Source organism: Diceros bicornis, chromosome 8, assembly GCF_020826845.1.
Source record: "Diceros bicornis minor isolate mBicDic1 chromosome 8, mDicBic1.mat.cur, whole genome shotgun sequence".
Lineage (NCBI taxonomy): Eukaryota > Metazoa > Chordata > Mammalia > Perissodactyla > Rhinocerotidae > Diceros > Diceros bicornis.
The window spans coordinates 1,386,920-1,634,388 of NC_080747.1; the positions used below are offsets into that span (position 1 = coordinate 1,386,920).

Below are 247,469 nucleotides of genomic sequence, written 5' to 3' on the forward strand. Positions count from 1 at the left end.
GGAATTTGTCCATTTCATCTAGGTTATCCAATTTATTGGTGTCCAATGTTCATAGTATTTTCTTAGAATCCTTTTTATTTCTGTAGAATTGGTAGTAATGCCTCCACTTTCATTTCTGATTTTAGTAATTTGAGTCTTCTCTCTTTTTTTCCTAGTCCATCTAGCTAAAGGCTTGTCAATTTTGTTGATCTTTTCAAAGAATCAACTTTTGGTTTCACTGATTTTCTCTATTGTTTTTCTATTCTCTATTCCATTTATCTCTGATCTAATATTTATTATTTCCCTTCTTCTGCTAGTTTTAGGTTTAATTTTTTCTTCTTTTTCTAGCTCCTTAAGTTGTAAAGGTAGGTTGGTGATAGGAGATCTGTATTGTTTTTTAATGTAAGTGTTTATAGCTATACATTTCCCCCTTAGCACTGCTTTGGCTGCATCCCATAAGTTTTGGTATGTTGTGTTTTTGTTTTCATTTATCTCTAAGTAATTTCTAATTTCCCTTTTGATTTCTTTGATCATTGGTTCTTTAATTTTCACAAATTTGTGAAAAGTTCCAGTTTGCCTTCTATTGTTGATTTCTAACTTCATCTTGTTATGGTTGGAGAAGATATTTTGTAGGATATCTATCTTTTTAAATCTATTGAGACTTAATATGTGGCCTAACATACGGTCTATCTGGGAAAATGTCCCACGTGCCCTTGAGAAGAACGTGTATGCTGTTGTTGGGTGGAGTGTTCTGTATATGTCTGTTACATCTGGTTGGTTTATTGTGTCAAGTCCTCTGTTTCCTTACTTCTCTTCAGTCTGGTTGTTGTATCCGTTATTGCGAGTGGGGTATTGAAGCCTCCATCTGTTATTATAGAGCCAATTCTCCCTTCAATTCTGTCAATTTTTGCTTCATATAGTTTGATGGTCTGTCATTAGGTGTGTAAACACTTATAGTTGTTATGTGTTCTTGCTGTATTGAGCCTTTTATTAATATATAATGTCCTTTTTTGAATTAAAGTCTATTTTGTCTGATATTAATATAGCCACCCCTGTTCTCTTTTGGTTACTATTTGCATGGAATATCTTTTTCATCCTTTCACTTTCAATCTAATGTGTCTTTGGATTTAAAGTGAGTCTCTTATGGACAGTACATGGTTGGATCATGTGTTTTTATCCATTCCGCCAATCTCTGTTTTTGATTAGAGAGTTTAATCTGTTTACATTTAAGTAATTACTGATAAGGAGGGACTCACTTCCATCATTGTGATATTTGTTTTCTATATGCCTTATAGTTTTTTTGTCCCCCATTACATCATTCTTTTGAGTTTAGTTGATTTTTTGTAGTGAAATGTTTCAATTCGTTTCTCATTTCCTTTTGTGTATATTCTGTAGCTTTTTTCTTTGTGGTTACCATGGGGACTATATTTAACATCCTAAAGTTATAACACTGTAATTTGAATTTATAGCAGCTTAACTTCAATAACATACAAACTCTGCTCCTTTACGTTCCACCCCTCCCCCGCTTTTGGTTGTTAATGTCACAAAATTACATCTTTATACATCGTGTGCCCCAAAACATGAGCTAATAATTCTTTTAAATCCATTAAGTCTCTTAAATTATGCAGAAAACAAAATGTGGAGTTACAAACCCATTGTTACAACAGTTTGTTTTTGTTAGTGCTGTTGAGTGGATTCTGACTCCTAGTGACCCCGTAGACAGCACAGCAGACCTGCCTGGTGTTTTTGCACCGGCCTCTCACCTTCCGGCACCACGTCAGACAGTGCTCCGCTGCTATTCATTGGGTTTTCATGGCCAATTTTTTCAGAAGTGGGTGGCCGGTTCCTTCCTAGTCTATCTTAGTCTAGAAGCTCTGCTGGAACCTGTCTGCCATGGGTGACTTTGCTGTTACAATAATACTAGCTTTTATAATTGATCATGTATTTACTTTTATTGAGATCTTTATTTCTCCATAGCACTTCGAGGTACTGTCTAGTGTCCTTTCACTTCACCCTGCAGGATTCTCTTGAGCATTTCTTGAGGGCAGGTCTGGCGTAACAAAGTCCCTCAGCTTTTGTTTATCTGGGAATGTCTTAATTTCTCCTCTACTTTTTTTGATACGTGTGAGGAAGCTTTGGCCATGAGCTAACATCTGTTGCCAATCTTCCTCTTTTTGCTGAGGAAGATTGGCCCTGAACTAACATCTGTGCCCATCTTCCTCTATTTTGTCTATGGGATGCCTTCACAGCATGGCTCGATGAGTGGTGCACTGGTCCGTGTCTAGGATCTGAACCTGCAAACCCTGGGCCACCAAAGCAGAGCGTGTGAACCCAACCACTATGCTACCAAGCCGGCCCCCCCTCCCCTACTTTTCTTTTTTTTTGAGGAAGATCAGCCCTGTGCTAACATCTGCCAATCCTCCTCTTTTTTTTTTTTTTTTTTTGCTGAGGAAGACTGGCACTGGGCTAACATCCATGCCCATCTTCCTCCACTTTATATGGGATGCCACCACAGCATGGCTTGCCAAGCGGTGCATTGGTGCGTGCCCAGGATCCGAACCTGTGAACCCTGGGCCGCCACAGCGGAGCACGTGCACTTAACCACTTGCGCCACTGGGCTGGCCCCTCTCCCCTACTTTTGAAGGACAGTTTTACTGGATATAGGATTCTTGGTTGACAATTGTTTTTTTCTTTTAGCACTGTGGAAATATTGGCCCACTGTCTTCTGGCCTCCAAAGTTTCTGATGAGAAATCTGCTGATAATCTTATTGAGGGTCCCTCATATGTGACGAGTCACTTCTCTCTTGCTGCTTTCAAGATTCTCTCTTTATCTTTGGCTTTCAAAAGTTTGCTTATAATATGTCTTGGTGTTGATCTCTTTGGGTTCATCTTTCTTGGAATTCATTGAGCTTCTTGGATATTAATATTCATGTCTTTCATCAAATTTGTGAAGTTTCCTGTCATTATATCTTCAAACACTCTCCCTGCCCCTTATTCTCTCTCTTCCTTCTGGGATTCCTACAGTGCATATGTTGGTCCACTTGATGGCGTCCCCCAGGTCCCTTAGGCTCTGTTCACCTTTCTTCAATCTTTCTTCTTCCTGTTTCTCAGACTCAATAATTGTATTGTTCTCTTCAAGTTCACTGATTCTTTCTTCTGTTGCACAAATCTGCCTTTGAATCCCTCTAGTGAATTTTAAATTATGGTTATTGTACTTTCCATCTCTGGAATTTCTTTTTGGTCTCTTTTTACATTTTCTGTCTCATATTTCTATTTTGTTTATAGTTTTCTTGACTTTCTCCAAATCTTCCTTTAGTTCTTGAGCATCTTTGAGACAGTTGTTTTAAAGTCTTTGTCTAGTAGATCTGCCATCAGGTCTTTTTCAGGGACAGGTTCTTTTGATTTTTCTCCCTTTGAATGGTCCATATTTCCTGTTTCTTTGTCTGCCTTGTGACTTTTTTGTTAAATATGAACATTTGACACTAATAATGTGGCATCTCTGGAAATCAGATGTTCCCCCCTTCTGCAGGGCTTGTTGTTTTGTGTTATTGTTTTTGATTATTGTTTTTTTTTCTTCATTGTTGTAGGCTGTCTCTGCGCCGAGGTGTAAACTTAAAATCTTCTCACGTCTTTTCTGAGCCTTTCCCTGGGCAAGTACAGTCATTGACTAATTTTTCTTGCGTATGCAGTTGTTTTTGAAGGTCCTATTCTTTAATATCTGGCTCCCAAAAGGGGAAAAAAGAGGAAAATGAAGTGGGGGGAGAAAAAGGGCACTGGCCCTTTAAACCCCCTGGAAGTCACTTCATTGGAGCGGAAGGGGCTTGCAACAGTGGGGGCGGTGCAACAACAGTGGCTCTTCGTCTGCACCTCTTGATCAGAAGCAGCCATCAGAGCACAGACCCCTGATATTTGGAGGACAGGGTCCTCTTTGCCCACCTTGGTTCCTGCAAGCTGTGCGCAAGTTGCTCCAGGAGCACGTGGTTGGGGGAGGGGATGGGTAGCTGCTACCGTGCTAAGAGCTGAAATTGTTGCTAAGAGCAACAATTTACCCTTGTTAGACAGATTCTGTCCCTGCAACTGTTGTTCAGGTGGGGAGAGGTTCCTGGTGCTTCCTGTTCCACCCTCTTCCCGGAATCTTCCAGCATATTTGTTCTTAATTCTGGACATTTTATTGACCTATCTTTCAGTTCACTAATACTCTTTTCAGCTGTGTTTACTATGCAGTCAAGCCTGTTAACTGGGATTTTGGGATTGTATTTTATTTATTTATTTTGTGTGAGGAAGATCAGCCCTGATCTAACACCTGCCAATCCTCCTCTTTTTGCTGAGGAAGACTGGCCCTGGGCTAACATCCGTGCCCATCTTCCTCCACTTTATATGGGACGCCGCCACAGCATGGCCTGACAAGCGGTGCGTCGGTGCGCACCCGGGATCCGAACCTGCGAACCCCGGGCTGCCGCAGTGGAGCGTGCGCACTTAACCACTTGCGCCACTGGGCCGGCCCCCGGGATTGTATTTTTAAGCTCTAGAATTCCTATTTGGTTCTTTTTCAAACTTTCCCTGTCACTTTTTCTGGTTTTCTGTTCCCTATTTCCTGATATTTTCAAGGTTCTCTTTTTAAAAAACATATTATGTATGGTTACTTTAAAACCTGTGTCTGATAATTTTTGGGTTTCTGATCATTTGTGGTCAATTTCTTTTTCCCATTCATGTGCTTTGTTCTCTTGTGCTTTAACTATGCGCTGCTCATAGCCCTCGAAAAATCGTTTGTCGGGTTTTCCAAGGCCTAAGATGAAGATGCCTCCTCCCAGGGATCATTTGAACTTACTTCTGTCGGTTTCCATGAGCATTACTAGTCCGGAACCATTTTAAAATAATTTCATTGTTTGTATTTTCTAGGCGCATTCAGTGGTATAAATTTTGGTTGCAATTCCACGCTGGAGAAAGCAATGTGTTCTAGTCTCTCAGAGGTGGGTTTTCTTTTCCTTTGCCTGTCAGTATCAAGACAGCTAACTCCCAGGCCTGCAGTTGAGAAAGAGGAGGGCTGTGTTTACGTTTGGTCTCCCTTCCCTGCTTAATGTGCAGTGTGTGTGCAGGAGACTCCAAAGCTTAACCAGCTAACTTTTGGGCCAGAAAGCCCTGTCTCTCACTTCCCTTCTCCCAGCCCTGTTCCACTGTTAAAGCCTCAGCTGAGTTAACTTGACATGACCACGAGCAAATTCTGATCCTCTGCCCCTTGAGCCCATGCCTCCCAGTCTCCCCCAGACCCACTTGGTGCCCTCTTTGCCTCCTCTCTTTCTCTCACATCTTGTATCCACCAGGTACTCCCATGGACTTCACCTCCCCACCTTCGTCCTGACTTCTGAGAAGGAGAATGCAGGGGTGAGGGGAGGGCTGATTGGGGGTGAGGGCATCCTGACTGCTGAGAGTTTGGGGTGGTGGGCCTGGGGGTGTGTCTGCTCTGGAAGGAGGAGAAGGTCCCTGAGACACTGTTAGGCAGAGCCCAAGCCAAGTGCGGGGCAGCTGATCCGGCCTCTTTTAGGTCTCTGAGAGCAGCGTTCAGATGCCCCCAGACACACACCTCGGTCCCAGAGTGGTGGCAGCCGGAGAGAGTGTGGAGGAGTTGAGGGTTCTGGGTGTTGGCGTGGGGGGCATCAGACGGATTCATTTCCAGAGCTTGCTGGTATCACTGCAGAGGCCATATTTATGCTGACAACTCCCACACTTCAATCTCCAGCCTGATATTGGCTCTGAACCCAGGCCTGGATAGCCAATATCTCTGATGTACACTTTCTGACACAAATCCGCCCCAAGTGTTCTCCCTGCTCCCCTTCACTCCCTCGTCTCTGAAGGTGGCTCCACCACCGGCCAGCTCCTCCCTTCCATGGAGCCTGCCACATATCCAGTCACCCAGTGAGCACTGTTTCTCCCACCATTGGCCTCCAACCTCCTGCTGGCTGCAGTGGCTTCCTCATCATGTGCCCCTCTGTCCCATCTTGTCCAAGGCTTGATGACAGCAGCTCCTCCCCAGGCGCAGATCAATTGGCCAGCACCTCTGTGTGCCTGCACAGGCCCGCTTCCTGCTCACCTGGGCCCCTGGCACTCACGCACTCACACTCCTGTGCATCTTCTGAACACCTGTGAGGTTCTGGGTGCTGCAGACACAGCAGGGAGCAAAAGAGACACAAGCTCGGGCCCTCGAGGGTCTGGTATTCCAGCGAGAAGACACAGACCAGGGCTTCCCAACTGCAACGGCACTGACAGCATGGGCCGGGTCACTCTGCCGGGGTGTCCTGCTCACTGTAGGATGTTCCGTAGCACCCTTGACCTCTACCCAGTAGATCAGGAGCGCCTGTCCTCCCAGCCATGACAACCCAAAACGTCTCCAGATATTGCCAAATGTCCCTGAGGGCAAAACTGCCCCTGCCCAGAGAACTCTGGATATAATGAACAATCAACATAGTTAATAAAGTCCATAGTGAGTCACAGATGAGAAGTGTAAGGAAAATGAAAAATGTAGGACAGGGTAAGGGGGGCTGGGGAGGACGGGGCGGTGCTCTGGACTGAAAAATGTCCCCCACATTCATATGTTGAAGCTCTAACCCCCAGTGTGGCTGTATTTGGAGACAGGGCCTCTAAGGAAGAAATTAAGGTCAAACGAAGTCATGGGGTGGACCCTGATCCCAGAGGATTAGTGTCGTTATAAGAAGAGACACCGTTACAATGAGCTATCACCTCACACCTGTTAGAACGAACACCATCAAAAAGACAAAAAATAACAAGTGTTGGTGAGGATGAGGAGAAAAGGGAACCCTGTGCACTGTTGGTGGGAAGGTAAATTGGTGCAGCCACTGTGGAAAACAGTATGGAGGTTCCTCAAAAAATAAAAAATAGAACTGCCATATGATCCTGCAATCCTATTTCTGGATATTTATCTGAAGGAAATGAAAACCCTAATTCAAAAAGATATCTGCACCCCTATGTTCACTGTAACATTATTTACAATAGCAAAGATATGGAGGCAACCTAAGTGTCCATCAATGGATGAATGGATAAAGAAAATGTAGTACATATATATATACAATGGAATATTATTCTGCCATAAAAAAGAATGAAATCTTGCCATTTGTGACAACATGGATGGAACTCGAAGACATTATGCTAAGTGAAATAAGTCAGACTAAGAAAGACAAATACCATATTATCTCTCTTATATATGGAATCTTGAAAAAAAAAAAACCAAGCTCATAGATACAGAGAACAGATTGGTGGTTGCCAAAGGCGGGGGGTGGGAGGTGAGAGAAATGGGAGAATTGTTTTTGTTTTTAGTTTAAATAAATTGAGTTTAAAAAAGAGAGAGAGAGAGAGACACCAGAGAACTCTGCTCCCCCTCCGTGTGCACGCACTGAGGAAAGGCCGTGTGAGGAGCAGTGAGCAGGCTGCTGCTGCAGGCCAGGAAGAGAGCCCTCACCAGAAACCAAATTGGCTGGACCCTGGATCTTGGACTTCTAGCCTCCAGCACTGTGAGAAAATAAATGTCTGTTGTTTAAGCCTCTGGTCTGTGGTATTTTATTGCAGCAGCCCCAGTGGACTGAGATGGCTGGGGTGGGCTGGCAGCTATATTGCATTGGGTGTGTGGGCCAGCTCACGCTTAGGAGGAAGGACTTGACCAGTGTTGAGAGGGGGAGGAAGACACCTGTGGCTGTCTGCAGAAACAGGCAGGCCTAGCTCGAGAGAAAGCCTGCTCTGGGGCAGGAGCAGCCAGAGTGTCCCTGGCCTGGCAAGAAGGATGTGTGGCCAGCGTGGCATGGGCAGGGAAGTGGTGGGAGGGGAGGTCAACAGGTAGACAGCCTCCCAGCCACATCAGGGCTTGGACTGTCACTGGGGTGAGATGGGAATTGTGAAGGGCTGTGAGCAGAGAGGGGACAGCATCTGATGACGATTTAAAAGGTCTCCCTGTCATAGCACCACTATTCACAATAGCTGAAATGTGGGAGCAAGCCAAGTGTCCACCTACGGATGGATGGATAAGCAAAATGTGGTCCATCCATACAATGGAATGTTATTCAGCCTTAAAAAGGAAGGAAATTCTGACACACATTACAACAAGGATGAAACTTGAGGACATTATGCTCAGTGAAATAAGCCAGACACAAAAGGATAAGTACTGTATGATCCACTCACAGACCCACTTGATGCCATCTTTGCCTCGTCCCTGTCTCTTGCATCCTGTGTCCATCAGTGACTCCCATGGACTCAACCTCCCCATCTTGGCTCGCCCTTCTGGAAAGACGAAAGCAGGAGTGAGTCAAATTCATCAAGACAGAGAGTAGAATGGTGGGTGCCTGGGGCTGGGGGAGGGGACGGGGACTTAGTGTTTAATGAGGACAGAGATTCTTTGGGGAAATGAAAAAGTTGTGGACATGGGTGGTGGTGATGGTTGCACAACCACATGAATGTCCTTAACACCACTGAACTGCACTAAAAGTGATGAAAATGGTATATTTTATGTTATGTATATTTTACAATTTAAAAAAGAAGTTACCAGAAAAGGTCCTTCTAGTTGTCTTATGGAGACTGGACCACAAGGGGGCTGGCAACAGGGAGACAGTGAGGTGATTCAAGAGTCCAAGTGAGGGGCAGTGTGGACCAGGGGCAGCAGGAAACGGCGAAGAGAGACGGATTCTGGTGGCTCTGAGGGTGGATTAGACAGCATTTCTAGAAGGATTGCTGTAGGTTTGGTCTAAGCATCTGCAAGGATGGAGTGCCCTCACCTGGGATGGGGAAGGCATGAAATCAGGAGATGGGTTTTGGACACGCTGAAGTTGAGAAGTCTATTCTGCAAGTGGAGACGTCCAGGGGGCAGCTGCACATGGGAACCTGGAACTGCACGGCTGGTCTTCACAGCCGCGATTGGATTCGGTCACAAAGGACCGAGTGTAGGTGGAGAAGAGGCCCAAGGACGCCGCCGTGGGGAGGGTATATGAAGAGGTGGGGGCAAAGGACTGCCCAGCAGCGCCCAGAGGGGACAGGCAAAGATGGAAGCGGAGGGGAGGGGACCGCAAGGCCGCTGATGGCCACGTGGGGGAGGACTGGTCCCTGGATTCTGCAGATGGGTCACGGCAGCGCGAGGACGCAGGCCGGACAGGGGTCAGCTCAAGAAAGGAGGAGAAACTGGACAGCGAGGAGAGGTGTTGGGGGGGGAGGCGAGGGGCTCACGAGGTTTGTTTTGTTTGGATACGGAAGAAATCACAGGACGGGAATGGCCCAGTGGAGGAGAATTGGGTCCTCTTGGGGAGAGGAAGGAGGAGGCAGGCAGGGGCGAGGGGACACCAGTGCTGGGGGGAACCAGGCGTGGAGCAGGAGCACGCGCGGCCCTCGCACTCAAGACCCTGCAGAGCCGAGGGCCGCCCGAGGTTCCGTCCTCGACACCCCGCGGCCCCGCGGCGGCGGCGCGGTCCCCTGGGTAGGGGCGCACGGTTGCGGCGAGGATGCAGTCAGGGGATCGTCGGTGTGTGCCGGGCAGGGACGGTCAGGCTGGACCGTGGGATGAAATGAGCCCAAAAAAGAGGATCCCAGGGTGCGGGGGAAGCAGGAGAAGGTGCGCGATGACAGATCCAAGGTGCCGAAGGGGAGCGAGCCAGGTGCTATCCGGACATCGGGGCCGCAGCGGACCAGAGACTCCTCCCTATTAAATAGGACGCGCTTGACTAGTCTGCCGCGGTGCCAGGAAAAAGCGCGGTTCCACAGCAGCGCCGCCCGAGGTGTGGCCCGAGCCTTGCTTCTGGGGTAGGCGAGCTCCCCTTGCGCACGCGGACGCGGCTCTGCGCCTCTGCGGGGAGAGGGTGACCGGAGCACCAGCTGGACGCAGCGCGGACCGATAGGTAGAAGAAAGCCTGTGCCGCATGGCGTCCTCGAGGCACGCGTCCCACCACCCGGTGGCCGTGACCGCGCGACCCGGGCGTAGGACTCTGGCGGAGAAGGAAGGTAGCCTGCAGTCTCCCAGCCCCAGCTCTGGCCGGGGCTGCAGTGCGACCCTGTCCGGGAGAGCCCGAGACTGGGCGCTCGGCCCGGCAAGGAGGAGGGGTTGGTTGTCACGAGCACTGCCCCCTCCCCTGGGTCAGGAAACCCGCGTCCGGCCAGGGCCGCGGACGTCCCCATCCCGTGCCAGGGCGACAACTGACCCAAGGCCCGAGGGCGGAGGCAGAGGACCTCTAGGCTCGGCGCTGCCCACCAGGAAGGGGCCGGCGCTGCCCGGCACAGCGTGGGCTGCCGGGGGGGGGGGGGGGGCTCCGGCGCTCACGCGGCCGGGATGTGGGTCTCGGGGCTGTGCCTGTGGAGACCAAGCGGACGCCAAGTGGACACCATCCCTCCTAGAGGGCCCGGGGAGACCTGAAACCGCCAGCATCGGGCGCCCACGGGGGCCCCCGAGGCTCCTTACTTCCAACACCCTTGTGCATTCACGAGGGAGAAAAGGGCACAGAGAGGCACGCGACCCCACCCCACCCCGAGGTCACACAGCAGGGGAGGTGATCGGAGGGGAGGGGAAGGGCAAATAGGGGTACGCGCACGGAGAGGTGGGGAGGAGGGACCGGGCAGGTCGGTGGGCTTCTCCCCTGCCCCTCTCGCCCGAGGCTCAGGGGCGAGGCCGGGCCGGAGTGAGGACCAGAGAGGGTGGATGCCTCACTGGCCTACTGGCCTGGGTCGCTCCTAGCCCGAATCTCTCTGGGGCAATCGGGCGCGAGTGGACCCCACCAGCCCGGGGGAAGCAGAGGCCGAGCATTTGCGTTCACTGTCCCCCCACCCCCCAGGCCTCTTGAGTGCATCGAGTACCTCCCTCAGGATCGGCACCAGGGACACCCCAGTCCCCGGACCGCCAAGCTCCAGCCGCATATTTCCCGCTTCCTCAGCTTTCCTCTCGCCGACAGTGGCTCTGGAGGTTCTGCCCAGACACTGCCTCCTCCAGGCAGCCCTCCTGACTCCATCACCTATGGACCTGCACCGTGCTCCAGGCGCCGCGTCCGGCCAGGGCTGGGCAGACGGAATCCTGGAGCCACCTCGGTCCCTTTAAACTAACGGTTCGCGCAGTCTCTGGGTTTCCATGACGACGACGTCGGATGGGGCACTCGGGCGGGGTTGGGTAGGAGCGCATGCGCGGTGCGCGCCGGGCGCAGCGCGTCTCCCCGAGTTGCCCGCCCTGCTGTCGCGGGGTCCCTGAACCGCGGTGAGAGCGAGTGGGGGTTCGCGGGCCTGGGGGCCGGGGTGGGCGTTCGCTGGGCGCGGGGGGCGGGTGAGGGTTCTTGGGCCGAGAGGTCGGGGGGATGGGGCCGGGGATGGTGTGGGGGCTCGCCGGGCGCGGGGGGCGGGTGGGGGTTCTCGGGCCCGAGGGGACGCGGGCTGGTGGGGCCGGGAGGTCTAGGGGGTGGGGCCGGGGGCGGGGGCGCGGTGGGGGTTACGGAGGAGGGTGCAGGGGCCGGCGCCTCTGACCCCTCCCGCCCGCTGCAGGGCGGCCCCGGGCTCCCTCGGCTCGGCCATGGCCCCCCCGCCGCCGTGCAGGCCCCCGAGGTCGCCGCCGCGGCTGCTGCCGTTGCTGCTGAGCTTCGCGCTGCTGGGCGCCCAGGCCCGCGCCGAGCCCGCCGCCGGGAGCGCAGTCCCCGCGCAGAGTACGTGCCGCACGGGGGGGTGTCCCCGCGGGCTCCGGGCCCCAGCCAGGGGCGCGCGGGAGGGCGCGCGCGGGAGGGCCGCACCCGGTCTTTGTTCCCAGGGCCGGTCCCCGCGCCCCTCCCGCCGCCTGGCTCCGGGGCCGCCCCTTAGGTGGAGGTCGGCGCGGGCAGACGCCGCTGCTCGCGCTGGACTGGGCTGGGGTCCCCCCTCCGCCCTGACCCGCGCCCCCCGCAGGCCGCCCGTGCGTGGACTGCCACGCGTTCGAGTTCATGCAGCGCGCCCTGCAGGACCTGCGGAAGACGGCCTACAGCCTGGACGCGCGCGTGAGCCTCTTGGCCCAGAGCGGGTGGCCGGGCTCCGTGGCTTGGGGAGCCGCTGAGGGAGTGGAGGGTGGGGAGGAGGGATCCGTCAGTTCCCACCCCCAATCTGCGATCCTCCTGCCGTCCTCTGGCTCCAGCTTTCCGAGGGGCCTTCTGGACGCAGGTCTCACCCACCAGCGTCACTCTGAAATGCCTAGCACACTCCGTTGTAGCCCCAGTGAGGGAGAGTGCCGGCTGTCCAGCACCCAAGGCCTCACTGGGCACTTTTCCCTGTGACCTCACTCAGGTCCTGAGGAAGGACCACCAGTCCCAATCCAGCATTCCCCACGTGGGGCCATGAGGCCGGGTGGGCAGAGAGGAAACTGAGGCAGGGGGAAGAGTGTTCATCTTCTCTGGGTCAGAAAGGGGTGAGGGGGGAAGTGTTGGGGGTGGAAGGCCAGCTTGGGCAGGGCGGTCTGGGAGGTTCCCCACCCACCAGCCTCACCTGGGGAGGGATGGGTGCATGCACAGAGTGCCTTAGGGGGCACCCCTCAAGTCTGGAATCAACAGGGAGCCCTCTCCCCATGCCTTTGCTGTGCCCCAGCCAAGGGAGTTTTCATTTATGACATAGATGTGTACTCCTTTTGGGAAAGGGGGAGAATTCCCAGAAGTAGAAAGACAGGGAGACCCCACTTGGTCCCCTTTTCTGGCCAATGCCGAAGGGCTCAGACTGAGGCCTGTAGCACCCCCGTGGTCTGAGACGCCTGAGTCTCATTGAGTCTGGAGCTAGGCTCCTAAGAGGAGCAGCCCCCAACCCACCCTTGGGGAGTGGGGAGGTGCTGGAGGATGAAGGGGCCCCTGTGTGTGTGGGGGCGTATGAGTTGAAAGACAGCAGGGAACAGTGGTCCCGGGTAGAGAGCAGCATGCTCAGGGCCCCCAGGCAGGACTGGTGCACTGGCAGAAACTGCAGAGTCTTGAGCAGAAGGAACAGGGGAGAAGTTGCGGAGACAAGGCCCTGAGGGCAGCAGAGTCCCTGGGGGCGGGGGGAGTGTGGGGGACATGACAGAGTCAGGTGTGCACTGAGAGTCTCGGCAGCAGGTGGAGACAGGACTGCCAGTGGGTTTTAGTGGGAAGCCAGGAGATGGAGGGCCCTCAGGAGCTGGTGGGCGGGGCAGCTGTGCAGCGCCCTCATGGCCCCTTGTTGCTTTGCAGACGGAGAGCCTCCTGCTGCAGGCCGATCGCCGGGCCCTGTGTGCCTGCTGGCCCTCGGGGCGCTGAGGACCCTCAGCCGGCGCTGTTCCCTCATCAATAAACACCTGGCCCAGCACACCTGTGTCCTGTCTCCCTGCTCTGGCCCCTAGAGCTCACCTGCGTCACCCCCAGGAGTTCCTGGTTGGGCCTGTCTCTGGGCCTCGGTTTCCCCAGCTGTTCCACATGGGCTGAAGCCCTCTTGGCACCTGTCCCACGCCAGCACCAGTGCTGAGCAGAGACGCATGTCTGGCCACGTGCATGGACCTGTACCCACAGGCAGCGTGTGGTCACAGCGAGTCCGCCCTTCGGGGACCCGCTTCCTTGCCTACCTGCCCTTGTTTTGAGGCCAGGGGAGTGTAGAGTCTGGCCTGGTCCCCTGGAGCAGCTGCCCCGGCACTGAGCCTTGCCAGACTCCTGTGCTCTGCAGTGGGGACAGGTGTAGGCGGGGACTCCCGGGAGGCCCGGACGGTGGCCAAGGAGCCTGAGGCTGCCAGGAGAGGGAGGGTGACTGGGCAGCGGAGGGGAGGGCTCCTCCAGGAAGGGAAGGCTGGGACCTTCCCCACAGCTTCTACCCTGCCTCCTGGGTCCCTCCTGCAGGCCCCAGCCTGGCCCCTGGGCACTGGGGACTCCTGGATGGGGATCTAGGCCTGAACACAGGTGTCACTCTCATGGCCAACAGGCTCATGCTCACATGCACACGCACGTGTGCACGGTGCCAGGCGGGAGGCCTCCAGGTGAAGCAAGAAAGCTCTCCCTCCCTCCCTCCCTCCCGTCATTTTGTAAATGTTTTTACTGTCACAGCAATGCTTTGAAACCCGGGAGCACAGTAGGAGCAGCCAGGAGCACAGCAGAGCACAGGGACTGCTGTGGGACACTTGGTGTCTCTGGAGCTTTAGTTCCCTGGTTGTGGCCACCTCAGCACAACATGGCACCCCTGTGCTGCTGCCTGGGGTGGTAGAGCTGGGCATTCCTGGTCCGCTGCATGAGAGAACAGTGAGCTGTGGCTCCTCAGTCCCCACCCCTGGCCTGTCACCTAGTCATTGCCTATCTTTGTGCTGCGTATGCACATGTATCCACTCAGACCCTCACTCCTGCCGTGAGCTCAGCAGGACCTGCTTTGCCCTGTCTCTGCCCCCACTGGCCTCCAAACCTCGACTTGTCCTGTCATCAGTGCTTTTCTGCCTGGGAGCCCCCGGCACGCAGGTGCCAATCCAGGTGTCGGGACCAAGTGAACAAACCCGAGTCCTGCCTTGGCCTGTGGAGGGGAGGTCGAGCGAGATGTCTGGCCGCAATGATATGCCCGTGAACTCTAAAGTAGGCCAGAGAGAGACTGAGGGGTGCTGCAGCCATGGCAGGCCTAGGCTGGCCCTCGAGCCTGGGCATGAGTGGGGTACGGTGGCAGGGACCAGCACCCTCCTGTCCTCGGGCCCCCAGAAAGGAGCAGAGGGGTGGCAGAGGCAGGTGTCTTCCCTGTAGAGCAGCCCAGATGGTGCATTGGCTGCAGGGGAGGCAGGGATGTAGCCTGTGTTTAACTGTGGGTTGCCAGACACAGATAAGGACCGAGAAGTACTTGTTAGTGTAAAAAGTACAAGTCCTGTAGTATAAGTGTGTCCCATGCAGTATCTGGAACATATTTATACTAAAAGTTATTCGTTGTTTATCCAAAATTTAAATTTAACAGGGCATCCTGTATTTTGTGGGCAGCCACGAACCCTGGCACAAATTGGGGTTTCTATTCCTATAAAATATGAGGACAGCAATCAGTGCTTGTCATAGAAAGCCTCTCGAGAGGTGCCCTTTGGGAGGAAGGAGGGGCACAGCTAGGCAGATGGGGGTGTGGAACGGCAGGGAGAGGGGCCAGGAGGCTGCTGTGCCTGGCCGGTCAGGCAGGTGGCCCCACAGCTGTAGGGGTCAGGAGGGGATTAGGAGGGAGTGGTGACAGCGTGATGGAGAGGGCCACTTCACGAGCCTGGTGGGGGCGGTTTGAGCAAGCAGGGACACGATTTGTCATCTATTTAAACGGTGCTTCTGGCTGCTGATTGAAAATGGATTCTTGGATTCAATGATTTGATTCTCAAATCATTCTTGAAATGATTCTTGACAGAATCAGGGCCTGTGAGGAGGTGATGCAGTCGTCAGAGCTGAAGCAGAAGGGCTGGGGCTGGATGATGGCAGTAGGGGCAACGTGAGAAGCAGATGGATTCCAGTTGTGTTTGAAAGTAGAGCCAGCAGGGCCGGCCCCATGGCTTAGTGGTTAGGTGCACGCGCTCCGCTACTGGTGGCCTGGGTTCAGATCCTGGGCGTGCACCGATGCACCGCTTCTCCAGCCATGCTGAGGCCGCGTCCCACATACAGCAACTAGAAGGGTGTGCAACTATGACATACAGCTATCTACTGGGGCTTTGGGGGGAAAAAAGGAGGAGGATTGGCAATAGATGTTAGCTCAGGGCTGATCTTCCTCAGCAAAAAGAGGAGGATTAGCATGGATGTTAGCTCAGGGCTGATGTCCCTCCCAAAAAAAAAAGAAAGAAAGTAGAGCCACCAGGATTTGGGATTTGCCATTTGCAGATGGGTTTTGAGAGAGAGGGAGGCGGGAGGAGGGATGGAGTTGGGGAGAAGGGGTAGGACAAGTCAGCGCTGGGCATGCTAGGCTTGAGGTGTGCCCTAGACGCCTGAGCAGAGAGGTCCAGAGGAGGGGCTGGCGAGAGAAGGTTGGGACGCAAGCGCTGGCTGAGCTCCCTGTGGCCTCAGTGTGGACAGAGGAGAGATGAGCCCTGAGAGGGCAGGGAGATGAGGGACGCTCAGAGGAGATGGGGCAGCCACGAGGCAGGAAGAGAACTGAGACGGGTCAGGGCTTTGGGAAGAAGGAAGGGGTCAGCGTGTCACATGCTGCTGAGGTCAAGCAAGGCCCAAGACTGCAGCACTGGATTTGGCAGCTGTAGTCAGTGTGGACCTTGACAAAAACAGGGTTATTTGAGGGTGGGGAGAACCTGAATGGGGGCTTCATGGGAGGAGCAGAGGTGGAAGAGTCAGCACGGACAAGTCTTGCAAGGAGCTTAGCCTTGCATCTGCTCAAGGCCAGTGGCACTCAGGTCCTGTCCTAGAGCCGTGACATGGCCTTCCTGCTCGATCAAGAGCATCTATCACGACTCTATGTGAATATAATTCTCAGCTTGGCTAAGCAGTTAACTGGGAATGCATTGTCTTTAGGACAGCTTTTGTTTTTCCTGGAGTTTATGTTTGCCTTATTGTCCCCACATTGTCTGCCTTTATCACACCCTTAAATTCTCCAGCAGCCATTCCCCCCATGTTTCTTGTCAGGGCCTTGCCCTCCTAATCCCGGCCAGCTGGGCATTCCCACTGCCCATTGCTCACCCTTCACTCTTCTAGTTTGGAGCCACTGTTTCCCAGATCCCACATCATCTTCTCCCTGGTGCATGCCTTCAAGTGGCTTCCTAGAAAACAGTGTGGTAAGTAAACTTTCTGAGCTGGCCTGTCTGAAAAGATCTTTTGTTGGCACATTCAATTCATAACCCCTCCCACCTCAGGGCCTTTGCACATGCTGTCCCCTCTCCATGGAGTTACCCACTTGGCCTCCTCTGTGACCCACCTCACTCTTCAGCGCCTTATCCCACCTAACTTTTCTTTGTCCCTAAGGGATAGTAGAGTGTAGAGCTCTGTTCTTAGTTTATTTCCTCCCCCGCCCCCCTTCTAGATTGTAAAGCCCCAGGAGGGCAGGGCTTTGTTCTTTTCAGGGTCCAGTAGAGGGTGGGCCCTCACCAGACCTGTGTGGAAGGGAAGGATGGGTGGTGGGTCATGGACTCTCAGTGAGGAGGTGAGAAGCTTGGGTCCACCAGCCTCCGCTGCTGGCAGCAGGTGGCTGTCAGGAGCTGCATTCCCTTCCCACCCTCGGGAAGCTCTTGGGACTGCAAGTCTACTCAAGGTGCTGGACAGGTTTAATCAGGAGTCTCTGTCCTTTAGCTTGGGGAAATAATAATCATTATTTTGTTTCCTCCCCTTCCCTTTCTCTCTGTGGAGCTCCTGTTAGCTGCACACTGGGGCTTCTGCTCAGGTCCTCTGTATTTTTCTTTTTTCTCCCTATCTCCTGGCCTTTTGGTTCACTTCCTGGAAGACCCCTCGCCTTCCTGCAGTGCTCCCACCCACCTCTGTCGTCCTGCCCAGTCCCCTTGCCTGGGCTCCCTCTACTTGTGACCACTGGCGAGGCTTCATGCTCGCTCCCCAGTTTTCCTGGGGTGGGGGAGAGGGAAGGGCTACCGCCCTCCACTTCCTCAGAGGGGACGCCGTGGGTCTGCCCCAGCGTGCGCCCGCTGGTCTCTTCTTCACCTGGGGTGTGAGGCTGTTCTGCTAATGAACCGTCCTGTGTTTGACGCCCCCTCCCCGCACTGAGCAACGGAGGCCCAGGGCGCCCTCCCTTGTCCGGCCTCTGGAATCTGGGCGGGGGTGTCGCCGCTGCGCGCGCACCTCACCTCATCTGGGACTGGCGGACTCTGGCGGTGCTCGGGGGATCTCGGGATGGTCAGAGTAGCCCCGGGGAGGGGACTACGGGTAGCGGAACCCAGAGGAGTGGGCGGGATTTCGCGCGTAGGAGAGTGTCGGCGGGAGGGTGGAGCCCCGGGCAAAGGCAGAACTGACCGGCTCTGACCTCGCCGAACCTCGGTTTTCTTTTCTGTAAAATGGGCTCCTGACGCTGGCTGATGGCCCCCTTCCCGGCGCAGCCTCCTTGATGCGGGCGGGGCGCCCCCACGTAGCCGAGGAGGAAACTGAGGCTGGGCAGCAGGGCCTGGGGCTGCCCTGTTGCCTGTGGGGTCTTCCCCTTTCAGATCACCCACACACCGAGAGCGTCAAAGGCCAGGCCCTGACATCTGCAAGATCTTCCAAGTGGCCATCCCGGGGGTCCAGCCCTGTCCCTTCCAAGACGAGTCTGGCTGCTCCTCCCCACCTCGGCCTGGCACTCTCCAGGCCCCTCTGGACCAGGGCGCTGGAGCACTGGGCTAGCTAGGCCGTCATGGCCCCAGGGGCTTTCAGGGACTTGTGTGGGCTGAAGGATGAGGTCAGGCCACGCGGAGGGCGGGAGCTCTGCAGAGGCAGAACCAAGGGGTCCCACGAGTAAAGCTGAGGGGGAGCCCAGGCCCCTCCATCCTGGGGCCTGGCTGTTGGGGGCCGGAGAAGGGCTCAGGGTCTGGGGGTGAGGTGAGGTGGGTAGAAACCAGCAGAGGCTGTGGCCTTGTAGGGGTTGGGCCACTCTGCTCTTAGGGGCTCCTTCACACCCAAGTCTGGGATCAGGGGTCAGGGATCAGGACACTGCCCAGGAGCTCCTGGACATTGGACCTGGTCCTCTCCTTTCCTGGCCCCCGTCACAGACCATGACAGAGTCCCAGATCCCTGATCTGGTGCTCAAGGCACACACTCAAAGCCCAGACTGCCCTTCCTCTGAAGCCCTTTGACCCTTCCAGGCATACCAGCCCCTTCCCACTCCTGTTTTATTCTGCTTGGACCCCTTGCAGCCTGCTGACTTAGCTGGGAAACTCCTGCTATCCCCCGGCCAACCTCAGGGCCTCAGAGCCTGGTCCCACTGTCCCTCTGGTCCCTCAGAGGTCCACAGGGGCCTCTGGCAGTGCTCAGGCAGCGCATGGAGGGGTTTCTGAACGGATCTGTCAATTCCTCTGAGATTTTCTGTGATTCTACTTTGCTCTCCTGGAAGGTCACAGCCGCATCCCAGACAAATCCTGGCATCTCGGAAACACGGTGTGGGGGTGACTTCCCAGCTTGGCTGCCCCTCCCCCCACAGCCCTTGTGCTGAGCTGTGGACCAGTTCAGCTCCTGGGTCCGGGGTCCTCCCTCTGCCCGCTTCACCTGGGTTACTTATCGCGACGCCGGCCAGGGGGTAGTCCCCTTCCTGGCCTCTAGGTGACCGTAGCCGCTTCTCTGGGCCCCAACGCGGGCTAAGGATCCTCAGGCCTGGTCCCCTAGGCCTTGTCCCCACCAGCGCGGGTGTGGTGAACTCAGCTCCAGGCTGCCCTGCCGGGTCACTAGCGGGGAATGCGGGCCGACGCGGGGAACGGAGGGCAGAACTGCAAGGGTTTGGGTTCGTCAAGTGCTGGAGGCGGGGTCTGGGACTACCTGTCCTCCTCACCTCCACCTGCCGCCCCAGGCCCGCAGCGTCGTGAGGTCGGCCTCGCGGGGACCAGGAGGACCCGGCGAGAGCCCCCACTGCACCTGCACCGAGATCGTGGGGCGCATGCGCAAGCCGCGGAAGGCAGGGGCCGAGCCCTGAGGGGTCCTGCGAGCCCCGCACCCCCGTGTCCGCCGCGGGGATCCGGTGTCCTAGCGCGGGGTAGGGGCGCTACGCTGCGCTGAGACGCGCGGGGCTGCGGACGACGTGGGCATCAGACCCCACTCCGACCGCTTCCCCGCGCCTCCAGCCCGTGCGGCCCCGGGAGGAGGTTCCCGGGGGCGCCGGGCGGGGAAGCCGGGGCGCCCCCTCCCCGGGGCCCCAGCCTGGCGCCGCGTTCAGACAAAGGGCGGGAGATAGAGATGGAGATGCTTCCCTGACTGCGCCCGGCGGCCGAAGAGGAGGAGGACGCGGCGCTGCGGGCTCCGGTGGCCCGGCCTCAGGTCCGGGCGCTCCCAGGCCCGCGCTGAGCAGCGACGGCGCGGGGGCGCAGGGGCTGGGCAGGAGGCACCCTGCCTAGAGCCCCACGGAGCGCCCCCTCCAGGCCAGGAACCCCGCCCGCGCGCTCGCTGGTCCTTGGCCACTTCGCGGGGCTCGGCCGCTCCGTCGCGCCCCGGGCCACCCGCGCCGCCTCCGACCGGGGGCACTCCCGCTGGCCGCCCGCGCCTGGCCGCGGCGCAGTGCCCAAGTGTGCCATCGGGCGGGCGCGGAGGCGGCGTCTGCTCCCACCCCCGAGATCACATGGTGACCCTCGGCAGCCAATGCAGTGGACGCTAGGACCCTGCGGGACCCCGGGCGCCGCGACTGCACCGGCGCCGCTGCATTATAAATACTTCTCCAAAATGCGGCGCAGCTCCCTGCGCGCGCCCCGGCCGCCCGCCGCCTCCACCCCGCACCCCTGAACCGCTGCCGCCGCCGCCGCCGTTGCCGCCGCCGCCGTCGCCGCCGCGGGTCCGAGGGCGCCGCGCCCTTGCCCTGGGCCCGGGCTGTGCCCGCCCGCAGCCCGGCCCGCGTCCCCGCGCTGCGCCGCCCGGCCGGGTGCATGCATTGTGGGCCTCCCGACATGGTCTGCGAGACGAAGATCGTGGCCACCGAGGACCATGAGGCGCTGCCGGGGGCCAAGAAGGACGCGCTGCTCGCCGCCGCCATGTGGCCCCCGCTGCCCGCCGCGCCCGGGCCGGCCGCCGCGCCCGCCGCGCCCCCGCCCGCGCCCGGCCCCCAGCCCCGCGGCGGCGCGGGGGACGCGGGGCCGCCAGAGGGGCGCGGCGTGCACATCCGTGAGTTCCGCCCGGCCGAGCAGGAGGCGGCGCGCCGCATCTTCTACGACGGCATCATGGAGCGCATCCCCAACACGGCCTTCCGCGGCCTGCGGCAGCATCCGCGCGCACAACTGCTCTACGCCCTGCTGGCTGGTCAGTGCGCGGGGACTCGTGGGGGAAGGCGGGGTCTGGGCCGTGGCGGCGCGGGGCGCAGCCCGCGGGCCCTGCCGCGCTCCGCCTGCCGCAGTCCGCGCCCGCTGGGCCCCTCTGGGGACACACTCACAGGACTCCCTCCGCCCCGCTCGCCTCTACCTTGGGGCCCGAGCCGAGGCTGCGCTCCTGTCCTTGCCCGGGACTTAGCCTGTGAGGGAAGGAGACCTCTACGTGCTCCCTCGCACGGGCACGGACACGGACACGCACCCGCGCGCACCTGCTTTCCGCGGTGGCCCGAGGCGAGGTGGCCACCAGCGGTGGGGCCGGCCTGGGCTCCGGGCCAAGGTGCGCCGGACTGGGGCGTGGGAACGAGCGCAGGCCGAGGGCAGGGGCTGCGGGCGGAGGAGAACCGGGGTCTCCACCTGCGTCCCCATTCTGGCCGGTCCCCGCCTCTCTGGTCCCCTCCCCGGTCATCCCGGGTGGGGGGCGGGGTGACGGCAGGTAGCGCCCGCTCCTGCGGCTCCGTGCCTGGCGCGTGTAACTATATATAATCTGCGGGGCGGGGGAGGCTGCCTCGCCGGCTCCAAGTGCTAATTTATGAGGGAAAGACAGCCAGCTCCCCAGAGTGCCAGGGGAGGCTGTGCACCGAGGAGGCAGAGCGAGGGGGCCCGAGGAGGGCAGTGGGCAGCCTCCGCAGGGGCTTTGGGGCCTTTCCCTCGCAGCTCCACCGCGGGAGGGTGGCTCTCTCCGTTTCGCAGAATAGGAGCTTGAGGCTGGGGGGGGGGGTGTGCGACTCGCCCAAGGTCACACAGCACAGGCGACTTTCACTGCAGGCGCATCTGCCTCCTGGCAGCCTAGTTGGGGCTGGAAGCAATCTCTGGCCTCTCTCCCTGGTCCCTGTCCTCACAACACCCAGAGCCTGGCCCAGGAAGGGCTCTCGGCTGGGACCCTCTGCTGGAAGGTGGAGCCCCCCACTTCCCAAGGGGGGGACAGCCTGCAGGGGCCTGGCCCGGCAGCTCCTTGGTTTCCCACCAGGCTAGAGTGGGCAAGGGTGTGCGCAAAGCCACTTGCCTAGTTAGGGGAGGACCACATGGGTGGTGGGCATCCGCCACCCCCCAGGAGCCCTGCCTGGGGCTGCTCCCACCAGCCATTGAGGGCAGCCTGCCCAGAGACCACGGCTGTGCTCAGGACATTTAGAAATCCTATGATGTCAGGTTATAAAGGTGGCATGTCCTTGGGGTAGAAAGTTTGATGATAGGGAAAGCAGGAAGGAGCAGCTAGGATGCCCCACTGCTCCTCCAGAGGAAACAGTCATGGCATGTTTGGTGCGCTCTCTCTGCGCACGTCCCTAACTGGCTTATTTACCAGGGGGCAGCGGCTGTGTGTGACTCGGCATGGCCACTCTGCCAGCCGCTCTGCCAGCGTGTGTGGGGGGCTGGGCCCATCTCCCCCACCCGGAGTCCACCCCATGGGTCTCCCAGCGCCCCGCCCCACCGCCGCTCACTGTGCGGCACCTCTCCTTGCAGTGCTCTGCTTTGCCCTGACCCGCTCGCTGCTGCTGACGTGCCTGGTGCCGGCCGGGCTGCTGGGCCTGCGCTATTACTACAGCCGGAAGGTGGTCCTTGCCTACCTGGACTGTGCGCTGCACACGGACATGGCTGACATCGAACAGTACTACATGAAGCCCCCTGGTGAGTCCCCAGGGTCTCCAGCCCCTCCTCTCTCCTCCCTTTGCCCCTGCTGCCCTCTCTCCCAGTCCCCTCCTTTTGGCAGAGCCACCCTCCCCCCAGCAATGTCAGGGCAGGCCTGGGGAAGGGTCAGGCATGAGTGGGCCTGGCTGTAGCACCCCCATGACCTGAGCCTTATGGGTGCCTGAGGGCTCTGGCTACGGGTTGGGGGTACAGCAGGCTGGCAGGGGCTGCAGGAGGCAGAGCTAGGTCCTTGGTGCTGAACCAAGGTCCCTGAGTGTCCATACAGGCCTGCCTGGCCCTGGGCCGCTGTCCTGCGTCCTCTGAGGGCAGGGTGCTGAGTGGCCTGAGCTGGCCCAGGGCCATAGTGTCCTGGCTCCGCTCTGCATGCTGCCAGATGCCCTTTCCTTGGTGCCTACTGGGGGGGGATGGAGGTCTTTCTTACCTCTTGTTCGTCCTGTTCGGTGTGCCTTGCTGGATCCTGAGGTGGCCTGGAGTACCAGGGCCCTGGTGGAGGGGAGCCTGTGTGGCAGGGACAGAGGACCCCATGGCTGGGAGAGGACCCAGGGAAGGGCAATGGTCCCTCTGGGGGGATGAGGACCCGGGGGAGCAGGGGTGTTAAGTCTCGGTCTCCACTTCCGGTCTCTGAGCCACTTAGTGAGCCAGAGGGTCTCACCCCAGCTGCCTGGCCTCTGTAGAGGGAGGGGTTGGGGCCTGATCTGGAGGGGCTTGCAGCCCCCTGGGGGCCATTCTCTGTCCTCTAGACTGGTCCCGAGGCAGCTGGGTCCTGGGAGGCAGGGCCACGTGGTTTTCTCCATGCCTGGAGCTGGAGGAGAAAGGCTTCATCTCGGCCCTCTGGGGCGTGAGGTTCTCCTAGGTGCTGGAGGGTCCCCACGCTGAGGAGAGGGGACAGGGTGGGCCCAAACAGTTGGTTAGGGTCTAGAAGGAGCCTGGTGAGTTCCAGGGAAGGCAGCAGGGGATAAGAGAGACAAGGCATCCCAGAGCAAGGGTGACCTGCCCTGGCACTGCCATCTCCTGTGCCCACTGGCTCTGGCTGAGCCGGCCCGTCCTGTGGTGGCTGGTCCTGCCCCCGCCGCTGCCTGGCTGGCCTTGGGCACCTTTGGTTTTCCTTGATTCTTTCCCAAGCCCAAACAAAGCATCTTATCAGCCTCTCTGGAGCCCTAGCTTCAGCCTGGCTTTGCCTGGGATGGGAGGGAGTGGAGGGCTGAGACCCACCTGGGTTACCAGCCACCTGGCTGGTAACAAAGCCCAGGCTGCAGGAGCAGAAGTGGGTCTTGCCCCTGAGACATCTGGTGGGTCTGCAGGAAGCTCCCACAAGGGCAGAGAGGCTGGACAGCAGCTGATTGGGCCATGCTGGATTCATGGGAGCTGCTCGTACAATGGAGAAACTGAGGCCTGGGAAGGAGTGAGGCTCTCAGGACTGTCCTGACCTCTGGTCTGGCCTTGGTGGGCCTGGGTGGAGTGAGAGCCAGATTCCCTGGACAGTGAGCAGGCCAGTTGATGGAGGGGGACAGTCAGGGGCAGCGGGTACTCTGCACCACCCTCAGCCATTCCTGAGCTCTGGCCACATGCCCGGTCTCAGAGTGTTGCAGTGAAGGAAACAGGCGACCCCCGTGCAGAGCTGATGGGCTGATGGGCATGTCGGCAGAAAAGACAGTGGGGGACCCCCCAGGAGTTGGGCAGAGGGGTGAAGAGAGTCTTCCAGACAGGGGTCAGGTGCAGAACTTTTAATGGGGAGAGTTTGATCACTCAAGGAGTGAGGCTAGGGTGGGAGGGGCGGTAGGAGGTGGTTGGTGGAGGACCCAGTGATGGGGGCTGGAGTGGCCATGGGCAGGGCGTGTGCAGGCCAGTCTTCTTGGAGTAGGCACTTCCCCACTGCACGGCTCCTGCCTCCTGTAGCCCCTGGGCTTTCAGTCACCAGAGGTGATCAGACACTCTTTGTGGCCTGTGCCCTACAGGCCTCTCTCCCCTCCCCTCCTTGCTCCTCTCCTCACCCCCCTGAGGCCTTCTCCCTCCTCCTCCTCCTCCCCTGCATGGGGCTGTGATTGGTCTTGGCTGTGAATGGGGATGGCTGGCCTGGCCACTGGGCTGTAGAAGCCAGGGTCAGTGGGGTGGGGGGTGGCGTGGTGCCCATGGCCATCCTAGGTTCCCCACTTGGATTTCTGAAGTGTTCTCCACGTGGACCTTCCCCTGACCCTGCCAGGGGCCCGCCTCTTCATGTCCTGACACAAGCAGGCCACAGGGCTTCCAGGTTAAGCAGCCCCTGATTCAGGAGAGTGGAGGCCACAGGGTTGGCAGAGCCAGAAACCCTGAGACCCTTCCAAGGCCCCTGGGCTTGTGGCTCCCAGAGGTGGCCCTGCTGCCCTGGTCTATCCTCCCAGTCCCCTCTCAGCCCCATTTGTAGGGGTCCTTCCGGACACTCCCTCATGGTACGTACTTCTCTCCAGCTCCCTGGTGTGGACATGTGGGGACAAGTGTGGTGGGCCCTAGGTGGCTGGGAGCCAGGGCAGGTCAGCTGCACTCATGGCCTGACCATGGTCATCTGTGGTCTGGGGGTAGGTAGGAATGAGAGGGGCCCATTTGGCTGAGGCCTGCCCAGCTCTTGGTTTCTGGGGAAGGGGCTCTGACCCCAGAGCCCTCCCCTGCCCAGTGTCAGGCCTAGGACCATTCCAGGGCTGCTGTGGGTAGCAGGCAGGTTGGGCCTGGCTCTCTCTGCTCAGAGGGCTCTGGAGGGGAAGCTGTGTCATGCAGCAGTGCCAGCAGCAGTGACCGCCCTGTTCCCCACAGGCTCCTGCTTCTGGGTGGCTGTGCTGGACGGCAATGTGGTGGGCATCGTGGCGGCGCGGGCCCATGAGGCGGACAACACGGTGGAGCTGCTGCGCATGTCCGTGGACTCGCGCTTCCGCGGCAAGGGCATCGCCAAGGCGCTGGGCCGCAAGGTGCTGGAGTTCGCTCTGGTGCACAATTACTCTGCGGTGGTGTTGGGCACAACGGCAGTCAAGGTGGCCGCCCACAAGCTCTACGAGTCTCTGGGCTTCAGACATATGGGTTCGAGTGACCACTACGTGCTGCCCGGCATGACCCTCTCACTGGCCGAGCGCCTCTTCTTCCAGGTCCGCTACCACCGCTACCGCCTGCAGCTGCGTGAGGAGTGACCGCTGCCCGCCTGCCCGCCTGCTGCCCCGGCTGCCCCATCCGCCTGCGCCCGCCTGCCCGCCACCCGGGCCCGCTTTCAGACACTCACCTTGGTGTTTGTGTTGGGTTTTTCTTTTTTTCAACATCACGTGGTTCTTTGGCTGGTTCTTGGGGAGTGTGGAGCTACTGCTCATCTGTGACTCTTCGGGGGGGGTCAGTTGTTTGCAGCCACGGTCCCTCGCCCTCCATAGCCCGCTGGGGCCATGCCCTGAAGAGTGACAGCATGGACTACCATGTGCCCACACAGCTGCCCGGCCCGGCTCGAGGGGTCTCTTCCGGCCCACCACCACTGGGGCAGGCCCAGTCTTGCCCACCAAGCACAGAACCTCTGCAACGAGGCCCTTGCCTAGCAGGCCCCTGGCCACCAGCCAGGCTGTGGCTCAGCCATTGGTCCCCAGGAGGCGTGGCCTATTGGGCTGGCCGGCCACTGCCCTGTGGGGTGCCGAGCTGGCCGCGGGCCCCGCTTTGCTCTGTGCATGCTGAGGATGTGGCCTGGCTGCAGCATGCCGCATGCCCACAGCCTCCCGCCCTGCTGCCCTGTCCAGACTGGGCCCAGACTGGTGAACGCCCCTGGCCCCAGCCCTGAGCCAGCCTCGGGCGACCCACCTGCTCTCTGGAGGGCTAGGCTGTCCATGCCACCCCTGGCTTCACCCAGTTCAGCTTTCCTTTGACATCATGTTTCCTTTTTTTCCTCTTGGGCCCACTCCTGCCTGCCCGGGCTTTGCTGATTGGCGTCATCACCCAGGTGTGGTTCCCATAGCAACCTGTTGCACAGCCGTGTCAGGCCCTTCAGGAGAGTAGGGTGGGGAGGCACTTGTGGGGTCGCCTCTCCCCCAGTGCCAGCTAGATCATGGTGGCCTCTCCCAGACCTCACGGCTGATGGGCTCTGCCCTGTGAATCTTACTAACCCAGGCCGCTGCCGACACCACTGAGCCCACAGCTTCTCCCAGCCTGAAACTGACCTATTTTTTAGTAAGTTATTTAGACAGACTAGCATTCTGCATGACTTTAATTCTTGGGACAAAATGGTAGTTTATACCTTAACACACACACCTGTGTGGTCTAGAATATGCACTATTTCTGGCCCAGTTTGGTGGGGGTGGGTGGCCGGGTGGGTGGAGGGTTTCAGAGTTTGAAATCTGGAGGGATACCCTGATTTAGCATAACTTCTCCCAAAAGAGCACTCCTGGTTTATGAGGAGGCTCTGGGCCACGCCATCCAGCCCTGACCTGCAGGACTGAGGGCAGGATGGGAGTGAATTCCCCACAGCCTCTGGGTGGCAGAGTTGGGGCCGCTGCCTTCAGGTGGAGCGAGTGGGTCTCATGATCCACCGTGGCTCAGGGGGCCGGCTGTGCTCCCAGCCTCTTTCCTGAGGTCAGAGGAAGGGGCTCTTGGGTGTGGGATGGCCTGGAGCAGGAGAGGAAGGTGGTGGTTGACAGTGCCCACGCGTCCAGCTGTAAGCCTGGACCTGGCTACAGTAGCAGGAGGGGCATAAACGCCCACCAAGACTCCTTTGTTTGGGGTTTTGGGGGAGGGGAGAGTGGCAGGTGTGGCGGGCCACAGATCTGGGTCCCACAACTGGGACCACGGAGGGGACATTCTTAAAAAGGCGCTTTGGAAATTAGCAAATGAATGAAACATGCCCAGTGCCTGAGGGGCCTTTCGTGCTGTCAGCATTCAGGATGTTTGCAGAACACTGTACAGACCCCGCTCTCCCCTGTACATTTCTCCCTGGTGGTGCCCGGTCCCTGCTCGGGGATGGGAGTTTTGTAGACTGTACAGAAATTGGCACCCTATTTTCTTGCAGCTCTCAGATTTTGTTAATCTGGATTATACAGACAGACGTAAAGTGTTTTAGCAAAATGGAAAACAAACAGTTGTGCCTTTTTCCTCTTTCTGTTTGGTTTGGTTTCGGCTTGGGGGCGGACTTAGTTGGCATTGGGCGTGTTGGGGGCTGTGGCTGGTCTGAGGCCTGGCCAGACGGGAAGGGCACGCGGAGGCCATGCGGGGTCAGCTTGGTGGGTCGTGTCTTATAAGATGGTAGCTCGAGGACGCCGCCAGCTTCCTTTGATCCTGTGCCTTTGGAGCCTCTGGTCCCTCGTGTGGGGGCATGTGAGTGGGGGCTGTTGGAGCCCACTGAGGCCAGGGCAGAGCCTGGGGCCCTGGGGCTGCCAGTGTCTGGTTGATGTTGACCAAAATGCCTCGCTGGCGTTGCTCCTGGGCAGTGGTGTGGCCCTCTCCTGTCCTGCTGGCATCTGTCTGTCCATTCGAGATCTGCGGGCTAGGTGGGCTGCTGTGTCTTCCCTGGTCGGATAGCCCAGAGGCTAGCTGGACTCTCGACCTTCCTTTATTGCCCTTATTTTGCTGCCAGGACTCGGGAGAGATGCCAGGAGGGGCGTAGCAGGGTGGCCACGTGTCCAGAACCCTGCTACCCAGCTGCTGCCTGGCCGCTGAGGTAGGCAGAGGCATCTATGTGCCCACTGGGCTGGGTGTGCACAGTGCCCAGGAGTGGGCCCTCATCTGGCTGGTGTGTGGCTCCGTAGGCCCCCGAGGACCACTGGGGGGCAGATCTCCCATCTTGCCCCTGGGCTGGAGGCTGGGCGCGCTGGTTAGGGGGCCGCCGCCTCCCTCAGCCTAGGAGCTAACTACTCCGCAAACGTGCACTGAGATGTGAATTTTATACGTTTGTAGAAATTCTGATGTTACTTCTTCTACCTCTGTGAAGTGTCCTCCTGGGGTCCTGCTCAGTGAGGTATCTGGGCAGCTTCTCTGAGCTGGCTGCCCTGGGCCCCTTCCCCCTCCCTGCTGGCCTCCTGGGCCTCCCCCAGTGGCCGCCTGGTGAGGCCCAGGGAAAGCCAGCCCCGGACCCGGCCGCTGTGCTCAGGGGTCAGGGCTCCCGGGACTTGTCTGTTTGGAAGTCTCTGTTTTTGGAGCAGAAATCGGAGGTGGAGTGTTCCAGAATGTCTTTGTTAGATGCGCCTGGAACACAGACCCGGTGGACAGCTCCAGGCAGTGGGATCTGGGGCAGCGGAGGGCTCCAGCACCTCTGGACAGCCCTGTGCCACTGGGTCCTGGAATATGGCTGGTGGGCGTCCCTGGGGCAGCTCCCACCACCCAAGTATGGGCTCTGCAGACAGCTGGCCAGCGTGGGTGGTCTGCATGTGCTGAGGCTAGCCATGTGATCTGGCCCCAGGAAGGGCCATGTCCAGCTTAGCCTCCCACTGCTGCCCTTGGTCGAAGGGGGCGGAGGGATGGGGCCAGCCTACCCTATGGAGGTGGGGCTGGCCCTGCAAGAAGGCTTGGGTTGGGAGGCCCTACAGACATCTGGCCTAAGGCTGTGAGGTCCTTGGGCGGGCCCCACCTTGCTCAGGGCGTCCTTCCTTAGAGAAGACCCTTAGAGGGGACAGGGTGGGGCATGCTCCTCAGGTGGCTTCCCCAGGTGTCTGGCAAGTGCTTGGGAGGCTCTCTGAGCCAGAGGGCCTGGCTCTGGCCTCTGGGAATGCAGCATGTTGGCTGTGCTGGGGCTGGCTGGGGGGTTGGGTGGCACCCCTGGGGCCACCTTCCTGCCAGTGTCCTGGCGATGGCTGGACAGTGGCCCCTGAGCCCTGGGAGTCGCTGCCTCTCTCCGGCCAGGTGGGTGGTGGTGCTGCTGTGTCCTGTGTTACCTGCTGCTCCTGTGTCTGTTTGAAGCCGCTTCTGTGAATCAGTTTTGGCCATAGGCTCGTGTTCCTGTCCTGGTGGTTCTTTGGCTGAGGCTTTTGGGGTTTGAGTTCTGGGCAGATCCTGGAATAAGTTGCTCCTTGGTGCCAAGGATGTGCTTCCAGTGGTGGTGTGAGGTCCACTGGCAAGTGGGCGGCCCAGGGCCTGGGGTGGAAGAGGATGAGCCCTGACCTACCATTGTTGGATGTATTTTTTTTTTTACAGCAATAATTAGCCATTTTGAAGAAGGGGTGTGCCTGTGTGTGTGCGTGCACGTGTATGCATGTTTGTGCCTGTGTGTATGTGCATGGGTGTGTGCACATGTGTGCCTGTGCTTGTGTGTGTGCGTACACTTGTATGGTGACAGGGAGGGAACCTGATGGCCAAAGGCCTCCTGCTCCAGCCATGGAAGGGGAGGCCAGGAGGTGCTTGGCAGGGACGGGTTGGCCGCGAGGCCTGCGCTGAGAAGCAGGGTCCTTGCAGGTGGCCATGCCCTGAGCTCTGCTGCTGTGCCACTCTCCCTTTTTCGGGGCTTGCCTGGGGCCCAGCGGACCTTGAATGTAGTGCTCCTTCCCCCTCGCGAGGGGTGCTGGAAGGGCCTGCATGAAAGAGGGGGGTGACCCAGGATGAGCCTTTGCCTGGATCTCAGCATGTGGGGAGGGTGGCAAGGGTGGTGACACTCAGCCACACTGGCCGAGATTAAATTTGGTGACACGGAGTCACCTGGGCCAGGCTGTCTGACCACAGCTGCATGGATGCTGTGTCTTTGGGAGAGGAGAGCCCAGAACATGTCACGGTGGCTGGCTTCACTTACTGTGGTTTACTGTTTGTGAGCCCATGACTATGGCGACTGTCCTGAGACCCCCAGGATGTGCCAAAACAGCTCCAAGAGGGCCCAGAGGGGCAGTGGGCCAAGTTCCAGAGGAGACGGGCTGTGGGGCCAGGGGTGGGTGGGGTCTCAGGCTCCCTATGGGTGTGTGAGCAGCAGGAGGGGTGGGGAGCAGTGTGGTCCCTCTGCCTGCACGGCCCCCAGTGCTGCTGTTTTTCAATAAAACCAGAGTTGATGGAACCAGGCTCCCGTGCTTTTTTGAGGTGTCCCCCGCCCAGTGCTGGGCGAGGAAGGGCTGCTTTTCTGGAGACACTGGGCTCCTCCTCCAGGAAGGTGGAGCAGGCGCTCTGGGTGACCTGAGGGGCTGAGAGGCCCCTGTCCCTATTCTGGCAACCCCAGCCAGGTGCTCCACTGCAGGCTGGGGTGTCCGCCTGCCCACTGGACACCTCCAAGGAGCAGTTTGGCTCTGAGGGGTGGTGTGAGGCCCACCTGGAAGGGGCATGGCACCCTGGTGTCTGTAAGGGAGAGAGGACAGCATGGAGGGGGGTGGGGGGCCCAGGCCGAGGAGCGGGGCAAGGGGGGGTGCTCAGAGACAGGTTCAGGGTGGACACACACCGGCCTTGTTGACAGGACCCCTTGTTGAGCCCGCCCAGCCCTGGACAGCTGTCCACAGTGAGCCTTCCTCTGGCCACACTCCTTCCACCCTGGCCCAGCTCTCCTCATGGGAGGAACTGGGCCTGGCAAATTTCTTCCCTGAAGGCTCTGCCCTCTCTCAGCCATCAGGAGGGCGTCAGGTGTGTTCCTTTCTCTGGCAATGTCTAAGTTGAGACCAGTGTCAGTGGGTCTCAAAGCCTGAAGGCACCAGCACCGGGATGTGCCCGCCCCATGACTTCTTCCCTGCGTGGCATACACCGGCCCCCACCGGCCCTGGGAACACAAGGCATGTTTGGACGTCAGCTCCTAAGGCCAGTCTTTTGTTTTGAGCTAGAAGTACCGTGTGAAGCCCAGTAGTGGTCATGCCTCTGAGGTGACACAGTATAAAGACAGGCTGCTGGAGGCGTGGCCACTCGCGCCCACACGCACATGGACACAACACAGACAGGCAGCTGGAGTGGTGGGGCCCAGCAGCAGTTCTGGGCCAGCTCTCCAGATTCTGCAATGTTCTGTCACACAGTGGTCAGGTCTGGCCATCCAAATCCTGCCCACCCTGTGAAACCAGTGACAATATCTTGAATCCATGTGTAAAACAGGCCTGGGCCCAGTACACTGTGATGACCCGTGTCACTCTGAAAAGATGATGCTGTGTCCAGTGGGCTCTGCAAGGAAGCAGCGTGTAAAATCCAGTCACCACTCCAACAGCAGCAGCCTTGGCACATGCAGGAGGAGTGTCCTTGCTCAGACCTGGAGCTGGTCTGGGTGCCCATCAACATGGTCACCACACCCTGGACAGGTGCCGCGGGGACCCAGCACCCCGCTTACAGGGCGGCACGTGGAGTCCAGACCCAGATAAGGAAGCCAGTGGGAGGGGCTGAGACCCTTGGGAGTGCCAGAGTGGTCTGGAAATGGGACCCCCAGAGGAATATTCGCAGGGACCGAGACAGAGGCAGCAGAGCAGTGGTGCAGGGCGTGGGCCTGGGCTGTAATCCCAGCCTGCACACTTACTAGCCATGTGTGCTTGTACAAGTGGTGTCACCTCTCCATGCCTCAGTTCCCCTACTGTGCAAGGGAGGATCATGTTGGTGCCTCTATCACAGGCCACTGCAAGGCTCTTGGGGTACATGGACTGAGCCCTTCCCCTCAGCACTGGCAGGTCTGTGAGAACTGCTTTGAGAGTAGACTCGGGGTGGGGGCGGAGGAGACAGCATGTTCCCAGGGACTGGTCACCAGCCTGCAGGAAGCTTGTGGAGAGACCACGGGGCCTGTGATCCTGTGATTTCAGAGGCCCCCGTAGCATGGCCGAGCCTCTTAGAGACTCGAGCACCCCCGCACAGGCTCCTCTGGCCCTCTGGAGGAGTCGGTCAGGAACACTAGCCCAATAGCTGCAGCGCAGTGTTCTCTCCAACCCCGTATATGCCCCTGGGCCCGGCCTGGGAGGAAGGTGCATGCCTGGCAGCTGTGGGATGGTCACAGAGCCAGCAGGGAGGACTTCCTGGGGCCTCTAGGCTGCTGGCAGCTCCTTGGGCACTTGCTAGGTGGTGCACAGCTGTCGACCTGGAGGAGCCCACCCCTAGGCTCCATGGGAGAAGGGCTGGGGGTGCCCACCCTGGACCGGGCTGGGCCACTCCTGTTTAGGGTGCTCAGCCCTGACTCTGACCAAGTGGCTGGGGATTGTAGACATGGCATTTTCCACCCATGGGAAGAATTCACTTCGACAGGGACAAGGACGGCTTTGTATAAGGCATTTACTTCAGGGGATGATCCGGGGGTGATTGTGGCCCTCACCAGGGTCTGCTCTCCCGACGGAGCTGGTACAAAGCACCCGATGCTGACCTTGGGGAAGGCCACACAATAGGCTGGTGGAAACCAGTTCTCTCCTCCTGCTGTTGCCTGGGGCTACAGACAAAATGAAGGCGAAAAATGCACACACTAGGGGTAGGTGCTGACAAGGGGCCCTGCAGTGGCTAGGCGGTTGCTTGGAGACTCAGCAGGACGTGGGCTGGGCCGAGGGCCTGGGGCCTCTTGCAGCGGCACCAGGTGTCCCCACGAGCGGCCGGCACTCAGGCTCACCTTCAGGGGCACCTGTGGGTGGCAGTCAGAGGTGAGTACCAGGCCTGGGCTAGCCCTCCCTGGCCACCTTCCAGGCCCACACGCAGGTGGACAGGGACTCACAGTACACAGGCAGCCACTTGCCCCAAAGACACGATTAGACACAGCCATAGCAACACTGCCATGGACAGACGTACCCTCACGCACACTCGCAGTAATAGGCAGACAGGCTCACACTGCATCTACCCCCCAGTCGTAACACCTCGACCTTGGCTAAGCCCCCCACCTGACCTGCCAGGGCCTCTGTGCTAGCTAGGCCAGGCAAGGTCCCTACCTGTGCTCACCACCTTGAGGTCCCGCTCACCTGGAGGATTGGCTGGCTCCAAGAGGTGCCAGGGGAGCTAGAGAGTCCTCCCGGGGACCCTGATCTTGAGTGGGCCTTTGCCCAACGCCCTGGACCACAGCTTAACAGCTTCCTCTCACCAGGGAGGGTGGAGGCTGCCCATAGCTGCAGCCCCCTGCCACCCTGCTGCCTTCAGGACTACTAGTGGGGTAGGGTGGGGCTTCCTGGGTTTCCAGGGACCACAGGGCCCCCATGTCTCTGCCTGTCACAGGAGCAAGCACGGACTACCCTGGAACACAGGAATTTCCAGCTCTGGTTGGACCCGTGCGGGCGCTCCTTGACCCTGCCAGGCTGCAGCCTATAGGATGAGGTGAGGGGTCTGTGGGGGGAAGTTGATGCCCGTGCAGTGGCCCCAGGGGCACAGAGTGTTGCCACAACCCGCTGGAGGGAAGAGCGAGGTGGGAGGAGAGAGCCTTTACCAGAAGAGTGGAGACCACCAAGGGAGCAGTGGAGAGCCAGCTTTTCCTGCAGCCCTTCCTGGGTGGCTCTGAGGTGCCTGCTGGGCCAGAGCCCTCCACCCGAGTGACAGGGATGGGTGACAGGAACATCTCTGGCCCCGCTCGGGTGGTCTGCACATGCTTCCAGGACTCCCACTTCTCGTTATTCCTCCATCTTCCTCACCACCCTGGAGGGGCCTGGATCCGGAAGTCTTTTCCTCACAAGGACCTGGGGCCCCTTCCGAGAGGTGACCAGCCAGGAGTGGGGCTGGGACTGGGCTCAGCAAGCCCTGGGGTGCACCTGGGGCAGGTGGGGGCGGCCCTGGGTGGAGGTTTGATGACACACCTTGCCAAGCCTCGAGGGGACACCTGGCCCAGCACCCTCAGCCCCTGAGGACACCCAGTGTGGCTTCTCACCAGGCAGATGGGCCACGCCTTATCACCCAGGGTAACTTGGCTCCTTGACTGGGCAGGTCGGGAAGGGCAGCTGTCTCGGGGCCAGGTGCTGCTGGCAAGGCTGGGGCTGCACCCTCCATCCTGGCTCTCTTGCCCCTTGGGGAGTGGACTCTCCTCTCCCACCTGGGCAGCTCTGGCTGTGAGTGTGCAGCTGGGGGAGGCCTGGCGGGGCTGAGCGTGACTGCTTGGCTCCCCACTCCTTGCCCCTCACCTGCAGCTGCAGCTCCAATGCCGGCACGTGCTGCAAGGACTCCATGGTTCCCCTGACTAGAGCTGGGACAAAGGGAAAAGAGAGGGGGCATGAGAACATCAGGCCCCAGCCCTGCCCCTGCCCCACAGTCTCCCCGGTTGCTTCCCGAGTCCACATGGTCATCTGCACCAGTTGGTCTGGCAGCCCCTGCGGTGCTCTGTGGCTGGTTCCGGCTCCCACTGGCCATGTCCACAGAACAGGCTTAAAGGCACCTTAATTGCTCCAACCATGGGTCTCCAGGAGTGAGGAGAGCCCTCCAGGCCCCAGAGCAGTGCTGTAGCCCCAGCCCCTCATTTCTCTGCTGTTGGCCAGCACCACTCAGCCTCAGACTCAGCTCGGCCAGCGGCCTGGCCAGGCAGGGTGGGAGCAGGCGCCATGCCAGGGCCTCCAGCTCTCCGTCCAGAGGCTCTGGGGCTGGGAGGAGGGAGGAGCACAGGGCGACCCATGCTCCCTGTCAAATTCCCTGTGAAGTTCCAGGTAATGGTAAAGCCCCTAAGGGCAGCTCCATGGTGTTGGCAGTTGGCCCTGCCATGGGGCCTCGGTCACCATGGGGCAGTAGCGCTTGGGCTCTGGGAAAGAGAGCAGCCTGGGTTGGGGGATGGTCAGCTGGTTCAGTGTTTCTCAGAGTTTGAACTCTTTTGCCCCTTTGACAAATGAATATTTCATCCCATCCTACTAAGTCATCTGACATTTCAGTACACAGATTGCAACAGAAACAACCAAAGAACAGGGGGATGCTGCCTCGTTCTCCGTCCTCCACAGCCCCAGAATTAACTGGCCGACTCCCTGGGGCACTGGTCTCTGGGGTGCAGGAGCAGGGCCAACAGCTCCCCAAGACCCACAGATCCTGACTCTGTGCCCTCGTTTTCTCCTCTGTGCTGTGCAGAGGGCTCTGGCAGCGGCAGGAGGAGCTGGTCACTGTGGCTACTGCCATAGGGCTGTCAGGGCAGCAGGTGGGCAGCATGGCCCGCAACCCCTATGGCCCAGTGTGCACCTCAGGGAGCCCTGCAGAGGGGCCCTGCAGGGGTGTGCAGGGGCTTCTTACAGGGAGGAGTTGGGACCTCGCCCCTCTCACCCTGCTGGGGCTACACTGGGTGTGCAGACAATGCCAGGTCCTCCTATGTGTCCCCTCCGTTGTGTAACTGACCGAATGAGTGACCCCAAGCAACCGCTGCACAGAGGGGCAGTGGCTGCGCAGAGCGGCAGTGACTGTTGAGCTCAGCTGGCTCTCAGCCCAGGAGTCTCCCTGCAGGTCACCCCGCCCTCTCTACCCTCCACCATACAGCCCGTGAGGGCAGGGTCCCTGGTCCTGGGAGCTGCCCCATAGGCTGATGGCAGCCGTGTCTCGACCACCCAGTCCCTCAGAGGCAGCCACAGGCCCAGCCCAATACCTGGTTCACCTGTCCCACAGTCCCTGGCAGTGTCGTGGCCAGGTGGTGCCTCCAGAGCTGCCGGCCGGCCTGAGGGCCCCGAGTGCCGCAGGAAGCCACAGGGAGCTGCTCCTCACTGCCTGCGGCATCCAGGGGCTGGCCCCGAGAACACGGGGAAATAGGCTGTCCCTAAGAAGGCTCCCTGTAGATTTGGAACTTTTCCTTTATTTTTTAAACCAACAGCTGAGCACGTGTCAGACCCATCAAATGGTTACAGGGGTGGGTTTGTTTTCAGGCCCATTATCTCCAAACAGTTTCAAGTGACACAGCCCCCCCGTAGGATGGGGTCTCCACTGTAAGATGGGGTCCCCACTGAGGATGGGATCCCTGCTGTAGGATGGAGTCTTCACTTAGGATGGGGTCTCCACTGTGGGATGGGGTCCCCACTACAAGATGGAGTCCCTGCTGTAGGATAGAGTCCTCACTTAGGATGGTGTCCCCACTGTAGGATGGGGTCCCTGCTGTAGGATGGAGTCCCTACTATAGGTTGGGGTCCCTGCTGTAGGATAGAGTCCTCACTTAGGATAGTGTCCCCATTGTAGGATGGGGTCCCCACTTAGGATGGGGTCCCCACTTAGGATGAGGTCCCCCTGTAAGATGGGGTCCCCACTGTAGGATGGGGTCCCTGCTGCAGGATGGAGTCCCCACTTAGGATGGAGTCCCCATTTAGGATGGGGTCCCCACTTAGGATGAAGTCCCCCTGTAGGATAGGGTCCCCACTGTAGGATGGGGTCCCTGGTATAGGATGGAGTCCCCACTTAGGATGGAGTCCCCATTTAGGATTGTGTCCCTGCTGTAGGATGGGGTCCCCAATAGGATGAAGTCCCCCTGTAGGATGGAGTTCCCACTTAGGATGAGGTCTCACCTTAGGATGGGGTCTCCACTTAAAATGGGGTCCCCACTATAGGATAAGGTTTCTGCTGTAGGATAGGTCCCCACTTAGGATGGGGTCCCCACTGTAGAATGGGGTCCCTGCTGTAGGATGGGGTGCTTGCTGTAGGATGGGGTCCCCCCGTAGGATGGAATCCCTACTTAGGATAGCGTCTCCACTGTAGGATAGGGTCCCCACTTAGGATGGGGTCTCCACTGTAGGATAGGGTCCCCACTCAGGATGGGGTCTCCACTGTAGGATAGAGTCCTCACTTAGGATGGGGTCCCCACTTAGGATGGGGTGGCAGGGCTAGGGGAGGGCTTGGCTAGTTGTCACATGGGAGCTGATCCCAAGGCTGGCATCCAGCCCTAATGCCCACCCCTGCATTCCCTTCCCAACCCCTAACGGGCTCCCCTACAGGTCTGCAAAGACAGGGAGGGGCACTATGACTCCTGCTCTCACCAGGGAGGCCAGAATAGGAGTGCCTTCCCCCACCATTAGCGGTTGTATTAGGGGGAGAAGGTCCTGGCCCTCCCTGAAGACTGAGTGGGAGATCAGGTGGTTGCTGGCTTCAAAGAACTCCTGAGGGCTAACTGTGACAGCTCCTAGAGGGGGCAGGGCGAGACCCAGGCTTGGAGTCCACACTGAGCTTGGGGCATCAGCCACCTGAATACCCCAACACTAACCCCGTTGCAGCTCCACAGCCCGGCCCCTCACTAGCCTGGGAGGCCCTGATGCCACCCCTCCACCTTTACAGGGCCCCTGTGGCTGAGGCCTGGCCCCACAGTAGAGCACTTTGCATTCTCTGAGGGCTGCTGGCCAAGGCATGGCCTCTCTGCGCCTTTCAAGGGTTCCCAACCCAGGCTGGCCCCTCTGCCTGCCAGGGTCCAGGTGACATGGGCAGGGAAGGGGCCTGTGAGCCCCCTGTGAGCAGACACCAGGCCAGACACAGGGGAATGCTTTAACTATTCATGAAACAAAAAGTGGCCCTGTGCTACCCTGGGCTCACCTGCAAACTCAGGAATCTGTGAATCTTCCACTTCAAACAGCAACTCATCATGAATTTGGGCAACCAACCTGGAAGACACAGCAGGGGAGGGAGTCACCCTGCAATTCATGCCTTCCAGACACCAAGCTCTGTCTGCCCAGCAAGGGGGGGTGTCAGCTGGGGGGCACCTGGGGTGCTGTGGATGGTGCTGGCCCATCCTCCAAGGTTCTGGCACAGGGTGCCTGAGAGGATGTGGCTCAGTAGGGAGTGGGAGGACCTAGCTGGGGGCCTGCTGCCTGGGGTAACCCCAGTGTCACCAGGACAGCCCCCAGGGAGGAGGGGGCACAAATTAGAAGTGACTGGTGAGTAGAGGCAGAAGGCCCAAAATGAGGGGCCATGTGATCCCCTGTCCCATCCTGGCCCAGGGAACCTGATGAGGGCACAGTGGGGCTGAGCATTTCGTGTCTGAAAGTCTGAGCAGAAGTGGAAGAAGAGCCCCCCTGGACCGTTATGGGGGCAGGGCCCTGACATGGATTTAGGAGGAGGATCTCGGCTGACCACTGGGTATGGGGCCTGCTGTGACGGGGAGTGAAGATGAATCTGGGATGTGGGGGCCTCTGGGGAAGCTGGGGGCATCTCCCCATTTTGAAAACTAGCTTAGGGAAGGTGATGGGAGGGACAATGCTCCAAAAGTTTACTTTTGAAGTTAAAGAAATACTTAATAAAACTTGGAAAGTATATCAAAATTCTAAAGTGCAAAACAAAAAATCCCATATCTCCCCAGACCCCCTTGCGTCCCCCCCAACCCCACCCCAGGCTCCAACAGACAGCACTTGGGAAGCCTGGCCAGGACTGGACATTCACTTCTTCCCGCAGAGTCAAGGCCACACTGTGTGCACAAGACCTCAGCATGTCCCTGCTCATGGGTCCTGGCCCACAGCCTGGGCACCTCGCTGCTGCCCCCACCTGGTCACTTCCTGCCAGAGACAGGCCCTCTCCCTGCTGGGCTCTGGGCCTAGCGGCTGAGCCCCATGGACTCCATCACAGGCTGAGAGAGGTCGGATGCTCATTCCACCTCCCTCCACTGGGCGAGTGCCTGTACTGGAGGCTGCCTGGGCTCCATGCCCCGACCACCCCTAGTGTGTCCCCACCCTTCATGAGCAGACCCCTCTCTAAGCCCCCTCAGGCACCCCCTCAGGGGTGTCTGTCCCTACCTGCTTCAGTAAGGAGAGGAAGTGGGAGATGGGGGCATGGACGCTGTAGGGAAGGGAAGGAGGTGTGGGGGCAGGGGTCTCGGGAGGGCTTAGACTCAAGTGACAGGGGCTCGCAGGTACAGATGTGTGCATGGGGCAGGGATGGAGCAAGGGGGACATCCCCCTTGAGTGATCACCCCCAAGAGTGATCAGCTCTTGAAGCTCCATGTTGGCCGCACAGAACACAGCTGTAGCTGGATTTGGCCAGCACGTACCAGACTAAAGTACCAGGGCTCTTTAGTATGTGGGATCTGGGTTGGCAGACAAGGGTGGCTCACCTGTCCTCTCAGGGTGGGGGGAGGTGTGGTGTGGGTGACCCACAGGACGGTCTTGAGGACCTGTAGCCCTCCAGGAAGGATAGTGGGCGTCAGTGGGGGTCCCTCATGCTCTGCTCTCTGCATGACCTGGTCATGCAGAGAGCAGACCTGTCTCCAGGTCTTTGCAGTCTCTGTCTCCAGGACTTTGCCTTGCGGGGCAGGGGGCACATCTGGTTTTTGCTGCCTGTCCATGGCAGGCACAGTGCATGCAGGAAGGGGCAGGAGGCAGACCACCCTGGGTAGTGGAGCTATGGGACCAGAGGCACCAGGAAGCCGGGACTGCACAAGGAGGCCCATCGGGCAGTGGTCATCATGATGGTGAGCCCTGACTGGGGGAGGGAGTAGCTCTTCAAACCCAGTGTAGAGATGGGCTGTGCTGGCACTTTCAGTAGAAGATGTGCAGGACTTTGGAGCAGAGATTTATAGGTGTCCACCCTGATCCATTCTTCCTCTTTCTTTGTCATTGGGTGGGGTGGAGATGGGGCTGTGTCCCCAGCTACAAACATTTCCCAGGGCTCTATCTCAGATGGGATGGCCCCTGAGGTGTATACTCTCCAACTTCCAGGAAGGCTCTTTAAAAGGCTGACTTAGCCGGGGGTCAGGTACCCTTTTGACCATCACTACCTTATCCTTTTGCCTATAAGGCACGATGGCTGGAGCAGCCACCTCCATTATGGCACCAAGAGGGAAAGGGCCAAGAAGCTAGAGGGACCTTAGTCCTGCTGCCCTGAACCTTTGAACCAGTCAGCAACTGTGGTGCTCTGGACTTCTCATGATGGGAAAAGAATCCACCTTTTGGAGTCTGAGCTGCTACAGCTGGGCCCATGTTACGAGTGGCAAGTGCACATCTTCACGGGAGTGAATCCACAGAACATCATGCTGGGCCCAGACCATGGCGCAGGCTGTCAGCCCACAGGCCCCCGTGGCTGCCCCTCAGGGAAGTGTCCCTGTATGTTATGTGCAGCCTCTGGCCAAAGGCTCTCGGTACTGCTCTTCCAGAAGTCAGACGAGGCGGGCAGCATCGGCATTTGCCTTCTTAAACTAACTTCAAGGCCTCTGGTGGAGTCTTCAGCTTCCAAAGGACTTAGTTTTCAAATGGGCAGAAACCTCATAATAGGCACTTGTAACTTTTTCCAGATTTAGCAGAAACAGTTTTCACACTTCTTGAAATCACATTGTGAAATTCTAAGCTGCTGGTGTGGCAGCAACCTAAGAATAGGTTTGAACTGTTAGTCACTTACACATTACTCTCACAGCTGACCGTGACATTACCATATTCCTACCTGGAAATTGGGGCACTGGAAAGAAGGAGAACCAGAGATGCCCTTGCATGGGGCAGATGAACACAGGTGTCAGACCCTGTCGTTTCCCACAAGCGAGCTGACTGCTAAGGTAACTTCCCACCCCACTGTCCTGCACCAGGAAGAAGTAACTGAAGCTGCATAGAACCGCGATCCCGTAGGGGAACACTCTGGAAAAGGCTCACCTCGTCTCCCTGTCTGTGGCCTGCCCGGGGCAGCTCCCCTCCGGGTGCTCCACAGTCCCTCTGTGCCCATCACAGTCAGGCCCTGTAACCACTCCTTGTCTTTCCTGCCCTCAGGAGCAGGGCCCAGGAGGTGCTGGGGACTCTGCCTGCCACCCTTTTGTCTTGGGAAGTCCAGGAGCTGCTGCCCCTCACAGTCCATCGAGGCAGCTTCTCCCTGCTGGACTGGCCCTCTCACCTTCCCTGGGCCCCAGGCACCTTCTCTGCCACTTTCTGAGGCTGAGAGCAAGGGCCCCGGGTGCCGAGCTAGGCCTGGCCACGGGGTAGCCCAGGGTTGCTGCTGCATTGTAAGGTGCCCAGAGGTCAGAGGTTTGCCCCCATGGTGAGTAGATGACCCCATCTTCCGCAGACGCTCCTGCACCTGCCCAAGGGCAAAGGAGCAAGTGTCTTCCTGAGGCTGCCACTGCCGTCCTGAGTGGGGAGTCGGGGGGCTCCTGGTCTTCTCCATGGAGGCGCAGTGAGGGGAGAAGCTGCAGGTTGAGGCAGGAGGCCCGGTGCTAGTCTAGCTCTGCATGAACTTGGACACATTGCAGCATGCTCTGAGCCTCAGTTTCCCCTTCTCTACACTCCGGTGTTGGAGCCAACAGTCTCTGAAGCTTCTTTCCAGCTCTGACACGTTCTAACATCCAGAAAGGCCTTTTCATAGACGTCCCATGTCAGAAGAGACAGAGAGGGGAGCCTGCATTGCCTGGCCCTGGCAGGCCCGCAAACACTGACAACTAAACCAATGACCAGTGGGTTGTCTGGGCAATGGCAGGGCTTCAGGTCAGAAGCTCACCCGGCCTTCCTGCTCTGGGCCTGTGGGCAGCGAGTAGAGACTGTCCTGTGGCTCCAGCCCACAGGGGCACTTAGGGGTGATTGGATGAGGCTCTTGGGGTACCTGTTCCCGTTGTATGACCATGAGTCCTCCAGTGATGCACTTCACTCACACTGTTTCAGGCAGATAAAAGCTCACACTTAGCTGGTGTCTGCCGCTTCTAGACACAATCCAGAACCTTTTCTATTACTCAGGAGAACAACTCAAGTTCACAAAACACAGAGTATGAAATGCCCCACCAGAGTATAAAATTCCACACCAATCTGTTTTATTTTCTAAAACAACACAGTGCATTTTGTTATGAAAAGCATTTCCTAAAGATAATAAAGGGTTGATGATAGAAAGATGGCCAGCCGTGTTGTTAAATTCCTGGGTAAGAATAGTTTATGCTCAGCTCAGGACTCTGTCACCAAAAAAGACCCCAGAGCCTCATACACCAACTTCCTTTTCCAACTACCAACTCCACAAAAACCGAAAATGGATCAGACTTTTCTAGATGTACAAGACCATAGATGCAGAACAACCGTTTGGCCTTTGGTTCCTGCCAAGATGGTGAGCTAGCGCAGCCTGCTCATACCCTCTCCCAAATTTACCCTACAGAAACTACAGAAATGAGCAGGATGCATGGATTCAGAAACTAATCAGAAAACCATGAGGAAACCCGGGGATCACTAGCTGGAGGCCTCTAGCATTGGCGTGTGCGTGTTGGGGAGGGAGCAGATGGCAGCGAGAGGCGGCAGGAGAAACTCAGCGAGAGGAAAGCATTTTCCATTCTGCTCTTGCCTCTCGCCTCCCAGAGTTACTGCAGAAATCAGAGCTGGCAGCCCAGCGCCCAGTACAGGCACCAGCAGGGTAACTGGGGCAGTGCCTGCCGGGTCTCAGGCATCAAGCCCTCCACCCCTCCCCGCCAGGCCCCTGGCTCCTCCTCATGCCGCTTCTCCCCATGTGTAAGGTGAACCCTGGACCAGAGGAAGTGCCTGGTGCAGGGCTGCAAAGGGGGAGGCCCACAGTGCTTCTGTGGGGCCCGGAGATCATCCCTTCCCTTCTCCTTTACTAGGACGCCACCCCATAGTCCCCAGGGCAGGGCCTTGCCTGGTGCACACTTCAGTACAAAGTTGCTGAAATCACCAAAAGAACATAGGGTCCAAAGTAGAAACGAACAGTAGGAAAAATCTGAAGAAATATAGGCGATGGCTTCTTAAAGAAAGAGGGGAGACCTCAGACAAGGAGAAACCATGCCTTGAGAATGTGAAATGATACCAGAAGCCAAGAGTAAATTGTAAGCTCACATGGAAAAGGGGGGCCACAGGCAAGCAGGGCCCTGTGTCCAGAAGGTTGCGGGAGGAGGAGGAGTCCAGCTGGCCTCTGTGCTGGCGACAGGACCCGTGGCGATTTGGGGGAGTAAGCAGGACTCCCCTCGGGGTGGGGGCCAGTGAGCTTCACATTGTGTAGTCTAGAGAAGCTGCTGCCTAACCTTGCCATGAGCTTGAATTCCTAGCGGTGGACATGCTGACCCACCTGGGAAGGGTGTGTCTGCAGGGACAGGCCCATGCTGGCCTGCTGGAGGCCACCTCCGACATGGGCCAATGTACATGGGACCAAGGAGGGAGGGAGCCAGATCTTCTGGGGGCGGACATGCTCACTTCTCTGGGGGACTTCTAGGTTAGCCACCAAGAAGGGATCCTAAGATTCCAGAGGAGAACCCACCCCTCCCACCTGCACCCAGGGCCAGGACTCCGGTGGCCAGGGGTGGGATTGTAGGGGGGTGGTTCTAGGCTGGCAGAGGCTGGGCAAGGGCTCCTTGTCACTCAGCCACCCTGACGCTCAGAGCATGTGTCCCATGGGGAGCGACTGAGGCAGAGACAGAGACTGGACAGGGCTGTGGCCCAGAGGCAGCCGTGGTGGAGCCCTCACCTTCGAGGTGCGTCTGAACATTTGCTTTGGGGGCAGAGACGGCAGCAAGGCAGCAGGAGCTGAGTGTCCGGCACACCGACTGGGTCGTGGCAATAACGGGGCAGGAGTGGGGGCAGTTTGGAGCCCCTGTGCCCTGTCTGAGGGGCTGTGGGTTCCATCCACCTCCAGGGTGGGCAGCTGCATGTGGTGCCCCTTGGGCCGTGCCTGAAGGGGTTCAGACGCATGTGAGAGAAGGGGCCTGGGGAGACGCACTTCTGCACCAGGTGAACCTCCTCAAGAGACCTCATGGTTTGCCGAGGTGAATGGCCTGTTGTTACTGTAGGTTGCCTCAAGCAGGCCCTTGGGCGCCTTGCCCAGGCCCAGCCCAGGAGGAAAGGGCTCTCCCGGAAGTGCTGAGAGGAACTCAAGCTCAACGGGGTCCCTTTGCTTGGGGGTTGGTGAGCTTGTCAGAATCAAGATCCATGGATGGGAAATGGCAGGCATGGCTTCAATCCTGGGAGGTGCGTGCACGCAGGCCAGCCACAGAGTGTCGACTCACAGGACAGCAGGTCTCCCACCCAAGCCCGGGGAAAGGCAGGTCCACGCGCTACGCTGGGCCCTGGGCAGGCTGGCCACTCACTCACTGACCTGGCTGTCAGGGTGGGGGAAGTAGCTACTGCAACGAAGATGTGGATCATAGCCATCTTACAGAGGTCCGCGGCTGAGCCTGTGGGGCACAAGAGGTTCTGTTTCATGAATAGTGTGAAGCCCAGAGCCCCACAGCAGGGACTCAGCTAACAGGGACTGCCCAGCACGTCCAACCTAGGCTGGCTGTCTTAGTTTTCTACGCTGTGTAATGCACGATCCCACATCCAGCAGGTTACAACCACCCAGATCTACCATCTCACAGTTCTTGCAGACCAGGAGCCCAAAATGTGTCGCCAAGTCCTCTGCTCACAGTGTCATAAGCTGAGATCAGTATGTGTTCTGGCCATGCCCTCATCTGGAAGGTCGACTAGGGAAGACTCACTTTCAGGTGACCTCAGGTTGTTGGCAAAATTCATTTCCTTGCAGTGGAGTGACTGAGGTTTCTGCTTTCCTGCTGGCTGTCAGCTGTGGGCAGCTCAGCTCATTGAGGCGGCCCTTGGGTCCTTGCCACAGGCCCTCTCCCCAACAAGCAGTTTGCTCCTTCACAGCCTGCAGGAGGGCATCTACTGCTGTGAATCTCTGACTTTGACTGCTAAACCTCCTTTCAAGGGCCCACCTGATTAGGTCAGGCCCACCTGGGATAACCCCTCTTTTGATTAACTCAAAGTCAACTGATTATGGATCTTACTTATATCTGCAAACGCTCTTTTGCCATGTAACATGACCTAATCATGGGAGTGGTATCACAGCATATTCCACCACACTTGGGGTGCACACATGAGGTGCAGAATCTAGAATTCGGCCTACCACACCAACTAGTAGAATGACCCAAGCATGGATCTGGGCTCAGTCCCAGTTCCCACTACCCCCCAGCTCTGTGGCCTTGTAATTTCATTGATCCTCAACTTTCCAACATACAGAATAGGGCTTTGATACAGCCTCCTAGGTTTTGGTAGGGATAAATTACATCAGTCAGGCATTTATTTATCTAACACTGGGTCAGGCACCCTGCAAGGTGCTGGCCAGTGGAGGGCACATGCCTATTCCAGTGCCAGGCACACAGTAGGTGTCTTAACTGGTTCTGACCACGGGAAACAGACTGAAGTTCAGGTTTCCAGTGGCAGTTTTAAATTGCTTTAGCTGTTCATGATTCCTGAGGTAAACGAAGAAGTACAAGTCCTCAATGGACCGCCTTCCTCCACTGCAAGGCAACGGCCCCAGAATACTGATTTGCTTTTTCCCCACAAGCATGGCAGGAATGCTGGACATGGAAGTCTCGTCTCCAAGGCGGAACTGCTGGCCGTGAGGGGTCTCAGGGCCATGGGAACCCTCTGCTGGGGACGGGTTGTCAGGATGCTTGCTACTTTAGGAAAAGTGTACAGAATGGAGAAACAAGGAGTAGGAAGACAGGGTGGAGAGAGAACAGAGCGTGGGTGAAGGGGAGACCCAGGGAGGTGGGCGCGCCATGGCTGGTCTTGTTGGCTGACGTGTCTGCCTACGTGGAGGCAGAACTTTCTGGCTGGCACTGCTTGTCCCTGGCGCCTAGTTCATCTCAGCACAGATGTTTGTTAAGTGGATGCCTGGCAAGTCACTTGTTCAGAGACACAGATAACGCAGGGTGGCGGCTCAGCTGGTAGATGAACCAGCCGTCCATGGTAGCTCGATTCTGTGGCCAAGCCTCCTAGTCAGCTTCTCACATGAGCATATCTTGTGGGCAATTCTTGCTGGAAGAACTCTCTAAAATAGCTTCAATACCACCTTGCACACACGCCACACGCACCTAGTGAACACGCCCTGCACACACCTAGTGAAGAGAGATACGTGGTCATGACCCTACAACTTCCTCACACATGAGAACCCACCTTAGAATTGGAGCCATGTCAGGATTTGGAGGGCTGTCACTGTCCTCAGCTCTTGTCTGGGTGGTCACACCAGGAGACAGGACTCAGGAAGATTCTATACTGAGCCCAGCCCAGATCCTAGCAATCATCCTGCCAGCTGCTGCCATCTTTCCCGTTCTCCAAGCAAAGCACAGAGGCTGAGTCTGACTGGGCAGCGCCGCACATCTGCCTCTCTATAGGATCTTCTGGGGACCTGACCTTCGTCCTGCACCAGTCCAAGCCTCCTGCTCTGCATCTGCTGGGGTCCCTGTCCTCTCTCTTGTTGCAGAACACCACTCTGGAGGCAGGGTGGCATGGCAGGTGCCCTGGGACTGGAATCCTACCTCCAGGCTTCCTCTCTGGGCCCTGGGGGGCCTCGGTTCTCCATTTGTGACCTATAGGGTCACAGATGGGGGTGGTGCCCAACCCCCAGGTTACCCTCACAGGGGTAGCTCATGCACGGCACGCAGCGTGGGAAGCCCCTGATTATAGCTCTCTCATTTCACCTCCACGCAGAGACTTGAGCTATTTGACTGCTGTGCCTAAAGACGATTACGGAGTTTTCATAACTAGAGGCAATGTGTCGTACTCTTTCAGCCCGCCTCCTGCTGAAGGCTGCGGGATATGAGGGCACGCTGGGTTTTGGACGTTGAGGTCTTATACCTGCCAGGCATGAGGGGGACAATGGAGAGCCCCAGGCCAAGAGTCAAGGGACTGAGCTCCAGGCCTGGCCTAGTGCTGGCTGGATAGACTCCTAAAGCCTTGGTGTCCCATTTGCAGATACAGGGACAGCATTGCTTCAGACAGTCTCTTGGGGGAAATATCATAACTATAAAGATGACCATGTGCTGAGCACCTGCCATGCACCAGGCATTATTTCACTAGCACCTCCTGACAGTAACATGGAGAACAGGAGCAGGAAATAGTGTGACAATAATCTAGTGGGTGTCACCCGAGAAGCAAATGGATGCAGCAGGCAAGCTGAGGGGCTCTGGGTACCTTGCACCACGAAGTTCACCGCCTGCCGCTCTGCTTGTGCGCGGAGCTTCTGGTCTCGTGCACGGATCCTTGGCAGCGGTCTCCTTCTGCCCATAATGGACGCCACATAGCCTAGGTTATGTGAAGGAAAAGCAGGAGGAGAGGCAGAAACAAACAGGCAGTGTGGTGCTGTGGTGGACACCACCCTTTGTGGGCACAACTTCCCTCCGATTATGTCCAGGGGCCCCAGCAGGACCCCTCCCCGCTGCAGCACTGAGTCAGAGCGCTGCCAGGAGCTTCACCCAGAGGCCTCCTGGTCTGTCTGTTCGGCAAGTGGGTTCTGTGGTGGGAAAGCAAGGACAGCAACTGGGTGGCCTTCACTTACCTGGTGGCACATTTTTGCACTCCTTTCTGACTTCTAGCTGTGCTTAGATGTGACATAGGACAAGAGAGGGCAGTTTTTACACTATAGAGTTTGTAAAAGCCACTTATGGGACTTGGGTTCAGAAGTAATTCCGTACTGTGGCAGCTGGAATGGGGAAGAAAAGCATTAATTCATATTCCATTCAAGGAGGGGTTGATGGTCTAAGTTGAAGGCCATATCCTCACACATGAGGGCAGATCCAAGTTTCGTGGGGCCTAAAGCCTCCATAATTTGGGGGTCTTTTTTAAGAAAATGAACACGAACATGCTGCCTTGGTTGAGTATATTCCTGACCAGTGATGACTTCCGTTTTACTAGGTGTTGGTGAGAACTAAATCCCCTACTTATGACTTTACATGTCTGAGGATTGGAAGAATTTCCCACATATATCATAATTACAAAAATGACAATGGATTGAGTGCCCACTGTATGCTGGGCAATATATAATTAAAGTCTCTTAAGAGTGACTGGCAGGGAGGACAGGGAGAGCCTGTGCTTCTGACTGGGTACATTCTAGTCTCTGCCTTTTAACATGTCTAGTGATTTTTGACTGAATGATGGGTATTGTGAGTTTTCTGTGTTGAGTGCTGCAGTTGGTGTCTTCCTTTCAAGAGTGTCAGGTAGATCTAGGTTACTTGCTGATCGCCTGATTCTTTTGAGGCCTGTTTTTAAGCTTTGTTAGGATGGGTTTAGAGTAGTCTTTAATCTAGGGCTAGTTTAGACCTACTACTAAGGTATGACCCTTCTGGGGTCTCTACTGAATGTTCCAGATGTCCAGGAAGGACTCTCCACTTCGATGGTCAGAATTCAAACATTTCCTTGCCCTGTGTGAATTCTGGAAATGTTCAGCCTACTGCTCCCTGGAAATTATTCTGCTTAGTCCTATGGAGTTCCACTCTCTTCATGTGTATCTTAGTATTCAAAAACAGAGGAATCCTCTGAAGATTTATGGAGTGCTTTTTCTGCACAGCTCCCTCCCCTCTGATACTCTGACTTGTAAAATCTAGCTGCCTCTGCCTCCCCAATCCTAATCCTTGTCTCTTCAACTCAGTGAGACCACCATAACCTGCTTGGGTTCCCCTCCTGCACTATGGTCTGTGCCTCTAGACACAGGGAGCTCAGAGGGCTCACCTCCGTTGTTTCTCTTCTCTCAGAGACCAGAGTGATACACTGCTCAAGACCCAGTACCTGAAAACAATTGCTTCATACATATTGCCCAGCTTTCTAGTTGTTTATTGTGGGAGGAAAGTCTGAACCCAGTTACTTCTTTGTGGCCCAAAGTGGAAGCCCCTGCTCCATACATTTCATTTTAAGTTTTTTTTTTTTTTTGAGGATCAGCCCTGAGCTAACATCCATGCTAATCATCCTCTTTTAGCTGAGGAAGATCAGCTCTGAGCTAACATCTATTGCCAATCCTCCTCCTTTTTTTCCCCCCCAAAGCCCCAGTAGATAGTTGTATGTCATAGTTGCACATCCTTCTAGTTGCTGTATGTGGGACGTGGCCTCAGCATGGCCAGAGAAGTGGTGCGTCGGTGCACACCCGGGATCTGAACCCGGGCCGCCAGTAGCGGAGCGTGCGCATTTAACCGCTAAGCCTCGGGGCCAGCCCAGCTCCATACATTTCAAATCTTGTTTCTCCTCTACTTGATTCTTGTAGTGTTGGTGATCATAATTACTGTTCATACTGTGAGCTTATCTCTAGCTCTGTACCCTCATGTTGCTCAGGGAGTGGTCAGGGGTGGAAGGAATGCTCCTGGAAGCCATTCCTATGCCAGGATAGTTACCATCCTTCAACCATACATGGAAGGAGCAATAAACCACAGGAATATCTACATTGAAATCTGAATTAAATGAGTCATCAACTTGACTTCCCCTTAGCTGGATTCCAAAAATGGCTGTGGCCACTCCGATGCCACCTGGCATTGAAAGGAGTATGATGGGGGAAGCTGGAGAGGAAGTTAGTCGATCGCAGTTAAAATAACTTGCTTTTGCCAAGGTATTAGTCTTAGTTGATTACAGTTCAAATATCTTGCTTTTGCCAATTTTACAAAAGATGTGACCATGTGCACAGGGCCTTAGGAGGGGCCCTGAATCTTCAGCTTCATCAACATCATGGTAAATCTGACTCGTCCACCTGTTCCAACTCCAGGCAGGTCAGGTCTGCATGCATGGAGAGCACATGCTCACACCTGAGGGCTTGACCCAACCCTCCACATGACCTTCTTCACTCCTCCTTTCTGCAGTTGTTAACTGCCTCGTTGGCATCTCTGACCTGTGGTTCTCCCTCCATCCCACCTTTTACTGAGCTAACACTCCTGTCCCCTCTAGACTGATTCCCAGGTGCTGGCTCTGACTTCAGTCTCTCCTCCCAATCTCTTTTCCACACTATTGCTGGAATAATTTGTGAAAAACAAAACCCAGGTTCTTTCCATGGCTTGTGGAGTGCCACTCAGAGTCTGGGCTCCACATCTGCCCACCTCTCCACCTGCCCACCCTGGGCACCACTCCTGGTTCTTCCTGGCTTTTCACGTCTTGGCTCAGGTCTCACCTCCTTGTGAGGCCATGGCTAACAGCATTCTCCAGGGGCCTCCCTCTGTTCCTCTCTGCCTCGGTGCCTTGTTTGTTTCTTTCACGCCCAGGATCCCATCTTCCTAACACTGTCTGAAGATACTTGTTTACTTGTGGGTCACCTGTCTCCCCCTGGATTGTAGCTCCAGAAGAGCAAAGAGCTCGTATCCCTAGCATCAACACAGTGCCTGACATGAGGCAGGCACTCAACAGATGTTTGTGGAAGAATTCAATGATCGTTTGAGTATTTCTTTACAATGTCCACCCAGAAGTGTAATTGCTGGGTCAAAGGGCATGCATACTTCACATCTGGATCTATAAGCCCCATGGCCCTTCAAGGAAGTTAAGTACAAGGAAGGGATGCAGAGCCGAGTAGCAGGGGAGGGCGCTGGCTCTGGGCCCCAGCTGCCTGGGGGTGGGTCCAAGCCAGGCACCACCCGTTAGGCTGTGTGAACTTGGGAAGCTACTTAACCTCTGGATGACTCGTTTTCTTCATCTATAAAATGGGAATAATGATACTGCCCACTTTTTAGAGTTGCAGTGAGGATTACATAATAAGTCAATTTATGGAAGGCTATTGAAATTGTGCCTATGGTTGGTGCTACACAAGTTCCTGCATTTTTATTGTATTTCCATTTACAATGATGCTGGCTCCATATACTCTCATCAACACTGGGTTCTATCACTACTTTAACATTTCAAAATTGATAGTATTTTATTTTTCCCAATTGTGGGGCTCCTGGGTCCAGGAATGGTCAGGGCCTGTGGGGCTTCAGCGAGGATGCAGGTGGTGGGGCTCACTCCAGGGGAGCTCGAGACATGTTAGATGCTCGCCCAGGGATGGAAACAGTTTGCTGGCTTTCTTGCGGCCCGCACCAAGGCTGCAGGGAGCTGAGTGCTGAGTGTGCCCAGTGCAGGAGGATCCCATGTGGGCTAGTGCTGGGACACATGGTCAGGCCCAGGAGGAGCCTGTGAAGGGGCCCCTGGAACTTAGGGGCTTGTGCACGGGCTCCAGAGAGAAAAGTCATCGTTGAGCTGCTAGGAGAGTCCAGGAAAGCCTGGACCCTGAGGGAATGTGCTGGAGCCATTGGGGAAGGTCAGCCACCGAGGCTGCTTCTCCAGCTGACTACATTTTTCATTCTCGAGTGAGTGCTGGGTTCTCTGCTTTCCCTGTACCTATCCTGGATCCTCTTTCCTGTCATCTAGTTCATGAATTTCTGCTCTTACATGTATTTTCTTCCTTCTTCTGTCTGTAATTTACTCTGCTGCTCTTTTCCAAGCGTCTTGTGTCGAACACAACCCATTTATGTTCACACATTTCTTTCTTTCTTATTAAAATACTCTCACAGTATTCCTCCATCTCTAAGTGAGCTGTCAGCTTGGCCATGTCTCACAGTTTCTCATATGAGATACTTTTACTGTCATTTATTCCTAAATGTTGTAATTTTCTTGAGACTTCTTTTTTTAATCCTAAGTCTTTTAGGAGTGCAATACATTTCCAAATATGTGGATGGATGGCCACACATATAGATAGATATAAAACTACCTTTTTATTCCACTGTGGTCACAGAACACGTCCTATTTGATACTTTCTGAAATTTGTGACCAAATTGTGGTGAAATTTTGTAAATATACCACGTGCTTTTCATAAGAAAATACGCTCTCCATTTTTAGGTGCAGTATTTTATCTCTCTCAGTCTGTCTATCCATCTATCATTTTCTAACTCAAGCTTGTTAGTTTTGTTGCCTCAAGCAGAGCCTGGCTCTGGACCCTTCTCACGTGGAGGCTTTTGGTCCCATTTATCCAGCAGGGGCTGGACACTCACCTAGTTCTCACCTACCCAGCCTCCATCAACCTAGCTCCACCCATCAACACACTACCCTCCCATCTGTCTACCCACCCACTGCAGGAGCAGGGGCCAGGAGACCACCCAGCTGCTGCAGGCCAGGCATGGGAGAGGGAGAGGGGCCAGCCAATGGTTTTGGCTGCAGCTGGCTCACCTGTCTGGTGACACTGGGTAATAGCTGCTTGGGCAAAGTCCTTGATTTTCTTGTACTTCTGCAAAAAACTCTCCAAAAACCGGGCAGCTTCCTGAACAGTAACTCCAAGGCAAGCAGCAAGCCGCTCTTTCCCTGTATGAGCAGAAACACTTAAGATGAGAGGCAAGCCCTAACTCACACTCAGTGGGAACTGAGAGCACAAGCCACCAGGCAATGACCGCCATAGAAGTAAGCCAACAGAAGGGCTCTCAGAAGACTCGGTGAGTCAAGGTCCAGTTGGCACCACTGTCTCTTCTGATTGGTCAGGATGGTGTTGGGTTTGGCTTTATACCTGAGTGCTAGATGCTGGTCAACCTGGACTGGGGCCTGTTAAACATTTATTTATTCAACAATATTGACTGAGTGCCTGGCAGGTGCTGTAGGTGAAATGTGAATGAAGTAGATACAGTCCTGCTCTCAGCCTCTCCAGAGGGAGACCTGATTCCAGAACTAGGGGAAGCTGGAGAGGGGCACAGAGGAAAAGAGGAAGGGAAATTCTATTACCAAAATATGAGAAAATGGTACCTGGGAACTCCCATCTTTGGGATTTTTATTCTGAGACAAACATTTTTGGTCCAGACCAATATTTGGTTCCTAGAGGATGCAGGTGTTCTTGTGAAGCTTCTTATAGCAAAGTCTCTGGTCGGGACAGCACCTCAAGTTCTGGGATGGCACCCTAAGTTCCAGCGCAGCTAGCTGGGTACATGTGCTGGGACCACACCGACCTGGGTCTGTGTCCAGGCCTATCACCCACGGGAGGTTCTGCAGGGCCTTGGGGGAAGTTACCTGACCTTCAATAAACCCTGTTTCTTCATCTATGAATTAGGAACACTAGTCCTTATCCCCAACGGTTGTTAAGAGAACCCCATGAGCTGAGGCAGGTAAAGCTCCAAGCAGAGCCTGGCTTCTACCTGGTACTCAATATGGAGTCATTCTCTCCTATTTTCCTCCAGAAAAGAAAAATAATTTAAATAGAGAATGAGGAACATATGAGGACAGGCATGAGAGCCTTGCTGCACAGCAGGATCATGGGCAAAGCCCTGGGCTTCTAGGGGCTGCATCGATGCAGGGAACCCCAGAGAGACAAGTGGCTAAAGACCTGAATTTCTGGGAGAGCATGACCAGGACCAGGAATGGGCTTGTTGTCTTCTGCACGGGGTCAACCCTGGAATCACACCCGAGAGTACTCCAAGGGGCTTTCAGACAACATGGCCCAGCAACCACAGCCAAGGGGGTGGAGACGTGGGGTCTGTGAAGACCATAGAAGAGACCTCTGAAGGAATGGAACTGATTGACCTCTCAGATTCTGTCCTCTCTTCAGCCAGGCTACTCCTGGCCCTGGCCAGCTGATGCTTCCAGTGGTTCTAGCCAGAGTGCTCACATCTTGGGAGAGTGATGGGGCAGATCTTTGCTTCCATTGCTTGGCCAGGAAAAGTGGGAAAGGCTGGGGTGCGCTGTGATTCCCAAAGTTTCTCCCCAAATGAAAAAACTCCAATTTCCCTTTTAGGGCTTAATTAAGACCATATGATAGCTTCATGGATACATTATACTGAAACAATACATCGACAACTCTTTCTTTCTGTGACATTCCAATCACTGCTCCTCAGCTATGGCAGTCTAATGGAAAACTCCATTGGCTTTCAAATAGAAATCAGATGGTGGCTAGACACTTCAGGCTGGTCTGGCCAGGTGGGACCTTGAGTCTTCTTCTCAGCCAAGTCCTTTGTCATATTCTAATCTGCTGTTAAGCCCAGTCAGTGAATTTTTATTTCTGATATTGAAGTTTTCAGTTTTAGAATTTCCATTTGGTTCTCTTTAATTTCTGAGATTCCCCTTTTTTCATTCATTATGAGCATATTGTCCTTTACATCCTTGAGTATGGTTATAATAGTGACTTTAGAATCCTTGTCTGCTAATTTCAACATCTAGGTCATCTCCGGATCTGGTTCCATGATTGCCTTTTCTCTTGAGTATGGATCAAGTTATCCTGTTTCCTCATATGTTTAGTAATTTTGAATTGTATCCTGGATATTGTAAATGAAATGTTATAGACACTCTGGATTCTGTTATGTTTTTCTCAGGAGTACTGATTGTTTTTTTAAAGGGGGCAGTTAATTTGGCTGAAGTCTAACTTCAAACTTCATCCCCCGGCAGTGGGCAGCAAGTGAAATCGCAGACCAGTCCTTTTAGCCTTTGCTGGGCTGTTTGAAGTCTGCCCTACTTATGCATGGTTAGGGGTCAGCCACAGATCTGGGCAGAGTTCACACCCAGGATTTGGTGTTCTCCTTTGCTCTCTTCTTTCTGAGATTTCTCCCTTCACTTTCCAGATTCTCTGGTTGCTTCACACTTGGTGCTCTGGTTCTTTAAGCTAGTAAGACTATGGGTTTCTATCAGAGTTTTAGCCACTCATAGCACTGACTAAGGTTTGCCTTCAGGTGAAGAGCTATAAAACGGGAAGCTCGCATTCCTCCCTTCCAAGTGTCAACCCACCTCCAATTGCTGTCTGCTTTTGGTCACTTTTCAGTACCTTTAGGTAGTTGTTTATTATATTTTTTCAATACTTTATAGTTGATATCTGTGGGACAGTGGTCTGATGGGAGCTACTTGGCCATTGCCAGAAGTCACATTTCTTCTTCTCAGTATCTATGGCTTAGAAAGAATTCTTTTGCTTTCTTCTATAGAGCTGTTGGGATATCTGAAGGGCAAAGTCTCTATACATGAAGAAAGCCTATTTACAAGAGAAGCAAATGAAGTGGCAACTCCAAAAGAAGCAGAGACAAAGACTGAGATGGAGATAGAGGGTCCAGTCAGTTCTCCAGACCCTGGATTCTTGCTCCCTTGCCAGTGGGTCTCGTCACATTCAAAGGCCACTGTCACCCTGCCCCCAAGCAGGACAACTTTTGGCTCTGTGAGGGCTTCTGTTCTATGCCTCCTGTAGATTTGCCACAGGCAAATCTTCTTCTCCCACAACTTACTTTCACACGTCGATTCAATTGATCAGGTTTCTCCTGTTTAAGTTGTAATCATACACAGACCTGTCTCCCCGAAAGCATCCCTGAGAGCAAGGATCCCCTCGGGGGGAGCATGAGGTGCTACTCATCTCTAAATCCTATATGAACACACAATTTGACTTTTCCCACAGATGGCTAATTACATCGTGTGTGTGTGTGTGTGTGTGTGTGTGTTACCATTTTAACTTTAGGAAGACAATCTTCACTCTCTTTTCTCCAAGTGCTCTTTCACCCCATGCATAATTGCTAACAGTTTCTCACTCTTGTTTGTAGTTCTAGGCCTAGCGAGTGACTGGCAGAGTTGGCCTCCAGGAGTGCTGGCTGGTCTAACTGGAACAGACAAAGGCCCACACGTCCTTCACAACTCAGCCCAGGTGTTGCTGCTCTGGGCAGTCTGCCCACCTCTCCCAGCCCTATCTGGCCAGGGGCCCTCCTATGGGCTCCCTTGGCCCCAGCAACATTCCTGAACATGCACTGATCACTCAGGGTTGTCCCCTCAGGCCTGTTCATGGGTCTCTTCTGACAAATGCCTTCCCCCATGGTCCTCCTGGTGCCCAGTGTGAAGCCTGTAGATCAAATGTGACTGGATACGGAAGCAAACTTAAGAAATATCAAACAATTTGAGAAGAATCAAGTGTTAAAGTGACTCTAACAGCCATAGGAGCTCAGAGTAAGACCAGAGAAGTCAGGAGTTGCTTCCTGGAGGAGGTGACTCTTGAAGGGTTCAGAGGGGGCCATCAGTAGGACTGGGGTTGGGGGGGCGGGGTGCACCATTAGCTGGCAGGTGCTGAATTCACTTGACTGAAGGAGGAGCAGTGAGCCCCCGGGTCAGCGCTTTGGGTCAAGCCCCCCCAGGTAAACAGCTGCTCCACAGCTCTGCGTGCTTGCTACCGTTTCTGGTAGGAATAGCTCTCCCCTGGCAGTGGCCTGGCAGGTCCTAAACATTGGGAGAATGAGTCTGAGGGAGGTGTGGCGACCAGGCTGCCCCACAGGCCCCAGGAGGACTGCACAGACATGGTGCCCCTTTTGAGCATCTTCTCTACTTATTTCACAGTCCTGCTTCTCCTTCTACTGTCTCTCATCGTAGTCTTCACAACAATCACGCCACCTGAAGCTATGCCTCTGCCACATGCCCCCAGCATTCAGAGCAGCAGCTTCCAGACCCCTCAGTGGCACGTTTATGTGAAAACATATCATTGCCACCCATGAAAACTAGCTGATTGAAAGCCCTTCTCTGAATTTCCAAAGGGTCCCTGGCAGCCTAGAAGACCCAACATGTTCACTTGACAAGACTCCGGTCTCACACACGAGGAGGACAGGTGCAGCCCCGTGCCGATGTTGGCAGATGCACAGTAATCTAGCTGTCAAGCTGGACGGTGACAATGGGAACAGCAGAAACCGAGGCTTGGGGTGGGAACCCTGTCACCGTCAGGGCTAAAAGCAGCCAAATTACCCTTTTCGCCAACATCACAGCTAATGACTCACCGCTTATTTACAAAGTGGAGTTCTTTTTCTCCCCAGAAAAAAATAAAGTGAATGCTCTAGAAGGTGCCAAACCAACAGAAGCAAAGACTGACTTTAGGTGCATCGGGGAGCAGTGGGAGAGGGGTGCATCCTGCCATCCTCATGAAGCCCCACATGGGCGCTCAGCACGGTCACTCTCTGTCCCTCTCTCCCAACTGGATCTGAGGTGGTGGTCCCACCACCCCACAGAGCTGCCCGGTCTTGGCGGTGTGTACTGGCATACCACTGAACTGAAGGAGGACCCAGATGTGGTGGCAGATGCTAAAGATGAGAGTTAGCTGGTGCCAGGTACTGCTCTAACTACCCTACCTCTGCATTAACTGAGGAGGTGATTGGGGCAGAGAGGTGGAGGGCCTTGTATAAGGTCACACAGCCAGGAGGGGACAGAGTCAGGACTCTAGCCTGGGCTGCCTGGCTGGGGAAGCAGAGGCAACGTTCTGCCTGCAGAGGCAACGTTCTGGCTGCAGAGCCAAAGCTAATGGTAGGTCTGTCATATGTGATTCTGGAGCAAGGATGCAAGGTACCCAAATCTAACATAATTTGGCAGAACGCTGCCTTCCCTGCCAGACTGAGACCCAGGAAGGCTCCTGAGCACGGCAGAGAGGCGGCCAAGAGGAGGAGATAGACCAAGCAAGTCTGAGGAGCAGGAACCCAATGTCATCCTGCTATCTCTCACTAAATTCAGTTTTTTAAAACAAAGTCTCTCAGTCTGTTTCCCAAAAACTATGTACATAAAATGTTTTCGAAAGTAGGGCTGAAAGACTAGCAAATTCATTAATTTGTTCACTGAGTATTTACTGTACACCTGCTTCACATCGGCAGTGGGCAGCGCTGGCAGAAGCTCCTGCTTCATGGAGCTGGTTCGGGTTGGGAGAGTGGGACGGTGACCAGATGAGCACATCAGAGCTGGCAGGTGCTCTGGAGAAAAAGAGGCAGCGAAGAGAATAGAGAGTGCTGCATGGAGGGCGGGCAGGGACCAGAGGCTTAAAAAGGGGCATGTGGCAGACTGACTCCTGCCTCCCCTGGAATGTGGGCAGACCTGTCACTTGCTTCTAACCACCAGAGCACGGCGAAGGCGCTGGGAAGCATGTGACTGTGCGATTATGTTACTGGCATCTCTCCTTCCCTTGCTGGCTCTGAAGAACGAAGCCGCCATGTCTAGGCTCTGCTTACATTGGGAGGCCCACATGGCAAGAACTGAGGAGCTGACAGCCAGCAAGAGACTGAAGCCTGCTAAAGTGCATCTCCTCAGTCGAGTCTCAGAGAGACCACAGCCCTGCTGACACCCTGACTGCAGCCCTGCAGAGGACCCAGCTAAGCTGTGCCCGGACTGCTGACCCACAGACACTGTGAGATAATGAATGTGTTACACAGAAATGGAAAACTAACACAGTGGTCAAGGAAGGCTGAGAAGGGGACAGTTGAACGAAGATCTGGAAGAAGTGAAGGGGGAGCTCTGTGGACGTGGGGGCTGGGCTTCCAGCAGAGGGAACAGCAAGTGCAGAGCCCTGCAGTGGGAGCCGGCCTAGCTGGTTTGAGGTGGGTTCCAGACTCATCACAAGGAGGTCACTTACTGCTCCAGGAAGAGGTACTTTGGAAGCATGTCAAATGGCACCACAGTCACGCTGGAGAAGTGCGAGGTGGCTCTTACGTATAATTGACTGTGCGTTTGCCCAGATATTCTTGTACTGGAAGTTTGTTCAGTTTTGCTGCCTTTCCTTGAATGAACAAAGGGTTTCCACGGCTGGGAGATGAATCCTCTTCTTAGAGTTTTTGCACAAGCCCTGATGCTCAAAGCAGAACAGATACAAGGGAGAAGGAGGTCCTCACAGGTCTGGCCAACAGCCAGATGGACCCTTCCTTAAGGAAGGGCTGGCTGCCCATAGCCCTCCTGACCCTCTCCCTTGCTCTACCAAGGGGACATCAGGTTCCACTGATTCAGCATGACCTAGAGGGGGAAAAGAATTTAACAACCCCAGACAGCCCAAGGTCAAGAAGTCAAAGAAGGAGGGAGAGTGGAAGGGAGCACAAGACCTGCTCTGCCTTGGGTCCTGGGGCTGGAAAAGGAGGGCGAGGGGAACAAGGGCGAGGATGATGGGAGGAGAAGGAGGGAGAAGGGAAGGAGGAGGAGGTGGGGGAGGAGAGGAAGGAGCGTTAGAGTTAGGGTTAGGGTGAGGGTCTCTGGCATCTCAAAGCACAGAAATGGCTCCCAGCACAGAGCCACATGATGCAGGGGTGGGGCCAGATTCCTCAGGCTCACTCTGCAACACTCCTCCCAGTGGGGCGACTTTGGATGACACTCACTTCCACGCCTCTGTTCTCTCACCTGAAAAGGTTGGTGTGAGCACTGAGCAAGTTAATGGCCGTAAGTGGTCTGACTGATGTTTGGTGCTTCGCAAATGTCATCAACGTTTGTGTAAACCATACACAGCGACTCACAAAATGAGCTCCACAGGCCGAGAATGATTTCTCTAAGGCACAGCCACATTTAACAGGGGCACAGTACCAGAGCCACCTCCATCTGGCCTACGAGTGACACCAAGACTTCAGCCGGGCCCAGGCGGGCCTGCAGCCTACCTGCTCCGTAGACCACAGAGTACACCACCTTCTTGGTCTGCTCTCTGTCCATATGCGTCACGCATTCTGCGGGAATTTCCTTCCTGCAGGGAAAGATGGCATGACATCAGGCACATGGGTACCCTGTCTGTAGAGGGGGCCGCAAGAGTCCAAACCACGCGCACCATCCCATCACAGTTCTTTCTCTGGAGGTTCTTAATGGTTTCAGATCAGGCCTGTCACATGTATGACAGAGATATTCAACATCTGCAGTATCTGGCTCAGCATGGGCCCTCCAAACAGATGCTGACAGTGAGCCTATCGCCAGAGCCTATCGCAGCTGCAAGCTGGCCATTCCTAGGGTGACCACAAACCAAAACCAAAAAATGCTTTCACCAAAGGAGTGCCAACCCAACTTGAGGAAAGCCTGCTTCCAGTACTGGGGTGCTAAGGCCTGGTGTCTGGTCCCTTTGCAGGACTGGATGAGCAGCCTCTGCCTTGCCTCCCACAGATGGAGGGGCTGGCGGGTGAGCACCATCTTGGGGTTACAGCACTCAGACAGAATAAGGATCAACTCAGCATCTGACCGGCATATGAACCACAGAGATCTGTAAAGATTAGAACCGAGATGTCTGAGGAGTGTGGGGCTAGCGGGGACCTGGAGCCCCTCCTCCTTGCTAGGCCACCCTAGCCTAGCCGCGGGCCTCATATGTACCAAGTCTCCCTGACAGAGGGAGCACTTCAGATTCAGGAGGAGAGAGAGAGAGAGAGATAGAGAGACAGAGGGAAGGAAAAAGAAAAAGAAAAAGGAAAAGAAGAAGAAGAAAGAAACGAAAAAGGAAAAGGAACCTGTTCCCCTCTTTGTGGTTGGCTCTGTGCTGGGCCCTCCTTCAGTGCTCAGCCAGGCTGTTGACAGTGCACCTTAGTCTTCACTTCCAGCTGGCAGTGAGCCTAATGATCAGCCTGAAGTGAAAGCTGAGGGTCTTCTCAGGTCTCTTCCAAGTGGACATGCACTCTAAATTTCCCAGCGTACATAGGTGCTTTGAATGCCCTAACTTGTTAAAGAATCTCTCCCCAGCTTTTCCTCCCAAGCTTTCAACGCTCTATTATTTGCCTGGACTGTAATCTTTTGCTCCAAGCTGCTGCAGGTTGTTCATCTTACAATGTTTTTGAGCACGCCCACCACTTTTCTGCTCCGAGTGAGTTCTGAGTTAGGCGAAACAAGGCCTGTGTCAGTCTTCAGGCAGCTCCCAGACAAATTAGAAGAGACAAACACGATGCTCCCTCTGGACCCAAGGAACAGGGTCCCACTCTGGGTACACGGGCTGCTATGTCGGCAGGGATGGGGCAAAGGCAAGTGAAAACACCACAAAGCTCTCCGACTGTTTTCAAGTTGCCTTTTTTTGATTCAGCATTTGCTTGGTTGCTGTAAACTGCTGACCGCTTTCCAGAGACCTGACAAAGTTGGTTCTGACCATTTTTGCTTGATTTTTGATGTTTCTGTCGGGGAACAGGCCCTCAGAGCTGTATACTTCACCATTTTCACTGATATCTTAGAGTTCATTACTTTTACCACCTGATTTCTAAGTACCAGTGCACTACTTTTTGTTCTTTTCCCACTGCGTTAAGCTATTTTGCCCACTTGTTTATCTCACCCTTGAACTTGGCATTGTTAACAGCTGTATTTAGATAAGAAGCAAAAAGCTCAAGTGTACCCACGCTCAGAACAAATATGTGTCAACTCCTATGTCACCAGCCCTTGCTCCCCACCCAGTTCCTTTTATTTTGGAAATCTCACAGGTGCTCCAAACCTGCCCAGGAAAGACACTGCTGACAAACTTACTAAGACTAACTTTCCCTGCCACCCCCGAGGGCCGAACGCAATGCAAGTGGATGATGTCTTGGCTCAAAGAGACGGATCTGATGACAACTGCAGGGAGGGGGAGGAGGGAGGCATTTTGGAGCAGGGTGCCCCTCAACCAGACCACACAGGTGATCTCCCCTCAGTATGCCAACGGAGTTGGAGAGTTGTCTGAGAAAGCAGCATTAAACTCTCCCAGAACCTGCTTCTTCCCAGAGATCAAAGCATGACAAGATCCAAACAATATAATCAATAAATATATATTATGGACATACGTCAAAACCATGCTCTGATAATAGAGAGTATACTTTCTTCTCGAGCTCATATGGCCTATTCACAATAACCCATCACCTATTAGGGCACACAGAAAACATCAAAATGTTGCACAAGGTAGAAATATTAAAGTAACACTCTGATCACAGAGCAAGAAAACTAGAAATTAAAAACCAAAACTAAAAAAACCCATCTACCTAGAAATAAAAGAAAAAACACTTCTATCAGACAACTTTTGGGTGAAGAGAAATACAAACAGAAATTACATAATTTCTTTTTTTTTTTTAAAGATTTTATTTATTTATTTTTCCCCCAAAGCCCCAGTAGATAGTTGTCTGACATAGCTGCACATCCTTCTAGCTGCTGTATGTGGGACGCGGCCTCAGCATGGCCAGAGAAGCGGTGCGTCGGTGCACACCCGGGATCCGAACCCGGGCCGCAAGCAGCAGAGCGTGCGCACTCAACCGCTAAACCACGGGGCCGGCCCAGAAATTACATAATTTCTAATGAAAACACTATGTGTCAGAGGCAATGGATTACATTTAAAGCAGTGAGGAAATTTCATAGCCTTAAAAGCCTATATTAATAAAACAAAAGAATAAAAGTATACGAATTAAGTTTTCAACTCAAAAAGCAAGGAAAAGAACAACAACAAAGCAAATCAAAAGAATACATAAGGAGGGAAATAATAAAGCTAGAATAAACTGAGGAGCAGAAATCAGTAAAGCTGAGAACAGCAAAACAGGAGATCAAATGAATAAATAAAAATCCTGGTTCTTCCATGCCTACCCAGACTAGGGAAACTAAAGAAAAAATAAGCAAGTGGGACTTGATCAGATTAAAGAGCTTCTACAAGACAAATGAAACCAGAATCAAAATGAACAGACAATCCACCAGCTGGGAGAAAATATTTGCAAAACATATATCTGACAAGGGGTTGATCTCCATAATATATAAAGAACTCACACAACTGAACAACAAAAAACAAACAACAGGTCAAAAAATGGGCAGAGGAAATGAACAGACACTTCTCCAAAGAAGATATACAGATGGCCAATAGGCACATGAAAAGATGTTCAACATCACTAATCATCAGGGAAATGCAAATCAAAACAACACTAAGATATCACCTCACACCCTTTAGAATGGCTATAATCACCAAGACAAAAAACAACAAATGTTGGAGAGGATGTGGAGAAACAGGAACCCTCATTCACTGCTGTTAGGAATGCAAACTGGTGCAGCTGCTATGGAAAACGGTATGGAGATTCCTCAAAAAATTAAAAATAGAAATACCCTATGATCCAGCTATCCCACTACTGGGAATCTATCCAACGAACCTGAAATCAACAATCCAAAGAGGCTTATGCACCCCTATGTTCATTGCAGCATTATTCACTACAGCCAAGAAGAGGAAGCAACCCAAGTGTCCCTCAAGTGATGATTGGATCAAGAAGATGTGGTATACATATACAATGGAATACTACTCAGCCATAAAAAAAGACAAAATCGTCCCATTTGCAACAACATGGATGGACCTGGAGGGTATTATGTTAAGTGAAATAAGCCAGAAAGAGAAAGACAAACACCGTATGATCTCACTCATATGAGGAATATAAACCAACACATGGACAGAGAAAAACTGTATTGTGGTTACCAGGGGCAAGGGGGGTAGGGGGTGGGCACAAGGGGTGAAGGGAGACTGACATGGTGATGGACAAACAAAAATGTACAACCAAAAATTTCACAATGTTATAAACTATTAAAACATCAATAAAAAAAAATCCTGGTTCTTGTAAAAGATAAAACAGACGATAAAAATTAAACCATTAGCTGGTTTAATAAAAAAGGAGCAAGTACAAACACACAAGATAAGAAATAACAAGGAAAAGTAACTGCAGATAGGCAGGAAGTTAAGAAAAACCTTTCAAAAATTACTTTGCACAATTCTATGCAAGTAAATTTGAAAATCTAGGTGAAATGGACAATTTTTTAAGAAAATACACTTATAAAAATTCATCCCAGTAGAGATGAAAGTTCAACAGATCAACATCCATAGAAGAAATAGAGAAAATTCTTAAGGAACCACCCCACACAAAAGCACCAGGCCCAGATGGATTCAAAGGAGAATTCTATCAAATCTTTAGAGACCAAACAGTATCCATGCTGTATAAACTGTTTCAGAGTGTAAAAAATGAAGAAAAACATGCAAATTTATTTTATTAAGCAAGTATAATAGTTATACAAAACATGATAAACAGGGTATAATAAAGGGAAATTACAGACCAATATTTCCTATGTATATTGATTGATGTAACAATCCTACATAGAATATTGGCAAGCAGAGTCCAGCACTACATTAAGAAAATAGTACCCCATGGCCAAGCAGAGTTTATACCAGAAAAGCACGGTTGGTTCAATGTTAGGAAATCTATTAACATAACTCACCACATTAACGGGACTAAGGAGAAAATTACATGATTACATACTTGTTGAAAAAGACCTATGACAAAATTCAACACCTACTCCTAATAAAAACTCTTGAGAAAATAGGAATAGCTGTATACTTCCTTAAAATTATAAAACAGTACACCTCAATCCTATAGCTAGCATCTTATTAATGGGGAAACACCAGAGGTGTTCTTACTAAGGTCAGAAACAAGGCAAGGATGGCCACTACCTCCACTACTATTTAACATTGTTCTGAAAGTATTAGTTAAATAATTAGAGGCATGAGAATTGGAAAATTTTTAAAAATAAAGGATATCTAGTTGCAGATGACATGATAGTATTCCTGGAAATCCCTAGAGAATCTACGATAAAACGATTCAGCAAGGTAGCAGGAAATAAAATTAATATAACAAGTCAATAACCTTCACATACACAAATACAATATTAACAATAAAGATAAAATACTTAGGAATAAACTTAACAAGAAATGTGTAAAACTTATATGAAGAAACCTTTAAAATCTCCTAAAAGATCAAGTCTAAAAGTAGACTTGATCAAATGTAAAGGCATCCTTTGTTCTTGATTGAAATGTCTCAACATCATCAAGATGTCAGTTCTCCCTATGTTAATCTGTGAATTTAATGTGATCTCAATAAAAATACCAACAAGTTTTTTTATGGAACTAGACAGGGTGATGATGAAGTTCATATGGAAAAATAAATGCACAAGAATAGGCAGGAAAGTGGAACAGATGAGCTCTGAGGGGGAGCAGGCCTCCCTGATGTACAAACACACTACCAGTTCTCTATACTCATTGCAGTGTGGCACAGGCATATGAACAGACAGACCACCGGAACAGAACAGGAAGTTCCAACACAGACTTACCTACATACAGAAATCTAATATCATAAAGCTGGCATCTCTAATCACTGGAGCAAAGATGGACTTGATAACTGGTGCTGGGACAACTGGATAGTCATTTGGAGAAAGATAAAAGAAAACATGGGTAAATTCCTCTATAACCTGGATGTAGAGAAAGGCTTGCTTACTATGACTCAAAATCCAGATGCACTAAAAGAAAAGATTGATAGATTACAAAAAAGCCAAAACAAAACACCAAATCTTTTGCATGGCATAAAATACCATAAGCAAAGTCAAAAGACAAACAACAAACTAGGAGAAAATATGTGCAACATATATCAGAGATGAAGGGCTAATATCCCTAACTACAAAGAACTTTTGAAAATTGAGGAAGCAAAGATAAAAAAAAAATCCTATGGAAGAATAAAAATGGCTGAGAGGCATAAGGCAAGTTTGGTCTGTTGATTCCTGTTGGCCACCTTTAAAGCAGGGCCTCTGTCCCCTGGTAACCAAGAATGATTCTGGTTCAGCATCTGTTTGTTGCAAAACCTTAGCTGATCTGCCGCAAAGTAGCCCAGGTTTGTTGACTCTCCTGGGCGCAGAAAAGTCTGGAGTGGCTTAACACGAAGTATGATTAGTGTTTTGGGATGTTAAGCTGAAGGCTAAACTGTGAAGTTGAGGTCATTGTGGCTGGGAAAGCATGCCAGGTCTCTTGGCATTTTCTTTGATTGCTTTTTAAAAATTAACTTTATTGAAGTATAATTAACATATGATAAAATGCACCCATTTTAAGGTACAGTCCAGTGAATTTTCAAAAATGCATACACCTGTATAACCACCAGCACAATCAAGATACAGTACATTTCTATTACTCCAAAATGTTCCCTCATGCCCTTTTGTAGTCAAATCACCCCCACTCCGTAGCCCTAGGGAACTGCAGATCTGATTACTGACACTGTAGATTAGACTTGCCTTGTATCTTGTATAAATGGAAGCGTACAGTACGTACTCTTTTGTGTCTGGTTTCTTTCACTTACAGTAATATTTTTGAGACCTATCTACATTGCTGTGTATATCCTTAGTTCATTCCTTTTCATTGTTGATAGTTTTCCATTGTAAGCATATGACACAATTTGTATATCAATTCACCTGTTGATAGACACTTGGATTTTTTTGAGTTGTATATTATAAATAAAGCTACTAGGAACTTTATGCATTGGTCTTTTTTTACACGTATATTTTCATTTCTCTTGGATAAATACCTAAGAGTAGAATTGCTGGGTTGTATGCTAAGTGTGTGTTTACTTTATAAGAAAAGGATTTTTTTTTTTTCCAAATGGCTATACAATTTTACACTCCCCACTGCAGTATATGAGAGTTGTGGTTGCTTCACATCCTTGCCAACACTTGGTATTATTAATCTTTTCAGTTTTAGCCATTCTAGTGGGTATGGAGAGGTACCTAATTGTGGTTTTAATTTGCATTTCCCTGATAACTAGTAATACTGAACATAGTTTCATGTGCTTATTGGCATTTATTTTATAAAGTGTCTCCTTAAATCTTTTGCCTATTTTGGGGGAGTTACTTGTCTTTCTATTATTGAGTTATAAGAGATTTGTATATATTCAGACAGCAGTCTGTTGTCAGAAATGTGTATTGTGAACATTTCCTCCTAGTCTGTGGCTTGCCTTTTCATCTTCTTTTTTGTGAGGAAGATTAGCCCCGAGCTAACATCCGAGGCAAATCCTGCTCTTTTTGCTGAGGAAGATTGGCCCTGGGCTAACATCCGTGCCCATCTTCCTCTACTTTCTATGGGATGCTGCCACAGCATGGCTTGATGAGCGGTACGTCAGTCTGCACCTGGGATCCGAACCTGTGAACCCTGGGCTGCCAAAGCGGAGTGCACGAACTTAACTGCTACACCACTGGGCCAGCCTCACATTTTCATCTTCTTAATGGTGTTGTTCTAGAGCAGATGTTTTAAATTTTGAGGAATTCTAATTTATCAATTTTTCAATTAAATGGTTGGTGATTTTGGAGTCCTATCTATGAAATCTTTGTCTACCCCAAAGATGAAAAGATTTTCTTCCAGAATTTTTATAGTTTTAACTTTTATGTTTACATCTATGATCCATTTTGAGTTAATTTTTGTATATGGTGTGAAGAGCCAAAGTTCATATTTTCTTTCTTTTTTTTTTTTTTTAGTGAGGAAGATTGGCCCTGAGCTAACATCTGTTGCCAATCTTCCTCTTTTTGCTTGAGGAATATTGTTCCTGAGCTAACATCTGTGCCAATCTTTCTCTATTTTGTATACAGCACACCACCACAGCATGGCTTGATGAGCAGTGTGTAGGTCCTCACCCGGGATCTGAACCTGCAAACCCTGGGCCGCTGAAGCAGAGCATGCAAACTTAACCACTACACCCCCACTGGGCCGGCCCCCAAAGTTCATATTTTCTAAGTGGATATCTAGTTGTTCCAGCATCATTTAAAGAGATTATTCTTTACCCCACCGAATACATTGGCACTTATGCTGAAAATGAATTAATCATACATATGAGGGTCTATTTCTGGATTCTCTTCTGTTCTAATGATCTATGTATCTATCCTTATACTAATAATCCACTGCCTTGATTACTGTAGCTTTATAGCAAGTTCTGAAATCAGGTAAAATTCTTCAAACTTTGTTCTTTTTCAAAACTGTTTTCAACATAAGTGCCAATGTAAGAGTTTTAATTTCTACAAGAAAATCTGCTAGGATTTCCATTGGAATCATGTTGAATTTATAGGTTGATCTGGGGCAAATTGACATCTTAACAGTATTGAGCCTCCCAATCCATGGACATAGTATATATCTCTCTATTTGTTTAGGTCTTTAATTCCTCTCAGCAATGTTTGTAGTTTTCACTGTACAGGTCATACACATATTTTATTAAATTTATCCCCAAGTATCTTATACTTTTGGATGCTATTATAATCATATTGTTTTAATTTAAAAAAATTTTTTCAGTTGCTCATTGCTACTATATAAATAATATTGACTTTTATACATTAACTTTGTTTCTTGTGCCCATGCTAAATATTCTTATTGGTTCTAACAACAGTTTTTGTAGATCCTTTAGGAATTTTCTGTATACACGATGATGCTGTGTGCAAATAAAGATAGATTTACTTCTTTCTTTCCAAACTGCATTTTCTTTATTTTTATTATGTTTTTTGTATTTATTTTTATTTATTTATATTTTATTTATATTTATTATTATTTTATTATTTATTTCTGCTTTATTGCACTGGCTAGAAACTCCAGTACAATGTTGAACAGAAGTTGTAAAAGCAGACATTCTTGTCTTGTTCCTATTCTTAGGGGGAAGCACTGAGTTTTTCACCATTAAGTAAGATGTTAGCTATAGGTTTTTCATATATGCCTTTTATCATGTTGAGGAAGCTTCCTTTCTATTTCTGGTTTACAGAAAGTTTTTATAATAAATAGGTCTTGAATTATATCAAATCTCTTTCTACATCTATTGAGATGATTATGTGGTTTTTCTCCTTTATTCTCTTAATATGATTAATTACACTGATTAAGTTTTGAATGCTAAGCTAACCACGCATTCCCTGGATAAACCCCAATTAGTTATGCACTATTGTCCTTTTCCTATATTGCTAGATTTGATTTGCTAACATTGTGAAGGAATTTTGCATGTATGATCATGAGGTTTATCAGTCTGTAGTTTTCTCTTTGTGGAATGTCTTTGTCTGTTTTAGTATCAAGGTAATTCTGGCCTCATAAAATGAGTTGAGAAGTATTCACTATTCTTATATTTTCTGAAAGTATTTGCAAAAGATGGCATTACTTCTTAAATGTTTGATAGATTTTCTAGTGAAGTCATGTAGTACTGGAAAGGTTTTTATTACAAATTCAACTTTTTAAATAGATAAGAGGCTATTCAAACCACCTATTTCTTATTTTGTCAGTTTTGGTAATTTGTATCTTTCAGGAAGTTTGAGTTATCAAATTTATGGACATAAAGTTGCTAATTACATTCCTCTATTATTCTTTTAATATCTGTAGAGCTTATGCTAATGTAACCTTTGGTTTCTTTCATTTTCTCTTCTATTTTTCTGTTTTTTATTACACTGATTTCTGCTCCTCCTATCTTCCTTCTACTGACTTAGGACTTAAATTGCTCTTATTTTTCTAGCTTCTTAAGGTTGAAGCTTAGAAGCTTTGATAATTTATTTTAGACTTTTCTTATTTTCTAATAGAAGCATTTAATGTCGTAAATTTCTATAAGTCATAAATTTCTAATGTCATAAGTACTTCTATAGCTGCATCCCATAATTTCTGACATGTGTTTTATCATCTAGCTCAAAATATTTTCTAATATCCCTTGTGACGTTTTTCTTTGACCTATGGGTTATTTAGAACCCGTATTCTTTATTTTCCAAATATTTGGGGATTTTCCATACATATTTTTTGTTCTTGACTCCTAATTTAATTCCTAATCTAATTCTGCAGTTGGTGGTGGATAATATTATTCAGGTCTTCCATATACTTTCTGATTTTCCCTGTAGTTGTTCTCATAAATTATTGAGGAAGTAGTATTGAAATCTCCAACTCTGCTTGTGGACTTGTCCATTTTTCCATTCAGTTCTATCAGGTTTTGCTTCATGTATTTTGAAGCTCTCTTATTAGATACACCCCCTACATAGGACTGTCATATCTTCTTGATGAATTGGCCCTTTTATTAAATGTCCCTCTCTATCCCTGGTAATATTCCTTGTTCTGAAATCTAATTTGTCTGATATTAACATAGCCATTCAAATTGTTATCTGGTTATTTTCATCTCCTGGTTTTTAACTCAGGTTCTCATCCACTGGACTGCACACTGTGTCTCTCATGACCAATTCTAGGGTTAGGGAGAGTTTGGGCCTTTGTGAAGAGGAAGTTTCTCTGGCTCCATATGTCTGTGCTCAGACACAATGACAGGGAAGAAGGTCACCTGTGTTCCCTTCAGATTACATACCACGAAAAAAGTATAAAATTTTCACTAACTCTACTTGCTGAAATGGCCACTAATAGACACAAAGAAGATGTTCCATAAACTAATATACTTGGAGCTTGAAAGAATTTTTGAGAGGTTGGCTTATGCATTAGTTTCCTGTGGCTGCTACAACAAAGTACCACAAATTTGGTGGCTTAAAACAAGAGATATTAGAGAGAGATAGAGAGAGAGAGAGAGAGAGGGGGGGGGGGGGGGAAAGAATGAAGAATGAATAGGAACGGAATTCTGGCTAGCCGAAGGAAGACATAGCTAAGTGGAAACAGTGACGTGGATGTTGGATGAGGAACAAAATACCCCACAGACACGGCCTTGGCCAACTAACAATAGATGGATATAGTCACAGTGGGTGTCCTAGGGGCCAGGGTATGCAAGAGGTCAGAAGCTCCCCAATTCAATGAAGCCAAACCTAGATTCCTGTTTAGTTGGTGAGAAACGGAAAAATGGAATGGAATTTGTATAAAAATAATGTAAATGAAATTCTTTCTAAATCCTTTGTCAAACCTATGCTTGACTTTGCCATCTATGCCAGAGGCCATCCCTGGGCAGCTGAGAAGTAGAGATGAGACTGTAATCAGGCCTAGAAATACCCTAGCAGAGACTGAGCAGAGGGTAGAGATGGAAGACTTTGCACTCAGGAGCACAGGAAGCTCACAATAAGAAAGGCCTGGCAAAGGGCCACCCAAGGACCAGGAAAGACAGCAGAATCCCAAAGGGAAAAGGAGGCAGAAGAGCCTCACTGCATCCAACAGGGCTGCTAGGACAGGCCTTGAGCCTGGACCCCACTGCGTGGCCATCAAAGGTGGGCAGTGCCTAGCAGCCAGGGTGTGGCTAGAAGCCCAGGAGCAGAGGGAGAGCAGACCAGCCCTGGAAGGCAATAGTTCTAGCATGAGTGTTTTAAGATAGACCAAGGTCCCCTTCTAAGGTCCCATCTAGAGCACTTTTGAGTTGTAGCCAAGACAAGGCCTGTGTCCAGCAAGGGGTGTCTGGGGACAGATGGCAGTTGTAGGCAGCCTCAAGCTGAAGCCCTCCAAAGGATGTGGGGCAGCCTACAACAATGAATCTGACTGCTTCAGAATCACTGAGGGAGCATCTTAATTAGGTTCCTCTACCCTAACTCCAGACCTACTGAGCCAGACTCTTTGGGTCAAGGCACTTAAAATGCTGTCCCAGCACAGTTAACGATCTGCCTGGAGGGCACAGACACAAGAGGGCCCAGAGACACAGGCTCCTTACTGCTTTTTGTTTTCTTGGTGAAAGGGAATTATCTCAAAACTGGAAAGAGCCCAGCAAACACTGTCAAGAGAGAAGTGAAATCTAAGGTAGGTGAAGCACTAACGAGGGGAGGCAGCCACTCCGTATGAATTCTGTCCCAGGTTTATGAGAACACACACGTTAGAGGACAAAACAGCATTCAGTTTCAGTGATCGTAACTGGAAGGAAACAGGAAGAATAGGAAAGGTGCCAGAAAATTAGAGACAACCAAATTGTCAAAAACAGACTTGCGTTATGATTATGATTATGAAAAGGGTATGATGGAGCAGACAGAGGGGAAATGGAAGATACAACATGGGTTTGTCTTTGACTACTCCTACTGGCTGTATATCAACCTGCTTCCTAATAGTAAAGCATCTTGCCTTCCTGGAATAACTCCCACTTGATCGTGTGTGCTATGCCAGCTGTAGAGTGAAGCGTAGACCTGTTCCGTGTTCTGGGACTCAGGACCAGTGTAAACCACAGGAATCATCTGTTCTTTGGCGGTTTGAAAGCACTACTTGGCCTAGATGCTTTTTTGGTGCTTGTGGAAGTGCAGTTCTTTTTTCTTTTTCTGTTTCCTCTGAGGAGGTTATCGGTCTTTCAGATTTTCTGTCTTTTACTCTTTGGGTAATTTATATTTTCCTAGAAAATCATTCATATTATTAAAACTTATAAGTTAATTAGCAGAGAATTGTGCATGGTAACCTCTTATTGCAAGAGATGGTCCTTGGAAAAGACTGATTAAGAAGAAAAACTTCTAGCAAATAAGAAAAAATTACCCAACAAAATATTACAAGGGAATATTGCCTTCAAAAATCTGAAGGAAAATCATCTCCAACATAGAATTCTATCTCCAGCCAAATTATCAACCAAGTGTGAAACATTTTCAGACATGTTAGGTCTCTAAAAATTAACCTTCCATGTACCATTTCTGAGGGAGCCGAATGAGGATATGTTCCACCAAGACAATGAAGTAACCCAAGAAAGGGAAGTAGGAAATAGGAGATCTAACATAGGATAGGGGGAAGGGGGACCCCAGATGCTGGTGAGGAGAAGGCCCAGGCTGACAGATGCACACCAGGCACAGAAGGTGATCAGTCCAGACCGGAGCGGGGTGGAAAGCTACAGAAAGGAATTCCTCAGGAAACTGAACTTGACAGAATATCCGAAGGGTGTGAAAGTGTGCCATAGAAAGATCCTCAGCAAAAACTCTTGGAAGAAGTATTCCAGTAATAAAAGAAACAACTTCAAGAGTTGCTATAAGAAATATGGGAAGGAAGGGGAATACAATATTTTGGCAAAATTCATTGTTGGTTTTTCTATTTTCAAAAAAGCTTAGATCAAATAAAAGAGAAAATATCTGTGACTGCACAGGACAAAAACTCTAGACAATTTATTAACAGGAGTGGAGTGGAAAGGGGAGATTAAGGGACAAAAGGACATGCTAAATTACATGTTTTATTAGAAAGAAGACATAAATATTGATCATTTTAAGCAATCAAAAGAAGAACAAAAGAACACGAGTACTTACCCTAGCACCTGAAACAGTGACTGAAACATAGCAAATATTCAATAAGTATTAGTGAGTGATGAATGAAAAAATGAATAGGTATGATTCTTAAGCGCAAAAAGCATAAGAACAAATTTTAAATATATAACTTTTTTTTTTTTTTTTTTGGTGAGGAAGATGAGCTCTGAGCTAACATTTGTTGCCAATCCTCCTCTTTTTGCTGAGGAAGAGTGGCCCGGGGATAACATTCATGCCCATCTTCGTCTACTTTATATGTGGGACGCCTGCCACAGCATGGTTTGATAAGCAGTGCGTAGGTCCATGCCTGGGATCTGAAACTGCAAACCCCAGGCTGCTGAAGCAGAGCACACGAACTTAACCACTACACGACCAGGCCAGTCTCTAAATATATAACTTTTAAACAACCTGGAGAGTTTTCCACTTTTGGTAGTGGCAGACTAGCATGTTGTAGATAAACCTTTCCATGCAGAACAACTATATAGACCAGAGAGAATATTAAAAAGTATCTATTCGAAGGCAAGAGAGAGCAGTAAGAAAGCCCAAGGCAGTAAGAACTTGAGAGACCATGATGGCAGACAGAGGGAAGTGCAGACTGTAAGCCTGATGTTTGGTGCCACATTCTGCCTTAAGGAATCTGCTAACTTTCAAGTGACAGTTGAAAAGCTGAGTACAGATTCCAGAAGTCTATGAGACTGGAGAAAAAGTTGGAGTTCAGGGCTTATCAAGAAAGAGGGTCCTGGGGCCGGCCCCATGGCATAGTGGTAAAGTTTGGTGTGTTCTGCTTTGGCAGCCTGGGGTTTGCAGGTTTGGATCTCGGTCATGGACCCACACCACTCGTCAAGCCATGCTGTGGTAGCGACCCACATACAAAATAGAGGAAGACTGGCACAGATGTTAGCTGTGGGCTAATCTTCCTTACCAAAAAAAAAAAAAAAAAAAGAAGAAGAAGAAGAAGAAGAAAGAAGGTCCTTGGTGCTCTAGGGGAAAAGATGATATAGAAATTTACTAGCTTTCACAAAGACTGAAGCCCGTCTTCCCAATGAATCAATCCCTGATCGGACTAAGGCAATCTACCCTCAGCGTAACTGTCTGCCAGAAGCAAAAGTAAATCATCTTTTGAGGAAGATAACACTATTCATACCTATAAGTAACCTCTCTCCTTTTCACTCACATTATTCAACCAAAAATTACGTGGCATTCCAGGAAACAAGATCAAATGACTGAAAACCAAGAGAGAAACAATAGAAACAGATCTATAGGAGACACAGATATTGTGGTTATCAGTTACAGACATTAGAATGATTGTGATCAATATGTTTAAGATATTAGATGACAAATTGAGAATTTGAGTAAAGAATTGAAAACTATAAAAAACAATTAAATGGAAGATTGTAGAACTGAAAAATGCAATAAATAAAATGAAGAACTCAAATAGGGTTTAACTTTAACAGCCTAATAGCCTTGCCTGTAGAAAAGATTACTGAATAGAAGATAGACAAAAGAACTGAAGATCAGACAAAATATCCAGTCTGAGGCATGTAGAGAAAAAAGATGGAAAATACAGAAAAGAGCATAAGAGACATATGGAACATGGTGAAAAGTTCTAACATAGGTTTAACCATAGTCCAGAAGGAAAGGAGAAAGAAGGGAGCAGAAGTAATATTTAAAGAGAGAATGACTGAGAAGTTTCCAAAGCTGATGAAAGACATTGAGCCAAAGATAAAAGAAACACTACAAACCACAAGCAAGGTAGATACAAAGAAAACTACATCTAAGCATAATATAAAATTGCTGAAAACCAAAGACAAAAAAAATCTTAAAAACAGCCAGAAAAAATAATTGATTAACTTCAAAGAAGCAACAATACAACTAACAGTGATTTTTTAACAGAAATAATGGAAAATAGAAAAAATGGAATGAAATCAAGATGCAAAAAAAAATTACAATAACTGCCAAACTTGAATTCTATATGCAGCAAAAATATTCCTAAAATTAGAACATTTCAGACAAACAAAAACTGAGATAATTTGCCACCTGAATACCTGCACTAAAAGAAATGCTAAAGATGTAATAAAGATAATTCCACATGGAAGCACAGAGATGTAGGAAGAAATAATGAGCAGTGGAAAGGATATCAGTAAAGTTAAAATGAATATTGATTGAATAAAACCATATCATAATGTTTTGTGCAGTTCAAAATTGTGTAGAATTAAAATATATTACAATAATAGTATAAAAGGCAGGAGGGGAAGATAAATGGAGTTAAAGTGTTACATAGTCTGGGAAGTGGTAAAATTACTACATTATTACATTTTTATAAGTGAAGGATGCTTGTAAGAATCTCTAGAATAGTTTTTAAAAGAATAGTGAAAGAATATATACCTAACAAAGTCACAGAGGGGAAAATGAAATAAGAAAAAATACTTAATCCAAAAAAAGGCAAGAAAGGAGAGAAAAAAACGTAGAATAAGTGGGACAAATAGAAAACAATGTCAAAAGGAGAGATTTACCCCTAAATACATCAGTAAATATATTATATGTAAATGAACAAAATACTCCAATTAAAAGACAAAGATTATCAGATTGGACTACATTTAAAAAATACTGCCTATACAAGATACACCATAAGTATAAAAACACAGAAATGGTGACAGTAAAAAGATGGAAAAATATATATCATGAAGATACTAACTGAAGAAAGCCTTTGTAGAGAATATCAAAGAAGACTTTAAGATAAGACACATTACTAGAGTTGAAGAACATTTCATAATGATAGATTATTGACTGTAAAAGATAATAGTATTATTATCTTATGAGGTTTAAATATACATAGAATTAAAGTGCATGATTAGGAATAACACAAAAGATAGGCAGGGTGAAGAGAGTTGAAAAGTTCTGAGGTCACAGCATTGTCTGGGAAGTGGTCAGAGTACTAATTTATGCTGGACTGTAGTGAGTCAATGGTTCAGGTCATAATCTGACCATCATAAGAATATTAAAAGACTATAAAACCAAAAGTTAATAGAGAAAAAAATTATTAATCCAAAGGAAGGCAAGAAAGAAGAGAAAATAGAAGATAAAAGAGGAGGGATAAATAAAAACAGTACAATAACCCATATAAAAAACTCCAAGTAATTGCATTAAATGTAAAAGACTAAATCTCTAATTAAAAGAGAATATAATAGTCAGATTGGACCAAAAGCCAAAACTCAACTATATGCTGCTTACAAAAGACACACCTTAAACATAAGGGCACAGAAATCTTGAAAGTATAGTAAGAGAACGGGGAAAAGATGATATGCAAACTCCAGCAAAAAGAAAGCTAGCTTAGCTGCATTTACACGATAAAAAATAGTCATAAGTTTACATATGCCTAATAATATAGCTTCAAAAATATGAAGCAAAAATGGACAGAATCAAAAGGAGAAATAGAAAAATCCATGATCATAATGGGAGACTTTAACTCAACTCTAAAAGCTAATAGAACAAGCACACAAACATTAGTAGGACCTCGAAGATGTGAGCGACACGTCTGACAAACCTGACCTGACATATACAGAACACTGTACCCAACAAGGACAGAGTGTACATTCTTATTAAATGCACAAGGACAAAACTGACCTCATGCTGGTTCTGTAAAGCCATTTAAAACATATTTCAAAGCATCAAAATCCTATAGAGAATGTTCTTTGACCGTAGTGGAATTAAGCTAAAAATCATCATCAGCAGCAATAACAACAATAACTGAAAATTCCCATATAATTGGCAATTAAGCATTGTACTTATAAATAACCTTTGGGTCAAAGAAGAAATCACAATGGAAATTAGAAAATATTTTTAGTTGGATGACAGTAAAAATAGACATAACAAAATTTTTGAGATGTAGCTAAAGTCATGCTTAAAAAGAAAATTATAGCCTTAAATCCATATTAGAAATGAAGAAAGGCTGAAAACCAATGATCCAAATATCCATCACAAATAGTCGGAAAAAGAAAGAACAACATAACAAATCCAAAGAAAGTAGAAAGAAGGAAATAATAAAGATAAGAGAAGAAATTAATACCATAGAAAACAAATCTATAATAAAGAGATTTAACAAAGGAATAATTGGTTCTTTGAAAAGATTAATAACATCGATAAGTCCCTAGAAAAACTGAATAAGAATGAAAAAGAGAAGGCACAAATTATCAATACCAAGAATGAAAAGGGAATATCATTATAGACCCTACAGTCATTAAGATGATAAAAAGAGAATAATATGAGCAACTTTATGCCAATAATTTTGAAAAAATAGATGAAATGGACAAATTCAATGTGAAACACAATATACCAAAACTAACAGGAGAAGTAGTAGAAAAACTGAGCAGTCCTATATCTATTAAATAAGTTGAATCCCCCACAAAAAAAATCCCAGGCCCAGCTGATTCACTGATGATTTCTTTCAAACATTTAAGGAAGAAAGAAGACCACTCTTATATAAACTATTCCAGAGAATGAAAAAAGAAGAAATACTTCCTAACTCAAAAACTTGACAAGGAAATTAAAAGAAAGGAAAGTTATGCATAAATTTAGATGCAAAATCTTAAACTAGTGGAAGAAAACATCTAGCCAATGGAAAATAGGAAAGAAAAGAAAACACAGTATATTGAAAATATGACATAAGAAGACAGAAAAGGCTTAATATATCAGTAATTATAACAAATGTATGTGAGTTAATTTGCCAATTAAGAGAAAGGAACTCAGACTGAATTTTAAAATTTCCCTATTATGTACTAAAAGACACAGAAAGGTGAAAATAAAAGAACAGGAAAAGATACACAAGGCAAATATGCTCTAAAAGAAATCTTAATATGATAAAAATTTAATTTAAACCAAGAAAAAGTCATAAAGAAAAAGGAGATTACGTTCTGTTGAAAGTAAAACAAAAAGATACAACCATCATAAACATATAAACACCTAACAATTCAACCTCAAAACCTCTCACAAAAAAACTTACAAAACTGCAGGGAGAAATAGATAGATTAGCAACTATAAGTGGAGATTCTACCATACTCCTCTCAGAAACTTGTAGATCAAGCAAGCAAACAAACAAAAAGCAGAGAAATTGAAGATCTGAACAGTGCAATTAATAAGCTCAAGCTGTTAGATGTATGTAGCACTCCACAACCAATAAAGTGAAGACACATGCTTGGCCAAAAACGAAGCCCCACTAAACATCAAAGGATCCGTATTACACAAATTATATTATTAACTGTACTACAATACACTTATAAATTAATAATAAAAGGATAAGAATTAGCATTTTTATTTTCTTAATCTTTTCTATTTTTTCCTTGATTTTAAAAATTTCTTCCCTTTATAAATTATCTTCTTTTTTGTGTATTTGGCTTTGTTGTTCTTTTTCAAACTTATTGAATTGAATACTTATCTCATTTGTTTTTAACATTTTCCATTTCCTGATAAATGTAAAGTTCTAAATTTCCCTCTAAGTACTGCTTTTGCTGTGTCCCACAAATTTTCACATCTTGTGTTTTTTATTATCATTAATTTCCAAATTTTCTTAATTTTCTAAGATTTTCTTTTCTTTTTTAACATGAGGGATATTTTTACAATATATTATTTGTCCACAATCCTATCACGAGGATTGTGATATTCCAGGACCAGTGATGATAATGTTGTCATTAACTGTTGAGTATGATTACCTCAACCCCCTGGACCTGAAATCCATGAAATGAAGGCAGATCCCTACACATCACCATAAGCTAAGTAAATTCCATATGGATCAAACATTTCAATATAAATTAAATCACAAAAGACAGAAAAATATAGGTGACTATTTACATGATTTTGGGGTGGGAAAGAGTGTTTTAAAGATGATATCAAAGACAAGCAATAAAAGGACTAATAGATTTGATGGTACAAAATTAAAAATGTTTGAACATTAAAAAGAGTTAACAATCAAAGGTCAATAAAAACTAGGAGAAATATTTGTTTCATAATTGTCAAAGGGCTAATAAATTTATTACAGAAGGAGCTGCTGAAGAGTAATTAAAAAAAAAGAATATCCTGATATAAATGGGCAAATGGTATGAACAGGCAATTCTCAGAAGAAAAAGAAATGATCAATGAATAAATAAAAGTTCAACTTCCATTAATAATTAAGCAAATGCAACTAAGTGCATTAATAAGAGACTTTTTCATTTATCAAATTGGAAAACATTAAACAAAATTGAAATATGTGCTTTTAGCACTGGTGCAGGGTGAAGGGCATTCTGATATAGTTCTGATGAGAGAATAAATTATTGTAACCTTTTCAAAGGCATTTGAGGAGTATGTATCAAAAGCCTTACAATGTGCATATACTATTTGACCCCAAAATTCCTCCTCTAGGAATTTATCCAAAGGAAATAATTAGACTTGGTTTGAGGACATTCATTACGAGGCATTCAGGAAATTGTTTAAATTAGCATATATCCATTCACTGGAATCCTATATAGTTATTTAAAATATTTTTGTAGAAGAATATTTAACAAAATGAAAATATGCCATAGAGGTCTTAGTAAGTTTAAATTTAGACAGATAGATAAGCAAGGATAGACTGATCCATGTGGTAATGGATTAGAGTTGGAGACATCAGTATGAACTCACATTTAGCTTCCTCAGATACAGATGGTTACATTTAGAAACATTTATAGATATATGTATATATAAGGTTAGTGTACACACATATATCTCCTGGATCTGTCAGCTGAGAGGGACCAGAAAGCAATGATATCCCCAGAGCAAAGAGCACACTCAGCACTCAGATTTTGGCTTCTAAGACCATTCTCCAATAAAAGCAGCCAGAGCTCCTTGGGAAATGGCTGATTCCAGGACTGGGCAGGAAATACACAAGACGAGGCTGGAGGATTGTGTAGTGTCAGAGAGTAAGGAAATGATAAACACATACACACACTGAAGAGGTTAAGTCAAAGGGACACATGAGTCAACTAAAAGAGCTCCTGATGGCCAAAGCTGGAACAATTTGAGCAAGGAGATAAACTAGTATTGGATTATAACCCAAAGTAAAAATAAATATTCATGAGTCCACACTGATATAATAAGTGACTGAATAAATAAATAAATGGAGTAGAATGGACAGCCCATGCAGAAGAATTCCAAACAATTTCTATAGATGCTCTGTCCTTAAGAAGATGGAGCATAACCCCCTACTCCGTAAGCGTGGGCTGTGGCTAGTGACTTGCTTTCAAAGGGTACAGTATGGAAAAGGGAGAGAAAAGAGGAACTTTACAGTAGAGAAACCTGACAAACAACACTTCAGCCAGGTGATCCAGGTCAACATTAACAATGATAGGTCATGTTGATAATATGCACCCTTGATATGTTGTGATGAGAATGGCATTCTACTTCTGTGGTCCTCCTCCCCAAAACCCATATCTCCAGGCTAATCATGAGAAAAACATCAGACAAATATAAAGGAAGGGCATTCTATAAAATACCTGACGAGCACTTCTCAGACTGTCAAGGTCATTGAAAACAAGGAAAGTCTAAGAAACTGTCACAGCCCAGAGGAGCCTAAGGAGAAATGATGGGATCCTAGAACCGAAAGTGGACACTAGGGAAATATTGAGGAAATCTGAATGTATGGACTTTAGTTGATAATAATATATTAGTAGCATTTGGTTCATTAATTGTGACCAATGCGCCATATTAATGTAAGATGTTAATAACAGGAGGACCTGGGTGTGGGATATATGAGGACTCTTTGCACTACCTTTTTTGGTAAACTTTTATGTAAATCTAAAACTGTTCTAAAATAAAAAGTTCACTTCAAAAATAGATAAAAAAATTACGCCAGGTTACAAAATAGCTTATACAGTATGAATGAATTTTGAATCATAAAATTGTAGATAAATACGTGGGGGAAAAAAACCAGGAGGAACTTTACTGGGCTCATGGCTATTTGGTTCTTGTTATTTTTGATATTTGGTATTTAAACTTTTTACTAACCAATGAAAATTCTAAAGAAAAATTAGGCCATAAAAAAAAAATCCCACAGTAAATACAGAAGAATCATAACTTTCCTACCAGCAATGAGATAGAAAATGTAATAAAAGAAAAGAACTGTACTCACAATAGCAATTTAAAAACCCCAAATACTTGATAATAAGTTTCAGAAGAAATGTGCCAGATCTTTATGAAGGAAAGGACTTTTTTTTTGTGTGTGAGAAAGATCGGCCCTGAGCTAACATCTGCCAATCTTCTTCTTTTTTTTGCTGAGGAAGACTGGCCCTGGGCTAACATCCGTGCCCATCTTCCTCCACTTTATATGGGACGCCACCACAGCATGTGCTTAACAAGTGGTGCATCGGTGCGCACCCGGGATCCGAACCAGTGAACCCCGGGCCGCCACAGCGGAGTGTGCGCACTTAACCGCTTGCGCCACGAGGCCGGCCCCATAAAGGGACTTTAAGGGACACATGGAAGACGTGTCATTCTCCTAGATAGGAGAATGCAACACTGAAAAGATGTCAACTCTACAGTATTAAGTTTTATGTTAATGCAATTTCATCAAAGTATCAGTGGGATTTTGGGGGGAAAACTTTATAAAGTGATTCTAAAGTCACTTGAAAAACAACCCAAATGAGAACCGTCATGATGATGTTAAAAAGGGTGAACAATGTGGGAATATCGGTTGTATTAGACAGGGAGAGCTCAGTCCCGACAGTAATGTAAAAATAGAGAAGTCAGCAGAAGAAAATGGAAAGCCCCAAACAGGCCACAGCGTATATAAAAATGTAGTCTATGATGTGGCATTTCAAATCTATATTGGGTTGGAATTCATTAATTATTTGGAAAATTATAAATTTAAATACCTACTTCATAACATACACAAAAATAAATTAGAGAGAAATTAACATAGAGAAGATGTCATGGAAAGACGAGGAACACACCTGCATGGACAGAATGCAAAGCCTAGAGGCAGAGCTGTGGCTCACGGCCTTGGTCTAGGACAGAGGTGAAGCCACGCGTGTAGCCTTTCCCACACACCGCACTGGGACAACAGGCTTGCCACGTTGCAAAAATCAAATTAGGTCTTTGTTTTCATGTACCACAAGATCAGAGTCTGCATGGATTAAAAGTCTAAACATGAAAAAAAAAGCAAATCTTAAACAAAGTTAAAGAAAACAAAGAATATAAGTTCCCATAAAGAGGAGAATATTGATAAAAAGACACAAACCATACAAACCATAATAAGAAATAAATGATAAAGTAGTCTACACCACAATTCAAAAATCTTATATGATAAAAAGCATTATAAAAAATTGAGACAGTTAAACACTAGACACTGGGCAAATAATGGAGAAATAGGGTAATATCCAGAATATATAAAGAACTTCTACCAGTCATTAAGAAAAAACAATCTAATAGAAAACTGGGTAGAGGATATAAATGGATAATTTCTAGAAGTGGAAATTGGAAAGGCTAATTAATAGAACCTTATTAGTCCTGTAAAATGCAAATAAAGATCACAAGACATCACTTTTTACAGAGCAGATTGGTAAAAATGAAGTCTGACCACACTGAAGAATGACAAGGATGGAGGGAAACAGGTTCTGGCATGCAGAGTGTGACGGACACCTGAAAGGGGACTCCGCAAAACTGACCAGGGGGAGAAGTGCAGACCCTAACCTGCCATTGAGCTCCTGGAAGCAGAGAGACACAAGTCTCTGGCCAAAACTGGACTTCCTGGGGATCTCCACGCTGGCCTGAGAGCCAGGACTGAGTGCAGGGCCCAGCCCATTGACAGCATCTGGGGATTCTGCTTTCCACTGACCAGGCCCCCACCTGCACCTCTCCCAGGCCCACGAAGCAGGGAGAGAACTAGTTTGAGTTCAGAGAAAACAGGTGCAGAAAGTGAAGGGAGGCTGACACCAAGGCAGCCAGTCAGCGGCAGGACCATGAGGCCGGGACTGTCCACTCCAGGCCCCACTCAAGCTCAGATTTACAGAACATTTAAGAGCCATTGAATCTGCAGACAAAAAGATCTGTATTTCCCAGTGTTCTCCTCACAGCGAGTGACAAAGGCACTGATTTAAAAACGGCTTGTCCATGACTCAGGTATATTTCCCTTATTTTTTTTTGGGTAAAATATACATAGCTTAAAATTTGTCATTTTAATCATGCTTAAGTGTACAATTCAGTGGCATTAAGTACATTCAGAATATTATGTAACCATCACTACTACTATTTATTTCCAGAACTTTTTCATCATCCCAAAGTGAAACTGTACCCACATTTCCATTCATTTTTAACTTTAATTTTAAAAATTGTTAGGGGAAGTAACAGATTACTTTCAGCTTTTCTTTTTTTACTATTGAGATATAATTCACATATCATACTATTCACCCTTTTAAGGTGCACGATTCAGTGGTTTTTAGTATATTCATACATGCCCTGTCAACCATCACTGCCATCTAATTCCAGAACATTTTCATCTCTCCAAAAAGAAACCCCATATCAGTCTCTCTCCACTCCTCTTCTCCCTCAGCCCCTGGCCACCACTAACCTACTTTCTATTTCCATACATTTGTCTATTCTGGACATTTCGTACAAATAGAATCACATGGCCTTTTGTGACTGGCTTCTTTCACTTAGCAGAACGTTTTTGAGGTTCATCTAGTAACATGTATTAGTGCTTCATTCCTTTCTATGGCTGAATAATATTCTGCTGTATGGATAGACCACATTTTGTTTACCTTTTCTGTTGATGGACATTTGGGTTGTTTCCACCTTTTGGCTATTGTGAATAATGCTGCTATGAACATTTGTGTACAAGTTTTTGTGTGGATATATGTTTTAATTTCTTTTGGGTAGATACCTAGGAGTAGAACTGCTGGATCATACGGTAACTTTATGTTTAACGTTTTTAAGGAACTGCCAGACTTTTCCACAGTGGCTGCACCATTTTACCCACTGGAAACATGTGAGAATTGATTACTTTTATCTTGTAGGAAAGCAGAAGTCAAGATCAGTCCTTGAGCTCTTTACGCCTGAAGCCCTTAATGAATAATTAAAACTCTTTGGAGGGAGATTTGATTGAGCAACAGAGACCCATGCTGCCTCTGAGCCCAGACTTGGGGTTATTGCTGCTCTAGTCAGACCACATGAGCCATGACAGTTGCATCTGTGGCCTTGGGAGGAAGCGGGGCCCTGATGGTAGATTACAGCTTCGGGTCATGGATCAAGACTGTTCACTCCTCAGCTTCTGGGCCCCGACTCTGAGTTCCAGCCAGAGGTGAGACATTACTGCCACCCCACCTCTGTCCCCCTCCCCCACGCCACCTGCACCCCCACCATGTGCTCACCCCTATTTAAAGGAGGTGAGTGCCGTGCTGGGGCTGCTAGGGTGACAGTGAATCAGACTGGTTCCCCCTCAGCAACATGTACAGCAGTGTGCACGTGCACACACACACACATACACACACGCACGCACATAGTTACATCCAATCCAAGGGCAATAACAATGACAGTCATCATTTATTGAGTATCTACCAGTCCCCCTAGACCTCCCTTCAGAGTTCCAGTCTTGTAAACTTAACTGTCTGGCACTTCCACGTGGATGCTGCAGAGACTGCTCAAGTCCCACATGTTCAAGGCTGGATGGACTCTTGCTTTTACCTGCTGCACACCGATTTCTCCCTTCTCCTTTGCCACCTCAGTAAAAGCCCATCACCCATCCTGCTGCTCATCCTTGACTCACCCTTCCCCCACTCCCCACATCCCACATCTTGTCAGTTCTGCTTCTTCTAGCTCTGCCACCTCTACTGACTCCTCCCTGATACGAATGAGCTCGTCACCCCTTGCCAGATGACACAATGACCCCCGCCTTTCTCGCCCTACAGCCCTGTTCTCTGCTCAGCAGCCACAGTGAAATGCAAACGCTTCCTTGCTGAAAACCAATCAATAGGCTTCTAGTTGAAGATGGCAGATTAGTCATACAAGTCTATCTCTGCTCCCTCCTGTGATTCCACTAAAATAAAGCAAAGGAATTGAAAGATATATATCTACAAGAAAGAAGATAACAGGAGAGGGACTATCAGGAGGCAAGAGATTTCAGCACATTTACGAAAGATGAGGGGAAGGCTGGGGTGAGGGCTAACACGGCTGCTCTGAGAACACGCACGGGGGTGGCAGCCGAGAGGGGAGCTATGGGCCCAGTGGAGGCAAGGAAGTCTCTGGAATTGGAGCCGTCAGATACAGCCCAAGGCAGGGGAGAGAAGTGGGGCTGAAAGCGGGGAGGGGCTGAAAGAAGTGAATTCAACGCGTATATGCAGAACGGTCAAGCACCCTCTGTCTGACTCACCACCCATCACCCCCACCCCAACACATCCAACACGAGTCTAGCCAGGCACCTACTCTCCAAGACAGATGATGAGGAGGAGGAGGATTCTCTATAGAAGTTGATGGCCCTAGAAAAGTGACCTCTATATTTGGGCACTTAGGGGGCCCCAGTGTGTTGTGCCCACTCTGAAGTGAGGTCTACAGGCCAACAACCTCTGCGCATTGAACTAAGAGCTCTGACCAACTCTTTATCACCTCACTCTGAGCTACAAACGGATAACCATGGATCACCAGATCCTGGGGAAACCTGAGTTCTGTCACCCTTCTGAAGCTGATCTTGACAAGCTCTCCAATGACCCTCAAATTGCTGAATCTGGCAGTCCCTCCTCAGGCCTCAGCTCACTTGGAATGCCCTTGAAGAAAACTCCTTATGTGCTGCTCATTTCACCCTTACTGGATAAACTTCTCCACAGGTTTCACTTCTTCTAGTAAAAGTCACCTCTATGGGTCCGCTTTTTGCTTATAATGCTAACTAAAGAATTTCAGAGTCTGGACTTAAAAATGCCAGTATTCAGAATTAAAAAAAAAAAAACGGAGTCTAAAAAAGAAATGAAGGAGATGGTCCTTCTGCCCTGCAGCTGTGGAGGAAGAAACATCGTTCACAGACCCAATTTGAAAAGATGTTAAATGGGGAATTTCACATGAATATCCTTTCTGGTTTCCTGCGAAATATGACAACTGGCATGAATATCCTTAACTGTTGCAAGCTTCTCTCTTCTCTTTTCATGAATTTCCCTTTGGAAGCCTTGCAAGACTCCCAGACTTCAGAATCTGTTACTGTGTCCTGTGAGAATCATCTCAAAATACTCCTGTAATTTTGATAGGTTGTCTTACTTGATAATTTATTGCCCTAGGAATAGTGCTAAAACCGGCATGTCTGTATTCCTAATCCATATAAATACTTATAAGACTTGACTGCTAAACGGGAAGAGTGTTACTGGCAGTCTCCTCTTCCAATACACACAGCATCGGTTAAATAAAAACCCACCGCTCTGTCACTTGATTATTTAACAAATCATTTGACAGGCTGTTTTTCATTTAAATTAACATAATCCTTTATCATGTATCAATTTATATATAAATGTGGGTCTATTTTTTGACTTTTTTTTTTTCTATTGATATATTCCATTTTGTATCCATACTACAACGTTTTAGCAACTGTGGCTGTATAATGTATTTTAACACCTGGTAGGACTTGGTCTTCCTTATTGCTCCTCTTTAAACGTTTTTTTTCATGATTACTTATGGATTATTTTTGCATCATAAACTGCAAGTTAGTTTGTCTAGTTACTAAAAAAAAATCCTGTTGATATTTTGCAGCATATTTATTAGGACATTTCTATGTTCATACATTAATGTAAGGAAGTAACATCTTTATAAAATTGAGATTTCCTATCTCCTTTTCTGTGCTTCTCTATTTTTAACTTTTTTCATCTAGATCTTGCACATTTTTTATTAAGCCTGTCATAGGTATTGTATCTTTTCCATTGTGTATTTCTTCCATTACATTTTCTAGCTGGTTGTTGTTTATATTTAGGGAGGCAATTTCTGTGTACTCATTTGTACTTCTTCCAGATCCTAGTACTAATAGTTTTCTTTTAGTTGCTTCTCTTGGTTTCCTAGGCAGGCAATCAGATCATCTTCACAAAACGATCCTTTGCTCTTCCTTTCCAGTTGTTAGGCTTCTCTCTTCATTACATCAACCAGAATCATCATAAATAGTAGCAGGGACGGTGGCTTATCTTGTTCCTGAATCTCACAGGGGAGCTGTGGTGCCGATGCCCGAGCTTGCCATGTTTGCTGGTTTGCAGTGGTATCATTATCAGCCACTGAAGACCTAGAGGGGTCACATGATCTGCCTGCATCTTAGTGAGATACGGTGGAGGCAGCAGGGTGATGGATGGGAAGGGGGAGTGTGGAGTGGGGAGCCAGTCAGGAAGTTATTATAACAGCAGGTGTAGGAGGTGGCAGAGGGAAGAGGCTCCAGACCAGGGGGAACACAGGCCTGGCTGGAATTGGGGGTGTGGGAGGGAGGGGAGAGGAGGACAGCCCCTGAAGGAACTGGGCCTGGTGATGAGCTCCCTCCAGATCTGCTGAGTTTGAAGCATCCGTGGGTCAGCTGGGGAAACCACTGCTGAGACCTGGAGCTGCTGGCCTGGGGCTCAGCACAGAGGGCCATGGCACTGCTGCTCCACCATTTCCTGAGGTCTACCATGCTCCAGGCTTACCAGGGTCTCACCTCCGGCACCTTCTCAATGCTCTGCACCTGAGGGCCTTGTTCCTTTGCTCCCTCTGCCTCATAAGCCACCCTTCTTCCCCTTGTTGTATTTCTCCTCACTCCTGAGAGCTCAGTGCAATGTCATCTCTTCAAGGAAGCTTCCTGACCCCAGGCTAGGACTGTTCGACGCCCTCTCTGCACCTGTACTTCTCCTTTATGACCTTTAAAAAACTGCAATGAGAGCCAGCCCTCATGGCCTAGTGGTTCAAGTTTGGCACGCTCTGCTTTAGCAGCCCAGGTTCAGTTCCCGGGCACAGAACCACATTACTCCTCGGTCAGCAGCCACGCTGTCGCAGCAGCTCACGTAGAAGAACTAGAAGGACCTACAACTAGAATATACAACTAGGTACTGGGGCTTTGGGGAGGGAAAAAAGAGAGGAAGATTGGCAACAGATGTTAGCTCAGGGCAAATCTTTTCCAGCAAAAAAAAAAAGAAAAAGTAAATGTTTTAAAAAAATTGCAATGAAATATTCAGTTGCATTGCTTACTATCCATCTTCCCCACTGAGTGTAAGCTCTGTAGGCAGGGTGACCTGTCTTTTCCAGGCTGTATCAACACATGATTGATGCCCAATGGAGTGGATGAATGGATGATCATGTTGGGAGGTAGGCATCCTTATTCCCATTTTATAAATGGAAAAATCTGAGGTCATAATAGTAGCCAATGACTCAGCTAGACCTGGAGCCCAGATGGAACTAGGGGAAGAAGGAGGGTGTCCTGGGAGCACATGGATGATGGGAAGCGGGCCTTGGACAAAGCCTTGGGAATCCCTCCACTCGGAGGCAGAAGGCACAGGGCCCCCAGAGCACCTGCTCTCTTATCCCAGCAGGAGGTGTAACCTGGCTAACTGGTGAGTTTGGGAGGAACCAGCATGATCAGCTCCAGCTTGGACGCATTGTGGTCTGTCATCCCAGGTGGTAAGCCCTGCCCTTGCAGGGCAACTTCTGCAGCGCAGGGTTAGGTCCAATTTAGGGGCAGGTAGCAGCAGTCCATCTGACCACAGCGCAAGCTATGCTTTCCAATCTAGCTCCATCAGTATGAAGCTGGTGGTGTGTGGATTCCATTCCCCTGACATCGTTCTCGGTAGGTTCCTGTGTGGCATCTCCATTTTTATCTCCCTAAATCCCTGTACTGTCTGGTGTCCTGAGGGACTGGACTCCATAGACCGCCTCGGCCCTCCGGCTTCACTTGGGTTAGGCCAACAGGGCAGATCTCAGAGGGTGGGAAGAAAGAGGGTCCAAGTGTTCCAGCCCCTCCTGTGGGAGCTGTGGCCCTGACAGAATCTGTGACCTTGCAATCTCCATCTCCAGCTCCTGCTGAGCCCTCCTGGCACTGCCCAGGCTCCAGGAACAAGTTCCTCCAAGCGCTCCCTTTGCACTCCCACCAGCAGTGTATGAGAGTTCCCTTCCCTCCACATCCTCTCCAATACATGTTGTTTCCTGTCTTGTTAATTGTAGCCATTCTGACAGGCGTGAGGTGATATCTCATTGTAGTTTTGATTTGTATTTCCCTGATAGTTAATGATTTTGAACATCTTTTCATGTGTCTGTTGGCCATCTGTACATCTTCTTTGGAGAAACGTCTGTTCAGGTCTTTTGCCCATTTTTTAACTGGGTTGTTAGTTTTGTTGTTATTGAGATGCATGAGTTCTTTATATATTTTGGAGATTAACTCCTTATCAGATGCATGGTTTGCAAATATCTTCTCCCAATTGTTAAGTTGTCTTTTCGTTTTGTTGATGGTTTCCTTTGCTGTGTAGAAGCTTTTTAGTTTGATGTAATCCCATTTGTTTATTTTTTCTATTGTTTCTCTTGCCCGATCAGACGTGGTGCTTGAAAATATGTTGCTAAGAACGAGGTCAAAGAGCGTACTGCCTATGTTTTCTTCTAGAAGTTTCATAGTTTCAGGTCTTTAATTCAAGTTTTTAATCCATTTGGAGTTAATTTTTGTGTATGGTGTAAGGTAAGGGTCTACTTTCATTTTTTTGCATGTGGCTATCCAGTTTTCCCAACACCATTTGTTGAAGAGACTTTTTTTTCTCCATTGTATGTTCTTGGCTCCTTTGTCGAAGATTAGCTGTCCATAGATGTGTGGGTTTATTTCTGGGCTTTCAATTCTATTCCATTGATCTGTGTGTCTGTTTTTGTGCCAGTACCATGCTGTTTTGGTTACTATAGCTTTGTAGTATATTTTGAAATCAGGGAGTGTGATACCTCCAGCTTTGTTCTTTTTTCTCAGGATTCCTTTAGCTATTCGGGGTCTTTTGTTGTTCCATATAAATTTTAGGATTCTTTGTTCTATTTCTGTGAAAAATGTTGTTGGAACTTTGATAGGGATTGCATTGAATCTATAGATTGCTTTAGGAAGTATGGACATCTCAACTATGGTAATTCTTCCAATCCAAGAGCATGGAATACCTTTCCATTTCTTTGTGTCTTCTTCAATTTCTTTCAGCAATGTTTTATAGTTTTCGGTGTACAGATCTTTCACCTCTTTGGTTAAGTTTATTCCTAGGTATTTTATTCTTTTTGTTGCCATTGTAAATGGGATTGTATTCTTAATTTCTCTTTCTGCTACTTCGTTGTTAGTGTATAGAAATGCAACTGATTTTTGTATGTTGATTTTGTATCCTGCAACTTTACCGTATTCGTTTACTACTTCTAAAAGTTTTCTGGTGGATTCTTTAGGGTTTTCTATATATAAAATCATGTCATCTGTAAATAGTGAGAGTTTCACTTCTTCCTTTCCAATTTGGATCCCTTTTGCTTCTTTTTCTTGCCTGATTGCTCTGGCTAGGACTTCTAGTACTATGTTAAATAGGAGTGGTAAGAGTGGGCATCCTTGTCTGGTTCCTGTTCTTAGAGGGATAGCTTTCAGTTTTTCACATTGAGGATGATATTAGCTGTGGGTTTGTCATATATGGCCTTTATTATGTTGAGGTACTTTCCTTCCGTACCCATTTTATTCAGAGTTTTTTTTATCATAAATGGATGCTGTATCTTGTCAAATGCTTTCTCCGCATCTATTGAGATGATCATGTGATTTTTATTCTTCGTTTTATTAATGTGGTGTATTACGTTGATTGATTTGTGAATGTTGAACCATCCCTGCATACCAGGAATAAATCCCACTTAATCATGGTGTATAATCTTTTTAACATATTGTTGTATGCGATTTGCTAGTATTTTGTTGAGGATTTTTGCATCGATGTTCATCAGTGATATTGGTCTGTAATTTTCCTTTTTTGTGTTGTCCTTGTCTGGTTTTGGTATCAGGGTAATGTTGGCTTCGTAGAATGAGTTAGGGAGCTTCCTCCCTCCTCAACTTTTTGGAAGAGTTTGAGAAGGATAGGTATTAAGTCTTCTTTGAATGTTTGGTAGAATTCACCAGGGAAGCCATCTGGTCCTGGACTTTTATTTTTGGGGTGGTTTTTGATTACTGTTTTGATCTCCTTACTGGTGATTGGTCTATTCAAATTCTCTACTTCTTCTTGATCCAGTTTTGGAAGGTTGTATGATTCTAAGAATTTATCCATTTCTTCCAGATTGTCGAATTGGTTGGCATATAGCTTTTCATAGTATTCTCTTATAATCTTTTATATTTCTGAGGTGTCTGTTGTAATTTCTCCTCTTTCATTTCTGATTTTACTTATTTGTGCCTTCTCTCTTTTTTTCGTGGTGAGTCTAGCTAAAGGTTTGTCAATTTTGTTTATCTTTTCAAAGAACCAGCTCTTGGTTTTATTACTTTTTTCTATTGTTTTTTTTTTGGTCTCTATTTCATTTATTTCTGCTCTGATTTTTATTATTTCCCCTCTTCTACTGATTTTGGGCTTTGTTTGTTCTTCTTTTTCCAGTTCCTTTAGGTGCATTGTTAGATTGTTTATTTGAGATTTTTCTTGTTTGTTGAGATAGGCCTGTATTGCTATAAACTTCCCTCTTAGAAGTGCTTTTGCTGTATCCCATAAATTCCGGCATGTCATATTTTCATTTTCATTTGTCCCCAGGTATTTTTTGATTTCTTCATTGACCCAGTCGTCGTTCAGTAGCATTTTGTTTAATCTCCACGTATTTGTGGCTTTTCTGATTTTCTTCCTATAGTTGATCTCCAGTTTCATACCACTGTGGTCAGAAAAGATGCTTGGTATTATTTCAATCTTCTTAAATTTATGGAGACTTGTTTTGTGGCCTAATATGTGATCAATCCTGGAGAATGTTCCATGTGCATTTGAAAAGAACGTGTATTCTTCGGTTTTTGGATGGAATGCTCTGTATATATCTACTAGATCCATCTGTTCAAGTCTCTCATTTAAGGCCAATGTTTCCTTATTGATCTTCTGTTTGGATGATCTATCCGTTGGTGTAAGTGGAGTGTTAAAGTCCCCTACTATTATTGTGCTGCTATTTCTCTTTTTATGTCTGTTAATAATTGCTTTATATATTTAGGTGCACCTACATTGGGTGCGTAGATATTTACAAGTGTTATATCCTCTTGTTGGATTGTTTCCTTGATCATTATGTAACGCCCTTCTTTGTCTCTTTTTACAGTTTTTGTTTTAAAGTCTATTTTGTCTGATATGAGTACTGCTACCCCAGCTTTCTTTCCATTGCCATTTGCATGGAGTATCTTTTTTCATCCCTTCACTTTCAGTTTGTGAGTGTCTTTAGGTCTGAAGTGTGTCTCTTGTATGCAGTATATATATGAGTCTTGTTGTTTTATCCAATCAGCCACCCTATGCCTTTTAATTGGAGCATTTAGTCCATTGACGTTTAAAGTAGCTATTGATAAGTATGTACTTACTGCCATTTTTACCTTTTTTTTCCGCCAGTGTTTCAGTAGTCCTCCTCTGTTCCTTTCTCCTTCTATACAGAATTGATGGTCTCTTTAGTTTGACCTCTGTCTGAAAGCTCTACTCTTTAACTCCCTTCCTCCCTCATTTTATGTTTTTGATATCATATCTAACCTCTTCTTTGTGCATTTGTATCCATTACCCTCTTATCATGGAAATAGATAATTTTTCCTATTTGTGGTCTTCTCTTTTCCCCTTAAATCAGTCCCTTTAACATTTCTTGTAGCACTGGTTTCTTGGTGACAAACTCCTTTAATTTTTGCTTGTCTGGGAAATTTTTGATCTCTCCTTCCATTTTGAATGATAACCTTGCTGGGTAGAGTATTCTTGGCTGTAAGTTTTTTCCTTTTAGCACTTTAAATATATCGTGCCACTCTCTTCTAGCCTGTAAGGTTTCTGCTGAGAAGTCAGCTGATAGCCTTATGGGGTTTCCTTTGTATGTAATTTGAATTTCTCTTGTGGCTTTTAGGATTCTCTCTTTATCTTTAATTCTGGACATTTTGATTATGATGTGTCTTGTTGTGGGCCTCTTTGGGTTTATCTTGTTTGGGGCTCTCTGTGATTCCTGTACCTGGATGTCTGTTTCCTTCCTTAGGTTAGGGAAGTTTTCATCTATTATTTCTTGAAATAGATTCTCTGCCCCTTTGTCTCGCTCTTCTCCTTCTGGGACACCTATAACATGGATGTTAGTGCACTTGATGTCCCAGAGATCCCTTAGACTGTCCTCACTCTTTTTAATTCTTTTTTCTTTTACCTGTTCAGCTTGGGTAATTTCCTCTAGTCTTTCGTCCAGCTCGCAGATCCGTTCTTCTGCATCCTCTACTCTGCTTTTGAGTCCCTCTATGAATTTTTCATTTCCAGTATTGTATTCTTCATTTCTGATTGGTTTTTTTATATCTTCCATTTCTTTGTTGACATTATCACTGAGTTCATCTATTCTTATCCCCAGATCAGTGAGCATCCTTAACACTCTTAGTTTGAACTCTCTGTTGGGTAGGTTGCTCATTTCTGTTTCAGTTAGTTCCTTTTCTGGGGTTTTGTCCTGTTCCCTTGCTTGGAATCTATTCCTTTGCCTCCTCATTTTGCCTCTTTCCCTGGGCTTGTGTCTACGTATTAGGTAGGTCAGCTACGTCTCCTGCTCTTGGATAGGTGACCTTATATAAGTGATGCCTTAGGAGGCCTGCAGTGTGCTTCCCTCAGTTCTCAATGTTCCAGGGGTGACCTTTATGTGGGCTACATGTGTCCTTCTGTTGTGGCCTGTTTGCTCTCCCTGTAGGCGCCAGTGAGGCCGAGTTATGCTCCTGGCCAGCTGTTGTAATGCTCAGCTGCTTGTAGTTGTTGTGGGCCCTTCAGTCTCTTCAGCAGGTGTGGGGAGCCCCAGCACAGTGGGCTGCAAGATCTAATACCACATTTGTGTTGTAGTATTTCTTTTAAGTGAGTAGGCCCCCAGCGTGGCAGGTTGTTAGGCTCAGGGGCTTACAATTGCTATAAGCCTCCAGCCTTTAGGTCTCTTGTCAGCTCTCTGAGGATTGCAGCTGGGTGGGGCTGGTCTCAGGCACAGGAGCACCCAATTGTTTCAGGCTTTGGAAGGTGGGGTAAACCCCCTATGTCTTTGAGAAGCACAAATCTGCAGCTGACAGGCCCTGCCGCCCACAGGTCCACACACACAGTCAACACAGTCCTGCCCCATGTGCTGGCCCTGACCTCCTCAAGTGGACCTAGTCTCTCCACAGCGGGAGCCCCACACTCTCCACCACCGCCCCACACTCTCCACCCACTCCTTGTGCACGCCCTGCCCTACAGAAGTAGGCTCAGTTACCCGGCTGCAGAAAATTCAGTCACAAATCTATGCAGGCCCACAAGTTGCCTGAGGGCTTGTTGTTGGGTGGGCCCAGTCTCTAGGGTGGGCTGCCTGCCCTGGCGGAGCTGGATTAAATCGGTGCTCTAGTGGGTGGGGCAGACCTGGGCTAGCAGGCCCCAGTGAGAACTCCAATGGCGTCTGCGTCAGCACGCCCACACCAGGCCACAACAATGGCTGCCGCCAATGTCCCAGTCCCTGGAGAGGTCTCACCTCTCACCGAGATGCACTCAGGGCCTATCCGGTGAGTCTCTTTTCACCCAAGCACTGTGCACCTTTCTTTCTGGTGATTTTACCGTTGCTTTCTGAAATGGGTGAGTTTGTGTGTGGGCCCTTTAAGAGCCAGTTTTAATTTCTTTGTGAACCAGCTTTTCTGGGGGTACTCCCCAATGTTTTAGTAGCAGGCAAGGTCAGATATTATGCCACTTGTCTCGATTGTGCTGGGTCCACAAAATGCCCACAGTGGGAGCGTTCCCCAGCTCAGGGCCCCACTCCTCCAGGGAGGGCTGTGTACCTGTGGGCGGCTCCTGGGCAGCCGTGAAGCTGGCGGCTTGTGAAGGTGGCGTTTTTTCTCTCCAGAAGGGAATTTCTGCCTCTTCCACCTCAATTGGGATTGTCCTTTGTCGCAGGAGTTCCTCTTATCCAGTTTTCAGTTCTCCTTCAGGGGTAATTTTTCCACGAGTAGTTGTAAATTGGCTGTGTCTGCAGGAGGAGGTGAGTTCAGAGTCTCCTTATGCCACCATCTTGACTTCTCTCCTCTAAGATTACTCTTAAGGTGATTCTGTCCCAATTCTTCCCTCCCAGTTTTCTCACTGTAAGTAACGCAGTGTGACTCTGTGTGTGATTTACACTCTGGAACTTGGCTGTGGTTGACCACAGATGCCCTGGTGGGGTCAGAGATTCGGGTTGACAGTTACCCCTCCCGCCGGCTGGTGCCCCTCCATCTGCTGCACTAGTCTTCAGCACTTCGAGGGGGAGGCAGCCCAACGACCATGGTCATCAGGCATGCAAAGCCACTTTCACCTCTGACAAGAAGAAATAGTGAATAACCCTTTCCCACTGAAACTGGTGAGTCTGTTCATTAACAGGAGTTGGTTATCTTGCTTTGCCTATTAATCTGTGCACATTGCTACTGCTATTTTAGAGAATACGTAACATTAGGAAGCTCTGAGGGCTGATAAAACACTAAATTGTTTTAAAATTGCAAACACTTATAGGAATATTGGAAGGAATCAAATGTGCTGGAGATCTGATCAACTTTTTAATAGAAGAATCTGAAAGATTAAGCAATACCATTTAGGAGAAAATGCCTGGATAAGAAAAAAAAAAAAAAAACCTCTGAAGCAGAACTAATCATGAGAGGAGTCCTTTGCTATAATTAATCATTATGGCAGAACTTTCTTATGGAAGTACTACCCAGGATCTAGGAAAAAATAATAATGTGTGGTAATCACATGTTTAACAATGCCCATATCTTGAAATCAGTGCCATAAATTGTATCCTAAAAAAGCAATAATCCAAATGATACCATATGACACCCTAATTACATATTTATTAAACTTCACTTAAAAATAAATTTCCCTTCTGGGAAAAGCAATAAGACTTTTTCAGTGAATGAATGAATGAAATGTAAATTTTATTTCTCTCTTTCGTTCTGTCAATTTTTGCTTCAAGTATTTTAAAGTTCTCTTATAAGGTACATTCAAATTTAGGATAGTTATATCTTCTTGAATTGGTCTTTTATCATTATGAAATGTCCCTCTTTATTTCTAGTAACACTCTTTGTTTTACAGTTTAAGCATCCCATCTGGTATTTGATTTTTATTTACCCCATTTGCAGTTTTTTCTCTGTCTCTCCTTTCTTTAATTCTTATGGGTGAATCACACATTTTTAAATATCCTACTTTATCTCCTCCATTGGTTTTTGTTAGCTATACTTCTTTTGGTATTATTTTAGAGGCTGCCCTAGAAATTACACTGTTCATCTTTTAAGTCACCATAGTCTACCTTTAAATAATACTATGATACTTCACAGACAGTGTAGGAACCTTGCAATAGTATAATTCCATGGGCTCCTCTTCCCACCATTTGTAGTTTTATGCCTTATATTTTAATTCTATGCTGTAAACCCTTTTTTTAAAAAAAAACTATTAATAGTATTATCAAGAATTCAGAACTATATATAAACTATATAAAAATATAAAATAAACTATGTAAAATAAAAATAAAAATTTTAAAATATTTACCCTGATATTTACTCATTCTGCTTCTCTTTATTTTTTCCTGAAGAGCCAGAGTTTCATGTGGTATCATTTCTCTTTAGCCTGAAGAACTTTTAGCATTTCTGGTAGTGCAGGTCTAATAAGACAAATTCTTTCAGATTTTGTAAATCTAAAAATTTTTTCATTTTGCCTTAATTTTTGAAAGATAATTTTCTGGATATAGAATTCTAGATTGACTGTTTCTTTCAGCATGGTATGGATGTTATTCCATTGTCTTCTGGTCTCCACTGTTTCTGGTAAAACGTCAGCTGTAATTTGTATTGTTCTTTGTATATAATGTGTCTTTTTTTCCCTCTGGTGGCTTTCAAGATTTTCTCTTTATCTTTGGTTTTTGTGAGTTTGATTTTAATTTGCCTAATGTGTAGTTTTCTTTGTATTTAACTTATTTGGGGTTTCCTGAGCTTTTTGGATATGTAGATTGATATCCTTAATCAATTTTGGAAAGTTCTCAGTCATTATACTTTAAAATATTTCTTTTGCTTCATTCTCTCTCTGTTTTCCTTGTGAGATACCAAACATACATACGTCAGACCATTTGATATTGTTCCACAGATCTTGAACTCTCTGGTTTGTTTGTTTTTCACTTTTTTTCCTCTTTGTATTTCATTTTGGACACTTTCTATTGGCCTGTCTTCATGTTCATGAATTCTTTCCTATGCTGAATCCAGTCTGTTGTGAAGCTGATCTAATGGATTCTTCAGTTTTGATACTGTATTTTTCATCTCTTACAATTCTATTTGAGTTCTTTCTATAGTTTTCACATCTCTATTAAAATTAACCATCTCAACACATATCATCTACCTGTTCATTTAGATATTTTAGCATTTTTATCATAATTTTTAAAATATCAGGGCTGGCCTGGTGGCACAAGCGGTTAAGTGTGTGCGCTCCGCTGTGGTGGCCCGGGGTTCGCCGGTTTGGATCCCGGGTGCGCGCCGACGCACTGCTTGGCAAGCCATGCTGTGTCGGCGTCCCATATAAAGTGGAGGAAGATGGGCATGGATGTTAGCCCAGGGCCAGTCTTCCTCAGCAAAAAAAAAAAGAGGAGCATTGGCAGATGTTAGCACAGCGCTGATCTCACCAAAAAAAAAAAAAATCTCTTCTGATAGTCCAACACCTGGGCAATCTCTTTGGTCAACTTCTATTGATTGCTTACTCTCTTGGTCATAGGTCACATTTTCTTACTTCTTATTAGGTCTTAAAATTTTTTTAAATTATTATTTGCTAGACATTTTATATAAAAGGACAGTAGAGACTGAAGTAAATATCTACTTCCTAAAAAGGAGACATGATTTCCTATGTCAGGTCACTAGAGCTGGGAGCAAAGTCTATTTGATCTATGGTTAGGTTGGGTCTGGATTTTATTGCAACTTTAGTTTGATTCAGTTCACTGTTAGTTTGAAATGTTTTGAGAGTGTGATCAGAAAATTCCCTTCTATGAGGTCTGGAGTCTGAGAACCGGCACAATTGCAGGATTTCTTGGAGCTTTACAGTTAAGCTGTTAGCATTTCAGAGTATAGGAGATCTTTCTTTGCATTACAAACCAGCTGCCAGCTTTTTGGGCTGCTAGGAAGTTCACTTTGCCTTCCAGTCTCATCCAAGCTTTCTGCACCTTGGGAGATCTCTCCTCCACCAGAATGCCTGGAGGAGTTTCTCTCAGTTCTTCTGCCCTACCCCTGCCCTTGGCAGCTGAAGGTCTGGAATGCCTTGGATTGATTTCTCTTAGTGGTCCTGCCCTGCCCCCAGCTTTGATGTCTGCCCCTAGACACTTTGTACAGACTCATGGGAAAGAGTTGATGAATGATGGCATCTGTAGCTGGGGCTCTTTAGAATTCTGTCACACCAGACTACATATAATTAAGGTTTTAGCTGGTCTCCTCTTCCGCCTATAGGGAAGATTCCTCCTCCTCCTGCCACTCCACCAGGGATGAGAGAAGCCATTGGTTTCTTCTTTTCTGTGAAGGGCTTATCATTTTCTGGAGCTCTGTTTACTTAGCTATATCCTCAGCTCTCTGGTAAGTTTAGAAAAACTGATTTTGTAGTTTATTTATCTTGGTTTAATGTTAGAGCTAGAGCAACAGTCTCTTGTGATTTTTTACATCTTAACTAGAAATTTAGCCTTTAATTTTCTCATGAATTACAAATTTTAAAAAACCACCGTGATCCAGTAGAGGATGAGGTGTGCATCAGGAGAAAGATGCAGAGGAAGTCACTCTAACTTTCAAGCCTATGAACGTGGCTCCTCCATCATGTAGCAGTGTGACCCAGGACCCTAAACCATAAGGTTCCAAGGAGATTCTTCAGCACTGTTAGTGACAATCCAACAGAGCCCCCCTTCAAAGTTGTTCTTGCAGAGAACATCTCAGGTGGTCACTGAAAGTCAGCCTACAGTACCCAGAGCACTCATATAATTCTTTGCAACACCAATCTGCTTACTCGGAGATTACTGAAGCCTAGTACAACTCATTAATGAAGCAGATAGGACGTGAGATTTAATTTTATCTTTAATGGAGACATACCCAAATATTGACAAAACAAACGGTTGCACCTTTGCTGTGTAGTAAGGACGGGTTATATTATTCTCAGAGGCTTACACAAACAAACAAGGACTTATTTCTTGTTCATGCAACATGTCCATCACGGGTCAGCAGCTGAGACTCTGCTCCATGTAATCTGCATTCTGTGATTCAGGAGCAGAGCCCAGCCTACACCTGGAACACTGATGGCTATTGTGGCAGAGGAAAAAGAGTATATGGAACTATTCTTGCTGTAGGCAATAAGATTTTGGAGTGCTTTATTATGGCAGTAATGTTTTGGCTCTTAGAATTTTTACCCAGCAGTGACAAACATCATTTCCATTCACATGTCATCGGCTGAAGCAAGTCACACGGCAAAGCCTGAGGCAGTGGGTAAGGAATAACAAATATTTTTGAATAATAATACATTCAACCACAGTCCACCCTTTTGATCACATATATTTGCTTTCCTCCTCCTTGCCAAGGGTGACAATCCAAAGTCCCATCTGAACAGGACATCAGGATTTAGTACTCATCTTTATATCAGGTCTTGATGTGGCTCCTCTTGATCTGGAGGCCAATGGAATAAAAAGTCAAGTCTATCTTTTACTCCACACATGTGATATGCACCGGTGGGGCAGGAACAGGATGACCACAACAAACACTCTCATTTGGAAAGGGGAAGAGCAGGAGACACACGGCAGTCATTGGTCACAGCAACTCTGAATTTTCATTGGATAGGTGTTGAGGGGGCCCTTCTCTAGCGGTAGAAAAGGGTCCTTGATTAGGCCCTGAATCTGCTCCCTGGGAATATCTTCCAAGTCCATGGTTCTCTATGGCCCTTTGCTCCATTTCCTGGGACTTCCTTTTCCATTATATTTGTTGGCTACGTGTAGGAGGACACTGAAGAATTTTCTTTCCTTGGTGGATGAGCATATTTCCCAGAGTGCTTCCTGCCTATAGAAGACATGGGGCCCAAGGTTTGCTTTAAGCCTCAAATAACTACAGTCTCTCTTAGCTCAGACTGGGGGTTCTTTGGAAAGTACAACTCTCAGAAATGTAGTCAGTTCTATTTGACTTCAGTCAGCTCCATGTGTCAACAGACATACCCACAACTCATTTAGAGATGTACTCTCTCTCTAGATTTCACTGCAGGTACCTTGAGTTTATCAGGAGTTTGTGGGAAAGCCATTGTTAGCCTCTTTTTTTCCAGAGTTATGTTGTCTAACTGTGAAGATTTATGGGTTCCACCTTAATTCTTTCAGAGATGTTAACAGTAGGCCTTAAGGCCACACCGTTAATTTGTTAAAAGGCAGTGTTTTAATTGGGCTTTCTTGCTCAAAGCCCTTTTCAGATTCATCTTTTACTGTTTGAAGATGAGAATCATTTCTATATTCAAGTGTGTAAGACTTCAATTTTCTGGAATCTCTTTATTCCCTTTCATTCCTACTTGTACACTGGCCAATTCTCTTCTGAGTTTGTTTCTTATAGTACCTTCTCACATGCAGACAACAGCAACCAAGCATGTTCTAGCATTCTGTTGGGCCCCTCTGCCTAAAGCCTCAGCTCATTAGGACATTAATGGCCTCACAAGTTATCACAGGTGACAATTTTACCAAACGTTGTACCATTTACAATATGCCATCCTCCAGCCTCCAATAAACATCTCCTCACGGCTCGCCACCTAGCCTCAAAGCCAGTGCCACGTTTTAGGATTCATTATAGCAGCCTCTTACTTCTGGCACCAAGTCCTACAGATACTAGGATAGGCCAAGTTATACTGCCATAATAAAGCACTCCAAAATTTTATTGCCTACAGCAAGAATAGTTTATTTCTCATTTTCACTACATTTCCAATACAGATTGGCCCACCATTTATAATGCAGGATGATGGAGCAACCTCTATCAATTTTGCCAGGTGTGGTAATAGAGAGAGGAGAGATTAAGAAGAATCATGTGCAGTTTCTTAAAGCCTCAGCTTAGGAGTGACACATGTCACTTTTGCTTACATTTTATTAGCCAGAGCAAGTCACATGCCCAAGTCTGACATCTACTAGGTAGGGAAGCACTATCTTCCTCCAGAGAGGGGGAGCGGCCCACAATATTATTTACCACACGTCCTTACAAGAGAATATCTCAAAAAAGTCTTAAGCAGAAGAAAATCTAATATATTTTGAAGTAAAAAATCCTTTTAAGTTTCAGTCTGAAAATGTTGAGTTTAATGCACAGCCAATAGAGAATTTTTAAATCTGCATTTTGTAAAACTTTTAGGAAACCACCTAATCAGGCAAATATGTAATGATTACTGTAAAGAAAGATGCGTAGGTGGCCTGTCTTGGACCCCACTGTGCAGAATGGCTGTGTCTTCTGTGTGCGTTTGAAAATGCTGAAGCAGGAGGCAGCAGCCCTGAGGTCTGGTCCTGGCTCTGACGTGCACTCCGTAGGCAGGTCCCAGCTCTCTGGGTCTCAGGCTTTCGTCAATCAATCACAGCTTTGCAGGTGATTTCTAAGACTTCTTCCATGTCTCCATTTGTATATATAATCTACATATTTTTAAAGGTTTTTCAAGGAAATTGTTATTCTTTGAAAACGTTACTAAATATTTCAGACTATAACATCGAATTGCCTTTTTGCGCTTCAAACAATAAGGCATTTACATGAAACAAACTTTTTTTTTTAATTGATGTTTTAATAGTTTTTAACATTGTGAACTTTTGGGTTGTACATTTTTGTTTGTCCATCACCATATATATGACTCCCTTCACCCCTTGTGCCCACCCCCCATCCCCCTTGCCCCTGGTAACCACAATACAGTTTTCTCTGTCCATGTGTTGGATTATATTCCACATATGAGTGAGATCATACAGTGTTTGTCTTTCTCTTTCTGGCTTATTTCACTTAACATAATACGCTCCAGGCCCATCCATGTCCATGTTGTTGCAAATGGGACGATTTTGTCTTTTTTATGGCTGAGTAGTATTCCACTGTATATATATACCACATTTTCTTAATCCAATCATCAGTCAAGGGACACTTAGGTTGCTTCCACTTCTTGGCTATGGTGAATAATGCTGCAATGAACATAGGGGTGCATAACCCTCTTTGGATTGTTGATTTCGGGTTGAAACAAACATTTTTAAGAGTGTATTTGATCTTGCTTTTTTTTTTTTTGAGGAAGATTAGCCCTGAGCTAACATCTGTTGCCAATCCTCCTCTTTTTTGCTGAGGAAGACTGGCCCTGGGCCAACATCCATGCCCATCTTCCTCCACTTTATATGGGATGCCGCCACAGCATGGCTTTTGATAAGCAGTGCCTGGGTCTGCACCTGGAATCCGAACCCGCAAACCCCGGGCCGCTGAAGCAGAGCATGCACACTCAACCGCTACGCCACCAGGCCGGCCCCCAGATCTTGCTGCTTTTTTACCATGTGCTATGCTAGGCCTCTGTTGGGAACATAAAACTCATTTCCACAGCAACTAATTATAGTATAAGTCACAAGTTCTGGCTTACGACTGCCGGTGGAGAATTAGAAGCAACCATCTTGCAAATATTAAAGCTTTTTATTTTTGAAATTCTCCCAAGAACTAATCAAGCTAAGAAAATGCAGGAAAGACATACACAATATCCAATGTAGACATGAACTTCTCAAGTTGGCTTTATAAGTGATCAGCTTAATATGAATCTGAAGAGAATTATTTTCTGCCTGTATTCTATATCTTTTTCAAAAATCAGTTGAGCATATTTATGTGGATCTATTTCTGGCTTCTCTTTTCTGTTCCATTGGTCTATGTGTCAGTCCCTCTGCCAACACCACACTCTCTTGATTACTATATATTAAGTCTTAATATCAGATAGTGAGTCCTCCTACTTTATTCTTTTTCAAGATTGTTTTAGGGCCGGCCCCGTGGCTTAGCGGTTAAGTGCGCGCGCTCCGCTGCTGGCGGCCTGGGTTCGGATCCCAGGCGTGCACCGACACACCGCTTCTCCGGCCACGCTGAGGCTGCGTCCCACGTACAGCAACTAGAAGGATGTGCAGCTGTGATATACAACTATCTACTGGGGCTTTGGGGGGAAAAATAAATAAACAAAATTAAAAAAAAAAAAGATTGTTTTAGCTATTCTAGGGTCTGTGCCTTTTCATATAAATTTTAGAATAATCTTGTCTATGTCTACAAAAAACTTGCTTCAGTTTTAGTAGGGATTGCATTAAACCTATGGATCAATTTAGGGAGAACCGACATATTTATTATGTTGAGTCTTCATTCTATGAACACAGTATGTCTCTCCATTTACTAGATCTCCTTTGATTTCTTTCATCAGCATTTTGTAATTTTAGACATACAGATTCTGTACATATTTTGTTAACTGCATACTTAAGTATTTCCTTTTAAGTGACTGTAAATGGTATCGCATTTTTAATTTTGATTTCTGCATGTTCATTGTCAGTTTATAGAAATGCAATTCGTTTTTCTGTGTTGATATTGTGTCTTACGCCCTTGCTGAATTCACTTACTAGTTCTAGGAGTTAAAAAATTTTTTTCTTGTATATTCTTTGGGAATTTCTATACAGACAATCATGTCATCTGAAAATAGAGACAGTTTTATTTCTTCCTTTCCAATCTGTACTTGTATCTTTTTCTTGCCTTATTCAGTGGCTAGAACTTCAATATTCGATATTAATAAGTTGTTCCTGATCTTAGGGGAAAAGCATTCAGCCTTTCACCATTAAATATGCTGTTAGCTGTAGGTTTTTTGTAGGTGTTCTTTATGAAATTGAAGTTGTTCCCCTCTCTTTCTAACTTCCTGAGAACTTTTATTATGAATGGGTGCTGGATTTTGTCAAATGCTTTGTCTGGGTCAATTGATATAATCATATTATTTTTATTCTTTAGCTTGATCACATGCTGAATTACATTGACTGATTTTCAAATGTTTAACCAGCCCTACACAACTAGAATAAATCCCACTTGGACATAGTGTATAGTTATTTTCAGACATTGTTAGATTTAATTTGCTAATATTTTGCCAAGGATTTCTGCATCTAAGTTTGGGAGTGATGTTGATCCGTAGTGGAGTTTTGTTTTGCTTTATTTTGTTTTTACTCTCTTTGTCTGGTTTCGGTGTCAGGGTAACACTGGTTTCACAGAATGATTGGGAAATGTTCCTTCCTCTTCTATTTTCTCAAGGAGGTTGTATACAATTGGTGTTAATTCTTCTTTAAGCGTTTGGTAAAATATTCTAGGGAAGCCATCTCGGCCTGGAGATTTTTTTTTCAGGAGCTTTTACACTATAAATTCAATGTATTTAGTCCAAATAATAGGACTATTTGGGCTATTTCATCTTAGTTGGGTTTTGGTAGTTCGTGGTTTTCAAGAAATTTGTCCATTTCTTTTAAATTGTTGAATTTTTGAGCATAAAGTTGTTCATAGCATTCCCTTATTATCCTTTTGATATCTGCAGGATCTGTACTAATATCTTCCATTCTATTCCTGATATTGATGATTTATGTCTTCTCTATTTTTATTTTTGTCAGTCTTGCTAGAGTTTATCAATTTTATTGATTTTTCAAAACATCAGCTTTTCTCTCATTGATTTTCTCTATTGTTTTCCTATTTTCAATTACATTGACTTCTGCTCTTATCTTTATTATTTCCTTCCTTCTGCTTGCTTTGGGTTTATTTTACTCATCTTTTCCAAGTTTCCTGAGATTGAAACTTAAGTTATTTATTTGAGATCTTTCCTCCTTTCTAATATAAGTATTTAGTGCTATACATTTCCCTCTTGGCACTGCTTTAGCTGCATCCTTTGCCTGAATCTTTGACAAAAATGTTTTGCTGTAACACTTGGTTAGTGACAGCCAGAGTAGCTTTGGGCCCACTGAACAAAACAGATGATTGGTGATTTATGCACAGAGACTCATCGTGAATCACAGATAGATTCTTTCATACACTATAAAGGAGAATATCCAGAGCACTATTCCATCAAAGCACTAAGATGGCAACAAAGCTCAAGAGTGAACCAAATAAGCAAAATACTTTTCCTGCCTATGCAGGAACCATCTTCTAGGACTTTCCACACCTCTGGAGAGAGGGCAGGAGTGTTATTAAATCTATTACATGCCTTAGAAATTCTGTATTATCTTAGATCCTAACTGGAGGGTGAGCAAAACAGAAGAAAGGGCATCTTCTGGGAGGAAGTACACAGAGAAAGCTGGAGTGAGCAAAACACCTCAGGGTGCACTTGTGTTCAAGGCATAGAGGAGGGAAAAGAGACAAAGATAAAGAATAAGTAGTGAGCACTAGAAAAGATGCTCAACATCAGTAGTCCTCAGGGAAATGAAAATCAAAACCACAATGAGATACCACTTCACACCCACTAGGATGGCTAGAATCAAAAAGACAGATAACAAAAAGTATTGGTGAGAATGTGGATAAATTGGAACCCGATACACTGCTTGTGGGATGTAAATGGTGTAGCTATTTTGGAAACTAGTTCAGCAGTTCCTCAAAAAGTCAAATATAGTTGCCACTGAATTGTCCTTATTTTTTTTTTTTTTTGCTGAGGAAGATTCACCCTGAGCTAACATCTGTGCCAATCTTCCTCTATTTTGTATGTGGGTCACCACCACAGCATGGCTGACGAGTAGTGTAGGTCCACGCCTGGGATCCAAATCTGTGAATCCGGGCCACTGAAGCAGAGCATGCCAAACTTAACCACTACACCATGGGGCCAGCCCCTGAACTGTACATTTTTAAATGGTTAAGATGGTAAATTTTATATTATGTTATTTTACCACAGTAAAAAAAAAGTTAAACATAGAATTACTATATGACCCAGCAATTCTACTCCTAAGTATATACCCAAGAGAAATAAAACACATGTCCACACAAAAACTTGTACATGAATGTTCATAGCAGTATTATTCACAATACCCAAAAGGTAGAAACAACCCAAGTGTGCAACCCAACTGATGAATGGATAAACAAATGGAACATTATTTGCTGGTTTATACTGAAAAATATAGAATACATTATTCCATACAATGGAATATCATTCAGCCATAAAAAGGAATGAAGCCCTGATACATGCTACAACATGGATGAACCTTGAAAACATTATGTTCAGTGAAAGAAGCCAGTCACAAAAAGCCACATATTGTATGATTCCATTAATGTGAAATGTCCAGAACAGACAAATGTATAGACAGAAAGTAGATTAGTGGTTTCCATGGGGAAGGGAAGAATGCAGAGTGATGGCTAATGAGTATGCAGTTTCTCTCAAGGTGATGGAAATGTTCTGGAATTAGACAGTGGTGATGGTTGCAAAACTTTGTGACTGTACTAAAACCCACTGAATTATACATGTTAAAAGGGTAAATTTTGGGGCCAGCTCCATGGCGTAGTGGTTAAGTTCAGCGTGTTCAGCTTCAGTGGCCCAGGTTTGTGGGTTCAGATCCTGGGTGCGGACCTACACCACTCATCAGCTCATCAGCTCACTGAGGTGGGTCAAGGTGGAGGCCAGGCACCAAGGACGGTGCAGAGAGCAGGGGAGGGAATGGCTGAGAGGAGGTTCCTGGCCCAGGGCAGATGGCCGGGACTCAAGGCTAACGCTCAGAGGCTGGGCTTGGGCCCCGACTGCTTTACCTACACTCTTGTTATCCTCATACCCACTCAGCACGTCTCTTCTGCCAGACCAATATTCCATTAGTCTTTGGTTTTTGTTGCTTTCCCTGTTGCTGCCATCATGAACATAATTTCCACAACCACTCTTTAAAATCCAGCTTAGTATATAGTAACATTCTCATTCCTCTCTTACCTTGACATATATAATATTTCTTCCCCAATTTTTTTACTCAAATAAGTCTTGTGATGGTGGTGTTTTTGGAGAGGAGATGTTTTCTGGTCAACCAGAAACTTTGAATTCTACGCTATTTACTCATTTATTTGACAGATCCTCACTGAGTCTCCACACCTTGTGCAGCACAGCAGGGACAAGAGCAGAGTGGCCTGGCCCTCACAGAGCTGACATTCCAGCTGGGACAGACAGTAAGGAAACAAACGAGAATATTTGTGACACCAGGGAGTGGTAGTGCTGTGAAGGAAAGTGAGCACAGGGTGGTCAGGGAAGGTCCTCGAGGGAATGCCACCAGGGCCAAGTGGACGAGGTGAGGGTTGAGCCCTTGGGGGAAAGGCCTGAGTAAGGCGTGTGCCTGGACCAGCCCAGTGGCTGGACAAGGTGGGAGGCAGCGAGGTAGAGAGTGGCTAGCACCTGCGCTGGACTAGAGGACCTGGCCCTGCTCTTGTAGGGCTCGTACACCTTCAGAAAAGACAGTGGCAATGACAGAGAGGTGAGTGAATGAGGAGGGGAGTGCAGGGGCTTGAGAACACAGACGGACAGACTTCGTGGAGTGATGTCCCTAGAGTGACTCTGAGGGTGAGCAGGGTGACAATGAGATAATGTGGGATGGTAGGGTGAGGAGGTCCACAGGAGACAGCAGCATGAGGGAAGAAGCCCGAGGTGAGAGGGAGGGTGGCACCTGCAGTTGCTGAAGGAGGGGACAGTAACAGCAGGTGCAGTGACCTTCCGAACAGCCGGCCCATCCAGGCCCCTCTTCTTCCTCAGAGCAGAATGCTGACTTTGTTCCAGGCAGTGATGTACCTGGCCCTGGTGAGAAATTGTGACTGTGCCTCATTGTTCTAGAGAGTAACCTTTATCAGCCTCCCTTGCAGCTAGGGCAGCAACATGACCCAACTCTGGAAAATGCGGTGTAAGAGTTGTCTGCAGCGGGGCTCTGGGGGAGGACTTTCACCTTTCTGACCAAAGGGAAGATGTGAGAGGAGAGCCTGTACCTTCTCTCTCCATCCTGCTTTGGAGACAGGTAGCAGGTATTTCATAACTAGAGGAAGCAAAGCCAACATCCTAAGAATATTGACTCGGAAAGAAAGACGGACTGACATTGTTGAGCTGCCCAACAAAACCTGACACCTGCCTCTGGAACTCTCTTTGAGTGTAAGTCACTGTCAGAGAGGGACTGTCACTTGCAACCCAGTGTGCTCCTGGCCCACTTGACGGGGTGGCAGTGGCAGCGGGGACATTCACGCTCCTTTGCAAAGCAGGAGGTGCGCATGCTCAGCACCCTGGGCTCTGTCTTCTTTGCATTGACACTCATCTGGAGGGAATGCATGACTTGCACTTTTAATTTTTTTGATACTTCTATTACATTCTTTAGCAATAGACTTCTTTTTTAGTGGTGAAGAGCAATCAGTTCTTTCATAATTAGGAAACTCCTGGCATCATAGTTATCTACTCTTCTTTTCAACAAGATTAACTACTGAAGAAAAATATAATTTCTTTCTTATGAAAACAGCCTTGGAACAACTTCAGGCTTTCAAAATCATGTCAGCATTTCTGCAGATCTGATAATATTGTGAGCTCATATATCTTACCACTGTGAAGTCAGGGTAGAAAATACATCATCTCTTTCAGATTCCTGGAATAACTTCAAAAGTTCTGGATCCCCAGATAAGTGTGCAAGAATGCGCAATTCAATCTGTGAAAAGTCTGTTAGATAGAGTTCTGCATTAATTTATAATCTAGCAACAATATCCCTCATTGTTGCTACCCATCCCCCAGCTGACCCTCAATCTCTCCTCCCACTGAGGTATCAAGGTCAACATCCCCACCTCCCACATGCCAGGGTCCTTTGGCCTCAGGGCCACTGGCCATCCTGTGTTTGCAAGTCTAAGAGACCTCTTCTGCCTCTGTGAGCTGGCAATGCCTCCAGAGTGGGCTGTATTCATTCATTCGTTCATTCTATACATCAGAATTTTAGAAAGGGCCTACTATGTGCCAGGCTGTGTGCTTGGAATATGGCAGTGAACAAAACAGACAACAATCCCTTCCTTCATAGAGTTTACATTCTAGGAGGCGGAGACAATTTGAGTGAATTATCTGGTATGTTAGAAGGTGAGAAATGAAAAAGATAGATCAAGATAAGGAGGTTCAGGAGTGTGTGTCTGTGCGCGTGTGTGTGTGTAGGGAAGTTGCTGTTGTAAATAGGGCAGTCGCTGTACACCTCATCAAGACAGCTCATTTGAGCAAAGGCATGGAGGAGGCAAAGAGGGGAGCAGAATGATATCTAGGGAAGTGGGTTCCATGCAGGGCCTGAAGTGGAGCTGGTCAGCATGTTGGAGGACAGCAGAGTGGCCAGAGTGACTGCAGCAAGCAAGGAAGATGGAGAGCTGTGGGTGACGAGGACAGAGAGGAAAAAGAAGGGGCAGACTGAGTGGGACCATGTAGGGGTATTTGGGATCTAGCTATGGTAAAGTAAGAGGACCCAGGAAGCAGATATGTTCTTATTTACTACGCATAAGAAATCTTTGCTTCATAGAAATATTTGCCTTAGGATTTAAAGAATGAGTTCTATAAATACCTTTGAATTATTCAATTTCTAAATATTTGAACTGTATGAGATGCATAAAGTGAGCTACAATGACACAGCGTCTCTCTACCATAGCTTGCACATACCTGCTGCTAGGAAGGTGTGGCCTTCAGATGAAACAAACATGGTCCTTGGGGAGATGGTGAGGATTTCGTCCTCCTTACCTGAATTGTTATTTCAAAAGCACTTGATGAATTTGGTCATGAGCTGATTCATAGCTATTCCTCATACAAAGTTATTTTAACATCATTCTAAAGTCAAAAGAGTCTAAATTTCTAATTTTTATTAATGTAATCTTAAAATATCATATTACTACTGAAAGTAAACTAGATTTTCTGTTGTTAAAATTTTCTGTTCAGTCTGGAACTTGTAATGAAGTAAAGGTCAAATATTGACACTTGAACCTATTCCAGTAAGAGCAATCTAGAGACTCTTTGAGCCTAAGTGATTAGAAAATTGACTTTGGGGAAGCATGAACTCTAAGATTTTCGCACTGAATACATTTTAAAGGGCGGTAGGAGACAAAGCTGCCTATGATCACCTTCCAGGAGTCCGGTTTAAGCCTGATTATGTGTATTTTAAGAAGGACTGCACATCACGCTTCCTTGTTTTGCCATGATCTTCTGGGGCAGCAGTTCCCAAAGCCAAGGGGGCAGGAATTTGCTGGGAATGGGCCACAGAACCTTGCTTTAGATTTGACCGTTTTTTTTTTTTTAGAAATGTAACCATCAGTGGAAGAGCTTAAAAGAAAGAAGAGTGTTAGTATGCTTTTATAAACATTTCCAGTAATTTTCAGGCTTTAATAAAAGGCAGTTCTATTATATGTTTGTTTTTTCTTTACTGAGAAGTTTGTAGGGGAGAGATGGTAGGAGGGGAACTACTTTCCTTGTATAATTATCATCTATTTTAACTTGTAAACTGCTAAAAGGGAGGTACCATGTCACTTTAGCTGTGTTTTATTTTTCAGTGTATATTTAAATCCTGGTTATGCAAAGGAGAACTTCAGGAAAGCAAAAGAGTTAGTTATACAGAAAAGCAATTACAAACACTTGTAGATTTTTAAAAAATGTTACCCAAGACTTTAGCAAAATAGAAAGAAATGTGTTACCTTTAAAATTTTGAGGTTTAGTAATTTGAATTGGGTGCTTGGAGATACCTTGGATATTCTGTTAATAGTAAGAGGAAAATAGCTTTAGTTGAAATAGTATCTACTCTTAAATTAATCTGTACATTTCAGGGTATTAAAAATGTATCACATTTTATTAAACATTAACAAAATAATTAATTCCAATGTATTATGAATAAGCATATTCATATTAATACAACTTTTTAATACTGAAACATAATTTTGGTGGCTATACCAGCAAGTATAATCAGCAAATGTGAGCCTTATCATAATTATATACAGTAATTCTTTTATCAGCAGCTTAAATTATGAACTTAGTTAACTTTAAAATTTCTACATAATATACTAAACATAGATTTCTGTGAAATTTGTGCATTGTACTTTCCTTTCAAAATGTATTTTAAGATAAAAATTTAGGTCTCTCCACTCTGCTCATCTCCTCTCCTCTACTACTCTTGGCACTTGGTATCAGCCTTGGTCTTAGCACTTGCTAATTGTACCAATTCTACACGATCTCTAACAGAAAGTAAAAGAGGAGGGAATACTTCCTTACTCATTTTATGAGGCCAGTAATATCCTAATAAGAAAACCAGAGACAGATATTTCAAGAAAAGAAAACTACAGACCAATATCCCTCATGAATATAGACACAAAAAATCCTGAACAAAATATTAGCAAATCAGGAGCTGAGCTCGTGGCCAAGTGGTTAAAGTTCCGGGTGCTCCACTTCAGCAGCTTAGGTTCGCAGGTTCAGATCCTGGGTGTGGACGTACACCACTCGCCAGCCATGCTATGGTGGCATCCTACATACAAAATAGAGGAAGACTGGCACAGATGTTACCTCAGGGCTAATCTTCCTCAAGCAAAAAAACCCCCCAAAAAACAGGAAGATTGGCAACAGATGTTAGCTTAGGGCGAATCTTCCTCAGCAAAAAAAAAAAAAAAAAAATATATATATATATATATATATATATTAGCAAATCCAATCCAGAAACAGGACAGTCATCATGACCAAGTGGGGTTAATCCCCAAAATCTCAGCCTTGGCTGGTTCAACATTTGAAAAATCTGTTAATGTCATTCACCACATTAATAGATTAAAGAAGAAAAATCATATGATTATCTCAATAGATGCAGAAAAATCATTTGACAAAATTAAACATCCACTCTTGATAAACACTACTCTCAGGGGGCCAGCCCCGTGGCTTAGCGGTGAAGTGTGTGCGCTCTGCTACTGGCGGCCCGGGGTTCGGATCCCGGGCGTGCACCGACGCACCACTTGTCTGGCCATGCTGAGGCGGCGTCCCGCGTACACCAAACAGAAGGATGTGCAACTATGACGTACAACTATCTACTGGGGCTTTGGGGAGAAAAAGGGAAAAAAAGGAGGAGGATTGGCACTAGATGTTAGCTTAGGGCCAGTCTTCCTCAGCAAAACGAGGAGGATTGGCATGGATGTTAGCTCAGGGCTGATCTTCCTCACAAAAAACAAAACAAAACAAACAAACAAAAACTACTCTCAGAAAACTAGGAATAGAAGGGAATCATCTAACATAATAAACAGAACCTGTGACAAAATCTAAATCTAACATCATCCTTAATAGCGAAAGATTCAATAGTGAAAGATTCATCCTTGCCTTAAGATCAGGAACAAGGCAAGATGTCTACTCTCAACATTTGTATCCAACATAGTATAGGAGGTCTTAGCCAGCACAATAAGGCAAGAAAAAGAAATAAAAAGGATACAGTGGAAAGGAAAAAATAAAATGTTCGTTATTCACTGAAGGCATGATCATCTATGTCTTCATAGACATGTCATGGAAACTACAAAAAAGGTACCTAGGACTAATAAATGAGTTGACCAAGGTACCAGAATATAAAGTCAATATACAAAAATCAACTGTATGTCTACATACTACCAATGAACAATTGGAAATTCAAATTAATGAAAAATGCCATCTATAACAGCACCCCCAAAATATTTCCATATAAGTCTGTATGCTGAAAACTATAAAATCCTGATGAAAGAAATAAAATAAGCCCTAAATAAATGGAAAGACATACCATGTTCATGGATTAGAATACTCAATACACCAATGACTCCCAAATTGATCTATAAATTCAACACAATCCCAACCAAATCTCAGCAAGATTTTTCATAGCTATCCACAAGCTGATTCTATAATTTATGAGTCATAGACCTAAATGTAAAATGTAAAACTCTAAAACTTTTAGAAGAAGAAAGACCTAAGAGAAAATCTTTGTGATCTTGGGTTAGACAAAGAACTGTTAGAAACACACCAACAGCATGGTCCATAAAGAAAACAATTGAAAAATTGGGCTCCATCAAACCAGTAAAAACCTTTGGTTTGTGAAGGACACTGTTAAGGGAAGAAAAAGCAAGCCTCGTACTAAGAGAATTTTTTTTGCAAATCACATTGGATTCAAAATATATACAGAATTCTCAAAAAACTCAGCAATGAGAGGTACTTCCAGAATGGCAGAGTAAGGACCTTGCCAACTCATTCTATGAGGTCAGTATTACTCTGATACCAAAGCCAGACATCAAATACAACATCCTCCATAAATAAAAACACAACAATCCTTGATAAAATATTAGCAAGCTGGATCTAGCAGCATATAAAAATGGTTATATACCACGACCAAGTGGGATTTATCTCAGGAATGCAAGGTTGATGTAAAATCCAAAAATAGTTAATATAATATATCAGATTAGTAGAATAAAGGAAAAAAAACACATCATCATCATAGAACATTAAAAGCATTCAAAAAAATCCATCACTCACTCATATTAAAATATCTCAACTACCTAGGAAAAGAAGAGTCTTTTCTCAACCTAATAAAGAGCATCTACAAAGTTTATTCACTTTGAGTACTTTCAGTGTCTAGAGCTGTATAAAATAGGACGTGTTCTCTATCAAGTAGTATGTCAAATCAGGATCAGATCAGACCGTAATTAATGTATCCAGCTAAAAGCTCTTGGTAAGCACAGCGGGATGTCAGGATCACCCAGCAAACAAGTGCACAATTCCTAAAATCATTTCCCTCCCACAGCACATAAAACATCAGTTTTAATGAAAGTTGCTTTACTGAAAGAAAGAGGGATAAAGCACCTGAGAAAGCAGTAATGTTAAGTTTAAATTGATTATATTTAGATGAATATGAAGGAAGCTTTAAATAACTAAATGCCAATTTTTATGTTTTACAATATAACAATAGGATAAGAGAAACTTGACTACAAATCGCACTTATATAGCACACTTTGCTAAATACATTCTATAATTTGAACATTTTAAGGAATGCTAAAATACATATCTTGTTTTTTGACCATATGGAAGAATGCAATCCTAAGAAGGGACTTGAAGGTTTAGCTCTTTATTTTTTCCCCCATCATTGCTGACAGATATCAGCCTGACTCCCAGGCACTCCCACTAATCTCAAATGGCTTCTTCTTTTCTATTATCCTGCAATGGTATCCTTCTTTTCTATTATCCCAATGGTGTCTTAACATGAGTACAGCCATGTTTGGCCGCTCCATTGACCTACAGCCACCAGCACAAAAAGAAATATAAAATCTGCTTTCTGCGTGGTGGGAACTGGCCCTTCTCCCATGGAGAAAGTTGCAATGTGTAAAAATTTCAAGGCCTTTCGGGCACCACAGCCTGGGGCAGACTGGCCATCTGTGCCGGGCTGGGACGATAAGCAAGGTAAACAATGCACGTACACAACTACTGGGCTGGGGCGATAGCCAGGGGGTTCAGTGCATGTACGCCACTGATAACCATTTGTGCATGGGAACACTAGATGCTTGCTCTGAAAAAAAGCTCTGTAACTGCTTACTCTGGAAATTACTGATGGTATAAAAACTGCTGGAAACTGAGCCCGAGTGAGAGTTCCACCTGTGGAAGGGACGCCTTGCCCAGGACGTGTGATTCCCACCCAGCCGTGTCGATTGACAGGACTCTCCCGGCAGTGGGGCGTGGATGTTGTGAGTAATTGATTTATTGTGAAGTAATTGATCTGATGTGTTCTCTTTTCGGTCAACCTGGTGTTTCTCTTTCCGGTTGATTTGTGTCATTTCCATTCAGTAGATCTGGTGTTTCCCTTTCCGATCGATCTGATGTTTTTCCCTCTTATTATATGACCTATTCGAATCTGCTGCTATCTCAGCCGATGTGGATGTTTTCCCTTTCCAGTCGAGCTGGTGTTTTTTCCCTCAATTATTATTTGACATATTCGGATCTGTTTGCGGACTATCGCCTTTACTATCCTCTATATAATAAAATATACCTTCAGTGCATTTTCTTGGAGTGGAAAGTTTCTTTTACGTCTCTGATCGAATCCCCGAACCTCTCATAACAAATGGCCATTCTGTCCATGGTGAGCTGCCGAGGCATGAATGAGAGCTTTGGCATCTGACTATGGCAGAGAACCTGAACCAGGAACTGTTGAGTTACAGGGAAAGAAGAGGAATAGGAAGTAGTTCCTGTAAGTCAACCTCAAACAAGCTGGATAAAAATGTTGTGCACTCTGACGGACACGTGGAACATAAAATCACTGAATAAGAAAAAATAAAATATTTTCAATCAGAACTGCTTTTATGAAGTGTCCCAAATATGTCTAGAGATAAGAATTATTAAAATTAAATATAACAGCTATTAAAAATAGGGCCAGAATATTTTGATGGAGAGCACCAAAAACATCTATGAAATCTTCTATTATGCTAAATGTTTTTTAAAATAAAAATAACCTTTTTATTTTAGAACAGTTTTACACAAAAGTTGGGAAGATAGTATCAAGAGTCCTCATATGCCCCTCACCCAGTTTCCCATATTGCTAGCATCTTACATTGCCATAGTACCTTTGTCACAACTAAGAAACCAACATCAATACATTATTATTAACTAAACTCCATACTTTACCTGGATTTCACCAATTTTTACCTAATGTCCTTTTTCTGCTCCAAGATCCCATCCAGGACACCACATTACATTTAGTTGTCATGTCTCCTTAGGCTCCTCTTGGCTGTGGCAGTTTCTCAGATGTTTTTAATGACCTTAACAGTTTTGAGGAGTACTGGTCACGTAGAATGTCCCTGAGTTGGGATTTGCCTGATGTTTTTCTCATGGTTAGACTGGGATTATGGGTTTTGGGAGGAAGACCACAGAGGTAAAGTATCCTTCTCATCACATCATATCAAGGGCACCTGCTATCAACATGACCTATCACTGCTGATGTTGACCTTGACCTGAGGTGGTGTTTGCTAGGTTCTCCATTGAAAAGTTACTTTTTTATTTCTCCTTTTCCATGCTGTACTCTTTGAAAGCAAGTTTCTAAGTGCAGCCCACACTTAAGGGGTGGGAAGTTATCACAGCAAGCATTTTTCTGTGTGCAGTCAGAGAGACAAAGTGAAAGAGGGGTGGTGTTGTGAGAAAGCTTACTGCGTGGGGAGAATATTAATTGACCAAACAGCAAACCAAAGGTCAAGGCAAAAATCCCAGAGGAGGGGGAGTTGATGTCAGCTGTGGCGGTGGAGACTGCTGGCACAGACAGAAGACTGCAGCCTAAACCAGGTCTTGAAGGTCAGGTGAGGTTTGCAGCAGCAAAAGGTGGATTCAGGCCAGCAAGAGGCAAAGTTGGGCTGCAACTCAGGACTTGCAAATTCCCTACCAGGTAATGGTTCGCTATACTGTGAAGGAAAACCCTGTAGAGTTTGGCCTGCAGCATATCTCAAATTTAATTAGCTATGGAACCCTTTTTTACAGAATACCTTTTAGCATCTCACAGAACATAGTCCTCCAGAGCTGTTCCTGACTTGGAGCCTCTGACTTGTTGGTCTTTGCCTGGAACATTATTTTCCCCCAGACCTTAGCAAGCTCAGCTCCTTCTCAACTTTGAAGCCACAGCTCAAATGTCACCTGCTCAGTGAAGCCCTCCTAGAACACCTAAGCCAAAGTAGCATCCCCACCCCCTTAACTCTCTATTCCTATTTTCCCTGTTTATTTTCTCCTTGGTACTTATTACAATGGAAATTTGTTATGTATTTACAGTTATGGGCAGTCTGCCCCCTCTAGATGAGTGAGTGAACGAATGATCGAACCAGCTAACACATGGTGCCTCCATTCTAGCTAGTTTCCCAAGTCCAAAGAGGCACGTCACTAGACTCTTCTTGTCCTCTCTCCTCCACACAGCCCATATCTGCTTTACCTCCTGGGTCTTCCCATTCATTCCCTCTGCCTCCTTTCCACTTCCCATGTCCTGTCACATCTTACCTGGGTTCTAACAACACTCTCCCAACCATGATTGAAGCAAATCTATCATTCACTCTGTCAACTACCATTTATTGGTCACCTAATTTATTCCTGACATTCTGCTAGGAGCTGGGAAAACAAGTGGTGAATGGGGCAGAGTTCCTGCCCCCACGGGGCTTCCATCCTAGTGGAAAGAGGCAAAGAATAAATGAAACAAGACAGACATGGGTCCTGTTCTGAGGGGCTTACACTTTAGAGAGAACAAAGAAAGAGAAGTATGCATCGCTACAAGTTGCAATCATGCAAGACAATAACAGGGTGCTATAATTTTGATTGGGGAGGATGAATCAAAGAGCGCCTCTCTGAGCAGATGTCATCCAGGCTGGGAACAGGGTTACTACCAGAGTAAGCTTGCAAAAACACAAAACTGATCTTTTCACTCCTTGGCCTCAAATATTTCAGTGGTTTTCCATTATCGTGGAGGTAGAGTTCATGCCCTTATGATCTGATCTTGTTCACCACTTGCAACTCCATCTCTCACCACTGCCCCACAGACAGACAAACACCAGCCAAACTAAGCTACTTGCAGTTTCTCTGGCACAGTATGCTATCTGCCCCTCCTTGGTGATCCTGGCTCCCCTTTCCCTCCTTTTTTGTAAATTAAGGTATAATTGACAAAACATTATATTAGTTTCAGGTGTACAATGTAATGATTTGATATTTGTATATACTGCAAAATGATGACCACAATAAATCCAGTTACCATACATAATCCGTCATACATAATCCGTCATACATACCATACATATCCGTCACCATACATAATCACAAATTTTTTCTTCTTGTGATGAGAACTTTCAGGATCCACTCTCCTAGCTATTTTCAAATATGCAATACAGCATTATTAACTATAGTCACCATACTGTACATTACATCTCAATGACATACTCATTTTATAACTAGAAATTTGTACCTTTCGACCCCCTTCACCCACTTTGCCCACTCCCTGCCTCACACAACCACCAATCTGTTCTCTATATCTCTATATATAATTTTGTTTTTTGTTTTTCTTTTAGATTCCACATACAAGTGAGATCATATGGTATTTATCCTCTTCTGTCTGACTTATTTCACTTAGCTTAATGCCTTCAAGCTCCATCTATGTTGTTGCAAATGGCAAGATTTCATTCTTTTTTATGGGTTAATAATATTCCATTATATATATACACTATATTTTCTTTATTCGTTTATCCACAGATGGACATTTAGGTTGTTTCCATGTCTTGGCTACTGCAAATAATGCTGCAATGAACATGGGAGTTCATGCATATATCTTTTTGAATTAGTATTTTCATTTTTTTTGGATAAATACCCAGAAGCGGAATTGCTGGAGCATATGGTAGTTCTATTCTTAATTTTTTTTTTTTGGTGAGGAAGATTAGCCCTGAGCTAACATCCATTGCCAATCCTCCACTTTTTTTGCTGAGAAAGATTGGCCCTAAGCTAACATCTGTGCCCATCTTCCTCTACTTTATATGGGACGCCACCACAGCATGGCTTGACAAGCAGTGCGTCGGTGCATGCCCGGGATCTGAACCTGTGAACCCTGGGCCACCGAAGTGGAGCATGCATACTTAACTGCTTGAGCCACCGGGCTGGCCCCACCTCTGCCCATTTTTTGATCAGGTTATTTGTTTTTTTGTTGTTCAGATGTGTGAGTTCTTTATATATTATGGAGATGAACCCCTTGTCAGACATATGGTTTGCAAATATTTTCTCCCAGCTGATGGGCTGTCTTTTCATTTTGATCCTGGTTTCATTTGGCTTGCAGAAACTCTTTAGTCTGATGAAGTCCCACTTGTTTACTTTTTCTTTTGTTTCTCTTGTCTGAGGAGACATGGAATTCAAGAAGATCCCTTTATGACCAATGACGAATAGTGTACTGCCTACATTTTCTTCCAGGAGTTTTATAGTTTCAGGTCTCACCTTCAGGTCTTTGATCCATTTTGAGTTAATTTTTGTGTATGGTGAAAGCAGATGGTCTACTTTCATTCTTTTGCAAGTGGCTGTCCAGTTTTCCCAGCGCCATTTATTGAAGAGACTTTCCTTTCTCCATTGTATGTTCTTTGCTCTTTTGTTGAAGATTAGCTGCCCGTAGATGTGAGGTTTTATTTCTGGAGTTTCGATTCTGTTCCATTGATCTGTGTGTCTGTTTTTGTACCAGTAACATGCTGTTTTAATTATTACAGCTTTGTAGTATGTTTTGAAGTCAGGGATTGTGATGCTTCCTGCTTTGTTTTTTCTTCTCAGGATTGTTTTAGCTATTTGGGGTCTTTTGTTGTCCCATATGAATTTTACTATTCTTTGTTCTATTTCTGTGGAGAATGTCATTGGGATTCTGATTGGGATTGCATTAAACCTGTAAATTGCTTTAGGTAGTATGGACATTTTAACTATGTTTATTCTTCCAATCCATGTACATGGGATATCTTTCCATTTCTTTATGTCATCATCAATTTCTTTCAATAATATTTTATAGTTTTCATTGTATAGGTCTTTCACCTCCTTGGTTAAATTTATTCCTAGATATTTTATTCTTTTTATTGCGATTGTAAATGGGATTGTATTCCTGAGTTCTCTTTCAGTTAGTTCATCATCAGAGTATAGAAGTGCAACTGATTTTTTAAGTTGATTTTGTACCTTGCAACTTTGCTGCAGTTGTTGATTATTTCTAATAGTTTTCTGATGGATTCTTGAGGGTTTTCTATATATAAAATCATGTCGTCTGCAAACAGTGAAAGTTTCACTTCTTCATTGCCTATTTGGAATCCTTTTATTCCTTTTTCTTGCCTAATTGCTCTGGCCAGAACTTCCAACATTATGTTGAATAACAGTGGTGAGAGTGCGCACCTTTGTCTTGTTCCTGTTCTCAGAGGGATGGCTTTCAGTTTTTCCCTGTTGAGTATGATGTTGGCTGTGGGTTTGTCATATATGGCCTTTATCATGTTGAGGTACTTTCCTTCTATACCCATTTTATTGAGAGTTTTTATCATAAATGGATGTTGGATCTTGTCAAATGATTTCTCTGCATCTATTGAGACGATCATGTGGTTTTTATTCCTCATTTTGTTAATGTGGTGTAGCACATTGATTGATTTGTGGATGTTGAACCATCTCTGTGTCCCTGGTATAAATCCCACTTGATTGTGGTGTATGATCTTTCTAATGTATTGCTGTATTCGGTTTGCCAATATTTTGTTGAGGATTTTTGCATCTATATTCATCAGCGATATTGGCCTGTAATTTTCCTTCTTTGTATTGTTCTTGTCTGGGTTTGGTATCAGGGTGATGTTGGCCTTGTAGAATGAGTTAGGAAGTGTTCCATCTTCCTCTATTTTTTGGAATAGTTTGAGAAGGATAGGTATTAAATCTTCTTTGAATGTTTGGTAAAATTCTCCAGAGAAGCCTTCTGATCCTGGACTTTTGTTTTTTGGGAGGTTTTTGATTACTGTTTCCATCTCTTTACTTGTGATTGGTCTATTCAGGTTCTCTATTTCTTCTTGATTCAGTTTTGGGAGGTAGTATGAGTCTAAGAATTTATCCATTTCTTCCATTGTCCAATTTGTTGAAATATAGTTTTTCATAGTATTCTCTTATAATCCTTTGTATTTCTGTGGTATCTGTTGTGATTTCTCCTCTTTCATTTCTAATTTCATTTATTTGAGCCTTCTCTCTTTTTTTCTTGGTAAGTCTGGCTAAGGGTTTGTCAATTTTATCTTCTCCAAGAACCAGCTTTTTGTTTCATTGATCCTTTCTACTGTTTTTTTTTTTTGGTTTCAATTTGATTTATTTCTACTCTAATTTTTATTATTTCCCTCCTTCTTCTGACTTTGGGCTTTGTTTGTTCTTCTTTTTCTAATTCTGTTAGGTGTAGTTTAAGATTGCTTATTTGGGATTTTTCTTGTTTGTTATGGTGGGCCTGTATTGCTATGAATTTTCCTCTCAGGACTGCTTTTGCTGCATCCCATATGAGTTGGTATGATCTATTTTCATTTTCACTTATCACCAGATATTCTTTGATTTCTCCTTTAACTTCTTCAATGATCCATTGGTTGTTCAGTAGCATGTTGTTTAATCTCGATATCTTTGTCACTTTCCCAGCTTTTTTCTTGTAGTTGATTTCTAGTTTCTTAGCATTATGGTTGGAAAAGATGCTTGTTATGATTTCAATCTCCTTAAATTTATCGAGGTTTGCCTTGTTTCTCAACATATGGTCTATCCTTGAGAATGTTCCATGAGCACTTGAGAAGAATGTGTAATCTGTTCTTTTTGGATGGAGTGCTCTATATATATCTATTAAGTCCATCTGGTCTAGTTTTTCATTTAAGTCCACTATTTCCTTATTGACTTTCTGTCTGGATGATCTATCCATTGATGTAAGTGGGGTGTTAAGGTCCCCTACTATTATTGTGTTGTTGATATCTCCTTTTAGGTTTGTTAATAGTTGCTTTATGTACTTTGGTGCTCCTGTGGTGGGTGCACATATATTTATAAGTGTTATGTCTTCTTGGTGGAGTGTCCCTTTTATCATTATATATTGCCACTCTTTGTCTCTCATTACCTTTTTTATCTTGAAGTCTACTTTATCTAATATGGCAACACCTGCTTTCTTTTGTTTGCCATTAGCTTGGAGTATCATCTTCTGTCCCTTCATTCTGAGCCTGTGTTTGTCTTTAGAGCTGAGATGTGTTTCCTGGAGGCAGCAAATGTCGGGTCTTGTTTTTTAATCCATCCAGCCACTCTGTGTCTTTTGACTGGGGAATTCAATCCATTTACATTTAGAGTGATTATTGATATATGACGGCTTAATGCTACTATTTTATCTCTTGTTTTTCAGTTGTTATGTATTTCTCTTGTTTCTCGTCCCATTTATTTTGGACTGCTAATTCCATTTGGTGGCTCTCTATGATGGTTTTCTCAGTTTTCTCTTTATTTATCATTTGTGTCTTTGTTCTGATTTTTTGTTTAGTGGTTACCATGCGGTTTGTATAAAAGATATTGTAGATGAGATAGTCTATTCTCTGATAGCCTCTTGTTCCCTTAGTCTAAGCGGGTTTTATCCCTTTCCTCTTCCCCTTCTAAGTTGTTATCGTCACAACTTATTCCGTTACGTATTGTGAATTTGTGGTTAAAATGAAGTGATAATATTTATTTTTGATGTTTTCTTTTCCTTTATCTTTAGAGTTACAATTGTTTGCTAACCTGTTCTGATAGAGAGTTGCAATTTCTGATTTTGTCTGCCTATTTACCTGCTTGCTCAAGGCTTTGTAAACCCTTTATTTCTTTTTTTTTTTCAGGTATGAGGGCCTTCTTGATCAAATCTTGTGGGGGGGTCTTGTGGCAATGAACTCCCTCAGCTTTTGTTTATCTGGGAAAGTTTTTATTTCTCCATCATATCTGAAGGATATTTTTTCTTGATATAGTATTGGCTGAAAGTTTTTGTCTTTCAAAATTTTGAGTACATCATTCCACTCTCTCCTAGCCTGTAAGGTTTCTGCTGAAAAATACGCTGAAAGCCTGATAGGGCTTCCTTTATAGGTTATTCTCTTCTGCCTTGCTGCCCTCAATATTTTTTCTTTATTGTTGACTTTTGCCAGCTTTACTAATATATGCCTTGGAGAAGGTCTTTTTACATTGATGTAACTAAGAGTCTTGTTGGCTTCTTTTACATGTAATTCCAGCTCCGTCTCCAGGTTTGGGAAGTTCTCAGTTATTATTTCTTTGAATAAGCTCTCTGCTCCTTTTCCCCTCTCTTCTCCCTCTGGAATACCTATAATCCTTATGTTGCATTTCCTAATTGAGTTAGATATTTCTCAGAGAATTTCTTCATTTCTTTTTAGTCTAAGTTCTCTCTCCTCCTCCATCTGAAGTATTTCTGCGTTCCTATCCTCCAGATTGCTAATCCTATCCTCCATATTATCACCCCTGTTGTTTAAGGACTCCATATTTTTCTTTATCTCATCGATTGTGTTTTTCATGTCTAAAAATTCTGTTTGGTTTTTCTAGTTTCGATCTCTTTTGCGAAGAATTCTCTCTGTTCAGTAATTTGGTTCCTGATTTCATTGAACCATCTTTCAGAAGTCTCTTGTAGCTCATTGAGTTTTCTTATGGTGGCTGTCTTGAATTCTTTGTCATTTAGATTGTAGATTTCCATGTCTTCGGGATTGTTTTCTGAGTGTTTGTCTTTTTCCTTCTGGTCTGGAGTATTAATAAATTTCTTCGTACCATGTGATGAAGTGGATTTGTGGCAGCGCATGGTGATAGTATCTGGACGCAGGTTCTGCCTGCTGCCACTTGGGGGGTGGGCAGGAGCTATGTAATCTGAGCCTACTGCTGCGATCCCTGTCAGCTGTGCCTGTCCAAGCCTTGGTCACTCCTTGGGATCGCAGTGGCCCTGTGGGGTCTCCCACTGAATGGGAAATAGTCACCTGGGGGGCTCAGGGCCACTGCCACCTGCTCCCACAGAGCCCAGGGGTTGTGCTGCCTGCTTCTGGGCTACAGTGGTACTATGGGTGTTCATGACAGCTGGGAGCTTGTTCGCCCAGACAGGGATCTCAGCCGCCCTCTGCTCCTAGGTCACACCAGCCACTGTGCTTGGTGGGTGGGACTTCCCCTCTGGGACCAAGCCAAAGCCACTCCCTGGGACCGGGTAGGATTGTGGATTCTCCTACCGGATGAGAGAGTGATCACATGAGGGCTCAGGACTACTGCCGCCAGCTCCCACAGTCCTGCCAAGACACGCTTCCCCCTGCAGGGCTACATCAGTACTATGGGTGTTCAAGGCAGCCGGGAGATTGTTCACCTGAGCGGCAGCTCAGCTGCCCTCTGCACCTAGGTAGCACTGGCCTTTGTGCTTGGTGGGTGCGGCTTCCCCACTGGGTCTAAGCCTGTGCCACTCTCTGTGGGCTGCGTGGCCCTGAGGGCTCCCCCACTAGATGGGGAAATGATCGCACAGGGGGCTCAGGGATGCTGAGGTATGCTCCCACCCTCGGGGCCACAGCGGTGCTATGATTGCTCCAGCCAGGAAAGTAGTCACACACGTGCGCTGGGCTGCCTGGGTTCCAGAAGGTGCTCACCTATCTCCACCACCACCTCGGGGGGTGGGGGGTAGTCCATCCACCTTCAGATATACAGCTGCTCGGGTCTCTCAAGCATCCTGGTGTGCTGTGTGGGTAAAATGTCCTTTTAGTTGTAGTTCGAAGCGGGAGAGACACAGGGAACAGCTCACCGTGTCATGTTGCTGACGTTACCTCCCTTCTGCCCATTTTTTAAATGGATTGTTCATTTTTTTTGTTATTGAGTTGTATGAGTTCTTATATATTTTTGATATTAACACCTTATCAGATATATGATTTGCAAATATTTTCTCCCATTCAGTAGGTTGCCTTTTCATTTTTTTGAAATCACGAGGTGCCTCTCATGATGCTCCAGGCAGCATCCTCCATGTCTCTTGGTCCAAACGCTGATCATAACATTGTATAATTCGGGTTCTGGGTCTCTACTTCCAGTAGTGCCAGCATATACAAAGTGCTTAACAAATGTGTGTTTGCTGAATGAGTGAGGCATAGGTGCATTAACAGCATATCAGTAATCAAAAATTGAATACACATAATATATAAATTGACATTTTTAACTTAATTTTGTATTTCTGCTGCATCCATCCCCCCAATATTTATTAAGTACCACTACACATAAAGCATGTGATATGTAGTCCTGGGAGGGAGAGCAACACGAAAATGAACTCAGACAGAAACTTCGCCTTCCTAGAGTTATCATCTAGTTTGGGAGACCCACACACATAAATAACACAACGCAGGGGTCAAATGAACAACACTGAAAGAAAGCCACAGGAAACTCTCCATGGGAGCTCTGAGGGATGGACAGAGTACTGCAGCGCCTGAGGAGTGAGCTGAGGGAAAGCAGACATGGTAAATTTCCAGGAAAGAAAGAGATAGGAAGCAGTCACAGAAACACATGCATCTTCTTTCCTAACTGTCCTTTGGGGTCCACCCCAGCAAGGCCTTTATGGAGAATGGGGTCAGCCCATGACAAGCTCTCTGTGGCTAAATCCTTCCTGCGGCTCTGCTGCACTGTGTACCAGCCAGGTCTGCAAACGGCTGCTCATGTATCTGGGTTCATGTTCACAAAAGTATACAGGAAATGCAGCAGAGCTTCTGCACTGGCCTCTATGACAAAAACTCCAATCAGACAAAGTGCTGTCCCTAAAGCCTTGTGTACAAATCAATGCTCACACGTTTGTCAGTCTAGGTGAGCAATGAATGTACATGCACGTGAGTTATCAAAGACCAAGGGTGATCAGTGACTATGGTGGGGATGTGACAACTAACAAGAGCCTAAAACAACTGGGAAGGAGCTGGGTCCCACTGGGTGACAGTCTCAACATGGGCGAAGCCTGGGGGCAGCACCCAGCACACTGGGGGCATAGACAGAAGCATAGTTGGTACATGCCCATGACAGCATCCAAGTGAGACATCGCTCTAGCAAATGGATGCTGTCAAAGACCAAAACCAGATATTAATACACAGAAGGAACTGTGCCTTTCTGAGGAAGAAGAAGAAAGAAATGATAACTATTTGCAGATATCATGTTGCCAGGAGGGGTGGGACTCTCCATTAATCTCCTCAGGCGAGGAGCTGGCCACCCATGCTGACATCAAAAGGTAATATCTGAATGCTTCTGTGTGCGAAAGCAGAAGAGTCAGCATACTTAATTTGTTGGAGACAATCATTATTTACATGACAGCAGCTAGTCCCCTCACGCTGATCACTCAGTGAAAATTTTAATCTCCCGGGTCCACCCGATGTGCAGGGGGCTGAACCATGTCCATGAGGCTCTTTAACACTGGAGAACAGAATGCAGAGTGAGCACAGTGTTGCGACCATACATGAGAAGGACTGTTGTAAAAGTTCCCCAAACTATGGAAACTGAAAGCAAATTGGGGCAACTTTATTCTCCTCTAGGATATAAATTTTTCTGCTGTTAATGTGAACATCACAGTGTATGAAAACCATTTCCAAGTTTCTTATGTAAATAAACCCACCAGTTTCTGCAGGACATGGAGACCCACTGCTGGAAATGCCCTACGCTCTGCGCCCATGTCCCTTCTCTCAGCTTCCCTTAAATGCTCTGGGCAGTCCAGCCTCCGTCAGTGGCTGGAGAGAAAAAGTGCTAGTAATGAAAGCTAGGCACACTCCTAGCATTTATTTTCATGGTGAACTTTGCTGTGTTTAAAAAAAATAAGAGAACTGGTCTAAAAAAATTCAATGTTAACAGCCTTTATTTCACATTCAGCAAAAGGCAAGGTGCAGAGGTAACGTTTTAAGTCTATAATTTGGCCTTTCTCAAAATGTCAGTAGTTGTAAGTGAAAATGCCAAGTAGGGAATAGTTTTAACTGTGGAGGAAGAAAGTTGCACCCATGAGGGATGTCATCCCAATGCCTTTCTACACAGGCACTGTGTGGGCCTGGGTATCGCTCTCAGACCAATGATCAGTAATCTTCAGTTTGACCAAAGTTTCCAAACCAAAGGTCTAACACCAAGAAGGTGGCAGAGATACAGTAACAGAGATGGCAGCCCCATCTTTCTTGGTATGTCCTTGGAACCTCTGGAATGAAACTGAATGGCAGTGATAATCACAACAAGGGTCACAGCTGGCCTCAAGGCACGCTGGCTTCCTTTTGTCCTGATCTCTATGTGACAGTAGCACCAGCATCTTCCGAGCACCGCGGGAGGTGCGTTTGATAGGCTGTGAGGAATCAATGAACAAACTCCGCTCCACCAGGATGCAGCCTCCCAAGGTCATGCCTGTGGTGTCACCCCTGTGTCCTCAGCACCTATGACCCTTCCTAGCACACAGGAGCAATCAACAGATATTAGTTGAATGAATGCAATGAAAAAGAAATAATTTTCACCATAACCCAGCAAAGAAGGCATACTATTTATCATTTCACAGATGAGAAAATTGAGGTCTCCAGAAGTTAAATAACTTGCTGGAGTCACACAGCTAGTAATTGAGCTGGGATTTGAACTCAGTTCTACCTAAAACCAGGGCTCTGTTGCCTCCAGAGTTCTGTCAGACAGCACCAGATATTTCCTGAAATCACTTTTCTTAAGAATACAGGGGAAAACAAAACAAGTAAAAACCACAGCAACACAATCACAGAAAGGACAATGGGGACAGAGAACAGAGGAAGGGCCCCACAGACACACTCCAGACGCGAGTAGCTAGGGCTGGGCTAGTGTTCTTGTACTTGACCTGATCTGCAGCCCCAGGGACATGCCCTGACCTGCGTGGTGCGGGGGGCCCCGTGAGCAGCTCAGATGGCACGCACCCGCAACCTCTTCTGGAATGCTCCTCTGCCATACATCCACGTGCCTGTTCCTTCACCTGAAAGCTTTCATTCCATCACCTCTTCGATCAGCCCCTCTGACTCCCCTCATGAACATCGCCTTCTTGCCCCCGACTCTATAGTTTCCACACCATTTTATCATCTTCCATATCACGACTTATTTAGTATGTTTGTTGTCTGTCTCATGCCCTCCAGCCCCCGAGACTCCATGAGGCCCGAGGTTCTGACTCATTCAGCACAAGCACCTTGAACAGTCTGGCACTCAGGAAGTGCTCAATAAACATCTGTTGAGTGAACAAGTGAACAAGTGAATGAGGACTGGCAGGAAGTGGGGTTGGAGAAGGAGGCAAGGGTCAGACCACCAGGAGCCCTAGGTGCTAAGTAAGTCTCCAGATTACCCTGAGAGCTCTGGGAGCCACTGGAGACTTGAAGAAGGGGCTACAGCATCAGGCTGGCAACTGAGGTTTTCTGGCTGCTGGACAGGAGACTGGTGGACTGACTGGAGAGTGGAAACCTGGAGCGGGGTGGGGGGTGGGGAGCAGGGGCAAAGAAGGCCATGGCGAGTGGGATGAGAAGAGAGTGAAGAGCAGAGGAAAGCAGGAGGCAGACCCCACAGGACTTAATGACCAGCTAGATACAGAAGGGTTCCCACCTGAGTGACCAGTGAAACTGACACAGATTTGGCATAAAACGGTGAAATCACTGTGACTTCTTTTGGGGCGGGGCCTGAAGGAAAGCTGAATGAAAAGAGATTTGACGGTTGTGAGCATATAAGTGGGAGGCGAAGCTGCTGGTGAAGGAGGAGCATGTGCAGTGGGCTCAGAGGAGGGAGTCAGAAAACCCCCAGCTGCAAAGAGAGAGCAGCAAGAAGGGAGCCCGGGAAGGGGAACAAGGGCCCCAGGGTGGCAGACCCAACAGAGGAGATGGGGACATGGGGAGGACCATGTGGAGCCGCAAGGAAGGGCAGACAGTCAGGTGGCAGCAGCCCTGGCCCCACCAGCAGGGCGACCACGTGAGCAGAGTGGAGACGGTGGAGCAGAACAAACAGGCCAGCCACCAGAAAGCACACGAGCCTCTGCCAAGCAGGAGAGCACGGAGCCTGGGCCCTAGTGGTGCCGAGGGCGCATCCCGGGGCAGTGTGACTCCAGAGAAAAGGCTCCTTTCCTTGCCCACTGTTTGGCCCTGCTGGTCTGTTTAGCTGCTGGTCAGGATTCTTTAGTAGGTCACAACCAGCGCTTTAAAAGATGAAATTGAATAAAATAAAAAATAGCAGTGTGCATTGCACACAGTGGTACCTGTTTTTAGTATACTCTAATTGCTGATGTCCCAATAAAAAGGAGATGCACAGAAAGTATTACAATGCTCCATTCTCACTCATTCTATTTTACTCTAAATAGAAATAGGAAGATATTAAATCCCTAAAATAACATAGTATAGAGATTTTAAAAAGCTCATTTGGGTTTCAAATAGTGGTGCAGATTTAGCAATTTATGAAATTCTTGCCAATAAATATTTTGATAACTATTTAAATGATATTACATGGGAGGGATATTTATAAGCACAGCAGAAAAATCACATACTAATAATGTCAAGACCTTGATTAGAATTATTTCAAATTAACTACTGTAACACTTATGTAGGTACTGATGAAAATAGGGCTTAAATATTATATCAGGAAAGAAACGCCTCTTCATTTGGCGGTGCAGTCTGAGCCCAAAGACAAATTTCCTAAGATTCTTTACTGAACAACAACTGAAGAATGGCTGGCACACTGGCTGTCAGAACTAGAAAGATAACTAATAAATAGCCCTTATCTTTTTTTAGTGCATTCAAAAGGATATTGGTTAAATTAAATTTATCTCATGTAGTATGTTTAAAATTTGTAACCCTTATTTCTACTGTTAGCAGGAAAAAAACCACAATCTTGCCAACAATAATACTAGTTATTTTGGACCATACAGCGTTCTTTTCCTTTTTCTTTAGAAAATGGCCCTCAGATTTTCATTAAGGGCCCCCCCTTTAAGCCAGTCAGCAGAGCCCATCTTTTCTAGCTACAGAGACTGGTTCAAGGATTGCCTGCGGCTGTTCCAGACAGAGATGAAGGAGATGCTCGCTGAGGGCATATGTGAAAGATGCTTCCTCATACTTCCATGGAAGCTACATGGAGAGATACTGGTCACCCCTACTGGAGAGAAACTAAGCAGGTATCCCAAGACCTACTGGGAGGCTGAGGAAGAGAGGCTGAGAAATGGAACAGAAGCTGGGCCTGCCCATATAACTTGAACCGCCAGATCAAACCTGCCTGAAGCTAGCCCTTCCTTGGACTTCTAAGTCAGGTATGCTGAGAAATAGCCTAATTGTTTAGATCAGTTTGAGTTTGATTTTCTGTTATTTGCTGCTGAAAGTATTTGAATGAATACTTGGATTAGTGGTATTTTAATCACCCAGTTTAGACTCGTAGGATTCACAGACCTCAAAGCCCAACCTTTCTCTCCTCTCAGTCATTCTCCCTCCACTCAGGGGGAGCGGAAGAAATTCAAAAATTAAAAAAAAAAAAAACAAAGCTCAAATACTTTTTCATCTTCATTTCTGATACTTTTCTTGTTTCTACTGTGCTTTTTCATAAGCATCCACTCATGCTCCTCCTTCTCAAGGTGGTGTCTGGTGGGAGTAGCCTACATACCCCATGGCATCAGCAGGGGGAGAGTCCTACTTCACCAGCTTGTAGCCGCCTGTCCTCACTGCTTCTGCTGGTGAAGTGACCATGATGTGACCGCAGCCTGTTATCTCACCGATGGCCCCTCCTGTGCCACCTTCGCCCTGGCCTTGGCTCTGGTTGACACTGCACATCTGCTGAAACTCAGATGCCTCCTCCGTGTGGACTCTGGCCTTGGATTGTCCATCTCACTGCATCCTGCTGTAGCCCGGTCAGAACCAGACAGACATGGTGGTCTTGAATTTCCACATCAGAGGACCACAGGACCAAGGGACCACAGGAACTTTTCAGCTCTCTCTCATGACGCTGGGGGCCCATGGAGACTTGACAGGAGAGAGCTACCTCAGGCTCTCTCTGTCCAAACACATATGCCTGGGTTCGCTTTGAGCTCCTGGAAAGACTGCCTCCTCCCAGGCTTCTAGGCTAGAAGCAAAGCCTCATCCCCATGGGTTATAGTCTGTGAGAGTGTATTCCCTCCTCTGGGTTTCTACCCCAGAGGGCCAGGCCAGAACCCTTTCAGAGACACTCTTGAAAGGTGCTCGCCTCTTGTGTCCTGCCCTCACGCCTCCCTCTCAGCTTTTCTGTGAAGTGGAACTGCCCAAACAGCATATTTTGCATCCTCTCCACTCAATGGCTTCCTTTATAATGTTAAACTCCGAAAATACAAGTCTCTGAGTCTTGATATATAGAGGGAAGCTTTTGAAATTCAAATTTTAAAAAAAACCTCAAACACTTTTTGATCTTCATTACTGATACTTTTCTTGTTTCTGCTGTGCTCTTTCATAAGTTCTATGTCAGAAGCCAGAGCTGGGCACAGACTTCTTTATTCTCAGCTGTATCCCCCTCTTCCTCTGAAGAAACAGAGTCTTCAGCCCCAATGGGCGAGCATTTTCAAAGCAGCAAGAGATGCTGGGAATTAAATACACATCAGATGGTGTTTGGAAACTACCCTTGTGATACCAAATATTTTGTTCAACTCAAGTTGCCGATAAGGAGACTCTTGCTTTCGGGAATATGACATAGACATACTCCCCTTGTTCCTCCCACTAGGTACAACTAAAAACTCTAGACATTATATATAAAACAAACATAAGGTCACTCTGAAGGTGGAGAAAATAAGGGACACTGGCTAGGGACCACAGGACTCAAAGAATGACCTGAAAGTGAGGTCCCCAGGTTTCTTTTTGTCTCATATGTCCCAGACCAGGTACTGGAGAAGATTGTAACCTAGAAATGCCAGAGGCCACTGACAAAAAAAGCCCCAACAAAAGCTTGCTCTCTCTAGCCAAAGGACAGGAAAGGAACAGCCTAGCAAGACAGAAAACTTTTAGGCAATAACCATACAACTCCAGTAAAATACCACAGAAAAAACTGTGGCTGAATTTAACAAGTTTAGCAAGCAGTTTAGCAAGAATCCCCCCATCCTTCATACCTCGCCAAGTTCTTCTCAGTACGTTTCCATCCACTGACTACCCTCCCCCAATGGCTATAAATCCCTGTTGCCCTTGGTGTGTTCAGAGTTGAGTTCAATCTCTCTCCACTATTGCAATAGCCTTGAATAAACTCTTCCTTGCCTGTTTAATTCTGTCTGGTGCAATTTTTCTTTGACAAAATACAACAAATCAAAATTGGTGGGATACAGCTAGAGCAGTGCTGAGAGGGAAATTTTTTTTGTGTGTGAGGAAGATCAGCCCTGAGCTAACATCCATGCCCATCTTCCTCCACTTTATGTGGGACGCCGCCACAGCATGGCCTGACAAGTGGTGCGTCGGTGCGCGCCTGGGATCTGAACCTGAGCTGCCAGCAGAGGAGCACACACACTTAACCGCTACGCCATGGAGCTGGCCCCTGAGAGGGAAATTTTATAGCATTAAAAATGCACACATGAGGGGCCAGCTCGGTGGCATAGTGGTTAAGTGTGCGTGCTCACTTAACCACTCACATTAAATTGCCATTCATATCTAAGAGCTTCAGTTGGTGATAAATTGCCCATGGGGAATTTAATATCTTTTTGCAAAATATCAGATATTTTAAATATATTATTTTGAAAAAATAATAATTTTTCTGAAAATTATAGAAAGATATCCTTTAAATATATATTCACTGTAAAAAACATTCTTAAGAAGACTCTCTTAACTAGAAGAATTCATTCATTGTATTCAACAAAATCCAACCATGTGTCAGCTATTATGAGAAATGCTAGCTCCTCACATACAAGACCTCCAAATAATTAATATTTATATAAATATAAAGTACTAGATAAAATTCCTTTACCTAATGAACACAAGTTGAAGAACTAATGCTATTTATTTTTCCCTAAAACATTTTCCCCCAATAATACATTAGCTATATTTAGCACTTGACAACTAAGATTTAAGCCCCTGATTTTATTCATTCCTCCAAGAACACTTATTGACTACCTATCATATGGTAGACACTGTGCTCATTTTTAGGATAAAATGTTGAAAAGACTCAAGAAGACTGCAGTAGAAGGAAGGCAATCGCTCGAGTGATATGATCGGTTAAGTAGAGGGTGCTCTGGGAATATACATGTATAATGAAACTATCACAAGTTAAGATCATGTGACAATAGACAAATAGACCAAGGGCACAGAACTGAGAGCCTAGAGACAGACCCACGCATTTATCAAAACTCATATATGACAGAGGCATTACAAATTATTGTAAGTTATTACAATAACAGTGATTATAACAAGCAGTTATCCAAATGGAAAAACAGTTGAATCTCTACCTCACATCTATATAAAAGCAAATTCCAGGGGGATTACAGAATCAATGTAAAAATCAAAACTCTAAAACCATTAAAAGAGAATTAGAGTATCTTTATGATCTCCATGTAAGGAAAGATTCCTTCAACAAGACACAAAAAAAAGCACAAACTATAAAGAAAAGACTACAAATTTGATGATATTAAAATAGAAAACATCTGTAATTCAAATACATAGAATACAACATGAAAAAAAGCCCCAAAATAAAAAATAGACTGGGAGGAGATATTTATATAAGTGAACAAAAGACTAGTATCCATAATATATAAAGAACTTTTACAAATTAATAAGAAAAACTGAAAACAGGCAAATGAGATAAACAGGTAAGTCACTGAAGAAACCCAAATGACCAATAAAGATGAAAATATACTTATCCTCATTAGTAATTAAAGAAATGCAAATAAAACCACAATAAGATACTAATTCATACTCATCAGACTGGCAAAAAGTAAAAAGTCTGGAAATACCAAGAGCAGCAGAATAGGTAGAGCACCGAGATTTCTCACATGCTGCAGGCAGGAGTGTAAGCTGGTCTACCTCTTTGGAGAGTACTTGGTGACATCAAGAAAGCTGAACACCAGCATGCCCTGTGGCCAGGCAATACTGGTGATATACTAGAGAAACCCTTACACATGTTCAAGAATATTCATCACAGCATTATTTTTTTCTTGTAGCATTGTATCTAATAGTGCAAAATTGGAAAATATCTAGTATATTTATACAATGAAATACTATATCAAGATAAATGAACCAGAGCTACTTCTGTCAACATGGATAAATCTTAAAAACATAATGTTGAATGAAAACAGCAAGCAGTATAAAGATAAGTACAATATATCATTTATATAAAGTTTAAAAATAATTGTAAAAATCTATTATTTAAGGAAATGTATAGTAAAGGCATTAAAATAGGATGATAAACACTAAGTTTGAGATATAAAGGTGAACTAACTTGGGAAGAACACACCTGGGAAAGGATAAACAAGGGCTTTAAATGTACCCAGGTAATATTTAAGCTCTTAAGTGGATGATGGACACAGATGTTCACTATATTAGGCTCCATACCTTTTTCATAGAAAAGGGGCATTTATCTGAGCTTTGGGAGTGGGAGGATGAGGTGGGGGTGTCAACTAAGGCTTCCTGATGGACATGTCCTCTGAGTTGAAACCAGAAGAACTAATAGGCAGTAATAGACAAAGAAAGCTGGGCTGGAGGACAACGTGTTTGGGGATGTAGGGGCAGAAAAAGTATTTAAACAGAAGTGACAAGAGCAATGGCTTGAAGGCAAGGGAAAGCATGAGGGGTCAAGGAATCATAAATTATATCACAGCGTTAACTGTAATACAACAAAATCTTAATTTGGCTTCAACTCAGATACTAAAAAGCTAGTACAAACATGCTAACAAAATATTGGACATATAATTAGAAAAATAAAGAAAACTAAGGGGAAAAAAGACTCACAAAGGAACCAAAGCAAAAATCCAGCTAAAGAATACCTGGATTTTAACATTTCCAACCAATACATTTTAAACTGTAACATTTTTTAAAAATTTAAAATACTAACTTAGAAGAAGAATGAGGACCCAGGATACTAAAGAATTAATAAAAATACAATGTGAAAGGTAAGACATTTTGAATTACAAAATGTTGATAAATTCTGAGCCAGTATCATGAGTGGCATTGCAGTAAAATGAGGGCATTGACAAAAACTGGCCTCGTTAATGTAGAAACATTAGAAGGGACATCTAAAGCCACACTAGATAAGGAGGTATTAGATGATGAAGAAATGCTAAGAATGTGTCTCCTGGCAAGTGCAATATGAACAAAGGTCCTCAACATCTTCCCAGGAGAAGACATTTGTAAAAAATATGACAGTTCTAAGAGGGAACATACAAAACAAGGATTGACAGGCATGAACCCTAAAGTATCTGAGTCAAGGGAAGAGAATTTAGACAAACAAAAGACCTCATGACCAACTCATGCCCAAGGTGAAGAGTGTGACAGTCCAGCACAGGAAAGAAGATTGGCCCACACTGTCAACACACTGTAATCTTGATGATGATCCCAAACCATATGACTTTGAGACATTGTAAGATAACTCAAGAGTGGATCACACACTCAGTTTTTCATTCAATAAACACTTGGTAGCTACCATGTTCCAAGTACAGAACCAGGCCTGGGGATATGTCAATAAAGCAGGAAGAGAAGGTCCCTGTTCTCATGGAATTCACAATCCAGTGAGGCAAACAGAAGTAAACAGGCACTTAAAACACAATATAATAAGCATCATGATAAGAGACATACAGGGGAAATCTAGGTGGGACAATAGACTGAGGTTCTGATAAAGCAAATATTGATTAACGAACTATTCAATGCTAAGAGAACATAAAGGATGCAGGGTTTTAGATGGTTTAAAACTTATTAGATAAGAGCTTCTACTTCCACTTGGGATGTATACAGTTGAAAAGAAAGTGCTCCAACCCTAACAACAAGGAAAAGAGAGATAATCTATAAAATCATCACTTTTCTTGAGCCCAGCAGAGAGTTAAGTATCTAGCAAAGAACTGATCAGTGCATGTATGCGAGAAAACTACCCAAGGCTGGGGAACAGCCATCCAAAGGGATTAGAAAACAGTGCATGACACTCACACAGGGCCAGGAAGAGTTCTTGCGCCCACCAGCCATTCTTGGAAAACACCTAATTCGTGGGACATTAGGTATAGTACTTGGCAAGGTCTTTCCTCAGGAGTGGAGAATAATTAGTTTTAGACGAAGCACCTCTCTGGACCTGCCTAACAAATCACAAAAGCAAGACCAGAAAAGAACAAACTATTTCCAAGTAACTTAAGTTGTCCCAGAACAAAGCTCAGGAACACTTATAGAAATGCAAAAAGGTCCATCATCCAACAATGTAAAATCCAAACAAAGATGACCAGACATACAAAGAAGCAGGAAAATGGACTTATGATGAGAATAATCATCTACTGAAACTAACCTATAATGGACACAGATGTTGAAATTACAGACAAGGACATTAAAATGATTATTATAACTGTATCCAATATGTTGAAAAAAATTAAGTAGAGACATGGATGGCATAAAAAAGACCCAAACTGAATTTTTAGAAATGAAAACTATAAAGTTTAATATGAAAAATATACTCAGTGGGATTAGCAACAGATTTTACCTGATAAACAAAGATTAACGAACTACCAGGACATAGTCATAAAAACTATCCAAATTGAAACAGGAAAAAAAATTGGAGGGAAAGAAGAAAAATGAGTTTCAGGGAGCTGTGGGACAAAGTCAAGTGACCTAATATATGTAATCATAAATGGAGTCCCCAAAAGAGAGCAGAGCAAAGGAGGAATATAAAAATTATGTGAATAAATTGCCAATAATTTTCCAAATTTGATGAAAAGTATAAAACCACAGATCCAAGAAACCCAATGAACCCCAAACACAGAAACATGAAAAAATTACACCAAGGTACCTTATAATCAAATTTCTCAAAACAAATGATTAAGAGAAAAAGCTAGGGGCCGGCCCGGTGGCTTAGCAGTTAAGTGCGCGCGCTCTGCTACTGGCGGCCCAGGTTCGGATCCCGGGCGCACACCAACGTACCACTTCTCCGGCCATGCTGAGGCCGCGTCCCACATACAGCAACTAGAAGGATGTGCAACTATGACATACAACTATCTACTGGGGCTTTGGGGGAAAAAATAAATAAATAAAATTATTAAAAAAAAAAAGAAAGAAAAAGCTAAAAATAGCCAGAAAAAAAAAAAGACACATGTATAGAGAAACAAAGGTAATGATGACAGTAGATTTTTTTTTATCAGAAATAATGTTAGAAGAGAGTAAAGTAACATCTTCAAAGCATTGAAAGAGAAAACTTTCAACAAAGAATTTTTTACCTTGCAAAAGTAACTTTCAAAAACAAAGGTAAGGGGCCGGCCTGGGGGTGTAGTGGTTAAGTTTGCATGCTCCACTTCGGCAGCCTGGGATTCGCAGGTTTCGATCCTGGGCGTGGACCTACACACCACTCATCAAGTGATGATGACCCACACTATAAGAAATGTTAAAGGGTGTCCTTTAGGCAGAAGGAAAGTGATACCAAATAGAAATCTGGATTTACAAAAGGAAATGAAGAGCACAGGAAATGGTAACTACATGGGTAAATAACCAAGATTTTTCTTACTATTTAAATCTACTTAAAAGATCATGGACCATTTAAGCAAAAATAATAAAATATATTATGGAATTTATACCTTATGTGTAAAGTAAGATATATGACAATAATAGCATAAGGGCCAGGAGAAGAGAAATGGAAGTATACTATTGTTAGGTTCTTATACTAAACACAGAATGATATAATATTATTTGAATATAGACAGTAATAAATTAAAGGTGTATACTGTAAACCCTAAAATAACCACTAAAATAACAAAACAAAGAGTTATACCTAATACATCAAAAAAGATAAAAGAGAATCATTTAAAAACTCAATCCAAAACAAGACAGAAAAAGAGGAAAAGGGGAATGAAGAACAATTGAGATAAAGAGAGAACACATAGCAAGATAATAGGCTTAAATCTAATCCTATGAATAATCACATTAAATGTAAATGGACTGAGCACCCCAATCAAAAGGCAAATATTTTCAGAATGGATACAAAAATAAGACTAAATATCTACTTCCTACAGTAAATGTACTTTATATATAAAGAGACAGTTTAAACAAGTAAAAGAATGGACAATACCCTGCTAACACTAGTCAAAAGAAAACTACAGTGGCTATTTTAAGAGTAATATTAAATTATATTTTTATTAATTTTATTATTTCTAAAATTATTTTTAAATGTATTTTATTAATTATTTCAAATTAATATTTTAATATTAGACAAAATAGATTTCAGAGCAAATAGTATTACCAGGAATAAAAAAGGTCACTTCATAGAAATAAAAGGGTAAATTCATCAGGACATAACAATCCTTAACATTTCTGCCCCTAATAAAAGAGCTTCAAACATATGAAGCAAAAACTATATGGAAATAGAAGAGAGAGAACTGCAAAGAGAAAAAGAAAATTCCACAATTGCGGTTGGAGACTTCCATACCCTTCTCTCAATAAATGATTGAACAATTAGACAGAAAATCAGCAAGGATATAATAGACTTGGACAACCCTACCAACCAACTTGATCTACCTGGTAATTATAGAACATTCCACCCTACAATAACAGAATGCACATTTTTTCCAGTGCACATGGAACAGTTACCAAGATAGACCATTGTCTGGGCCATAAAACAAGTCTGAATAAATTTAAAAGGATGCAAGGTATGCCAAGTATATCCTCTGACCACAATGGAGTTAAATTAGAAATCAATAACACAAGGGTATTTGGAAAATCATCAAATATTTGGAAACTAAATAACAAACTTCTAAATAATCCATAGGTTAAAGAAGACATAGAAAAGGTTACTAGAAAGTTTTTTGAACTGAGTGAAAATGAAAACACAACATATCAGAATTTATTGGATGCCAGAAAGCACTACTTGGGAGGAAATTTATAGCACTAAATGCCTATACCAGGAAAGAAGAAAGGTTTCAAATCAATAAACTCAGCCTCTACCTTAAGAAACTAGAAAAAGGAGAGCAAATTAAACCCAAAGTAAGCAGAAGAAAGGAAATGATAAACATCAAAGCATAAATCAATGAAATAGAATACAATGTTATAAACCAATGTTATTGAAATAAACAAAAAATTAAAAAAAAAAAGAAAACAAAGACAATAGAGAAAATCAATGAAACCAAAACCTGAACATGAGGAAAAAAGTGAGAAGACACAAATTACCAACGTCAGGAATGAGAGAGGTGACATCACTACAGGTTCAGAGATATTAAAAGAATAAGGGAATGTTATGAACAACCTTATGCCAATAAATTCAACAATTTATATGAAATAGACAAATTCCTTGAAAGAACAAACTATCAAGGCTCACTCAAGAAGAAATAGATCACCTGAATAGCCCTATATCTATGAAAGAAATGGAATTTATAGTTAAATTCCTTCCCACAAAGAAACCTCCAGGCCCCAATGGCTTCCCTAGTGAATTCTATCAAACAATCAAGGAGGAAATAAAAATGATTCTACACAAATTCTTCCAGAAATTTGAAGAGAAGGGAATAATTCCCAATTCATTATTTGAGGCTAGCATTATCTCGATACCAAGATCAGACAAAAACATTACAATAAAATAAAACTACTAACCAATACCCATCATTAAAATAGATGCAAAGATTCTAAACAAAATTTTAGCAAATTTAATCCAACAATATATAAAAAGGAAATATATCAAGACCAAATGCAGTTTATTCCAGGAATGCAAGGTTGGTTTAAAATATGAAAATCTATCAATGTAACTGACCATATTAACAAATTTAGAAAGAAAAACCATATGATCATCTCAATAGGTACAAAAAATAATTTGACAAAACCCAATATCTAGATAAAAACTCTCAGCAAACTATTATTTGAAGGGAACATTCTCAAGCTGGTTAAAGGTACACGTGAAAAACTTATAGCTAACAACATTCTTACTGATGAAACTGAATGCTTGCTCCTAAGATCTGGAACAAGATGTCTGCTCTCACTACTTCTATTCAACATGGTACAGGGTGTTCTGGTCAGTGCAATCAGGCAAGAAAAAGAAATAAAAAGAATCCTTATTGGAAAGGAAGAAATAAATCTTTCTTTATTCACACATAACACGATCATCTATATAGAAAATCAGATGGAATCTCCAAAAAGAGTTACTAGAACTAAGGTTGCAAGATACAACATCAAAATATAAAAATCAGTTGTATGTCTATGTGCTAGCAATGAACAATTGGGAATTGAAACAATACAATTTACAATAGTATCAAAAATATGAAATACGTAGAGATAAATCTGACAAAATATTAAAAAATACCCGTACTCTGAAAACTACAAAACCTTACTGAGAGAAATTAAAGAAGACTCAAATAAATGAAGAGATATGCCCTTTTCAAGGGATGGAAGACTAAATATTATTAAGGTGTCAGTCTCCCTAAATTGAGTTCTAGATTCAATGTAATCTCAATGCAAAACTCAGCAGACTTTTTTGTGGAAATTGATGTTAATTATAAAATTTATATGGGAACACAAAGGACCCAGAATAACCAAATTATTTTTTAAAAAGAACAATGTTGGACGAGCTACAGACTCCTGGTCACAATAAAACAAATAAGTTCTAGGGATGTAATGTACAGCATTATGACCACAGTTAATAATACTGTATTGTATAATTGAAAGTTGCTAAGAGAGTAGATCTTAAAAGATCTCATCACAAGAAAAAAATCGTAGCTTTGTGTGGTGATGGATGTTAACTAGACTTATTGTGGTGATCATTTCACAATATATACACGTATCAAATCATTATGTTGTACACATGAAACTAATACAAGGTTTTATGTCCATTATATTTCAATAAAAATAATACACTGTTCTCTTCGTAGCAAGTGGATACCACACTCATAAACATTGCATTACTTCTCTAAATGCATTACAGAAAAGATATCACATCCATTCCCTGATATTACACTCTTTTCAAAGTATTATGCACATACAACTCTATTAAACGTCATTATTACATGTTTTTTAACACTTTTCTAAATGTATTACAGAAGAGCTACCACATACATTCCCTGAAATAACACTCTTCTCAAAGTAGCTTACACAGAACACTAATACAATCATTGTTAATACCTGTGTTTTTAAACACTTCTCTACGTGCTTTACAGAATAGCCAACATACCCCTTCGCTTAAAAAGCACTCTTCTCTTTGCAGCAAGTGGGTACCCCTCTTATAAATATCTTTATTACAAGTGTTTATAAACACTTCCTAAATGCATTACAGAAGAGCTACCATCTCCATCGCTTGATATTATGCTCTTTTCAAGGTATCATGCACATACAATTCGCTTTTATAAACACCAATACATATGTTTTTAAACACTTTTCTAAATGCAGTATAGACAAGCTACCACATCCATTCCCTGAAATAACACTCTTCTCCAAGTAGCTTGTACAGAACACTCACATAACTATTGTTAACTAAATAATCTTTAGTTAAACACTTTTAAAACACTTCTCTAAATACATTACAGAATGGCAAACACATCCTTTCACTTAAAATTTGAAAAGGAACAATGTTGGAGGAGTTACACACGCCAACTTAAAAACTTACTAGAAGGCTACAATAATCAAAATATTGTCTTACTGGTATGGTAGATATATAGATAAGTTGGAAAGAATTGACAGTACAGAAGAAAACCCCTACATTTATGGTGAATTCGTTTTTTTTTTTTTTTTTTTTTGGTGAGGGAGATCAGCCCTGAGCTAACATCCGTGCTAATCCTCCTCTTTTTGCTGAGGAAGACCGGCTCTGAGCTAACATCTATTGCCAATCCTCCTCCTTTTTTTTTTTTTTCTTCCCCAAAGCCCCAGTAGATAGTTGTACGTCATAGTTGCACATCCTTCTAGTTGCTGTATGTGGGACGCAGCCTCAGCATGGCCGGAGAAGCGGTGCGTAGGTGCGCGCCCGGGATCCGAACTTGGGCCACCAGTAGCGGAGCGCGTGCACTTAACCGCTAAGCCATGGGGCCGGCCCGTGAATTCGTTTTTGACAAAGGTGCCGAGGCAATTAAATGTGGGGGAAAGGATGGTCTTTTCAACAAATGGTGCTGGGACAACTGAATATCCATTTACAAAAAGATGAATTTAGACACTTGCTTCACACCATTTACAAAAATCAATTCAAAATGGATCATAGATCTAAATGTAAAACCAGAAACTATAAAACTTCTAGAAGAAAACAGGATAAAATCTTTATGATCTTGGTTTAGGCAAAGATTTCTGAGACACAACACCAAAAGCATGATCTATATAAGCAGACACTGATAAATCAGAATTCATTAAAATTTAAAACTTCTGCTCTTCAAAAGACTGTATTAAAAGAATAAAAAGACAAACCACAGACTGGAAGAAAATTTTTGCAAAGTATATATCTGAGAAAGGACTTGTATCCAGAAGATATAAAGAACCCTTAAAACTCAGTGATAAGAAAATGAACAATCCCTAAAAAATGTGCCAAAGATTTGACCAGATGCTTCACTGAAGAAGAAAAGTGGGTGGCAAATAAGCACATAGAAAGATGCTCAACATCATTAGTCATCAGGGCAATGCAATTAAAACCACAATGAGATACCACTACACACCTATTAGAACGGGTAAAATTAAAAAGGCTGACCATAACAAGTACTGGTGGGGATGTGAAGGCAGTGGAACTCTCATACATTGCTGGTGGGAATGGCAAACGGCACGACCACTGTGGAAAACACTTTGGCAGTTTCTTAAAAAGTGAAACATATACCTACCATATGACCCAGCTGTTCCACTCCTTGGTATTTACCCAAGAGAAAACAAGGTATATGTCCCCATCAGGACTGTGCATGAATGTGCACAGTAATAACCCACACTGGAGAATATCCCAGAACTGGAAACAACCCAAATATTGATCAACAAGTGAATTTATAAACAAATTGTATACACAGACTCAATGGAATACTAACCAGCAATAAAAATGAATGAACTGTTGAAACAGAAGAACGTGGATGAATTTCAAAATAACAATGCTGACTGAAAGAATCAGACAAAAAAGAGTACTTACTGTGGGATTCCATTTATATAAGTTTCCAGAAAATGCAAACTAATCTATAGTGACAAAAAGCAAGTCAGTGGTTGCCTGAAGACATGGGTGAAGGTGGGGGTGGGGAAGGGAGAGATTACAAAGGGGCACAAGGATGTTTTTGGGGGTGATGGATATGTTCACTATCTTGATTGTGGTGATGGTTTCACAGTCAAATACACAATTCAAAACCTATCAAATTGTTTGAGATACATGAAGTTTATTGTATGTCACTTATACCTCAATGAAGCTGTTAAAGAATGGAGTTGAGGTTCCTATTCTTGGTAAGATACTGTAAGGATACTCCACTGAACGCAGCTGTAAAAACCAGACAGAATGCATAGGGCAGCAATTTGAAGATTTTGATAAATTAATAGCAGCAGGCAGACTGGAGAAGCAGACCAAAATTTGAAGTACTACCCAACAGGTAGTAAATTTATCATTTCTTCCTCTTGGTCCTCTGGACATGGGGCAGTGGCATGAAATATGCGGCAGAATAGGATTACTAAGGCTTGAGGTTTCTGGCTAGAAGACCAAAAAAAGAGAACACCAAAGAACCAGAAATTAACTAGGGAGACCACAAAGAGGGAGGAGACTGGGAAAACGATACTGTAGAGTTGTTTATAAACCACTGGGCTCAGCTCCCAGTTGCACATGTGTAGATATCATCCTAAGGGGCATACCAAAGACTGAGAACTGAACTAACAGACTATGACTCAATTCCAGACTGACCACTGGGTGGCCATCATTTGAGAATACCTGAATAGCACAGCAAAGGCTTTGAAAACTGAACATACATTGGAACCACAGCTCATGGAAGGCAGGACACAACTTGCAGCCTGAACCTAACCAGGTTGATTGCCTACTAAAACAAAAATATCAACATTTTAACGGGATTTCTATACAAGATGCAGACTCTCAAAACACAATATTCAAAATGTCCAGGATACAATCCAAAATTACTGGACACACGAAAAAGCAGGAAAATCTCAAATCACATGGGAAAAAACAATCAAAAGACACCAATGACAAGATGATATAGATGTTGGCATTATCTAATAAAGACTTTAAAACAGCTATTATAAAAATGCCCTAACATATTTATTTTGTATATATATTACTGAGACATGAGTTGAATCAATTGAATCAATTATTCTCTCACAGTTCTTAAGTAAATCATAACCTGTTAATGCTTCATTAAAATGTCAAAATATGGGAAAGAAGCAGGTGAATCAAAAAACAAAAACTTTTTACATTTTCCTGATATCAGAAATAACCATGAAACAGAACACAAAGGTAGATGGTAATGAGCTTCAGTAAACACATTATAGCAATAACTTTCTCTTGGGAGGGTGTGTGTGTAAGAAACTAACTTTCTAGAAATGTTGAAAAACAGTTATAATCTGATTTTTAAAAATATTAATCAAGTGTATTTTGTATGCTTGAAACGAAAAAAATGTAATTCAAGCTCTAGCCATTTTATGGCACCATCATGTAACCCACATAGTATCTGGTTAAATTGTACAGCTGAATTCAAGTTTTACACGTGACAAAAACGAAAGCAGAAAAGTTTTACATGAAAACAGAGGTGAATATTTAAATAATCCCGGAGCTGAGGAAAGCCTTTCTAAAATGCCACTTCAGTACAGACACTGCTCATGGCAATGTCAAAAGCTGAAACCATTTTGGAAGGCAATCTAATAACAGCTATTAAAAGTAAAAATGCAATATCCTTTGATCCAGTAATTCCATACCTGATAAACTATCAGACAAAAATACAAGTACCAATACACCAGGACATATGCGCATGATGCTTATTGCAGCTTTGCTTTTAGAGGGAAAGAACTGGACATGAAGCACATGCACCAGCAGAGGAACGTCTAGAGCAAGCAGAACATGCAATGACAAGATTGAAATGGGACTCTGTCAAATGACCTGCAGGGATTCCACGAGCTGTTGCTGAGAGAGAAAAGCAAGAGGCAGAAAAATAAAAATCTAATTCTGAAAAATAGATAATGACAAAGCTATTACATGTCTCCTTGTGTATATGTGTAGATAGGTATGGGTCTGTATAATACAGAGGAATATATGAATGTACACACTAGGCTGCTTACATGGGCACTGGGATTAAGGGCGGGGGGCTGAGATATGGGTGTGGTGACAGAGTGTCTACAATAAAAACAACATATATGATGCAATCCCATTCATGTAAGTGTGTGTGTGTGCGTTTGCGTGTGCATAAAGAGATAAATTATATAAACCAATGTTACTGCAATTAAAAAAAGAGATAAGTTAGACGATGGTCATCAAAATGTTAATGATGATTATAGCAGGGCTGTGGAGTTTCAGGTGACTTTTACTTTGTTATTTATATTTTTATCTATTGTTTGAATTCTTTACAACTATCATATATTATTTGTATAATAAAAAAGCCATTTTAAGTATGGCAAACAGAATATATATTTAAAAAATTAAAAGATGAGAAAAATAATTCAACATTTTACAAAGGGTTAATCTTTATCATATAAAGGGCTTTTCTATATCTATAGGAAAAAAATATACATCCTTCAGAGAAATAGGCAAATGACATGAACAGACAGTTCATAGAAGAATAATTATTTTATACAGTCAATCTCACTAACTTAATTTTTAGAGGAATGGAAATTTAAAAAACAAGTCAGGAAATAGTAACCAAAATGAAAACTCCTTGTATTGGTAAGGATGTAGAGGACCAAGCATTTCACATATTGTTTGGTGGGAATGTAAAATAATTTTTTTTCTGGAGGACAATTTAGCAATGTAAAGCCTTAAAAATACACATATACTTTGACTCGGAAATTCCATCTCTGGCAATTTATGCTGTGGAAATCATCAGAAAAACAAACCAAAAATATATGTACAAGTATGTTTATGGTATCTCTGTATAAAATAATTAAAACTGAAAACACTCTAAATGACCATCAATAGGAACAGCTATTAAGTGGAGTATAATGCAGCTAATAAAATCATGATGTAGGCTTCCACTTAAAGATGGTGGCTGAGCGTACACTTTATGTTCACATCTCCTCTTTCCAAAAGTTCAATTGAAATAATAGAAAAATAAATAAGTAAAACTAGAGCATCACTGAAAACCTGGGAGGAATGCTACCCACCAACCAGAGACGTTAGAAATTTCTGGAAGAGAATAAAGCACAGCAAGAGATTAATCTGGAAATGTAATAGAAAATGGGAACTTATAACTCCATACAGACAAAAGTAAGGACCTCCATAAAAAGTGAGTTTTCACATTATAATTCCTAAATAACTCCTCCATGAGAGGCAGTATCAACTAAGAGAAAGGGTGCAGTGGGCAGAGTAGGTGGAGAAAAGAACTGAAGGACAGTGTAACAGCAGCACCTGCTTTCAGATGAGATATTATTAATACTAGTACTAATAATACTAGTATTAGTATTAGTCAGCTGGATAAAGACCACAGAAGAGCTCTCTAAAGTGGGATGTCCAAAATAAGACTTCCCTAGAGTGGGTGTGAAGCCAGAGAGAGCCTGAGATTCGAGAGCCTCAAGTCCTCAAGTGGGACTGCACCAAAAGGCAACAGCTCCTGTACATCCCTGTGCAAGGCCACCCAGTCTCAGCCCCTCTTTCTCCTCCTCACACAGTCACCCCCTCTTCTGCCTGGGTGCACTAGGTATACCATACCAGTACAGGGCCAGATGAACGCCTGGCAGGATGCAGTCCACACTATTAACAGAGGGGACCCATGGAATAGACAGATGTATTATGAAGGGAAGGGAAAGAGGACTTATATTTTTTTGTTCTATAAGCTTTTACACGACTTGAATTTCTTTACCATGAACATAAGATTCATATGTATATGTATTATATAGTGCATATTTAAACCTAAAAATAGATTCAGATCAATATTTATTGATGTATATCAAGACATCTTAAATTAAATTAAAAAGCATAACATAAAACAATGTGTAGAAATGTGTTATTTTTGTAGAAAAATAGTATTTTATAAATACATGTGCTTAGCAAAAAGTCTGATGTTAACCAAATTAATGTTAACCAAGATGTTAACCCCAGTTAATTCTGCGTGGTGGAATAATCAGTGACTTTTATTAGTATTTTTACATTTCTTTTCCGTACTTAAGGAACTGTTCTATAATGAGAAATTAGCAATGAGTCATCTTTAATTCAAAAACATAAAGCCATTTTAAAAGTCAATTGCTTTACATGTATTTAAAGCTGCATCATAAACTCAAGGGCATTTACAGCTTTTTTCTTGAACAACAACCCAAAAATGGAGGTGGTCATCAGAGCATCAGATACTTAAACATATTTCTGGAAATCAGAAGCCAACTGTCCAGTACAAATCTGAAAACAAAGACAGGGGAGTGGGAAGCGGGTGTCCCTTTTGCCCTCAGCACCCGTGTGTGTGACTCTCTGGATGGGGAAGAAGCCCTCATTACCTCATGAGGGAAAGGACCACGTCTTGTTCCTTTACTGTGTTCCCAAAACATAGTATGTGCTAAATAAGTATTAGCTGAATGAATAAAGAGAAAAAAACACAATCCATCAGTATGGGGTCCCCTCTTAGACACAGAAAGTGCACAGGCAAACACACACGTAGGCAAAACTTCAACTCCAAGGCCCGGAAACCGGCATTTAACAGGAGAGCTAACTTACAGGGTGCTTGGCTGAGAGTCTTCCAGTCACAGTTCCAGTCTGATTCCAGGTAGAGGAGATGGAGCCCTTAATCAGTTAAAAAGAATCAGTTTAAGCTCTGACAATGTCATGTGAGGTCAAGAACATGCTGGGCCCTTCAGTCTCTTCGCCAACACCACACAAAACTCACTGCTCTCCTCCAGATGTCCACAAGCCACTGGCCCTAAACTCCCAAACCCCAAAATGTCCCTGGGTGTTAGGAAACTCCTGATGTGTGATCAGGGTGGGTGAAGGAGATTTTCCCCTAACCCACGCAGAAACTGCAATAGGACATGTGGGTCTTTATGTCACTTAAAAATCTTGTGCATGGGGAGAAGGAGGCTGATGCGTCATGGGGGGGCTCCGCATGCACTCAAGGTGGGGCTGTGCATCCCAGACAGGGGCTGTCATTTGCTGTGTGGACTCAGACAAGTCACAGAATATCTCTGACTGCAGGCTCTTCATGTGTGAACTAAAACAACATCACCCTCAAATGACTAGAGAAAAGAGATGCAATAATAGATGTGAAAGCACATGGTCAGCCACAGAGCTTCCACACAGATATGAGGTTTTAAGGGATAATGTCAACTTATGCTATAAAGAGACCTGAATAATAACAAAATCATGGTTCATAATCTCAAGAATATCAGAATTTTTCATCACTGCCTAAAATTTAAAGAAATTCTACATGTATCTAAATTCATGTATAAACCATATTCCTAGTCACAATATCTTTTTTTGGTTCAGTTACCTTTTTCATGCAAGCGAGTAATCCATCTACAAAGGTTGACTTGATCTTGTGAACCTAGATTACAAAGACAAAAATCATCATTTTCTTTAAGTGTTTAAATAGGAAAAAGCATCTGTTTCAGAGAGTGCTGGGCATGTGCCACTGATGTCACCTCAGATGACTCCAGGAGGGCCTGAAATGGCCTTATGTGGTACCCAGAATTAAATAACAATAATCCACAGAGAAAGATGTCACCCTACTCCCACGTAAATAAATTTTTTATTCTGTAATAATACTTTTTACACAAAAAGTAGCAAAGATAAATGGAGAGTTCCCAAATACCCGTCATCCAGTGTTCTCTCTGGTGCCCCTTTCAGTTCTCTTTCAATCCTTTCATTACTTCAAGGAGAAAGGGCCATTTGCTACCATTATGCTCTCTAACAGCTGTCAAGCCTCGACAAAGACAGCAGGCCATAGGGTCAGTAAATAACAGACCAATGGTGTGAGCAGTGGCAAAACGTATAAATGTGGTTCACGACCAACAGAGAACAAATGTCAGGTATATGAACAGAGAAAACATGAGGAGCTAGAAGAGGAAGGCAGGCATGTCAATAAATCAGTAAATGTTAATGCGAGATGATAAAACACTGCTGCAGAGTAATTTCGCCAGGCCTAGAAACGGGGAAAGGGAGGAGGCTCTTGTGAGAGGCTTCTAAACTTGGTACTGATGCAGGTCTAACTCACATTGAAGTCTCACAATAACGACACACCAAATATTTTCTTCCATATTTTCATTAGTCAGCTTCCATTTATGAGCCCTTCGACTCACAATGCCGAGCAGGGCTGACTGCAGACTTGAGTAAAATGATGTCAGGGTACAAGCAAGCAGTGCTACTACAAGGCCAACTTGAACAAACTAAATTCCCTTTAGAACGCTGTCAGGGCTACTTCAGTGATTATGGACTTCTATGAAGAGAGATGGTAACATATGATTCTCCTTCCTCACCAACTTTCTTACAAAAAAAAAAAATTAACTTACCTGCCTGTATTCCAAAATTATCTTGGGTAATGGATGAAGGTCTTGTAGAGCATTTAACTAAAAAATGAGAATAAATATCACCAATATAATTCCTTCATTTAATTTTAACATTTCAAACACTATTTTCAGCTGGAGAAAGTCCTAATAATAAATGGTCTATACCTAGCGTATTTTCCAAAATGAAGATTCACAATAAACTCAATTTATCAAGTGTCTTAATCTTAATCCCTTACAAAATCATTGTTGTCCACATGGAAGCTAAAGGCACTTCACACGAGCTTGGAAATAAGATTCCTCTTGAGATTTAAATTAGTGAAATCTAAATCCAGGGCATGTAAAATACCACGTAGGAGAATAAACTAAGAAAATGCCTACAGGTGTAACTCAATAGTTTAGGAACACCCGATATCTGAATCACAGTTATCTGGGCATAATGTTAGGGAGGGAACACTGGAATATGATTATGGGTTTTTAAATTGATTTTAAAAAGTCAAAATATAACATACATACACAACAGTAGAAGATCATAAGAACACGGTTTTTTAAATTATCACAAAGGGAACACACTTGGGTACTGCCGCCCAGATGGAACATTCCAGGTTCCCCAGAAGGTCCCTGCCCCTCCTCCAGAGGTAACCACCACTCTGACCTCTATCATCAAGGCCACTTTTCCTAGTTTTTGAACTTTGTATCAATGAGATAGGATAGGTATTCTTTGTGGGTTTTTTGTTCAACATTATGGTTTTAAGGCTCATCCACGTTGTTGTATGAAGCAATATTTCATTTACTTGTACTGCTGTATTCTATTGTTTGAATATAGGACAATTATTTATCCATTCCACCCTTGATGGGTATGTGTGTTGTTTCCACTTTAGGGCTATTATGAATAGTGCAGCTGTGAACAACCTGGTATGTAGATTTTGGTTAACATTTGTGCACAGTTCTGTTGAATACATACATAAAGAGGAGTGAAATTTCTGGGTCAACTGTAGCAGAGATAATAACAGCCAGTTCTTCAAAGTAAACACACCAGTTTATACCCCCATCAGCAACACACGCAAGTTGCAGTTGCTCCACATCTCTGCCAATGCATGTTATCCTAGGTTTAATTTTAGCCATTCTGGTAAATGTAAAGTGATAAGTGTATTCCCCCAATGACTAATAAAGTCAGACAATATTTATATATTTATTGACTAATTGTATATCTTCTTTCATTAAACCCCTGTTCGTGTCTACTGCCCATTTAAAAAATTGGTCTGCATGTCTTTTTCTTCTTGATTTGTAGGAATTCATTACTCTGGACAGGGTTTTCTTTAGTTAGTTATGTTTACTGGAAATACCTTCCATCCCTCTGTGGCTTACTTTTTTACTTGTTTAATGGTGTCTTTTCATAAACAGAGATTCTTAATTTTACTGTTATCCAATTTATCAATCTTTTCCTTTATGGTTGAGGCATTTTGTGTCCTGTTTAAGAATGTTTACCAACCTCAAGGTCTTGAAGATATTCTCTGATGCTATTTTCTACAATCTTTATTGTTTTACTTTTTATATTTAGATATACAATTCACTTGGAATTTATTTATTTATTTGGGTTTATAACATGTAATTTCAGGTGTACATTATTATACATCAGTTTCTGTGTAGACTACATCATGCTCACCACCCATAGTCTAGTTTTTATCTGTCACCATACATAGGTGCCCCTTTACCCCTTTCACCACCCCTTCACCCCCTTCCTCTCTGGTAACCACTAATCTGTTCTCTCTATCCCTGTTTGTTTATCTTCCACACATGAATGAAATCATATGGTATTTGTCTTTCTCTGTCTGTTTTATTTCACTTAATACCCTCAAGGTCCAGCCATGTTGTTGCAAATGGGACAACTTTGTCTTTTTTATGGCTGAGTAGTATTCCATTGTATATATATGTGGTATGTATACCACATCTTCTTTACCCATTCATCAGTTGATGGGCACTTGGGTTGCTTCCACATCTTGGCTATTGTGAATAATGCTGCAATAAACATAGGAGTGCATAAATCTCTTGGTATTGTTGATTTCATGTTCTTTGGATAAACACCCAGTAGAGGGATAGCTGGATCGTATGGTATTTCTATTTTTAATTTTTTGAGAAATCTCCATACTATTTTCCATAGTGGCTGCACCAGTTTGCATTCCCACCAGCAGTGAATGAGGGTTACCTTTTCTCCACATCCTCTCTAACATTTGTTATTTTTTGTCTTGGTAATTATAGCCATTCTAACAGGTGTAAGGTGATATCTCATTGTAGTGTTGATTTGCATTTCCCTAATAATTAGTGATGTTGAACATCTTTTCCTGTGCCTGTTGGCCATCTGTATATCTTCTTTCGAAAAATGTCTGTTCATATCCTCTGCCCATTTTTTGATCAGGTTGTTTGTTTCTTTGTTGTTGAGTTGTATCAGTTGTTTATATATTTTGGAAGTTAATCCCTTGTCAGATATATGATTTGCAAATATTCTCTCCCAGTTGGTGGGTTGTCTTCTTGTTTTGTTGATGGTTTCCTTTGCCTTGCAGAAGCTTTTTAGTCTGACGTAGTCCCATTTGGTTATTTTTTCTTTTGTTTCCCTTGCCTGAGTAGATATGGTATTTGAAAAGATGCTGTTAAGACTGATGTCAGAGTGTACTGCCTATATTTTCTTCTAGGAGTTTTATGGTTTCAGGTCTTACCTTCAAGTCTTTAATCCATTTTGAGCTAATTTTTGTGTGTGGTATAAGATAATGGTCTACTTTCATTCATTTGAATGTGGCTGTCCAGTTTTCCCAACATCATTTATTGAAGAGACTTTCCTTTCTCCATTGTATGTTCTTGGCAACTTTGTCGAAGACTAGCTATCCATAGATGTGTGGTTTTATTTCTGGGCTTTTGATTCTATTCCATTGATCTGTGTGTCTGTTTTTGTGCCAGTACCATGCTGCTTTGATTACTATAGCTTTGTAGTACATTTTGAAGTTGGGGATTGTGATGTCTCCAGCTTTGTTGTTTTTTCTCAGGATTGCTTTGGCTATACGGAGTCTTTTTTTCTTTCTGTTTTTTTTAAAATTCCCCCCCCCAAAGCCCCAGTAGATAGTTGCATGTCATAGATGCACATCCTTCCAGTTGCTGTACGTGGGACGCGGCCTCAGCATGGCCGGAGAAGCGGTGCGGCAGTGGGCGCCCGGGATCCGAACCCGGGGCCGCCGGCAGCGGAGCGCGCGCACTTAACCGCCAAGCCACGGGGCCGGCCCTATACGGAGTCTTTTGTTGTTCAATATAAATTTTAGGATTCTTTGTTCTATTTCCATGAAGAATGTCATTGGAATTCTGATTGGGATTGCATTTAATCTGTAAACTGCTTTAGGTAACACGGACATTTTAACTATGTTTATTCTTCCAATCCATGAGTGTCAAATATCTTTCCATTTCTTTATGTCTTCTTTGACTTCTTTCAATAATGTCTTATAGTTTTCAGTATACAGGTTTTTCACCTCCTTGGTTAAATTCATTCCTAGAATTTTATTCTTTTTGTTGCGAATGTAAATGGGATTGTATTCTTGACTTCTCTTTTTGCTAGTTCGTTATAGAAATGCAACTGATTTTTGTAGGTTGATTTTGTACCCTGCAACTTTGCTGTAGATGTTGATTGTGTCTAATAGTTTTCTGGTGGATTCTTTGGGGTTTTCTACATAAAGAATCATGTCATCCGCAAACAATGAGAGTTTTATTTCTTCCTTTCCGATGTGGATACCTTTTATTTCTTTATCTTGCCTAATTGCTCTGGCCAAAATCTCCAGTACTATGTTGAATAGAGTAGCGAGAGTGGGCACCCTTGTCTTGTTCCTGTTCTCAGAGGGATGGCTTTTAGTTTTTCACCATTAAGTATGATGTTGGCTGTCAGTTTGTCATATATGGCCTTTATTATGTTGAGATACTTTCCTTCTATGCCCATGTTATTTAAGGTTTTTATCATAAATGGATGTTGGATCTTTCAAATGCTTTCTTTGCCTCTATTGAGATGATCATGTGATTTTTTATTCCTAATTTTGTTAATGTGGTTATCACATTGATTGATTTGTGGGTGTTGAACTATCCCTGGATTCCTAGTATAAATCCCACTTGATCATGGTGTATGATCTTTTTAATGTACTGCTGTATTTGGTTTGCCAATATGTTGTTGGGGATTTTTGCATCTATGTTCATCAGCGATATCGGCCTGTAATTTTCCTTCTTTGTATTGTCTTTGTCTGGCTTTGGTATCAGGGTAATGCTGGCCTCATAGAATGAGATAGGATATGTTTCGTCTTCTTCAGTTTTTCGGGATAGTTTGAGAAGGATAGGCATTAACTCTTCTTTGAATGTTTGGTAGAATTCTCCAGAGAAGCCTTCTGATCCTGGACTTTTGTTTTTTGGGAGGCTTTTTTTTTTTTTTTTAATCTTTTCATTTATTTATTTATTTATTTGTGAGGAAGATCAGCCCTGAGCTAACATCCATGCTAATCCTCCTCTTTTTGCTGAAGAAGACCAGCTCTGAGCTAACATCTACTGCCAATCCTCTTCCTTTTTTTTTTTTCTTATCCCCAAAGCCCCAGTAGATAGTTGTATGTCATAGTTGCACATCCTTCTAGTTGCTGTATGTGGGATGCGGCCTCAGCATGGCCAAACAAGCGGTGCCTCGGTGCGCGCCCGGGATCCGAACCTGGGCCACCAGTAGCGGAGCGCGCACGTTTAACCGCTAAGCCAGGGGGCCGGCCCTTTTGGGAGGGTTTTGATTGCTGTTTCCATCTCTTTACTTGTGATTGGTCTACTCAGATTCTCTGTTTCTTCTTGATTCAGTTTTGGGAGGTTGTATGAGTCTCAGAATTTATCCATTTCTTCTAGGTTATCCAATTAGTTGGCATATAGTTTTTCACAGTATTCTCTTATAATCCTTTGTATTTCTGTGGTATCTGTTGTGATTTCTCCTCTTTCATTTCTAATTTTATTTATTTGTGCCTGTTCTCTTCTTTTCTTAGTGAGTCTGGTTAAGGGTTTGTCAATTTTATCTTCTCAAAGAAGCAGCTCTTAGTTTCATTGATCCTTCTATTGTTTTTTTAGTCTCTATTTCATTTATTTCTCCTCTAATTTTTATTATTTCCCTTCCTCTGCTGACCTTGGGCTTTGTTTGTTCTTTTTCTAGTTCTAGGTATAGTTTAAGATTATTTATTTGAGATTTTTCTTATTTATTGAGGCAGACCTTCATTGCTATAAATTTCCCTCTTAGCACCACTTTTGCTGCATCCCATAAGAGAAGGTATGTTGTGTTTTCATTTTCTTTTGTCTCCAGGTATTTGTTAATTTCCCCTTTGATTTCTTCATTGATCCAGTGGTTGTTAAGTAGCATGGTGTTTCATTTCCACATATTTGTGCCTTTCCCAGCTTTTTGCTTGTAGTTGATTTCTAGTTTCATAGCATTGTGGTTGGAAAAGATGCTTGATATGATTTCAATCTTCTTCAATTTATTGAAGCTTGCCCTGTTTCCCAATATATGGTCTATCTTTGAGAATGTTCCATGTGCACTTGAGAAGAATGTGTATTCTGCTGGTTTTGGATGGTTTCTATATATCTATTAAGTCCATCAGGCCTAGTGTTTCATTTAAGGCCACTGTTTCCTTGTTGACTTTCTGTCTGGATGACCTATCCATTGATGTAGGTGGGGTGCTGAGGTCCCCTACCATTATTGTGTTGCTGTTACTTTCTCCCTTTAGGTCTGTTAGTAGTTGCTTTATACACTTTGGTGCTCCCGTGTTAGGTGCATATATAGTCATAAGTGTTATTTCGTCTTGGTGGAATGTCTCTTTTATCATTATATACTGCCCCTCTTTGTCTCTCATTGTCTTTTTTATCTTGAAGTCTGCTTTGTCTGATATAAGTATGGCAACACCTGCTTTCTTTCGCTGCCATTTGCTCAGAGTATCATCTTTCAACCCTTCACTCTGAGCCTATGTTTGTCTTTAGAGCTGAGATGTGTTTCCTGGAGGCAGCATATTGTTGCATCTTGTTTTTTAATCCATCCAGCCACTCTGTGTCTTTTGATTAGAGAATTTAATCCATTTACATCTAGAGTGATTATTGATATATGAGGGCTTAATACTGCCATTTTATCTCTTGTTTTCCAGGTGTTCTATATTTTTATTGTTTCTTTTCTCTTGTATTTCTGACTGCCATTTCAGTTTGGTGGTTTTCTTCATGGTTTCTCTTTATTTATGATTTGTGGCTCTGCTCTGATTTTCTGTTTAGTAGTTACCATGAGGTTTGTATAAGAGATCTCATAGATGAGACAGTCCATTTTCTGATAGCCTTTTACCTCCATTAGCCTAAGCAGGTTCCCTCCCTTTCCTCTTCCCCTTCTGAGTTATTATTGTCACAAGTTATTATTATTTTTTTGTCTTGTGAGTTTGTGACTAAATTGAAGGGCCTAGAATTATTTTGGATGATTTCCTTCCCTTTATCTTTTACCTTATAATTAAGTTTTTGCTAACCTGTTCTGATAGAGAACTGCAATTTTCTGATTTTGTTTATTTATCCCCTTGCTTAAAGCTTTGTAAACCTTTGCCTTTTTGTTACAGGTAAGAGGGCTTCCTTCATCATTTCTTGAAGGGGAGGTCTAGTGGCAATGAACTCCCTCAGCTTTTGTTTACCTGGGAAAGCTTTAATTTCTCCATCATATCTGAAGGATAGTTTCACTGGATAGAGTAATCTTGGCTGAAAGTTTTTGTCTTTCAGTATTTTGAATATATCATTACATTCTCTCCTAGCCTGTAAAGTTTCTGACAAAAAATCCGCTGAAAGCCTGATAGGGGTTCCTCTGTAGGTTATTTTCTTCTGCCTTGCTGCCCTTAATATTTTTTCTTCGTCATTGACTTTTCCCAGTTTTAATATTATATGCCTTGGAGAAGGTCTTTTTGCATTGATGTAAGTTCTATTGACTTCATGTACTTGTGAGTTCAGTTCCTTCCCCAAGTTTGGGTAGTTCTCAGTTATTATTTCTTTGAACAAACTCTCTGCTCCTTTCTCCCTCTCTTCTCCATCTGGAATACCTATAATCCTTGTATTGCATTTCCTAATTGAGTTGGATATTTCTCAAAGAACTTCTTCATTTTCCAAAAATCTTAGTTCTCTCTCCTCCTCTACCTGAAGCATGTCTATATTTCTATCTTCTAAGTCACTAATTCTTTCCTCCATAACGTCAGCTCTATTTTTTAAGGATTCTAGATTATTTTTTATCTCATTGTGTTCTTCCTATCCAGAATTTGTTTGGTTTATTTTTTAGAGTTTCAATCTCTTTGGTGAAGTATTCTTTCTGCTCATTAATTTTATTCCTGAGTTCACTGAACTGTCTTTCTGAGTTTTCTTGTAACTCACTGAGTTTATTTATGACAACTATTTTGAATTGTCTGTCATTTAGATTGTAAATTTCTGTGACTTCAGGATTGGTTTCTGGAGACTTGTCATTTTCTTCTGCTCTGAAGTGTTACTGTAGTTCTTTATGGTTTTTGATGAATTGATCCTTTGCCAGCATATTTGTGGTAGTATCAGGCAGATTCCACCTGCCACCACTGGGGAGGAGCAGGAGCTGTTTTCTGATCCTACCTCATCTGCTAGAACTTGTGTGGGTAGGGCTGCTCTGTGTTTGCATGGGCTGGTCACAGCTGCTCTACAGGTTGCACTCATATGGGCAGGGCCTCTGCACTGGGCAGATGGATCAAGCAGGCAAGGCCACTGTGCTCAGCATGGGACCAGCTGAGCTGCTGCAATAGGTGGGAGGGCTTGCCTTCATGAGGGATGAGCCGCCACTCAGTGGGTGCCATGGGCTGCTGTGCTCCATGGGTGGGGCACCTTCTGAGCAGGTGGGGCGACTTCTCACCCGCACTGCTCTCAGTGTGCAGGTGCCTTCGCAGGGGCTGAGCCACCGCCACTTGGTGAGGAGCGTTCCCACCGGTGGGACCACCGTGGCACAGTGGGCACTCTGCAGGCAGGGCTACAACTCTGAAAGTGTTCGCCTGGGCTGGGCTGCCCCAACCTCCTCTTACAGTCAGACCAGCTGCTGTGTGAGGATCCAAGACCTGGCTCACTGCCACCGGAAAGGGGGAGGGGGGCACTCACGAAGTTCCACTGCCTCCCAGGGATCCAGTCCACCCACCTTCAGATGTATGGCCATGTGGATCTCTCAGATGTCCTGTTTTACCGTGCAGGGGATCCTCTGTTGGTTAATGAACGTCCATTTAGTTGTAACTTAGAGGGGAGAGACAAAGGGAACAACTTGCTCCGCCATGATGCTGACATCACTCCTCTGGAATTTATTTTTGTGTATGGTGTAAAATAGAGGTCAAGATGCACTGGCCCCTTATCATTTATGTTACAAGGCCTCCTTACTCACTGCTTTGCAGTGCCACTCCTCTCAGAGATCATGCACTTTATACACACATATGGAGGTCTGTTTGTGGATTCTCTATCCTGGGTCCACTGGCCTATTTGTTTATCCTTGAATCGACACTATATTGTACTGCTTAACTAATTCCTAGTAATCCCTATGCTTTATGATTACTCTTGATATCCAATAGACTAAGTCCTCCAATAGCGCTTCCCAAGATTGTACTGGCTGTTCTTACTTTTTTGCATTTCCATATAAATTTGGGAATCAGCTTGCAAATTTCTACAAAAAACTCCTGCTAGGGTTTTAATTAGAATTGTTTTGAATCTATAACTCAAATTAAGGGAGAACTGATATAATTTTAATGTAATAGTATAAACCACAGAATTGTATCACTCTCTATTTGAATAAAGAATGAGAATACAAAAGTCTTGGCCAGCCATGAAAACATAAACAGGAAAGCCAGCATTGGTGTTCTTGGAGCAGGCACTGCCCAGGGGGAGGAATACTGCCTCAGTATAACCCAGAATTGCAGTTTTCTAAGTAAAGCTATCCCTAGGGGGATGAAAGTGCATGAAAATACCTAGCCAAGAAACTGCTTAAGATCAACTAGCTCTCCGCATCCTGATACCGTACTCACAAAATAACTTTCTAACCACAGTCTCCCTGTATATCTTGACTCAAGCTGTCTGAGAATACTTGAAAAGAATTGAGTGTTTGATTTCATAAAACTCTGGATAAAGCTCTACCAGTGTTGGTTAATGATTAGAGGCACAGTGCCATACCTGCCTGCCATTCCACAAGCTTTATCAAACAGTCCCTGTGTTGGCTCCTGACACTACATTCTTCTCATCTCCTTTCTTTCTGTGGCCACTCCGTAGTCTCTCGTTGGCGCCTCCTCTCTGACTTCTAAGTGTCAGTTTCTCAGAGTTCAGTTCTGTAGTTATGAATGTTGGCTGCTTATTAGAATCAGGCTCTGGTTCTGTGGATCAGTCATGAGCTTGGGCATAGGTATTTTTCCAAAGCTCCTGCCAGGGTAGAGGACCACCATCCCGGGGTGACTTTAATAAAAATTAGCTGACCACTTCCAAGTGTGTATCTCTAGCACAAGACTTCTCACAGACCCAACTGCTGTGTGACATCTGTCTCAATGTCTTGTGAACACTTCTGTCCTAACATGTCCAAGATTGAAAGCTTGACCTCCCCCCCCAATACACCATTCCTCTCCGTTTTCCCTGAGAAGTAGCCATCTCTCAGGTGCACAATTAAGAAAACCAAGAATTACCCTGCTTTCCTGACTTCTGTTCATACTCACATGAACTCACAGTCACAGAAGTTCCTTTCTGTTATAAAAATGTTCTGAAAATACGTCTGCTTTGCTCCATCTTCACTGTTATCACTTGGACTACTGACACATCAGCCCCCACATTACAGTGACAGCCTATTAATGAGACTTCTCCATTCTCCAACCAGCTACAGGAGTGGGCTTTTTAAAACAAAGCTAACACTTGTTAGAATGGCCAGAATCCAAACACTGACACCACATGCTGATGAGGATGTAGAGCACCAGGAACTTTTATTCATTGCTGTTGGAAATGCAAAATGGTACAGTCACATTGGAAGACAGTTTGGTGGTTTCTTACAAAACTAAACATTCTCTTGGCATACGATCCAGCAATCATGCTCTTTGGTATTTACCCAAGGGAACTGAAAACTTATGTCTACAAAAAAACCTGCACACAGATTTTTATAGCAGGTTCATTCATAATTGCCAAAACTTGGAAGCAATGAGGTGTCCCTCAGTCGATATATGGATTAATAAACTGTGGACTATCCAGATAATGGAATATTGTTCAGTACTAAAAATAAATGAGCTATCAAGCCACAAAAAGACATGGAGGAACCTTAAATGCATTACTGCTAGGTGAAAGACTCAAATCTGAAAAGGCTACATGCTGTATGATTCCAACTATATGGCATTCTGGAAAAGGCAAAACTACGGAGACAGTAAAAAGATCAATGGGTACCAGGTCTTGGGGGTAGGGAGGGATGAATAGGCAAAACACAGAGAATTTTTAGGGAGTGAAACTACTCTGTACGATACTATAATGGTGGATACATGTCATTACACATTTGTTAGAACCCAGAGAATGTACAACACCAAGGGTGAACCCTAATGTAAACTATGGACTTTGGGTGATGATGTGTCATGCAGGTTCACTGACTGTAACAAATGTACAACTTTTGTGGGGGATGTTGATAGTGAGGGAGGCTGTGTGTGTGTGGGGGGGGATAGGGGATATAAGAGACTTCTCTGTACCTTCTGTTCAATTTTGCTATGAACCTAAAACTACTCTGAAAAATAAAGTCTAATAAAACCATATCTAAGATCACAGCCATGCCCTTTTGAACCATTCCAGGCCACTTGTTTTACCTAAAGTCTAAATCCCTCCCCACGGGGAGGAGAACAGGGAAGGTGAAGGGAAGTAGAGAGAAGGAGTCTTAATTTTGAATTTAGAACCATGCACACGTGTTGCCTAATAAAAGTTAATCTTTTTTAAGTGCACAAAATAGTATGACTTGTTTAGCTAAATAAGAGAATAAGGCTAATATGATTTATGTCGACCATGTCTTTGTGAAAAAAATTAAGGTCACTGTCTTAATTCTGTCTACAAGAAAGCACATCAACACCAAAAGAGATTACATTCCCTTTCTTACGTTGTTGGTTGTCTGCAAGCACGAAGGAGCCAACAAAGCGAAGGGCAACACTGCCAGCTGGTGCCAGGACAGAGAATAAATCAGCCCAAGACCCCCAGCTCAGGTGCAGTTTTCCCAGGTACTGCCATTGCTGGAACTTTAGGACATACTGCCCACATCTGTCATACGGGTGCTGAAATCCATGCTGGAGTCTCTCCAGCAAGATGGGTCCTGCTTCCTGCTGTCCCAGTACTCCGTGAACAAACAAGAGACATTTAGTTCAGCCCCGCCACGTGCTAGCTCTAGGCCATTTGGTTCTGTGGATGCAGTGAACAAGTCAGATGAGGTCTTAGATCTGTGCAACCTACATCCTAGTGGAATAAGCAAACAAGTGAGATAACTTTAGGTAATGGTGAGTTGTATGGAGAAAACAAATCAAGGTAAAGAAATAGGTAGTGACCGGGGGCCTTGCTGTCATCTGTGTGACCAGAGGAAGTTTTTCTGAAAGCAATACTTAAGCTGACAATCAGAAGCCAGCCATGCAAAATCTGTGGGAAGAGTCTCCAGACAGAGGAAAGAGCCTATGCAGAAACTCATGGGGTAGATAGTGTGCTCAGTGGGGTGCAGGGAGTAAGGAGGAGAGGAGTGACATGAGGCCAGAGAAGGGGCAGGGCAGACCCACGGGCCAGGGAGGACACACTCCAGAGCTTGGGTTTTATTCTGAGTGTCATAGGAAGCCATTGGAAGTTTAGGTCAGGGTAGTAACATGACTTTTCTCATGTTTTAAAAGATCCTTCTGCCTGGATGTGATGAATAACCAGCAAGGGTAAGAGTAGAAGCAGAGAGACTGCTTAGGAGGCTTTAAGGAATCTAAGTGGGAGAAGACTAATGGGTGACAGTGATGGAGGGAAGCAGACAAACTCAAGACATATTTTTGGAGGTAGAGATCCTAAGACTTGCTGTGGGGTGAGTCTGAAAGAAAATCTTGTAGGTTTCTGGATGAAGTAGCTAATAATAATAGCCAATTCTTATTGGTTTTTGAGAGCTCATATGTCAGGCATGGTCCTAAATACTGTTTTACACACACACACACACACACTCTCTCTCTCTCTCTCTCCACACACAAACACACACACACTCTCTCTCACCACACACACACACACACACACACGTTGAATCCTCACAAGATTCCAGTAGGGAAAGTACTTTTATTATCATTCTTTTACAGATCAGGAAACTAAGGTACAGAGCAGTCAAGTAACATGGCCCAAGCTGTGCAGGTAGGCATGGTGGCTGACCCCACCGCCCTTGCTCCACCCACTGCTGGCTCCCAAGGACACAGGAGGACAGGCCACTTACTAAGATAGAGAAGACTTGGGAAGAAGGTGGATTCAAGTCCCTTCAGTGGAACTTCACTCCACAGGAGCCCGTGATTCACTAGATAACTGCCATCTGAGCCTCCTGAGGGCCAGGTGTGGGGACAGTCAATAAGCGAGGGGCTCCTCGAGGGCTGAGACAAGCAGAAAGTGTAGTGCTAGAGGGGCAATATGCATAGAGAAGGAGTCTAGAAGGAAATTTTCCTCTGTTGCAAAATCAAATGCTGAACAGGAACAGAACGTACAAATTTTAGCCTGGTTCTCACCATAATAACATGAATCCACTTATTACTCACCTGCACTCTGCATGCTTTCAGTAATATTACTTATTGGCTTCTAAATATCTATTTATACTCTGCAACTCTAATAAAGTAGAATCTCGCTACTCCCTGGCTTTTTTATTTATTTATTTATGTGTGAGGAAGATCAGCCCTGAGCTAACATCTGATGCCAATCCTCCTCTTTTTGCTGAGGAAGATTGGCCCTGGGCTAATATCTGTGCCCATCTTGCTCTACTTTATATGGGATACTGCCACACCATGGCTTGACAAGCGGTGCATCGGTGCGCACCCAGGATCCTAACCTGCGAACCCTTGGGCCGTGGAAGCAGAGCACGCACACTTAACCGCTTGTGCCACCGGGCCAGCCCCTGCTCCCTGTCTTTTAAAAAATGTATTCCTCGGGGGCTGGCCTGGTGGCATAGTGGTTAAGTTCGTGCACTCTGCTTTGGTGGCCTGGGGTTTGCAGGTTTGAATCCTAGGCGTGGACCTATGCACCACTCATCAAGCCATGCGTGGTGGCATCCCACATGTTTAAAAAAAAAAAAAATAGAGCAACATGGGCACAGATGTTAGCTCAGGGCTAATCTTCCTCAGCAAAGAAAAAACGAGGAGGATTGGCAACAGATGTTAGCTCAGAGCTAATCTTTCTCACACACACAAAAAAATGTATTCTTCTCAAGAGAAGAGCAGCTACAATTTTCTAAAACAAATTTGGGGAAAGGAGAAGGCTGACAACCTTTCCCATTTTCAGTCTCTTGCAGGGGCATGAAACAAAGAGGTTATGACTGGATTGTCAAGAATCTGGATTTCAGAACAAAATTCCACCAAATTGTCCTTTGCAGGAAATCAAGCCAATTGATTGCTTCTGGAAAACTATACTGTCTGTCTCTTTCTCCTTGGTTCATAAGGAGGAGGGCAACCTTGGGGTGGGAGCACCTCTTCTGCCATAAGGAGGAAATGATCAAATTGAACTGCTCCATGGCGGTCGCTGCAGGCATGTCCCACTGCTGGAAACCAGGCCAGTCTGGGAGCTGACTCAGATGTGGTGCAGTTACACTATCATTTCAAAAAAAGAGGATGATTTTCAAACCTTACCATGGCTTCTGACGTGGATAGGTGTCCCTGCAGCCCCGTTTTGGGAAGAGTCTCCCTTGGACTCAGCAGATGCAGCTTTAGCTTGCCAAAGAGGATCTTCAACAAAAGCAATTATGTGTGATGAGAGAGTCTTAGATTTGAGAGAAATTGAACATCACTATAACAGAGTTAAAGCAACCAGCCACAGAAGACATACACAATTACACATTACAAAATGCTTAAATTCTGATTTAGTACTTTTCTTGGATTTAAAGGCTTTGCAGTAATGAATCGTAATGTGAGAGAACATCAACAACTTAAAGAGTTTTCAGATAATCAACAAAAAATAATATTTATAAATTTAGAATAAATCTCCCTTTAACTCCTGAATAAGAAGAATATTTTATAAAAGAACAAAATTTAGCTTTACCTCTCGAAGCTGATTATTACTTGTTATAAGAAACTGTTCTCCTGCAACAAAATGGGCTTCTTGCTCCAATTCCTTGAGACGAGACTGTGAATGTGATAAACACAATTTATCTCATTAATAGTTTTCACAATTTAAGATTATTTAATATGTTCATCAAACAATTCCCAACAAAAGCTCTTATAAGAATAAAAAATAATCTACAATTTACCAAAATAGACATTAAAAAAATACATATTTTGACTCCTGGTGAAATACTCAGGCTCATAGAATCACTATCCTCCAAACCTAAGGAAGCAAGCTGAAAGAAGCAAAAATAGTAAATAATACACCGAAATGAAGGAAGGAAAGAATGAATTCTCCAGCAATATTACGACTAGAAAAAGGACCCAGCATCACACCATAAACTTCCAAACATCTAAAGTATTCCAAGGCAGAAGAGTCAGGACCAAACTGCATGGTGACCATAGTGACGACCATGTGAGAGCCTTCCCTCCAGACAGAGAGAGCAGCTACAGGAGAAACAAGTGACAACATTCTGAACAACTACACCAACCCAAACTGGGACACAGCCCAGGATGAGAGGTGGTGAGTGTCAACTTAAAAAGAAAAGCAGCAAACACGTCTATACGGGAATAGCCAAAAGAGTTGCAGTTCCAGATGTGCAAGCTATGGCAAACCACAAGCAAACCTGGAGAACAAAGGAGAGGAGATGCTTTTATGGAGAAAAGGTGGAGTAGGAAGGGGCTGTTCTAAATGAAAGTCCACTGGGGGAACGTAACAGTTCAGAGTGGCAACGGCTTCTCATTGGCTGGGCTGTTGCCAGGTGGGGAGAGAAATCTTCCTTCCTCCTGATCAGCAGTAAAATAGTAAACACCTTCCTGTCTGAGATGCAAGCATACTTCTCTTCCTATTTGGAGTAACTGACCATGTATGATAGGGTGTAAGGGCGCCCCCTCCAGGCCTTCCTGACCCCTATGTAGTTAAAGTTTCTCTTTTTCCTTTCACAAGGGCATAGATGGTCCAGGTGAAAAAAATAAAACATACCTTATGAAACAGCTGATAAAAACAGTGCTGAGCAGAGCACTAGGACATGCTGAACTAATAAACCTCTTCCCACCCTCCCCACCCCACCCCCAATTTTGGTCAGAGAAGAAAAGTAAAAGAAGGCCAGTACTTAAAAAAAATTATAAAAGAAAAGAGAGATCAGAGTTTAAACCAACCAACTCTGGTGAAATATCATCTGCATTCTACTCTTTATCAGACGAGAACCACTTTTAGGCTGAAATTCTGAAAGAAGTTTACAAATAGGGTCCAGAGAAATTAGGAGTGGGACAAGTATAATACAAAAAAATAGTATCTAGGCAAAAAAAAAAACCCCTAGAAACAATTTCCTCACTTAAAGTATGCCAAAACTCTGTAGTCAAAGAAACAAATGATAAAGAGAAAAACAAAAGAACAAAGCATTAAAAGACAGATAATGGATCCCTTCAGGATAAGTCATACCTCAGGAAACAAAAAATTTAGTAACAAATTGTTTGATCTCAAAGAATTAAGAGAGAACGTGAGCTTCCAGTTAAAATGGTACAATTAATTCATGCATTAATGCATTCCTTGTGTTTAAGCACACAGCAGTAATGGACAAGTATAAACAGACAAAAACAAAAAGACAGTTTGAGAAAAAACCCACAAAACATAAACATCTCTTTGGAGCAGAAACAGATGAGAACTACAAAGCAGCGGCAGAGCTGAGGCCAAAGTCCAGCTGGGCGTTGGGGCCAGCAGCCACCCTGGAGCTCCAGTCATGCTGTGAAACAGGGACTGAAAGTGCTCCATTCATGAGAGGAAGCCGGGGCCAGGTTGCATCAGTTACCTACTGCCTCATAACAAACCACACCCAAACAACCACTGTTTTGTTTCTTCACATTTCGGCATGATTGGCAATTTAGGTAGGGCTCAGCTAGGTTGATTGTGCTGGCCTTGTGGCATCATGGGTAGAGGTTTGCACATCTTTCATTAGATTTATTTCAAATATTTAGCTCATTTAAAAATTGTGTTAACTGGCTTTTTCTTATAGATAGGAATTCTCTATAGAGTCTACATATGAGTCCTTTGTCATTGAAAATACAATCAAAATCCCAGTAAGGTTTCTTTTTTAAGTATATCACACAATTTTACATGGAAATGAAAAGAACCTAGAATAGCCAATACTATATGGAAGAAGAACAAAGATGGAGAATTTATACTATAGGATATCAAGACATTCTATAAAGCTACCATAACTAAGCCAGCGAAGTATTAGCATAAGGCTAGTCAAATAAACGAATGAAACAGAGTAGAGTCCAGAAAAATATCTACACATATACAGTGACCTGATTTATGACAAAGACACTACTGTAATTCAGTGGGGAAACAATGGCACTTTTAATAAATGATGCTGAAATAAATGGAAATCCATTTGAGGAAAAAATATTAACTGTACTTCATACCACATAGAAAAATTAACTTGAAATGGATGACAGGCTTAAAACAATACAGTTTATAGAAGAAAACACAGGGAAATATCTTTACTAGAGGGCAGAAAAAGAGTTCTTAGCACAAAAAAATTCTTAAACATTTAAAAAATGGTTCGTTCACTGGACTTCATTAAAATGAAGAGATTCTGTTCAACAAAAGACACCACTATTAAGAGAGTGAAAAGACAAGCAAAAATACAAACTGGGCCAGATAGTAAATATTCTAGGCTCTATGGGCCACATATGGTCTCTGTTACATATTCTTCTCTATTTTTGTTTATTTGTTTTTAAAAAATTCTAACAACCATTCTCAACTTGCAGGCCATACAAAAATAGGCCACAGAATAGATTTGGCCCACAGACCGTTGTTTGCCAAACCCTGGACTGGGAGAAAGTATATTTTCAATATATATTATAAAGGATTGACATACAGAAGATATAAAGAACTCCTACAAATCAATAAAGAAGTTAGTTAACCTAAATTTTAAAATGGGAGAAGTCTTTGAAAAACTGAATCACAAAAGAGTATATCCAAAATACCATCACGCATATGAAAGGTGCTCAATATTATACTCATCAGAGAAATACAAATTAAATCCACAAGATAAAACTACAGACTTACCAGAGTGGCTAAAGTGAAAAGACTGACAGTACCATGTGGGTAAGGATGTAGCAAATGGGACCAGAAAATGTTACAACCAATTTGAAGAGTTATTTGGAAGTACCTACTACAATGTGTAGTAATGTGTAATGTATGCACACCTCGTGACCCAGCAATTCCACTTCTGGATATAAAACCAAGAGAAAGGAGCATTCACATCCACCACAGGTTATGCACATAAATATTCACAGCGCCCATCAATGGAAGAGGGTGTAAAAAAATTATGGCACATTCTTACAAGGGGTGCTACATAGCAATTTTTATTAGAATGCACTTCTGTTACACTCAACCAAATCGGTGAATCCCACAGACAGAATGTGAGCAAAAAGAGCCAGAACCAAAGAGCCCACACTGTGTGGCTCCATTTACATGAAGCTCAAAATCGCTGGGGACAGAATCAGATTAACAGCTATCTCTGGGGGTATAGACTGGGAGGGGACAAGAAAGAGATTTCCGGGTGCTGGAAATATTCTATATTTTGATCTGGGTGGAGGTTAAATGGGTGTATACATATGCAAAAATATATCAACAGCAAGAATTGTACCAAGGAGATTCTGGGAAGATGGGGGAGTAGAAAGCACCTGTGAGGTGAGAATCTGTCTTCCCAGCCAGACAACAACTGCACTGGCAGAATCTGTCTGATGTAACTATTTTAGAACTCTGGAGTCTACTGAAGGCTTGCAACTTCCAGGGGAAGTCTTGGACAATAAAAGTGGTTAATTTTTCAATTTCAGCTCTTAGCACAGTAGCAGCTACCCATCCCCTCCCCCAACCATGCAGTGGGAAGCTGTGCACGTGTTCCTGGAGCAGCTTGCGCACAGCTTGCGGGAACCAAGGTGGGCAAAGAGGACCCTGTCCTCCAAATATCAGGGGTCTGTGCTCTGATGGCTGCTTCTGATCACAGAGGTGCAGACAAAGAGCCATTCTTGTTGTACTGCCCCCATTGTTGCAAGACCCTTCTGCTCCAATGAAGTGACTTCCAGGGGATTTAAAGGGTCAGTGCCATTTTTCCTTCTCCTTAATTTTTGCTTTTTCTCCTCTTGGGAGCAGATATTAAAGACAAGGACATTCAAAAGCAACTGCATCTATGGTGGGAAATAGAAAGTGACTGTGCATGCCCAGAGAAAGGCTCAGAAAAAAACCAAGAACACCTTAAGGTTACACCTCAGGCTGAACCTCAAAACAGAGACAACCTACAACAAGCAAAAACCCAACCAACCAACCAAACAAACAAACAATAACATAAAATGAGCAAACCCTGGGGAAAGGGAAGAATCTGATTCCAGAGTTACTACATTATTAGATTCAAATGTCCGTGTTTAACAACAACAAAAAAAATCACAAGGCATACAAAGAAACAGGAAACATAGACCATTCAAAGGGAAAAAAAATCAACAGAAACTGTCCCTGAAAAAAAAGACCTGATGGCAGATCTACTAGACAAAGACTTTAAAACAACTGTCTTAAAGATGCTCAAAGAACTAAAGGAAGATGTGGGAAAAGTCAAGAAAATGATCTGTGAACAAAACAGAAATACCAATAAAGAGACAGAAAATGTAAAAAGAAACCAAAAAGAAATTCTGGAGCTGAAAAGTATTGAAAAATTTTAATGAAATCTAAAATTCACTAGAGGGATTCAAAGGCAGATTTGAGTAGACAGAAGAAAGAATCAGTGAACTTGAAGACAGGATGATGGAAATTATTGAGGCTGAGGAACACAAAGAAAAATGATTGAAGAAAAGTGAACAGAACTTAAGGGATCTGTGGGACACCATTAAGTGGACCAACATATGCACTGTAGGAATCCTAGAAGGGGAAGAGAGAGAGAAAGGGGCAGCAAGAATATCTGAAGATATAATGACTGAAAATGTCTCAAATTTGATGAAAGACATGAATACAAACATTCAAGAAGCTCAACGAACTTCAAGTGAGATGAATTCAAAGAGATCAACACCAAGACACAATATAATCAAACTTTCAAAAGACAAAGACAAGAGAGAATATTGAAAGCAGCAAGAGAGAAGCATCATCACATACAAGGGATGCTCAATAAGATTATTAATGGATTTCTCATCAGCAACTTTGGAGACCAGAAGATAGTGAGCCAATATATTCAAAGTGCTAAAAGAAAAAAACTATCAATCATGAACCCTACATCCATCAAAACTGTCCTTCAAGAGTGAGGGAGAAATTAAGACATTCCCAGATAAACAAAGGCTGAGAAAGATGTGACCACTACATCTGCCCTGGAAGAAATGCTCAGGGAATCCTACAAGGTGAAAAAAAGGACACTACAGAGTAACTTGAAGCCATATGGAGAAATAAAGCACTCAATAAAAGTAAATACATGGGGAATTATAAAAATTAGTAATATTGAAACAATTTGTAACTGCACTTATTGTTTTCTACATGATTTAAGAAAAAAACCAATTAGGAGTATAAAAGCGAGTATTATTGTAAATTTAGTTTGTAACTCCAAATCTTGTTTTCTACATAATTTAAGATACTAAGGCATTTAAAAAATTATTAGTTTACATTTTGGGGCACACAATGCATAAATATGTAATTTTGTGACATCAACAACTGAAAGGGGTAGGCACAGAGTGGTAATGAAGCGGAGTTCTTGTATGTTATTGAAGTTAAGCTGGTATAAATTCAAATTAGAGTGTTATAACATTAAAATCTTAAATGTTATTCCCATGGTAATCACAAAGAAAATAGCTATAGAATATACACGAAAGGAAATGAGAAAGAAACTTAAACATTTCATTTCAAAAAAATCAACTAAACATAAAAGAAGACAATAATGCAGGAAATGAGGGACAAAAAGGCTATAAGGCATATAGAAAACCAACAGCACAATGACAGAAGTAAATCTCTCCTTATCAATAATTACTTAAATGTAAACGGATTAAACTTTCCAATCAAAAGACAGGGATTGCCAGAATGGATAAAAACACATCATCCAACTATACGCTGTCTATGAGAGACTCATTTTAAATCCAAAGATACAAACAGGTTGAAAGTGAAAAGATGGAAAAAGATATTCCATGAAATTAGTAACCAAAACAGAGCAGGGGTGGCTAGACTAATATCAGACAAAATAGACTTTAAATCAAAGGGTTATAAGAGACAAAGGATGACATTATATTTGACACAACAAGAAGATATAACAATTATAAACATTTACACACCTCATGACAGACCATTAAAATATATGAAGAAAAACTAACAGAATTGAAGGGAGAAATAGACAGTGCTACAATAATAGTTGGAGACTTGAATACAGTCATGTGCCACATAACAACATTTCAGTCAATGATGGAACGTATATATGACAGTGGTCCCATAAGATTAGTACCATAAGTATGTAGTAGGTGATACCATCTAGGTTTGTGTAAGTCCACTCTATGACGTTCACACAACAATGAAATCACCTAATGATGCTCTTCTCAGAAGGTATCCCTATTGTTAAGCGACACATGACTGTATCCCACTCACAATAATGGATAGAACAACCAAACAGAAGATAAGTAAGAAAACAGAGGACTCAAACAACAATAAACCAATCATATCTAATAAACACACACAGAACACTACCCAACAACAGAATACGCATTCTTCTCAAGTGTGCACATGGGACATTTTCCATGATAGACCATAAGTTAGGCCACAAATTAAGTATAAAGAGATTTTAAAAGATAGATATCATACAAAGTATCTTCCCTGACTACAACAAAATGAAGTTAGAAATCAATAACAAAAGGAAAGTTGGAAAATTCACAAAATTGTGGAAATTAAACAACACAGTTTTAAACAACCAAAGGATCAGGGAAGAAATCAAAAGAGAATTTAGAAATTACTTAAGAGACGAATGAAAATGAAAACAACATATTAAAACTTATGAGGCACAGCGAAAGCAGTGCTAAGGGGGAAATTTATAGCTATAAATGCTTATATTAAAAAACAAGAAAGATCTGAAATCAATAATCTAAATTTACAACTTAAAGAACTAGAAAAAGAACAAACTAAACCCAAAGCTAGCAGAAGGAAGGTAAGAATAAAGATTACAGCAGAGATAAGTGAAATACAGAACAGAAAAACAACAGAGAAAATCAATGAAACAAGAAGTTGGTTCTTCAAAAAGATCAACAAAATTGACAAACCTTTATTAGCTAGACAGACTAAGAAAAAAAATTACTAAAATCAGAAATGAAAGTGGGGACATTACTATCAATTCCACAGAAATAAAAAGGATTATAAGAGAGTACTATAAATGACTGTATGGCAACAAACTGGATAAACTAGATAAAATGAACAAATTCCCAGAAGCACAAAACCTACAAGACTAAGTCATGAAGAAACAGAAAATCTGAATAGACCCATAAGTAGTAAGGAGATCGAATCAGTAACCAAAAATCTCCCAACAAAAAAAAGCCCTAGACCCAGGGGCTTCACTGGTGAATTCCACCAAACATTTCAAGAACTAATACCAATCCTTCTCAACTTTTCCCAAAAAATTGAAGAGGAGGCAACATTTTCCAACTCATTCTACGAGGCCAACATTACCTGATACCAAAGCCAGACAAAGACACTACAAGAAAAGAAAACTGCTGACCAATAGTCCTTAAGCACACTGATGCAAAAATCCTCCAAAATACTAGCAAACAGAATTCAGCTGTATATTAAAAGGATTATACACTATGATCAAGTGGGATTTATTCCTGCAATGCAAGGATGGTTTAACATATGAAAATTGATCAGTGTAATATGCCACATCAACAGAATGAAGGAGGGGAACCACATGAGCATCTCAATTGATGCAGAAAAAGCATTTGCCAATATTCAACACCCTTTCATGATAAAAACACTCAACAAACTAGGAATAAAGGGAAACCACCTCAACAAAATAAAAGTCACAAATGAAAAACTCACAGCAAACATCATACCCCCAATGGTGAAAGTCTAAACGTATTTCTTCTAAGATCAGGAACAAGAGAACGATGCCCACTTTCACCACTTTTATTAAACATGGTACTGGAAGTTCCAGCCAGAGCAATTAGGCAAGAAAAAGAAATAAAAGGTATCCAAATTGGAAAGGAAGAAGTAAAATGATCTCTGTTTGCAGATGATCTCATCTTACCTGTTGAAAACTCTAAATATTTCACACAAAAAAAACTGTTAGAATTTTTTGAACTCAGCAAAGTAGCAGGATACAACATCAACACACAAAAATCAGTTGCATTTCTACACATGAACAATCTGAAAAGGAAATTATAAAAACAATTCCATTCACAAGAGTATCAAAAAGAATAAAATACTTAGGAATTAACTTAACCAAGCAGGTGAAAGATTTGTACAATGAAAACTACCAAACATTGCTGAAAGAAATTTAAAAAGACATAAGTAAATGAAAACACATTTCATGTTCATGGATTGGAAGATTTAATATAAGATGTCAGTACTACTCAAAGTGATCTACAGATTCAATGCAATCCCTATCAAAGTCCTAAAGACATTTTTTTCAGAAATAGAAAAATCCATCCTAAAATTCTTACGGAATCTCAAGGGACACCGAGTAGCTAAAACAGTCTTGAAAAAAGAACAAAACTAGAGGATCCACATTTCCTGATTTCAAAATTTACTACAAAGCCACAGTAATCAAAATAATGTGATATGAGCATAAAGACAGACATATAGACCAAGGGAATACAAAAGCGAGCCCAAACATAAACGTTGCAGATATGGTCAAATGATTTTTGACAAGGGTGCCAAGACCATTCAACAGGGAAAAGACAGTCTTTTCAATAAACGGTGCTGGGAAAACTGCATGTTCACATGCAGAAAAATGCAGCTGTACCCTTACCTAACACCATACACAAAAATTAACTCAAAATGGATCAAGGACCTAAATGTGAGACCTAAAACAATAAAACTCTTAGAAGAAAACACAGGACAAAAGCTTCATGACATTGGATTTGGCAATGATTTTTTGGATATGACATCAAAGGCACAGGCAACAAAAGTAGAAAAATTGGGCTTCATGAAAATTTTTAAAATTTATGCATCAAAAGACACCATCAACAGAGTAGAAAGGCAACCCATAGAATGGGAGAAAATATTTAAAATTCATATATCTGATAAGGGATTAATATCTAGAATATATAGAGAATTCCTAAAACTCAACAACAAGAAAAATCAAACTCAATTCAAAAATGGGCAAAGGACTTGAATAGACATTTTTCCAAAGAAGATATACAAATGGACAATAAGCACATGAAAATATTCTCAACGTCACTAATCATTAATGAAATGCAAATCAAAACTATATTGAGGGGCCAGCCCGGTGGCGCAAGTGGTTAAGTGCGCATGCTCCGCTGCGGCGGCCCGGGGTTTGCCGGTTTGGATCCCGTGCATGCACCAACACACCGCTTGTCAAGCCATGCTGTGACGGCATCCCATATAAAGTGGAGGAAGATGGGCATGGATGTTAGCCCAGGGCCAGTCTTCCTCAGCAAAAAGAGGAGGATTGGCAGATGTTAGCTCAGGGCCGATCTTCCTCACACAAAAAATAAATAAATAAATAAATAAATAAAATTAGTAAAAAAGAACTATATTCAGATACCACCTCACACCCATTAGGATGGCTACTATCAAAAAAACAGAAAACACCAAGTGTTGACAAGGATATAAAGAAACTGGAACCCTCGTGCACTGTTGGTGGGAATATAAAATGGTGCAGCCACTGTGGAAAACAGTATGGACGTTTCTCAAAAAATTGAAAACAGAATTACGATAAGCTCTAGCAATTATTTCTGGGTACATAACCAAAAGGACTGAAAGCAGGGATCTCAAAGAGATATTTGTATACCCATTTTTATAGCAGTATTATTCATAATAGCTAAAACATGGAAACAACCTAAATTGCTTGCATCCATTGACAGATGAATGGATAAGCAAAATGTGATATATACATATAATAGAGTATTATTCAGCCTCAAAAAAAAAAGAAATTCTGAGAACATGCTAGAACATGGATAAACCTTGAGGACATTATGCCAAGCGAAATAAGCCAGTCACAAAAAGACAATCACTGTATGATTCACTTATATAAGATACCTAGAGTAGTCAAAATCATAGAGGAGTTATTGTTTAATGGGTATAGAGTTTCAACTTTACAAGATGAAAACAGTTATGGGGATGGATGGTGATGATGGTTGCACAACAATGGGAATGTATTTAATACTACTGTACTGTGTGGTTAGAAATGGTTAAGATGGTAAATTTTGTTAAGTGTATTTTATTACAATAAATAAAAAAGATTTGTAGCATTCACTGTATGTAATTTCTTTCTGCCTAAAAAGAAAAAATCAGTTCCAGGTGGATTATAAACCTAAATGCAAAGGCTAATGAAAATAGCTTTCAAACATAACACATAAGAATACTTCATATGAGCTTGAAGTAAGGAAAGATTTCTTAAACAGGATACACAAAGCACTAACCATAAAGAAAAAGATTAATAAATTGCACTACATTAAAAATGAATAACTTTTGTTCATCAAAAAACACCATTAGGAAAGTAAAAAGGTAAGACAGAGAGGGAGAGGGTATATGTAACAGGTTTGTAACCAGACTATATCAAGACGTCCTATAAATCAATAACAGAAAGACAAAATCCTCAATATAAAAGTGGGTAAAAAAACTTGAGCAGATCCTTTACCAAAGAGAAACTCCTAAAAGCTAATGATGATAGGAAAAGCTACTCAACCTCATTAGTAACCAGAAAAATAGAAACCAAAACCATAACAAGACACTATTATGTCCTCACCAAAATGGCTATTATTAAAAGTCTGATGTACCCATGCAGGTGAGGATGTGCAATGACAGGCCCCTGTGTGCACTTCTGGTAAGTGTGCCTTTGGAAAGCAATTCAATGTGATTTAATAAAGCTGAGCAATACCATCCCTGTGCCCCAGAAACCCCATCCTGCCTTACACCCCAGAGAAGCATGTGCACAGGGGCCCTGGAGACATGCTCAAGGGTGAAGCATGGTTTGTAATGACTGCAAAATGGAGACAACCCAGATGTCTATCAACAGTGGGCTAGAGTCATACAATGGAAGACTACAGCACCAAGTGACACGGTGACATTGATGAAGCTGAGATACAGAGGCTGAGTAAAAGAGGTCAGGCACTACTATTAACTTACAGTTCAAAAGGAGAGTTAAACTATATTGTTTAGGTGTTGAAGTGGGAAAACTGTAAAGAAAAGCAATGTAACGAGGACAAAAGTCAGAATGGGGGTTACTTTTGGCAGCAGGAAGGGGGTTCTGATAGGAAAAGGGCACACGGGGCTTCTGGAACTCTATGCTTTGAGCTAGGTGATGGTTATACCAAAGTTTCCTTTAAAATAACTTATTTAGAACATTTTAACGCATGTTTTCATGCATCTTTACACATCCCTCTGCATTTTTCATTTTTCGCAGTTGGAAAGTTTTGTTTTTACTATTTTAAAGAATCCAAGAAACCCATGAATTCCCCTCACCAAACCACAGGGGGCAATGTCTTTGCAAGAAGAACCTAACTTTTGAGAAGGACACTGAGGACCCATTAAACCATGCACACACCTACATAGGGGGAACAACCAGATGTAATGCTTGTTTAATCCTTTCAACGCGTGGTACTCAGGAGTCAGAGACAGGAGGAACAGTGGCAGCATCAGTCTAGGGCAAACAAGGAAGGGAAGAAAGGGAAGTCACTCTAGAACTACCACTGGAAGAACTCAGGGAGGCCTTTTCCGACCTTTACACCCCACCCCATGCTAGGAGAGAGCTAACAAGTACAAATGGTCTGAAATAATAACATACCCCAAGAAGTGCTGAAGTCCTCTCCATTTCTTCTTTGTTCACCTGAATGTTGTGGCTTTCCATTACTGTGACTCAAAAAAACAAAGCAGATAATATTTGCACTGCATCAATGAATCATTTCTGTGAAAGACTCAAGTGCAAGGAGTGAGCCTCACTCCCTGATAAGGACAATAGTGACAGCACCTACTGCGTGCTGACCTCAGTAAAGTGACCATTGGGGCCAGTATTTGAGCCCAGCAATGGTGGCAGTAGGCGTGGGGACGAGCACTGGCCAGCCACACTCTGGATGGAGAGTTGCCCCCCACCAGCTCGGCTGCAGAGCGCTGGGCAAGGCTCTGCTCTCCTAGGGACCCAGCAGGACCTGGGAAGAGTTGGGGAGAGGGGGATACAGAGGTGAAGGCAGAAGAAAGCCCTGCAATAGTTCTTCTAGAGGGTTGTCACAAAGTGGGGAAGGTTAAAGGACAGCATGCCAGGACTGGAACAACATCCAGACAGGCCTCCTCCCCCACACTGCTGCTCTCAGGAGCCTAGGAGTCAGGCCAGCGGTCACCCCTCGGCCAGGGCACTCGGCAGAACCAGATAGTACAGAGGGATCCCATATGACCGAAATGTCAGAACCTTCCAGTCCTTCTAGACCAAGAGGTGATACGGTCCAACCCCTTTGGCTATAGAAAGGGAAAATAAAGGGCTTGCTACCTCTTCAGTGCCCACATGATACACTACCTACCCATAAATAAGTTAGGAGAGAAACAGTCATTCCCAACAATGTAAAGAATTCTCTAGAAAGATGACTGTACATCATCTTTATGGTACCTTACCTGCCAAAATTGGTATCAGAGGAAGCTCCAAAATACAAAAAAGTTGCCATAAACCATAAATCTGTTTCATAGGAAGAAATGATATCAATGTTACTTTTAAATTATTACTTCTATTCGCATTTTGCTGAAAAGCCTACTTAATTTCCTTGAGCTAGAATTATGGCAACTCCTATAGTGGACATGGTTGGTTTCCTACCCAATAGCTACTCCTCTGCTCCGTCCTCCTTCCTAATAAAACTCCTATTTCCTTCAAGTATCCAATTTTATTACCAAGATCTGTTGGTAATATTTAGAAATATCAGGTAGGACAAGCCCCACTCCCAATATTCTTTAATCTTTCTCACTTTTAAGTGTGATTTAGGTATTTGTAGACTTTTAGTCTTCCATTTTAATTTCAGAATAGGTTTACTGAATTCCCAAAAATTTAATTAGAATTTTCATTGATTCTGCATTGACTTCATAGAGTAATGTAGGAAGAACTAAAATATTTATAATATTAGGTCACCTCCTCCAGGAGCATTAAACATCTCTCCATTTATTCAGAGCATCTTCCACGCTCTTTATCAGAGTTTCCTGCTGACATCTGCGAGAATCCTCAGCCTCATCTGTTCTTCCATTGTTCCCTCATGCTCTCAGCCTGCCCCTCCAGAGCCATTCTCTGCCCTGCTCTTCACCCCCGAGGAAGGGTGGATGCCCTCCAGTCCACATCACCTGGGCTCCTTCTCTGCTCTCAGGATGGTTTTGCCCATTTGGGGCTGGTAGAAGGAGAGAGAAGTGGGTTTCCTCTCTCCCACCCAGCCCCTGCCCACCAGCCCACAGTGTACTGCTGGCTGTGGTCCTCCACCTGCAGCCACAGCTTCTGGCACCTGGCTCCTGACCAGCAGCCCCCTGCCAGGCCACTGCTCTCCCAGGGTCCTGGTAATAGCTTGCCCTTCAAGCCCAGAGGTTGAACAGCTTCCAGCCAGTACCTACCCTTGGAGGCTTCTCCATCCCCTGCTGGCTCCCTTACCCCTGTTCTTGCCTCAGTACACAGTGCCTTCATTCAACTCTGCTCGATTGTTCCTTTGAATGCCCTCTGCTTCCCAATGAGACTCTGACTGAGCGGAGCTGTGTCCATTTCACTATTAAGTAAAACAAACTCTTGGCTTTTATGTTAACTGCAGCATTAGAAACGTTCCAATTGAATTGGAGGCTTTTCAAAAATGTTGCAATTGTTTTCAGCCTACAGAAAACATTTTTACAACCTCAGGTTTTATCATCTGGACCTACCCTTTTACGAGTGATGCGTTAAGTTAACTTGGTCTTAGAACTCAATGTTTTGTTTCCTACACATTCAAAGACACTGTGAGTATTGCTTCCTGTGAGTATGGATGTGAATGAAAGACAGCTCTGTGACAAACAGTGAGCAAGAGTGTCTGCTAACCGGAAGTTATAATAAAATGCCTTGCCTTCAACTGAGAACAAAGGCCCATCGTAAGTCTGTAGAGTATCCTCAGGTTCGCACATACATTCTGATTCTTTAAAAGATCAAAAGAATTAAAAATTAGGCAAACTTGGTGGCAATGTTTGTTACAATCTAGGAAGGGACACAACTCACAAAAATATTTACTAGCTACATCGCACAAGTCTTTCCATGGCGGATATGATGCATCTGGTGGCATCACAATCACCTCAAGTAGATGAATTTCCATGGTACAGAATATACTTCTTATCGTGCAAATGCAAGCTACCCGTCACCTGACACTTTCTCTCCCACCCAATTTTTCCTCATTTTACAGGAAATGAACCACAAAGACGCGAAATGCCCAAAGTGCAAAGACTACACGGTGGTAGAGACAGGAAGACGTGGACCTGACCTCTCTACTCCCACAGCCTCCACCAACTACAAGCAAGTTGAGGAGACACACCACCACATTCCACACTCTCTGTCCATCCTCGCCCTAGATGACACACACACAGGCCCTGGAAGTGGACAAACAGGGTGTGTGTTCAACTGATAAATAGGGCAACAGGATGAGCCACAGCCCCCAACACTCAGTCTACTTCTCCCTCCACTGACCCAGGGCCCCAGCTTCTCCCACTGAACACCTTGCTCTGCTGAATGACCCTCCAGACTCTAGGCCGGTCAGACTCAGCTTTTTTGCTGAAGGCCTCAAGTTAAGAGGAACATTCCCCACAATGAGCCAATGGCAGGCTGCACATACCCTGGCATTTGTTTTTTAGTCATTCCTGGTCTTGGCTCTTCTGTGAATGACTAGTCGGAAGGCACTGTGAGCACATCCATGTAAATTTCTCGGCTGCCATCTGACAGCAGCAACACTGCTGCCTGAATGAGCTTTCTAAATGACAAAGCTGACCGTGCGACTCCCACTTTAAACAGTTGTCCAACTCCAAAGCTTCCCTAGGACAAGATCAGGCTTGTCAGCGGGCTCACAGACCCTTCGTGGCACAGCCCCTGCTGCGTCTCTTCTTCCTTCCCCACAGTCATCTTCCTTTTCACCATATGAGGTCTTGCTGCTTCCCCCATAGGAGTCACATTCTCCTACAATTCCTTACTGTTTCCATGCTGCTCCCTCTACCCAGAATACCCTTTCATTTTCCTGGACAATTCATACCAGCTTTTCAAAGAAGCACAGCTGGCAGATCCTGTAGATTAGTGGGCCCAACTTCCATCTCCCACCCGCTCCTGCACTGCATGCCTCCACAAGAGAGACATTTCTGACTAATAAGACACAAGCAGAAGTTCACCCGAGGCTGCCTCTTTGATGCCTGGAGCGTGGACGAGGGCCCTGGGATGAAGCTTCAGAGGAACCGTAAGGCAATGGCACTCACGGAGTGGCTGAGTGGAAGAGTCCAACAGCACTGTGAGCAGTTGCTCCAGCCAGGATGAGGGCCACCAGGTTCTCATCAGGGACAAACACATCCTGTGTAGCTGGTGTTTTGTTCCTTGCAGCCACTCCCATCCCTAACCCATACACTTGTATATTAGAAAGAAAGTGGACTTTAGAGTCAGAAATACAAAGTTTGAACCATGGCCTGGACCTTGGTTTTCTCATCTGTAGACTGGGGCTGATGATACTGAGGTGGACAACTCCTTCTTTCAGTAATATCTCAGCTTCCGTTTGGGGAAGTTCCCTCCCAAAAGCATGGAATCTGGGCAGGACTTCTAATCTCCATGTCCTACCCTCCTTGCCAAGGGCAGACATGTGACACAGTGAGGGAAACAAGATACTTGAAGTGCTAGAACTTTGAATCTTGAAAAAAGTGACACACAGATCAAAAGGTCATGGCTCACTGCTGGCCCCAGGCCTGTGGGCTCCTGCTCCCTGGGTCTCCAGAGCCGCCAGGCTGCTGACTTCCCAAGGCCTGGTTCTGCTTCTCCTCTGAGTCTGTGAGCTGCCCCATATTTCTCTGACAAAGCTCTTTTTAAACTAAGTGAGAGCAAGTTTCTGTACTTTCAACCCCAAGCCCTTGACACAGTACCCTCCCTCACAGAAGGTCTGTAGGATAAAGAGCAGGACGAGAACATCCCCCAGCTCAGCGCGACACATTGGGCAGGCTCCCACAGCCACCTGTTCCTCTGCGCCCTTAGTGCCCCCTCAGCACTCTGTGTGTTCTTCTACTTGTGCTTTTAACATGTAGCTGTTAATTTACAACTAGGAAGCCTGAACAGAGTGGCCCGATGTGGCCCACACTGCTCCCACTGGGACGCCTCCTCTGGGGCCTGCCATGGAACCATGTCAAGTCTCCCTCTCACCAGGCTCCAGGCAGGGTTCCAAAGCTGCGAGCACCCCTGCTGCTCCAGACAGTGGTTCTTAACAATCAGGGGCAACTCCAGAAGGGGGCTCGGAGACACATACCTGGAGCAGCTTCTATAATTCTCCCCATGTGGACTGAGGAGTGGCCCAGGCTCTCTGCCACGGCAGCCACATCACCAGCACTAAGAATTTATAAACAAGCAGCTCTCTGCTCACGGAGCAGGCAACTTTCTGACACCAGCGAATCCACTTAGAAGGATCACACCGTGAATGGGATTTCCCAGGAACAGTTGCACGAAGGAACAGAAATCACCCATCCTTATTCGATATCCTCCACCAGAAATGTCAGGGTAAAAAGCATTTGTGCTGAATAAGTAAAAATGAATGTCGGCAATGTTCTTTTACTATTGGACTATCTACGAAGTAGAAAAAGTTTCTAGAGAAAAATTACGGTTGTATTAAGGTTGATAAAACCTTATCTTAAAATAACTCACCACAATATTTCTTGAGGAATTTCCATATGTGCTGCTCACTTTAACTGTGACGGAGTTTTCAAAGTATTTTGCCACTAAATCTTCAAAAGAGGGCGCAGTATCACTAGGATCTATAAGCCATGCAGCAATTCTGGGATCTAGCCCTACAAAATCAGCAACTAAAGAGAAAAAGGTCCTTTAATCATTCTAAGAAAAATGAATAATTGTACTTTTCCCTGCTTTTCCAAGGTTCTCAAGGTTCAAATTAATAATAATAGCATCACCATCCCCTCAAATTACACAGCTAAGTATCAAAGGGATGCTCCGTCATTCCTAAAGAATTTCGAATCTTTGATAAGAGCAGCTTCCACAAACCCTGGTCTCACACGGCTAATCTCCACGGGGAATCAATCCCAAACAGCCGAAAAGGGATGGAGACTCCAAACTAACTTGGAATTTGGATCTCTCAAAAATGTTAAAAGAGGGGCCAGCCCGGTGGCGCAAGCGGTTAAGTGCGCACGTTCCGCTGCGGCGGCCCGGGGTTCGCTGGTTCGGATCCCGGGTGCGCACCGACGCACCGCTTGTTAAGCCATGCTGTGGCGGCATCCCATATAAAGTAGAGGAAGATGGGCATGGATGTTAGCCCAGGGCCAGTCTTCCTCAGCAAAAAGAGGAGGATTGGCATTGGATGTTAGCTCAGGGCTGGTCCTCCTCACAAAAAAAAAAAAAAAAAATGTTAAAAGAGATTGAAGTCAGAATCCTCAGCCACACTTCTTGCCTCCTCTTTCCCATCTTTCTCTCCCCCCTCCCTGCTCCGGAGGCTCTCACTGCCCCAGGCACCTCTCCCTCATTCAGCTTTTCAATCACATATGTCAACAAATCCACTCTTTCCAAGGCCATCTCTCCTCCAGCCTCTCGCTGGGCTGCCTTCCCAGGCCACACTTGACCCTACATCGCATCAGGACGTTCAGGAACCTAAGTCTCACGAGCAGAAGGAAGAGTGATGAGAAGCTGCCTGAGCAGATGGCATCCTCGTCACTGAGCTCTCGGGAGGCTGGGCAATATGTGTGAGGGCAAAGATGCTTGACGTTTGGGGCATTTACCCTGATGTCAGGAAAACCTTGTGAGCAAGACAACTAGATGTGTTGCATCATGATGTGTGAAAAGAACCAGGGCGCCAGACCACCCTGTGAGCCAGGGAGGTCATTTTGCCCCTTAAGTGTTAATTTTCTCATCTGAAAACTGAGAGAAAAGATCACTGTAAGTATCTGTGAGACATATGTGAAGGTGCTTTTTAAAAAATAAAAATGATATTCGCTAAATAGATAAATTTTAGTATCAGAGTATTTTAAACATGGAGGGGGAGTTATAAAGGATAACGGGGGGTTGATAAATTAAGAGAGAAATTTGAATCCTAAGTGATTGTTTTCTCAAGTTACTCTAACATTTTGAATTGTGCTATAAAAAAATAAGGAGTTTGCCTTTAAACAAAACTGTAGTCTTAGATCACATCACACTAAAAATTATATTTTTTGGTATCTTTAGATTATACTAGTCTAAGAGGTATGTTTACTAATGCAGTCATATCATGACCTTTTGTTTGATGACTAGGAAGTCTCTTATGTTGATAGATTTGGAATTTTGGGTGACAGAAGGACACCATGCCACTTAGTACCAGGGTTAGGATTATGAACTACACTTGCCTTCCCAAAATCTAGTCTGAATTTGATCAAGCCTCTGAATCTAACTGCCAATTTACAAAAAATAGAAGAGAGAGAAGTATACGTTAAGTGGCAAGAAGGGGATACGATCCACAAATTCCAAACTGTGGGAAATCCTATAGGACAAACAACCTGGTTTTATCAACAATGACAATATAATTGCAAGGACATAAAACAGAGGGAGATAGAACATAAAGATTAAAAGAGACTTAAGAAATGTATCAGGGCCGGCCCCGTGGCTTAGCAGTTAAGTGCGCGCGCTCCGCTGCTGGCGGCCCAGGTTCGGATCCCGGGCGCGCACCGAAGCACCGTTTCTCTGGCCATGCTGAGGCCGCGTCCCACGTACAGCAACTAGAAGGATGTGCAACTATGATGTACAACTATCTACTGGGGCTTTGGGGGAAAAAAATAAAGAAAGAAATGTATCAAACCTACCCCAGGTATGGGATAACCCTAACCCTTGTCTGAATGCCAATTCAAACAAACTGTAAAAAACAAAATTTAAATACAATTGGGGAAGGGCAAACACTGTATATCTAATAATATTAAAAGATTATTGCTAATTTTGGGGGGAGATGATGATAGTATCATCTTAAAAATGAAATTCTCATATTTTAGTCATATAATTGAAATATTTACAGATTAATGATATGATGCTTGGGATTTGCTACAAAATAATCCAGGGGTGGGGGTTTGGAAATGTGGGGAGTTACAGAGAAAAAAAGACTAGACATAAATTGATAATTGTTGAAACTGAGTGATGGGTACTGTGTTGTGTTTTCCAACACCACCTCTGACACCACATGTGTGGGTTTTCCACACCACTGTCTCCAGTTCTCTGCAGACACCAGAAGGATGTCCAACAACACAATTCAATTCTGACGCTAACTACCTGAAGTTACAGCAGACACTGTAGGTTAAGGGCTCAGCCCCACAAGACTGTCCCCGCTTCAGGAACCAGACCCAAGTCCTGGGCCTCCTGTACTTCCAGCCGACCAGCTATAACTTACCATGCTTCCAACTGCCATCATCACCAAAAAACTGCAGCACGGTTCTCACAAAATCCTTCGCATTAAAACAAATAACAGGACATTTACATTTCAGTGTTTGAAACAGCACGTTCCTAGAAGATGAAAAGAAATTCACTGATTTAGACATTAATTTAGGACTTTTCACCTTGGAAAAAATTGCTACTCCACTAACAGCTATCACTTATACAGTACTATGTTGCAGACATTCTTCTTCTAAGAGCTTTACATAGATTAACGCAAAAATCCTATGAAGTAGGCATTACTTATTATCCACATTTTACAGATGATGAAGCTGAGACACAGAGAGGCTAAGTAATGAACCCAAGGTCACACAGCTGTTCAGAGCCAATCCCCGGGCAAAGCCCCATTACCTACAGACTAAGACTCAAATTCCTGAACAGAGCATACACATTCTGGACTCTTTACAGACAGCCCCAACACAACTCTCCAGCCTGCTCTCTCAGCACTCCCTCCAAACATTCTACCCTTGGCTCACATTGAATACTCTTTCTTCTATCACCAGACTGTGCAACATCCCCTCACACTCCAGAGCCACTACAACTGCTGTATTCTTGCCTAATATTCTCCTCCCACAATTCAAGCAAACTGCTCAAGTGCTGTTTTCAGGAGGGTCGGCCTGGATGGGGCAGGGAGTTGCCCCTCTGCTATGCTCCTTCTATACGCTTTCCCGTCCACACACCTGCTACAGCCGAGACCACATTTGCTGTAGAGTAATTTACTTTGAACGTTTGCTCTCCCCATTACATCATGATCCTTGAATATGGGATTCATGAGTTAACATTTATTGAACACTCACCATTAGCAGATACCACGCTAAACACTTCACAAGGATTATTGCATTGAAACCTCATCACAATCCTCTTAGGCAGGCACTAGATCCACTTTACAGATAAGGAAATTGAGCCTCGGAGAAGTTAAACAATTTTCCCAGTGTTACACAACTGGTAAGTAGCAAAGCTGAGGTCTGAGACCCTATCTCGCTGCTGCCAAGGCCCAAGCTATAAATCTCCTATTATGGTAATGGTTTATTAATACATTAATGAGGGTCTTTGGATATGGCCAAGGAAGAAAGAAACCAGAAGCCCAATTAGCTCTGCACACTGAGTCAACATATAGTTAGATTTTGCTTGGCTTGCTCCACAGACAGACACTTTTAGGCTTTTTGCATTTTCTTGTTTGATTTCAGCTTGGTGTCCCTTGAAGAGAGAGGCAAGGATGCTAGGGAGGGCAAAATGTCAACAGTACAGCTTCAGGTCTTGGCTCTACCGGACTTAGGAGGGGGTGTACAGGAGGAGGGAAAGGGAAGAGGGGGTGCAAGTTTATGACAGAGAACTGGAGACAACTGGAGCTTCCTTCCACTTCGATGCTTTTGTATGCTGGAAACATGGGAGTCCTTAATGAGGTCATCTAATAACTACAATATCTCCCACTAACAAGAGATGCAGGCTAGTTGTTTCTATCTTGATAAGACAAACAACAAAAAGAACATCTTGTAAGATAGTGGTTAAAACACAATGTGCTTTCTAAGTCAGTTATATAAGTTGATTATGTCACAATTACAAAACAAAAAGGCAGCTATAATATAAAAAAGCTAGACTTGAGTATAAAAAGAGGAGGCTTGTGGGGTTTGCTGGGTGGCGCAGTGGTTAAGAGCGCACACTCTGCTTCGGTGGCCAGGGTTTGCAGTTCGGATCCCAGGCGTGCACCGACGCACTGCTTGTCAAGCCATGCTGTGGAGGTGTCCCATATAAAGTAGAGGAAGATGGGCACGGATGTTAGCCCAGGGCCAATCTTCCTCAGCAAAAAAAAGAGGAGGATTGGCATCGGCTGTTAGCTCAGGGCTGATCTTTCTCACAAAAAAAAAAAAAAAAAAAAGGAGGCTTGTGTTGAAATCTCAAAGATGACCTATGACTACCTCTCTGAGTCTCAGTTTCCTCAACTATAAAATGGAATTAAAAAGATCTAACATACAGTTAATGCTAAGAAGAGAGAGCATGTATGTGACAAAACCTTGCATGGGTGTTTCATAAATGTTGCTAAATATGTTTTGTGCAAAAAAATTATTTATGTGTGTATTAATTTAAATGTGATTTATTTAAGTTCACTTTGAATCTCAAAGACACCATCATAGAATTGGGATTATTACTTCCAATTTCATGGTACTTGAGTCAATGTCTTCAACTAATTGTCCTGGAACTTATAAAAATTAAACCTCAATACTCATTCATTGAATAATAATATTGATAAATATTTATTAAGCACACACTCTGTGGCATTGTTCTTGGCTGTAGAGACATAAAAATGAACAAAACATAAAAATTCCTGCCTCCGGAGAGCTTAGGGGTAGATGCACAATAAACAAAACAAACAGGTAAGAGACAGAGAATGACAATGGTGGTATTTTAGAGAACTATGGAGAAGGGAAGGGAGGTAGGGAATGTGTGTGCTATTGGAGTGGGGGTACTATTTTATATAGGGTGGTCAGGCAAGGCCTTGTCTGATCTGATAACACTTATGTAAGGACTTGAAGCCTAGTTGATAAAGGAAAGTTCTCTACAGAAAATTTTAGCCAATAAATGTGGAAAAAACAATAGAGTTAGAAAAATCACCATCTTCAAGCCACAATTAAAAGGTGATTCCAATGACCCTCAATGACAAACAAAACCACAAGGGAAAGTTTGTTGGGGAAGTTTACAAAGGAGGGATCACACTGACACCACCTGATCCACGGCTCTATCTCAGCATCATGGTATTGGGACAACAAAATTGCATTGCAAAGGGTAGCCAGATAGAAAACAGGACACCCAGTTAAACTTGAAATTCAGAAAAACAGTGAGTATTTTTTAGAGATGGATGTTTTTAGTGTAAGGATGTTCCATGCAAAATTTGGGATATACTTATACTAAAAAAGTAGTTGTTTATCTGAAATTCAAATTTAGCATCATGTATTTTTATTTACTAAATCTGGCCACCCAACTGTAACCCAGATGATTTGAAGAAGCACATGGCACCACCGAGGGAAATTTTCTTGTGAAAAAAGTTAGATGTGAATAATCAAGCTTGTAGAACTAAACTCCAGTTCACAGAAAATATGGAGGAAAGGAAAACCAGTTAAAGAATCCCACAATGAAGAAACAGGCAAGTCCAGGAGGTGGAATGGTCTGTAAGATGGGGTGAGGGGTCAGAGGATGCTCTTATTAGAAGAGGCGGAAGAGACATGACCTCCAAATGTCACGTGTGGACCTTGTTGGTCCTGATCCCAATAGAACAAGTGTAGAAGGACATTTTTGAAGCAATCAGGTAACTTTAAATTTGGACTGGGTATTAAATTTGTTAGTTTTGAGAATGGCACTGTGGCTATGTAAAAACAACAAAAAGCCCATGTCTTTTAGAGCTGCATCCTGAGACATGTGAGGTAAGATGACATGTCTGGGGTTTTCCTTAACCCCAGCTCCCTACACTTCCCTTCAAAAAGGGACACATAAAGGAAGTATGGAAAAACCTTTGATAACTGGTCCGGCTGGATGTGTACATGCGGCTCGTTATACTACTCTACTTTCGTGTTTTCATAATTTGCTTTTCTGTGTTTGTTTAAAGAAAAACATAAAGGAATGAGGTGGTGAATCATGCAGATATTTGGGGGAACACTGCAGGAGAGGGAACAGCTGGTACAAAGCCCTTGGGCAAAGGTGTGCTCCCCACATTCCAGAACAGCAGTGAGAGTGGGGAGAGAGGAGATGAGGACCAATATGCAGCAGAGGGCCTGGGGGTGCAGACCTGCAGAGCCGTTGTAGGAACTTTGGCTTTTCTTCAGAGTGAAGCAGGAGCTTTTGGAGGTTTTGAGCAGGGGAGTGAGGTGATTTGATTTACGTTTGAACAGGACCTCTCTGGGTGCTGTGCTAAAAACAGACAGAAGGGGCAGGTGGAGGCGGGAGGCCAGTCTGGAAGCTTTTGTCACAATTCAGTCAGGAGGTAAAGCCCTGCCTGGAACGGCAAGAGAGGGGATGAGAGTAGGTCAGAATCTAGCTGTATTTTGAAGGCAGAGCCAATGGGATTCACTAAGAGCTGAGATGCAGTATATGAAAAAAAAGAGAGAAGTTAAAAATAACGTCAAGACTTGGCCTGAGCTCATGGAGGGCTAATGCTGACACTAACACAACAAAGGCTGTAGGAGGCAAGTTTCAGGGAAGATAGGAGCTCAGTTTTGCACATGTTAAGGCTGAAGTGACTGACTATTAGATATCCCAGTGGATGTCGAGTAGGATATATAAATCCAGAATTCAGAAAAAGCCGTCCAAATATTACGGCTCTATTCTCACAGAGATCTTCCATAGAATATACCTGCCTAATTGTTCTTTCAAAAGAAAATTATGTAAAAGAAAGGTCATGGGGGGCCGGCCCAGTGGCATAGTGGTTAAGTTTGTGAGCTCCTCTTCAGCAGCCCGGGGTTCGCAGGCCCAGATCCCGGATATGGACCTACATACCGCTTATCAAGCCATGCTGTGGCAGGCATCCCACATATAAAATAGAGTAAGATAGGCACAGATGTTAGCTCAGGGCCAATCTTCCTCACCAAAAAAAAAAAAGACAGAGAGAGAGAAAGGTTATGGGTTTCTTGGGAGCAGAATGCCATATTAGTCAAACACTGTCCATTCTCACCAAAATTACTGTAGTGTAAGTACCTGACATTAAGCTTTTAATTGCTGAGGCATCCATCTCAAAAGATATCCATCTTGAATAGACATGCTGCCAGCTATATGGCACAGCTATCAGCAAACCAACCAGATAAGGATCTAGGCCTTCCCCATCCAAGGTCTCTCTTCAGAAAGCCCTAGGTGACCAAGATAACTGACTACTTGAGTGACCCTGCTTCTCCCTTACCATGCCCTAATTCCCTCTCTTATGCTTTATTTATCTATTATTTGTGAGGAAGATCAGCCCTGAGCTAACATCCATGCCAATCTCCTCTTTTTGCTGAGGAAGACTGGCCCTGGGCTAACATCTGTGCCCATCTTCCTCCACTTTATATGGGATGCCGCCACAGCACAGCTTGCCAAGCAATGCCTTGGTGCACGCCTGGGATCCAAACCCAGGCCGCCAGCAGCGGAGCACGTGCACTTAACTGCTACGCGACGGGGCCGGCCCCTCTTATACTTTCAATTAGCCAATAAAGAGTGAACCCTTGAAACCCTAGGCACCGCACCCTCAGACTCTAATAAAGGCAGAGTTCTAGGTCCACGCTCTCTCTCTCTCTACTGGAACCTCGCTGTGTGGCCCTCAGGCATGCCAGGTACCCTCGAGGACTTGTGAAAAATAAATCTTGCTCCTCAAAGTTCCCTGATGTTGTTTGCTCAAGTGTGTCCTGCGATCATAATAAGAACCACAAGGGCTGGTCCAGCCACAACTGTGGCCCCTGTCAGGGAAATGTCTGTGGGGGCTCACTACCAGTAGTACATCCCCTGGAGAGTGCCTCAGGCATTCCTAGCTGAGAGCATCACTATCAATAGGTTAGGACCCACACAACAATTACCTAAAACTCACCAAGGCCCAGTGAGACTATATTAGACAGGAAGGGCCAGGCCCCCACCTTTTCTCCCTGGGTCTCCTTGAACTCCTCTTCAGGGCAGTGGCTTCAAGGAGCTCCCTCGGGGCAGCTAACTGACCCTGAACTCAGAGGGCTGGGCGGACAGGAAGTGGATACCCCCCACCGAAGGCAGAAACGCCAGCCAGGCTAACAACACGCTCAAAGAAACGGTGACGAGGGGCACAGGCTCCAACCTACAACAGGACTTTTCAGGATTGAGAAGGGGCAACAGAAGCATCCCTGCCTGTTCTAAGAGTCTAAGAGGGCAAGTCCAAGTGAGACGTGTCTTGTCTATGTTCACAGATATGAAGCTTTGAAATTTGTAATATCTTGACAGTACTGAGGACAGTTTACTGTTTGAAGGCAGTGATAACTTCATTTTCTAATGCAGTGAGTGAGTGAACGAATGTGATGAGGAACATCATCTGGGACTCTGGCAGTGACTCTGGGTTTTCAGGCCCGGGGATGATACTTTTCTCACCAACTTCTCATTGAGATGTTGATTCAAATTCTGGAGCAGGCTCTCACAGAAGGATGGAACCTCCATTCCAGAAGCTCTTTGGGGGAGACAGAGCCAGTGTTTGTAGAGGTTTCTGTCACTTAGATCCATTTTATTTTTATCTGCCCATACAAAACTTCTGTAAGTTTAGATAATAAAATTGGAGCTTTGGAAACTTTAAATTAAGATAAAGCAGGCATGTAAATAGGATTTAAGGTAATGAGTGAAGATGTCCAACCTGGCAAATTGATTATGTGCCTCTTGTTCTTGGCCCCAAATACAAGCGTGCTCTGTTTTTATGTAGATATACTGATCACTGGGTGTGAAGCCTTCCTCCAGAACACCAGAAGAGGCTGAGGCATCCAAAGGACCACTGCCTTCTTCTGCGTGGCTCTGTAGTAACATCACAATTCCTTTAACAGAGGAAACTAGAGCCTGTGAATACACAATAAAATAAAATTTCAATATTAAACATAGACAATGTGTTTATTTAAGAAAAATATGTCATGTTTTATAATTAAGCAGAGAGAAAATTCGTAAATTTGTAAATGAACAGCTCTTTTAGTGACAATCAAGGCCAAAAGCCAAACCCATGACCTTACTCTCCAAATCTGGTCTCCTCCCTATTTAACATCATAATGGAAGTCTTAGCCAGTGCAATACAACAGGAAAAACAAATAAAAGGCATATAAATCAGAAAGGAAGAATTACACTATCCCTACTTACAGATATCACAAATGTCTACATAGAAAACTCAAAGGAATCTACAAAAAAGAACTCCTGGAACTAATATGTGAGTTTAACAAGGTTGCAGAATACAAGATCAAAACACAAAAATCAACTGTATTTCTATACACTGGCAATAAACATGTAAAAATGAATTTTTTAAAAAAGAAATTACTTTTTATAACAACTATCCAAAAAATGAAATACTTAGCTAGAAATCAACAAAACTTCTACAGAATCTGTATGCTTAGAACTACAAAATACTGATGAAAGAAATCAGAGAAGACCTAAATAACAGAGAGACATACCATGCTCAAAGACTACAAAACTCAAAATAATAAGAATGTCAATTCTCCCACATTAATCTGTAGAACCAAGAAGATCAATAAATTCTGAGTACAAGAAACATGAAGAAAACTATACCAAGTCACATCATAATGAAATTGCTTAAAACCAGTGATAAAGAGAAAATCTTAAAAGAAGCCAGAGGGGGGCAAACATATTACCTAGATATAAACAAAGATAAAGATGACAGCAGATCTCTTGTAGGAAACAAAGCAAGTTAGAAGCCAGTGGAGTAACATCTTTAAACTACTGAAAGAAAAAAACTGTCAACTTATAATTCTTTAGTCAGCAAAAATGTCCTTCAAAAATGAAAGGTAAAGCAAGATTTGTATACTACACTGAAAACTCAAAACATTGCTAAATGAAATTGAAGTTTTAAATAAATGAAAGGACACCCCCTGTTCCTGGATCAGAAAACTCAATACTGTTAAGATGGCAAAACTCCCAAAATTAATCTATAGGTTCAATACAATGTGTATCAAAATCCCAGCTGGATGTTTGCAGAAACTGACAAACTGGTCTTAAAATTTATATGGAAATGCAAAGGAACCAGACTACCCAAAACAAAGTCTTTGTCTTTGAAAAAGACAAAGTTGGAAGACTCACACTCCCTGATTCCAAAACTTACTACAAAGCTAAAGTAATCAAGACAGCATGGTACTGTCATAAGGATAGACATATAGATCAATGGAAAGAACTGAATGTTTAGAAATAAACCCTTATAGATAATCAATTGATTTTCAATTGATTATGAGAAAATTTTCTCCAAGAAAATTCAATGGAGAAAGAAGAGTCTTCAACAAATAATGTTGGGAAAACTAGATATCCACATGCAAAAGGGCAGATTTATGCTCTTATCTCACGCTATACACAAAAATGAACGCAAAATGGATCACAGATTTAAATGTAAGAGCTAAAACTATAAACTCTTAGAAGAAAACAGGAGTAAATCTTCATGACCTGGTTTGGGCAAAGCACTCTTAAATATAAAAACAAAAGTGCAGGCAATAAAAGAAAAAATTGATAAACTGGAGTTCATCAAATTAAAAAATTTTTGTGCTTCAAAAGACACCATCATGAAATTGAAAAAACAAGCCACAGATTTGGAGAATTGCAAATCATATATCTGACAACAGACTTTTATCAGAATATATAAAGAACCCTTACAGATTGAAAATAAAACAACCCAAAACAAATAACCCAATTAAAAAATGAGCATGAGATTTGAATAGGCATTTCACTAAGGAAGATATACAAAAGGCCAATAAGCACATGAGAAGATGCTCAATGTCATTAGTTATTAAGGAAATGCAATTTAACACCACAATGAAATACCACTTCATACCCACTAGAATGGCTAAAACAAAAAAGACAGACAACCAGAAGTATTAACAAGGAGGTGGAGAATTTGGAACTCTTGTATATTGCTGGTGGAATATAAAATGGTACAACCACTCTAGAAAACATTTTTGCAGTTTCTTAAAAAACACATGAGAACTATGTATTTTTGCAGTTTCTTAAAAAACACATGAGAACTATCTCTCGCTTGCCACTGAGAGAAGGAGAGCCTTAAAATCTTATTTTTAGCTCTCCTATCAAAATTAGACACTAAGAAAATGGACTTCTTGTATGGTGCTAAAAAACAAACAAACAAAAACGAACACTGTTTACTAACCTGGTCAGCTCTTAGCTGGGTTGAACCATCCTTATATATCAGAGTTACCACCAAGGCTACTGCCTGTTTGAGCATTTCAATCAGCTGGTTTTTCTCCAAATCATCCAAATACCTAATATCACAAAAATGGTTTTTGAATGCTCTTGAGTTCCCAGATTTTGGGTAGGCTTCAATTTCATCAGCATCTTCTTCCAATGCCATATGTTTACTTGTTTTCTCTGATGAATTACTATATGTACTATGTTTTCTTTTAAGATTCATGCTTTCTTTATTTTCATTATTTATATTTTCCTTTAGGAAATATTTTCTTTTATGTTCCATCTTCTGTAGAACTGAAGCCTCCTGGTTACACTGTGGAATTAAACAACTGGAAGGAGCCAATGAGCTGATGTCCTTCTGTTTTTGGTCAGTAGACAGCTGATCTGTGAGTCTGATCCTGGAGGACTGAGGAGAGAGTTTGATGGAAGATCCTGATGTCTGGCTTGTAAAAGAATTAAGATTCTATCAAAAGATGGAAAATATTTCATTAGAATATGGATTTATAAGACAGATATATAAACCAAACTAATTTCTGATAGAAGTCATCTAAGGTAAAGTAGGATCACAGCTTCATATTATCTAGATAAAACTTTCTAACAAAATTATATAGCGTCTTCTAGAGCAGTGATTTTACTCAACCCAGGTATGAGTGTATATCTGAATCATGGGCTGGAATAGGCAGGAGTTCAAAAGTCTCCAACTACACCCCTGTACTGAAATTGTGCATGTAATGAGAGATGCCGTGGATGGGAATACATTGCAGATGTACATAAGAGCGAAGATTAATAATTTACAACTTCCAAGTAAAGCCCATTTATAGAGAAAATGAAATCACCACAACTATTTGATATGTTAGCCTATCTACCAAAAATTTAAAAAATATATATATGGCTCAGCAGCAATCCTCTTCCTGTCTTGATCTAGCAATGTGCAATACTTATTCACAGGTTCACAAACTAACCAAGGGGGAAAAGGCATGTCTATCCATCTGACATGATGAATTACAGGATTCATTTACAATAAAATTTTATTTTTAATGTTTATTTTTCACATTTTATGATATTTATGCTGTTTCAAACAACTGTATACTAATAGTACTTTAAAAATAATTTCAAAAGAAAACGTTTTAACACTTGGTCATATGGTCACAGAAATTTTAAATTTATACTCATTTTTATTGCAGACAAATATTATAATGGTTTTCAAGAAAAGAGTTCCAAGCACAAAATTATATTACATTAAAAATTCTGTGAGGAAGTACACAAGAAAAGGAGTTCAAGGAGAAAAAGGCATATATAAAAATTTGGATTGTTGAAGAATATGTTGCTGAAGTATTTTTTAAAGGGATGATTATGGATATCAAGGTGCCAGAGCAAAGTATTTAGATTTTAGTGGATATATTCTAAATGACGATATAAGTCTTTAAAATGTCAACATTATGAATACAGCAGAAATCATGTCCTATGAAACTTTTAAAATTTGCAGTGAATATTATAACTGTCAACTTAAAATGTAAGAAGGTACATGGCTTTTCAAAACTTTTTTGAGAGAAATGGAGCAAAAAGGTTTGAAGACCTCTGCCTTAGGGATCCAAGGAGCACAGTTTGAACACCATTGAAAGAGATAATTTCCATTCACTTACAAAGGGCTGCATAGTCCCTTCTCTGTCAAAGATGCTTCTCCCTCCACTTCAGGGGCAAATGATCATCCCATGAACCAAGCAGCAGGTCCTATTATCATCCCCATTTTACTACAGTAAGTTTAAATTGGAGTGAGTTAGACTGTGATTTGAACAAACGTAGTTTGCTCCAGTCTATTCTCTTAACCACTATGCTGCCTCCACCACTGTTTCATATACAAGGTCTTTGGTGATATGACCTCTTCTTATCTCTCCCCTCAAGCCCAAATCACGTTAACTCACCCATTGTGGATTTTATACCCCTTACTTTCTAAACTTCTCTTTATTTCCACTACCCCAAAGTTCCAGGCTCTCTTCCTTTATTCTGAAAAATATTCTCAAAGTTGTTCCCTCATTCTCTAAAGGTGGGGATATTTAGGCTGACCATCTCCTAATCATCCTTTAGATCTCAACTCAGATATAATTTTCATATTTCAGAAAGATGTCCCAGACTCCTTTCCCCACCACCCAGAAAAAGCAAAATGAAATAGCACAAAAACTAGGTTAGGTGTTTCTTCTACTGTTCCCAAAGCACTTGGAACTGACTTCTGTCATGGCACCTAATACACTGTATTGCAGAGATCTATTGCACTTCTGTCTTCCCCTTCCCCTCTTACAAATTAAACTCTAAGCTCCTGGAGAACAAGAACTCCTTTTTATTTTTTTTTAACCATTGTATCCATAGTGCATAGCATACAGGAGACCTTAGTAAGTATGTGTTGAATGAGTGAGGGTTATCTGTTTAGAATTATTCATATTTGTAATGATTTACCTTTTTTTCCAGTGATTGATTCTTCCCATCTTCAAGTACTACTAAATTCCTAACACTGGACTTGTTTACCACTTCTGCAGCTTTTAAAAACACACAAAAAAAGAAATGAGGCATTAAAGAAATATTGAAATCTAAGTCATAAAATTAGTTATATTGAAAATATCCTCTACAATCATGCTATTTACTACTTATTTACTTACTTAAAACAACGTAATAAAATTCACAACCGAAATGCATATTACCATTATAATAAACAGTTATGTACAGTATCTCCAAACTTACTCAAGGCAGATCTATATAATCATGAAATGTTTATTAAAAATTATTACCTGGTATTTGCATTTGAATACTTGATTCTGAAAACCCAAGATCAACATTTTACAGAACATTTTAAGTATTAAAGGTTCAAAATAATCCTTGGACTGAATACTGTAGCAATGGAACAACCAGAGATTCAGTAAAACATCATTAATACAAACTTCTGATTTAAATTTTATTTTAATTTTAATAAGTCTGGGCTGAAAAGTAAGTGATGGAACCCAGATTTAACTTCAGACAACATGACTCAGGAGTCTGCTCAAAACCACTGTGATGTACGTTCCCTCTACAGCAACAAGAACAACCCAGAAATGCACACGGGGGGAAATCTTTCATTTACAATAGAAAAAGTTATACTTAGGATAAATTTAACAAGAAAGGCACAAGGCACTCGATGAAAACTTAAAATCTTATGAAATAGCATAAGACAAGATCAATGCAAATGGAAAGACACAGCACCAGGACATGCACAAAATATTTAATTCTTCCAAACATAAATTTAAGCAATTCCAGAGACCCTATAGGGCTCTTTTAATTGAAAAAATAATTTTGGAGTATATATGAAATACTAAATATCTGAAAATAGACAAGACAGTTAAGTTAAATAAATAAACGACTTGCCTTGCAAGATTATCAGAACATACTATAAAGCCACTATAATCAAATCCACATGGTATTTGAATAGGAATAGACAAAAAGATCTCTAGAACAGAACAGACAATCCAGAAACTGACACCAGGACTTATGAGACTTTAATATACAACAAAGATGGTATTTCAATTCAGTAAAAAAGGACAGATTAATAAATAGGGATAGTACAACTATCACCACTTCTGAAAGAAAATAATACGTGGGAAAACTGTTTGGAACTAAAATGATAAAGGGTTAACACCGCTATTATACAACAAGTTCTTATACGTTAACCAAAAAAGACAAACAATTCAACAGAAAAATGAGCAAAAGATAGGCAGAGGCAATACACAAAATAGCAAATCCAAAAAGCAAATAAACATGATATAATACTCAAACTCACTAGTAGTCAGGGAAATACAAATTAAATATAATTGGAGATGGAGGAGAAGAGGTAGTCTCATGCATAGCTGCTACAAATGTGAATAGCTAGAATCTTTTTGGAAAGCAAACTGTCATGACTTATTAAAATTAAAAATACATGTATCGCCCTCGGGAGTCGAGAAGAGAAGGATGGACCCAAAGGGAGCAGAGATGGGCCTCTAGGGTGCTACTACTATTCTGTTTCTTGATCTGGGTGAAGGTTACAAGGGTGTTCAGATTGTGAAATTTTGAGCTATAAGCTTAGGATATATGTGTTTTGTGTGTGTGTGTGTGTGTATGAAACCTCAATAAAAACAAACAGAGATATAAAATATATAAATCATCTAACCAACCAACATCACTCCCAGCTATCTGTTTCATAGAAATATACGCAACAGTAAATAAGTTTAAACCAAAACGTTTATGGCAGTATCGCTTCATAGCAAAGGACTGAAAGCAAAGTAGACACCAATCAAGGGGGAAGCCGATGAATAAATTATGTAGCATCCACACCATGAAGCACGCAGCCATTGAAAAGAATGACTTACAGCCACACCAGTTGACTTGAAGATGCGGAAATCTGTGAAAATATGATCTCATTTTTGAAAACAATGATCAAATCTCCCCATTTATGTACATTTATGAGTATGTTATACACACACACTGGCACAGGTCTGGTCCCCGGGAGGCCAACTCTGAGCTGAAGTCTTGCATTCAGAAAGGTTATTGGGGAGTGCTTTCAGGATTAGTGTCTGTAGGGAAAAGGAGGAGGACTGGGCCAATATGCAGTGCCTACAAAGGCCTGCTCTGGACCTGGCATGGCTCTGCAGAGTTGTCCTCCGCTGAGTCAAAGGAGCTGGGCCTTTATACCCCAGCACCAAGCAGTCCAATGATTGGTTGCTCCTGGGAAAGGGGTGTGCCCTAGGACAAAAAAAAACTCTTTGCAGCTGAGGCAATCACCAGGAGGGGCTGTGTTGTGAGCAGCCAGCCAACAACACTCCCAGCAGCTGGGGCAATGAATGGTTTAGTCCGAACACAGGAGGTCTGGGCATCCACAGTGTTCACTATAGTCCTACACTACCATTCACTATACTGTGCTGCTCACAGCCACTTGCTTCCCATATGTTCTGGGGCAGCTCCTTCAGGATTCTGGCGGGCCCCTTCCTGGGGGAAACTTTCAAAAGGAAGGTTAATGGGATAAACTGCATCTCCTTGTTGCTGCAGCTGGTCTCAAAGTTGCAAATGATTCATTTCCCTCCTCTACTACCCATTCTAAGGTCGCCTCACCCTGGCTTAGCACCTCTGCTGGTCTAGGTAGCCTACCTGATAGAGTGACCCAAACCTTCATCTCAGAGAGGTGTAAGCCCCTAGTCACCATATCCTTCTCAGGCCACGGCTGCTCCATTTGCCAACAAATTTAGGCAGGGGACTGAGAGGTGCCCAATCATATCACCTGGGTGCCAAGTACATGCTTCCCTGTCCTCATTATGCAACAGCAGCCCTAACTTCTGATGACCAGGAGGTCATCCCTAGCAGGATGGAGATTACATGCCTTGCCTGCCAGTCTCTCGGCATAATGAACTGGAAATGACTGGATAGCAGCTATAGCTTGAAACCAAATGGTACTCTTCCTGTGTCCCTAGCAGGTTTCCCCTCTGGGAGTCAAGACTAAACCTACAGAACCCAGAGGTATAGGGGGAGAGAACCACAAATTTACTGAGTGGGGCACTGGGAGTGATGGTAAGCAGGGCCATTCCCACTTCCACCTTTTGGTTCCCAGACCCCTTAATTACACATATGGGAGACACTGCACCCTGTAATGGTCACTGATGTACAGTGTATCCTACACACTGGAGGTTACCGCTCCATCATTGCAGGGTGTCATCTCCAAGCTGGCACCGGAGCTGTGCCTGCTACAGGCCATTCCACCATTCTATCAGGCTGGTGTTTCTGGTGTGTGGCTAAGGGAACCTGGTGGATCCCACAGTCATGTGCCCACTGCAGCTCCTTTGTTGGAAAGTGGGTCTCTATGTCCAGTGTGATGCTATGTGGGATTCTGTGTCAGCGAAATTGTTCTGTGAGCCTTGGATAATGGAGCGCACTGAGATCCTGCAAATGGGAAAGGCAAACCCATGCCTGGAATATGTGTTTATTCCAGTCAAGATCAATCACTGCACCTTTGGGGGCATAAAGGGTTCAGTGTTGTCAACTGGCCACCAAGTGATTGATTGTTCTCCTCAAAGGATGGTACTATTGAAGACTTAGCATTTGGTCTGTTGTTGGAAGGTTGGACTTTCAGCAGAGGCAATAGCCAGATCAGCCCTGGTGAGTGGGAGCACCACGCTGTGGGGCCCCATGAAAGAGCCTAAGGTGCCTGTGCTAAGACAGCAGATGACAGAGGCTAGTGAATGTCAATTGGCCAAGTCATACCAATTTTGTTTCTTCCTTTGGCCCTCTACCTCAGGTAGCTGCTCCCTGTGTCTGCTTTGACTGTATTCTCTAGAGTTCTCTTCAATTCCTTGGTAGCTAATCCCATTACTAGTTAATAATGCTTTAAACTTTCCCTGCTCAAATTATATGCTTTCTGTTCCCTGACTAGCCGATGTCTCATACACCCCCTTAACAGGACTAGTACCTCTTGGCCAGGTCATGTTGTGACTTAACGGCCAGGAGGCAAGGGGGCAGCAGTTCCTGAGAGCATGTATTACTTTTCAAGACAGAAACCTCTTGCATTTTCTTCAAGCAAGGGTGGGGGCTGGGGGGCGCTAGTCTATAATAGAGAGGATTAGCCACTTCTGCAGGTCCCAGAGGTATTTGGGATTCAAGATGTGAATGCACCAATCCAGATGTCCCCAACCCATATCTCAGGGTCTGGACCCTCTTCCTGATCAAGACCCTGACCTTGCGGTAGCACATCTGCCAGGGCTGAAAATTCAACCTTCTCTGGAGCTCTACAAGTCTTAGGATGGGACTAAGCACTGGGCCTGTGGCTGCAGGTGGTCTCTATAGGCTACCAAGGCAGCCTTCTGGTATCTATCACATTTAGCCTTTAATTGCTAATTAATCACCCTCACTCAGCCTTTGTCTTTTTCCAAAGGGTCTATTATTCCCAGCCACAGCCACCAATTCCATTGTTTTCCACTGTTTTGTACTTTTCAAATAAGGAGGACTGTCCCAGCAGCCTGGGCAGTTGCTTCCACTGGTATGCCACCCCTAGAGAAAGTTTTAACTGCACTGTTGCCACCCACATTCCACCTACAACTTGTGATGACATCATCAGCGCCAGCCTGCCTGAGGGTGATAAAACTCCAAAATGCCATGTCTGCCTTCTCAGACTACTCTGGCACCAATTGTAGCAGCTCAGGTGCCCTAGTAACCAGACTGGGCTTTGCCTGCAGGAAATTTACTGGGGATGCTCTTGGGAAGCAGGACTGAGTCAGGGAACAGCTCAAATGATACAGTTGCAATAAAGGCCTCAGGCAGTACCATCTGGATGGCACAGCACAGCCACAGTGCGCACGCACACACAAGCAAGCTATAATTATAATTGTGGAAATATAATCACGGAAACAAATGGACAAAAATATAAAAAGCACATACTAAGTTGTAACGTGGGTTAGCAATAAGGGGAGAGGGTTCAACGAAGAAAAAAAAGACTGAACTAAGAAAACAATGTATATCTGAACCCTTTCACCGTGTGTGTGTGTAAAAATTTTTTTAATGTGTGATTATGGACTTTATGTTTTTGGTTTAAAAAAAGAAGACTTTTTCTAAAGTATTACAAACAAAAAAAGACCCCCCAAAAATGTTGAGGAAAATATTTACAACATATATAAAAAAAAAAAAACAGTAAAACCCTTCATATATGTATATGTTTGTAGAAAGCTCTTGCAAATCAGTAAGAGTTGAATTCACAGATAGCCCACCTGTGGGAGCATTCACAGATGAGAACACCTTATCCTGCCTTCAAGGAGCTCAAACCATACCAAGAGTTCAAGCATTATACAAATAACCAAAAACTACCTCACAGTAAGTTCTCTAAGCAGAGTTGTAAATGAACCAAATGCAGTTTACTTGCAACAAGGCATTCTGGTAATGGAAGAAGTATCACTGCATTTGAGCAGAGCCTTGTAAAATGCTGATTTCACCAGTCAGAGTTGAGTGAAGGAGAGAAAGAAGAGAGTAAGTAGAGGATGAAGTTGGAAAATGTTCCATATTTGGAAATTACAGTCAAATCTGAATGGGGCATGAAGTAAGAAAGAGAATGTGGTAGGACATAAGACTAAAAAGGGCAGGCAAGGGCCAAGTCACTCTGTAGGAATACATGGGAATGTTTCTGTAGATCAGTTCTGCAGAGAGCAAGGACAAGAGCTGAGCTACTTCTAGCAATGGTGCAAAGGCAAGACCAAAGTGGCAATAAACTGAAGGCAAACAACAGACTACTGCAAAAATCCAAGTGAGAAGCGATGAAGGGCTGAATCAGGGCAGTGGGAATGGAAATCTAACACCTGGCAGAGTTTGCTAAGTGACTGGACATGAGGATTTTGTTTATTTGATAGAAATAAAAATAATACAAAATGTTTATCCATATATTCTTTTTTTATTTTTGTGAGGAAGATCAGCCCTGAGCTAACATCCATGCCAATCCTCCTCTTTTTGCTGAGGAAGACTGGCCCTGGGCTAACATCCATACCCATATTCCTCCACTTTATATGGGACGCCGCCACAGCATGGCCTGACAAGCGGTTCATCGGTGCGTGCCCCGGATCCGAACCCGGGTGGCCAGCAGCGGAGTGGAGCACGCACACTTAACACTATGCCACGGGGCCAGCCCCCATCCATATATTCTTGACTAGAATGAATATAATCAGAATAGATCCATTTTGCCATTTAGTTTTTATTACCTGTCCTTGAAATCGCAAAGATTTCCACATTAATGAACTGGATTTTGACAAATATTTTACCTGTAAGGGTCTCAAACTTGTATTAATTTGTAATGTCTGTAAAAATATTTTTATTTTACTGGAAAACACTATATTCACCGCTATTAAGCTCTATTAGACAAGTTAAAACAAAAAAGAATTTGGATAAATGTGTACTAGGAAATGTTATTTGACTTCTATAGGTACTTAGACAAAACATAGAGATATATTCTAATAAATATGTGCTTAATCATATGCATAATCCTATACATGGCACCAGTTAAGTCAGATGAACCCAACTCTGAATCTAGTTTAAAGGTGCATGAGCTAAGGTAAAAGCCTAAGCTACAGACATAAAAGACCAAACAATACAGTGGCTTAAAGAATAAAAAGTAAGTTTATTTCTCTCTCATGTTCTAAGGTGAGTGGTCCCAGCTGGTGATGCAGTTGTTTCATAAAGTCATTCCCGGACCCAGATTCCTTCCAGTATGGTGTTCCACAATCCTCTAGGACACTGTTATCATTTGCAGGGTTGGAAAGGAGTCGTTTCAGGTCCCAATTGGAGGGAAGGAAAGAGGCCAACTATGAAGCAAGTCAGATGTCTTTGGGCCTACCCTGGAAACGGTGCACACCACCTGACCACACATCTCACTGACAGGAACCTGCCACTTGGTTACACCTAACCGCAAAGAGACTGAGCCATGTAGTCTGATCGTGCGCCTCAGAAGGGAAGGACAGACTCTGGTGTGGCGGACAAGTAATCTCTGACAAAAAGGCCTTTGGAGCAATATAAAACACCTATGATTAGAAAGTGTGAAGTGGCTGACATAAAAGTCAGGATAATGGTTACCTCTGAGCAGTGAGAGGGCTTTAATTGAGAAGGAAATTTTGAGGTGTTGGCAATGTAAGCAGTAGTTACATAGAAGTCCTCTTTATATTAACTCATTAAGCTGTATTTTAAGTTTTTGCATCTTTTGTTTTTTCAAGCAAAGAGTTTTTAAATAAATATTTATCTTGCTGCACGAATATATACATAGTTCAATCCTTACTGGATGTCTATCTTGAGATACCTCAGTCAGTCTAGCAGATCAGAAAATTAGACCCCAAAGTGACATACAACATTAACAGTGTTTGATTTTACTTAATAAGTGTTTGTAAAAGCAAATATTGGTAGTTTATTTCCATTGATATCTGAGCTCAATTTTGATAGATGGTATGAAAAGGGCTTTCAGAAATGAAACACTGATTTATAATATTTTACTTATAAGAAATAAGAATTTGACACAATAACAGCTCAGCATATGATAAGAGTCCAGGGATCAATTAGGTCTTAGGTCCAGCATCATTCATCAATAATCCACCAACAATCCAACTTTAATTCAGATTCATATGAAATAAGAATAAAACAGGTAGGACTCTGTGGTAGACAAACTCTAAGGTGGTCCCATGACCCCACCTCCTAGCATTCACACCCTGTGTAACTCCTTCCCCTTGACTGTGGGTGGGACTTAGTGACTCACTTCTAACCGAGGGAATACAGCAAAGGTGAAATTACTGTAATGTCAGTCTTGCTAAGCACACTCTCTTGCTGGCTTTGAAAAAGCAAGCTGCCTATGGAGAGAACTATAAGGAAAGGAACTGAGGGTGGCTTCTAGCCAACAGCCAGCGAGAAACTGAGGCCTTCAGTCCAAGAGCCTACAAGGAACTGCATTCTGCCAACAACGATGTGAGCTTGGAAGTGAATACTTCCCCATTCCAGCCTCAGATGAGATTTCAGCCCTAACGCCTACACTGCAGCCCTGCATAGGACCCAGCTAAGCTGTGCCTGGGCTCCCGAGCCACAGAAACTGTAAGGTAACAAATGTGTGTAAAGTCACTAAGTTTGTAGTAATAGTGTTATGCAGCAACAGATAATACAGAATTCTTACAAAAATTCCCCTACTTTTCCAAATCCAAGAACACGTGACAGAAAAGTAATACCTCATCTTTTTCCATTATCTTCTCAATAAATTTAAGAAAACTAGGCTTTTAACAGGGTATTTAGGAGCATGACAAGAGAGTTCACGAGATGGGCTGACTGCCATAAGTACCTACCAGAAGCATTTCATTATTCTTATCAGTTTTTGAAGGGAAGTACGTTTCCACCTCTGTCAAGTGCACACTACTCTTTTATTTTAGAAAGCAAGTATACAGAATAAAAGAAAAAGCTCTCTGATGTTTAAATATTTATCTTTCTTTACTATTCCCCCTCCACCACCACTCCCCCTAAAATACTATCAATTGCTAAGTATGTGGTTCACATCCAAAAATTCTTACCAGTTCATTAGTGACTTTTATAATAAATGCTACTATCTCTTAATCAGGAAACTGCATTTATAACAGCTTTTGCACAATTTGTCAATATTCTCAATTATTTCAACTCAATATAATTACTCAATTATATCTCACTCACTTATAACTTACTCTATAGAAAAGAAACAAACAACAAACTATTGGCTCAGACCTACAAATTTAAAATAAAAACTGCCTTGCTAGACAAAAAAAAAAATTGGTGTTTCACAGACTTCAGTCACATTTGTGAGCATATGTCACTGCTTCTACTATTAGACCACATCACAAACATATATACACAGATCCACTGATCTTTGCCACCTAAGCATTCATACATTTCTATAGCAGTATAACATACATATTGTCAAAAATACCTCTCTTGTCTACCACACACAATAAGCAAATGCTATGTCCAGGTTCAATGACCCAAGAGCTAACGTTGAAGCAAGAGGCACTGTGAAAAAGCCCATCTCTTTTGAGGTTAAATAGCTGATCCAGATTCTAAGGGAATGTATGACAGAAATGCCTGGAACAAGAAGAGAGTGCTACATTTTTAAAGCAGTAAGGGTTAAGAGAATACAAAATGTGGTGAGCAGACACTCAGTCATTACTGAATGAGGTAAAGTGAGGGGAAGCTGGGCTCCATTTGTTCATAGGCAGAAACTTCCCTACACAATATAAAGTTCTATAGAATAATTTTGCTACATTTCCTTTTCAAATCTTAGTCTCAAGAATAATTAACATTCAAGGTAACAAAAGATAGAAAGGTTCACAAAAATTACTCACTCTTTTCACTCTCTCTCCAATTCTTAGACTCCACTAAATCACCTGAATGCATAGCAGACATAATCTTCTGAGCAACACTGGAGAGTGGTGTCTTACAGAGATCAAAGCCTACAAATGCCTCATAATTTTCCATTTTCATAAAATCCTGAACATAAGACAAACATAACACCCATATATTAATTTTGATACTTCAAAATAAGAAACAATTAAGTTATTTGAAAAATTTTATGTACTGAGACTTGTGTAAAAATTACTATACTAACCACCACAGGAAATAGGTATCAACTGTCCCCATAATACAGATAAGATAGTAAAAAGAAAGCAAAAACAGTTAGAGGCTCAGTTGGCGTATTATAGTAAACAGGTAACAAAGTAAAGAACATATTTTCTATTTCTAGTTAACCAATTCTGCAAGCAACCTACTCAAATACTTCCTGAGGTTTGAAACAAATATAATCTTCAAATATACAAATCTAATAATATAAAAATGTTTAACTGACTTGGGTAATTATGACAGACACACAACCTGACATCCTGTCACTCATACTACTCAGCTATACTGACCCCTGGGCTGAGTGGGTAAAGGTCTGGAAGAGACAGTACAAATCAAGTAGCTGGTCATACATCTAACATACTTGGCACTAATGTAAACAGAATTAGCAGTTCCATTAGCCAGGAAACAAGGTGACATATTTTTCCACATTACTGGAGAAAAGAAAAATTTTAAGTAAATTCTCTATTCCAAGATAGAATAGGAAAAAAAAAGGAACAAAAAGTCACCCATGAGGCACTAAAATCAAAACCCTAGACAAAATTTATTGCTAGCTACAAATTTTTCAAGCATATTAAGATCTACTTAATAAACATTTTTAAACAATGTACAAATACAATAATTGACAAAACATTTTTGTTCAATGGATTACAAAAATTATCAGGGCTCATCTGCCACCTAAGCATACCCATTTTCTGATGGTTACAGCTAAAAAATTCCATAAAGACCACCTAAAATGAATAGGTTTTCAGACTGGAACTCCATATTCTTGAAGCAGGAATATTCTTGAAGGTAATATCTATATCTTCTTTTTTCTCTATAAAGCTTACATGGTATGTAACACAGGTCACATATAAGTCAGGCACTCAAAAACATGTGATGTAAATAACTGAGAAATAAGCAACTTCAAACTATTTTATACCAAGTCTTAAAATAATCTAATTATCCAAATACTACACTTGTATCCCAACTAATACAATCCAACATTTAAGTATTTTCACTCCAAAGAAACTGATTAAAATAGCATTATAAATCCTTTGAGCAACGATTTCTACGGAATTTTGAAATTTCATTTGAAAGCCATTCATGATGTATGAGTCACACTGAAGTCAAAGCATGCTGAGATCTGTTTTGCAGAAATTTTGAGTCCCAAGGACCCAGCTTCTAAAATGAACAATAGCCAGTGGAGACTCGACATTCTTTGTCACGTAAGTAGGAACATTAAAAGAGTCTCGAAGTCTATAGCAGGGAATTATGGAGGAATCGTTTGAGTGGCAGAATTTTACTTTAGTCAAGTGACAGGACTTGGCTATTCCATATATTAACATATTGATTCAAAGTTCTACAAATTTTTAAAATATTTAACAGTAGAAAATTTGCTTCTAAAAAAATAGTAAGAGAGATATAACTAACTTTATTAAAAATATCTGCATTATATAATAATGCTCTTTTCCCTATAAGAAGTTACCAGGATTAAGTACCACCAAGCAAATGTTCAAGTCATAAAAAGCACTAGTACTTTCAACAAACGTGTTACATAAGGAAAAAACCAAATTGATATAATACTTGAATTCATTAAATGAAATGCTCCATTGACCTCAAACTTAAAATTTTAGTAATGTTTATTAGCTATATTCTCCTCTTCATACATAAAACATTAAAATATAGCATATGTAGTAAAGATTCAGTTTTTAGTAATTTTCAATCTTGGAGACCAACAGGCTTAATATTTGATTGGTTTTCTAAATTTTCCACGATATCTTTCAGGTAATCTTCATCTTTTAAAAAATAAACATATAATTCTCTTTCCATTTGATGCAGTTTATTAGATGCCAAAAGTTTTCTTTTTGTCTTCACATCAGTAAGAATATCAGTAAGAAGATGATTTAGCTTATTCAGTTGAGATTCAACTTGATGAAACTGCCCCATTAACTCCTAAAAGGAAAATAAAAATGCTTTTAATGCAAGAGCTCTATTCATAACACCAACTATAAATTTAAAATGTAATTTACATGGAAAGAATCTAAATGATTTAATAATTGTTCCCACAATTCTAACAATAAATGAATCTCAATTAAAAATTCATAGTAGGTTTAATATAAAGTCTACATAAGATCAACTGCAACAACTTCTGTTAGACAATTGTAAGTAACTCAAAGCAAACTCTTATTCCCTGAAGAGTACTTTATACGTAAACTGTTCTGCATATTCATACATTCAACAAATATTACTGAATGTCTACCGTGTGCCAAGCACAGTTTTAGAGACTATGAATATAATAACGAACACCATCTCCTTCATGGAGCTTACATCCTGCTTAATGAAATCAAACCCTCTTTTAGCCGAATCTGTTTACTCTAGAGATAGAAGGTGCTGAGAAAGCCTTAAAACGAAGCAATTACCAGTAAAAAAAAAAAAATACCTCAACAAAAATCCTCATTTTTCTTTTTTCACATTGTTATAGAAGATAGAATTACATATGACACATTCAACAATCCTGACTTACCATGTAATTCTCCGGCTGAAGAACCTAGATATGCTGAAGGCTTCACATTTAATAAACTGAAATTCCTTACTTCCTAACATTTAAAGTAGTTTATTAACAAGTTTCCGTGGCTTTCTTATCAAGTATTCTACTCCTATAAATTTTCAGCCAGCATTACCAAAGAGGTTCTCAGAAAATCTGTAGCTCTAACCACCTCAACCTTCCACAGCTTCTCAGTGTGGTCCACGAGCATGGTAATCACCTAGGATGCTTGTTATGAATGAATACAAATTCTTGTACTTCACTCCACACTAAATTACTCAAACTCTGCAATAGGGCCAGGAAGCTACATTTGAACAGGCTCTGGTGATTCTAATGTACAAATTCAAGGATGACAGTTTAACATGTCATAAATGCCAGTTCCAGGGAGCAGTACTTCTTAAACCACATTTAAAAAAATAAAAATCAAGTAACGGGGCCAGCCTGGTGGCGTAGTGGTTAGGTTCACACACACTGCTTCGGTGGCCAGGGGTTCGTGGGTTCAGATCCCGGGAGCGGACCTACGCGCCGCTTATCAAGCCATGCTGTGGCAGCGTCCCACATAAAGTAGAGGATGATGGGCATGGATGTTAGCCCAGGGCCAGTCTCCCTCAGCAAAAAGAGGAGGATTGGCAACAGATGTCAGCTCAGGGCAAAACTTCCTCACCAAAAAAAAAAAAAAAAAAAAAAATCAAGTAACATCTACATTAAATGGTCTCTCTTTGAAGAAAAACTCAGTAAACTTGAATACAATGAGAAACAACAATCTCACCTTTAATTTTAATCTTGAAGATCTTAGTGGCTAAAATAATACTTCTATACTTAAAAATATTCAATTTCATTACTAATAAAAATGAAAGTTAAAATTGATATGGATGGCATTTTATACCTCATGGCTAGGGAAAAACATTAAATGATGATATCCAATACAGATTATAGTGAAATCACCATATTTTAGTGATTCGAGGATGCAATCTTTCCCATTTTAACATATCTGATTTTAACATATCTGAAATCAATATGCATTTTATAACCGAGAGCATCATGTGATTGTTATTGACCAGACACTCATAAGAAATGTTTTATCGCCAACATTTAAAAATTTTTTCTTTTATTGCAGTAAGAACACACATGAGATCTCCCCAATTAACAGATTTTTAAGAGTACAATACAGTACCGTTAACTACAGTCACAATGTTGCACAGCAGATCTCTAGAACTTATTCATCATGCATAACTGACACTTTATACTTATTAACAACTCCCCATTTCCCCCTCCCCAGGTCCTGGGAACCATCATTCTACTCCCCGCTTCTGAGTTTGACTATTTGAGGTATTTCATATAAGTGGAATCATGCGTTATTTATCCTTGTGACTGGCTAAGTTCACTTAGCATAATTTCCTCAAGGTTCATCATGTTGTTGCTTATTGCAGGACTTTTTTTTTTTTTTTTTGAGAGGAAGATCAGCCCTGAGCTAACATCCATGCTAATCCTCCTCTTTTTGCTGAGGAAGACCGGCTCTGAGCTAAGGACTTGTTTTTTTTTAAGCTGCATAATATTCCATTGTATGTATATACTACATTCTCTTTCTTTTCTTTTCTTTTTTTTTTTGCTAGGAAAGATTAGCCCTGAGCCAACATCTGTTGCCAACTTTCCTCTTTTTTTCTCCCCAAAGCCCCAGTACACAGTTGCACATTTTAGTTGCAAGTCCTTCTTGCTCTCCTATGCAAGCTGCCACCACAGCATGGCTACTGACCGATGAGTGGTGTGGTTCTGTGCCCAGGAACCAAACCCGGGCTGCCAAAGCACAGCACGCCAAACTTTAAACCACTAGGTCATTAGGGCTGGCTCCATACTACATTTTCTTTATCTATTCCTCCAATGATGGACATTTAAGTTGTTTTCACATCTTGGCTATTCAGGAAGTGCTGCAAGGAATGTGAGAGTGCTGATATTTCTTCGAGATCCTGATTTCAATTCTTTTGTTTAAGTATCCATAAGTGGGATTACTGGATCATATTGTAGTTCTATTTTTTAATTTTTTGAGGAACCTCCATACTGCTTTCCACAGTAGATGCACCATTTTGCATTCCCACCAACAGTGCACAAGGATTCTAATTTTTCCACATTGTCACCAAGACCTGTTGTCTTTGTTTCTTTGAAAACAGCCATCCTAACAAGTGTAAGGTGGTATATCTCATTGTGGTTTTGATTTGCATTTCCCTAATAATTAGTGACACTGAGCATCTATTCATACACCCGTTGGCCATTCGTGTGTCTTCTTTGGAGAAACGTCTATTCAAGTCCTCAGCCTATTTTTTAATTGGGTTATTCATTTTTTTGCTATCACCAACATTCTTGATGTATAGTGTGGAAAAGCACAGATAACAACTTTGAGTCAAATAATGAAGAATTGGACGCTGAGTTTGAAGCTTTAGAAATACCCTAACCATTTTAGTTTATTTTTTCCTTTTTAATATATACTCAAAATCTATGTCTACCTACCCCTAAAAGATATCTTCTAACTAGTATGAAATAAAAATTCTAAATAAAAGAGTATTGTGTCAGTCTAACTGAAAAAGTTTTTTCTTTCTTAGCAATTCATAAAATGATGATGTAACATATGATCAACGGTGTCTAGTAGACATTTAAATAGTGCTGGTGGCATTGTAAACACATACGACCCCTTTGGAAAGCAATATGACAGTATCAAAGGCCCCCTAAAAATGAGTATACCCAAGAAACCCAATAATCCTACTTTCAAGAATTCATCCAAATGAAAGTATCCAACAACAAAAAGCTATATACACAAGATATACATGATGTTGTTCAAGAACAAACAAAAGAGAAAAATGAAGACTATCAAAATATCCAACAATGGTGGACTGGTTACAGAAATTATGACACAGTAATTCAATCAATATACTGTAACATTAAAAATTAAGAAAATTATTTAGAGTGAAAATGTTTATTTCATAATGCTAAGTAAAAAGAAAGACTAAAAAAGATACATAAGTAAAGAAACCTTCCAAATACTAGCCAAAAGAAAGACGGCATAGAAATATTAATATCAGATGAAAGAATATTAAGACAAAAAGCATAATAGGAATAAAGAGGGTCACTATGTAATGTTAAATGGTTCAAGTCACTGCAATTTAAATGCACTAGGATAATAATTCACCACAATTTTAAACTTAGTTATAACTTATAAAACACTCAAATATAAAGAAAAAAATTGACAGAACTACAAGGAGAAATTTTCAAATCCACCATCATAGGAGCTTTTTATACAATTATCTAATAAATCAAGAAGACAAAATCAGTAATAGATTCTTTAAAGTAATCAGAGATATCACTTCACACTCATTAGGATGGCTATTACATATTTTTTAAAAAGGAAAAATAAAAAGTGTAGGCAAGGATATGGAAAAATTGGAACCTTGTGCATTGTTGGTGGGAACGTAAAATGGTGCAGTTGCTGTGGACAAGTCAGGCAGTTCCTCAAAAAATTAAACACAGAATTACTATATGATCCAGCAATTCCCCTCCTAGGTATATACCCAAAAGAAATGAAAACAGGGGGATGTGACCTGGTGGCGTACTGGTTAAGTTCGCACACTCCGCTTCGGTGGCCCAGGCTTCCAGGTTTGGATCCCAAGCACAGACCTACACACCGCTAATCAAGCCATGCTGTGGCAGCGTCCCATATACAAAATTGAGGAAGACTGGCAGAGATGTTAGCTCAGGGACAATCCTCCTCAAGCAAAAAGAGGAAGATCAGCAACAGATGTTAGCTCAGGGCCGATCTTCCTCACCAAACAAACAAACAAACAAAAAAGAAATGAAAACAGGGACTCAGATACTTGTACACCAATGTTCACAGCAGCATTATTCACAACAGCCAAAAGGTGGAAACAATCCAAGTGCCCACCAACAGATGAACAGATAAACAAAATGTGGTATATACATACAATGGAATATTATTCAGCCATAAAAGGAAATAAAATCCTGACATGCTAGAACATGGACGAAACTTAAGGACATCACACTGCTAAGTAAGACAAGCCAAAGACAAAAGGACAAATACTGTATGATTTCACTTATATGAAGTACCTAGAATAGGCAAATCCATAGAAACAGAAAGTGGAATAGAGGTTACCAGGGGTTAGTGGGGAGTTATTGTTTAACAAGTACAGAGTTTCTGTCTGGGATGATGAAAAATTCTGGAAACGTATAGTGGTCATGGTTTCACGACACTGTGAATGTACTTAACACCACTGAACTGTACACTTAAAAATGGTTAAAATTGTAAACTGTATTTTGTATATTTTACCACAATAAAAAAAGTATTTAAAAAAACCCATCACAAGCCTTCCTGTTCCAAGGAAAGGTAGGCTTGTTATTCAGATCAATCCTCCCACAGGAAAAAATATAGAAGGCTAAATGAACTATTTAAAAAATCACAAAATGAGTGGGAGAAAAAGTCCAAGGTCCACAGAAAGTGGGAAGTCAAAAAGGAGACCCTCTTCATAATAAGCTAAGAACCCAAAGGACACAAACAATCTTAAGATCAGGATGGCCCAGAAGTGGAAGAGCCCTTGGTTAGAATCACCTGGGTCCTCCAAAACTCAGACTTTGAACCTAGTTTAAGGTTCAGAACTGGTAGTGTCCACAGTGTCTAACAAAACAGACATGAAGGCAAAAAGCATTTAAGGATCACTTATTTCATAATAAGAGGCTCCTTCACCAGAAAGATAGTGATTTTAAATTTGTTTGCCTCAATAAATGGTGATGGGAAAATCTGGGTATTCACAGGAAAAAAAATAAATAAAAATAAAATTAGAACTCTATCTCACATCATACATAAAATTAAACTCCTGGTGGATTAAAGAATTAAAATTGATCAGCAAAACCTTAAGATAAAGTAAAAGGGACTATCGTTATGATGTTAACGACAAACCTTAACAAGATATAAGAAGGGCAAACCATAAAAAGTGATAAATGACATCAAAATTAAAATCCTAAAAAAAAAGCCAAAAACAAAAAAACAGTAACAAAGAAAAGACAAGCCACAAATAGGGAGTAAGTATACGTAACACATATAACTGACAAAGGGTTGGCATTTGAAATATATAAATAACTCCTACAAATGATTTTTTTAAAAAAGAACCTAAAAAACAGGCAAAGGAGATGAACAAGCAATTCTCAGAAAAAGATGAACGGCCAGTAAATAACTGAAAGGGGGCTCAACTTCCCTAATAATCAGGGAAATGCAAGTTACAACCCGAATGAGATGCTATTTTACATCCACAGATTGAGAGAAATTTATAAATCAGACAATGCTATGTGACGAAAAGGATGTGGATAAATAGCATCTCTTAGACACTACTGGTACAATATGACAGAATCACTATGAAAAACAATTTAATATACCATGTAAAATTGAACCTGTGATCAAGCAACTCCACTCCTGAGTGAGAGTGCGCGCATGAGCACACATGCATGCACAACTATGAGACATGCAACAAGACTATCTACAGCAGTATGATCTACAACAGCAAAAACTGGAAATAAGCTAAATGTCTGTCAACAGAACAGATAACTAAATTTTGGAATTTGATATAGTGGAATACTAACTATTTCTCTAAAAGAGAAAACTATGAATGAGCTACAGCTTTACATAAATCAACACATGAATCTCAAAATCATAATATTAAGAAACAAGTTACTTAAGAATATATCCAATATAATACCATGTATATAATGTTCAAAAACATATAAAACTAAACAACATACAATCTAGAAATATATACATGTAATAGAATCATAAATAAAACCAAGCAAATGATAAAATTAAGCATAGTAGTTACTCCTTGAAGAAGGGAGAGGAATGCTCTTAGGAGGAGCATGCTCACTAAGTGCATACAGAGGATTTGATGATATAGAATCATAAATAAAACCAAGCAAATGATAAAATTAAGCATAGTAGTTACTCCTTGAAGAAGGGAGAGGAATGCTCTTAGGAGGAGCATGCTCACTAAGTGCATACAGAGGATTTGATGATATAAGGTAAATCCCCTATTTGCCAGGCTAGGTGAAAAAAATGAAGGGATGGTTGTATTATTTTTTTAAAAGTTCTTAGCATAAACATTACATACTCTTTTAGTCTGAAATATTTTATAAATTTTTTAAATTTCATGTACACTGATCAAAACTAACTGAAAAATATATATGTGAACAAAAACTACAAGATATAAAAAAATACATTCTATATTAGTGCAATGGGATTTAGAGCAATATTTTCCTCATGTTAACATTTTCGTCAGTATCCTTTACAATGAACATTTTTAAAGCAATTTTAATTACTGTGGCAAGCACCCACCTGATCACTAAGCAAAAGCTGATTTCCTCCTTGATACAAAGCATCACAAAGCATGTCCACATCATTATTCAGTTTGGATAGAAAGAAAGAATGTTCTTGAGCAGATACTGCCAACTGATCTTGTACTAAAGAAACATCCTGTTTTAATTTCTCAGCCACTTCCTCCAGGTTTTCATGGGTTATAAACAATTCTTTTTTCTTATTCTCTCCTTCTAAAAGTTGATAAAGCCTAAAATGTGAAAATAAAAATTATAGGAAAAAACTCTCGTTAGTATAGTTTTCAAAATCCAATAGGGACATCTTTGAGGATAGCTAAAAACTTAAAAATATTAATGTCAGCTGCTAAATCAAGCAACTGAAAACATTCCAACTAAAATACTATCTCATTACAGAAATACATATTCTAATTATATCTGAATTCCCAGTTTTCCCATCTCCCAAGTTTTAGATATAAAATTCTTTTTTTACTTTAACTGCCAGTAGCCTACTTCAAACAAAGTACATTTCAGAGGTATCTCCCAAGAAAACACTTCTTTCACAGAACACAACTATGATGTCATAGAAATAGAAATGAACTTGAAACAGAAGACCTAGGTCTGAGTTCTGGCTGTTATGTGAAACCTAGGTCACTAACCTCTGAAATTTAATTTTCACATCTTAATAACCTATCTATTTTAAAGGATTGTGGTAGATTTAAAAGAGAAAAATTGAAAATATAAACTGTAAAATGTAAAAAGAGTAAACAATAAAGAGCTACATAAATAGTAATAGTAATCTTTCTACTCCAGTCTTGTCCATATTTGGTTGACAAATTAAATTCCTGATGAGCCATGAGGCCACTTTAAAACTTCAAACATTAATGGCAGAAAAATCCTACAGGGCAAATGGAAAAATGTGAGGCAGCACCTTCTACAAATACCTGACAAAAAGGGTCTGCTCTTTTTCTCAGAATTAAAAGATAGATATTATTTTAATTATATTAACAAGTTGCAACAGATTTCATAAAACTGGTTCAAGCCCAAGGCTGCCAATTTTGCTCTTATGGGATGTGACTACACAATTCCAGGGGGCACCATTCACATGGATCATGACGTCAATGCCACCCTCTGAAATCGTGCAAGGAGGCAGCCCTATCCATCCCCCTCATTTCATTAATAATAAAAGGATTAGATGATTTTCTTCTAGTCCTCAAGAAAAACCACGCGTAGGATCCAGATTTTTGAGGCCTTGACTACTTTAGCCCTCTAATTTCAGTATCCCCATACCATCAATTGCTTAGACATCCAGAAAAGGATGGGAGCTAGCATTCATTCTCACTGATTCACCTGACCAGACATGGAAATGAAGTCTTCTCCACTCTCTATGGCCACCTTCTCCAAATACAGTCAATTCTCTGCCCAGCAATATCTACCTACTGTACACCAAGCTATATTCAAACTCCTGCCCCAAATCTAAAAGAAAGCATCTAAATAGTGGTGCCTAAAGGTGAATAAGACCTGTGTATATTTATTCCTCCAACCCATCCTCGGGTCTAAAGTAGCTACTTCCAGATTTAACGTGAATGGAAAAGAGAGCAAAAAATTAAAAAGGAAAAAGAGGCATATGAAAGAAAAGTGGAAGAAGAGAATAGACAGGTCAAAATTGGAGTGCAAAGAATTTTTTTAAATTTCCACAATTTTAGTTCAAACTCGTCTCTAATATTTTACAACAAACAAAAGGAAAAATAATTATTCACTAAAGAAACAATGAAGCATACCTATGAGTAGAATAATCCTTGGTATCAATGGTGTTCCTTGGATTTATCTGCTGAGATACTGATGGGTCTGTTAGCATTTCTAATCGCTGGTGGAGCATCATATTACTTTGACTAAGTTCTTGAACCAAATTTTCAAGTTGACGATATACGTCCCAATGCTTTCTTAATTCAATTTCATATGATAACTGTAGAAGTTCAAATGATGCCTTTTGTTTTATCAACTGATTTAAAACTAACTGTTGTCTCGCTGTATAATAGTCTTGCTTAGCAATCTGCAGCTCAAAATCTCCCTTTACAACTGGCATATTCAATAACTGGGCATTCTCTTTTACCACAGCAGGCAAACTTTTGTCTTTTATATGAGTGATTTGTTCTTCAAGTTTCAGAATCTCACTGTTCAAACCAGAAATTTTAGCATCCAAATTATCTTTGCCAAGAGCCTACACAAAGAAAGCAATTATATTTCAAATTGTAAGTATAAAGTTGAAATAGTTTTAAAATTATTTTCACTTTCCATTTTAGGTTATCAGATAATATGTTCACTAATAAAAACTAATTTCATATTATCAAAAGCCAAAATCAGAGTTTAAAAAGGAAAGTATATACTAAGCTAAGAGTAAAACCAGTATGAAGTGCTAAATCTTAATGCTATTACTACAACACATATACAGTAATGGCTACCAAAACACAGATTTTGTCATGCTTGTCTTACTCAATAAAAATTATTAGCACACTACTCAATGAATGCAAATGTATGCTTAAGTTTTTCTTAAAATTAAAAAATCTCAGTAGCTGATTTTAGCACTTCTACACAATGACAGGACTTCATACACTATTCCAAAGTTCATGTCAGTTACAGAAACTAACTTGGTGCTGTATTCAGTTTCAGAAAGGTTGTATTTTTACTCAACTATCTAGTGGTTAGGTTACCAAGAACGCAAGCTTTCCAAGAGTGCAGATGGATATTCTGCAATACATCTATAAATTCTCAACAAAGAATCAGGGTTCCAGTCCACTGAACTGGATCTCTGACTTCATTAGCACCATGCTCCAGTCAGAGCAAACAAGGCAGAATATGCATAATACAGCAATAAGGCTCTTTACCCATACATCATAAAAAAGGAAATTTCAGTGTCATCTGTATCCGAACCAACATAAATTTCAAATTCAGAATGCGAAAGTACTTCTGCTTAAAATTAGCTAGATAATGTGGTTGGGGTTATAATTACTATTTCTGCCCTCCACTCAAACGAGGATCTATTTGTATGAAACACTGACACACCACAGCTAAGCGGTGAACAAACAGAAAACAAGAAATCTAAGTAGTTATTACATCCCCCTTTCTAAAGTACTTTAATATCAATATTATATCCTCTATTACTAACAATTATAATATGAATCCAGTCTCATTTCTTACGTTTACCTTGCTAGTGAGGCTATGAAGATTCTCCTCTGCCCATTTTATACTTGACTTCATGCTCAAATTACTTGCTTTCAAGTGAATTAACTGATGTTGAGCACAAATGTATGCTAGCTGCAGCCTAGCCATCTCTAGCCGTCTCTCCTCAAGGATTTCTTGATTATCACAAATAGATGGTGACTGTATATCTACAAGCTGAAAATTTTCTTCATTTGAACTTTCAACTACTTCATGTATACCCTGAAAGAACTGTTTTTTGGTATACAAGGTTAATGCTGCTGTGCTTTGCTCTTCTTGGCTTAGATATTTTTCCAAGGAAAACTGAGATAAAAACACCAGTGGATATTTCCCTTGACCCAAATCAGAATGTCTGAAGAACATCATCAATTTTGTAACTCCATCAGTAAGAGCCTGAAGTTCATTACCGATCTTAGTATTCATAGCATTTACAATTCCTTGACTCTGCTTCAGCTTTTTAGTGGCTGCTGCTTCTTTAACATTTAACCTCAGAGACTTGTGGCTAGTTACTGAAGCCATCAACTGGCATTTATTACGTCGCTGAATTTTTAGGTTCTTTAATTTCTGCAGAGTTTGAATCTCATCCTCTAACTTCTCTAGCTCTTTGTCATCCAGGATAGGTGTCTTCAAATCAGAAGTTTTACAGGTTTTAAGAACTTCATCCAATGCTGCTCCTTCTAGGATGGGCTTGCCTGATTTTTGAAGAATGCTAAATGCTTCCAATTCTTCTTCAGACAATATGTTCTGTTCATTTACATTCCCACAAAACCACTTCAAAAATGATTCATCTTCAACAGTCTCAAATAACCAGTCAAAATCTTCCCCGTTAAGAATATCAGCTTTGGGATAATCAATTTTTTTTAATGTTTCCACAAACTCTTTTCCACAACTCATGGTTTACCCAGATATTTTGTAACTGATATGGTTTTACAGTGTTAATATTTAAAAAATAAATCCAAATACAAACAAAACTAATTTTATGTTAAGTCCATAGAGAAGAGGAAAAAATATTTTTAGGATCTATAACGATATCTCCTGGGGGAGGAAAAAAACAAGTATTAGACCACAAAGAAAGGCGACTATATTTTTAAAAGGACAATATAGATAAATATCACATGATATTTGGGAACTATCTACTCCAGAGATAGTTATAGCTGAAATGTCTGGTGAAGATAAAGAGAAGCAAAATAAACAATTAGGGGATTATTTACAATACTGCAACAATAATGAAAACCTAAAACAAGAAAATCTTATTTTTTCCAAAAACAAAGTGGTTTAAAATACATTATATATTTCATACAGCAACAGTTCAGTTTTTAACTCAAAATAAATGGATCTAAACAAGTCCAAGCCATCATGTGGCTAAGCAGCCTCTTTTCCCTGCTCTTCCTAAGCAAGAAAATAGAAATGAATATGGTAAGTTTTTCGAGGAAGACTCAACTGAAGACTTACCTCAAGGCCTCAATGAGCATCCGCCATTCACGCAAGAATCAACGTCCAGATACGACCAACCTAACGCAGAGAAAATCAGGGTTAAGGTTTAAGAACGACCCTCAACGTGAGAAGGGCCAAAGAACCAGCAGTCACTAAGTAAAAATATTCCAGTCATTTGTTATTCTTCAACAAACGCACCACTGAAGAATCCACGATGCCTTAACTACGAGAACTTCAGTGACGGTGACAAGTCGTACTGACCAACTGACCATACGTGACACATTCGAGGCAGAATGTCTTTTGTGTAATTCAGTTATGACACGTATGCATGTTAATAAGATACATCCACAAAGAAATCGGCATGAAAGACAGGCTGCACGAGCCCCAGACTGGTGACAGGCTCGGCCGAGCTCAGGAGTATCCGCTCACGTCCCACAGCGCCTCAGGGCCAGAGCGCTCCCGGGGCTCCTCCCTCACGGGCACCAACCCCCGCCACTGACGTCCCACCCCCACCAGAGCCCCGCCCCCCGCCTCTCTCGCCGGCGCCCCTCACTGGAGCCCCGCCCCCCGTCTCTCTCTCCCTCCCGAGCCCCCTCCCTCAGTGGCGTCCCGCCCCCACCGGAGCACACCCCCGTCTCTCGCCGGCGCCCCGCCCCACTGGCGCTCCGCTCCCACTACATCCCCCCCGTGCCCCCGCTCTCTCGCCGGCGTCCCCTCCGCCACTGGCGCCCCGCCCCCCCAGAGGCCCCCCCCGCCCCCGACACTGGCGCCCCGCCCCACCACAGGACCCCCGCCCCCGACACTGGCGCCCCGCCCCACCACAGGCCCCCCGCCCCCGACACTGGCACCCCGACCCTCCAGAGGCTCCCCCCATCCCCGCTCTCTCGCCGGCACCCACTCCCTCACTGGCCCCGTCCCCACCAGAGCCCCCCCTCCCTCACTGGCGCCCCGACCCTGGCCCCCTGCTCCCTCGCCGCAGCCCCGCCCCTCGCCCCCAGCCCCTGACCCCGGCTCCTCGCCCCGCGGGCCGCAACTGCGCCGCGCGGACGGCTCCTCGCGCGCCTGAAAGGAGTCTCCAGGGGCGCCCGGAAAAAAGAGGCCGCTAGGCGATCGGCGCCGCTCCTACAGCCCCACGCCCCACGCCGCCAAGCACTGTGAGGCCACCGCCATTCACCTCAAGGACCTCAGTCCGCACCCCCTCAACAGCCCGCCACCGCGCTCCGCGCCTCGCATTGCCTCACGGGAGCGCGCGCAGGGCCAAGGCGGGGCCCGCACGACGACCGTCTGCGCAGGCGCGTTGTAGGAAGAGGCGGGGCGGCGAGGGCGGCCTTTGGGGCGGAGTTGAGCGGGGTCGTGGGCGGGTCGCCTGGCGGCGAGGGTCGGCCTTAGGCTGCCGGTGTGGCCCTGGGTCCTTCCTTGTTCCTCTAGACCTGTGCTGGGCCTCCACGGCGGGCTTCTCCACCCAGTTCAGCTTTCAGATGTGTTTACATTCTGTCCGCCCGGTACCCCAAATGCCCTCTAACAGGGCTGTTTTTAGGGGAAAGCCTACCCGAGGTCAGGAGCACGAACCCGAGCCAGCTCCCGGCCCTGTCGCTCGCCTGCTGCGTGACGGGGCAGCTCTCGGCCCGGTGCCCTCTTGTGTCGCGTCCTAGACGGTTTCGATGACCGTCCCCTTTGAGAAGTGCTGGGGCTGAACGAGCTCATGGATCTAGAGCAATGGGAGCAATGCCTGGTGGTCTTAGGGCTTAGCTGTTATTACTCGCCTTACTATCTCTTACAATGAACGTTATTTTGCAAAAGCACTTAATTCCCAAGCCCTCATCTGACCACTAAGCAAAAGCTGACTCCCTCCACAATACCATTTTCAAAATATAACTTTTAAAAAGTTGAAAATATAACTTATATTAACAAAGACTGGATACGCGTCAAAGACAGATTTAACTCAAGGTGAAACGTGGTTTCCAAGGAGGATGCCAGAACCACGACGTGTGTAGTCAATGAAAAAAAGAGTGCTGAAATTAGGTTGCAAAGTTCGATGCAAATCTGGTTGATGCCCACAGTCCAATGACACCAAATGATAACTTTGAAGTTGTCATTTGTATTGGACAGAATTCATTTGCATATCTACCAGACAAAAATCATTTTTTACTTACCAATCCTTTACAAATTAACATCTAAATGTGCAAAGTCTGGGGTCCTGGTCACTACTACATAGTACTCCCACGACCCCCAACATCAAATGACCCTAACGTGGCTTGTTAGACAATGTCCTAGTCTAGTGTGACATTGGAAGGGCAGAAGTCTTTCTGGACAGTTTTTCTTATTCTTTTTAAGAGAAAAAAGAATGTTCTAAGGCAGATACAATGAATTAATCTTGAGTTGAAGATACATACTAGTAATTCTTCATTTCTTTTACTATTTTATCCTCCCCTTCTAAAAGTCAATAAAGCCTAAAATTATCTGAAAAACAAACATTACAGGGGAAAAAACTCACAAAGTGCTGCGGCCTGAAACCAGGGGGGATGGACCCAGGAGGAGAAAGTCCTGTTGGTTAGCTGGGAGGCCAGGTTAGAGCCCCTGGACCGGAGGGCTCCCTTGGCCCAACGAGGGGGTGGAGATGGGGCCGGTGTGCAGCATGGGACGCCAGCCGAACTGGCTTATGGGGAGGAAGTGGAGGCTGTGCAGGCAGCGCCTTCAAGAAGTTTTGCTGAGGAGGCAAAGATTGAGGGAAAGAGAGAGAAGGGGCAGAATGACGGGAGATGAGGGGGTGGGAATGCAGAGCTGGGGGGAGGGGTTGGGTTTTGTTTTGTTGTAAGATGGGAGGAACTTGGGGATATTTATAGACTGTGAGGAGGAACTCAGAGGAGACAGAAGTAAAGATGCCAGAAAGAAAAGGGGCTGCTTTATAGAAAGATCCACAGGGGACAGGAGAGTGAGACCCTGAGCACATGAGGCCATTCTAGAAACCCACTTGTGTAGTGACTCCCACGTCATTTCCTGGGCCCACAAATTCTCCATGTGAGTTTGAATTATGACTGTAGTTATTTGTTTGAAAGATGTTTGCAGGGCCAAAAAAAGCCATAAAAATGTAAAGTAAAAATCGCAATGGGATTAGCCCCCCGAGTAAAATGACAAACATAATAGGTTTAACTATACAGACTTAGGAAGTTTTCTTTGGAAACTTGACTTCTTAGGGCATTTTTGCACGTGGAATTTAAGAAAGCAAGTACATTACACTTACTTCCAGGACAAGCTTCCTTTCCTTCAATCGAAATTGTTGGAGGTTTTAGTGGAGTGCTTAATGGAGTCAAAAGATAAAGGGTACCCAGGCATGAATCTTCACTGAGAAAGTCTATGAGGATAGAATGGACTAAACAGAACTGTGGGCAGCAAGTGTCCTTGTGGTTGTCTTTTTCTCCTTTTTTTCTTCCTGTAGGAATTTTTTTTCTCCTATTGGTATTAAGAAACATATCAGATATATTTAAACTGTAGTCTGATGTTAAAGATCATTTTGTTTCCAGATGTAGTTTTCAGTGATGGCGGCGGGACCCCATGCTTCAAGTCACGGGGAGTGAGGAGTTTCTAAGCAGAGGACTGACATTCTCAGACACATGTTAGAAGCTTGATTCTGCAGTAACAAAAGTGACACACAGGTGGCAAGAGATAGATGCAAGGAGGCTCCCATGTATTGGAGAGAGGAGGAGCGAGCCAGCTCAGGGCGACATGTAGGCATGCAGGGGCTGCCTTCAGAACAGAACCCTGGGGCTGATGGACAGAGAGCAAGTCTGGCTGACTCGGCTTCCAGCTGAGCAAGACAGTGGCAGTTTTTCCTATTAATCTTTCCTCTTCAGAAGAAAACAGAAGGCACCACCTATGCTGCAGGGCTTGAGGAGGGTGGGAGAAGAGTGAGTTTGTCTTCCATCGAGTTGACATTCATGTGACAAAGGTGAAAGCTCAGTCCTCAAACTCAGGACCGGGTTGGGGTCAGGAGCTCACCAAGATGGCCCAACAAGGGGTCGGGGGAGTTTTGAGGCTGTGCTTAGAGGGCTGTGGGAGGAAGGGGGCAGCAGAGGGGCCTGGGAGCGGGGAGGGTCTCAAAAAGGGCCTTAGGACAGGATGAGGAGGCAGAAGGCCATGAGGAAGGAGGGGTTGAGAGCCACTGCTAGCTAAACAGGCAAGTGGCAATAATCCATTTACATTCTGGAAAGATCCTTGTGGGGCTGGTGTGCAAGGCGCCTGGCCTGGCTAGGGACTGGAGGAGAGGTAATGGCGTAAAGAGGGCCCTGCGGCTGATTAGCCCAGGTTAGACCAGCACCCGATTTGGGAGGCCATAATCCCTGCAAAAATGTACCAGGAAGGGGCATAGGAGACTCAGGGCCCACTTCCCAGAGGTGGTGGCCCAGCTGAGGAGGGGGTGGTGAATGCAGAGGGATGGAGGGAAGCAAGGGTGGGAGTGGGCTGAGTTGAAGACATAGGAGCCGATGGGGAGAGAGCAGGCACCTTGGTTAATCCTGGAGGTGATAGGGGGCAACAAGACCACCAAGGTCATTCTGGCTGCCAAGAAGAGCAGGGGCAGGAGGGTTGAGACAGAGGCAAGTGTCCCACTTGGGGGGCACTAGCTGCAATCCAGGCCCGAAATATGGAGATGGAATTTGCAGCAAGAGGGTCTTCCCAGAGGACCAGGGTCAGGTCCCAGGCCCACTTGGGGACAGTGGGTACCTACCCTGAGCCTCAGTTTCCTGTCTGTGAGATGGGCCCAGTGTGAGGACATCAGGGGCTAATTATGTAAAGTGCTTACTTAGCACAGCTCCTGGAGCCCCCATGCCCTCAATAAAAGGTGGTGGGGACTTTAAATCATAGGAGTATTTGGAATTCAAATGCCCCATTTACATTCACACCCAAATCCCCAGTGTGGCTAGGAGGACCTGGCTGCATTCCCAGGAGGAATTCCCTTGTTTTCTAGGGGTGCCCCCAGGAGCACTCACACAGGTTCAAAGAGCCCAGAGGACTGCTGCCTGCTTCAGGAGGGAGGTGGCACTCAGATTCCCCTCCTGGGGTCCCTGCAGGTCCTCTCCCACAGACACCCCAAAAGACACCTCCAGGTCTCACTGAGCCATCCCCAGTGTGCTATGGTCACATGGCCATAATGGCAGCCCCAAGCTCCCAGAAAGCCCTGCTCTGGCTGGCCAACTCTCCATCACTTGAGGTGGGCATTTCCTACCCTGGTTGCCCTCTGCTGGGGCACACTTTCACACCCCCACCCCACACAACATGTCCTGAGGACAGGAGGCAGAGGCCATGCCTGGGACATTCTGGGGATGCTGAGGAGAGGGCCAAGGAGGGTTTCTGAGAGTCCATCCCTGAGAGCCAGTAGCTGCTGTGCAGAAAGGGCACAGGCACAAGGAGGTGGGCTGAGGTCACCCGGACCAGGGCACCTGGCTGAGGACACTCGGCCAACATGGAGCACCCTAGGGGCCAAGCTGTCCTCATGAGGCAGTGCCCCAGCCCCAGGGCCAGGGGCAAAGTCTGAATGCTGGCAGCAAGAGCTCCTGGTTGGCAAACAGGCTGGGAGAGCAGGGTAGGAAAGAGGGGACTTGCACCTCGACCTCCACCTTCATCCAACTCCAGGTCTGACTATCCAGGGAGGCAGCTGTGACTGTGGGGTTCAGCAGTGGCTAGCCAGCAGGTGGGGGGAGGACTGTCGTCTGTCATGCCTCCCAGAAAGCAGAGGCTATGGGCAGGGTGGTGACGGCCACTGACGCCACCAGTGGGCTCAGGCTCCCTACAGAGGCTGAGGGGAGGAGAGCCAAACACGGAGATGGAAAGAACTGGAAGCCAGAGGGGTGAGGTATAAAAATCTGTATTTATATTACAAAGACAGAATGGTACAGCACAGTCCCTCCCAGTGAACAGGCGGGTGGGTGGCCCATCTCTCTCCAGCGAGGATCTTGTAATGCGCCTACCTGGCCAGCACCAGGCCCTCTGGGCAGCCCCAGGCTCTGGCACGGAACCTGCCCTACTGCCCTAGATGTGGCCAGGGGTCAGAGTCCTGTGTGCAGGGCAGTGGGGAGGGGGCCCCAGGTTAGCTGGCCTAGAGAAGGGCAGGGATGAGGGAGTGGGGGAAGCCTGCCCCACCAGACAGATGGGGATTGTCTGGGGCAGACAGGAGGGCCGTGGCTGGGCATCCATCTAGGAAGGCAGGCTTGGGCACCATGCCTCCAAGACCCCATCTGCAGAGGTGGGCCCAAGGCTCCAAGGAGGGGAAGCCGTCCTGCAACCTCCCTAGCCAGCTGTGCCTGCACCGGGGTGGTGGTGGCCTGGCGTGTGGGGAGCTGCCTCCTAGTCAGGGTGGTGACCCAAACCTGAGCCTGGGGTTCCAGGATCTCTGCCACCGAGTGCCACAGTGGCCCACATGGGTGTGGGAGGGCACACAGAGAGGGTACAGGCACCGCAGTGGCCCTGTCCTGGTCCCATTTGCTTTCTACAGACCCAATAACGCTCAGGTATGCTCTTAACAATCCAACGTGGCCTCAGCAGGGCCCCATCCGGGTCCCTGTGGCTACCAGCAATGGCCAACCTGTGTAAATGGCAGGGAGCCAGAGGGAGGGGGGATGGATGTGAAGTCCTAGCACCAAAACCCGGCCCCCAAGGACCACCCCTCGCATGTCTTGCTGGTGGCAAGGAGGGGCAGCTGGGACCGTAGCAAGTCTGGGTGGCCAGGGAGGCCAACTCCCTGGCCCACCCGGGAACCACGGCCTGAAAAGCTACAGGCTGAGCTGCCAGGAAGGTTGGCCAAGGGCCACAGCTGATCACCTGGGTAGGATTCTACTGGCCAGAGGTGGGAGTAGAAACTCCTCCAGGTGTTGGGGGGTGAGGCGGGGAGTTGATGCTTTAAGAATTCAGCACACAGGCCATCCCAGGGGCCTAGCACTGTCTTCTGAAGCAGGCTCTTAAACGCAGGCCTTCCTGCCCTGCTCAGCTGGTATGGGGGTGCTGGCAAGGAACGCTGAGTGGACATGCTCAGGCTGACAGAAGAAGCCCCTGCTGGGCACTCCAGACCCCAGTGGAGCTGGAATGAGATGCCAACAGAACAGTTTTCCTTGCAACCACCAGCAAGCCGTTTGGACAGTCTCCCCAACTCCATGCACTGTCTCCCCACAACCCTGCTCTTCATCTACCATCCTGAGCCCCGTAGGGCAGGTTCTGTGCCAGAGCTTTTCCAGGGACCCCTTTCTGCCTCAGTAGGCCACCCACCCTGGGGTGTCTGTTGGCGTGACCAAAGATAAACACAAATTTTTGCCCACGATCTAGAAATTGGTTACAATGCACCGGAGAGGGAAGCAGTCAATGCTGTGGGTCGGCCCCACAGCCCGCTGCCCAGATATTGCTGTGTGGTCCCCAGGGACAAGGACTTTGGGGACGAAAGGCCAAAAGAAGCCTCCTAGTGCTCAGGCCTGACCACCCAGGGTGAACAGCTGTCTTCATGAGCTGCCACTGTCTGAAATCCAGAGCCCTCACCCCAGGCTTGGGGGTGGGGAGGGTTCAAGCTGGGTACAGGGGAGAACCTATTTCCCTGGTTAGCAGGCCACCGACTAGAAGGCCAGGCTGAACAGGGTCCCTGCCAGTCACTAGGGAGAACAACACTGGGGGGCCAGATCGCGGCCCCTCTTGCCAGGTGACCAGAAAGCAGCCGCGCTGCCCGCACAGCCCCTGACCTGGCCTGGCAGTCTCTCACTCCCTGGGAGCTGTGGCTGCTGAGGGGCTGCCCCATGGAGAAGGGGCGAGGAGGGCACCTGCTGGGCAGGCCAGGGGCGTCCCGTGAGCCACAAGGGAGATGCTGGTGGTGGTGGTCGGGGTGGGGCCAGACAAGGGACACAAGGCACACTTGGACGACGGTGACAGACAGATGAGTCCCTGAGACGCTGGGTTGCTCCCACCCCTCAGCAAACAAGGACGCAACAATGGCTAGGAAAATAGAGTACAAAAATCTCCTACAGGAAATAGAGGTGGCACATGCTGATGTCACTTAGCCGGGAGTCTTGAGAGACTTTTTTCTCTTTTTAAAGATGCTTCTCTTTTGTTTTTTGGGAAAAGCCTCTCTCCCGGGAGCCCTGTTTTGGGCTGCTAGGCAGTGCAGCAATTTTTTTTGCTTTTTTAAAAAAGAGAGATAAGAAAGCCCCCTGAGGACCCAGTGGCTTCAACTGGCTGGCCCCCAGCACACCTCAGCCCTGCTGGGAGGAGAAGCCCCCTGCCCTGTGCAGACTGGGCAGGTAAGCTGAGGGAGGAGCCAGGCACAGGCCAGGGGCCAGCATTGGCCCAGGTGACCCATGATGGCCAATCTCCCCAGGACATGTGCCCTCTGGGGGATCCTGGGATCTCTGGGTCTGGTGACCATGTGTGTCTGTGTGCATGTGTGTGCAGGCGAGCGTGTGTGCAGACAGGCGTGTGTGCAGATGGGCGTGTGTGCCTAGGCGCATGCGTGTGTACATCTGAGGGACCTAACAGAGCAGAAGCCGCCCAGCTCAGAGTGGGGTGGCCAGGCCTGCCCCCCGGGGCCCAGCCTTGGCTCCTGAAACCAGTGGGGTACAAAGGCCCCTCTCCACCCACCTGTCCCAGGGTGCTCACCCGAGTCCCGCCCTTCATAGATCCCTCTGTCCATGCCTCAGGAGCCTACGTGGACCGACAGATAGATGGACAGACGGATGGACGGAGAGCCACGCCTTCCTTCCTTCCTCGGTCCCGGAATCCAGGGTTGGGGTCTGAGCTCCCTGCAGTGGTCATTAAGCCCCTCACACGGCGCCCGCCGAGGTTTGCAGCAATGATATTTAATACTTCTGGAATGATTAGGAATCTGAGAACAGACCGTGGGCGGCTACGCTGGGCTCCGGGACGTGAGAGCTGGGCCCCGCCTCCCTGCAGGGGTCCCTGTCCAGCTGTGAGGGGCGGGCGGCATGGAGGGCCCTGACCGGCAGGCAGGTGGAGGCGGGCAGCCCAGGTGGCAGCTGGAGCTTCCAGAATGGCACAGCAGTGGGCCTGTGCAGAGGCTTGCAAGGACTGGAGGGCTGACACACTTGGCTGGGCGGGTAGGCAGGCGGGCCAAGAAGCAGAGAGCACCGGACCTACGAGAGGCTGGGGCGCCCAGGCCGCCGGCAGAGGGGCCCATAGCTGCCATCGCTGCAGCCGCCACTCTGCAGACTGTACTGGTCGTCCACGTCACTGCTGCTGCCAACACTGTCCAGCTCGCCAGGGCCAAACTCCATGCCCTCTACGTCCACTTCTGGGGAGAACACAGGAGATGGAGTCAAACATTGTGAGGGTGCCAGCCGGGGCTCCCTTCAAAGTCGGGGCCTGTCGCTGCCTACTGTGGAGGGAGCAGAGGCTCCAGGGGTGGGGTCCGGGGAAAGACAGGGCTCCCAGTCTGCAGATCTGTTAAGAACACAGCCCCTGAAGCACACTGCCAGGCCCAAGCCAGGCTCCGGCCCTCACGAGGGCAGATCACCTAGCCTCTGTGCCTCACCCTCTTTGTCCCATCACTTCTGCCACTATACACAGGGTGCTCGGACAGTGCCAGGGACACACCATCACAGGGGCATCTGCTGCCCACTGCTGTCATCCCCACCCCTCCCCCAGGCTGCCTCCCTGGCCAGCCCCACCCTCCCAGCTTCCCACCTCCGGGCTGCATTAAGTATGTGCCCAAAGGACTCATGAGGGCTGCCCCCACATCCCCACCTTGCTCCGAGTCGTCTGTGGAAACCGCAGAGCCTGTGCTGTCCGTGCGCACGCGCTCCAGGCTCTGCAGCGACAGCTGCTCCAGCCGCCGCTTCAGGAAGCGGTGCTCCCGCTGCAGCTGCTCCTTGATGCTCAGTGCCCGGCGGTCCTGCTCCTCCAGTTTCTGGGGGTGGGGGGAGCTGTGAGCCTGGGGGGCACACCCTCCCCCACACAGGGTCCAGGTACTGGGGCACAGAGGTCTGGGCAGGGCAGCTTTCCCATCCCCCATGCGGCATGAGCCCAAAAGTCGGATGTACCCCCTTCTCACTCCCAACAGGTGGTCATACTGGTGCCACCTCCCAGCCCTGTGCTCTGCGTCTGCTGACCAGCTCCAAAAGGCTCAGTCACCAGCCAGCTTGACCAAGCCAAGTCACGTGTGGGCCTGAAGCCCCAGGACAGTGCCACCCCACCCTGGGCTGGTGCCTCCTCCTGGAGGACAGCGCTACCCACAGGGGCTCTTCCCTGCACACTCCGGCCCCACCCAGTCTGTGCCTGCAGCACCTCACCCTGCCCCTCACCTTGTGCACACCTTCCCGTGTGCTGAGATGCTGCCTGCTCTGTGAGGGCCCCAGGGCACAGCGTGTGCATCTCTTAAAGCTCCTGCCACCCTGCCTGGGGTGCCAACGCCTGTGCAGGCTCAGGGGGCCCTGCAAGGAGCCCATGAAGGGACTGAGACCTGCCCTGGTTGGCCCAAGTATCCCAAGACCCAAAAACTAGCAGGTCTCAGTCTCAAGGCCTTGGGGGCCTGCCCTGGGCAACATCTCACTCAGCCCACAACCCACTGTGAGCCCCCAGAGACCGACCCCCACCCTCCGCCCCAGAAGCTCCCCCAACCACTAGGCCTCTTACTTGCCATCAGCCTCATAACAATGGCATTGAAGGAACCCCCTCCCCTCCTGGCCCCACATCTCCTCCAAGCTGCTGCCTCTCAGAGCCCAGGGCCCCAGAGGGTGATCTGTCACCCCCCTCCACCTCCCCCAGCCTGGCACCACCACCTCCCACTCTCACCACCAACCAACAAAACACAACACGTACCCGTGTCCTCCTCAACCCTCAGCAGCTCAGTGCTACACACCCTCAACCACCGGAGAGCCTAGGCCCCCGATGTACACCTGCTGGGCAGCTCCCCACCCCACCCTTGGGCCCTCTGGTCACTCCCCCAGGGCACACAGGGACAGGCTGGGGTCAGCCAAGGGAGCTGGCCAGGGCGGTGGTGGGGCACATGGCCCTGCTCACCTTGATGTGCATCTTGGCGCGCTTCAGGAGACTCAGCGTGGTGTGGCGGGTGCTGTCGGGGCCCAAGGGCACCAGCTGCTTGAGCTGCTCCAGGTAGAGCCTGAGTTTGGCTCGTCTGAAAGAGCCAGAAACAGAACCGTCAGGAAGGCAGTACAGCCCACAGGAGCAACAGCAGTGGCAACAGAGCAGGAAGAGAGGTCTGGGGGAGGGCGGGAGGCAGCCAGCTGGACTCCTGCACAGACCTGCTGAGGGTCCCTCTCTGGCGCTCCCTTCCCAGCCTGGCTGGCAGCTCCCCCGGCCCCTCGAGCAGCCTGGCACCCACAGCCCTCCAGATGCCCCAGCAGAAGAGGAGGACCTGTGGCCGAGGCCTGTGTGGTCAGCCAGCTCACCATGGCCCCTCAGAGCCTCAGAGTGCCATGGCCAGGGACTGCGTAACAGCCCCAGCTCACCCTGCTGTCACCACCCACCACAGTGGACTCCAGGAGGCCAGGGGGAGGGGGGACAACCTGGAGGAGGTAGGGGAGTTGGGGAGACACAGGGCACTGGTCAGGCTGCTCCCAGAGATCCAGGGGCCTCAGACAACATTTACATCCCCCACCTCACCAAGTGCAGGGTGCTCTCTGGTCACTCTCGTCACCATAGAAACATGAGTCCATCCAGGCCAAGGAGGCCGAGGACTAGCCCCTCTCACCCCTGCTTCATTCCAGATCTTGTCCCTGTGTCCATGCAGATGAACGCTGTTTTTTCACAAAACTAGAGCTATAAGACTCAGCAGCATTTGTTCACCTAGGGGGCCTCACGCGAGGGGCTTTGACCTGGATCTGCCCTTGCAAAAATGTTGCCCTTCCTGACTCATCTCATCTGGGGAGGGCAGACTGGCGGAGATCACGGGGCGGGGCTAAAGTTCACCCCCAAAGCATGCTCTGGCCACCGTGATGGCCTGGGGTCTCCGCCACGTCCACGTGATCCACGTGCCTCAGCATCCGAGGCCGCCAGAGCCCCTGCAGGTTGCCATGGTTGTTTCTGAACCCCGATGCTCTGCTTAGGCTAAGCTCTTAAGAGAGGAACTGCAAGGACAAGTGGTAAGAGGTTTTCTTTGAGGCTTCTGACAACCTGCTGCCTGACTGCCCTGCCATTGCCAACGCCAGCACATGCTCCTCTCCCCAGCTGGTGCCACACTGCTGTCCCACCTTTTCATCTCCGTTCCCTATGTCCCGAAGCCTCAGCAAGTCCACAGTCTCACTTAGCCCTTAGAGACCCTGGGAGGAAAGTGAGCAGGGACAGCCATTCTCTTTGGACCGAGGGGGCACCCAAAGCCCAGGTAGGGAAGGGACAGCTGGGTGTGAGGCAGGAGCCTGTCTGCAGAGCGGCGATAACAGCCCCACCCTGCAGAAGGAGGGCTGACTGCGCTGCAACCTGTGGCCCTAGTCTCTCCCTCATATCCACACAGCACCCCGATGACAAAGCACCTCCTCAATGGGCACCCCAGCCCATGGCACTCTGGGGCCTAGAAGTTCTCCAGGTAAAGCCAAGTTAGACCTTAGGAAGAACTTCCAGGACATGGGACAAAGGCTGTGCTTGGCCACAAGGCCACGCAGAGCTGGGGCCTGAACAGCCTGGGCATTGGGGACCTGTGTATGAGCAGGCTCCAGCCTCTGCCTCAATGTGGAGGATCTTCAGAGATGAGCCCCCACCCCCACATGGACCCAGGGCTGGGGAAGGGGGCACACCAGTGGGTTCTGAAACTCACACTTCTGGATCCCAGGCCCCTGCTGCATGACCACTCAGAGCCCAGGGAACCTCAGCCTCCTCACCTCCCAGGGGCGAGCACTCTGGCTGCCCCACTGAGAATAGGGCCAGGAACCATGGGGCAGGAGGTGCAGAGCGCACCAATGAATGGCACTCTGTGCTCAAGGAGGGGCCCACTAATCAGAGACCCACCCCCTTCCACAATGGGGCCCACTGTGCTGCCACCAGCAGTAAGTGGGAAAGTGGGGTTCCCTTGTCCACTCACTCTATAGCAAATGGCAATTCTTACAGTCTACCGTTTAATTACATATGCAGTACGTGATCTTTGTGGAAAATTAGAAAATGCAAATCAACAGGAAGAAAAAAATAAATGAAAAGTACCCCCAAATTCCACCACCCAGAGACAACCGTATCATCACTTTAAGTGTATTACACGTTTTCACATCATGAGTGTTAAGTGAAAAAAATCAGCATACAGAACCACCTATGTGACAAGTGACCCAATATTGTTTAAAAAAATAAAAAACAGCAGACGCACACAAGAGACTCAACAAGACACAGTGAAGAGCAGGAAGCATGCGTCTCCAGGAGAGGCGGTTGGCAATGTTTATTTCTTTGGCTTTGTGCTTTTTTTTGGTATTTTCCAGGTTTTCTATGCTAAAAAAACCACATATTACTTTTACAATCAGAAAAAGACACATTTGTACAAGAAAGAAAAAACATAGCTAAAAGACAAATAACAGTAAAAATATCTGCAATACATATAAAAGACAAACGGTTATTATTCATGACATTTTGAGCTCATACACATCAAAAAAAAAAAAGAGGAATATCTTAATGTGAAAACGAGTCAAGGACACAAACAGGCAAGCTGCAGAACACAGACAGCTCTTCCAACACAGAACCGACTCCAACTCACGTCACCCGGCAGCGGAAACTCGCCGGGAGAGACTAATTTGGGCTGAAATGAAAGGAGTGCCGGCCGGCCCTCAGGCTGGCCAGTGCGCAGCAGCTCGTGCTTCATCGGTAGGAGAGCAAACAGGACGGCAGTTCTGAAGCCATGGCAGCGACTCAAACCCTTGACCAGCATTTCTACTTCTAGGATTTTCGTCACACAAAAACACCCCCCAGGGATGCAGAGACCACGTTTACCAACATTCACTGCAGCACCATCTGTGTTAACCAGAGGGCCGCGCTAAGAACCCTGCAGAACAGCTGCGTGTCCTACGTGGGCACCTGGATGAGGAGGCAGAGAGCGCAGGGACACAGGAGGACAGTGCTCACGTGGTGTCAGGTGAAAGGTCAAGGTAGGAAACAGCGGACACCAAGGTCCCCTTTGTATCCAAGTTAGTCTCCATGTGGAGACGGAGGAGGATGCAGGTGAGGCCTCCCAGCTGCCTAGGATGGCTGTCTCTGGGGTGGGGCACAGGAGTGGTCCACGAGCATCTGTGACGTACACGAACAGACTGCCAGGCCACCGGACTATACCCAGGCAATGTTTAACTCTGGACAGCATGCCACCCAACCCAGGAGGGTGCTCAGACAGGACTGCAGGCTGCTAGGGCCTGGGCAAGTCCTTGCCCTTCTGAGCCTGCGTCTCTCCCCTGTGGGGAGTGGGCATCCCCACAACCTCCCTGGAGCTGGGGGGGGGGGTGCCAAGGCCCTGCAGCCCGGGGCGGCACTGGGCTCTCACTAAGCCCTTTTCTGAAGCTGCGGCAGTGCCCCAGGCCCTCCGCCAGTGCCTCGCGGCTGTCCCCAGCACTCCTGGGAACTTTGAAAACCCACCACTTCCCGAAGGAACTCGGTGTGGATTCAGGAGGCAGAACTGGCCTCTGGGAATCACTGCATTAGTGTTAACAGCAGTCCCGTCTTGAGCAGCTGGCTGTAGCGTGGCCCTTGACACGGGCCCTGCTCCTCAGAGAAGGACCCAGAGCTCCTGCTGGGTCCCCCAGCGCTTGAGGGAACAGTGGTTCCCTCAGCGGTGGGACGAGAAGCATAGCCCCATGCTCTCCTTCTGCTCACTTGCATCTTCTAGTCATTGCGGGGTTTATAAAGGCCGCGTGGGGCTGCGTCAGGCAGATGGGGCCAGCCCCGCACCGGGAGGACTGACCTGTTGGGGTAGCTGCACTGCAGCTACCCCTCCCCTGCAGGGAGGGATCCACCCAGGGCAGGACAACCATCCCCATGCTGGGGAGAGGTGGGCAGGGGCCCCACTGAGAGCACTGGGCTGGCCTTTGGGATGGTCCCTGCCACTCCCCCAACACATGCAAAAGCTAAAGCCTGGAGCTGGGCAAGGGGATCATTCTGCCAAGGAACACGTGGCCTACATGATCCCCAGGCCCCTGGCGTCAGTAGCTGAGCACTGGCCTTAGCAGACCCGCTGGAGCTGCTGTCTGCGGAGGGAGGAAGGGGAGGAAGAAGAGGGCTGGCTCAGAGCATAGGCAAGGGGAAGCCCCGCAGGCCGAACGTGGGCACACTTCCAGCAAAGGCAATGTCCAAGGCGTGCCTCCCTGGGGGCTGGCCGGGTGACCCAGCCAGGTGCTTCCTTCCTTCCTTGGGACAGCACACAGCCCTTCCTGTGGCCAGGGGCATCCGGCATCAGCATCAGGCAGTCACAGGTACAGCCATGACCGAGGTCCCCACCATACAGGTCCCTGTTCCGGGCCCGTGGGCTCCTCAGGGCTGCTTACACTTGCCAATCTGCCAGCCAGGAACAGAGTCCCTTGCCCTGGGCTTGGGGGGTGTGCACAGAGATCCCAGGCTGCCCACCCACTCTGCCTGTGTGTCTCAAAAGGGCCCATGAGGCCCAGTCTAAGGGTGGGCTCTGGGAGAAGGTTGCTGAAACCAAGACCAGGGTCAAAGGGTAGTTGCAGGGGTCAAAGGTCAGCCCTTGTCCTCCTCCTCAAACTGCTATGCCAGTGCTACCCACCCTCCGCCAATGTCATCCCTCTTCTGTCTGTCTGCATTGAGGGGCTGTTCTCCCAGGCACTGTCCCCAGGAAGCCATCCCCAGAACACCCCCACATGCCTGCCCAGGTTCCTGGGTCCAGGTCAAGGCAGGCCATCTCCTCTGGCCTGGGAGCAACCCCAGGGCCTGTCTGGCTCTCTGGGGCAAGCACTTGCCCCTCCCCCATGGCCTCTTGGGAACCCCTCAAACACACAGGACCAGTCCAGGAAGTGTGGCTTCTCCAGAGAACACGGCGTTCTGTCCCTGCCCAGCGCCCGCCCAGCAGAGGCCCGAATCTCAGGGGAGCGGAAGTTGGCGCTGCCGTGGGCATAGATGTGGTGGTGGGGTACAGAGAGAACTGGCCAAGCACCAAACTTCCCAGGGCAGGCCAGACCCCCACTCCCACACTCCAGCCCAAAAATGGAGGAAAGAACTGGCCCATTTCTCAGATGGGAGCAAAGGTCAGGAGAAAGCTACCACCCAGCATTCCTTGGGGGTGTCACCCTGGTCCTGGCATTGGGCTCCTGCCTTCAGGGCCTCTGTACCCACTCACAGCTTCCACCGGCCTTGCTGAGATCAGCTACAAGGGCACCCATCCGCAGGGGCAGAGCCTGCCTCATCCCCACTGCAGAGCAGGTCCCAGGTCACAGAACCCCTGAGGGCAGAGCAAGACCTGCAGCTAGGCCAGGGCCAGCCAGAGGCGGGACCCGGAGCTGACTGGGGCTGGAGGGGAGAGCCTCCTCAGGCCACCATGCTGCCCTTCTCACTTCTCACCACCGGCCCCCTGCTCCTCACAGGGGGACCCAGAGCAGACTCAGCCCTGCAGGCAGTGGGTGGGCCTGAAGTGGGCTCCCCTGGATCCTGCCCTAGGCCAGAGCTTCCCACCAGGCCCGCATGACCTGGGACTGGCTGCCCATCCCACTGCCCCACGGACAAGACTCTAGCTCCCTGGAAAGCAGGCCCCAGGGCACAGGAGGCCCCAGACCAAGAGGGCTGAACCTTTCTGGGTGGAGGTCAGCATCCTGAGGGCTAAAGAGCTGCTCCCAAAGAGGCTCAGATACCCCAAAGTAGATGGATTTCCTCATCCAGGGAGCTGGCCCTGATTGCTACACAGCACAAGGGACCCTGTCCCAAGTCCCTGACCCCTACTTGGCTCTAACCCCAGGCTGAGCTCCCAAGGACAGGACCTGGGCCCCCACCACTGCCTCCCAGCATGGAAGCCTGAGAGTAGGGCCCGGACTCTTCCTTCAAGACTGACCCTTCCCAAGACGAAGGCACGGCCTGGCAGCATGGTCAGCCATACCCAGGACACACGGGGGGATGGCCGCATCCTCTCAGCAGAAGGGTGGGTGGGACGTGTCAGGAAACTCACTCAGGGGACAGGGGGTGGTAGACAGGGGGTTGCTTACCTGTGCTTTTCTAGTTCATTGTGTGAAGACCTGTTTAGAGAGAGAAAGACAGAGCTCACTCTGCTGCCCAGCCACCAGAGCACAGGAACCAAGCTCTACTCAGGGACACTGCAGACCAGGATGGCCCAGGATGGGGAGGGCTGAGGCAGGTCAGCAGCTGCTGACCAAATGCTGAAGGGACCTTGCACCACGTGACAAGGACAGGAGACACAGAGGTGCAGCTGTGTCCAGGGGGGCCCAGGGCCGCCCAGCTCACCCAGTGAGGCACACTGAGGCACGTGAGGGCTCTGGCCAGCAAAAGGGTCCAAATCCCCTTCCAGAAGGGGTGGGCAAGGCCCAAGGAGCAGCAACAGCCAGTCCTGGGGCTGACCCACACTGTGCTCCCAAGGCAGCCTGGGCACTGAGCCCCACTCTGCTCCCTACTCTCCAAGGCCAGCGGTGTCCCTGGAGCCATGTAGGCTGGCACAAAGGGCCAAGTGCAGGTGAGCACAGAGGCCAGGACTTCAGGACACGGGCGGTCCTGTCCAGACATCACCAGCCAGAGCACCATCCCCACCCCGTCAGGCTTACACACGTGCATGATCACAGCCCATCATACCAATGGGGACACCCAGGGACAGAGTGGACCCAGCTCAGGAGGGATCAGGCCACAAGGGGGCCTCTGAGACGCAGATGCACCCTGGGCCAGTGGGCCGGGGGGAGACCAAGGCTGGCCTTTCCACTTCCCTTAGGCCATGGTCCGGCAGGACTGGCCGCTCTGGGCCTGAGCTTAGCCTCTCTGGGGGCAGTGGCCGCATCTGCTGCTCAAGTCCTGCCCATCTGACCCCTTCAGACAGGGGAACAAAGCCACGAGCACTGCAGCGAGCAGCACCAGTGTTTACCCTGAGGGACAGTGAGGCAGTGAGGCAAAGCTCCCAGGCCAGGCGGAGACCCCTCGGGCCAGCCAGGGCTCCCAGGCCTCCCAGGCTGCCTCACACATGAGCAGAGAGCCCAAGCCACCTCAGAGCACACCCAGATGGAGCCCTGTGCCCTCTACCTCTCACTCCTTCCTGGCACTTCTGCTGATCTCTGCCTGCCTGCCCTCACTCTCTCCTGCTCCAGGAACTCAGGACTAGATGTCTCCCGTCCCCACCCCTCAGGCCAGAGTGCGTGCCTATCCTGCTTGCCTCTGCCACCTGCCATGGCTCGTGGCTCCACCATAGCCAACTGGGACCCAAGGCCTCCCCTCCTCCCACTGGGGCAGCCAGCTCCCTGGGCCTCCCCGTGCAGCCTCAGGAGAGCCTCCAGCCCCACAGGTTCCAGGGACCTCGAGGGTTTGCTGGTCACATGGGCTGGGCAAGGAGCCTCAGAACCTCTGCCAGGGCTGGCTAAGGCCAGGAGGGGACACAGCCATCGGGCTTCTTGCTGGTCTGAACCTCAGCCTTGCGGTGTGGGTCTGTAGGTCTGCTCACTTGTGAAGAAAGTAAGGGTCAGTGAGTGCCCTTTAATACAGAGAAGCCCGCCCGCCCCCTCGCAGGCTGCGCTGGACCTCGTCCTGGAGGAAGAGGGACAGCCAGGGGACGGAGAGGGGCCCAGAGTCCCTCCTGGGACTCCTCCCAGGTCCAGATACCCGCAGGAACCTTGCGGGGAGATTCCTCACAGGTCCCAGGAGCACCCTGTCCCGGGCCATGCTTCACATGGTGGCCGGAGGAGAGGCGGAGAGGTGGGACAGCCCGCCTGGGGCTATACTAAGCGCGTTCCTGGCATCACCTCGCTTGGTCCTCACTTCAACCCCTCGACATCTGCCCACTTCCCTGTAGGACCTGATCCCCAGCAGGCTGGCTCCAGGCCCCTCCTGCTGAACCACTGCCCCTGAATAGTCCTTCCTAAAGGCCTGGCAACCAATGGGGCCGCTGTCCCCCCACAAACGTTGCCCTCCTGCCCCACTACCCACCCTGCACCCTGGCCCCAGCTGTGCTGGAACACAGAAGCCTTGCAGGTGTGGGGCTGCCCTGCCAAGTCAGAGCCCCGATCCTCCGGGCCAGGACAGCCTCGAGGAGCCATCCCTGTGAGCCCTGGAGTGCCTCAGGCACTGGGGGGGTCAGGTTCTGCCCAGAGGAACCAGCAGGGAGGTGCACCGGAGCCCGTGAGACCCTCTCGGTCCCTCCCGGCGCCCTCAAGGTCTCCATCCCAGTAGAATGCAGAAGGCCAGCACCCCACCTCAGAACAGGAGTCCCAGAGGCGAGAGGGTGGCCCCGGACAAGTAGTTCAATCTCTCTATGCCTCAGTTTCCTCAGCCCCAAAATGGAGATAAAAATAACATCTCCTTCATGGGCTTGGGTAAATATTAATCAGCATGTGCATGAAACACAGTACATAAGAAGCACCTGGAGAGCCCTAACTACAATTCTGGTGATAAGCATTGGGGACCCCCTACCATGCAAGTCCAAGGTCACGTCCCAGAGTTTTCCATGGGTAGCTGGGCACTGGGGACAGCAAGACCCAACAGGAGGGGCCTGGCTAGCTCACTGAGGAGGCCTGAGGCCGTGGTACCCCCCCCCCCCCACGCATGTCCTTTCCCAAACTGTCCCCAGCAGGGGACCAGGGGCTGGGACTCAGAGACATGTCCAGCCAGGGCAGATGGAGACTCAACCAATCCTTTGCCAGGCCCAGGGCGCCAGGACGTCACAGGAGATTGGTCCTTGTGCCAGCCTTTCTGTTTCCCAAGAACGGGCAGGCCACAGGAATGAGCCGCACCCTCTGCCAAGGGGCCCGGAAGCCCCCTGCAAGCACAGCTTCCAGCCTGGTGACATGGTCGGGGGCCAAAGTGGGCCCCTGGTCAGTGCCAGGTGTGCTGCAGTCCTCATGGCAGCCAGGAGAGTGGAACCCACGGAAGCCCTAGCTGAGGGTCCCCACTCCCCACCCAGGGAAGTGCATCCCAGCTGCAGGGCTTCTGCAGCCTGGGTACAAGGAGGGGGAGATTACTGGCACCAGGAGGGGCTGCTGCATGGCAGCCTGCCCCCTCTTCCGGCCCGCTTAAAAAGGGCCTCTTGTCCCAAAGAAGGTGACCCCTACACTTGTGGCTGGAGTTTCACTTGTGTCAAAAGGCTGGGCAGGAGTGGTGCGCACCACGGGAGGGCTGGGGGCCCAGGGCAGGGCCTCCATGAGCCTTCTTTGTCCAGGCGCCTGGCGGTGTGGGGACTCAGCCCAACAGCAGGCTCGGCCCTTGGAGACAGTCGGAGAGATGCGGCCCACCCACCCGCGGCGAGCAGAGGTCAGGGCTGACAGCCCCACGCTGCTCTGCACGGAGCCTCAGTTTCCCCGGATCTACGGGGCACCGGCCAGCGCCCACTGACAACTTTTTTCCTGCCCGGAGAAGTCGAGAACAACTTGCGGGCGGGGAGCGGCTGCGGGAGGAGACCCCGGGCGGCGGGCGCTGTACGCGTGGCACTGTTTACGCGAGAGGCCGAGGAGGCGCGGCCGCGGGAAGATGGCGACGGCGCGGGCGGGGCCGGCCGGGCGGGGTTGCGGCCGCGGCCCGGCGCGCCTCCTCCTCCAGGCTGGCCGCCGGGGCGCGCGGCGGTGGCCGGGCTGCGGGACGGGGGTCGGGGCCGGGGGAGGGCGCTCCCGAGGGGTGAGCCCGGGCCCCGGACCGGCGGTGGGGTGGGGGACGGCTGCGCGGGGGGCGGTACCTGTTGTTCGGGGCCTTGCGCAGCAGGCCGGCCGCCTTTGTTTTCTTCCTGGCGAAGTCGCCGTCGAAGGGCAGCACCGAGGCGTAGCCGTGCTCGGCCTCTGCGGACAGACGGCGCGGTCAGCAGGCCCCCGCCCTGGCCCCGGCCCCGCCGCCGCCCGCCAGCCCGCGGCCCGGCGCACAAAGGGGCGCGGGCGCTACCTCGGTCCCTGCGCTCCAGGTACTCGGCCGCCTCCAGCAGGATCAGCAGGGAATTCAGCTCCATCCTCCCGCCCGCCCGCGCCCGCCCACGCGCTCCGGGACGGCGGCGGCCGCTGCCCGGCCCCCTCCGGCCGGCTCCGCTCGCCGCCCGCCCCGCGCACCCGGCGGCCACTTCCCCGACTCCCGCGGACTCGCTGAGCGCTGGGCCGCCACCCTCCGCCTCGGGCCCTCAAATTGACACATAAGGGCGAGCGGCGGCCGGCGCAGCCAATGGGGGCCGGCGTTGCGGCTCCGGGGGCGGGCGCTGGGGCGGACCCGGGCCAATGGGAGCCGGCCGAACGCCTCGGGCCTGGCCGAGAATGTTGACAGATGCTAAGCTCGGTTCCGATAGGCCGCCGCTGTAGTAACAATTTAGAAGCCCAAGCTTAGCAACAGCACGTGGTGGCCCGGCCCCCGCGCGCGCTGACTGGCGGCCGGCGTGCATGTTAAGTAGGCGCCGGGCGCCGATTGGCCCAGAACGGTCTATGTAAAATAGGGCCTGCGGACCAATGGCCGGCAGCGGGGCGCGCGGCCAATGAGGGCGCAGCGGCTGGACGCGTTGCCGAGAGGAAGCGAGCGCGGGGGCACTGCCCGTCGCCCTCGCCGGGGCCGGTTAGGGCGCGGGGAGCGTCTCGTGCGCCCCGCGGTTTGCCGGGGCTACACAGTGTGCGCAGGAACCTGTGGCCCCCGGTCCCTATGCAACACTGGCTCCGCGGGAACACCGGGCCTCGCGGTTTCCTCGGGGTCTCGCGTGGGGCTGCAAAACGACACCCTCCCTGCCGGACCTACAGTGACCCCAGGAAAGGCCGGGGCTTGGAGGAGGGGGCTGGACGGTCTGAGCCTAAGAACCAGGTCTCCTTGAGGATCTCAATGAGAAAACAGGCCCAGAGAGGGAGGGGTCCCTCAGAGCTGCGGTGGACCCCAGGGCCGAAGGAGGAGCCCTCGGCCTAGAGAAGGGGGTCAAAGGTCTGTCGCCACGGTCGGGAGGGGCTCCCATGAGTTGGGGGCTGCGTGCTCGTGTCTGGTCTGAAGGGTGGGACAGGCGCTGGCCAAGGAAGTGCTTTCTAGGGAAGGGAGTTGCCTCCGTGAGGGGGAGAGAGCTCCTCATCAAGCTGGCGGGTGGCCCTAGTGGAGCTCCTGAGGAGGGGACCAGCAGGCTGGAGAGTGTGGGAGATAGGGTGGCTGGACCCCCGACAGAAATTCTGAAGGGGGCGGGGGTCGCTGCTGCTGCCAACAAAACAGAACAAGAACTATAAAAACCTCAGCACTTTCAGTCCTAGGACCTATTGGAAGCTTTATATGTATTTCCTCGTGTGTTTCCGCATCCCCAATTTACAGAAAAGGAAACTGGGAATCCTGAGGTTTAGGGATTCACCAGGGTCTCCCGGAAATCCTAGCGGAATGATTAGTGCACCCATACACGCGACCCAGGGCTGGTGACACAGGACCGTGGAGACCAAGCCATCTCCTGGCCCAACATGACTTCTGTGATCTGAGCAACGGGTTTAGGAATATTCCTGCTCCTGCCCCACAGTCACCCCAGGGCCAGGGCAGAGCCTGTAACAAGAGCTGGGTGCTGTGGCCCTCCAGGTTAGTCTGGAAGGCTGCACAGAGCTGTGCAGGGTAAAAGCAGGCGCCCAGCTCTGAGGAGGGCCGGGTGCATTCTGGGCTATGGGAGGCAGGATCCCAGGCTCACCATCAGGGCATCAGCATTTTGCAGGGTTACTCCATCCCTGCTTACGTGAGGGGTGGACTGCTGACCCCAATCCTAAAGCCAGCCTACACCTTGCCTAGTGGGCACCTGCCAGATGCCCACCTTCCTTCCTGCCATGGGGCATGAGGTGCACTCTGTGCCACAGCAGGTGGTGCAGGTGCCCAGGTGTGACTGCGGGAGCCCCGAGCGTGCTGCCTACCAGCCTGAGATGAGATGGGCTGGTCCCCCACCCTACCTCCATCTACATCTACGGCATTTTGGGGACCCCTCCCCCAGCCACACCCAGATGCTCTGGTGCCCGCGGGTCTCCACACTGCCTGTGAGTGTGGTGGGCCGGGTCGACGGCGTGAGCGAGGGGCTGGCAGGAGGGCGGGGTCTGGCGCGGACACAGATAGGCGCCGCGTGGGCCGGATGGCGTGGGGGGTGGCGGGGAGAGGAGAGGAGAGAGGGAGCGGCAGGCGGGGTGGGGCGGGTACTCAAGCCGACCTTTTTCTGGGCCTGTTGGCGGGCAGGCAGGGGCAGAGCCCCCAGGGGAGATCCCGGAGGACGCTAAGCCATGAGTTAGGGGAGCTAGCGGGGAAGGCCGTAAGGGGGGTGGGTGTTGGTGTCTCTTGGGGCCAGCCAAGTCTGCACACCCACAGGCCTCACCATGCCACCCCAGGTGGGTGCATAGGCACTACAGTGGTCCTGGGGCCTGATGCCCCCTGGGTCTGGACTGGCTGGCCCAGAGCCTGAGGATGCTGGCACGGTGCCACCCCTAGACCCACTTCTGTAGGGCAGGTCTCTGGTGGGGCTGTATCACCTCCTCCAGGGAGCCTTCCCTGAGCCCAGGGTAGGCCAGCTGCCTCCTCATCTAGCCCCCTCTCCCACACCTGCCCAGCCCTTCCTGCCCCTTCTCCAGTGCAGGGACCCGTCGGAGCGGCAACCAGCAAGGTCCATGCCCAGGAGGGAAGAGGCAGACATCTCAGGCCTCCTCCCTCTGGGAGCCCAGGCAGCCTACCCTTATCTCCATGTAGAGCCCAAGAGGGGGCTGTGGACCTCCCCTGCCCCTACTCCTGAACCCTTTCCCACACACCTATGCCGCCTTGGGCCCTCCACCATGCATTCCTCCTGGACCAGCCCACATTCCCCTCGCTGCCCATCCTCCTGGATTGTTCTCCCTCACTGCCCTTTGAGGGAGCCCAGCCCACCCCAGAGCTCCCAGCTAGGGGCTCTGGGAAGAGGGGCAGGCGTGAATCTAGAAGGAACTTCCCAATTTGGGTGGAAGTACAGGTCTGCCTGGGCTTCGTGGGATTCCCCCCCATCCCCACCCCAGCTTCACTCCCCTAGCTACAAATGAGAATGGTAGGACCCACCTCATCTCTGGGGGCATTTGGAGTATGGCATGAGGATTTCTGGTCCCAAAGCTTGGGAAAGACTGGTTTATTCCCCACCCCCGGGATCATGTGAGAGTATTCAAGGCCCTAAGGAGACCTGAGGGAAAGAAACCTCTAGAAGACTGATTCCTGGTCTCCCCCACACTCACCAGGCCCTGGTTCCCTTTCTCTGGACCCAGGATCCCCATCACCGCCACATATACTGATTTGGGAACATGTCTCTGGCTCTCAGCACAGCATTAGGAAGCACCCCCACCCAGGTGGGAAGGTCTGAGAGGCCCTTCCTCCTCCAGAGCCTCCTTCTCACGCTTCCAGGATGACCGGCCCTGGCCCCACCTCCTCTCTTGTCTCCTCAGTCACTGGGGTGGACTCCCCGCTGCCACCCAGGTCCCCAGCCCAGCACTCTGGGCAGGAGGCTGAGACCAAGGGGCTGCCCTGCCCACTTGGGTCGGCTGGAATCCTCCCACAGCCTGCATCTCCTCAGACCCTGGGGGGGTGGCAGGTTTAGACAGCTCCCTGCAGGCAGGGTCTGGGTCTGGGGAGCCTAGGGACAGAGCCTGGCCGGGGGTCATCGGGCGCTGGAGAGCCCAGCATTGCAACCAGCCTCCTAGAAGTGTTGGCTCCCCTGCACCAAGATGGCTGGTGTGTCCAGGACCCGGGGAGATCCTGGGGGGCTTCTGTCACTGGGTCCCTCCCTCAAAGCTGCCCTAGATTCTAGTCTAGCCACAAGACCTTGGCCAAGTCACTTAATCTCTTAGCTGGTTTCCCCAGCTACAAAAGGAAATTTACAGTACCTGCCTCTGGGGTGGTTGTGGGGTACAATGAAGGATGCATGGAAAGCCCTGGGCAGCAGTGGGCTGGGCACAAAGGGATGCCCAGGAAGTGGCAGGAATATTAATCCTTGGCCCTACACACAGGGAAATGGGGCAGGGCCTGCCCAGTCACGATCAAACCTAGGGTGCCGTGGTAGCTGCCCAAGGTAGCCAGCCACGGGCACCAGGCCAGGCCTCGGAGCATTTGGGGGCCTTCAAAGTTTACCAGTCAGGAAAAAATTACCTCCAGAACACAGTAACAAGACAGCAAAACCAAGATGCATGAAGATGTAATTAAATGTCTGCATAACCTAACATAATGTCAATGTTATTTTTAAATTTAAAATAAGAAAACGGGGCCAGACCCGTGGCTTAGCAGTTAAGTGCGCGCGCTCTGCTACTGGCAGCCCAGGGTTCGCCAGTAAGGGAAAAAAAAGAGGAGGATTGGCAATAGATGTTAGCTCAGGGCCAGTCTTCCTCAGAAAAAAAAAAAAAAAGAGGAGGGTTGACATGGATGTTAGCTCAGGGCTGATCTTAAAAAAAAATAATAAGAAAACAGTTCATTATATTTGTGAACAATTTGTAGGACAGATTTTTTTTCTCACTTTACAAAATTTTCCCACTATACTCAATGACCCCTGGAAAATGCAGATAATTGTAAATTAAATGAATTTCTTATAGCCAGAAATGTCCAAAAGCAAAACAATTAAATTTTCTTTTAAAAATTTTTTACAGGACAAAAAGTTATGAATGAGGGGTGTGGTGCAGATTCATGCATTTGCTGTGCTGTCACATGTGGCCTCCAAAGCCAGAGGGCAGGACCTCTGACAGCTCAGGGCCAGGGCCCTCCTCCATTCCCAGGGGCCAGGCCCAGGCTCAGGTGGGCAGGCCAGGGGACCCAGCTTGGCCCTGCTGCTGCTCCAGGGCCCCTAATGGCTGTGGGCCCTTTCTTCTCTAAGGCAGAGGAGGATGAATCCAGAGTAGATGGGCAGGTCTCCTCCCTGTGAACAATAGGGGCCTTGAGGTTCATCCGAACACCTCTCTCCCAGTCCTGCCGTCTAGGGTCCTCTGGCCTGGGCCTTCCCGGCCTGCTTCCCCACCCTTCTCTTGGAAGCCTTGAGGGCCCATGCCTGGCTGCTACACGTGGTCCTGAGTAGAGGCCTCCTAGTCTCAGGCTGGATGCCCTGAGGGCTGGAGCCCAGGAAACCCACCCCCCAAGCGCCCACCCCTGGGCCCCAGGTCATCCAGCTGCTTCTAGACCCAGAGGGCAGCAGGTTGGGCTCTGGCAAGTGTGGCCCAAGCTGCCTCTCTCTGAGGGTGCAGCGGCCTCTCAGATCATAGCCCACACGCTCAGCAGGGTCCTGAGTGATGGAGGTTGGGGGGACAGCAAGGTCAGAGCGGTGACTGTGGCTAAGCTATGTTACTGCCTCTGATGGAGCTCAGGTCCCGGCAGTGGGGTCCTTGGCCTCTGCCCCACCAACCCATCCTCCCTGCAAGGTCTCCAAACCCCAAATCTGACCATGTCCTCCCCTGCTCAGAACACTTCCATGGCTCCCCAGTGCCCTCAGGAGAAAGCCCAACATTTGGCACCAGGGGTGACCCAGCCTGTTCCCCATCTGTGCTCCAGCCTCACCAGGAGTGTCACCATTTCTCAAACTCTCCAGGCTGTTCTGTGCCTCTGTAGCTCTGGCCCCCATCTCCACAGAGATCTTGCTCACCCCTCAAGGCCCAGCCTGCTCAGCCAGCTCGTACGGCCCCCAGACCTGCAGACCCCCAAGGGCAGGAGAGGCCTGGGGTGTCTGGGTGCCCATCTTTGCCCCGCTCAAGTGCAGGCTCCAGCCCTGAGGTGCCCCGACCACTTGGGGGCAAATGCGCACAGCAGCAGGACCCAGAGCCGCTTGTGTGTTTAAGTCTTTGGGGCGAGATTACCTTCCAGCAACTGCTCCCTGCCGGCCTGGAATCCACGCCCTCAGTCTCAGAGGAGGAGAGGCTCTGTGAGGTTCCCTGACTCCTGCAAAAGGACCCCAGGCTCTGCTCTGAAAACATGTGAGGCTGGGGCCTGGGGGGCGCCACTGTCTGGGAAGGCTGCCTGGAGGAGGTGGCTCTGGGTGGGCCTGGGAGGACACAAGCACCTCCAAGACTCTGGGTCATGGCGGGGTATGGGGTGGGCACTTTGGGTCTTGCCTGCCTCCCCCCAGCTCCCACTGCAGAGTCCGGAGAACAGGAAGAGCCAAGAATGGCTGGGAAGCCGTTCCCTCCATGGTGCTGTCAGCCCCCACCCCCAGCCCTGTGGTCTGCAGTGTCCGTCTCCGACCGGGACCCCTCTTCCCCGCTCCCCGAGCCGTTTGGAGAGCGGTCTGCCCTGCCTGTGGTCCTTACCAGGCCAGAATCCTCTATTGGGATCTGTCCCTCCAACCACTGCAGGACCCCGAGGACTAGGCCCTGGCCACTGCATGTGGCTGCACTGGGGGCCCCCACCTGACCTGGAGGGCGACCCCTGCTGGCAGCGCTGCAGCTGCCCTCAACTCAGACAGGACCCCGGCCAGGAGAAAGAGGAGGTAGCAGGACGGGACGCCCCCTGGTGGCGATTAGGGGCTGCATCAGGGACCCTGGAGGGAGCCCAGGCCTGGGCCACAGGAGGGAAGGGGGAGTGTCCGCCAACCCCGCCCCTCCCGCTTGGCCTCTTCGGGTGATATTGTCCCATCCCCTTCATCAGCAACATGACACTAACAGTCTTTCTCCTCTCATGCGCTGCCCACCCAGGGTCATGCAGCTAGCTGGTGTGGGGGGCTGCTGGCCTGGGGTCTCTGGGGGAGGTGGACCAGTCTGAGGGAAGGCCAGCTGTACCCTAGAATGTTTGTGGGGACAGATGAGCCACAAGTGGGGGTAGGCAGCAGGGGCACCTCCAAAGGCCAGGGTGTGTGGACGTGGGTGGGGGGGGCCTCTGGACTGAGCTGAGCCTGCAGTGGGAGGGAGCCCCCTAGGTGGGCCTTCCCCTCTCCCCACCCAGTGCCACCTCCTAGAGGTCAGGCAGGGTGGCTGTCTCTGCCCAGAGCCTCCTAGGTCCCTTGGATACAGAGAGCTCCGCCCCAGGCCCTCCATCCTTTGACTTGGTGGCCCGGCCTGTTGGGGGCTGCAGGCTGCTTCTGGGTCCTGAGTGCCTGTGGGGGGCCCAGCCAGGCCTAGGGGCCCCACCTGTTACCAGAAGCTTGGGGGTGTTGGAGATCATGACAGCCTCCCCCCAGGCCTCTGCATAGCCCAGAGAGAGTGGTGAGGCGGGCAGTTGAGACCCACGTGTGCCCGGCTCCTGGCAGCCCCCTAGTCTTCCTCCAGCTGCCAGATGGGGAAGTACTGACACTCTGAGGCTGAAGGAGCTTCTGTCTCCAGAGCTGCCTTCCCCAGCAGTGGTCCTCCAGGCACAGGCAGCCGGGGCCAGTGCTTCCCAGTGCTCCTCACGTCACAGGGCACTCTGCTTCTGCCTCTTGTGTGACCCTCCTAAAAGCCCACAACCTGGCTGTGTCACCTACTAACCTCCATGAGCCTCAGTTTCCCCATCTATGACATGGGGATCCTGCTCCCTTGAAGGATTGTCGTGGAGAGTAGAGGGACAACGCTCAGAAAATAGTAGCAGGAAGGATGGCGATGATGGTGACAATGGGGAAACTGAGACTCAGGAAGGCTGACCTGCTCTGGGTCCAAGGCTGGCTTGCAAGGGCTGATTCCAAATCCGGAGCTCTTGGCCCTCTCCCTGCCCCAACTCCAGGGTCTCCCACTCCAGAGCCCCTGCTGTGGGTGTGCAGCAGCCCATTCCTTCTAGCTCCTTCCTCAGCGGGAATCTCTGCCTTCAACTAACCCCTCCTCACCCCTAGGTCCTGGCTCTGCCCTTGGGGTGGGGATAGCCCTGTAGAAGGGCAGAGTGACCACACGTCCCCGGTTTAGCATGGACAGTCCCATGACTCAGGAAATCTCTCATTCCTTGTCAAATGGGACAGCTGGTCATCCTCGTTGGGGGCTCCCGTGGCCCCAGGCCTTCCTGCATTGCAGCTCGAGGCAGGGCTGCCACCCCCACCCACTGCACAAAGGCAGGCTAAGGCTGGCTTGGAGGGCTTCTCGGGACCAGGCCACACCAGAGCTCCCCCTGTCTCCCTGAGGCCCAAGATACCTCCTCTGGAGGGTGGCTCTGTCTGTGCTGAGAATGGGCAGATTCTGTTTCCTAGGTCTCCACTCCCTCTCCCACCCCGACTTGGTGGACGAGGAGGGCCACCACCTCTCAAGTCTGGAAGGTGACAACTGTGGGTGCCTGTGAGGAGAGGAAGGGGGATCCCACAGTATAGCTTCATGGGGGCTTCTCCTGCAGGGGACTGACTTCCTAGTTGGTGGTAGTAGGGGTTGGCCTCCCCCAGAGAGCTGACATTCCAGAAGGTGCTGCTGTCAAGCCAGTGACATAGGCTGCAGCCATCCACAGTGGTGGGAGGAGCTCTGTCCACGTGGGCTGGGGGATGGAGCCCAGCCTTGGGCAGCCACAGACACCAGGTCCCCCTGGATGCCCCTTATCCTCTGCTCCTGAAGGACTCAGGGCTGCTCAGAGGGAGCCCGCACCTTCTGAAACACTTTCTCACCTACCAGAAAGAAAGTGAGTATGGCCGCCACTGGGGCCTCTTGCAGCCATGCCCCCATTCTCTGGACTCCCAGCACCCACCTCCGAGGGACTGGGCACCCAAGTCCCAAGGGCTCAGCCTCCAAGAGCAGAGGAAGGCCCAGCACCATGGCAACCCCAGCACAAGACCTGCCCTCCTGCATTCTCTCCAGGGCACTCCCGAAGGCAGCCCCCAGGTGGGTGGGTGGCACAGGACCAGGACCACCAAGGTGGGGAGGGCCCCAAGGTGGGGTGTCCAAGAGCACACCCCACTGAACACACACACAGGCCAGGAGTCTGAGCTGAGGACACATGAAACGAGGGGCTGGGCAGATGGTCAGGCATCAGGGAGACTGAAACCCTTGCAGGGAGTGGGATGGGGTGGGAGGTGGCCACACATCTCCTGGGGGCTGGTGGAAGACCAAGTCCTGCTCTTCAATTGTCCCAAGAGTTCAGAAGCCCCCACCTTCCTAGGGGAGAATGCAGGTTTGCAAGAACATCATTGC

The 247,469-nt window shown here is 45.8% G+C and overlaps 4 protein-coding genes across 20 annotated transcripts; 2 read left to right on the plus strand and 2 right to left on the minus strand.

Annotated features, from left to right (window-relative positions):
* The first annotated feature begins 11,168 nt into the window (after positions 1–11,168).
* On the plus strand, positions 11,169–13,288 carry NICOL1 (NELL2 interacting cell ontogeny regulator 1). Of its 3 annotated transcripts, none has more exons than XR_009220889.1 (5): positions 11,169–11,203; positions 11,485–11,642; positions 11,878–11,966; positions 12,250–12,359; positions 13,155–13,212. XR_009220889.1 is itself a non-coding variant. In XM_058546361.1 (4 exons), the coding sequence occupies exons 2-4, from the start codon at positions 11,513–11,515 to the stop codon at positions 13,218–13,220; spliced, it is 285 nt and encodes a 94-aa protein (XP_058402344.1). In that variant the 5' UTR covers positions 11,169–11,203; positions 11,485–11,512; the 3' UTR covers positions 13,221–13,288. The 3 variants fall into 3 exon arrangements, 1 of the variants encoding a protein (XP_058402344.1); XR_009220890.1 differs by having other exon boundaries at positions 12,250–12,370; positions 13,155–13,208; XM_058546361.1 differs by lacking the exon at positions 12,250–12,359 and having other exon boundaries at positions 13,155–13,288.
* A 7,007-nt stretch (positions 13,289–20,295) lies between these two features.
* On the plus strand, positions 20,296–30,349 carry NAT8L (N-acetyltransferase 8 like). The gene is made up of 3 exons (XM_058546557.1): positions 20,296–20,798; positions 22,325–22,489; positions 25,295–30,349. The coding sequence occupies exons 1-3, from the start codon at positions 20,429–20,431 to the stop codon at positions 25,660–25,662; spliced, it is 903 nt and encodes a 300-aa protein (XP_058402540.1). The 5' UTR covers positions 20,296–20,428; the 3' UTR covers positions 25,663–30,349.
* Positions 30,350–32,584: 2,235 nt separating this feature from the next.
* LOC131409410 (HAUS augmin-like complex subunit 3) lies at positions 32,585–218,653 on the minus strand. Of its 15 annotated transcripts, none has more exons than XM_058546563.1 (28): positions 217,426–217,838; positions 215,959–217,008; positions 214,536–214,975; positions 212,780–213,008; positions 203,603–203,747; positions 194,193–194,272; positions 191,704–192,204; positions 189,196–189,392; positions 182,833–182,945; positions 180,123–180,280; positions 177,319–177,387; positions 175,871–175,931; positions 175,053–175,117; positions 163,013–163,096; positions 162,604–162,699; positions 148,727–148,783; positions 147,709–147,762; positions 146,940–147,005; positions 110,255–110,312; positions 109,233–109,310; positions 108,152–108,266; positions 59,244–59,326; positions 52,093–52,224; positions 47,122–47,232; positions 44,243–44,321; positions 37,793–37,860; positions 34,444–34,505; positions 32,585–32,969 (listed from the first exon to the last, which is right to left on the minus strand). In XM_058546563.1, the coding sequence occupies exons 2-28, from the start codon at positions 216,865–216,867 to the stop codon at positions 32,817–32,819; spliced, it is 4,263 nt and encodes a 1,420-aa protein (XP_058402546.1). In that variant the 5' UTR covers positions 216,868–217,008; positions 217,426–217,838; the 3' UTR covers positions 32,585–32,816. The 15 variants fall into 15 exon arrangements, with proteins under 15 accessions (XP_058402546.1, XP_058402545.1, XP_058402550.1 ...); XM_058546562.1 differs by having other exon boundaries at positions 175,053–175,123; XM_058546558.1 differs by lacking the exon at positions 32,585–32,969 and adding an exon at positions 218,582–218,653 and having other exon boundaries at positions 33,020–34,505; positions 175,053–175,123; positions 217,426–217,485.
* Positions 218,654–223,251: 4,598 nt separating this feature from the next.
* Positions 223,252–238,493, minus strand: MXD4 (MAX dimerization protein 4). Its single transcript, XM_058546574.1, has 6 exons — positions 238,387–238,493; positions 238,187–238,286; positions 234,516–234,545; positions 228,412–228,526; positions 227,137–227,299; positions 223,252–226,684 (listed from the first exon to the last, which is right to left on the minus strand). Exons 1-6 carry the CDS (start codon positions 238,448–238,450, stop codon positions 226,527–226,529), a joined length of 630 nt encoding a protein of 209 aa, XP_058402557.1. The 5' UTR covers positions 238,451–238,493; the 3' UTR covers positions 223,252–226,526.
* Positions 238,494–247,469: the final 8,976 nt, after the last annotated feature.

Bases quoted from the DNA above. Each gene is read 5' to 3' on its own strand.
- MXD4 (XM_058546574.1), bottom strand. From the start codon at position 238,450: ATGGAGCTGAATTCCCTGCTGATCCTGCTGGAGGCGGCCGAGTACCTG. The intron at 238,287-238,386 runs GTAGCGCCCGCG...GTCTGTCCGCAG, and splicing joins CCTGGAGCGCAGGGACCGAG to AGGCCGAGCACGGCTACGCC. The intron at 226,685-227,136 runs GTGGGGATGTGG...TGTTCTCCCCAG, and splicing joins CACAGACGACTCGGAGCAAG to AAGTGGACGTAGAGGGCATG.
- NICOL1 (XM_058546361.1), top strand. From the start codon at position 11,513: ATGGCCCCCCCGCCGCCGTGCAGGCCCCCGAGGTCGCCGCCGCGGCTG. The intron at 11,643-11,877 runs GTACGTGCCGCA...CGCCCCCCGCAG, and splicing joins GAGCGCAGTCCCCGCGCAGA to GCCGCCCGTGCGTGGACTGC. The intron at 11,967-13,154 runs GTGAGCCTCTTG...GTTGCTTTGCAG, and splicing joins CCTACAGCCTGGACGCGCGC to ACGGAGAGCCTCCTGCTGCA.
- LOC131409410 (XM_058546558.1), bottom strand. From the start codon at position 216,867: ATGAGTTGTGGAAAAGAGTTTGTGGAAACATTAAAAAAAATTGATTAT. The intron at 182,946-189,195 runs GTTGGACATCTT...TTCATCTTCTAG, and splicing joins GCACATAATCAATTTGCCAG to GAACGTGCTGTTTCAAACAC. The intron at 175,124-175,870 runs GTAAGGTACCAT...TGTTTTTTTGAG, and splicing joins TCTGATACCAATTTTGGCAG to TCACAGTAATGGAAAGCCAC.
- NAT8L (XM_058546557.1), top strand. From the start codon at position 20,429: ATGCATTGTGGGCCTCCCGACATGGTCTGCGAGACGAAGATCGTGGCC. The intron at 20,799-22,324 runs GTCAGTGCGCGG...CTCTCCTTGCAG, and splicing joins GCTCTACGCCCTGCTGGCTG to TGCTCTGCTTTGCCCTGACC. The intron at 22,490-25,294 runs GTGAGTCCCCAG...TGTTCCCCACAG, and splicing joins GTACTACATGAAGCCCCCTG to GCTCCTGCTTCTGGGTGGCT.